The sequence below is a fragment of the Gopherus evgoodei genome, chromosome 9 (assembly GCF_007399415.2).
Source record: "Gopherus evgoodei ecotype Sinaloan lineage chromosome 9, rGopEvg1_v1.p, whole genome shotgun sequence".
NCBI classification, from domain to species: domain Eukaryota; kingdom Metazoa; phylum Chordata; order Testudines; family Testudinidae; genus Gopherus; species Gopherus evgoodei.
The window spans coordinates 7,692,852-7,960,125 of NC_044330.1; the positions used below are offsets into that span (position 1 = coordinate 7,692,852).

The following is a 267,274-nucleotide window of genomic DNA, read 5'->3' on the forward strand; positions in this document are numbered from 1 at the left end:
GCGGGGCTTCAAAAACTCAGGATGCAGTTTTCTTCAATCATTTGTGATCCAAAAACATGTAATTCTACAGCAGGGAACCCATACCAGGGATTCTAGAGAAGAGGGGAATTCCGTGGGGTGAGATTTGCAGCAGTGCAGGGCATTCATAAAAGGGCAAGGATGGTTGTGTTTGAATGACAATGCAGGGATCTGACCTGAAGCCCAGCAGGTGAGAAGATCCTGCCCAGGTTGAAAAGCCACCACATTAGATGACTATCACAAAACTAGTACTGTGTAAAGCAGGGGTGGCCAACCCGTGGCTCTGGAGCTGCATGCGGCTCTTCCTAGGTTAATATGCAGCTCCTTGCATAGGCACTGACTCCGGGTCTGGAGCCATAGATGCTAACTTTCCAATGTGCTGGGGAGTGCTCAGTGCTCAACCCCCTGCTCTGCCCCAGGCCCTGAGCCCACTCCACCCGTTCCCCCAAACCTGCCATGCCCTCGTTCTTCCCCCCTCCTCACCAGAGCCTCCTGCACACTCCGTAACAGCTGATCGCAGCGGGCGGGAGGCACTGATTGGTGGGGCTGCCGGCGGGCAGGAGGCGCTGCAGGTTGGAGTGGGGGGAGCTGATGGGGGGGCTGCTTACATATTAGTGCGGCTCTTTGGCAATGTACATTGGTAAAATCTGGCTCCTTCTCAGGCTCAGGTTGGCCGCCCCTGGTGTAAAGCATATATACAATGGGAGCAATGCCAGCTGATGTTCACATTCCTGGCTGATGCTTCAAACTTCTTAGCCAGGATTTTGCTCCTCTGTTCTATTCAGTGGTTGTTTGTCTTATTGATTAGTATCGGAAAAGTCACTCTTGTAGCAATTTTACTCATTTGCAACAGCATTCCCATGCGGAGATGACTATGGAAGCAGGGAGCAGCCACACTTAGAGGATCATGTGAACTTATTTTTTTCTGTATAGTTTATAAGGAAAGAAAATGTTACCCTTTCCTCTGGCCGTTTTCTGAAGAAAAGGAGTTGCTGGCCGGCCAGAGACGTCTTCAGAGTGGACAGTCAGGCCATCCTTCACGGCTGTGAATCCGTTCAGTATGATGACAGGAACGTGTCCAACCCACAGGGTGAAGATGTTACCGTAAATCTGTGCCAACTAGAGACATCATCAGTGCTAGAAAACCACAAGCCAAAAAACCTGCATACAATGAATCAACCACCCAGCTCACTTCAGGACACTCTGCTGGGGGTCGGGAGAGCACTGTAGAAACATTTGTAGTGAAACCCCAAACCATGGCAAAAGATGAGCTCAAGTCAGAACAGCATCATAGCTGAGTATGAGATAAGACAATAGCCTCTCATCCAACAGGATGTCTCAGCAGCTGTGTCCTGGGGATGCTGTTTAAATGTCTTGTACGGAATGGGATAGAGTTACCTACAGGTGAATTTCACCTCATGATTGGACAGACGTCCCCAGGAGTAGAACGGCTTGTGCCTTCCAGTTAAGGGGACAATTCTGTGGTATCTCTTCTAATACCCTGTAAACATTGCAACTAAAACACACTGAATGAAGCTGGTAACTGACATTCCTGGGAGACTTCGTATTGTCCCTTGGAGTCACAGTTTATCAGGGTTAGTTATATGCGATAATGCTGGGCAATCTCATGCATCTCAGTCTTCCTAAGTGCCCCTTGCAGTGACCTACCTCTGAACTCATTGAAGCATCTCATTTTCTCCTTTAGAGCTGCTGGCAAATTACAAACAGCCCAGCACACAGGAACATCCCTATTATAGCTCAGTAGTTTGAGCATTGGCCTGCTAAACCCCCAGGGCTGTGAGTTCAATCCTTGACGGGGCCACTTAGGGATCTGGGGCAAAAAAATGGTCCTGCTAGTGAAGGCAGGGGGATGGACTTGATGACCTTTCAAGGTCCCTTCCAGTTCTAGGAGACTGGTATATCTCCAATTAATTTCTTTTATTTTTATTTATTTATTTCCCCATCATACACCATTAGAATCCTAGAAGATTAGGGTTGGAAGAGACCTCAGGAGGTCATCTAGTCATTCCTCTCACCTGCCCCTGTTTTCTGAATCCTTTAAAGCAACCAGATTTCTCAGCATGTTATAAAGGGACATTCACTCCAGAACTTGTATAAAGGGCAAATTTCTGCCTAAGGCAGCTGGTCATTTGCTGCCTCTCTCTTTGCAATAATTTCTGTCACTGGTATGTGAAAAAGATCTTTCTGTCTCGCAACGGGGCTATTCCTTCTGCCTGACGAAATTGTGTGTCCCAGTTTCTTACCACAGAAGTGAATGTGACACCACCTACTGAGCATTAAGGCTTCGGTGAAGAATTGAGCTGGAAGGGACGATGGGCTGGGAAGGAGCATAGCCATCCCAGAAACATAAATACCTGGATACAAGCAAATGTAGCAAGAAATACTGAAAGAAACCAGGCGAAAGCTGAATAGATTTAGGCTGAACTTTTCCAAGGAGGTGCCTCAATAAATCCATATTTAACACCTGCAGATCCCATTGACTTCAGTGGGACTTGAGGAAGCTCAGCACCTCAGCACCTCAGAATATCATCTCACGTTATCTAGGGAGTTACATATAAATTTAGGAGCCTACTCATGACCTATCAGGGTTTGAACCCACCCCTTTTAAACAAGTCAATTCATTTTGCTGAGTCAGGAATACTTCATTCTCATTCAATCTTCTGCTCAGCAAACGCCACTAAATTCACATTTTCATCGCTAACAGGTAATGGAATGTGTGGCCATCATTTACTTCCCCATGCACAAGCCAGAAGAAATGTTATTTAGCACACAGATGTGCTTTATTCGACGGCTGCTGCATTTTGCCAATTTTATCATTTACTTGGATATATTTGAACACACATTCATAATACCTTAATGAGAAGCTCGTGCTGGCGTTTGAAATCCATCTGCCACACGGTGCCGATGAGGGGGAGGGGAGTTGGTCCAGGAGGAAGCCGGCTACATGCCCACTTCAGTTTCAGAAATTGCCCAACAAAGAGAGAGATGAGCAGAGCTACTAAAAACTCGCTGATCAACAACATCGCCCTGCTGCTCTGTCTGTCTGTCCACTGTGTGGTCAGGTCTGAACTCTCCCTGTCTATTTTGAGGTTCTAGATCTCCCTAGATAGGCTTTAATCCCCTTCTATCTACCTCTCTCCTTCTCCCTGTGATTCCCTGCTTTTATACCTATCATCAAAGTGGCGAATTGCAAGACTCATGTGTATTTAACAAGACCTTTGTACTGGAGAATAAGCCAACCTTTCAGCTAGTCAAACCTTACCCACTATACCTTAACCTCTAAAGCTCCCAGTGAGACTGGCCTGCCTTCCTCTGCATACATGTTACGTGTAAAGGTAAAAACCAGCTTGAATGTTAATTATATAATTTGATGAAGGGCTGGGAGAAAGTCCTTGGGAAAGTTTTCACACAAATTGAGAACTCTCACAGAAAGGACAGTTACTTACCTTGTACAGTAACTTGTGTTCTTCAAGATGTGTCCCCCTATGAGTTCTCCACGTCAGGATATCCGCATGCCCATGACCTCTTGATCTGAGATTTTGTCAACCATTTCCGTGCGTCCACGCCTGCACCCCAGACACCCTAATGCCCCAATACAAGCATATATAGGGGCAGATCTGCTGCCACTTGTAGCCTATAAAACATATTAAGTATAAATTAGGCTTTGGCCTAAAATTAGCCTAAGCGTATGGGAAACTGAGTCTGCGAGTAGAAGTTAGCAATAAGTTGGAGACAGTATGGCAGAAAACAGAAGTGAGCAAGAACATGACCCATGGTGAGATTGCTGTTACGTTTTGGTTATAACTGTTTAAGCAAGGTTTTCAGTGAGTGATTTTCAGAATTTTCAGTGTTTCATTAAATGCTGTCTGTATTGATAGCATAGGATGGACATTGGTGCAGATGTTAATTTAAATAATATGTAATAGAAAGAGCCAATGAGGAGGTGGCAAAATAATATTATGGCAAGGGGCAGTTTAATGTTAATGAGTTTTATCCAGGATTATCAAAGGAGCCGTTTTGTTAAATTGGGGAGAGCTCCAATTAACATCAAAAGGGGACCATTGGGGTCCGGGATTATAAAGTTGTTTTGCACTCTGCTGTGAGTGGACTGGTCACCCATTGATACATGAGTTCATGTTTGAGTGTAAGTATAATTGGAGGGTGGTGGAAGTGGCAATTGCATGTCTCTTTGCTTAACTAATCATTTTTCTTTTTGAATAAAGTTTGGTTTTATTATTCAAAGTGTTGCCTAGTGGTCCTCTACTAAATTAGAAGCAAGAGGAAAACCAAGGACAAGATAGGCCCACTGCTCAGTGAGGAGAGAGAAACAGTAACAGGAAACTTGGAAATGGCAGAGATGCTCAATGACTTCTTTGTTTCGGTCTTCACCGAGAAGTCTGAAGGAATGCCTAACACAGTGAATGCCAATGGGAAGGGGGTAGGTTTGGAAGATAAAATAAAAAAAGAACAAGTTAAAAATCATTTAGAAAAGTTGGATGCCTGCAAGTCACCAGGGCCTGATGAAATGCATCCTAGAATACTCAAGGAGCTAATGGAGGTATCTGACCCTCTAGCTATTATCTTTGGAAAATCATGGGAGACAGGAGAGATTCCAGAAGACTGGAAAAGGGCAAATATAGTGCCCATCTATAAAAAGGGAAATAAAAACAACCCAGGAAACTACAGACCAGTTAGTTTCACTTCTGTGCCAGGGAAGATAATGGAGCAAATAATTAAAGAAATCATCTGCAAACACTTGGAAGGTGGTAAGGTGATAGGGAATAGCCAGCATGGATTTGTAAAGTACAAATCATGTCAAACCAATCTGATAGCTTTCTTTAATAGGATAACGAGCCTTGTGGATAAGGGAGAAGCGATGGATGTGGTATACCTAGACTTTAGTAAGGCATTTGATACATCTTGCATGATATTCTTATCAATAAACTAGGCAAATACAACTTAGATGTGGCTACTCTAAGGTGGGTGCATAACTGGCAGGATAACCGTACTCAGAGAGTAGTTATTAATGGTTCTCAATTCGGCTGGAAAGGTATAACAAGTGAGGTTCTGCAGGGGTCTGTTTTGGGACCAGCTCTGTTCAATGTCTTCATCAACGACTTAGATATTGGCATAGAAAGTATGCTTATTATGTTTGCAGATGATACCAAACTGAGAGGGATTGCAACTGCTTTGGAGGATAGGGTCATAATTCAAAATGATCTGGACAAATTGGAGAAATGGTCTGAGGTAAACAGGATGAAGTTCAATAAAGACAAATGCAAAGTGCTCCACTTAGGAAGGAACAATTCATTTCACACATACAAAATGGGAAGAGACTGTCTAGGAAGGAGTACAGCAGAAAGGGAACTAGGGGTTATAGTGGACCACAAGCTAAATATGAGTCAACAGTGTGATGCTGTTGCAAAAAAAGCGAACATGATTCTGGGATGCATTAACAGGTGTATTGTGAGCAAGACACGAGAAGTTATTCTTCCACTCTACTCTGCGCTGGTTAGGCATCAGCTGGAATATTGTGTCCAGTTCTGGGCACCGCATTTCAAGAAAGATGTGGAGAAATTGGAGAGGGTACAGAGACGAGCAACAAGAATGATTAAAGGTCTAGAGAACATGATCTACGAAGGAAGGCTGAAAGAATTGGGTTTGTTTAGTTTGGAAAAGAGAAGACTGAGAGGGGACATGATAGCAGTTTTCAGGTATCTAAAAGGGTGCCATAAGGAGGAGGGAGAAAACTTGTTCATCGTAGCCTCTAAGGATAGAATAAGAAGGAATGGGCTTAAACTGCAGCAAGGAAGGTTTAGGTTGAACATTAGGAAAAAGTTCCTAACTGTCAGGGTGGTTAAACATTGGAATAAACTGCCTAGGGAGGTTGTGGAATCTCCATCTCTGGAGATATTTAAGTGTAGGTTAGATAAATGTCTATCAGGGATGGTTTAGACAGTATTTGGTCCTGCCATGAGGGCAGGGGACTGGACTCGATGACCTGTCAAGGTCCCTTCCAGCCCTAGAATCTATGAATCAATAAATGTTCGTTGGGTCTGAGAGGGTGCTCCATACAGAAGAGTTTTAGTCTGTCCTCCCTCAGAGCTAAAAAACCTGTTTTTAAATCCAAAACAAATTGTAAATTGAGAGGGAATATGGGTTTCTCCCAAGCCCTGAAGACAGCTGGCATGTCCCTCGCTGCAGGGAAAGGACCTGTGGCAGGTCTGACAAGGTTTGAAGGCCGGAGTCTTGGGTATAACCCGCACTCAAGGCCATGCAAGAGGCCCAGAGGGGAAAAAAACCACAAAGGCCCAAATGGTAGAGAACCCCTGAAAGCACAAACATGTGCTAATAACAGGAAAAAATAAAGAAATAACTCAACTAAAAAGGTATAAAGAAAGGGAGATGTAACAAGCTGCATGGCTCATTTTACAGACATCTCGATGCTCCAACTCAAGCAGCAGCTGGAGCAGTGACGGGTCTGCCCCTCCCTACGTGCCCTCGCCCCACGGCACAAGGTGTCTGGGGTGCAGGTGTGGCTCCAGGTAAACTGCTGACAAGAGTCTCTGCTCAGGAGTGCACAGGCAGGCACCTATCCTGTTGTGGAGCAGCCATAGGGACATGACTCGAAGACGAATTGTTGGCTCTCAATTTAGTTTGAAAAAAATGGAATTCCTTTAGGCTCTGCAAAACACAAGAGCTTGGCCACTGTGTGCTTGTATGATTATTAGTTTATTCCCCTGGAGGCCCTAGGAGGAGGAAAATAATTTAATTAAAATCAGAGTTTTTATCAGTTGCATAGAACATCTTCAATTTGGTTAAAGAAAATTCACTAGCATGCTCCAGGGATGCCAGGAGTTGTAAACCCACCCTATTCCAGTATTGGAATAGAATTGAATAGAATAGCATGCTCCAGCTGCTCCAGGGATGCCAGGAGTTGTAAACCCACCCTATTCCAGTATTGGAATAGAATTGAATAGCATCCTTTCCCCCAATACTGGGGGAGAACCTCATCTAGAGCACCAAGAGGCAGTGACTGAAACTCCTGTTGAGAGGAGACCCTTGTAAGAGGAGTTCCTGAAAAGGAATGGGGAAAGTGGGTTGGGGGGTTTGACTTGACTAGAGTAACCTATTTGAATTATTTTCAGTACACCTCTGTCACTGGTTATACTGCTCCATGCTTCCTGGAAATAATGCAAATGGTCCCCAAAGGAGCTAGGGGGAAGAGATAAAGATCCTCCAAGACTGGTTGTCAGCTCTCTCTATAAACATCAAAATGATGTAGAGCCAGCCTTAGCAGCGTTCAGTGGTGATGCTGATGAAGTCTCCTCCCTTGTATATGTTATTTCTTCTTAGAGAAATCTTATGTTCTCTGATATGGATGATGACAAGGAGTAATGACAGGCTGTTTCAGCGGAGTATGATATCAAGACTGCTTCTTCTTGTATAGGGAAGTGTAGAGAACCAATGACCATAACGTGGTAGGAGAGTCGTCCAGTGTACATTACGACTCATCAGTTCTAGAACTGATCAGATGATTCCCATCAAAGAGGCGGTCTTCCAGTGTAACATGGACCTTCTTTGGCAACCCAGAAGACTGGAGCCATGACACATGCCGCATAGTCATCTCTGCTGCCACCGATCGCAGCACCATTTCAGCACCATCAATACAGGTGCATAGGGAAATTTTCTCTATTTATTGACCCTTGTAGTGCGGCGCCCTGGCTCCCAGCTGCGCCTGAGAGGGCCGAGCCCCTGCAGCCTCCAACGTGGGCGGAGCCACCGCCGCCCGTTCCCGTCCCCCGGAAGTCAAGGGGCAGGACAGGAAGTATAAAAGCACAGCCCTGGCGCTCACTTGGAAGCCGGCCGCCGAAGAGACCAGACACAGGTGGCCGAGCTCCTGCCCAGCCTCCTGAGGAGCTGCCTGAGCTTCCCCGTGCCCGGTATCCCAAGGAGAACTGGCCGAGCCTGCCCCACGCCCAGTATCCCGAGGAGGACTGGCCGAGCCTGCCCCGCGCCCGGTATCCCGAGGAGGACTGGCCGAGCCTGCCCCGCGCCCGGTATCCCGAGAAGGACTGGCCGAGCCTGCTCCGTGCCCGGTATCTGGACGGGGTGGGGAACTGGTGGCGGACCCCACTAGAATTGCATGCAGCTCAGCATAGAAACGGCATGTTTTGGGCCCTGCCCCAGACCTTCCATTTGCTTCTTTGGTTTTCTGGTAGGCTTGTCTGAGCTCCTTAACTTTCACTCTGCACTGCAGTGAGTCCCTGGTGTGGCCTTTCTCCATCATGGCCTTGGAAATTTTTTTGAATGTTTTTTCCTTTCATCTTTTGGAACGGAGTTCTGTTAGAACGGAATCCTCTCCCCATATAGCGATCAGATCCAGTATCTCCCATGCGGTCCATGCTGGAGCTCTTTTTCGATTCTCAGGAGACTGCATTGTTACCTGTGCTGATGAGCTCTCCACGCTGGCCAAACAGGAAATGAAATTCAAAAGTTTGTGGGGCTTTTCCTGTCTCCCTGGCCAGTGCATCCGAGTTCAGATTGCTTTCCAGAGCGGTCACAATGGTGCACTGTGGGATACCGCCTGGAGGCCAATACCGTCGAATTGTGGCCACACTAACCCTAATCCGACATTGCAATACCGATTTCAGCGCTACTCCTCTCGTCGAGGAGAAGTACAGAAACCGGTTTAAAGAGCCCTTTATATCGCTATAAAGGGCCTCATTGTGTGGACGGGTGCAGGGTTAAATCGGTTTAACGCTGCTAAATTCGGTTTAAACGCGTAGTGTAGACCAGGCCTGAGTTAGACATACTGTGTTTTCATTAAATCATGTGTTCAGTGGGTTTGATGTAAGTGCGCCACTTTCCATATTAATGGGTAATGGCATTTCTGACTTCAGTTTACTGTCACACAAATTTTGGTTAAAACTTTCCTTAGCATGAAAAGTACCTTACCGATAATTTACATATATGTTCTCAATCACTGTCAGTCAATTCATTATATGAAAATAAGTAAATGCCTTAACAAGAATCTCATGATCACTTTTAAAACCCAACTCCCATGTTCGCAAATATAGGCTTAGGCATTGATCCAGCTGATAACTGGCTACCTGTCCACCTATCGCAGCTTTAGAAATTGCACAATCATATGAAACATAGCCAAAGCTATTAAAAATGTGACCTAACACAAGTATCTTCCTGCTGCTTTATCCATCAATCCTCAGGGCTGTTGCTGTGAAATGCTGAATTCTTACTGCCTCTTTTCTAGCTTCTGGCTCTTCCTGATACTTCTTCCTCCCCTGTATTGCTTTCGCTCATTTATTGTCCCTGTCATAACCCAGAATTGCCAGGCTAAGGGGTACTTGATACATTTCTACTGAAGAACGATTCAATGTTTCTGCCAGCCAAACCACACCGACTCGACATTAAGCCCCTCAGAAATCATGAGTTCCAGATTTTAAAAGGAAAACCAGCAAATGGTAAAATGTTCAACTTTATGCAGCCTTAAGTTTTGCGACATGAGCTGCTGCATGAGGTTACAATTAGCATTTTATTCCCCTGCTTGTCAAGAATTACATGAAATCAGAGTTTTTAAATTTGCTTTGTTGTTTGCATAGCTCAGGTTTTGACTGGATTCAATTTAATGAGGTGGTTTAAAACGAAGGGGGCCATGCATAAAACAAGCTTCCCTTCGAAACCGAGTACCTAATAACAGTAACTCTGGCTATACGAGTTGGTTGCCTGCATGGATCCCTACTGCTGGTGTGCATGTGCGGGCATCTGGATTTTTGTGGTCAGCAGTGTCTGAGGCTGCACATGCACTGACTTTCCCTACAGTCCCACATCTGAGGGCACGTAACGGGGTGCAGTGCAGACCCACTTCAGTTCCTGCACTAATTTAGAATCCAGGAGCAGTTTAATCCCCAAAGTAATGGGGAAGAAGAGAAGGGGTGGAGATTCACAGGAAGATATTGAGAACTCTTTTCTTCTCCTTCTTTTCCTTCTACTTCCTTCTCCTTCTTCTAGTACTGTCAGTGTGCATCCTCAGTAATGCTGAATGTCTTGAGGATTGTTTGAAATTGCAAGCTATCACTTTGAGTGTGTCCCTGACCAACTGGCTCTGCAGAAAGCATGTGACCAGAAAGAGCCCACCGGCCTCGAGTAAAGTGGGGTGAATTGAGCCTTTCTGCCTTGGGGTTCTTTGTGTTATAATTTGAATTCTAAGAAAGAGTGGTGTTACGTTTCCACCTTCCAGCAAGAACATTTCATATTTTTAATCTAACTTCTTTGTATGCCATGATATGAAGTATAAACAACCCCCAGCAGGCTCTGAAGCATCCCTAGCCGGAGGCAGGATAGTTTGGCTCTTCCAAATATGGAATCAGACCTAGACAGTAGGTCTAGAAAGCAGTTCAGGGATGGAACTCCACAGTCCAGCTTTAGCTCTAAGACCAGGACATGTCTGAGGCATGCAGCAAACGCTGCTCTGGATCTGCTGTAACAAACCCTGGTGCAATAAGAAGGGAAAGAAGTGCTCGTTCATCATAGGTTTGGTAGACTGTAAAGATACGAATAATAATGTATAAACACAAGAAACCTATTGGCCTAGACTAAGAATTAGGCTAAGAGCAAGGCCTCAGAGCCTTAGTAGAAGTTGTTCAATGAAGTTAGCAGAAGTAAGTAAACTAACAGTGACCTTAAATCATAAAATGGCTTAAGACTTGTTTTGCCTGTTTTGTCAGAATCACAAGTGCTGAAAGACTAAAGAAGGCAGTTGGTATCAGATTTAGAGTATTTTTGGAAGAAAACATCAGATCATAGAATCATATAATATCAGAGTTGGAAGGAACCTCAGGAGGTCATCTAGTCCAACCCCCTGCTCAAAGCAGGATCAATTCCCAACTAAATCATCCCAGCCAGGGCTTTGTCAAGCCTGACCTTAAAAACCTCTAAGCTATGGTAATGTTGATGTGTCTTTTAATGAGTTTGAACGAGTTATTATACTTACCAATGGGATAAGGGCACCCCAATATTATGAGGGTGAGGAAGTTAAGTTATGGTAAAGGAGGGAAGAGTCACTCATGCATATGCAGGATGACCATCAAGGCCTAGAGAACATCTGGCCATGGATTAGGCCACTGGAGTTCTCTACTGGTAAGCCAGAGTCAGACTAGGATCTGTCTCAACCTTTTGATTCCTAACCAAGGATATATATACACATGTAATGGTGTGGGACATTGTTACTGGCTTCTATTATTTCACCTAAGTTGTCTGGATTGTTTTACCTATAGGAGTAATCATAGGGATAATAAAATTTTTGCAATTACAAAAGGACTTCCCTGAGTGTGAGTGTTGTTGTCATTCCTGGGGCCCCTCAGGGCTCCCAACACAACAGCAATTCTGGTAATATTGGGCCTGAACTTGGAACAAGAACCTACCAAATTTCAGAGTGTAAATTGGGCATTATAAATAATCAAAGGAATAAATACTTAATCATTAGATCAGGCAACAAGAGATATCCCCCATTGGGCAAAACACATCTGGGGTGACTTAGAGAAGGGTTTTAGTTCTATCTAAACAATAACTAAGGACTCATATGATGGCCACTATATATAACCCAGCTTCCCTAAAAGAAGAATGGACTTTGTAAAAATAAAAAAATAAATAAAGGTAGGTAAATTAACTGATTCAGATGGAAATCTAACATATCCTTGAAGGGAAGTTTAAGGTGGAATACTGCACCACCTTATCCTTATGATGCCAATGAAACTCTACTGATTTATATCAGCTGATGATCTGGTCTATTGAATGAAAGACCCAGCGTGAAAGAATATTTTATTTTAAAGTTATAGATCTGTTTTCCCAGGATATGAGCTGAATTTGTCGCCTCAGATATTTCACTTTGCTTCTTTGCATTTTCTATTTTTTCCTTTAACTTTCAATTTTTAGGCTTCTTCTGGGCACTCAATATGGAATTACTGTGACGTTCCCCTGATGTTATCTGAACCGGTGATCTGTTAGGTCACGCCAATCCTTGACTCTGGGAGCCAGCCTTACCCTGCCCTGCTGTGAGAACCCCCACTCCTGGGCTATTCACACACAGCCTCTGACATGTAAGCTGCTCCTTGGATTGTGCAACCGAATGACACAAGCCAATATCTCCGGTCCCAGACACAATCCTAGTAATCTCCATCTTGCAGTGTCCAGTTATGCCTACTGGATGCTGCAAGCTTATATGAGTTCATCAATTTAACAAAGAAATTGATATGCACCATGCTTGTTATTCCGGGGGCGGGGGGAGTCTATGACACACTTCAGACCAAACGCACTGCTTCAAGTAGAATAAACAAACAAATTTATTAACTACAAAGATAGATTTTAAGTGATAGGCAAAAAGTCAGAGTGGTTACCAAAAGAAAATAAAACGTAAGCATGCAGTCTAAACTCTCAATTCTATTAGACTGGGCAGCATCTAGATGAAACAGTTTTTCTCACCCCACTGGATATTGCAGTCCCTTAATACACAGGTTTGTTCCTTAAACCTGGGCCAATCTCCTCTGTTGGAGTCTTTTCTTCTCAGTGTCTTAGTTGCTTGCTGTGAAGGTGGGAGCATGAGAAGGGCCCAGTATGTGTCCACTCTGTCTGTTTTTAACCCTCAGTCCACGTGCTTGGGGATCACAGGTTCAGGCATGTATAGGGGGAATTGCTGAGTCTCTCCAAGCAAGGTTGAACAATTCCCCTGGCGTGGCTTCATGCAGATGAGTCATTGCATTGTAGCTCCCTTGCTGGACAATGGTTGTTGATGGGTTCTTTGACACCCTGCCCGGGCACTGGTTACTTTCCTTGCGGTTGCCTCTGTGGAGCTAATATCTGCCTGATTCCCCAACTGACAGCATGTTTTAGTGACCACCATACAACACAATTCTCATAACTTCATATGCATCAATGATACACATATGTGGATAGAGAAGTGACTTTCAGCAGATCATAACCTTTCCCCTGATACATCTAATGCATGTTTTGTAAGGCAAGATCACGATTATATGAAAATGAGGAATATGGTTACAGTACAAGCTCCCACAAGGTATAGAATGTCACAACTACTTTTTGGAATCACAAAGTGAAGACTTTGCCAGTGGACACCATTTCACTGAGCATACGAGAGAGGGGCACAAGCTAAAAGCTTGTCAATAATTAATCTGAGAACTTGGTGTACAGAGTGAACTTTAACAACCTATAAAAGTTTACCCAGCTCCCAGTACAGTCCTAGGCATGCCAAAGATTAGCATTCACAACAACAAGTTGTTTTCTTGTGCCTGTTCCACATCCAGAATTCAGACCTGATGGACATTGTGTAACACAAAGTCCAGTATTTCGTTGGTGATACTGGATGTAAACTTTGCTGAACTCAACTGAGCCGCACTATGCAGGATGCACATTTACTCATAAAGGCAGGTCATTGAAGCTAATTGTCTAGTAGCATTTCAGTCTCATGGTACATCCTCTGAACCTGCCACCAAATTTTTAACATCTCAGCCCCTTGCTATTAATCTGTGAGCTGTGATTGAACTGCATCAGACTGACTTAAACTGAATAAACTTGCTGGGTTTGTACCATGAGAACCCAGATAATTCAACTCTTGTGTTCAGATTAGCCTAATTTCGCAATGTGAACTGCATTGAACTCGTGATCTCAGTTCAGTTGAGCAAACCAGGATAACATCTAACAATGAGACTCCGTTCTAGGCAGATGTATTTGGAGGGCAATATGAAGGTAGGAAATGAGGCTTACCTGTAAATTTTCAAAAGGGCCGAGGGCCTAGCTTTCCTTTTTTACAAGTGCAATTTGCAATGCCGTTCTCTCCATTCGCTCTCACTGATTTTTGACAACGTAACCTGGCTCCGTACTGGCTAAGAAATGCCTCCAAAGATGCTTCGGATCTCTCTCTCTAACCCAATCCCCTCTTGGTCAGAAGCTTCCTTTGAAGAAACCCCACGGTTCCTCAGAACTTCCCCACAGCAGCTCAGAACTGTGTCCAATCCCCCCACCTGGCTCCCAGCAGCCTCGCGGCCCCCACAGCCAGAACTGCCATCGCTCAGAGAATGGTCAGCCCTTGGAGGAGCTGGCCATTGGGCATGAGTTCCCTTCCCCCATGTTCCCTTCAACTGCCGCTGCCCAGCCCTCTCTGGAACCTTCTGAACCTGGGCAGCAAATGAACTCGGTGCTAGGCTTCATTCACTGTTATTCCAGCTCCGTCGTACTTCAGACACGATAGCTGTATCCTTCATTGGTCTCTCCCTCTTCAATCTTTCCAGTTGAATTAATTTTCAGTCACTGTGAGCCCTGGTCTCCTGCCTCAGGAATAAAAAGCCCTGATTTAGCTCCAAAATTTCCATCCTCCAAGCTGAGAATTCCACACACACACACACACACACACACACAGCCTTCCTACCCATTTCCCCCACAGTACTCATTTACAAATCTGTTCTTTCGCTCCCTCTGGCAGGCTGAAGGTGAATGCCCACAGCAGGCTGGTGAAGAAGATGAAGATCTCAGTCCTTGCTAGATGCTCCCCCAAACACACACAGTGCCCTGCAGAGAGATATGGAAAAGGGCAGTAAATACCCAAGGCTTTCACATCTCACAATCCACTTTGTGTAACGCGAAAAGCAGCCCTGTTCATCTCACCATAAAGCAAAATATTTTTGCTAATCTTGGCAATTTTACCCTTGAGACTAATGTAGCAAATAATATAAATCTGTAATTCTGCCATTAAAAGATCCCACCCAGGGTTATATGAGATCAGGAGCCACTTGTGCTACGAATTCAACGTCAACTACCTCAATGATCAAATCTTTCCCTGAATGAGAATCTTCAAGAAATTCCTTCAGGCCCAATGTCAAGGTTCCTTCCCCACTTTGAACCTTAGGTACAAATGTGGGGACCTGCATGGACACTTCTAAGCTTAATTACTAGCTTAGATCTGGTAACTCTGCCACCATCCAGAAATTTCAGTGTCTGGATCGCTTCTTGTCCTCCCCAAAACCTTCCCCTCCCTGAGCAGCCTTAAGAGGCTTCACCAATTCCCTGGTGAACACAGATCCAAACCCCTTGGATCTTAAAACAAGGAGAAATTAACCATCCCCCCTTTTTTCCCCCCACCAATCCCTAGTGAGTTCAGATCCAATCCCCTTGGATCTTAAAACAAGGAAAAATCAATCAGGTTCTTAAAAAGAAAGCTTTTAATTAAAGAAAGAAAAGTTAAAAAATCATCTCTGTAAAATCAGGATGGAAAATACTTTATAGAGTAATCAGATTCATATAGCGCAGAGGAACCCCCTCTAGCCTTAGGTTCAAAGTTACAGCAAGCAGAGGTAAAATTCTCTCAGCAAAAAAAGGAACATTTACAAGTTGAGAAAACAAAAATAAAACTAATCCGCCTTGCCTGGCTGTTACTTGCAATTTTGAAACATGAGAGACTGATTCAGAAAGATTTGGAGAGCCTGGATTGACGTCTGGTCCCTCTTAGTCCCAAGAGCGAACAACCTCCAAAAACAAAGAGCACAAACAAAGACTTCCCTCCACCAAGATTTGAAAGTATCTTGTCCTCCTATTGGTCCTCTGGTCAGGTGTCAGCCAGGTTTACTGAGCTTCTTAACCCTTTACAGGTAAAAAAGACATTAACCCTTAACTATCTGTTTATGACACCGCATCACTGTTTCCTTCTTACCCATGTACAACCCCATTCACCTTCTGTGGGAGATGCTGAGGTCCAGGCTCACACCTATGGAATATCTGCACAGATGTTTGCAAATGTTTTCCAACTATATGTCTGGGAGTGAATGGATCCTAGTTACTTTCATATGAGTTAAGCATCAAGTCCTTTAGGTGTCCAGAGGCATGGTCACTCTACATACCAACCAAGAGACCAATGGCCACTTCAAAGTGATCAAATCCACTTATCCATCACTAAAGCCTGGGAAAGGGGGTCTGAAGCCTTTTAGAACAAAACTATGCTTTATCTTATGAAGAGCGCTGGATCTTATAGAGAGCACTAAAGTAGATTTCAGTTGATGTTTTATTATTTGCATTTTGATTTTTCTCCTCTTCAACTTTTTCTTAAAATTCAGAAAGCTCTTCCCCCACAGGCACTGTTTTTCCTCTCATTCTAACATATCCCAACATGCACTATGTGGGTAAACTCACTGATTAGCAGAGAGTTCCCCTGTGAGAATAAGGCAAATCAGTTTTAGGCATTATTCAGCAAATCTCTGTGGTCATCCATATTTTTATTCTGTAGGACAAATATTTACACTGGGAGTGAGAGAGGTAGCTGGATGGCATGAGACATGGGAAAAGCTTGAAAGGAACCACATTGGAACTGGCATTTGGATCATCATGTTCCATGTGGAGTTTCCAGAGAAAGAAGTTTAGTTTACACTGTCCACAGATTTTGAATAGACTCTTCAAATTCTACACTGACAAACTAACCCAGTTAAGGTTAGAATTGCCAGTGCCGTGATAGGCACTGACTCCATGGGTGGTCTGGGGCTCAAACACTCACAGAAAAATATATGAGGTATTCTGCACCCACTATCAACAGTGGTTTAGTGCCCCGGGGGCTGGCTGCCAATCAGCTGTTTGGTGGGCCCCAGGGCGCTCAGCAGAGCAGCGAGCATGTGGCAGGAGGTGCTTGGGGGAGGCAGAGAGGAACGAGTGTCGGGCACATAAGCGGGGGGCTCAGGAGAGGGGACGGAGCAGGGGTAGGAAGAAGCAGAGGGAGGGCAGGGCCTCGGGAGAAGAGGTGGAGCAGGGCACCCACTGGGGGGGAAAAGTCAGCACCTGTGAGTGCATTTACCTATTGAAAATGGTAAGAACACTTCTTGGTTCTCAAAGTCTCCATCTTTGTCCAGGAAGTGACCTGGGTTGAACTGTTGAGGTGTCTCCCATTGCTCAGGGTCATACAGGACAGAGGTTAAATTTGGGGAAACGACGGTGCCCTGCAAGGAGGAAGCCGTTGATTCGCTTGCATGTCTCAATCTCTCTTCATCGGGTAGAGAGAGATGGATAAGGGAAGTTACTTTGACAATTTTCAGTCCTCATTTATTTCAGTGTGCAGAAGATCTCATGGCGATGAGTAAACTGGGAGTTGTACTGTACAGTAACGTTTTTACTGCAAATTGTCATTTTCAAGGCTGTCACTGGCAGCCACCCACGTTACTGGGAAGTAACAATATTATGTCACCAATGGCATTAAGCCCCTTTTTACTTCCAGTGTTAGAGCTTCTCTGGTGGAGTTGCTCTGTATAGTAGTTAGTTCCAAACCCTCACACCTTGCTTTGGGGTGAAGCACCCTCCCACAGCCTTAGGGGAGGCAGCAATTTACCCAAAAATCACTACAACATCTTTATCAGCAAAGACACAGTCCCAGTGCAGTGCCCCCGACTATCAGTCCCTCAGGCTTTGTCTTTGTTGCCAGAAGAAGGCCTGTTTTTATTGCAGATTGCTACTATTCTTTACCTACCCACTGTAAAATCCTAACATTACCACGGGGTTGGAGCATTACCACAAGGTACACTGCGCCAGGTCAACCACAGGCGTGGAGTACAGTGCTGACCTTGCCAAGCTACCTGGCAGTAAAAACTACAGGTGCCTTGTCTCCACTGGATTTTACAAAGACATAACTATCAGGTGTTAGTTATTTCCCTGGAAAAAAACCCACCTTCTGGACAGTGAAGCCGCAGCCTGGTCTACGCTGAAAACAACCATCAGCAAATTGCATCTCTCAGGAGTGAGAAAAATCCCCACCCCTGAGAGATGTAGCCGTAATGGGAGGCACACTCACTGCCAGGGCACAAAGTTGTGAGTTTTCATCTCCAGTGCCCCTTGCAGGCCATCTGCCTTTGCATGCCATTCAGCCCTCCGACTGAGATATGCAAGTCCAAACCCCTTCCGGGGTAACAAAATGTCTAGGTGTAGTCTGAAGTCTCAAATAATCCACTTGTCTTCTGGACCTGGTGCTCAACTCTTTCTGGGGATCCCACTGCCTTTCCCTGGGTCTGGTAGCAAGCATTGTCCTGCCCAAACTAAATCTCCTGAGGTCTCTAGCCTCAGTCTCTGGTGCTTCAGCCCTTCACAGGAGCCAGCCTGCTGATCTGCTCCCTGTGGCTTTTTCCCTCAGCAGGATTCCCCTACTGCCTCCCTTCCCTAGGGACTCCTGCAGTTTACTCATGGGTCTCCCTGCTCCTTACAGGCCTTATCTCAGGGCCTTCCCCACAAGAGTCTGGTCTGCTCTCTTCCAGCCTGACTTCACCAGGCCTCTCCCAGAGAGGGAACTCCCCCACTCCTTTCTCCTGGCTGGGTCTTCTCCCCAGACCGAGGCAACAGCTCTGTTTAAATAGTTCTCTCTCCCAGGCTCTCTTCTGAAGGTGTTATGCAGGTTTCCTTTGTGGAAGAGGACTGATAGGTCAGATACAGAGCGACTGCTTTCTGAACAGTGTTCACCCAAAGATGACGGGATGTTTTTGTCTTGTATCATTTTCCTGCGTGAATTCATTTGAGAGCACGGTGATTGTCTGGTTTCACTCACGTAGTTGTTATTGGGGCATTGAGTGCACTGGATGAGACAGGCCACATGTTGTGATAGGCATGTGTAAGATCCATGGACCTTGCAAAGTATGTTGTGGGGGAAGTGGAGATGGGAATTCAATGGAGCTATGACAATTGACAGCAGCTGAGGAGTCTGTTAGAGAGTTGGGGGAGACAAGGCCCTGCACCTCCGGCTTTCTGCAATTCACCGTAACTCTCAGCCAGCCAGTAAAACAGAAGGTTTATTTAGATGACAGAAACACTGTCCAAGACAGGTCTGGCTGGTACAGACAACAGGACCCCCTAAGTTAGGTCCATCTTAGTGTAAGGGGACTGTTATCCGCTTACTAACATTCAGTGGGAGTGTTTTGGTTGCTAGCTCCCCGCACTAAAAGGGAAGGGATCGATGGCAAATCAGGACCCTGAGACTGACAGTCTCCAGAAACAATGGCCAGCCAAGGGGGGGACCTTGGGCAAAGGGCCCAGCACAGAAAGACACCCCCAGCCAAGGGTCCATGCAGGCCAGGCTGGGAGGGAGATCTTAACCTGACGGAGGGCTGGCACTGGAAAGAAGGGTCCCAGCACCCAAAGCCCGGAGGTGTGTGGTCACCACCATTGCAAGTGTCCAACCCGCAGCATCCCTGCAGCACAGCCAGTGCCTGAGAAGGAGGCCTGGGACCTACAAGGAACAGACTGCAAAGTGCCTTGATGTCCAGAGACACTGTTTGTAATGTTTCCTGCCACAGAGCAGGGTGAGGTGTTTTCCTATAACCTTTCTCATTTTCCTTATTCTTTTCTTTAAATTAATTGTTAAGTAAACAACTTATATTTGCTTTAAATTGTATGGAATAATCAGTGGGTCAGGGAGGTGCCCAGTGCAGAGAGGGTACCCCGGAGTGGGGACACCCTAGCCCCCGTCCTAGGTGACCACAGGGTTGGGCGGTCAAGCCCCCCAGGAATACTGGGCCCAGCCTCTTTGGGGTTACGAGGACTCTGCCAGACAGGAGAGAGGAAGGGGAGTCCTCAAGGGCAGGGAGGCCTCTGGGTAAAGGAAGTGGGAGCGAGGAGTCAGATCCTTTCGCTAGCCCACTTCACTGGGGTAGCACAGAAGCCAGGAAAGTTACCCACAATAGTGGGACCACTCCCCTGCTTACATTAGGGGGCCAGAGAAGGCCAGGAGGTCTGTCTGGCCTCACCTCCATTTTCCCAGCCAGCCCCAAACTGAAACTCTCCAGCCCCTCCTCTCCCTTCGTCTCTTTCCTGGGCCAGGAGGTCACCTGATCTCTTTGGACTACAACACCTTCAGTTGGCACCTTTGCAGGGGAGGGGCCCAGACAATCAGTTGGCAGGAGACAGGGTGTCGGCCATTTTCTGTGCAGACCCTTGCACACCCCTGCCCTCTAGGGCTCTGCAACAATCGCACACCCTTATCCCACCACCTAGATACTTAAGAAATGCATAGGGTAAACTGAGGCACCCACATAGTATTTAGAGAAAACATAAAGAACATTCCCACTTCATCACAGAGCCGCTCCCTGGCTTCTACAAACAAAGGCACTGAATAGTTTGTGAGCATATTTCAGCAGTTGTTCATTTAGATCAGTGGCTCTCAATCTTTCCTGTATTGAGCTCCCATATTAAAACAGGAACCAGTTTTGCAGCGCCCCCATCTCCAGTCTAGTCATAGACAAAGTGAAGATGGTTTTCATCCTCTGAGCCTATCTGCAGCCCTCCCAGTTGAGAACCCCCAATTCAAGATGATCCACCATTCACTATTTGTTATCTGTAGTTCTTGATGGCATGCCGGAGTGAGAGGAGAATAACAAGTGAGGAATAATGAAGAACATGTTTTCAGATAAGCACTTGTTCTACTAATATTCACAGAGCTTTCAAAATATATTAACATTTGCATGATTAAGCCAACAGTCCAGTGCTTGTGGACAACAATAGTCTGATCACTGGAATAACAGTGGAGTAAATACCCCATGTTTACTTCCTACACTATTTGCAAATCTCTTTGTATAAGTCAATCGGCTCTAATATTCTTTTAGAAGTATTTTTTGTTTTGGAATATCCTGGACAGTGCACATTGCAGGGATAGAGAGCAACGAAATCCCATTAACTGTTACATCTCCTTTCCTTTTCCTTTTACATAGATTGTAGAATATCAGGGTTGGAAGGGACCTCAGGAGGTCATCTAGTCCAAGCTGCAGCTCAAGGTAGGACCAGTCCCCAGATTTTTACCCCAGTTCCCCAAATGGCCCCCTCATGGATTGAATTCACAACCCTGGGTTTAGCAGGCCAATGCTCAAACCACTGAACTGTCCTCTAACCTCAGCTTTTCTAAAGATCTACCCAGATCTACATATGATGAAGACAACTTGGTTCAGATTATATTTGACTTTTTCTTGGGTGGATCTGAGACCTTAACCACTACCCTGTGCTGGGCCTGCTTTATATGGTGCTTAATCCAGACATCCAAGGTGAGAAGGATATGCTTACCTTACCATGAATCTCATTCATGTAGTAAATTAGCCAATTATGAGCCTTTTTGTAGAAGAATGCAAACACTAGTGGTGGCTGAATACGGTGAGCTACAGTCAGAAATGGATGCATGCGGGCAAGATTTTCACTCTCTGGAAACTTTGTTTTACTGAGTGCTGTCAGAATACTCCACCCTGTACAAACAACGAGAAAAACATGGTCTCGACCTCCAGGAGCTCACAGCCTAAATCTAAAGTAGACATAACAGTACCCATAGTTGAAGACACTCAAGGCGAAACAGAAATTCACCCTCTATAGTAATATTTCTCCCTGTACAAGTTTCAGAGTAGCAGCCATGTTAGTCTGTATCTGCAAAAAGAACAGGAGTACTTGTGGCACCTTAGAGACTAACAAATTTATTTGAGCATAAGCTTTCCTGGGCTACAGCCCACTTCATCGGATGCATGTAGTGGAAAATACAGTAGGAAGATATATATATACACACACAGAGAGAATATATATATACACACACGTGAAACAATGGGTGTTACCATACACACTATAAGGAGAGTGATCAGTTAAGGTGAGCTATTATCAGCAGGAGAGAAAAAGAACTGTTTGTAGTGGTAATGAAAATGGCCCATTTCCAGCAATTGACAAGGAGATGTGAGGAACTGTAGGGGTGCAGGGGGGGAATAAGCATGGGGAAATAGTTTTACTTTGTGTAATGGCCCATCCACGCCCAGTCTTTATTCAAGCATAATATGATGGTGCCCAATTTGCAAATTAATTCCAATTCCGCAGTCTCTCATTGGAGTCTGTTTTTGAAGGTTTTTTTGTTGTAATATTGCAACTTTTAGGTCTGTAATCCCTGTGCAGAGATCTCTCTTCAGGCTGCCAAAACAGAGCATCAGTAGCTGCTACAGAGCCAGCTGCTCCATCTTGTACTCTTGCTGTCAGAGAAAGGAAAGGCAGAGCTGATAAACTACGAGCAGACCGGCCAACCTGGATCAAGAGATAATGAAAAAAGCTTCCTTCCTTCCTTTTATTCTTGAGCCCAGTCTGAAAGCTGCAGAGATCCCTGTGTAGAACTCAGGGCAGGTCTACACTTAAAATGTAGCCTCAGCACAGCTAACCCCCTCCTCTGGCCATTTTGTGCATAGCACCAATAGTCTGATGGGCTGAGACTCTTGAACCAATTCACGAATAGTTTTGGGTTGACCAAAACTGCATTTTTCAGCTGATAAACATTTCACCCAGCTGTAATTTCAGTTCTGTGGGGAATGCGTTGCTCTCAGCACGTTCTATCAGTTTCCAGTTATATTTTTTTTAAGTTGGGTCTTTAAATAAATAAACAATAACCAACGTATTGCAATGTGTATAACAGCAAATAACAATGTCAGCACTAATTATCCCCTTTACTGGGTAACAGGAACACCGTACTATCTAGCAGTGTTAACATTTGTAGGCAAATGGCAGGAGAGGGACGAGGACAGGAGGAAGGTCAGAGAGGGATGTAGTTGCACAGGGGGGCAGCAGCATTATGACTGGTTAAGACAGGTTGCCCTCCAATGGGAAGTACTGATGTAGCTATATCCTGTAGATCCACACACTCTCCCTCCTTCCTGGGAAAGGGTCCTTTTCTCACTGTTGAGGATCTCTCAGGGGCTCTGTAACCGGGGTGATATTCCCATCTCCTCTATGGGATCAGGATACCAGTAGGAACATTTCAACTCACTATCAGATTTTGTTGTTGTTGTTGTTGTTTCCTGAGTTGTCCCCAAGAACAGGGACGTGTCTACTCATTATATTCACTGTTAGGAATGATTTTGTGGTGATCCTTCTCACTCTCCACAGCATCACAGATGCTCTAATTTATCCCAGCCAGCTAATTTTATCATTGGGGCCATTCTGCGATCCCAGGATCACTGGGCCACAATGTACTCGGGCCACCCTTTTTCCTTCCACAAGACTGCTCTCCCTGTTCTGCCACATTCACAACACCCAGGGAATCTTCTACGCAAGGAGAATCCCCAGAGGTTGCTTAAGCCCATTTTCCATCCTGTTTGTTCCGCTAAAGGAGTGCAATGGGAGTGGAGCAGGACCAAAATCCTGGCCAAATCTCACTTCCTTGACAACATCTTTACACCCTTTAACCTCCCCCTCCCAAAAAAAAAATTTAGAATGTCTGGAAATGAGCAGTTAAGAGATTCAGCTTGTTTCCCAGAGCGACACAATCTTACATCAATCACCACCCACCCAACCTTCACTTTGGCACTAAACAGTTGCAAAAACTATACACAAGGATCAAAGGAACAAATGACTAGGAGAGTGTAAAATCCCATTTCTTATCCAAGGGGCCTACTTCCAAAAACCCGTAATAATTTTCTTTCACCCTTGCAATAAATTGGAATAAAATCTGTAACTCTTATTCTCCTAACAGAGCCACATACTAAGGACCATTTACCTAGTGAAAATTATGTTCACCAGCCTTAAATAAACCATCCCTTTCTAACAGGATCAGGCCAGACTGTGCCTGAGCCATCAGGGAGTGGAGGGTGCAAGTCAGGATTCTGTGAATACCTTTGAGCTGCCACTGTGTGCAGCTGAATAAAGGCAGCAGGATTCCACCATCATCACAGGTTAGAAAAGAAAAATGGTTATTTACCTGTACAGGAACTGTTGTGCTTCCAGATGTGTTGCACATGCATACATTGCATGGCAGGTGCTTAGGCCCCCAATGCAATCGAGTCAGAGACTTTTGCCAGCAGTACCAGTAGACTGTGCATGTGCTCCTGCTCTCCTCCTGCTTTTAAGTGAGGGCATAAAAGAGGCGTGTCCATCATCTCTCTTGCCATTCCTTCACACTTCTATATGTAACGTCTGAAGTAGCTGGGAAGCAGGGGAGAGTTGTTGGAAGAACAACAGTACTGTACAGGTAAGTAACCATTTTTTCTCCATTAAGTGATTGTGCAAATATACATATACATCAGCGTTTCCCTTACAGGAGGAGGAGCTTCGGATCTTCTGAACAGAGAGTGTAATGCCAACTTGCCAGAGTTGGCTTCGCCACAAGAGACTTGAATGATGGCGTAACGAGTGCAAAAGGTATACAAGACGACCACATCACTGCCTTGCAGATATCAGCTACTGGAACATTGCCCAGAAAGGCTGACGAAGTGGACTGAGCCCTGGTGGACTGAACCGTTAGGAGAGACTGTAGCAAGACTGGAGCCAAGGCAGAGAGAATCATCTGAAAAGAGGAAGAAGGACCCGGCACAGATGAACCTACCAGTCTCAACAGCCCTGAAGGAGCCGGAGTCAATGATGGTGCCTCAGACGGGACTGCACTTGGATTTGTGAAGCCTTGATCTCATGCCAGAAGACTCACCAGAAAGCTTGGGAGAGGCCTGAAATTTTGTGCTCTTGTAAATGTCAAAATGCCTAGAGCGCTTTGACGAGGCTGGTGGTAAAGATTAAAAGTGTGATGCTTGTCATCAGACTTGTGAAACAACTGGAGGGGACTCCTGGTTGATTTTGAGTTCCCTTCTTCATGATCGGGACTTGGCACCAGTGCAGGATGAATCAATTCTTTCATGAGGTGACCTTTTAGAAGAAAGTCTCTCTGGTTTTTAGTCCTGGTGAGGAATGAGGTACAAATAGGGCATTTATCCCTCACCTGGCCCTCACCAAGACAAGTCAAGGAACTCTTCTGACTATCTGCGACAGGGATAACAGCCCTGCCTGTGGCACGCTGCTCAAAACCTGGGGACTTTTTCATACCAAAATCCACCAGGAAACTGCTAAACTATAACTAACTAAGTACTAAATACTACTGACTATAAACACTAAAACTGTAAAATGCTGGCTAACTGATGCAAATGCTACAGGGACCTCCAACTCTCGCCATGGGCAGTGAGAAGGAACTAAGAGAGAGGTGGTGAGTGCCTCTTTTATGCCCTCGCCTGGCAAAAGTTTCCAACTCAAAAGCACTGTGCACACAGACACCTGCAATGGAATGTATATGGGCACACTCACTTGAAGAACAACGGTTACCGTACAGGTAAGTCACCATTCTTTCTTTTCTAATCTTTGACGATGATGGACTCCACCTGCCGGGACTCACCTGCACCCAAGTAGCATTTCAATCGTATTCACTGATTCCTGACATCATCAAAGGTTAGAAAAGAACAGATGGTTGGAAGCAGTGTCCCATATAGGGGCAGATATTCACTGCTCTGCTACTGGTTCTTGAGTCCGGATCAAAGACTTACCAGAGGGACTCCAACCAACCAGTCTTGCAAATGAAGCATGGACCCACATTCACTTTTGGAGAAAAACATATTATGCAAGGAGCTATAAGTTAAGAATAACATTTCTAAGGTACCCCCCTCTCCACATGAACTAGATGCACCTGACTCAGCCAGTCATTTTTTATTTCTCGCTTTACAATAAATTTTGGATAACGGTATGTCAATAAGATCATTATTCCTCACAATGTGCCTTCTCCTCCTGCCTGATCCTGCAGTGAGATGATAAGAATCTGTACATTGCCCAGTTGCTGAGGTCACCTACGAGCACTATGGATTCACTGCAAGATTGAGCAGAAAGGAACAATGATGGACTGAGAAACAGCAGGCCCTGAAGAAAAGGGGTGAGAACTGAAGAGATTTGTTGATTTGTACATTTATGTCTATAGTACTGAAAAGGTTACAACACAAAATGCTAATCCTTTGGTGAGCTAGAAAAACATCTGTGCTCTAAGGATTAAAAACCAACACGTCTGAAAGTTTTATATTGTTGAAAGTCCCTCTTTAAAAATGTATTCCTTTCCTTCTTCACTAGTCATAACTACTGTCTGTTTAATTCTTATAAACATCAGGTTTCATATGAATTTGACGCATCCCACATTAAAAGGAGATGGAGTTTAGCAATCAGGTTGATTTTCACATTTGCAAATGCTTTAACCACAACTTTCCCGAGCATGTAAAACTACTTTCTGCTACCAATAAATTTCACTTATTTCCTCAACTAGCCCATTAGACCGTCAACCCAACCGGAGTGTCTAAGAATAAATACCTTCATGCAGAGATCACGATGAAACTGAAAATTGATATGCACCCAGTTTCCAACAACTGGGAGGGAAATTGGTCCAGGAGGAAGTTGTTCTCCTGTGCCTCTCGCAACTTCAGAAACTTCACAATCAGAAGAGAGACAATCAAGGTTATGAGAACCTGACTTATTGTCAGCATTTCATTGCTTTTTAACTACCTTGTCTGTAGCTAAACAAATCTATTGCAGCTGTGAAAGCTGAACCTCCCTGATGCTCTACCAGTTCTTCCTGCAGAGATCTAATTCCATACAACCTCTCTGCATTTTCCTCCCTCTGTGCCTCCCTTGTTGCCACTGCCCTTCCCCTCCTGCTTTTATTGTGTTTAACACCTTTTCAGATTAAAGCATAGTAGATCTTTATGCGAAGAAACACTCAGTTGCTACAGATTTACAGTAGTAGCACATAGATCTTTACAGATTCAACACCTCAATTCACAGTTCACATACATGAATTCCAGGATTTATTATATTAAAACCCTGTCATCTTTTTAATAAATGACAGCATCTCCCTTTTTAAATTCTTCCTCCCACCAGTTAGTTTTCAGATCAGTGAGAAGTAAAGTCAGACTCTAAATTTCTTTGCTGTAATTTTTTAATGTGTGGCACATCTGGAAGAAATTTACAAAGACTTTTTGAGCACAAGACAATGATGAAACAGTTGCACTGTTCAGTTGCATTGCCCAGGGTCTAACAGCTTGCAATAATGTGTGACACTGACACCAGAAAAAGAATAAGAGCTGCAAGGAGGAAAGTAATGGGGTCAAGCAATCTTGATGAATGATTCTTCTCCTGATCTGTGATGCACTGCAGCCTAACGAGGAACAACACAGAGCTTATATGGCTGGGGCTGCATCGTGCTCCCCAAAACAAGCTTTGTGCTGATTTTCTTCACTCCCTTTGGGAGGGTGAACGTGAACGCCCTTAGCAGGTTGGCAAAGAAGATGAAGAGCTCACTCCTTGCCAGCTGCTCCCCCAAACACACACGGGACCCTGAAGAAAAGAAGGGGAAGGACGGTAAGTACTCAAGGATTTCTGTCTCCACAGGCCATCTTCCAACTTGCAGGTACTTTTCAGAAGCAAGATCGTTCATTCTCATCAGGAAGCAAACTGACTCCCGGATATCACTGCACCTGCCCCCACTCATCAGCAAGAACTTGGCACCTATTATAGGTGTTTATGTGGCTATAATCACAAGCGAAGACACTATGAAAAGGTGGCTGTCTACTGATCTTGACAGATTTATCTGTGCAATGCTGATCATTATGGGGAATGGGTGGCGGGGCTCTGCTGCTTGAGTTGGGAGAGCTTACCATACTCACGGGGTTGTTGATGTCCAGTACTACTAAGCTGGAAAGGTCAACAGCAACAGGCTACTGTTATACACACACACACACACACACAAAGGGTGCTGCCCTTCAATTATGAAGATTAACATGGTCATCTTATTCTGCTATATATTTCCAGGCACTCTCAGAACTGTTTGATTTTATCCCAAATCTTCTGTTACACAAAGGCATATTCACAATGTGAAACTCTTCCGGTGGAAGTGTAGAACTGATAAATGAAATTGTTTTTAATTGTTCACTTTATTAATGTAACTTCTGTTCACCATTCACTACACTTGCCTACACTGTAACTTCTGTTCCACATTGTAATTCAAACCCCATTTTAAAATACTCACTCCATTTTGTAAAAGCTTCCTCCAACCTTCATTTTTGCAAACCCTGCTGTAATCTTATTAGTTTAGTTTAGATGTGTGAATGAGGTATGTATGAATGACGGAATCAACCTCCAGCCCCAGCCTGTCCTGATGAGATAAAGTTCAAATACCAACGGCTGAAGACCTAGACAACAGCCCTAAACAAAGTAAGAAGCATCCACCCTAAAAAGAAAAGGACAACAGAACAACAGAAGGAAGATCAAAGCCAGGTTCAAGGCTGAAAGTCACGCCTGCAATTGATGGGTGATCAATCTAAACCCAGAGGCAGCATGACACAGCAAGACCTATAGACTTTGAATCCAAACTAAAAGCCTTTAAAAAAGAAGGGTGAGATGAGAGACTCTGGGTAACATTCTGCTGCCAACATGGAAGAACATCAGTGCCTGCCCAACAGAGACCCAGCTTGTCCTTGTGCCTGGCTTTCCTGGCCAGTTAGCCGCCACAAGCTACGAACCCAAGCTACAAAATCAAGCTATGAACTTAAGCTATCTTCAGGACTGGTAACTACGCAGCAGCTGCAGAACATCTGATGGATGTGTGTGTGTGTGTGTGAATGTGTATGTGTGTATAGGTATTAGGTATAATGTGTGTATATAAGAATTAAGATATTAGTTATTAGTCATAAATCAAATTGTTATCATAATAAATGTGGCATCTTTGTCTTGTCCCCTTTAATAAGATCCTGCTGGTTTGTACTGGTCTAATATAATTGATATAACAGAAGAAATACTCCTTCTGTACACATGGTGATGATTTATATCTCCACAGGCTACCTTCTAACTTACATGCACTTTTTAGATGCAACATTGTTCATTCTCACCTGAAAGCAAAGGTATTTTTGCTGAACTTGTAATTTTCTCTTGGGACTAATTTACTGAACAATACAAAATGGTGTGGGTGTGTGTGTGTGCATGCGTGCGTGTGTGTAAAGTTTTTTTAAACTAAACTACTAAGTTCTACTAATAAACACTATAATAAACTGACTACTAAAAGAGCTAAGGGGATACACTTGAGGTCAAACTCAACACAGACAATTGCAAAGGCTCCATCTCAGGCCAAGGTTTCTGAGAAGGAATGAAGAGTGGTTCGCCCGTGCAATGCTGCATAACAATGGCATGGAGCACAAGACTGCATGCATGCGCCAAACGGACACTGCTACGAAATATCTCCAATCAAAGGCGCACAGGGCATAGCACACCTAGAGGGGAGCACCCATAGGGATATTACTCAAAGAAGTGTTTATTGGTCAGTGCATTTACCTGTTGAGAATGGTAAAAAAGCTTCTCTGCTCACAAAATTTCCTTTCTTAGCCAAGAAACGACTTGGGCTGAACTGCCGAGGAGACTCCTATTTCTCAGGATCAAAGAGGATAGAGTCTAAATTTGGCACAATGAGGGTGCCCTACAAGGAAGAAGCAGTTGGTTCAGTTCTCTGAGGGCTGGTCTACGTAGTGAGTTTGTGGGGTGTCATTACTTGGCTGTACCAACCTGGCCTGTGTAGACCCGCTGGCATACACTAAAAGTTCCCTCATTTACATGAATGTAGTACGATTTGAAACTGGAAGGATAAGGGAATTTCCAGTGCATGCCAGCAGGGTCCACATGAGCCACTTACTGCACGGCACACTCATGTGGAGTAGAATTTATTCTCTGCTGGTGTAGACAAGCCCTGAGTCTCTCTCCATCAGGTAAGTCAATAAGGAGAGGGACATGGACAAATTTCAGTTCAAATTTATTGCAATGTGCAGAAGGTCACATGTCAGATTTGTCTGTCACATGTTTTGGATTTAAATGGCCTTTTTTCAAAACCAAAAACTCATTTGAAGCTTTCGGTTTTTCAAAATGTTTCCGTTTTTCATCAAAACCAACATTTTTTAAATGTATGGGGTTTGTTTTCTTATTCTTTCTCTCTCTTCCCCCCTCCCTTTTTCTCTTTTCTGCCACTGAATGCAATAGAAGGGATAATGTCTAGTTTTGTCCAGTTTTTCCTTTTGCCACCCTGTAACTTTTCAAAGCTCCTCCATATTTTAAAAAGTTACATGGGACCAGAATTGTAGTGTTTCATTTGTCCTTTTGACAGTCTATAACTTTTGCAAAGTAGAAAGTTCAAAATGGTTAGAAAGGTATTTTGAATTTTTTCCCCAAAACAAACAAAAACATGGTTCCGTTTGGAACCCTGCAAGATGGGAACAAATTTGAAATTTCAAATATTGTAGTGAAATGGTTTTTCCATGTTTTGACCAGCTCTAGTCACACAGTGACAAGCCTGTCTCCCCAGGAGTAATTCAGAAGATACTGGACATTAAACTGTTTATTTCAGACTGTCATTTTCAAGCTTGTTACCGGCAGCAGCCACGATACAGAAAAGCAATAATATTTATGTCACCAGTGATATGGAGCCCGCTTTTACTTCTAATATTCAAGCTTTGAAGACACTGACAACAGTTGGGCTGTTTCAGCATTTGCTAGAGAAGCAAATTTCCTAGAGGGCCAATTCAGAAAAGCACGTAAGCCTATCCTTCTTTTGGAGATCATTTAACTATATGCTTCACTAAAAGAGATTCTTAAAATCCCAGAGACTTAAACAGAGCTTAAGCAGGTGCCTTTAATACGGATGCTTACCTGAATCAGGCCTCAGTAAGAAACTTTATAAAAAGAACATGAGAGAGACTGTAATATATTTGGAATCCTGAGTTGACATGGCTTCCTAATGCACTACACCCCTTCAGTGGGAGAAGGGGGTTATGAACGTGCAGAGAGATGGCACCTCTTTCACAGATATTACACAGAAGACAAGCATATCGAAGTGAACAATCTTTACCTTTGGAATCGGAAATCCCTGCAGCGTTGTATCCTTCCCGCTTTCTCTGGGGATCGTAATTAAAATAATGCTACAGTAATGCTGGATCTCATGAATCGGCATTTGTGTAGGGCAGGTTCTTCCGATCCTCATAGCAGATTAACAGGAAGGGACCCAGCACAGTGTCCAGCTCCTTCTGGACCTTCTCTGAGGAAAAGCATTCAGCTTTAGAGATGGAAGAAGAGCATATATTCTGCACACTGTGTATTTATTATGGGCACTTTCATTTTCCTTTTGACTATTATAATGATAAGAATACAATAAAGTAAATAATTTAAAGGATTTTAATTATTTGAAAACATAAAAGTAAATAAAGAATAAGAAGATTTTAAAATTCCAGAACAAATGACTAAATTATAATTTGACTTTTCACATACTTCTGGGTTGCATCTTCAAATATTTCATTTGAACAAACACTAGGAGGCAGTAAAGTCTTACCACCTGCCCATTCCCCATGAGATAGCTGATTTGGGGATCTTTTATAAAATTAGTCTTGCCAGTTGTCGTATTTCTAGTTAGGCTCTGAGAGTGAGCCATAAATAAACATTAACTGTTTATTAAGAAATTAATTCAGTGACACAATCAAGGAATCTAGTTTGCCCTCGTAGGAGACAGAGCGACAACACATTCAGACCACAAGAAAAGCGCTGCATCACCACAAAACTCTGAGAGCGGGAATATACTCCGAGAGCAAGATAACATTACCTAGAAACTACTGAGAGCTAATGAACCCTTCACTGGTTGTCACATACCCCACAAGAGGTTACTCAGCTTACAAGTGTTAAAGGTTTAGTACAGCAGTTAAGTAATAATTAACAAGGATTAATTTCTGACGTTCAATTAAAACTGGAAGTGCGTGCGTACGCCTCCGCTCCAACATTCCAGAACCAAGGGTCCAAAAACCTTCCCCTCACTCAACTCAATTGCTCTCTGAACCCTGGCACACACTTTCGATCTCCGATGCTGAGGGGACAAGGGAAGGTCAGTGTAAATCTGGGGAGGCATTGCATTCAGAAAGCAAAAGTTACTCCAGTGTATAACCTCTTTTGCAACCTTAATTGTAGCAGGTACCACTAATGCCAACACGTGGCCTGTTAACCACATATCTCACCAATCACAATTCTATACTATGCAACTATACCCCACCCCCATGGTCTTCCAGCCTTCCTTTTACCTTCTCTTTGTCCAGCGGAGGGCAATGAAAATAATCAGGGGGCTGGGGCACATGACTTAGGAGGAGAGGCTGAGGGAACTGGGCTTATTTAGTCTGCAAAAGAGAAGAGTGAGGGGGGGATTTGATAGCAGCCTTCAACTACCTGAAGGGAGTTTCAAAGAGGATGGATCTAGGCTGTTCTCAGTGCTGGCAGATGACAGAACAAGGAGTAATGGTCTCAAGTTGCAGTGGGGGAGGTCTAGGCTGGATATTAGGAAACACTATTTCACTAGGAGGATGCTGAAGCACTGGAATGGGTTACCTAGGGAGGTGGTGGGATCTCCTTCCTTAGAGGTTTTTAAGGCTCAGCTTGACAAAGCCCTGGCTGGGATGATTTAGTCGAGCAGGGGGTTGGACTAGATGACCTCCTGAGGTCTCTTCCAACCCTAATCTTTTATGATTTCTCCTTCTCTGATATAATCATCTCACATGTTGCTATTAATATTATTATGAAAGAGAATACTATTTCTGCTACCCAGCAAAGGAGAACACTATCATTCCAGTTATACTTTTCTGAGAGACCACTGCACGGGACAATTTACTCTAACTTCATTGCAGAGGCCAAACTCCAATTTTGTTTGGAGCACCTTCAGCTACTGTCTCACAACATTAGATCTGTATTAGATTGAGACTGAGAGAGCACTGAAGCAAAGACTGTCTTCCTTAGTGTCTATACCAGACTGAACACTCAGGCAACAGTCAGTAAAAAATGAAATATATTCCCAAAGAATGATGATCCTGAAATCTTATCTGCATCTCTGGCTGCAACTTATCTAATTTAGCAGCTACTAACAAGCAGCTTTAGTACTTGCACTTTTTTTTTTAATGTGCAGTTCTGCCAGTTTTTGTACTTCAATCTTATGCATGGTTTGTGTGTGTCCCTAACTCACCTTGGATGTTGGGATAAGCCACCATATAGAGCAGTGCCCAGTGCAGAGTGGTGGTTGTGGTCTCTGTACCTGCCAGACAGAGGTCAAAAATAGACTGATTCATGTTGTCTTCATCATACGTAGAGGCGGGGTCATCTTTAGCCTGCAGATGTCAATCAGAAAGATGATGTTAGAGCACATAGGGTAGGACTACGTAACAATGAACCTGACTGCATCCCTGGGATGTGCACTGTATAATATTACATAACAAAAACACTTCTGAAAGAATTAGACAATCAAGCTGACAGAATAATACAAAGAGATTTGCAAATATTTTATTGAATAAATATGGAGAATTTGTTCCAGTATTATTCACATTGTCATGTTACTTGTTCTTCCAAACCCATCAAATTTGTAAATCCACTTAGTATTCTGTCTGTTAAACCTACCACCTATTGTAGCTCACCACGTGCCTCCCTTTCAACAATAGGCACAGAGCTAGTCCAGCCAAAACATAGCCCTCGTGTTTTCATCTCACCTTCCTTCTGTCCAACCCTTGCCCACTTGTGTGTTTCATCTTTATGTTGCATATTGTCATTAACCAAGATTGTAAGATCTTTAAGGCAGGGACTGTCTTTATCGTTCTTAATCACACACACACACACACAATTATAGAATATATATATTACACACACATACAGAATTACATTACAAGAACATTTTTAAAGTTGCAAAGTCAAATTGCAAGGTTCTAACTGAAAAGTTGGAAAATGCCAGAATTAAGATTGTCTATGCAATCTAAATCCAGCCCCTTTGTGCATATGCATTATGATACATTATTGATTACATGATCACATACAATTTTTTCCATACGACCATTGCCTCATTCAGTGCACGATAGATGGTGCTTTGAGGATGAATCAGGGCTGTTGTCTGTATGGATCCGAACCAATAATCTACTTGAAAATTACAGCTAAGTAACTCCTCTTTCTCCTTTGAGTATTGTCAGTTCAAATCCCCACCCTCTGGAGGCTCATAAACTATATTAACCTGACAAGGGTCTCCCATCTCTCTATTTATGACCCACACAAACAGCAACACTCCTAGCGATGCTGCTGCTAACAGTGCCCAGGACTAAGTTTATGACGGAAAGAGATAAAATAAGTTCACTCAAGGACTTTTACTAATAATGAGGAAATAAGACTGAGCTCAAACCCAACCACCTTTATAACATGATGCCAAAAAACCACTTGTTTTACATTAAAAATCCTTTAAAAAAATCTTCTCACAATAAACAAAGACAAGGAGTTTCTAATGCTCACACGCACTAAACAGCAAGGAAAGCTGATAGAGGAGATGAACAGTAGAATCATTTGGGAACTCTGTTGAGCACAATGCTATGTGACTCATAATTAATGCATTTAATTCTTAGATGCTACAGTGATCAGTGCCCCAGAAGCATCAAAGATTAAACAAGCTGACTGACCAACCCTGATCAATTCAGTTTAGCTCCTAGCCTCTGTTTCCCTGTCTATAAAATAAAAAAGCTAGTACTTAGTTCACTTGCAGGAATGCTTAGAGATATATTAGCGAATCTTTGTAGGCTGCTTTGAAGACATACCTCACGATGTAAGTGCTAAGTGTTGTTATTTTTAAGCTGCCTGTTTGTCATGGAAGAAAGCATGAGTCAGAGAGGCAGTTAAATAAGAAAGCGTCACAGGGCATGATCTTTTAATATTAAAATGTTTTTCATTTGGACTCATGTTTTTAGATGTTAATTTTACATTAAATATAATTTTATACCATTTGAAAATATTTTCTAGTTTTAAATACATATTAAAATGCACTTATTTAAACCCCTAAGCACTTTTCCTTAGAACTAATGTAAAATATTTGTCTTTGTAATAAATCAAAAATACATTTCTTTAGACAATATGTACAACAAATCAGCAGTCTCACCTCATCCCTTGAAGCTTATATCAACTATAATTTATGCAAACAAAATATGTAAACTCATTAAAAACTCATTCAGCACTGTAGTGAACTATAGAGAGTTACATTTGTAAAGCTGCCTAAGGGAGTCTTACTGAGTTGGGGCTTGTAAATATGACATAGACTGCGACTGTTTACAAAAGAAAAAAAAAAGTAGCAGTTTTACTCCTGAGAATCATGACCAGAGAACACAGGAATTTCTTCCTGGCTTAGACCCAAATCCATCCAATCCAACATCCTGTCTCCAAAAGCGGCCGCCAGCAGATTTGTCAAGTCCAAGAAACTCCAGTGGAAAAACATGGAACAAATTGCCTATAGAGGAAGTGTCTACCTAACCCCCTGTCACTCACTGCTTGTCTTATGCCTTGAAGAACAAGGTCTCATAGTCTTTAAAAACACCATTTATTTTATCTAGTCTAATGTAACTGTGGATGTTCTCCTCTAATCCCTTTGTGAATCCTGCTTAACTTTTGACCTCAGTGATTTCTCATGTAAGAGTTCCAGCCTGTAGCACTGTACAGCTTTAATTAGCTTGATTAGCAATTTTTCAAATAATCCTTAAAGTTTACCTTTAAATAAACAAAAACAAACCAAGGAATATTTTGCATTTAAAGCCGGAGCGTCTCTTTACAGAATTCTGTTTGCACTAGGTGGCTATAGGAGGTTTAATGGTGCTTCAGGGGAGCTGCAGTAACATACTCACTTTGGCTATCTGAGCCAGATAGAAGTCAACGAAATCCTGTGGTTCGTCTGGTATGCCTCTCTCCTTGTGGCTTCTGATCTCCTTCCTTATGAAAGAACGCACAAACTCACAGCAAGAGTTACCTTCTGTTGAGGTCCTGGGAGATGATGTATGAGCCAGGGGAGAATTTCAAACAGCTGTGGAAGAGATCAATGGAAGGAGCTGAGAGTTACTTAACATTAGGTAATGGTAGATCTCAGAGCAGACATGATGATTGGAGATATACCTATCACCTAGAACTGGAAGGGACCTTGAAGGGTCATCGAGTCCAGCCCCCTGCCTTCACTAGGAGGACCAAGTACTGATTTTTGTTCCAGATCCCTAAGTGGTCTCCTCAAGGACTGAACTCAGCCTGGGGTTTAGCAGGCCAATGCTCAAACCACTGAGCTATCCTTCCCCATTTTGGTAGTGGAATCAGTTAATTTATAACTCCTATGAGTACATTTCAGCATCATACAGAAAAATAACATTGGGAACATGATGTTTATATTTTGGGACTGAGAGTTCACATGCTGCATGATTTCTATCCCTGCGTTTACAAAGTGACACCTCAGAATTATAGCCTAATTCAGCTCAAACATTGCCTAGATTATAATTGCCATGACAATGCTAAAACAATCACATTAAGACACTGGGAGAGCAAGACGCAGCCTTCTATAGCAGAATCATGGACTTTTTTTTAATCCGTCTCAGCGGCTTATTAAAAAAAGTGATATGTAGGGCCAAATTCTGCCCTGACTTCAATGGGATTGCACAGGGTGAAAGGCACAGTAAAATCTGGCCAATAAGATTCAGAATACACTTGATATGTTTAAAGAACAGGAGTACTTGTGGCACCTTAGAGACTAACAAATTTATCTGAGCATAAGATTTCGTGGGCTACAGCCCACTTCTTCGGAAGCCCACGAAAGCTTATGCTCAAATAAATTTGTTAGTCTCTAAGGTGCCACAAGTACTCCTGTTCTTTTTGCAGATACAGACTAACACAGCGGCTACTCTGAAACTTGATATGTTTAAGGATCTTTTGTGTCCCTGCATATTTATGCAAAACTTTCAGAATCAGATGCAAAATATCTATGTTATAGATACTTGAGGCACAGAGAATAGAATGGGAGGTGACAGCTCGTGAAATGTATGCAGGGTTCATCTGTTGCCCTGTTCCTTAGCAGCCTGAATTCAAGTCGCTCAAGATCCCAGGTACCAAACTTCCCTATTCTCAGGTTTTCAATCAATTCCTCCCTTATAAGTCAATAGATCCAGGATGGCATCTCCCTGGCACATCTGCTAGAGTGAAAATGAAAAATTCATGAACCAATTTTAACGATACAGGTTGGACCTCTCTAATTCAGCACTCTCTGGTCTGGCAACATCCGGGATCCAGCATAATTTTATTTTATGTTTTTTATGCTTTATCTACTTGTTTCCTTGTGCCAATACAGTAAAATTGTGTAACAACCCTAACACTTTGTTATGAAGAGAGCCGGTTGTTGTCAAGGTGTGTTGTCTGATGCTACCGGTGTGGTGCTCTGCTCTCTCCTTGTTTGTATCACTCGGCTGCGTGTGTGTGTTCCCTCTGTGTGCTGCCCCAGCTCTGCGCAGATAGCTGACACAGCAGACCCGAAGAGAACCCCCAATGATCACAGAGTCTAGTAAGGTACGAAGGCACTTCGGCCAGGTTTATTGCCGTATTGGATACAATAATAGTTCCCTGTAGGTTTCTTAGCCTAATTCAGGGCATACTACGAATATGTACCCACGGTCAATGGACTTGGCTCAGTCAGTGGCGGGATTTTCCACTGCCCCCCCGCCCAGACAGACACCGCCCCAAGGATGCATTCTTATACACAGGTACAAACAAGTTACACATCACTCCTGATGTATTGAGGTGCAACCCCTCTACGTAGTAAGGTGCCACCTCTTACCTTGTACATGTTGGTTTGATCAAAACAACTCTATCCATCATTTTACCCTTTTGCCCCTGTCATTGGGATGGGTCGGCCTGTTCTTTCTTATCTGTGGAATGTTCCAGTATAAGGTGTTCTGGTACCGTGATTATACTTCGGTATGCCAGGTGAATATCTGTTTATGCAACATCAGCCCTTTCCTTGCCAACATCTGTGAACCGAGCCGGCCTTCAGCTCACAGCTTGACTTTGCTTTCTAGCTAAGTCTTAGCCATTACTTTAGTTCAGGCCTCAGGCCTCATACTGGGCCTTTATCAGGGCCTTCACTTACTACATTCCCCTACTTTTTGTCTTTTTATGGGGAAGATGTTTACCCATTGTCCCGGAAAAGCATAATGCATGGACTAAAGATAACCCAGTGGGCTAAACACTGTTATGTGGTTACCTTATTTTACCATCCATACACTCATGCCCCCTCTGTTCTTGTAGTCTGCACATTCCCTCGTACGACTGTTAGACAGATTTCATTATCCAATTATCTTTTAGTCCCTTACGGTGGGCCTGGGAATGTTAGGCCAGGGACCATAAGTACTTGGGATTAGTAGCCTATCTGGTATTTCATCGAGGGCTTCGTGGGGACATACAACTATGCCCAGGATATAAATGGAAATTATTGCGTATATGATTTATATATTGGTCTTATACATATATAAGTTTGAGTGTATGTATATGTATGATATAGTGATTAATATTTAAGTAGTATTTGAGTATAACACTTTAACCATCACTAAAAATATATATATCAGCAAATTTAATAACTTGCCTTGCATCACAGTGAGAGTTTGTCTAATACACATGCTTGGAAAATCCAAGATCAATCCTAAGCGTTTAAAATCTGTTTTATCCTCCAGATTGGGAGACAATTACAGCACTTGCAACTACAACTTGAATGAATAGTTTTAAATATTGGCTGGGCACAGTCCAAGGAGCAGCTACAGCACAGCAGGCTGCAGAACAGCAAAAAATGAATCAGGCATTTGATGAACACAGTGATATTAAGCAATGGAAAATTAGAGATCAGGTAATGGCTAAAACTGAACCAGGTCCCAAGAGAAAATTTCCAAAGACAGAATGGTGCGGACCTTGGCCCACTGTAGAAAAACTAGGACCCTCACTGTATTTGATTAACATAGACAAACAGCCCCACTGGAAGCATGCAATGCAATTAAAGGAATATAAGGGTTGAACATGCATGTTACATGTCTGTGCTTGCTTTACAGAAAAATATGCAGGATAAGCAAGTGCGGCAAGTACCATGGAAACCTTCCATCTAAATAATGGAAGTTTTATAAGCTTTAACCTCAGAGCTCCATCTGCACCCCGCTTACTGTTACATATTGCGTGGGGACAATTAAAACGCTTTGAATTGACTAGACCCTACCCAGTCAGACAATTAAGGGCGAAGAGTCAGTTCGTTTGGGGCATTGGTAATACCCTCACTATTTGGTGGAATGATGTAAACACTTCCATGTGGACATTGGAACAAGAAGGAAAACAGCCGCTGTGGATGGTAGGGCCAGGGATCTCATGGATTAACAACGTACCTATTGTCCCCTTGGGAACAAGATTCCTATTCTTAAATCCACTAAGCGATGAGGTCATACTGGCTTTGTTAAATAGGGATTACACCCAGGAAGAGCCAGCAAAAATAAATAAATGCAGCTAATCTACATGGTCTTATATCAGACACTATGGCTCTAAAATACTGCTGCCACCAAAAAAAAACCTAAAACAAAAAAAAAAACCACACCACACCACCCCATATCACACAGTATAACCTCTATTATGTATATGTAAGAAAGAGGCGAGTGTTGTTTTGTATTTTCATAGGTTAAGATGCCAACATGGATTTGGATCGTGGCAGGCATTTTGGTAATAGCCCAAGAGTCAAAGGGACTGGCAGATGTCATCAAAATCAACCGAACATATTTGGTGACCAGATCCTTCCGGGTCGAAACAGCAGATAACCCTAACGGATGGGAGACAACTAGCCAGCAGCACCCTACCGGGACTGTGTTGAAATTGGTGTGTGAAACTGAAGGAAAGCAACAATTGGAAAACATCCTCAGGGTATCGCCTTTCCCAATCCTGATGGCGTGGGGATGGAAAGTTAATAACAGTGGCCAAACTCAGCTCGTTCCCGTCCCAGAGTTTGAGGATGCACACAAACAAATTGAAAAGGAACTAACTTTAAGTAAAGAGACACAGGGGGAGTATGCATGCTGTTGGAAAGTTGATGTTATTGTAAATTGTAAACCCATGGATATTTTAGCTCTCCCTCCTCCAGTTTCAGACAACAATGTTCCCGTTATTGCACCACAACACCATGAGCATAATATAAACAAGGAAAGAAAACAAGCAACTTCGGAGATGGAGCACGCTCTAATGGCACCAAAGCAAATTATGGAGGACTATCTTACAGTAATGGTGGGGGAAGATCTTACTCTAACATGCATTATACAACCACACCTGCTCCAGACCAATACAGTTTCTCTGGATTGGTTTCGAGCAATAAACCCTGTAATCAGTTATATTGAAGGGCAGGTAAAAACATATGGGGATTAGTTAAATAGGGTGGAATTTACAAATGTGCAAAATAAGTGGAGTGCATCAATCCGCATCCGTAATATACAGCTAAGGGATGCAGGTACATACACAGGGACTCGGTCTATAACCCCAAGTATCAGTAAATGCATTTACCATGTGCAGGTTTGTAAGGATGCCTGCCCCACTACAGCCCCTACACCACCTCCTCCCTTTCCTCCATACATCGATACTACCTCAGAGGAAGAATGTCCACCTGTACAGCCATGGCCTATATCAGGAATTTTCCTACACCCCACTACGGAATATATGGTAGAAAATGTAGGATGGTTTTATGTGCCATTGAAACTGGATTTCGCAGGTATGGCCATGCCAGAGCAGTGTCCCAGTCATTATAAGAATTGGTTTAACTCTGAGCTGCAAATGCAGTTACAACTCTGGAAGGGCTCTCAAATTGTCCCACAGCAAAATAGAAACAAAAGAGATCTACTGGGAACAGCCCTGGGAGGTTCTAGCCTTGGCATGTCCCTATGGAATTCAGCAGATATCGAAAATCTTAACTGGAAAATAAGCACCGTGATGGACGGAATAGGTAAAGCAGTTAAAACAGGGGGAAGGGGGGTGTTAGCAGCTTATTAATGGACCAACATGCAATCACTATTGACAATATGCATGTAATTGCCCAAGGGTTTCAACACCTGAATGCCACTAGTTTGTCTCTTATTAACAGTATACAAAACAATGACGTTTCATTGGCAGTGGCCTGCACGGCCTATGGCAATAGGGTAATAGAGATAGTACAGCAAAGTTTACTGCAGTTGCAGCTTCATAATTGGCCACGTATTTTAAACCATGCCACCATCATGAACCAAATACAACGACAGGGCAGAGACTATATGATGCCTATTTTTCTACAATTCGCTAAGTTCGACAGCATTCCAAAACGAAATCAAGGGGAACGCAAATGCATATACCTCATGATGGCAATGCCGAGATGGGTACAAGAGCCAGTTAAAGTATACTATGCTAATAGCGTGGGGACTCTGGTAGATAAAACATATGTGCAATACTACCCCACTGTGCGTCTAGTAACGGAAACTGGCTCAGAAATCAATCAGGTATGTTGTACAAAACATAATGGATGGTGGTTGTGTGACTGCTATGCCAAAATTGACATTAATGCCACTAAAAAAGGCTGGGCACGACTAGTACAGAAGGAATTGGTTAATGAGGTAGTGCGCATTCAGGACATGGCCTGTGCCATAGGGTATCATAATTTTTCCATAAATGGCAATATCTGCCCCACAAATGAGGCAGGATTCTGTGTACCAGTCACCAGCATTATTGAGATAGGAGCCCATGCTTTCTGGCCAACAAAAATGGGTAAGGCTGTCACTGAAACGGTTATTATGCATGAACAACTGCAAAGCTTATTGGCTGATCTGTTTCCACCTGTAAAATTCTTACATTTAGATATACATGAATTAGTAGCAAGAACTAAGGAATCCCTAATACCAATAGCCCACTTAATCCAGCAGCAAATGCGTGAGGTGGACGAGGTTCAACAAGCGGTGGAAACACCCTGGTGGGCAATCCCCAAGGATGTGACTTTGCATCCAGTAGTCCGCACTCTAAGCATATTTCTAAGGGGGAACCAGGCCCTAACTGTTGTGGTTTTAATAGGAATGTGTTGCTATATGATCCGTCAAACAAGATGTGCCAAGTTACAAGGTCGAGTAAATAAGGGAATGGAAATGGCAATCAACACTGTCGTTGTACACCCAAACAATCACGTCAGGGTCACCAGTGTTGTCAAGGTGTGTTGTCAGATGCTACCGGTGTGGTGCTCTGCTCTCTCCTTGTTGGTATCACTCAGCTGCATGCGTGTGTTCCCTCTGTGTGCTGCCCCAATTAGATTGTCTCTCCCTGCAATCGCGCACTTCTCATGAATGGTATGCATTCCAAACTGGAGGGGTAGTGTTTTAACATTATACGTTTGATTAGTTCCAGATATTCCCTGTATTTGCACTGACTCTCCAATTGGATATGCCTCAAAGTCATTTTTTACTATAGGAATTCCAGCCCCCGTGTCCAATAAAAAATCTACTAGCCCTTCCCCGACTCAAATGCTTAAATGGGGGCATCCCCAAACATCTACTGTCATGGGTTGTTGAAAAATGCATTCCGAGTCGTGGATAGGGCTGTCCTATGCTACTGTATCAGTAGCGATTGGGTCGTTCAGTCCTGATGTCAGGACCGTCGCCCTAGCTACTTTTGTCACCATCTTATCTTTTTCCTGTTGAGACTCCTTACCAATCATACACGCCTGCAGCTGTGCCTGCAGCCGTTCAATCTCTCCTTTTAGGTTTAAATTTTCCTGTTTTAGAACACCGTGAGGCACCCACGCATTCTCTCTATCACCTCTATTTAGTCCACGACCTCTCCAACCCCGGCCACGACCACGGGGAGAGTATCCAGGACCCTCTGTTTTCCACTGTCCTAACTGAGTACGCAGCTCATTAACAGGAGTTCCTTCCTGCTGCTTAACTGCCGTCTCTACCTTTGCAATCCATTCGTCCCACAGTACCTCTTTTCCTCCATTCTCACACCAAGCATTCATCCAGTCTGACACACCAGGAGGCAATGCCTCCAGAACAATTTGCTTTAAATCTTCCAAGTTGGTAGACCCTCCTGACAACCTGGCATAGGTCTGAATTCTGTCTGCCAGCTTAGCTGGAGCTTCCCCTGACAACCTTGCAATTCCTTTAAGGGTTGCTAACTCACTAGACAACTTAAAGTGTTTCTGAACCACGCGTTTAAGCATCTGTGCAACATCATCATCAAAACCGAGGGTATGACAGTTCAGCGGTCCCAAAAGAGTTTGCACCAAAATTGGTTCCTGCAACATATCAATTCCTACTGCTTTGAGTAACTGCGAACCTTTATGGAGCCATGCCATAAACTCATTAAAATTTTCAGAGGGGGGAGGCCCAACAGCTCCGACCAACGCAGTGAGTTCATTAACCTTTAAAGCGTCGAGCCTGGCTGTTAAGCCGTTCACGCGTGGTGGATGGGGGGTATATGGGCTTTTATATTCCTGATTTCTTTCCCTTTCTGCATAGTTACGGCGGGGCCACAGTTTTTTTAAACACTCGGTTAAATTTTTCGTTACCGTGTCCACTTCATCCCATACCTTTAAATGAGGGGGGTTATCGGTACCTGGGGTAGCATCGAGGGTGAGGTGGGGAATAGGATTTTCAGTGGAGCTTTCTGTCTCCATTTCACCCATTTCTCCTGTTTTTACTGGAATTGATCTAGGTTTTGGGGAGGGTTTACCCAGAACCTGGCTTGCATCATAAGGTGGTTGTTGCAGTGCGGTAGCCCCTGCCCATGGGTTACGACAGGATGTTTCAACAGAGTCATGCCACATGTCTCCATTGCAATGTCCGTCTCAACTGTCCCATGTTCCATCTTTTAATTTGGCAAGAGCCACCTGTTTCCATTTCTGTCCCCATTCCTCAGGCACCGTAACAGCACCTGAAGTACGTTGGACACCAGGGGACGGCACTTTTTGCTTTTGCAGGTTTTCTACAGCTGTCTCCAATTTTTTATTTTCCTACTTTACTTGCTCGAGCGTATTGTGAGTCTGGACTGCCTGCTGCCCTGCTAAGAGAAAAGATGGTTACTCACCTTTGTAACTGTTGTTCTTCGAGATGTGTTGCTCATATCCATTCCAGTTAGGTGTACGCGCCACGCGTGCACATTCGTCGGAAAACTTTTACCCTAGCAACTCAGTGGGCCGGCAGGTCGCCCCCTAGAGTGGCGCCACCATGGCGCTTGATATATACTCCTGCCGGCCCACCCGCTCCTCAGTTCCTTCTTGCCGGCTACTCCGACAGTGGGGAAGGAGGGCGGGTGCGGAATGGATATGAGCAACACATCTCGAAGAACAACAGTTACAAAGGTGAGTAACCGTCTTTTCTTCTTCGAGTGATTGCTCATATCCATTCCAGTTAGGTGATTCCCAAGCCTTACAAAGGCGGTGGGGTCGGAGTGAAATGTGGCAGAATAAAACTGCTGAGCCAGAGGCTACAGCCTCTCTTGACTGCTGAACCAGGGCATACTGCGAAGCAAAGGTATGGACCGAGGACCAATGGAGCTTCGCGACAGATCTCGTGGGTAGAAACACGAGCCAGCAAGGCGGCAGATGAAGCCTGAGCCCTGGTAGAATGCACGGTGATGTGGCTTGGGGAAATATGAGCCAAATCATAACAAGTGGGGATGTCCGCCATCACCCCAGATGAGATCCTCTGAGAGGAAAACAAGCAAGCCCTCCCTTTGGCCCGCTACCGGGGCAGAGCTGGGGCACCTTAGGAAATGATTCTGTCAGCACAATATAATGCGAGCGCTCCACAGATGTCCAAGGAGTGCAACGGTTATGCCCATTGCGTTGAGCTGTGGGTAACATGAAAGGCCAAAACACCTTAGGGAGGAAAGCCGGGTGCGGTCATAACTGCACCTTGTCTTTGTGGAACCTAGTGTACGGCGGAACCCCCGTAAGAGCTCTGATCTCAGAGACCCGTCTGGCCAAGACTAGGTTGAGGTCCCAGGTCGGGGCTGGGCGGCGCACCCGAGGGTGCAAGCGCTCCAAGCCCTTGAGGGACCTCGAACCCATAGAGCGTGAGACACTGAACGTCCATCTTAGCCTGCTGGAAGGTAGAGATGGCTGCTGAGAGTATCCTCAGCGATGATACCGCCAGGTCCTGCCGCTGAAGGCCAGAGGCAGGCCAAATAGAGGGGATCGAGACCTCAGCAGGAGCAAGATCGAGCGTACTGCAGCTGTAAAGGAAACGCTTCCACCTGGCCCGGTACGTTGACCAGGTGGAAGGCTGCCTGTCACCCCGACTCAGGTACGCAGGAGCCACCGTGAGGCGAAGAGGCTGCAGGTCCGAGCGACGAAGCCTGTCGTTGCCCTGAGTGATGAGGTCTGGGCTGACAGGCCGAGCAACGTGGTATGCCAGTGCTGCCTGGACCACTCTGGAGTGATCATGATGATGCGTGCTCTGCCCCTGCGGAGTTTGAGCAGGACCTAATGAACCAGTGGGACCAGTGGGAAGGCATAATGCAGTTGGCCTTTCCACGGCCTCAGGAATGCGTCCAAGATCGATTCCGCGGAGAGACCTTGGAAGGAGCAGAACACCTGGCATTTCCTGCTCTCGCGGTGAGCGAACAGGTCTGTGTGAGGCAACATCTCCACTTCCGGAAAGCGGGACGCCTCACACGGGGCAGAGTGATCACTCATAAGACAGGAAAGACCTGCTGAGTCAAAGAGTTAAGACGTTCCGAACGCCTGGGAGAAAGGACGTCGCCAGCTCCATCGAGTGGGCCATGCAAAAGACCCGGAAATGGATGGCCTCCTGACAAAAAAGGGGGGAGGACTATGTCCCCCCTGAATATTACGAAGCACCAGGCCGTTGTGTTGGCTGTAAACACCGAGATACAACGGCCTCGCAGCTGCCGCTGGAACCCCTGGCATGCCAGGCGGACTACTCTCATATTTGGGGCATTGATGAGGAATGCCAGCTCCGTAGAAGACCAAAGGCCTTAAGTTCGGAGTGACCATGAGCACTCGAGCAGAGAGATGAAGCGTCCGCCGTCAGGGGCAGTGAGGGCTGGGGCGGATGAAACCGCACCCCTGTCCACACCAAGGAGGGAGTTAGCCACCACTCTAGGGAGCCTAAGGCGTTCGAGGGAACGGTGACTACCATGATCATTGGCTCCCTGTCCAAGCGGTACGCCGAGGTGGGCCGGACTTGGAGAGGACGGAGGCGGAGCTTGGCGTGTTTGGTTACAAACTTGCGGGCAACCATAGACCCCGGAGACTGAGACAAGAACGAGCTGAGGTCGTTGGGAAAGCCTTCAGACCTGAGATGATTGTTGCCATCGCCTAAAACCGCAGTTGTGATAAGCAGGCTCCGGCTAGGTAGGAGATCAGGATAGCCCCTAGGAAGCCCAACCTCTGCGTGGGAACCAGAGTGGATTGCTCCATAGTAAACAGCAGGCCTTGACCTGTGAATAAGACCGTGACGATGCCCACGCGCTGAGTGGTTTGTGTCTCAGAGTCTCCTCGGATAAGCGAATCGCCCAGATACGGAAAAAACGCATATCCGACATCAGCGACGGTAAGCGGCGACTATGGCCGTAACCGGGAGTATTGACCGTTGGCTATAAAGCGGAGGCATCTCCCGTGCGGAGGGAAGATGGCATTGCGAAAGTACGCGTCCTTCATATCCAGGGCGGCACAGTAGCCCCCAGGAGGCAAGGGTGGAATAATGGTTCCCAGGGATACCATGCAGAACTTCAACCTTATCCTAAACCGGTTGAGTCCGTGCAGGACCAGGAAGGTCTGAGACCTGTGTTCGAGTGGGGGACTAGGGCATAACGGGAGTAAAACCCCTTGCCCCTTTCGTCCGCTGAAGGGGGACAGGGCTGGAGCAAATTAAAGGTGGTACCTATGCTCCATCATGCGCAGGACCCAGCGATCTGAAAGTAACTGGGGCCATGCCAGGAAAAAGCGGGATCGGAATCCCGTCCTGCGAGTGGTACACCGCCCTCAGGCGAACCTTGGAAGGTCCGTCTTTGGTCCCAGTGGTAATTGCGAGGGACCTTGACTTTGGCTCTTTAGGGGTCCTGACGTTCGTCTGCGACCACCTTGGCCTTGCCGTTTTCCAGAGTTCTGCCTCTGGCTAGGCACAGAGTATGGCGGCTGGGGCCAGAAAGGCCTGCGTTTGGTCGCTGGCGTATACATGCTGAGACGCATTAGGACCCTATTATCCACCAGACTTCACAGTCTGGGGCTGTCTCTGCCGCGAAGATGCCTTTACCAACAAAGGGTAAATCCTGAATGGCATACTGCAGCTCCGGCCAGAGGTTTAAAACCTGAAGCCATGAAATGCACCTCATGGCGACACCCAAGGCCAGAGTGCTGGCCGCAGAGTCTGCTGCGTCCAACGAGGCCTGGAGGGACGCTCTGGGAACCTTCTTTCCCCCGTCCTCCAAGACGGCAGCGGACTCCTGGTGGGAGTTTTGAGGGAGAAACTCCTTCACCCAGGTGCTATAATTATCGCAGCTAAGCCAGGCTTGTTGCTTTGCTACCCAGAGCTGCAGGGCCCCTGCAGAGTACACCTGGCGGCCAAGCAGGTTCATTCGCCAAGCCTCTTTCTGCTTCGGGGCTGGCGCCCGCTGGCCATCATATCAGGATCGTGGTCCTGAGCATAAAATCTGCGCATATGGGATGACACGGATGCGTGTCCGGACGGCCATGGAGGTACTAAAAGAAGGCACAGGCAGAGTCTCTGACTCATTCGGACCTTGCCCAACTCGGCACCGGGGACCGGCACCGGGAGGCGTATCGGTACCTGGAACGAGATCCAGACCCGCAACCAGAACGGTGTCGGGAGGTCGACCGAGATCTCGAGGCTCGGGGAAAGGCTACAGGAGCCAAGGTACCTGCCACGGTGCCAGGAGTCGGAACGGTGCCGATAGCGGGTCGGCGAACGGGATACCGACCGGTGCAGCGAGTGCTACCAGTACCGAGGAAAACAGCACCGGGACTGCCAGTGGTGTCCGTCGTGCCGACAGGAATTGGAGTGTCTGCGGGACCGTGATCATGAACGGTGCCACTCTGCTGTGCTGACAGAGGACAGTCACCTGAAGAGACTGTATTACCCGCACCGGCGGTGCCGGGGTCAGGCAGCATTGACTCTGACATGGCACTGAGAGCCCTCGCCGTTGGTAACGTCTCCGGCGTGAAGGGAACAGCAGGCTCAACCACAGTGCATACTGGGGAGCTGTCAGGCACCGGATTCGACGGCCCTCGTGGGACCGGGATCAACAGTACCGAGGTCATCAGAGCTTCGGTAGGTGTCGGTGCCGGGCGATCCGAGTTAGATAAGCGGTCTGGCTGCGGTGCCGTCAGCACGGAAGCAGCGGGAGCAATACGCTCAACCACGGCGCGTGCCGGGGAGCCGTCGGGCACCAGATTCGATAGCCCTTGTGGGACTGGAATCGACGGTGCCGACGTCGTCGGTGCCTCAGAGGCGTCGGTGCCGGGCAATCCGACTTAGACTAGCCCTCTGGCTGCGGTGCCGTTGGCACGGAAGCAGCCGGAGCAGTAGCTCAACCACGGCGTGTGCCGGGGAGCCGTCAGGCACCGGATTCTACGGCCCTTGTGGGACCGGGATCGACGGTGCCGACGTCGTCAGTGCCGTAGCAGGTATCGGTGCCGGGCGATCCGACTTAGACGAGCTCTCTGGCTGCGGTGCCGTTGGCACGGAAGCAGCAGGAGCAGTAGCTCAACCACAGCGCGTGCCGGGGAGCCGTCAGGCACCGGATTCTACGGCCCTTGTGGGACCGGGATCGATGGTGCCGACGTCGTCGGTGCCGTAGCAGGTATCGGTGCCGGGCGATCCGACTTAGACGAGCTCTCTGGCTGCGGTGCCGTTGGCACGGAAGCAGCAGGAGCAGTAGCTCAACCACGGCGCGTGCCGGGGAGCCGTCAGGCACCGGATTCTACGGCCCTTGTGGGACCGGGATCGACGGTGCCGACGTCGTCGGTGCCGTAGCAGGTATCGGTGCCGGGCGATCCGACTTAGACGAGCTCTCTGGCTGCGGTGCTGCTGGCACGGAAGCAGCAGGAGCAGTAGCTCAACCAGGGCGCATGCCGGGGAGCCGTCAGGCACCGGATTCTACGGCCCTTGTGGGACCGGGATCGACGGTGCCGACGTCGTCGGTGCCGTAGCAGGTATCGGTGCCGGGCGATCCGACTTAGACGAGCTCTCTGGCTGCGGTGCCGCTGGCACGGAAGCAGCAGGAGCAGTAGCTCAGCCACGGCGCGTGCCGGGGAGCCGTCAGGCACCGGATTCTACGGCCCTCGTGGGACCGGGATCGACGGTGCCGACGTCGTCGGTGCCGGGCGAACCATCTTAGACGAGCTCTCTAGCTGCGGTGCAGATGGCACAGAAGCAGCAGGAGCAGTAAGCTCTACCACGGCGCGAGCCGGGGAGCTGCCAGGCACCGGATTCAGTGGCCCTGGGGGACTGGAATCGACGGTGCCGATGTCATCGGTGCCTCTGCAGGTGTCGGTGCCGGTAAATGCAACTTAGGCGAGCTCTCTGGCTGCGATGCAGGTGGCACGGAAGCAGCGGGAGCAGGGGGCTCAACCACGGCGCGTGCCGGGGAGCCGCCAGGCACCAGCAGGAATCGTAGGCTTTCTCGACCTCGGAAGAAGGGAGCGGTGCCGAGTCGACATCGGTGCCGGCGACGGCCGGTGCCGAAAGGCCTCGGCAGTAGCGGCGGGGTCCGGTGCCGAGGAGGCGCTTCTGCCAGCCGCTTGAACATCGCTCGGCGCCCAAGGTGGAGGGGTAAGTGAAAGTCCCGCACCTTTTTGTTCTCGGCTTAAAAGCCTTGCAAATGGGGCACTTATCTGTCAAGTGTGATTCCCTGAGGCACTTCAAACAGGAGTCATGTAGATCTCCCTTCGGCCGCGGCTTCTGGCAGGCCGGGCCCATTTTAAAACCCGGTGAGCCATGCATGGCTCCGGCACTGGGCTCGTGGAAGGGCTACTTCCTGAACCCCACTAACTAAACTAACCATGTTAGCAAAGAAAACACGTATAACTATACAAATATACATATAAAAGGGTTATAACTGCATAACTATATACGAGAAAACGAGTAGCTAGGGAAGTGGAGGTCAGCTAAGCCGCGCTCCACTGTTCCAACGACCGACACGGGCGGTAAGAAGGAACTGAGGAGCGGGTGGGCCGGCAGGAGTATATATCAAGCGCCATGGTGGCGCCACTCTAGGGGGCGACCTGCCGGCCCACTGAGTTGCTAGGGTAAAAGTTTTCCGACGAATGTGCACGCGCGGCGCGTACACCTAACTGGAATGGATATGAGCAATCACTCGAAGAAGAACTTGGGCTTTCCAGTGCTCAATTGCCCGGGTTGCCTCTTCTACTGCCTGAGTTGCTTCTTCTACCTCCTTTGTTTTTTCCATCACCTGTTTGGCCAGCATGCCAGCATGCTGTTTAAGCCATCTCACTGCCATAGACATGAGTTGTAAGATTCTTGCTTTTTTACTCTTATTACTATTTTTTAGAGCCTCAGTTTCTATCATTGCTCTACATATGCCAGTCCATGTTTCCCCACTCTCTTTTTTAAATTCATATGGACCCCCCTTACTGGCAATCCAGCGGGTCCAGGAGTTATCAAACTCCGTGGGGATCAAAAGGGAGGGGATCAGGGGGTTCCCTAGCTCAAGGTTTTCTGCCATGTTAGATCGCAATTCCTACAGCGGACAGCTCGCTTACTCACCAGATCAGTGGTCGGGGTCACCAGTGTTGTCAAGGTGTGTTGTCAGATACTACCGGTGTGGTGCTCTGCTCTCTCCTTGTTGGTATCAGGGCCGTCCTTAGGATTTATGGGGCCTTAGGCAGTATTATTAAACTGGTGCCCCTATGCCGGATGGCAGCCCAAGCTCACAGCCTGGTAGGGGAGGGGGAGGAGGGACTTGACAGCAAAGGATAATAAGATGCCCAGCCTGCCTCATGGTGGCTGAGAGTCACAGTTCCCCGCAGAGACTTCCATGCCCTCTCCCTCATGCAGAATGGACATGAAGAAAGTACCTAATTAAAAGCACTAAAATTTGGGAATAAAAAATGTCAGTCACAGGTTTTTTGATATGCCCTAAAGTTTGTCAGAGATTTATTTGCAAAAACTTCATAGAAAGGGTGAGTCAGCTGTCCTGCTGAATACAACATTACATATAATGGAATACGTGATGCAGCTCTTCTCTGTTTTACATTTTCTTCATCAATATTTCTAAGTTGAATTTATATTTTAAATGTACTCAAATCTTAAACCAGCATTTCAGATTACTACATATTTAACTCACTGAAACGAAGACATTCTTTTAAATTAATCAGAGAGTTTTAGTGTGTTCATAACAATGTTCATTGCTTTTAGAAAAAGGGAACAGTAATTTACTTTGTGTGATCTCCATAACAAGAGACATGGTTATGAAATTTCACCAACTTTAAAAAAATGTTTCCAAAGATTTTAGGTATAACAAGGATTTTGTCTTACTAAGGTACTGATTTTGCTGGAGGGTTCTTTTAAAACTAGTTTGTCGGATAGTCAGAAGTAAAGAAAGGGAACTCTTTGTCCAGCTATCTGGAAGGGAAGGACTGTTGTCCCTTTAAGGGCTCTCTTCAGTGGGGAGTGGAGGGAGAGGTGGTGAAGGGATGGACAGAAAGGACAGGAAGACTTGGAAGCACTTTTTTTTTTAACTATAGTAATTAAAATGTGTATTTTAGATAAGGGAGGTCTTCTGAAGGATTTATTTAAAAAACTATGTCTGAAGATCCACACATTTAAGGCTAAAGATGATTGTGCATCTAAAACTCTATGCAAGCATTTTTTAGAAATGTGATTTTATAATCTTCACCAGCTCATTAATGAAATATTTTTAAAGCAAATTTTAAACTAAGGTCCTGTAGACTGACATGTTCTGTGTAAATATTACATTAATGCACAACTGTTTTTGTCAGTAAAGTTAGAAACTGACAGTATAAAAATTTATTTGGGCATAAGCTTTCGTGGACATCTGATGAAATGGGTTCTAGTCCACAAAAGCTTATGCCCAAATAATTTGTTAGTCTTTGAGGTGACACAAGGACTCGTCCTTGTTTTTGCTGATACAGACTAACAGGACTACCACTCTGAAACCTGTCAGTATATATCTTGGGGTTGGCAAATGCCTGTTAAATGGCTTTATTACCCCTTGAATGTCTCTTTAACAGTTTCAATGTTGTGCTAATAGGTCTGGCAGGCTGGAGGTTTTTTCACTTTTAACTACTAGATTCCCTCCCAAGGAAGACTCACCAGGCTAGAGCAGCCATCTGTGGGAGCCTGCAGGAAGGGTCAAAACAGAGATAGGAAAACAAGAGGGTGGACACTAAGACCCAGTGGTGCCCCAAATTTTCAGGTGCCCTACGCAGCTGCCTATGTTGCCTATGCCTAAGGACGGCCCTGGTTGGTATCACTCGGCTGCGTGTGTGTGTTCCCTCTGTGTGTTGCCCCAGTTCTGCGCAGATAGCTGACACAGCAGACCCGAAGAGAACCCCCAATGATCACAGAGTCTAGTAAGGTACGAAGGCACGTCGGCCAGGTTTATTGTCGTATTGGATACAATAATAGTTCCCTGTAGGTTTCTTAGCCTAATTCAGTGCATACTACGAATATGTACCCACGGTCAATGGACTTGGCTCAGTCAGTGGTGGGACTTTCCACTGCGCCCCCCCCCCCCGCCCGGACAAAGACACCGCCCCAACGATGCATTCTTATACACAGGTACAAACAAGTTACACATCACTCCTGATGTATTGAGGTGCAACCCCTCTACGTAGTAAGGTGCCACCTCTTACCTTGTACATGTTGGTTTGATCAAAACAACTCTATCCATCATTTTACCCTTTTGCCCCTGTCATTGGGATGGGTCGGCCTGTTCTTTCTTATCTGTGGAATGTTCCAGTATAAGGTGTTCTGGTACCGTGTTTATACTTCGGTATGCTAGGTGAATATCTGTTTATGCAACATCAGCCCTTTCCTTACCAACATCTGTGAACCGAGCCTGCCTTCAGCTCACAGCTTGACTTTGCTTTCTAGCTAAGTCTTAGCCATTACTTCAGTTCAGGCCTCAGGCCTCATACTGGGCCTTTATCAGGGCCTTCACTTACTACACCGGTAAACCTTGGCTAGGCAGAGTTACAAGCCCTGTTCCATTTATTCTCCTTGATGAGATAAAAATAAAAAAAGAGACCCACTCGCTACAATATTGATCTCCCATGGTTCAGCAAATTCTCTGGCTTGGCACCGGTCAGGTCCCGAGGGTGCCCGACTAGAGAGGTTCAAACTGTACTTAAAACCACAGAATACTGTATTTGCACCAGACTTTACTTACACTCCTGTTGTGTAGCAAATATAGCCAAACATGTAACGTCTATTGTCTACACAAAGTACAGGGCCACTTTATCACGTAGAAATAGACAATACAACCACATAGATTCCTCACTGTCTGTCCATTCTTTGTAAGTTCACTCAAACTATTTCACATTCTCCACTCCCAAGTTATATCTCACTGACTGATCAAACACTTTCGACACAGTGCCATCCATTACATTTATTCCCCTTCTCTCTCTCCCACAGGGATTATATAGTATCCCTCTAGTTAAGAGAATCATCCTACTGGCTTCAGTTACGCCACTAAGTCAAAATTCATTGGCTCATGTCATAAACAGATAGTTAAGGGTTAATGTCTCTTCTACCTGTAAAGGGTTAACAAACAGGGAACCCAACACCAGACCAGAGGACCAATCAGGAAACAAGATACTTTCAAATCTCGGTGGAGGGAAGCCTTTGCTTGTGGCTTTTGGGTTTGGCTTTGTTCTCTGTGGGTCCTGGAAGGGGCTAGATGTGCAACCAGGTTTCTTGCCAATCTCCCTGCTACAGTCTCTTATATATTCAGAATAGTGAGTACCTAGTAAGGAACAGGGGGTTATAGTCTTTTTAATTGGTTTTCTTTATTTGCAAATGTGTATCTGGCTGGTATAGTTTTAATGTGTATTTGGCTGGAAGTATTTTAAATTGTATTTCTGCTGGAGGAGGCTTTTTCTCCAAATTCTATAAGCTGACAGACCCTGTAGCTTTTACCATCTAAATTACAGAGATAACTTTTACCTTTTTTCTTTCTTTTTTATTAAAAGTTTTGCTTTTAAGACCTGTCTGTTTTTCCCCCCTTGTTGAGGCTCAAGGGAATTGAGTTTGTACTTAACAGGGAAGAAAGGGAAGGGAGGGGAGAGGGGTGGAATCCCTTTGTTTTAGGTTCACGGAGCTTGAATCTGTATTGCCTCTGGGTGAGGGAGAAGGGGAGGAGGGAAGGAACATTCCTCCCTGTTTTAAGATTCAAGGGGTTTGAATCACAGTGATCTTCCAGGGTAACCCAAGGAGGGAAGCCTAGGAAAGGCACTGGTGAAGGAAAGAGTTTTCTTTCCTTGTGTTAAGATCCAGGGGGTCTGGGTCTTGGGGGTCCCCAGGGAAGGTTTTGGGGGGACCAGAGTGTATCAGGCACTGGAATTCCTGATTGGTGGCAGCACTACAGGTTCTAAGCTGGTAATTAAGCTTAGAGGAATTCATGCTGGTACCCCATCTTTTGGACTCTAAGGTTCAGATTGGGGAAAGATACTATGACAGCTCACTTTACAGTGTGGCTTCTACATAAGCAACACACAGCGTCCCACAAACATTCTCACGATCCTAACATGGATTGTCTTGTGGCATGGGAGTCACGTTTCCATTGCATAACTCAATCCTAATACCATCCACCCACTCACCAGGTGGAAAAACCAGTGCAGGGATCATTACAGGATCTGCCCACTCAAAACCATTATTTGTCATCCTAAGACATGCTGTACATTCATACCACCATGTCATCACAAACCCATGCCTCTGACTTTACAGGATGAACATTATTAATACAGAATACCTAAACACAGAATATCAAATCACATTATTAAACACAGACTTTACTGCATTATATCTTAATAATAGCAATGTTCCCAGCACATGGCAGTTCAGCATCGTAAGTATCTGACCTATACTGTGAAATTTTAACAAACAGCATCAGACTCCTGCCTGAGCCCCCAAGGCTCAGGGTGCTCTATTACAAACTCTAGTAGTTCCAGGCACTGCTGGGTTCTTTAAATGATCACGTTCACAGTCAAACCTTTCATCTGCATTTCTCATTTCAAAAGAAAAGAGATTATTTGCTCACAAAAAAATGGAAACTGTTCCCAAAAGCCAATATACAGTTGAAGGCTTCAATCAGCTGGTGGAAGGTTTCATCCTCTAAGGAGAAGCGATGTCCAAAAACCACAGCACAAATCACATTTGAGACAGCATGAACAATGGGGACAGAAGGATCCAGAGATTTCCCTGCAAACAGAGCGATTGGTATTATTAATGCTTCCTGTTACTGCTTCTCTATCTAGTGGGGAAGGTAAAAATTGCACACAATCCCAGAGACCACCTATGGTCAATTACATTAGTGGAAGAGAGACCAAAATTCAACAAGAAAAGTAAATATAAAGAAATAAAACAGCCAGCCAGCCAGAAAGCAGCTTGCTCAGAAAAGGGCAAATTGTTAAACTAACTCTCCTCACCCCTTGTGCTCACAGAGAGATTCCAGTATACAGATTCTAAAGGAACTTCTATTTTAAAAAAGGCATCACAATACGTCAAACAAAACACGAGGGTAGGAAAAAATAAACCCATGTAAGTGAACCATTCAAGCAGCCAGGAATAAACTATCTAAAGACCACCCCCCTTTTCCTTTGATCCCCCCTCCATCTTACTCCAGAATAACTATAAACAAGACTATTTACAAGTACAATCCATTCGATCGGATCAACATTCCCCTCTCACTAAAATAGGTTCTAGCATCCCATGTTGTGAGAGACCTTTTGCTGAGTGTGTAATTGCTGCTCCGTTTGCTGTACAGTTCTTGCACACTCGGTATCTAACTCACTGTCTTGTAAGTATAAAAGAGAGATTGTAAATAAAACCTATACTGATTTTCTTCTCCTTTTCTCCCACCTTGTAGCCAAGCTTTTCTCTCTGGTCAGTACAACCACTGGCATTTGTTTTACATTAGAACTGAGTTGCTCTGGGCTTAAGCTCTCTCTCAAGCTATGTGGTTGTGGGGCCTTGGACACGTGACTTAACTTCTCTGTATCGAAGTTTCCTTAGCTTTAGGGCGCGGCTACATGTGCAGATGTAGAGCGCTTGGAGTTAAACCTGCCTTGGGAGAGCGCTGCAGTCTGTCCACACTGACAGCTGCATGTGCACTGGCATGGCCACATTTGCGACACTTGCAGTGGCATTGGGACTGGTGCATTATGAGCAGCTATCCCAGCATGCAAGTGACTGCAATGTGCTTTTCAAATGGGGGAGGGGAGGTGGAGTGTGACAGGGAGCGTGTTGTGTGTATAGGGGGGGAGAGAGAGTGGGGTTTGGGGGGGCTGAGAGCATGTCAGCATTCTGTCTTGTAAGTTCAGACAGCAGTAGACCCCTTTTCCCTCCAGCCTCTCTATCTTAGACACAGCATTCCACAGTAATGGTTGCTTTGTCTCACAGCAGATAAACATGCTGGCTGTCAGAAATGGAGCTTTCAAACAGCATATCCGCATGCCTGCAGTGATTCCAAAACGACAAGAGTGGCCTCTTGACTTAAGGGGGTTATGAGACGTTTCTGGAGACCAATCAGAGCGCAGTAATGCAACATCCCATTCACACTGATGCCTGGGCATTGTAGCCAAGGGGCATCAAACATTATTCCACTCGCTGAGGTGGAGTACCAGGTGCGCTCTAGTCCTGGAGTCAGAGCGCTCTCCGTGCCTTGCCAGTGTGGACGGGGAGTGAGCTGGGGCACCTGGGGCTGCTTTATTGCGCTGTAACTCACAAGTGTAGCCAAGCCCTTAAAGACGTAAGGGATACTGTGAGACTTGATTCGTTACTGTTATCTAGGTGCTCTGATGCGTTGGTGATGGGTGTCAGAGCTGCCGATAAATCATTAACTAACATGGATACAGAAGAATGCAGACCCTAAAGCCTCCGTCCTAGCTCCCAACCCTGGGCTTTTATATGTAGCTCTTTTGAGAATGAAATCTTCATGTTAGTAATAAAATACATGCTAGTGAGACTCAGTTCTGCCTGTAGACCTGTATTCCAAGCCAGTGATTCAATGAAACGGCCCCAAGAACAACAGATACTCCATTCTGGAGCAGAGGGAGCCTGCTTGGTCTCACAGACTAGTTCACATGCTGGCAACACGACTGTACTTAAAAACCACTTTAGCAGTAAGGTACCTTTCACAGTCTCAAAGAAGTCCACCAGGTGACGAGCCTCCTCTTGGATTCGGTGCTCCAGGCCTTTCTTGCCCAGTCCCAGGCTCCGCAGGGTCATCAGCCCGAAGCGTCTTTACTGCTTCCAGATGTGACCACTTGAGAATAAAATACCTGAGGCCATTGAGAATCAGTTACCTGTCACACCAATATTTATGAAAAGCAAAACTATGTACACATCCCTACAATATACTTTCTATCATTAGGTCTAAATCCAGAACCATGGGGCTTAGTTCTTTTATCTGAGATCTTGCTATGACATAGAAACAACATGGATTGGAACCATCCGAGAAAAGTCTCCAGTTAAAAAAGGAATTGTTTGTTTGTAAAGGGGTAAACAGTGAGGTGGCAAAGTTTGCAGATGATACTAAACTGCTCAAGATAGTTAAGACCAAAGCAGATTGTGAAGAACTTCAAAAAGATCTCACAAAACTAAGTGATTGGGCAACAAAATGGCAAATGAAATTTAATGTGGATAAATGTAAAGTAATGCACATTGGAAAAAATAACCCCAACTATACATACAATATGACGGGGGCTAATTTAGCTACAAGAAGTCAGGAAAAACATCTTGGAGTCATCGTGGATTGTTGTCTGAAGATGTCCACACAGTGTGCAGAGGTGGTCAAAAAAGCAAACAAGATGTTAGGAATCATTAAAAAGGGGATAGAGAATAAGACTGAGAGTATATTATTGCCCCTATATAAATCCATGGTATGCCCACATCTTGAATACTGTGTACAGATGTGGTCTCCTCACCTCAGAGAAGATATTCTAGCACTAGAAAAGGTTCAGAAAAGGGCAACTAAAATGATTAGGGGTTTGGAGAGAGTCCCATATGAGGAAAGATTAAAGAGGCTGGGACTCCAGCTTGGAAAAGAGGAGATTAAGGAGGGATATGATAGAGGTATATAAAATCATGAGTGATGTTGAGAAAGTGGATAAGGAACAGTTATTTACTTATTCCCATAATACAAGAACTAGGGATCACCAAATGAAATTAATAGGCAGCAGGTTTAAAACAAATAAAAGGAAGTTCTTCTTCATGCAGCGCACAGTCAACTTGTGGAACTCCTTGCCTGAGGAGGTTGTGAAGGCTGGGACTAGAACAATGTTTAAAAGGGAACTGGATAAATTCATGGTGGTTAAGTCCATAAATGGCTATTAGCCAGGATGGGTAAGGAATGGTATCCCTAGCCTCTGTTCGTCAGAGGATGAGATGGATGGCAGGAGAGAGATCACTTGATCATTGCCTGTTAGGTTCACTCCCTCTGGGGCAGCTGGCATTGGCCACTGTTGGTAGACAGATACTGGGCTAGATGGACCTTTGGTCTGACCCGGTACGGCCGTTCTTATGTTCTTTATTGTAAACAGGAGATTAAAAAGCTGAGGATAAATGGATGTTATTTACCAACAGTAATTCTTGTTCTCTGACTGAGTTGCCTGCACAGAAACCCAATTTAGGAATGGTTACAAAAAGTCACTGACCCTTTTGGGGCAGTGGTTGGCAGTTAAAGGGTTTGCACCATTCCCTTGAGCTCTACACATCGAGGGTATACAGAACCCACTCTCTTCCAGCCCCTCATTTCTTCACTACCCACAAATGCCATATTTGCAGCTGGACTCTGAAGCAGGGGGAAGGAGGGAGGGTCTGTGTGAAGGACACACATCCAGAGAATGTAAGTTACTATATGCAGGTAACCCTGTTTTCTCCTTCATGACATTGTCTTCACAGAGCTTCCCAGGAGGCATTTATCCAGCAGTGACCTCCTTGGGAAGGAGGGTTGGGGAGCCCCGACAGTCGAATAAGCTGCCCTCCCCAAACCAGCCTCTGCTCTTGATGCAGTGTCAAGATTCATAGACTTAAGGTAGAAGGGACCATTATGGTCATTTAGTCTGAGAATAGTGGTTAGTAAGAGTGTGAAGCAAGCTCCACCCAGCAGCCCTATAGAGTTCATATAAAGGCTCAGTTCAGCTACATGCCGTTGTGGCTGTCCCCTCCTGAGTTGATTGAGCCCTGAGACATTCAGACATAGGCACATCCCCTAGTTCAGGGCATGAAGGGGTGTAAATCCTTATCCACATCAATAGCCTTTAAGCCAAGGTCACTTGACTTTGAGACTTTTCTCCAAAGGCCACAAATATTCTCTTGGACCTTCTCAACAGCTTAATTCTAGGACAGACAAGGTAGGTGAGGGAATATCTTTTACTCGACCGACTTCTGTTGGTGGACAGTACAAGCTATTCCTCAGGTCTCATTCTAAGACAGGCTTTTCCACCATTTTCATAAGATGGACCACATCCTAATAAAGAGATTGTAAATGTTGGGAGACACAATCACAAATCCACCCCTGTGGGAATTAGAGCAGTTGCTTACCTGGACAAACAGCCTTAGCAGAGTGCTTTTAGCTTCTTATAATGCACTTTGGAAACAAGGAGGCACCATGTGACCAGCCGGGTTTCTGCTGGCCACCAGAAAGTCCTCAGCAGTCCATCAGGGACGTCTCTGGGCTGCAGATACTGTTAACCAAACTTATGGGAGGTCCTTTGAGCCCATTGAGTCTTACATTCTATACAACCTTTTGCTGAAGTTTTTCTTCTTAATGACTAGAACCTCAGTGGAGAGAATTTTGGCACTGCAGTCCCTGATGGCCCACCCACCTGATAACATATTCCACAAAGACCTGGGTGTTCCAAGGCCTCATCCCAAATTTCTGTTCAACGTTGTATCCGAGTTTCATTTCAGACTATACCTCTGCCCGCGCTTTCCACTAAGCCCATTAGTTCATACTTAAACCAAAGGTTCCCTAACTGCAGCTTGCGTGTAAGGAAGTCTTGCTGAGTTTAAGGGGTGCAATTACATCCTGGCAGCTGACAATTAGGGGCAGTGGGACTAAATTTCACCTTTGATGTTCCAGTCGTTAGCCACAACAATCCCCATTCACTATTACCCTGCACCTTGCGCTGTCACTTACACCAATGCAGAGTGTAAAACATCATCATTCTGATTTCACAGCATTTTGCACCAACTTCGCACAGGTGTAAATGATGACACAAGATGCAACACAACAGTGAAACAGACCCTGTGTTGTATTTACTGGATGACTTGTGTAGTGCAGCATGCAGCACCCCCTGCTGTGGATATCATGTGGGGCTGGGACTTCTTCAATGCACCCAAGGGACTCCTGGTGGGGCCATGAGCTACTTTATCCTCACCTGGAGTCTCTGTAGCACATGGGCTGGAGGCACCAGACAGAGCAAGGTCAGTGTGGTGACATCAGGCCTCTGAACGGTTATTTCCAATTAGCCCCTCAGAGAAAAAGAATGGAGCCCCGTGTTAATAACCTCTTTTGCAATGTAGTAGGCGTGTTTGGGAAATGACACCTCTGGTTTTCACTTTTGGGTTCTGAAGCGCCGACGGGCATGATCTGGGGTTATCCCCATCCTGTATCTGGCCTTGGTTTGAAAAAGTTTATAGTCATTCATTTGCTGCTTAGGCATTTCAGCTGCCACTTCTGCTAAAGGTCCACTGAGTTGTGGCCTTAATTCTACCATGTACTGGTCTTTGGGGATGCTGTATCCAAGACAGGCTCTTTTAAAATTTTTCAAGAAGGCCTCGGTGTCATCACCTGCCTTGTAGTGTAGGGACTTATCCTCCCTACTCTGGTCGGGTGCGGCGCTGGACCGGGGTTGTGTCCGGGCTCTTCACGTAGAGCCGCCGCCTCCTCGCTGCCTCCTTGCTTCCCTCCGGGCCGGTCTCTCTGCTGCCACCGTCCGGGAGAGGAGGCGGGCGGCTCGGGCCGCGGCCCCCGCTCCTCGCTCCCTCTCATGCGCTCGGACGCCGGGCGCTGCTGGGGCCCCGGCCGGGCAGCGCGGGGAGCCCAGGCGGCTGGGCTCGGCGCGGCTCCTGCTCTGATGTCGGGTAGGTGTGGGTCCCTGCGCAAGGCGCTCTGCGGGCAGAGGTGGGCGGCAGCTGTCACACGTGGGTGTCCGTTGCCTCCTCAGCTGGAGTCCTGTGGCTGTGGCTGGGGGGGCTGGTCCGAGCCGCTTGTTCTCTGTGTTCCACACGGAGCGATTGGTTCAGGAGAGGAGAGGGGAGGAGGCTGTAGATCCTTCTTTGTATGGTCGGGGATTGCGTTGTTGCGGTTGGCCAATCGCGTGATTAGAGGCATGGTAAGCGCGTGATTTTTCTTCTTGTCCAATTAGATTGCTAGCATGTATGATGTTAGCCCACATGATTGGTTCTTATGTAACCAGACTTAACTATATAAGGAGGTGGTGGAAAAGAATAAAGGGATTCCTGACTTGTGTGCAGCTGTGTTGTGTGAGAATTTTCTGTGCTCCGCATTGAGACGCCACAATTGGTGACCCCGACGTGATCCGATCCGGCAGGACCTGGTCGGCGCACTCGAGAGAAGAAAAGCGGAGGTAGCGGCCGCGGCAGGAGGTACCGAAGGAAGATCGGCTCCTGGTCGTCCGAGAGAGACGGTTGTGAGCTCACAGGTGAGCGGCCGCGCATATTATAAAGAAAATATGGGTTCTGCATTGTCTGTAGAAGAGAAGACAGTGCACGAATTTCTGTTGCGTACAGCAGAAAGGCAGGGAGAAAAGATTTCCCCTGAACCGCTGTCCCGTCTGCTTAAATGGGGGCAGCGACGAGGATTTTTTATTACCCCGAACACTGTCTTCGACAAGACTGTTTGGGAGAGACTTGGATCAGATCTGTGGGAGTCGGTCGCCCATGGCAATAAGGAGGCTGTCTCCCTTAGCCAAATATGGTGTAAGGCAAAGAAAATAGTGGAGACACTCGCTGCCTAAGCAGGAGTTCAGGCTGCCGTGGAAGAGATTTTCCGACCAAAAAGGACGGATGAGTCACCTGCGGTGCCGCCTGAGCCACCCGTCGTGTCCCCGGCTGGGGATAAGGATGAATCATCTGTGGTGCTGCCCGAGTCACCTGTTGTGTTCCCGGTTGGAGCTAAAGAATTTTTCGCACCAGAAGAAAACACAGTTATCCCTACCGCACCCGGTTTTGATCCTGATGGAACTGACATTGATCCTTGCACGGTCCCTCTTCCTCCGGATTCGGATAACTCTTTTGGCAAAATGGATATCGATCACCCTCCCTGTTTGGAATCCGCGGAATTTCGTAAGGAGATGAGACGGCAGGGATACCAGCTGCAGGAAATGTTGAATCACTTGTCTCGTATGGCGGGAGAGCCTGTCCCTCCTCAATCTCATCTTTTAAAAACTTTGCAGGACTATGAGAACTATAAAGTTCATAAAACTAAGCCACCAGATAACGCCTCGCATACGGGCGGTGTCGCCGCTCCCTGTCACATCTGTGGAGATTGGGCGTGTGGTATCCATGGGACTCCATCGCCGGATGCTCCTTGTCCTCATTGCTATCGTATGGGGTGCCGTGGAAATTGTGGGCAACCACCGGGTCGACATCTGGCAGCGCCCCCGAGACCCTCGCAACCTTCGAGCCACAACAAACCTTTTCTTAATCAGCCACCCGCGGTTCCGCCGCGTCCAGCGGCTGCGCCTGTGGTTTAATTATACAGATCAAAAGTGGCAAGGTCCCGCTAATTTATTAACATGGGGAAGGGGTTATGCTTGTGTTTCTACTACTACAGGTCCCAAATGGATCCCCGCAAAGTGGGTTCGACCGTGGCTCACCCAGCGACGTGATAAGCAACCACACGATCCCGATATAGAAGCGGCAAACGATGATACCATCCCGGATCTACGCTTCCTCTTTCCTGACTTTAATTAGAAACTTGTAATTATTAGTTAAGTTGTAAGATGTAGATAGTATACGTTGTGCAGTTTTGTAAAATCGAGCAACTATTGATTATAGAATAATGTGTATAACCTCACCCAGGGATAGAATCCTCCCTGGGATTGGCTTAATAGTTTTGGTTAACCAACTTGGTATACTTCACTATTACATGCTAAGTTGTGTCTATTAATGATTGTATTGCTTTTCTTGTTTTGCTCCTTGTTTTGTTTATATATTATGACAAAGTCTTATGCGCATTGCCACGGCCTTGTTTGAAAAGAAAGGGGGAGGTGTAGGGACTTATCCTCCCTACTCTGGTCAGGTGCGGCGCTGGACCGGGGTTGTGTCCGGGCTCTTCACGTAGAGCCGCCGCCTCCTCGCTGCCTCCTTGCTTCCCTCCGGGCCGGTCTCTCTGCTGCCGCCGTCCGGGAGAGGAGGCGGGCGGCTCGGGCCGCAGCCCCCGCTCCTCGCTCCCTCTCATGCGCTCGGACGCCGGGCGCTGCTGGGGCCCCGGCCGGGCAGCGCGGGGAGCCCAGGCGGCTGGGCTCGGCGCGGCTCCTGCTCTGATGTCGGGTAGGTGTGGGTCCCTGCGCAAGGCGCTCTGCGGGCAGAGGTGGGCGGCAGCTGTCACACGTGGGTGTCCGTTGCCTCCTCAGCTGGAGTCCTGTGGCTGTGGCTGGGGGGGCTGGTCCGAGCCGCTTGTTCTCTGTGTTCCACACGGAGCGATTGGTTCAGGAGAGGAAAGGGGAGGAGGCTGTAGATCCTTCTTTGTATGGTCGGGGATTGCGTTGTTGCGGTTGGCCAATCGCGTGATTAGAGGCATGGTAAGCGCGTGATTTTTCTTCTTGTCCAATTAGATTGCTAGCATGTATGATGTTAGCCCACATGATTGGTTCTTATGTAACCAGACTTAACTATATAAGGAGGTGGTGGAAAAGAATAAAGGGATTCCTGACTTGTTTGCAGCTGTGTTGTGTGAGAATTTTCTGTGCTCCGCATTGAGACGCCACATTGTAGGTGGGAAATTTTCTGTGCTGTGGAGCAATAATTGGCGCCGGGTTGTTAGGGTTGGCTGGCACATGCAGCCCAGCTTTTGCCAACTCCAGTTCATGTTTTCTCTGTTTTTCCTTCTCTTCATTTTCTTTTTGTTGTTTTTCCATTTCTCGGCGGTGGGCCAACTCTTCTTCTGCTTGTTTCCTTCGGTAGGCCACCTCTTCTTCTTCTAGTTTTCTTTTGTGTGCTGCCTCTTGGGCTGCCTGTTCTCTTTGGAAGGCTGCCAGTTTGATGCTTTCTTCCTTTTCTTTTATCTCCATCTCTTTTTGTTTTATTTCCAGTTGTCGCCTGTGTTCAGCTTCTCTGAATTGGTCTTCGGCCTCAATTTTTGCCTTGGTAGACGTGGTTCCTGTTTTCTTGTGTTGGGGTGCCCTCCGGTGTTTCTCTTCTGAACTGCAGGCTCTCTGTTGCCTCCTGAAGTCTGCCTAGCAACAGTGCCTTTAGCTAATCTTCAATGTTAAGTAAACCTGAAAAACCACTTTATTTGCATTTATATAGTGCTGGGATGACTCTCAATGGGAGTGCTATTGTGTGACAAAAGACTCTTAATAGTCTGGTAATGGCTTCTTGCTTAACATGCAAGCCACAAACTGCCAGAGAGAGCAGAAAAAAAAATTCTCTTTGGTTCCCTTTTAAAACCAACTGTTTCTCTCTGCTAAAAAGCCCTTAGCAGAGAAAAGAAAAATATAATATTCCTACTGGCTTCTGGATTCTGTCTAGATCCCACTGCTGCCACCATGTCAATAACCTTAGTCCCAGATTTGGACCTTAGCGTCCAAAATATGGGGGTTAGCATGAAAACCTCCAAGCTTAGTCACCAGCTTGGACCTAGTACTTGCTGCCAACACCCAAAAAATTAGAGTGTTTTGGGGCACTCTGGTCCCCCTGAAAAACCTTCCCTGGGGACCCCAAGACCCAAATCCCTGGAGTCTCACAACAAAGAGAAATAATCCTTTCCCTTCCCCCCCCCCCCCAGGTGCTCCTGGAGAGATACACAGACACAAGCTCTGTGAATCCAAACAGAGGGACTCCCCCTCTCCGTTCCCGGTCCTGGAAACAAAAAGGACTTTCCTATTCCCCCAGAGGGAATGCAAAATCAGGCTAGCCAATTCAACACACACCAATCTCCCCTGATTTCTTCCTCCCACCAATTCCCTGGTGAGTACAGACTCAATTTCCCTGAAGTAAAAAAAAACTCCAACAGGTCTTAAAAGAAAGCTTTATATAAAAAAGAAAGAAAAAATACAAATGGTCTCTTTGTATTAAGATGATACAATACAGGGTCAATTGCTTAAAAGAAATATGAATAAACAGCCTTATTCAAAAAGAATACAAATCAAAGCACTCCAGCACTTATATTCATGCAAATACCAAAGAAAAGAAACCATATAACTTACTATCTGATCTTTTTGTCCTTACACTTAGAAACGGAAGATTAGAAAGTAGAACTACTTCTCCAAAACTCAGAGAAAGCAGGCAGCCAGAAAACAAAGACCTCAGACACACAATTCCCTCCACCCAAAGTTGAAAAAATCCGGTTTCCTGATTGGTCCTCTGGTCAGGTGCTCCAGGTGAAAGAGACATTAACCCTTAGCTATTTGTTTATGACACCCCATCTGTTTCTTAAGAACCAGTAACCAGTAAGGGGGAAGAGAAGGAGTTTGAATTAGCAGTTTACATTTTTTTTTTATTATTTTTTATATTTTGGGGCAGTCTTGTGATCTTTGGTGATTTCAGAAAAGTTTCTCTTGATTTCAGGATTACTAGCATCCATCTTGTGAATTTTGCACTTATTCACAACGGCGGCTTTTTCCCATTACTTCACAAAGGAATGAATTCCTGATGCCAACAATTTCCCCACAGCCTCTGCTTGCCCCTAGTAAAAATGATCGCTAGCCCCCTTTGTTTCCAGTGCTGCCATAAGGGAAGACAACCATAAAGCAAAGGCAGGGAAGCTAAGGAACCGAACAGGAAACGGTGAGGAGCCAAGCAACTGTGTGAGGTAGGAATGGGACTTGGAAGAGACTGGAGGGAGTTCAGGGAAATGCATATGTGCTGGGAGGTGAATATGTGGGAGCCAGAGGGAGCGTGAATGTATGCGGAGGAGTGGAAAGGCAAGAGGAAGAATGAGGAGGAGAAGGAGGAACACAGTGTAGAGTGCAGGAGAAGACAGAGGAGGGGGAAGATTTACCTTTTCCACTTGCGAATCTTTTGAAGAAAGGGGCTTCAGCCGTCCAGAAAACTCTTCAGGGTGGGTGTTCAGCCCATCTTTCACTGCTTGGAACCCCTGCAGCACGACCCCAGGGGTGTGTCCCAGCCACAAAGTGAAGATGTTGCCATGAATATCTGCCAGCTGTGGGTTGAACCAGTGCCAGAACAGCACAGGTGAAAAAACATCATGGCAAACAGTCATGATTAGGCCCTCCCAAATTCATGGCCATGAAAAATGCCCCATGGACCGTGAAATCTGGTCTTTTCTGTGCTTTTACCCCATGCTATACAGATTTCAGGGGGTCGCAGTATTGCCACTCTTACTTCTACATCGCCTTCAGAGCTGGGCATCCAGAGTGGCGGTTGCTGACTGAGGGCCCAGTTCTGCAGGCAGCAGCACAGAAGTAAGGGTGACAATACCATGCCAGGCCATCCTTACTGCTGCGCTGCTGCTGGCGGTGGCTCTGCTTTCTGAGCCGGGCTCCCAACCAGCAGCTGCCACTCTGCAGCTGCCCAGCTCTGAAGGCAGCGCCACCACCAGCAACACAGAAGTGAGGCCAGCAGTACTGCTACTCTCCCCCACACACACACACAAACTTTGCAACCCCCCCACAACTCCTTTTAGGGGCAGGACCCCTACTATCCCAACATTGTGAAATTTCAGATTTAAATAGCTGAAATAGTGAAATTTACTATTTTTAAAATCCTATGACCGTGAAATTGACCAAAATGGACTGTGAATTTGGTAGGGCCCTAGACATGATGAACTTGCTCTCTTCTTTGAGAAGGGTGATTCAGGGGTTCAGCACTGAGGCAGGGACCATCTTTTTGTTCTGCTTGCACAGCACAGTTGTATTCATTTAGATGATCTAAATGGTCCCGAATGTGTGGACATGATCCTGTCGCTGTCCAACATTAAAGAGTTTTAAGCAAGGTTTGGGGTGAGGTATACAGAAACCTCAGCCTGCTTAGTACCATGGCAAACACCATGACCAATGCTATTAAAGATAGAGAAAAAGAAGGAAAAACAGTTAAAGCATTTGAAAGGCAAAGCACTAAGTAAGGCTTTCATTTTAACAGTGTCCCTTGTTCGCTACCGCTGTAGCTCGTGTCATGGTATATTTCCCCAATCTGAACCTTAGAGTCCAAAAGTTGGGGTACCAGCATGAATTCCTCTAAGCTTAATTACCAGCTTAGATCTGATAAGCTGCCACCAATCAGGAATTCCAGTGCCTGATACACTCTGGTCCCCCCAAAACCTTCCCTGGGGACCCCCAAGACCCAGACCCCCTGGATCTTAACACAAGGAAAGTAAACCCCTTTCCTCACCATTGCCTTTCCCAGCCTTCCCCTCCCTGGGTTACCCCGGAAGATTACTGTGATTCAAACTCCTTGAATCACAACACAGAGAAATTAGGTCTCCTGGAGAGAGAGACAGATTCATGCTCCGTGAATCTAAAACAAAGGGATTCCACCCTTCCCCTCCCTTCTCCTTCCCTGTTAAGTACAGACTCAATTCCCTTGCGCCTCAACAAGGGGAGAAAATCAGACAGGTCTTAAAAGCAAAACTTTTAATAAAGGGAAAAAAAAGTAAAAGGTGTCTCTGTACTTTAGATGGTAAAAGTTACAGGGTCTGTAGCTTATAGAAACTGGAGAAAAAGCCTCCTCCAACAGAAATACAATTTAAAATACTTTCAGCCAAATACACATTAAAACTCTACCAGCCGATACACATTTGCAAATAAAGAAAAAACATCAAAAAGACTAAACCGCCTTTCTACCTTTGTACTTACTACATTTGAACAGAAGATTAGAGAGCCTGTAGGTATGTGGTTACTCTCAGAACCCAGAGAGAACAAAGCCAAACCCAAAAAACACAAACAAAGGCTTCCCTCCACAGAGATTTGAAAGTATCGTGTTTCCTGATTGGTCCCCTGGTCAGATGTTTGGTTCCCTGTTTGTTAACCCTTTACAGGTAAAAGAGACATTAACCCTTAACTATCTGTTTATGACAGCTCAAGAAAGTTTTTAGAAGGAGACCTCCCTTCTATTTAACAGCCTCTTAGTCGGTATTAAAGATGGTGAACATTGTCTTTCCGGGGAAAAGAGAAGTTGGTTGAGATGAGCTGGGGCTCCCTGTTAAAGCCCAATCCCATTTCTTAGCAGACAAAACTAGACAAACGCACGAGAGGAGAGAAAAGAACAGCAAAGATAAAAAATGCCATTTCTGTCTCTGGTGTTGACTCTTCCTTGCAGCCAGGGCCGGCTCCAGCTTTTTTGCCATCTCAAGCGGAGAAGCGGGGGCGGGGGGGGGGGGAGATAAAGCCGCAATCGGTGGCACTTCGGTGACAACTCCACTGTGCCATTTCATTTTTCAGAGGCAATTCGGTGGAGGGTCCTTCACTTCGAGAGGGACTGAGGGACCCGCTGCCGAATTGCCACCAAAAACCTGGACATACTGCCCCTTTCCATTGGCCGCCCCAAGCATCAGCTTCCTTCGCTGGTGCCTGGAGAAGTCCCTGCTTGCAACCTCATTGCTAGAAAAACACAGGCATGGCACACAGAGTGATCAGCCACTCCGACACCTGGCAAATTTGTAGTAGCATCAGGTTGTTTAGGGCATTCCTTTTAACTGCTCCTTTGACCAGGCTTACACTTGTATTGCCAAATAGACAGTCTTGGGCAGCTGGGCCAGACTCCTATTAGACAGGAGGCAACAGGGGAGGGGGATAAGAAAGAGAAGAAGAAATAAGGTGAGGAAGGAAACAGACACACAAAGGGGTTGTGGGGAGATGACAAAGTCTCACACCTACAGTTGGAGCCAGATTTAGTGGCTAGATTTTCTAAAGAGCTCAGCATATTGGTTGCTCTCTTGAAAATCTGATCCCAGTTCTGGGTGTTGAGCATTTTATAAAATCTATCCTCACACACTCAGTGTGGAGAAAACCTCTCTCCTCCCAGCTCTATTCCCCTGCATCATCAGCCACCTAACATCTTACCCAGGTGTATCTTCCTCCCCACAGACTTCCTGAAGTCTGCTGGACAGGGGCCACTTTGATGGACTTCATAAAACCTGATGGAGCAGGACTCCCTCGTCTGCACGGTTTATACACCACCCCAGTTTAAATTATGGAACATCAGGTGCGGCAGATGACTAGATTTGGTTTTTCAGCATATATCTTACATCCTTCTAAAGATTTATTTAATGGAAAGTCTAAACAAAAGCCAGTGCTTTAAGGGTCAACCCAATAGATTTGAACATTTCTGCAATATGAAAATGTATTCCTTCTTCCTCTTCATGAGGCAGAAATCCTGTCCTCAATGGTGTTTAATTCTTACACACATCAAGGTTCCATATACAGTTGACACAAAACCCTATTTAAAAATGACAGAAGGATCCAAGTTGACTTTCATATCTCCAATTCTTAAGATAAAACTTTTAGCATGAAAAAAAACTACCTTATGCTACCAATAAATGTCACTAATTTTCCCTGTCGGCTTATTAGTCCATTAGTTAGATATCTGGAAATACATACCTTACTGAAGCTGTCATGATCAACTTTAAAGTTCAGCTGCCACAAGCTACCAAGAATCAGGAATGGGGTTGGTCCCGGAGGAAGGCGTCTATGTGCCCATTGCAACTTCAGAAACTGCACTATCAGGAGAAACACAACCAGCCCTATGAGAGTCTCGCATATTGTCAGCATTTTACTACTGCTTTATACCGCTACTCTCTGAAAAGCCTGTTGCAGGGCTGAACTAGGGGTGAAAATAACTTACAGGACTTACCAGTACTGCTAGAGTCCTGAGGGGGTGTGGCCTCATCCAGAAGAGGCGTGGCCTCATCCAGAAGAGGCGTGGCCTTTCAAGATTTAAAGGCCCTGGGGCACCAGCTGTGGCTGGGAGCCCGAGGGCCTTTAAATGAACCTGGGTCTCCTAGCTGTAGAGGTGGCTGGGAGCCCCTGGGGCTCAGGGGCAAATTAAAGGGCCCAGGGCTCCATCCTCCATGGAGCTCCGGGCCTTTTAAATCCCCACTGCAGCTCCGGCTGCCGGAGCTGTGGGCGGGATTTAAAGGGCCCAGAGCTCCCACGGCTGCGGGAAATCCCGAGCTTTGCTGGTCTGGGGCTGGGATTTAAAGGGCCTGGAGCTCCTGCCATTGCGGGAAGCCCCGAGTCCTTTAAATCCGGCCCCAGCCCGGCTGCTGGAGCCGCGGGAGGGATTTAAAGGGCTCTGAGCTCCCCGCATTCATCCGTTGGAGCTGTGTGTCTGTGTGGGGTAGAGACTCTACCCCACTCAAAGCACATTGGGGAAGTTGCAGCACCGCTGCCTCTATCAACAGAAGGGGGAAAATATGGGCAGTTCAGGTGTCGTTCCTGAGCTGACAGTGCTTTCGAGAGGGATTATGAGAGTTTCTTCCAGAACTAGCCTGAAACTGCAAAACTTGCAACAACACTGGAAGAGTTTTCAACAGCAGAGACGTGAAACTTCAGGAAGACCCTGCTCTCGGCTGAGGAGGCGAGGGGACGATTTGAAATGTTGGCTTCAAATAAGACGCTGGCTTCAAATTTACAGCTCTGAAAACATCCTGAGATCTGAAAGTCGCACTGTTTTTTTTCCCTCCTACCCATTGTCTTTAGTGCATTTGCATAGGTGTAACACTTGGGAGCTTGAAAAGAATTCTGTTTATGATGCACCAGCAGCCATAGAAAAGACGGTTACTCACCTTTGTAACTGTTGTTCTTCGAGATGTGTTGCTCACATCCATTCCAGTTAGGTGTGCGCGCCGCGCGTGCACGTTCGTCGGAAACTTTTTACCCTAGCAACTCCAGTGGGCCGGCAGGTCGCCCCCTGGAGTGGCGCCACCATGGCGCCCAATATATATCCCTGCCGGCCCGCCCGCTCCTCAGTTCCTTCTTGCCGGCTACTCCGACAGTGGGGAAGGAGGGCGGGTGTGGAATGGATGTGAGCAACACATCTCGAAGAACAACAGTTACAAAGGTGAGTAAAAGCAGCAAAGAATCCTGTGGCACCTTATAGACTAACAGACGTTTTGGAGCATGAGCTTTCGTGGGTGAATACCCACTTCCTCAGATGCATGTGAGATACATGCATCTGAGGAAGTGGGTATTCACCCACGAAAGCTCATGCTCCAAAACGTCTGTTAGTCTATAAGGTGCCACAGGATTCTTTGCTGCTTTTACAGATCCAGACTAACACGGCTACCCTCTGATACTTGACAAAGGTGAGTAACCGTCTTTTCTTCTTCGAGTGATTGCTCACATCCATTCCAGTTAGGTGACTCCCAAGCCATACCTAGGCGGTGGGGTCGGAGTGAGAAGTCGCGGCACGGAGCACTGCAGTTCCGAAGGCCGCATCCTCTCTCGACTGCTGGACCAGGGCGTAGTGGGAAGCAAAGGTGTGGACCGATGACCAGGTCGCTGCCCGACAGATTTCCTGGATGGGCACACGGGCGAGGAAAGCCAGCGACGATGCCTGCGCCATGGTAGAATGCGCAGTCACACGGCCCGTAGGGACATGGGCCAAGTCATAACAGGTCCTGATACAGGACGTAACCCAAGAGGATAACCTCTGGGAGGAGATAGGAAGCCCTTTCATACGGTCCGCTACCGCCATGAAAAGCTGGGGGGATTTGCGGAAGGGTTTGGTCCTCTCTATGTAGAACGCGAGAGCCCTACGGACATCCAGCGAGTGGAGCTGCTGCTCCCTGCCTGAGGAGTGAGGTTTTGGGAAAAAAACCGGAAGGAAAATCTCTTGGTTGACGTGGAAGGCTGAGACCACCTTGGGCAGAAAAGCAGGGTGTGGTCTCAGCTGCACCTTGTCCTTGTGGAAGACCGTATATGGGGGGTCTACCACAAGAGCTCGGAGCTCCGACACCCGTCTAGCTGAGGTGATAGCCACTAGAAAGGCAGTTTTCCAAGAGAGGTAGAGCAGGGAGCAAGTAGCTAACGGCTCAAAGGGGGGCCCCATGAGCCGGGACAACACCAGGTTAAGATCCCATGTCGGAGCAGGGGGACGGACGTTAGGGAATAAACGTTCCAGCCCTTTAAGGAATCTCGACACCGTCGGGTGAGAAAAAACGGAGCGACCATCCGCACCCGGGTGAAAGGTGGAGATAGCTGCTAGGTGGACTCGCAACGACGATAAGGCCAGGCCTTGCCCTTTGAGGGACCAAACATAGTCTAAGATTTCGGTTACCGAAACTTCCATAGGGCGGAGATTTCTCTCTACACACCAACAGGAGAAGCGTTTCCATTTCGCCGAATATGTGGCTCTTGTGGACGGTTTCCTGCTGCTCAAGAGCACCTCTCTCACAGGCGTGGAGCAGCGCAGCTCGGAACCAGTCAGCCACGCAGGAGCCACGCCGCTAGGTGCAGCGACTGCAGGTCTGGGTGACAGAGGGTCCCGTGGTCCTGGGTAATCAGGTCCGGATGAAGGGGCAGGGGAACTGGGTCGGCAATGGCCAAGTCCAGCAGCATGGTGTACCAGTGCTGCCTGGGCCATGCCGGGGCCACCATGATCACGAGAGCCCTGTCTCTGCGCACCTTCAGGAGGACCTTGTGGACCAGAGGGAACGGGGGAAACGCATAATAAAGGTGGGTCGACCACTGGATGAGGAAGGCATCTGCTATCGACCCCGGCTCCCTGCCCTGAAAGGAGCAGAACGCTTGGCACTTCCTGTTCCCCTTGGACGCGAAGAGGTCCACCCGGGGATAACCCCACCTCTGGAAAATGGAGAGAGCGACGTCCGGGCGAAGGGACCACTCGTGTGACAGGAAGGATCTGCTCAATCGATCCGCCAGCGTGTTCCGTACTCCAGGGAGGAAGGAAGCTCTGAGGTGAATGGAGTGGGCTACGCAAAAGTCCCAGAGTCGTATCGCATCGAGGCACAGGGAGGAGGACCTGGTGCCGCCCTGCTTGTTGATATAGTACATGGTCGTCGTGTTGTCCGTGAACACGGCGACACAACGACCCTGAAGCTGATGACAGAACGCTTGACAAGCAAGGCGGACCACTCTCAACTCCCGCATGTTGATGTGTAGCCCCACCTCCTCCTGGGACCACAGACCCTGTGTCCGCAGGGTCCCTAGGTGGGCCCCCCAGCCTAGATCTGAGGCATCCGTTGTCAGGGATACCGAGGGCTGAGAGGGGTGGAAGGGAAGACCCGCACATAATACGGACTGGTCTAACCACCAGCCGAGAGAATCTAAGACCTTCTGGGGGATTGTGACTAACATGTCTAACGGTTGCCTTGCCGGCCTGTAATGACTGATAAGCCACAGCTGGAGAGGCCTCATGTGGAGCCGAGCGTAGTCGGTCACAAAGGTGCACGCCGCCATGTGGCCTAACAGGGTTAGACATGTCCTCACTGACGTCAATGGGGCTGACCGTAAACGTTGAACGATCGCCGCCATGGTCTGGAACCATTGCAGAGGCAGCGAGGCCCTGCCCACAGTGGCGTCCAGGACGGCCCCGATAAATTCCACCTTCTGAGTGGGCCTCAGGGTGGACTTGTCTGTGTTTATCAAGAGGCCCAGACTTGCAAACATGCCGGTGATCACGCGGACATGGCTGTTGACTTGCTGTTCCGACGTGCCCCGAATCAACCAGTCGTCCAGATAAGGGAACACGTGGACACGGTTGCGCCGAAGATGCGCCACGACAACTGCCATGCATTTTGTAAACACCCTCGGGGCCGTGGACAGGCCGAATGGGAGGACTGCAAATTGATAATGAAGAGCCCCCACAACGAAGCGGAGAAAGCGTCTGTGGCGCGGCCAAATGGCAATGTGGAAATACGCGTCCTGCATGTCGAGGGCGGCGTACCAGTCTCCCGGATCCAGGGATGGAATAATGGTCCCCAGGGATACCATGCGGAACTTCAACTTCACGAGGTATTTGTTGAGCTCTCGCAGGTCGAGGATAGGCCTGAGGCCCCCCCTGGCCTTGGGGATCAGAAAGTAGCGGGAATAAAACCCCTTGCCTTTCTCGTTTTCCGGAACCGCCTCTATAGCTCCTTTGCTGAGGAGCGTCTGCACCTCCTGCCGAAGGAATTGCGCGTGAGAGGGGTCCCTGAAGAGGGACGAGGAAGGAGGGCGGGAAGGAGGAAATGAAACAAACTGCAGGCGGTATCCCGTCTGCACCATGCTTAAGACCCAGCGGTCTGATGTTATTTGGGACCACGCCGGGAGGAAAAACGAAAGGCGGTTGGAAAACGGGGGGGGGAAGGATCCATAGGGGAAACTGTTACTGCGCCCTCGGGCGCACCTTCAAAATGAAGGCTTAGGACCAGGCGGGGGTTTTGAGGAGCCTTGGTTCTGCCCCCCTTGGTTCCTCGACTGCCTGCGCCTTCCATTCCTGCCGCGGCGCCTGTAAAGGTCCTGCCGCTGGCGGAACTGGGAAAACGGCCTGCGTTGTTGCTGTTGTTGCGACCTAAAGGGTCTACGCTGCGTCACGGGGGTGTGCATCCCGAGGGACCGCATAATGACCCAGTTGTCTTTTAGACTCTTGAGTCTGGGGTCTGTCTTGTCAGAAAACAGGCCCTGGCCTTCGAAAGGAAGGTCCTGTATAGTATGCTGGAGCTCCGGCGGAAGGCCGGAAACCTGCAGCCAGGAGATGCGACGCATCGTAACTCCTGATGCGAGGGTACGGGCAGCCGAGTCCGCAGCGTCCAAGGAGGCTTGTAAGGCCGTGCGTGCGACCTTCTTGCCTTCGTCCAAGATGGCCGTAAACTCTTGGCGAGCATCCTGTGGCAGCAGCTCCTTAAATTTGTCCACTGCCACCCAGGAATTAAAGGCATATCTGCTCAGCAGGGCCTGCTGGTTAGAGACCCTGAGCTGCAGCGCCCCAGCCGAATACACCTTACGGCCAAGGAGGTCCATCCGCCTGGCTTCTCTGGATTTGGGGGCTGGAGCCTCCTGGCCGTGACGCTCCCTATCGTTCACTGACTGCACCACCAGTGAACCCGGAGTCGGGTGTACATGGAGATATTCGTATCCCCTAGAAGGGGCCATGTACTTCCTCTCGACTCCTTTCGCTGTCGGAGGAATGGAGGCCGGGGACTGCCAGATGGTATTGGCGTTGGCCTGGATGGTCCGTATGAAGGGCAGAGCGACCCTGGTGGGAGCATCAGAAGAGAGGATGGTTACAATTGGATCCTCTATCTCCGAGACCTCCTCTGCCTGCAGACTCACATTTTGAGCCAATCGCCTGAGGAGGTCTTGGTGCGCCCTGAGATCCAGCGGGGGGGGGCTGTTGGAGGAGGTACCCGCCACCGCCTCATCCGGGGAGGAGGATGATGAGACCCCAGGCACGAGAGTGTCTAACTGAGGGTCTTCCTCAGCCCTCGCCTCTGCCTCCGGAGCCACAGCGGAGTCCTGCTGCTTGGACCCTTCCTCCCCTTCCGGGGAGGGAGGGGGGCGAGACAACGAGGCTTCAGGGGCCCTACGCTCCGCAGTCGCCGGCCTAGCAGGGAGCTGCTGGGGGCCCTGGGCCTGATGGTATGCCCAGGGTGTCCAGAATCCCCACTGTTGTGGGCCTTGGTCCTGCAGCGGCGGATCGCCGAACAGCGCCGCCTGCCGGTCGGTGCCCAGCGCATACCCGCTGTCCGTCTGGGAGGATACGGACGGCTGTCTAGAGGGCCACGGAGGGGCCGACCCTGGATGGTAAGGGTCTGCGCGTGCCGGCACGGAGGATCGTCTCGGTGCCGGGGACCGGTGCCGGGAGTCATAACGGTGCCGGGATCCTGACCGGTACCGGGCGCCGCTTCGGTGCCGGGACCTGCCACCAGCTCGGTGCCGGGAGGTCGACCGGGACCTGCCACCAGCTCGGTGCCGGGAGGTCGACCGAGACCGGGACCTGCCACCAGCTCGGTGCCGGGAGGTCGACCGGTGCGGCGAGTAGCGTCGGGACCTGCTCCTGGAATCGCGGTGCCGGTTTCGACGACTGGAGCCTGACCGCGACCGTCTCGATGTCGACCGGTGCCGCGAGTGCGACCGGTACCGCTGAGGGGAGCGGTGCCGGGACTGCGAGCGGCGTCGGGATCTGGAGCGCCCAAGACGTCGGGACCTGGATTGTGAACGAGTGTCTCTGGGCGGTGCCGACATCATGGGCTTGCCTCTGGACACGACCCGCACCGGAGGTACCGGGGGTGGCAGCCGAGTGGGCTCAGTCAGGGCAATGAGGTCCCGAGCCGAGGCGAAGGTCTCCGGTGTGGATGGGACCACTATCTCAACCCCAGATCTCATGGGGGAGCTCGGCGGCACCGGACTCGACGGACCCGCCGGGCCCGGAGTCGACGGTGCTGGCGGCGCCGCGGCCGATGTCGAGGCCGGGCGCTCTAGCCGGGTCTGCCTGGCCGGAGTATCGGACTTCGACGGCCTTGGCTCTGACTCCAGTGCCGGAGAGGGTCGGTGCCGGGGAGTCTTCTCGGTGCCGGTGCGATCCGGTGCCGGTGCCGATACCACGGCCTGCGAAGCCGTCGGGTCAAGTGCCGCCTCCATAAGGAGAGTCCGGAGCCTTTGATCCCTCTCCTTCTTTGTCCTCGGCTTAAAAGCCTTACAGATGCGGCACTTGTCGGATCTGTGCGATTCCCCGAGGCACTTCAGGCACGCTTCGTGGGGATCGCTGGTAGGCATGGGCTTCTTGCAGGCCGCACACTGCTTGAAGCCTGGCGAAACAGGCATGAGCCTGGCGCCGGGTGCCGGGAAGGGCTAAGCCCCCGGCGAAGAACTACTTAACAACTATTTAACTTAACTATCTACTTAACAAACTAATTAAGAACTATAATGGAACTAGAGATGAACGATAGATAAACGATAGATAACTAGGAGAGCTAGGAACGTGGAGGACAGCTATGCTGCGCTCCACAGTTCCAACGACCGACACGGCGGTAAGAAGGAACTGAGGAGCGGGCGGGCCGGCAGGGATATATATTGGGCGCCATGGCGGCGCCACTCCAGGGGGCGACCTGCCGGCCCACTGGAGTTGCTAGGGTAAAAAGTTTCCGACGAACGTGCACGCACGGCGCGCACACCTAACTGGAATGGATGTGAGCAATCACTCGAAGAAGAATCCAGCTCTCTTCATCTCCCTCTCTCTTTTAGCCATTTGGCTCTGCATGGCTAACTAACAGAAACAAAAAATAAGCTGATAGGAATCTGATACCCACAGGCAGTAGGTGCGCATTGAGTCAGAAGGGCCATCTGACCATTCACTTTAAATTAACAAGATGCTATTATTATATTTGGCACTCTGATTTCTCTTAATCCACGTGGAAATTGAACACAACAAAACAAACTCACAGCTGAAAGGCATAATCATACCTGTAGTTTGTTTGGCATTTAACTGAATTCTCTGGAGTTCAAACTGTACTTAACGAATTATTGGCACTAAAATGTTAATTATATATATATATATAATTATCTCATTTAAGCAGTTGTTTCAGTGTGCCAGCTACAGTTTCCAGACTCATATCTCTTCATCAGAATCAAGGTTACTGAATCAGACTCTGTGCACATTGTGTACCTGCTACTGAATCCAACAGTTTAGTGTCAATAATCTGGCTCTGATTCCAGCTCTCAGACACTTGAAAAATCTTGACCCCAGGTCTTTTCAAAAGTTGTCTCTGCATGCTCAATATGGCCAAAACTTTCCCCTCCCAGCTCTATTCCCAGGCATCATCCACCACTCCACAAAACTTCTGAAAAACTGCAAGAAGAATGTCCTATTTTGAGGGCTTCGTAAAATCTGAAGGAGCAGAGTTACCTCTTCCGCAGACCTTATATATTTGCTTATTAACAAGCAGTTTACAAGAGCTTAGCTGAGCTGAATTCTACACGGTCAGATTCATTCCTCAGATACTGAAGAAACATTCATTATCATTTATTTTCAAAGGTGCCAAAAACAATAAATAAAAAGAGAGAACTTATCCAGAAGCTACACAAGTTGGAAGATTTGATCTTCAGCAGGCGATCAACAGGGAAAGAAAGGCAGCCATTTTATAGCAAAGGTAACAAAAATTGAGTGAAAAGACTGTATTTAAGGTCCACTTCTAAAGAAATGTACACACCACAAACAAATAAATAATTCTTGGAAGCGCTGCATGTCTGGGAGCAGCCCAAAGTGGTCCATGCCAAGTCTGTCAGCAAATTTGATCATCCTAGCCAGATGCCATGACCTGACCCTTCCTGGACACACACCTTATTCAACATCAGTGTCTCTGGGTTGCCAGGACAGCCTTTGTATTCCTGTTATCTCAGGATGCTTGCCTGTGAATAGAGTGATCCTGTCTACTTCTCCTAACTTTATTTCAAGGGCCCTGCAGATCTCTTAAATACCTACCAACTGACTACACCTTCAACCTCTGCTGGGTTTAAACAAACATCTAGTGTTTTGTCAATCAGACCAAACACAAACCTAAAAAAGTGTTCAGAAATCTTCCTACTTTCTACTCCAACAGGGACAGCCTGTTCTTATATGGACCCAGCCCTGCTTCCCCTCATGACCGCAGTCAAGCTCTCCGACCCCACTCTAGGATCCTGCTCCCTCTCCCCACAGCAGCTAACAATCCTTCAAATTCAAACCCTCCAAATTCCAAACAGGTAGACTGGATGGAGCGTCCATCCAGGAGTCTTTATGCACCCAGCACTTTATGCACCTGTGTCTTTATGCACCCAGCACCAAAACACTCCAGTGAAGAGAATCATTTTTTATACTCTTACTAGTCACAGGCCCCTTTCACAGTGGCTTCAGTTTAATATCATATCATATCATATCTATTTTGTCTTCAAACTATTTTCCTTATATATTCAGTTATATTAGCTTGTTATGGTTTGTTTGCTTTGCTAAATAAGGTATTAATTAATCATATACAGTATCTTGTGGATGCCTTCCCTCCCATTTGCAATTATAACAATCACTTTGTATGATTAAAGTAACATATGCTTAGCTGTTTTTAATGCATTTTAGCTGCTGGGAACACTACGAGAGTCCAGACGCCAATGGATCACAATTTCAGAGCCAATAGCATGCAGCCCTGGTATCCATCCTAAATAGGAGAGTTTCTCACTGGAAAGAGAGATACGTCACACGTTTGGAGATCACAGAACAGGGTAGGTGTGGTTTGGCTAACTGAAATGGATCACATATTTCAAAAGTTTACTAAAATTGCCTTTGATACACTCTACACTTGCCAAACTAAGAGACGACACAACAGAGAGAGTGAGAGATGACTAGAAAGGGCAAAGAACTAGAACCTAACAGAAAGTGAGCTCAGTCTATGCAGCTCCAAAACAATTTTCAGAGAGATAGTGCCCAGGCAGAAAGGAAATTGATAACACAGCACGGTGAGATGTTGGGGATAACTGAGGTTTCAGTCGCTCTGATTGTGTTTCTCCTGATTGTGCAGTTTCTGAAGTTGCAATGGACACGTAGACGGCTTCCTCCTGGACCAACTCCCCTGCCCATTATTGGCAACTTATGGCTGCTGGACTTTAAACTTCAGCGAGAAGATCTTCTGAAGGTATTTATTTTAGTAGAATTCTGGACTTGACTGAAGTAGAGAGGCTTAGAATGATTCGAGTGGATTTAAAATTGGTATTGCACAGGAGTTACCTAATCATTTACAGGGTATTCCTCAGCCTGACTTAATCATTACTAAACACAAGAGACGTGGGGAACTGCATTGCTGGGAAAAAAGAATAATCACTTTCAATTGCTATATTTATTCTTTCCTTTTGCTGTTCTCGCTCTAAGACTGTCCAAATACGTATATTTATAATGTACAGACTTTATCATCACAAGCTCAGCGTGAAGCAGTGAAAGCCTGATCCAAAACGCATTGATCTCAATGGGAGTCTTTCCATTGCCTTCACTGGATTTTGGATCAAGCCCTATTGTTTCCAAAGTGGTTCTGAGACAATTTAGATATGCTGTTTTGCCAGAGGCAGAACAGGTTGTCGCTTCTCTGGTATTTCTTCCTGACTGCGAGTGGCACTAGGTAATAGATACAGAAGATTCAGCCTTCTTCTAAAAAGCAACTCATTATATTCTGCTGACGGTTGGGACTCACTCTCTGCTATATATATTGTGGGTATCTCATTCTATAAGGCATCCATGGCAGGACTTTTCTTGCAGAAGGCACTATGATATATTGGCACTGTGAAAGTAGAATGAATTATATTGTGAAAATAGAAAGGATTTAAAAAATGCTGTCTGTACCTTTAAGCAAAATTGTTGGAATGCTGCAATCCAGGTGTCAGGAATACAGACATTAACATAAAACAATTGCACCATTTAAGGGCAATTGGTGAAGTATTAGCCTTAGATCAATAAGAGTTAGTAAGGAAGTAGAATATGCATGCTGTACCCCAGGTGAATTTTACTGTTTTGCTTTCTTTGTCCTTTTGTCTAATTCCCGCTCTTTTATCTGTATAAATAAGATAGTTTGTGTCTTGCATGGTGCTCACATTATCTGGATGTTATTAGCAGAGCGCTGTGCTAATAAAATAGAGTGGTCTGACAAACTGTAAGTCCCAAATCTAACTTTAACAGCACAGATATCAGTGTAATGTCTCCAGGCTGTGAGAACTTTGATCTCCATGCCATAGCCAACTGTACACCCTAAAACAAAATTTTGCAATAACCCAGACAATTGGTTTTAAGATGGAGCAGGAAAAACTGTATTCCTGTTCTGCTGAAGTGCGATTCTCTTGAGAAACAGTTTAAATAATTACAACAGTAAGAAATTCAAGTCAAGCCAGTTTCAGGAGAAAATACAAGTCTGACCTGAGAAAAGGCAATGAGAAGGAAGGTAAGAAAAATCACAGGGAAGCAGTAAGAAAAGGAACAATGTGCAAAAATAGTTCTCTGCCTACATTGACATCAAGAGAAGCAAACACACACAATAATTTGCAATAAATGAAAACAAAAAGGAAAAAACAAATACAAAAAAAAAGAAAAATTAACAAGTGTCTGTTCATTCACTTTAACTTTGAGCTGATGTAATATTTTAGTAGAAGCTCTTTGGTTCTCCTTTTGCAGCGTTTTCCTTCTTGTTGAATGATGTTCTAATACTTAATATCCATGTTGCATAAAATGGAGTAGGACTGGCATTCCATACCCAAAGTGTGTTACATCAGGAGGCTAAATTCTGTTGTAAACTCTAATCCAATTCAGTCAGAGACAAATGGGTTTAGTCCAAGTTATAGAAAACATCCGAAAGAAGCCTTTTAACAGATCTGCTGGTTGCTATCAATTTTTCTGACTTATGGTTATCAACTCTCCAGTTAACCAACATCTATGGCAACATTTACACAGTGTGGATGGGACAGACACCTGTGATTGTACTGAATGGATACAAAGCAGTAAAAGATTGCCTTATCTCCCATTCAGAAGAGACTTCTGGACGGCCTCTCACCCCCTTCTTTAGGGATTTGATGGGAGAAAAAGGTAAAAGATAGTACTCTTTTGCAAGGAATAATATTGAAATATAAAGGTGGCATTCTAAGGCAGAGAATTCTTCCCCGATACTGTCTTACCATGGGGTACTTATACAGTTGGATAGCAAGGCTTCATTCAGAACTGCAATATTAAGAAAGAGAAAAACAGACCAAAAAAGGCAAATCTTGTAATTCTTACTCACATAACACATCACTGGCTCTGCTTCTTTTCTTTCCATAGGATTCGGAGAAAAATTTGCCTACCAAGTTGGCCTTAATTTGGCTTAATTTTAAAGAGGCTGTCTTCACATACAAACCCCCCCACAACTGACATGTATTCAAAGGTTTGCCTATAGAATTAAGCACATCTGACACACCAATAGATGAGTTATTCTATCTTCTCCAAAAGCTGCCATCATGGAGTTTCCAGGGATGTGACTATAAAAAGATATATAGTTATACTAATGGTGATAGAAACCCAAGTAACAGATCACAGCTCAAAATCTGTAAAGTATGTCATTGTTTCCTCTTACTAGAAAAATGCATCTTAATTTAAACTTGTCTTTTGAAGAGGGATAGCTCAGTGGTTTGAGCATTGGCCTGCTAAACCCAGGGTTGTGAGTTCAATCCTTGAGGGGCCCATTTAGGGAACTGAGGTAAAAATCTGTCTGGGGATTGGTCCTGCTTTGAGCAGGGGGTTGGACTAGATGACCTAATGAGGTCCCTTCCAACCCTGATATTCTGTGACCCAGATTTATATAAAAGGATGTCCTTCCTATCCTAGCAAAAGCATAATGGTGTTTCTATTGTCCTCAGGTATTTTCCTGACAAGCGGTCACACTTGGAAGCAGCAGAAACGCTTAAGCATGACATTTCTAAAGAGCCTGGGACTGGGTAAGAAAAGCCTGGAGCACCTAATACAGGAGGAGACCAGACACCTGGTGGAGGTCTTTGCAAGTCAGAAAGGTAAATTTTTGAAAGATTGAAATTTAAAGCTGTTCTCTATATACAAGACCAACTTGTTACACTGCTCTACAGCCAAAATGCTTCTGAAATAAATGTAGCCCAACTTTACTAATTCTGGGTCACTGAGAATGAAAATAATGCTTAAAAATTGTTGATTGGCTCTAGTTTTCAAGATTTGCTATTGGGTCAGTATATACGACCCTTGACTTGGGAATGGCAGAGGATAAGTGAGTTATAAAGGGAAAGGATCTCAATTTAAACCAGAAATGACTAAAATACATCTTTGACTGGATCTATGAATAAATCTATGACTGGGTTTGGACAGTACTTGCTTTTTAGGCAAAACAATGAATGATGCAATCTGAAGCTGGTATTGTGTCATACATGATATTAATTGCATCATGTTATTCCTAGAAGCCATGGATGATGCAATCATAACGAAGCTTACATCACTCTGCTGAACAAATTGCCCTATATCAGCTCTAGAAATCATACAGTGTCCTGCTCTCTTATTTGTCAGTGTTTGATTTTGCAAAGGGACATATTTCTGTTTAGCCAAAGTGAGCAGAGATGCCTCGTACTTGTGTGAACAGTGCAGATAACTTCTGCTATGTTTGTGGTGAAGTGACTTTTGCATCACAAAAGCGCAGTATAACCACTATGGTTAAGAAAGCCTATCACCTTTATTTTGGCTGCAAAATTGGAGATCAGGACAAGAGGTGGGCCCCACACATATGCTGCAACACTTGTGCAACAAATCTTCACCAGTGGTTGAACAGGAAAAGGAAATCTATGCCTTTTGCAGTGCCAATGATTTGGAGAGAGCCAACAGATCATACCAGCAATTGTTACTTCTGCATGGTCCCTCCAGTTGGGTAAGGTGTATCAAAGAAGAAAAAGTGGACTGTGCATTATCCAAACATTCCATCAGCTATAAGCCCAGTACCCCACGGAGAAGGACTGCCGGTTCCTGATGCTCCAGAATCATTCTCACTTGAGTCAGACGAGGAAGAGGAAGAGGATGAAACTTCTGGTCCTGAACCATCAATGTCACAGGACCCACATTTTCTCCCATCCTCCTCCTCTGAACCACACCTCATAACACAAGGTGAACTGAATGACCTTGTCAGGGATTTGGAACTATCCAAGAGTAAGGCAGAGCTGTTGGGCTCCAGACTCCAGCAGTGGAATCTCCTGGCAGGCTATCAGGGCAAATGGAGCCCATCAATGCTTACAGACTACTGCTGGACAGTGACAAGAAATGCTCCATTTAATGAATACAAGAGACAAGCCAAGAAGCGCCAAGTAGACACTGAATAGGACTAAACTATGTACATAATAGTTTTTTGCCTTTTGTTTCATAATAAATTTTATTTATATAACCCTTTTGCTGATTTTTAAAGTGTTACATAAACAGGACAGGTGAAATATTATCGTGTAAAGCAATCATAAACACATGAAAAGACCTAGGTTTACAATTTATGATTAAAACTCTACTATCTACACAATATACATAGACATAAAATGTAAAAACTTAAATATCTTAGAAACAGTAGCCAATCAGTTGTTTTAATTGTCATATTTGAATTCAGCACATCAAAATACATAATAAATATCACATTTTATCTCTGAAGCAGACGACTTCTCAAAAATTGTAGACCAGTGTTATCACTCCCACAGCCTAAGAGCACATCTGTTCTTGAATGATATAAAGATGATGCCTCGTGCTGGTGGGGACTGTTATGGGTTCTTAATTGTCTAAGTGAATGAAGCACTTTAGGAGCAGTGCTCAGGTTTGAGTGTACAGATTGACATTTAGCATTTTCTTTAAATTAAATACACAGAAAACAATATTTCTCATTCGTATCACTGTCCTATTGATAACATGGGGAGCTGGAACAATCCCTATCTTTAAAATTACCCAACACTTTCCATTACACAAAATTCTTGTGACTTTTTGCGAGAGGCTTTATAATTCCATTGCTTGCAGACCTTTGAAATTCGGCCAGGAGTGGACCCTCAGGCTAGAAACATGCCTTTCCCTTTTTCCATGAAATTTCATGCAGGCCTGGATGAAATATAAACAGCTGAAAATCACCATCTCCCTTCCCTCACTTGTGTTGTTCAGTAACATTGTGGCAGAATGCCAAGAGAATAATAACTGAACATAAATATTCTAAAAAGTCAGGTCTACACCACCAAAGAAGCAGCACCCCATGCTGTACAGGGAATGCCTAAATAGTCCTGTCGCTCAAGAGGCAGCAGTCTCCGCTGCAATGCTGCAGGTTCAGGTTACAAACCCTGATGATGTATGGGAGGAGCGGGTGGGACGGTTATTAATGCACATAATATAGCTTGCATTTTCCCTTTTTCCTTTAGAAGCGCCCCCCGGGAATTACACATTGAAAATCATATTAAAATCATAGTCATTTAGGTTGCAAAGTCAAGCACTTGAAAGATAGGAAATGCCAGAATTAAGATTACTGTTGGAACCTGAATTTTTCCCTTTCGTGAAAATTCATTATGAGAGCCTTTAATTACCTGATCATTCATACATACACACACACACACACAGAGGACCTTTATTCCATCTGGATGCACATGACAGTGAAATTAACACTGCCCAGGCAATCTTTAATCTAGCATTTGCTAACTTTTGAGCACTTCCCTTTGTCACCTAAACAACATTATTGCAATGCAGTTTTGTAGAATGTAATATCAATTTAGATTGAAGCCAGGTGTATATGAAATGAATAATATACCTTACCTTTTAATAATAGCTTTGGAAATGTGAATACTTGGAAATATTCCGCAAAGGCCCCAGTCCAACTCCCACTATATCTTCCACTGCATGCATCCGATGAAGTGGGTTTTAGCCCACGAAAGCTTATGCTCAAATAAATTTGTTAGTCTCTAAGGTACCACAAGGACTCCTCATTCTTTTTGCTGATACAGACTAACACGGCTACTACTCTGAAACCTGTAATCAATCAGTTTTTCCATCTCCTTTAATGGGAGCTGGATCAGGCTCTACAAGAGGAACGATGTAACAATCTTTTTCATTGACAAATGTACTTTTGACCCAGAGGAAAGCCTTGAGCTGAACCATGTTTGTCTTTATACTGTGATACAGCATGGCCAGAGGGCAGCAGGAGAGTGTGTGACGTTATTGATATAAACTGGGACCATATAGAACATGGTTTGCAATCAAGGTCCTGTAGTGGCACCAAATCCTATGTAAAGGGGGTCGTATAAGGTGTCTAAGACCAAGTTATGAGTTACTGGTTATGATTATGCTGTCTGTATATCTGTATCATTTTGTAGTTGAAGGTATAAGTATTGGCTCTATACTGTCTGTATTTCAAATTGGTGCTGCAGTTCTGCCAAACACTCCAGACAAGTTGGTGTTAGCTTTGCTTAGCCTGCTTGATGGCCCATTAAGGACCATCAGCTACACGATCGACCCATTGAGAGGACGCAGATACGCCTTGTGACTCAGCAAAGTATGCAAGGACTTGCCCATGTGACTCCAAACTCCATTTTGGTGTAAGAACAAAGAAGTGTTCTTACACCTAGAAGTGCCTATAAAAGGCTGATGCCTCATCTCCATCTTGTCTTCAATCCTGCTTCTTACCTCTGGAGGGACTTTGCTACAAACAGAAGCTCTGCACAAAGGACTGAATGACCCATCCCAGCTGGGGATGTTCTCCGGAGACTTGATTTGAACCTGCAGTTTACTCCATCACTGCTACAAGCCTGAACTAAGAACTTTGCCATCACTGTATGTAATTGATTCCATTTAACCAATTCTAGCTCTCATCTCTACCTTTTTCCCTTTATGAATAAACCTTCAGATTTTTGATTCTAAAGGATTGGCAACAGCGTGATTTGTGGGTAAGATCTAATGTGTATATTGACCTGGGTCTAGGGCTTGGTCCTTTGGGATCGAGAGAACCTTTTTCCTTTACTGGGGTGTTGGTTTTCATAACCATTTATCCCCAGGACGAGTGGCACTGGTGGTGATACTGGGAGACTGGAGTGTCTAAGGAAATTGCTTGTGTGACTTGTGGTTAGCCAGTGGGGTGAAACTGAAGTCATTTTTGTCTGGCTGGTTTGGTTTGCCTTAGAGGTGGAAAAACCCCAGCCTTGGGCTGTGACTACCCTGTTTAAGCAATTGGTCCTGAATTGGCACTCTCAGTTGGGTCCCGCCAGAACTGCATCGTCACAGAGTGTTAGCGGGGAGCCTTATTCCCTGCAAGTGGAGGAAGGTTTGTTATAGATTAAGTAGAGCACCTGAAGCCAGTCATGTGATAAAAACCCCCTGCTTCAGCCAGACAGTGTGGGAATTGGAACAGGACGGTTTGATTGGAGCAGAAAGCAGTTTGAAGGAGTTGGAGCAGAGAACAGTTTTGAAGAGAGACAAAAGGAAAGTTTGGAGGAGTGCTGTGGTGGGCTGAGAAATCCAAAAAAACCCTAGGTAAGGGGCACCTGGCTTGTGTAGAAGGAAGGCAAGAAGCCCCTTCCCAAGCTGAAGGGCAGGAGAGGGAAGTAGCCCAGAGGAAGGAACCGCTAGTTCAAAAGGTTCACCACAAACCTCAGGGCCCCTGGGCTGGGACCTGGAGAAGAGGGCGGGCCAAGGTCCCTCCCTCTCCACTCCCCTCCTCAAGGACACTAGTGGGGTAATTAAAATACCAGTTCAGAGGCAAGCAATGGCGCCCTGAAACCTTCCCCAAAGAAGAGAAAGCGTGAGACCCAGCATAACAGTACTGGCAATTTGCCACAATACTCTCTGAAAAAAATTAACTTAAGTTTTAAACGGCAACTGAGCTCCTGAAGTGATGGGTCATTTCAAACTTTGGAAGAAACTAGGACTTCGGCAGTAGAAAGGAAATATTAAAATTTCTGCCTAGAAACTTGAGCACCTATGCTCTTATTTCAATGCACGGCACAGTGGAAGCAAAAATGCAGTAATTCCACACAAAACAGGCCACAGACCAAACACGGAAACATAGATGCAAGGTTTCTTTCCTCTAAACATATTATATTCATCGTTCCATAGTTAAGGAGAAGGACTAAAAAAAAATAAATTTCAAGAATCTCTTCACAAATACCTTCAGTTCTTTTAGAAAAAGGGAGTCCTCTCTAGGTTCTAGTTCCTCTATTTAATGTAAACTAAACAGAATTCACTCCTTTCTAAAACGTCTCACTTATCTAAAAGTAGTTCAATGTCCTTTACGTTGTACAACTGTTAGTACTAGTGTACAGATTCCTTCATGGTCCTTGTTAACACTCCTCACCACAGTCCATTCAGTGGTTCTAACTAACATCTGCTGTATTTGCAGGGAAACCCTTCGACCCCCATACCCACATTGTCCATGCTGTCGCAAATGTGATTTGCGTTGTGGTTTTTGGCCATCGCTTCTCCAGTGAAGATGATTCCTTCAACGGGCTCATCAAAGCCATCTATTTTGTGATCTACTTCCAGTCCACTAACTGGGGCAGGGTGAGCTTTCCGTTATTCCGGTTCTTATCACTATAAAGTTTATCTGTGCTTCACCAGGAAAACCAGAGGGGTTAATGGTTACTGTATCTACATAGTACAGAGAGATGGACATCTACCACAGGACATAATTTCAAAAAGTGTTATGCAGGATTTTTGCTTATGAAGCAATAAATACACACTTCGTAAATTTCATGTCTTATTTATAGGACACCATCAGTAAATCATGTCACCCAAGACTTAAGTTATTAGTACAAATCATTACTTCTTTTGGCAGATTTTCAAATCATTTAATGTGTTTCAAAATCAAGAAATGTTTACATAAATGTGTGGGTCTTGAACCAGATTTCTAAATGCTAACACTAAACCTAACAAACACTCGCTTTTGGAATGCTGATTTCGTTCTTGGAAACCGAGACATAAAAGTACTGTTAATAAAATCCAAAACTTTGAAGCCCTGTCATTTTGAGCAGATTTCTGATCAGTCTCGCTCAAGATCTGATCTACAAATCCTAAATGTATGTTCTACATTGCAGTCTCTCTCTCTCAGAATTTATGTTTCAACTAATCTGCATGTATATTCTGTATGGATGGTGCTTTTTCTTCTCCCTTTAAGGCGAGAAGGAACCATCAAATCATCTAGCCAGACCTCTTATATGGACACAAGCCATAGAATTTCATCATGACCAAAACATATTTTTTAACTAGGGCTGTTGATTAATTGTAGTTAACTCACGAGATTAACTCAAAAAATTAATCATGATTAATCGCAGTTTTAATCACACTGTTAAACAATAGAATACCAATTGAAATTTATTAAATATTTTGGATTTTTTTTTTTTACATTTTCATAAATATTGTATTTTGGGTGGTAACTGAAATCAAGGTGTATATATTTTTATTACAATATTTGCATTGTAAAAATGATAAAAATAGTATTTTTCAATTCCTCATACAAGTACTGTAGTACAATCTCTATCATAGAAGTGCAGTTTACAAATGTAGATTTTTTTTGTTCCATAACTGCACTCAGAAACAAAACAATGTAAAACTTCAGAGCCTACAAGTCCACTCAGTCCTACTTCTTGTTCAGCCAATCACTAAGACAAACAAGTTTGTTTACATTTACAGGAGATAATGCTGCCATCTTATTTACAGTGTCACCAGAAAGTGAGAACAGGTGTTCACATGGCACTTTTGTAACTGACATTGCAAGGTATTTACATGCCAGATATGCTAAACATTCATATTCCCCTTCATGCTTCGGCCCCCATTCCAGAGGACATGCTTCCATGCTGATGATGCTCATTAAAAAAAAGTGTGTTAATTAAATGTGTGACTGAACAAATTGGGGAAGAATGGTATTTACCCGGATTCTGCCATAAATTTGATCATATAGCAGTCTCGAATGATGACCCAGCACACGCTGCTCATTTTAAGAACACTTTCACTGCAGATTTCAGAAAACGCAAAGAAGGTACCAATGTGAGATTTCAGCACTCGATCCAAGGTTTAAGAATCTGAAGTGCCTTCCAAAATCTGAGAGGCACAAGGTGTGCAGCATGCTTTCAGAAGTCTTAAGAGCAACATTCTGATGTGGAAACTACAGAACCCAAACCACCAAAAAAGAAAATCAACCTTCTGCTGGTGGCATCTGACTCAGGGTATGTCTACACTACAAAATGAGGTCGAATTTATAGAAGTCGATTTTTTTAGGAAGCAATTTTATACAGTCAATTGTGTGTGTCCCCACTAAGCACATTAAGTCAGAGTGCATCCACAGTACTGAGGCTAGCATCGACTTTCGGAGCATTGCACTGTGGGTAGCTATCCCACAGTTTCTGCAGTCTCCACCACCCACTGGAATTCTGGATTGAGCTCCCAGTGCCTGATGGGGCAAAAACATTGTCACGGATGGTTTTGGGTACATCATCAGTTGCCCATCCCTCCATGAAATCAATGGCAGACAATCATTTTGCGCCTTTTTTCCGTGTAGGCACCATACTGCTTTCAGCAGACGGTGCAGTAGGACTGCTAACCGTCGTCATCGAACGACCACTTCTGCTGCCACTCTGCTCTCCTGTTCTGGCCACAGACAGTGCAATAGGTCGGCAAACCTGGTCTTCCAACCACCACTTCCGCTACCATTCTGCTCTCGTGGCGGTCTCGCAGGTTCTCTATATGACCGTCATCTGCCGCTTCCGCTGCAACTCTGCTCTCCTGCTCTTGTCTTGCCATACCACAGCAAGCATGCAGCCCGCTCAGCTCAGCAAATAGACACCGCCGCTGTTGTGTCCTGGCAGCAGATGGTGCAGTAGGTCTGTAAAACTTGTCTTCCAACCACTGCTTCTGCTGCCACTCTGCTCTCCTGCAGATGCCATACCACGGTAAGCATGGAGCCCACTCAGATCACTGCTGCAGTTATGAGCATTGTAAACACCTCATGCATTACCCTGCAGTATGTGCAGAACCAGAACCTGCAAAAGCAGGTGAGGAGGCGATGGCAGCGCAGTGACGAGAGTGGTGAGGACATGGACACAGACTTCTTTCAAAGTATGGGCCATGGCAATTTGGACATCCTAGTGGCAATGGGGCAGGCTTATGCCATGGACCGCCTATTCTGGGCCCAGGAAACAAGCACAGACTGCTGGGACCACTTAGTGTTGTGGGTCTGGGTTGATTACCAGTGGCTGTGAAACTTTCATATGCATAAGGCCACTTTCGTGGAATTTTGTGATTTGCTTTCCCCTGCCCTGAAGTGCAAGAATACCAAGATGAGAGCAGTCCTCACAGTTAACAAGCGAGTGGCGATAGCCTTCTGGAAGCTTGTAATGTCAGTCAGGAATCAATCTGGAGTGGGCAAATCTACAGTGGAGGCTGCTGTGATCCAAGTAGCCAACGCAATCACTGAGCTGCTGCTATCAAGGGTAGTGACGCTGGGAAATGTGCAGGTCATAGTGAATGGCTTTGTTGCAATGGGATTCCCTAATTATGATGGGGCAATAGATGGAACACATATCCCTATCTTGGGACCGGACCACCTTGGCAGCCAGTACATAAACCGAAAAGGGTACTTTTCCATGGTGCTGCAAGCACTGGTGAATCACAAGGGACGTTTCACCAACATCAACGTGGGATGGCTGGGAAAGGTACATGATGCTTGTATCTTCAGGAACTCTGGTCTGTCTGAACAGCTGCAGCAAGAGACTTACTTTCCAGACCAGAAAATAACCGTTGGGAATGTTGAAATGCCTATAGTTATCCTTGGGGACCCAGCCTACCTCTTAATGCCATGGCTCATGAAGCCATACACAGGCACCCTGGACCAAAGTCAGGAACTGTTCAACTATAGGCTGAGCAAGTGCAGAGTGGCAGTAGAATGTGCATTTGGACGTTTAAAAGCGCACTGGGGCAGTTTACTGACTTGCTTAAACCGCAGTGAAACCAATATTCCTATTCTTATTACTGCTTGCTGTGTGCTCCACAATATCTGTGAGAATAAGGCGGAGATGTTTATGGTGGGGTGGGAGGTTGAGGCAATTCGCCTGGCCCCTGATTACATACAGCCAGACACCAGGGCAGTTAGAAGAGCACAACAGGGCGTGCTGCACATCAGAGAAGCTTTGAAAACCAGTTTCATGACTAGCAAAATTACGTTGTGAAAGTTCTGTTTGTTTCTCCTTGATGAAAACCTGCCGCCTTGGTTCATTCTACTTCCCTGTAAGTCAGCCAAGACCTCCCACCTTCAATCACCACTTGCAGAGGCAATAAAGTCATTGTTGTTTCAAATTAATGCATTCTTTATTAATTCATCACACAAAGAGAGGGATAACTGCCAAGGTTGCCCAAGAAGGGTGGGGGAGAAAGGAAGCACTGGGTGGGATTGGATAGGAGGGGAGGAGGGAAGGACAAGGCCATACTGCACTTAAAAACTTATTGAATGCCAGCCTTCTATTGCTTTGATAGTCCTCTGGGGTGGAGTGGTTGGGTACGCGGAGCCCCCACCCCGTCCACGTTCTTGGGCGTCTGGGTGAGGAGGCTATGGAACTTGGCAAGGAGGGCGGTTGGTTACACAGGGGCTGCAGCGGCAGTCTCTGCTCCTGCTGCCTTTCCTGCAGCTCAGCCATACGCCGGAGCATATCAGTTTGATCCTCCAGTAGCCTCAGCATTGCATCCTGCCTCCTCTCATCACGCTGCCGCTACCTCGCCTCTTGCTCCTGCCACCTGTCCTCTCACGCGTCCCTCCTGTCCTCGTGTTCATTTTGTGTTTTCCTGAACTCTGACAGTGTCTGCCTCCATGCATTTTGCTGAGCTCTTTCAGTGCGGGAGGACTGCATGAGCTCAGAGAACATTTCATCGCAGGTGCGTTTTTTCTGCCTTCTCATCTGTGCTAGCCTCTGGGACAGAGATGATAGGGGGAGTGTTGAAACATTTGCAGCTGTGAGAGGGAAAAAAAAAAAGAGAGTAGTATTTACAAAGACATTTTTTTAAGAGAACAATGGGTAGACTCTTTCACGGTGAACCAAGCTGTTAACATTACATAGCACATGTGCCTTCGGTACAAGGTCGCATTTTGCCTCTTCTATTGAGGGCCGGCTGGTTTGGTGTGAAAGATCACACACGCAGGGCCGGGCAACAGAATTTGGCTAGCAGGCAGCCATGGCAAGCCACAGTCTTTTGGCTTCTCTAACCTTCATAACACGTGGAAATGGTTTCAAACAGCAGCGTCCTCATTTCCCATACAAAGCACCCGTTGGGTTGGCCATTTAAAAGGAGGGGCTGCAGTTTTTGGGTTAACGTGCAAAACAAACCCAATTAACACCCCCCCCCATACCCAGTTCTCTGGGATGATCACTTCACCCCTCTCCCCTCCACGTGGCTAACAGCGGGGATGATTTCTATTCAGCCACATGCACACAGCCCAGCAGGAATGGCCGCCTCTGAATGTCCCCTTAATAAAATTCCCCTATTTCAATCAAGTGACCATGAATGATATCACTCTCCTGAGGATAACAGAGAGATAAAGAATGGATGTTGCTTGACTGCATTGCACTAGCTGTACTGGCCACAAATGCATCCCAAGTCTTCAGGGTAAATTAATCATTGAAACAGGCTTGCTTTTAAACCATGTATTATATTTACAAAGGTACACTCACCAGTGGTGTCCAGGTCCAGGGGCCCACCTTGCAAGGGTATTGTTTCCAGGGTGATATACAGTTCCTGGCTGTTGGAGAGAATGGTTTCTCTGCTTGCCTGCTGTGCGCTAAACCTCCTACTCTTCATCTTCCTCCTCATCCCCAAAATCCTCATCCCTGTTGCGTGAGACTCCCACCTTGCAGGAGTCCACAAATAGGGGTGGGGTCACCCCTAGAATTGCATGCAGCTCATCATAGAAGCGGCATGTCTGGGGCTCTGACCTGGAACGGCCATTTGCCTCTTTGGTAGGCTTGCCTGAGCTCCTTAAGTTTCACGCGGCACTGCTGCGGATTCCTGTTATAGCCTCTGTCCTTCATGCCCTTGGAGATTTCTTTCAAATATTTTGGCATTTTGTCTTTTGGAATGGAGTTCAGATAGCATGGATTCATCTATCCATACAGTAATCAGATCCAGTACCTCCCATTCGGTCCATGCTGGAGCTCTTTTGCAATTCTGGGACTCCATGGTCACCTCTGCTGATGAGCTCTGCATGGTCACCTGTGCTGATCAGCGTGTTACACTGGCCAAACAGGAAATGAAATTCAAAAGTTCTTGGGGCTTTTCCAGGCTATCTGGCCAGTGAATCTGAGTTGAGAGTGCTGTCCAGAGCAGTCACAATGGAGCACTGTGGGATAGCTCCTGGAGGCCAATACCATCGAACTGTGTCCACACTACCCCAAATTCGACCCGGCAACGACTATTTCAGCACTAATCCCCTCGTCAGGGAGGAGTACAGAAATCAATTTTAAGAGCCCTTTAAGTTAACAAAAATGGCTTTGTCATATGGACGGGTGCAGAGTTAAATTGATCTAACACTGCTAAATTCGGCCTAAACTTGTAGTGTAGACTAAGGCTCAGATAATAAACATGAACATATGTCAGTCCGCATTGCCTTGGATTGTTATTGAGCAGAACCCGTCATCAGCATGGACGCATGTCCCCTGGAATGGTGGTTGAAGCATGACAAGACATCCTTAGCGCATCTGGCACGTAAATATCTTGTGATACCGGCTACAACAGTGCCATGTGAATGTCTAGTCTCACTTTCAGGTGACATTGTAAACAAGAAGCAGGCAGCATTATATCTCCTGCAAATGAAAAACCTGTTTGTCTGAGTGACTGGCTGAACAAGAAGTAGGACTCAGTGGACTTGCAGGCTCCAAAAATAAAACAATGTAAAATTTTAAATGCAGGGGTTTTGTACATAATTCTACCTTTTCAAGTTCACCATTCATGATAAAGAGATTGCACTACAGTACTTGTATTAGGCAAATTGAAAAATACTATTTCTTTTGTTTTTTTATAGTGCAAATACTTGTGATCAAAAATAAATATAAAGTGACTACTGTACACTCTGTATTCTGTGTTGTAATTGAAATCAATACATTTGAAAATGTAGAAAATATCCAAAATATTTAAATAAAAGATATTCTATTATAGTTTAACAGTGTGATTAATCGCGCGATTAATTTATTTAATCGTTTGACAGCCCTATTTTAAATATCTCAGAAGTTTATCTGTTTATTGGGCTATGTTGCCTTTCTGGCATTCTAGCATTCATTGATAGTATTTTGGGGTACCCTGAAGCCTTCAAGTAGGGGTGCTTCAGAAATTAAAGCATAAATGTAAGTGAACTCTGCAGAAGTTGCTCTGTTTACAGCCCTAGAGACCAAAATCCTCTATCCACAGACAAAACTCTGCATAAGCAATGTAAAAGAAAGCTTCCCACAAATGACTTCCTAACAGTGCAACTCATCTCTGTTTTAGAGGGAACACATCTACTTCAGCCTTGATACCCACTCAGTCCTCAGTCTCTTTAGTGAGGAGGTTAAACAGGGTAACAATTGTCAGCATGATTTTATAGTATAGGCACTGCACCTTCTCCCTAGTAACTAGACTAGCTAGGAGTACACCACCAGCTCATTACATATAAGTCACTGAGCAGATGTCTCCTCTCTGCAGCTTCTGGTCAACACGTTCTTGCTCTCTATGGGTCTGTTTACACGGCAGTAAAACAGCCAAAGCTGGCCTGTCAGCTGAGTCAGGCCTGTGGGGCTCAGACTGCAGGGCTATAATATTGCAGTATAGGTGTTTGGTCTGAAGCCCAGGCTCTAAGACCCTGCAATGGGGGAGGGACCCAGAGCCCAGGCTCCAGCTCGAGCCCCAATATCTGCACTGCAATTTTACAGCCCCGCAGTCTGAGCCCCGTGAGCCTGAATTAGCTGATAGTGATGAGCCAAGGGTGTTTTATTGCAGTGTAGATGTAACTTAAAAAACAGTCCAAAGCTCCACGACAAAGACTGTGGTCAGCAAATGTGCCCCTCTGGCACAAGGGAATACTCACCATCTGGGGGTGATCTGTGTCACGGAGTCCCCGGGCAATGCTCTGGAACTGCTCCCTCATAAAGCCAGCCAGGACTCTGGTGAAGTCTCTGTGAGCAGACTGTCTCCAGGGCACGAAACTCACATGGCTTCACCTTCCTGGGTCTGACCTTGGAGCATTCAGCATCCTCTGCCCCTCTGTGCGCTTCCCACAGCGAGTCCGCCCAGGTGGGGTCCTGGGGAAGCCAGAGGGTCCTGCACCCCGTGACTCTCAGCCAGCCAGTAAAACAGAGGTTTATTAGATGACAGGAACATGGTCTAAAACAGAGCTTGTAGGTACAGAGAAGAGGACCCCTCAACCGGGTCCATTTTGGGGGGCAGTGAGTCAGACAACCAAGTCTGCCCCTCACTCACATCCCCAGCCAGCCCCAAACTGCCTCACCCTCCAGTCCCTCCTCCTCTAGGCTTTGTCCCTTTCCTGGGTCAGGAGGTCACCTGATTCCTTTGTTCTCCAACACCTTTAGCTATCACCTTGCAGGAGGAAAGGGTCCAGGCCATTTGTTGCCAGGAGACAGAGTGTCAGCCATTTCTGTACACTGGCCCTTTGCTCTGCAACAATTACACCCCCTTATCCCACCGCCTAGAGACTTAAGAAATGCATAAGGGAAACTGAGGCGCCCCTACAGTATTCAGAGAAAACATTAAGAACAGTCCCAGTTTGTCACAACCTGAGACTGTGGATTGAATTCCACCAGGCACTAAGGACCATGACAGACCTAACTACTTTCCGCACCTAATGCAAGGTGCATTTCTTCAACCTGGCCTTCTCTTCCTAAACAGAGAGCAACAAGTATATTTACATATATAAAAGAAACACCCTTCTGAAATAAGACACTCCAGTGCACATGCTTCTCCCTCTGGGGAGAGAATGAGAGAACAAACTACATGATAGGTGTGCAGACACGTTGTTTAATGAACTGGAGAGCACTCAGATACTACCATGAATAAGCACAGTATAAAAATATACAGAACAAAACATCAGTCTAATCCAGATCAGAAGTGACGACTTAAAGCAGAGGTTAAAGATTTCATATTCCTATTAGAAATATAAACCCTCCGTCTCTTCATGCTTTTATTTAAGTTTTCATGACACTTTAAACTCCCTCAGGTTCACTTGCTTATATCAAAGAACTCACATCATCTCCCCTATGTTTTACCCATAGGTGTATGATGCTTTCCCATGGCTTATGCATTATATCCCAGGACCTCACCAGACAGTGTTTGCGTACAATGATTTTATGCACAATTTAGTTAAGAATGAGATCCGAGGTCATCAGAAGAGATGGAAAGATGACGACCCACAGGATCTCATTGACTTCTACCTGGCTCAGATAGCAAAAGTAAGCACTCGTACTCTGTATAACACTAGCTTCTCTTTAGCCTGGCCTCACTGTCCACCGCAAAGAGACTTCATTTAGCAACGCTTCAACTATTTTATAGATTACTATTTCAAATCTTCCTGTAATTTGGGACTTCAGAAGTGTTTTTGGTATTTTCCCCATTTGTTGGACATTTCATGAGAAGTTTTCATCAAGCAACAATGTAACAGAGTTGGCTGCCTCCCATGAGCCCCCTTTTGGCTAGGGGTGGTGCTGCAATACCCAGCCTCAGTTTCCACTCTTGGTTCCTCAAACTCAAAAGAGGCTTTCACAAGTCCAATAACAGCACTTCTTTGGGCTGATTTTAACATAAAGTTCCAAAACAAACACAAAAGCGTTTCCACTCAGCCTCAAGCTGGGCAGAGCCCCTCTTTGCTGTGGTATTGTCTCTTCCTCTGTTCTCTAAGCCACTGGAGAAGACACAAGGCCTGGCCTCCTTCTTGGTCTCTCCCCTAAAGGAAAACAAAAACTTCCAGATGGGTCTTTCTACCTAGCCCCAAATCCCTTCCCCAGGAACCACTACAGGAGAGAAATACTCTCCCTGAAGCTTCATTCTGTAGCCCCCATCCATTTGGCCACCCACAAGCCTCCGTTTTTCTACCCCCACAGAGGTTTGATTTAGTCACTCACCTGCCTGTGACATGGCTTGATTCAGTCTCTCCACCAGGGGAAGGCAAATTAGCTGTCACAGATGGGCTAAGACCTACATCTCTTTAGAAGGGCCAGCCAACCTGTGAAAAATATGTTAATTACTACATAGTCAACAGTACTGCTGTAGAACCTTCTGCTTTCAAATCTTGTGATTGTTACCTTCAGACCAAAGATGACCCCACATCCACCTTTAATGAAGATAACATGGTTCAGACTGTGGTTGATCTTTTGCTGGGAGGGACAGAAAGCACAACTATCACCCTGTGCTGGGCACTCCTCTATATGCTGCAATACCCAGATATCCAAGGTGGGTGAATGCGCATCAAAGGGACACACATGAAAGTCTGCACATTGTTACTAAACAAATATTAGCTCAGATTAACAGTGTGCTGTAAAATAAAGTGACTTGCCTGCAATAAACAACAGTGGTCAGCTATTAATATCTAACAACAGTTCAGAAAGGAGAATTTAATCTATGAAATATCATGAAAGGAAATGGAAATGTGCTGTCGCCCCACCAGCTGCCTGAAATGCAACACCAGCAGATGCTTGTATAGGCTATGGTCTCCCCCTTCACACTAAGACAATAGCAAGGGGAGAAAGCAGGCTAAAGCAGCAATTTCACAGGTAAAACAAGCATATTCTCTCTAATACTTTCTCATTGCCAAAGTAGAAACAATGAACAGAACCTAAAAATTTACCTAATCTGGCACATATTTATAACTTTCCTGTCAAAAGATATGGTGAATATAATAGGAATATGTCAATGTGCCTCATTTCATCTAGATGGGAATACGCAGGCACTTCTGTAAAGATGAATTTGAAAGAGAAGTACCATTTGAGAAATTACCTTGAGCTCTGGGGACACGCGCCTTCTCTCTAAAGATCAACTTCAAACCAATGCAGGGATCAAACCACACTCCAAAGCATCTCATGGCAACATATTTTATAAAACCCTGGATTGTATATGTCCAGTCAAGGGATACATAGCAAGTTAACACAGCTTTGTAAAGAGATGGGCATATTGAAAAGAAAATCAGAAAAAGGGACGAAAAATATTCATCGGTTATAAATAAAAGCAAGTATTTCTTTGCAGAGAAAGTCCAGAAGGAAGTAGAGACTGTCCTGGAACCTTCCCAACTAATCTGCTATGAGGACCGGAAGAAACTGCCTTACACAAATGCTGTGATTTATGAAATCTTGCGCTACAGCAACATTACTTCTGTTGGGCCTCCTCGACAGTGCCTGAAGGATATAACAGTGCTGGGGTTTCCCATTGAAAAGGTATAGTGGTATTCTCCATCTTACTAACCCCTGCTTCTTTTGCATCATTATTACTAAGGGCATGTCTACTCTACAGACGTACGTCAACCTAGCTTCAGTCAACTTACAAGCACTTGTACAGTCTACAGTACAGATTTACAGCCGTAATTACTGCAATGGCCGATGTCCACATTACCCTCCTTCTGCTGGTGGCATGCGTCCTCACTAGAAGCACTTCCACTGACTGAACAGGGGCAGTACAGGGGGGCTGAGAGCCAGGACTCTCAGCTCCCTGCAGCTCCCCACTGGGAGCCCAGCTGCCCCAGACCCTGGGCTCCCCACTCCCAGCTGGTTGTGGAGGCCAGCCGCCCAGGCTTCTTGCCTCACCGCTCACAGCTGGAAGCAGGGGGCAGCTGCCTGGGCTTCTGGGCTCCCTGAGCAGGAAGCCTCCAGGCAGCAGCGCAGCTGGGAGCAGGGGGCAGCTGGGCTCTAGCTGTCCAGCTTTCTTGTCAATTTCACCGCTCCAGCATGGAGCTATAAAATTAACAAGACAGTCAACAGCCACTGTGGCATCCTAACTACACCAACATAAGCCTGATACCTCTCGTGGGGTGCAGTTATGTCAGTATAGTAGGGCATTACATCAGTGAGTGTGGTGTGTACACTGACATCAGTAGGTCAATGTAAAGTGCCTTTCATCCACCTAATTGTGTGGCGCAGACCAGGCCTAAGTATTCAAGTTACACTCATGCCTAGCAATCCTAATCAAGGATTGGGGCACTACTGTGGTAAGAACTTCAGAAAAATAGCAAAGACGACAGCCCTTGCCCCAGAACATTTTGAGTCTACACATGACTGAAGGGGGAAGGGATAGCTCAGTGGTTGAGCACTGGCCTGCTAAACCTAGGGTTGTGAGTTCAATCCTTAAGGGGGCCATTTGGGGAACTGGGGTAAAAATCTGGGGATTGGTCCTGCTTTGAGCAGGGGGTTGGACTAGATAAGCTCCTGAGGTCCCTTCCAAGCCTGATATTCTATGACACAAGACAGAACAGGCAAATAGGCTGGGAGTAGAAAAATGAACATAGATTTGCAGAAGTAGTCTGGGCATCACAGCATAGAGTAAGTTTTAACGGTGGGGGGAAAGGGTAGCGTGCTTTATGAATTTGATTGAGAATTTTCCCCCACACATATGAGACGATCGTAGGAAAAAGCACAGAGGCGTTTGAGGGAGATCATGATTAAGGCAGCCATCACCGGCAAAGCGAAGGCAGGTGCCAACAGTTCAATATGCCAGTAGATCTTACAGAGAGCCCCACCCTAACTGGTGAAGGGCCAGAAATGCAAAGACAAGGAGCTAGTATCTGATGTGATAGGGTAGAGGGACCCAGCAAAGAAATGGAAAGAGACGGCTGATGTGGTTAGAGTGACAATCCGAGTAGCAGAATTCTGAATACACTTGAGAGGGACAATGTAGCTGGCACTGAGGCCAGGGAGGAAGAGATTATAGGGCTCGTGGCATAAAATGATGAGATTATATGACAGTCTAGACACCGACAAGGCCAAATCTCTGAAATATTATATTGGTGGCAGGAGCAAGTCTTGGCTGCAGCCTACATTTGTGGGTTTGGAGAGAAGGCCAAATTGATGATAACATCCAAATTATGGTCTTGCAGTGATTTGGAGGGTGGTGGCGTTATCCACAGTAATGGAGTAAATGGAGAAAAGAGAAGGCCAAAACTCAGTTTTGACCATGTTGAATTGAAGGTTCCAGCTGGACATCCATGAAGAAATGTCAGAAAAGCTGCCTCAGATGTAGAACTGGATGGAGAGGAACTCAAAGCAGTGGTTACAGAAGGCATAGTCTATAAATGTGGAGGTGGAGGGGAGTGGGACAAGGAGACTGTAATAGGAGAGGAAAGTGGGGTCAAGGTTAGATTTTTTTCATGATAGGGAAGAGAAAAGCATGCAATTATCGAGAGGAGTGGGTGATTAAGAGAGAGCAAGGAAGAGGGTGAATGGGGTGAAGGGAGATATGGAGGTAGGGTGGGATCGGGCTGCTGGGGCAGCTAGACGGATTAAAGGAGGGCAGATGAGAAACCTCTGTGTCAGTAACAGAGGAAAAGGAGAGAGTGTGATAAAAGGAAAGAGAGGGCAGGAAGAGGAGAGGTCACATAAGATCTTGTCAATTTGCAAGAGAACATTTGAGTACAGTACTATCAGATGTGACCCTGGAGAACCACGCTGATAAACAGAGAAATGAGGCTAGACAATCTCTGAGCCACACTGCTGCTGTAAAAGGGCATAGCCCTGTTGATGTCAATGAAGCCACACTGGTTTACACATGCTGAGGACCTGCTCCTGTTTTCTCTGCGTAGCTAATGAAGACTAATTCACAAAAAGAAGACAATTAAGTTTTGCTTCTTTTTCAGGGAACAATTGTATTGCCAAACTTACACTCTGCTGTATATGATTCTGAACACTGGGAGACCCCATGGAAGTTTAACCCGAGTCACTTTCTCGATTCAGATGGCAACTTTGTAAACAATGAAGCATTCTTACCTTTCTCAGCAGGTATGTCATTGGCATCTAAATCTGGCTAGTCTGTATATCTCACTTTGAGAGCTAAGGAAAGTATAGGTTCCTAAAGTTAAAATAAAATGGATTATGAATGACTCAGGCAAAATTATCTTACTAATAAACAGCAGGGATTTAGGTCAGGGGTTCTAATGTAATAGACACAAAAAAGTTATGCGTCTGTCCAGCACTTCACACCTACACATAATCACATTGAAGATGCATACAGACGCCCCCCAGGAGATGCAAACCCAACTTACGCAAATCCGCATTTACGGAAAAAGTTCCGCAATCTAGAAATAGGTTTTTGTTGTTGGTTTTTTTTTGGCGCATAATTGTCAGATATACGCTTCCAATTTATGCAGAATTCAAGTTATGCAATAGCCAGGACCCAAGCAGTGTGAGTGCCACTGAAAATCAGCTCACGTGCCACCTTCGGCACACGCCATAGGTTGCCTACCCCTGGATTAGACAAAGAAACAGACAAAAGGTACTGAGGAATTAGCCCTGCAAGTATGCACGTCAGATTGATCTGGCAATCACATTGGAAACAAAAGCAGTACAGAGCAGCAATCAGGTCACAGTAACTTGAGATTTAATTGTAAAAATAAATAAAAATACTGACAGAGCAACCGGTCACCCAGACAGAATGTTAATTGGTCAGCAGCAATGTGAAAAATGATTGAGGGTTCAGTGTAGGTGACAGATTAACTATGAATTTATCATATCATGCTGTGGCAATAAAGGCAAATACTATCCTGGGAAATATATACAGTAGTCACATCGAACAAACTGTGCAGATCCGGCAATCATGTATGCAAACAGGCACTCACACAACTGCAGAAAGACAATCGAGATAACTGCTTAAAAATTGGGCATGGCAAGTTTTCTTTTTTGATTTACACAGATTACATCATAGAAAGACAGAAGTGGGTATGTCGAGGTACATTCTGAAGGTACATCGCCAGGATAAAACATTGACAGTAACTGGAGTTGTAGAGTTATCTTCCTATGCACTTCCTCAAAACGTTACCCCATGATTTTTTTCCAAAGTGAAAAGAGTCTAGTGGATACAAGGTTCCTCAGAACTTAACTCTTAAACTGAAGTGTTTTGTAATTGGCACAGAACGGGGGACAGGAAAGGCAAGAGACTGACGGTGCGACTTCATCACTGTAAATATACCATGGTGACAGGCTATGCCTATACTTAAGAGCTGGGGATGCAATTTCCATCTTAGGCCGATATATCAGCACTAGCTCTGAGCGAGCTAGCACACTACAAAGAGAGTGTAGATGAGGCAGCACCAGTGATGGGTGGCGCTAGCTGCTCCGAGTACGCAAGCATCTGAGATGCTAGCTATATACATGGGGCACCTAGCCCTTCTTGCTGGTCCCACTGTGGAAGCCACGCTTTATTTTTAGTGAGCAAGCATGGGCATGTCTCTGCGACCTCCCTATAAATTACATCCCTGGCTCGTAGCATAGACATACCCAGGGCCTGATATATGTCTAGCAGCTCTCAGCTAAAGAAAAGTACATAGATCAGTGGTCCCCAACCTTTTCGTCTGGCAGGAGCCAGACGAAGGACCATGGCGGCGGTCGAGCATCCGCGGAAATGCCACCAAATTTCTGCGGTATTTTGGCGATGACACCTCTCGATGACGTTGCTTGTCGGTGGCAAGCGGCGTCATCAAGAGGCGTCGCCGCTGAAATGCCTCAGAAATTCAGCAGATGCTCGACCACTGGCCAGGAAGCGGGTGTATTTAGATGCGCCCGCGGGCACCGCGTTGGGGACCCTGACATAGATTATGTCCCCCTGAGGCAACTTCTCACCAAAAGACTCAGTAGAATTTTGTTTGGAAATTCACTTTTCTCTGACTCACACTGCGCAATCACTTGTAGGAGCAATTCCCTTCTCTTGTTCCTTCTGTAGGGATTCGGATGTGTTTGGGGGAACAGATGGCAAGAATTGAGCTCTTCATCTTTTTTGTCAACCTGCTGCGGGCGTTCACATTCCAGCTTCCAGAGGGAGTGAAGGAAGTCAATCTGAATTATATTTTAGGGTCTATATTGCATCCACATCCATATAAGCTTCGTGTGGTTCCACGCTAGTCTGAAATGAACCATAAAGTGGAGGTGATTCTGTCAGGGATTTTCTTTTAATATCTGTCTTGTGCTTTAGCTTAGTCTTATTTGATCATTCAGTATTGTGACAGTGGATGGAGATATTTTTATTTAGGAACTTAGTAAATTTTAACTTTTAAAAAATAAACGAATATGCCAAAGATCAAGAGATCTTCAGTGTACACAAGTGCAAGGTAACACGTCTTGGAAAGAATTATCTAAACTATTTCTACTCAGCAGAGATACTGATGAACTAGGTGTAGTACTTTAGAAAAGATCTGTGCATTACCAGGCAGCGCTTACTAGAGATACCTGCTCAATGTGCTAATAAGATGTTAGACTGTATTACAAATGAGACAATAACAGCAGAAAATGAAATGGCATATGAATAGGTGATTCAGTCCCATCACTGCTGCACAATTGTCCAGATACAATAAATATGCATTATTTTAACTGAACTTCAGTGTTTACCATTCACTCGTCTGTGTTCACAAAACGTCTCTTCTCTCCTTCAAAAATCCATTTAACATGTTTTTATCCACAGGCTACCAGTGTACTTTGGGTCCTCTTTCCTTTTACTCTCTTTGGGAGGACTACTCACAGTAGCAAAGTTAAGTACACACACGTCTGCAGTATTAGGGCCTCTCACAATCACCGTTCTTTTGAACATCTCTTTGGATTTGGTAATGTGATATGTCACTGGAGTATAATGGATACTTTTTTGTACGCCGCCTTCTCCTGGTTTCCTCATTAAATATTTACTGTCTTTTTACAAGTTGCTTATACATCTGTTTTATTATATCAATCATGGCATCTTTAGGAACCAACTATTTTTTTCTTAAGAATCCCTCATTTCCTCTTACAACTCCATCTTCTTTAGAGAAGTTAGTGGAACAACAGTCTACTACTGGTTACTTTAAGTAATGGCACTGGACTGTTGAGAACTGAAGAAATTAGATCAAATTACCATCATTTCTTAGGGCCACCCCTAGATATAGCACCATTCTATGAAAATTAAGGGTTTGGTGCACTTGGTACTATCTTTTATTGCGTCACAATCCCACTAATCTCAACAAAAATATATAGTCCTCTATTGATTCCACTTCTGAAAAGGTTCTGTTTCCAACTCAGCTGCATGCAGCCTAGTTTTTGCAGTTTCTGACGTTCAATAGGAAAATGTGTAAAAGATTCGGGAGTGAATTTTGAAACTGAAAGTATCATTGTACATATGAATCTGCTGTAAAGTCAACATTAGAGAAGAATCGGGCCCTCTAGCTCTGCTTTTCAGCTCCCACTCGGCGGAAACGTGGGTATTCCAAAAGATTGCAAAGCTTGCCACAACACAACAAATAAAGCTTAAAGAAACACAAAGAGATTGAATGGAGGGGAGGGATAGCTCAGTGGTTTGAGCATTGGCCTGCTAAACCCAGGGTTGTGAGCTCAATCCTTGAGGGGGGCCACTTAGGGATCTGGGGCAAAATTGGTCCTGCTAGTGAAGGCAGGGGGCTGGACTCGACCTTTCAAGGTCCCTTCCAGTTCTAGGAGATTGGTGTATCTCCAATTATTACCTTACCTTAATATTAACAGAAGACCTTTTAAACTCTTTATCATCACTGTACATTTATTAAAGAAAATACAATATCTAAAAAAATCACACTTGAGTAAGAAATATTTTAACAGGAATTAAGAAAACAACATTCGGGTTACTAGTAACAAAAATACTATCTTATATGGCATTTCAAACCAACAGCTTTGCAAAAGTCATTTCTTCCTTCCCTTCCAGGTGTTCACATGGTGTAAGACAAACTCATCTAAACTCATCCCTTCCAAACTTAGTTTCCTGACAAATATTCATAGTAGCAGGGCCCATGATAAAGTGCTCACTAATAAGACTGACAGTGATAGATACAGATCTGGTCTATCCCTGTTCCAGTGTACTTCGTTGGATCCTAGTCTTTCCTTCCTGAAAAAGGGACTCCAGTTTCTTTCCCCTACACAGTTCCTATCCTCCCCTGGTCTCCTGAGGTTGTTTTGTAATCTTGGATATTCTTCACCAAATGTTCTTTCATTATGTACGCATAGGTCACATTTTTTTTCTGCTTTAATTTTAAAACTGCAGCTTGAGTTAAAATATGTGCACATATCCTTTGTCCGTATTTTTGAAGAACTGAGGTATAGCATTAAGTCCAGTTGTATGTCGCTGGTAGTAAAACATATGGAGGGGACGAATGCTCATCAGGATGCATGTGGTCAAGGTGGTATCTCTTCAGAGAGGTCGTCACCAGGCTAGAAGTCAGTCTGAATGGAAAACCACTGGGATCAGGGTATTTTCTGGTTACTTCATTTCAAACTGAAAATAGCCAGAGGTCAGGCTTTTCTAGTCTCTACTGTTATGATGTTGATGCAAGAATTCCAAATTACCTTTTCATCACAGCTGTAAAGGAGACCTGCAAAAAGAGGCTGAATTGAAGCTATTTCATAGGTTAAAACCTGTAGTTTGTAACATATTAAGAGTCTCAGGGGGGAAAAGATTGGCAAATATGCCTGAGCTAGACAGAGAAAAGGAAAATTCAGGAATTAAGGCCATGTATCATTACACATTCTCTTTCTGTTAATTGATACACTTAAATAGTCTCAAGGAAGTGTTGCAAATCCCATAACTTCAGTACTTCGGAACTAGACTGAACAGAACTCTAGGAATATATAACACAGCATACCACTGGCACCAGCTCTACATCACTTCAATCCTTCAGGGGGCCATTTAGGGATCTGGGGCAAAATCAGTACTTGGTCCTGCTAGTGAAGGCAGGGCACTGGAATCGATGACCTTCAAGGTCCCTTCCAGTTCTAGGAGAGGTATGTTAATCTCTCTCTCTCTCTCTCTGTGCCATTGTCCACTTGTCCCAGTGCCTGAGACACACAACTACCTGAATGAAAAGCAAGTGGTGGGGCTGGTAGGACAGGGGAAGGGACTGCGTAGTCTCAGAGTCCTAAGAGGACTCGTCACCATTCCTACTCAACCAAACAGCAGCTATAACCAAAAGTGCTTTAATATTTGATTAACAGGGAGACTGCACCTTTTCTTTCAGATGTAGACCCAGCACAGTAAGCCATGTTTCCATCTCCTTCAGGCTAAACTACTGCAGTGTATTCCACCTGGCACAGACCAAGAAGGGCACATAGTTGTTTAAATACACAGCAGCCCGCTTTTAGGTAAGGCAGACTAACAAAACCACATCACGAAAGTGGTCCATGCTCTCCACTGGTTCCGCTTCAAAAACCTGAACTGCTTCTAGGTTCTAGTCTTTATAACCTTCACCCAGCTAGGACTTCTTAAACTCAGAGATCATCTCTTTCTGTATCTTAGCTGCAATCAATGAGGAGATTGTGGCTGTCATCTTCAAACTGAAATTCTCAGGGGGTTTGAAGCAGGGTATTCTCAGGGGCGTGCCACTGTCATTTTACCCTATCACCGGACAGCAGGGTAGGCCCAAGTCTTACTACCCTTAGGGAACAATGTAAGAATAATCATCTCTCTAGATAGGCCCATCCCTCAGTAACAACAGCCTGTCAACGTTTGCCCTAGAGACAGGCAAGAACCACATCTAAGAAAGAAATGAATAATGAACAAGAAATGGAAATAATGCTATTATTAATTACGTGTTATAGTTCCTAGATTCTAAAGCAATGGCCACCATTAGAAATGTATATATATATATTTCCATCTCCAATTTCTGGGAAATAAAATTCTAGTTTTTTGTGTGGTTTTGAGGACAAAGTATAATCACTGGTCACCACAACCTAGAGCAAGAAAATTAGTAAGCCAACTGATAGCTGGTGTGGGTGTTTTTTTGTTTGCTTGTTTGTTCTGTGTGTAATTGACCTTTTTCCCTCTTAGATGTTTTATTGCTTTGGTATTTGTCTGGCCTAATAAGTAAACAGTGTTATCAAGAACACTCTCTGATTTAAAATGCAAGTAAGATTTTATTTTAACACGGTTGCAAAAAATTAATATTTTTGGATCTTTTCCCCCCTAAAATAAAAATATCTTAAGTGCCAGAAACTCAGGACTCATGCCCAATCCTGCAACAACAGTGTGTGCATGTGTAGTGGGGGGAAAAAAAAAAATCAGTGAAATGTTAAACGTTGCATTTACTTGACCAAAACAGCTCACAGCCCAATGTGAATTATCATTATAGCATATTGTGTGTGCAAGCAAACAAAAATGTAGACCTACTAAGACGTGCAGGGCAATCATCTCCAGGTTTTCCCTCCTCTTTTTTTCCTGTATTATTAGTATTAATTTCTAAATATTGTAGTAGTGCCTAAAGTCCCCAACACAAGTCAGAGCCCACTGAGTGAGGAAAAGGATTGAATATATAAATAAAATGATGAGTGATGATAGTGACACAAAGGGAGAAGAATACAGTTAAATATATGTATATGGACACATACACACACTTTATTAATATTAATAACTTTTAAAATGTAAATATAAAAGTGTCAATTATTGCCATAAGCCCACCACAGCTATTAGTTCACCAGCTTCTCACAGGCTTTACAGCAGAGGTGGGTACTGAGGACGGATTTGAAGGAGTCAGTATGGCTTTATAGATCATTTCAGAAAGGGGATTCCATGTGTATGAGGCAGCATGAGAGAAGACAAAGAGCTATAGGATAATTGCTACTTTGCAGACTGGGAAAACAAAAAGAGAGCTTTACTGATGTGCCCAAGAACAAACAATTAGCAACGGAATGGAATTAGAACTTTCAAATTCCTGTCTACCAGTCCCTGGTGCAAATGATTAGCTAATATGTATCTGTTTGCCTCTCTGACTTCCAGTGTACCTCAATCTCAGTGCCACTAAAATTCAAATGCCACCTACTTCTTGCAATATTTGTCCAAGGGTCTCCTGGCTCTGAATGCATTTCCTATTTGAAAAGAAAAGAAAATTACTTCAGTGCAAAGCATTAGTCGTTTCCTATTGTCTCATCTTCCAGGAAACTCTACCTGTCTCTCTCAAGATCTAACCTCCCTACTTCCTGCAGACCTTAGATCAGAGCCTCCCACAGGCCTAACCTACTTCCTGTAGTTCCTTTTTCTGAGGCCCAAGTGTTCATCAGGTTAACATCTGATCCCATTAGTATCACCCCTTCAGATAGCGGGCTGGTAATTATGGCACAGATGGAGCCAGCCCTACTTTCCTTAAAGGGCCAGTCATCCCAGTCACCCTGTGGTAGCGGTAAAAGGCGTTATAATAAATATGAAAACATTATTATAAATGATTGTGTAGTGTTGTCCTATGCTCTGTTACATGTGAAATTCAGAAACAGTGTAAACCCAAACACACACCTATATACTTTTACCTGTCTATTTTGGTTGTTATGACCACTGTGAAATTGCCTTCAGTATTAGGCAAATACGTTGAAGGTACAATTACATAATTCCCTGCAGAGAGTCTGCACAGTTGGCTCACTTCCTGTGAGTAGCAATGAGGTACACAGCTAACCAGTGGCTCCAAGTGCAGAAAAGAACAAGTGTGTGGTTTCCAACTGCTGTTAGGCACCTGAGGACATTAAAATAATTTCAGATCTCACACCTTGAAAACAAACCAGTGTGTTCCATCAATAATCTACCCCTCCAAATACACACCCTCTTTCATATAATGATCGCTGTTTACTCAGGATCACTTATCAGTTGACAGGAAAAAAAAATATTTATTGGGGGAGAGGGGCAGGAGAGATTCATGCCTGATTACCAAGACTGGGTCTTAGTCACCAAACATTCCAAACCATTTGCACCTGTACAAAAAAGTGAAAAAAAATCCACCCATTTTAAAGAAGTGTATAATTTAATACAGAGTTAACTAGCCATAGTCTTAGTGTTAAATAAAACCCTTCAAATGTTCAGAAAATCTATAAGTACTGGCTGCTGCGTGACTTCTAAAACAGAATATGACAAGGGTTCAGTGGAACCAGAAATCTGGCTGCTAAGCTATCCAGTCATGCATTGTAATACCCTACACTCTACTGTACCTGTGAACTAATACAGCTCAAATGTCTATTTGTATTGGCCCAAATGTAATCATTTATAGGCTGCATTTCCATTCTCCAAGGTAAAAGACACCTGCATAAAAGTGATGGATTTAGTTGATTCTTGTAAATAAAACAGATTGACTGGGGTAAATCATACCTGGAAGATATGAAACCCTATTGGAAGACACTTGCTATCTTGACAGTGCTGGCGGAGGGTGACTTTCATGCTACGCTCTTCTGTTCCTGCAGGGACGGAGAGGGGAAAGCAGGGATTGGTATGGAAGGAGTGGAAGTTCCTGCTACCTCCAGCACTTTGGCCATTTTTCCAGCATCCCTGTAGCTGCACAGTCTCCCATTCACCTGGTGGGAGCTCTTCACAGAGGGCAGCATCAGTGGGTGGTGGTTTTATCTCACTGTTAAATGTAAGACAGAAAGGAAAAGTATTGTACAAAAGATGAAAGATTTCCATGACTGCAATTCACCATCCTTAATGCTCAGCTGTCAAAATATGGACAAATACTAGTAATGAAATGTGTGTCAAGAAATGCAAACTCTTGCCAGTCAAGCATTCCCATTAACTGTCAATTCAATGCCAATCATTGCCATGTATAAATATAATTAAATGCAAAACCTGAACATTTGTGGAACAGAGAAAATAAATACCATAAAGTAAAAATTAAGATCTCTACAGGACCTTTAATCTGGCCACATTGCTCAATATAAATTCAAAGTATAAGCACATTAAAATACGTATTTAAGAAATAGCAAGAGAAAATATAACATGCTGCATTACTTTATTGATTAAATTTATCTTCTGAATTTCCTAACGTCGATGCATTTAGTTTCTTAAGCTTAATGTTCCCTGAACTTACATTTTTGCAATTAATTTCCCCAGGGTTCCCCCACTAAATAGGGCAAGAGGGAAAAAGAAAGAAGGAAATATGAAAACAATGTAGCTCTCAGAATCCTTCCCCACCCGCCCATAGAGCTCCAGAAGACATCTACCCTGGATCAAGTGAATACATCACAGAACTGTGCAACATCCAAGATGCACTGATGCCTGCAGTAATTGTGCAGCAGTAAGAGTCTTGTATAAAACACACCAGACCCTGGATGAAATATGTTCTCCACAATGTGCACACTGCAAAGAACTACAGCAGTTCACCTCTGAAAAGTGTGCACTTCTTCCCGACACTGGGCCTCTTTTGGGTCAAAAAGGGATTTAGATGGCCAGCCCCAGGTCCCTTGAAGTACTACAGTAGGGGTGGGGAATCTTATTTCTATCAGAGGCCATTGACCCACATTAAAAATCAGTCAGGGGCCAGACACAGCCCTGGGGTGGGATCAGAGCTTCAGCAAGTGCTCACAGCTCCAGCTTCACAAGGGGGGGGGAGGTTGGGCGCAAAGGAGCACGGAGGCTCTGGGACAGGGCCAGAAATGAGGGGTTCCAGGTGCAGGAGGGGATTCCAGGCTGGGGTGGAGGGGAGGGGGAGTGCAGAAGGGGGTAAGGGATCTGGCTAGGGGTGCGGGCTCTGGGGTGGGGCTGGGGATGAAGGGTTTGGGTTGCAGGAGGGGGTGCCGGGCTGTTGCCAAGGGATTTGAAGTGAGGGAGTGGGCTCAGGGCTGTGGCGGGGGTTTAGGGTACGGGCTCCAGGAGGGAGTTGGGATGTGGGAGGGGATTCAGGATGTGGGCTCCAGCTGGGCGGCACTTACCACAGGCAGCCCTTGGTCGGTGGCGCAGAGGGGCTAAGGCAGGCTCCTTGCCTACCCTGGCTCCGAACTGCTCCCAGAAGCGGCCGGCATGTCCAGCCCCCAGGTGGAGGGGCCAGGCGGCTCAGCGCAGTGTGCACGGCCAGCGCTCACAAGCACTGATCCCGCAGCTCCCATTGGCCACGGTTCCTGGCCAATGGGAGCTGCGGAGCTGGCATTGGGGGTGGGGACAGCACACAGAGCTTCTCTGATCGCCCCTCCACCTAGGGGCCGCAAGGACATGCCGGCAATCTGGCGCGTGCAGTTCCAGCCCAGTTGGGGAGGAGGAGGACGCCGAGGCTCGAGACTTTCAGCTCATGGTGCGGAGACTTGCTGCAGGCCGGACAAAATGAAGCAGTGGCCCAGAGGCTCCCCACCACTGTACTAAGGATTTCAAACATCTCTGAGACCCCATTCAAAGAGCCAGGAGAGGTGCACAATATAGAGCCACACTAAAAACCTGAACTCAAAAGATTTAGCACCTTCTTTACATGTACCTCTCCTAACCATAGTTCAGGTCACAGCAAGCCCTGTAAAGGGCATAATGCTTTACATAAACTGTCAGAGTTTTTGTGGGATTTGCTATTTCTCTTCCTTTGTGAACATACCTGAGGCAGATTCTCCCCGTTGAGAATACACGAAGCACGAAGTCGCTCTCTGCATTCTTCAGAAAGATGCTAGGGACAATAAGGTAATAACCAGGGGCAAGGTCACAGCGCAAATGTACTTCTCTGTCATAAGAATGACAAATGGTACCAACAACCGGAGGAGCAGAGAGGGTCTTTGGTAGGTTAAACCGCCTCTTCTCCACCTAAAATAGACACATAATGTTGCATAGCATTGTAGAAAAATTGATAAGATTATAGCAAAGTTAAATGGGGTCAAATATTCAGTCAACAAACCCCAAATCCACAGCACCACAAGTGTGTGTTTTGCCATCTGGCAGACCATGTGAAGGTGCAGATATTATTTCCAAACCTGTCTCAAAGGATCAGATTCAGAATAGCACTCATGAGGGTGAGCAATTTGGGGTGGAAAAAAGATAGCTGCTTCCCCCTTTTTGTGCCCTTGAGCAGTGCTGGAGAGAATTTCACTGGGGACTGTAGTCCCTTTTCTCACACAGCTTCCCTGTGGAAGTTAATGCCAGAAAGGGGGCAAGAACGGGTGAGGTAAGTACAGGGAAATGGTCCACTCATGCATCTCACTCACGCATCAGCCAATGGAGCTGCCCACACATATAGCACATTACACCATCTCAAAAGGTCACAGAGCATTGCTCTGGCATATTTATCCTGGGAGTTCCCAGGAAGAATTCTCTCTCAGCTAGAATTGCTCTTGGGGGTATCAGTTACAAACTGGCCCCATGCAGAACCGATCCAGCATGCCCCAGAGCAGAATTTTGCCCAAAGGAAATACAAAATTCTGATACATTGTTGTGCTTTAATTCAGATTAGATTTACCTAGGACCCAACACAGTCAAACCATAAACCATGGGAAGCTCTTATTTTCCATGCAAAGTTCAGTGGCGCTGAACCTTGCTCATGTACAACGGCTACTTTTTCAATCAAATACTTTTTTGGGAAACTCATGCAGTCTCAGGGCAGGCTAAGGCTCAGCAACTACCAGAGCACATTTTGTAAAGTGAGCAACTGTTATAAAAAAATGTGAAAACAATTTGTTTTAATTAACTCTCTTCAAAACAACAACGAACAACAACAACAACGACAGGCTGGAACAAACCAGGCCCAGACTGAAAACCTGTCTGCCATGTTTCAGCTGAAACATTTTCAGTGAAGGGCAAACATTTTAAGTCTTACGCTTTGTTATACCTAAAAAAATTGTGTAACAGAGATCTGTGGGGAATTAAAGGAAATTAGGAGAAAAATATCGCTCATATTTTGAGTTAAAGAGTTTGGCCTGAGCACCAGTAAAATAAGCCTTCATCCACTACTAATTATGTTCTTGTTTACAAAAGTAATTAGAAGAGACATTTACATAGTGCAAATTAAAATTGGAGGTGAAATTATATCAATGAGCCCAGGGGCAGATCACTGTGCAACTGGCAAGCATAAAAACCCATTTCTGAAGTTTTTGAACACCTCCGTGATAGCCTGAGTATGCAAAACAGAGTTGCACAAAATTGCATATACAAATGAGTAGAATTATTTTCAGTTGTACGAGGCATTTCTGAAATTAGTTTTCTTCTTATGCAGATTGTGTTGCATTCTGGGTACCCATATTATTAGACAGAGTTTAAGAAACTAGAAAGAACCAAGAGAAAAGCAACAAAACAAGTAGTGTGGTTAAAGGACTGACTTATGAGAAGAGATTAACAGAGATGTTAAAAGATGAAAACATATATAAGAGGTGATAATTAAGGGAGGGACATAACAGTACACAAACATGTGAAGGGTGTAGACACCAAGGCGGGAGAGGAACCTCTTAGGATAGTACAAGGGGGTTCACTAAGAGAAAGGGAAAAAGTAGGCAGATCATCAGGAAAAAACTTTCTAATACTGCAATGTCCTGACTGGGGGAACAGTCTCCAAAGAGAAGTAGTGGAAGCTTCACTGCTTGGAATGTTTAAAAATAAACTGAATAAAGCTCTGGTAGATGTACGATAAGCAACAATCCTTCAATGACCCTGTGAGATGGGAAGGCTCATCTAATAGGTTTTTCACATCCCTGACTTCTGTGAACAATTGACACATGGCATTGCTATAGCCAATGAGTGACTATGTCAGATGCTCCTGTTTTTCTGGAAACTTTTCTTCTTGGCCCAGCTAGAAGTTTGAAAAGTTATCCCTAATTACCTTCCAGATATGCAGTCCCACAGCCTGGTAATTCTTCCCTTGAATGCCTTCAGTAAAAGATGAACCTTCCTCTGCTGAGCGAGTCAGATTCTGAGTTCTTCCAGCCCAATCAGCACAGTACTTCCTGGGTTTCTGCAGAAGAGCAATGCACACCTCACTCTGCTCACATATCCTCAGCCAGAACTTGGGGTTAACAGGGAAGCTGTTGTTGTTACGGCAACCACCTGCAGACTGGCCTTTCACCCAGGAGCCACAGAGATTCTGAGTATGACTCAGCACTTTCTCTAATAAAGAAAAACAGGTAACACACATCAGCAATCGGAAACAATTCATTTTTGTGGCTCAGGAGTCTCCAGACTGAAAGCATTGCTGTGGCAGTGCCATTTTCTGTGAGCTAACGTTCACAGCCAAGATATCCCCAAGCCAGTCAGAGTGGGAAGCTGAGGAACTTTATCCTTAAAAGATCATACACAGAACTATTTCTACAAGTCTGAAACCTCAAATTTGTCTCCCAGTTGGAAGAGATCATTACAGGGCTCCCTAATACAATTTTCTACAGGAAAGGACTAACCCCCACACCAAGGGGCCAGACATAGCAAACAATTCTTCAGCCTGAAAAAAAAAGGCTTTAAAACTCCTGTGCAATTTCCTTCTTTCCTCCCAGCAGCAACAGACACAGGAAAGGCCTACAGGCTGGGAAGGAAGAGAGTAAAATACAAAATATTTAAAAGCAGAAATACCAGTATCTGATATTGCAGCAAACGAGGACAATAAAATAACCTAGATAGAGATTGTCTCATCTGCAAACATGAGCTGATGTTAAGAACTTTACAGCAAGCGTAGGTCAGAATTCCAATTTGCTACTCCATAGATCATCTTGAGGTGGGATGAAGGTGTAACTGCGACACCAACGCCTCTGGGGGTGTGGAGGAGCAGGAGGAGGAGAACTTACTACATTACTTAATGTGACCTGAATTCAGCAAACAATCTGTATTCCACAAAGCACTTAAGCACATGACTTAATACTTTGGTGAACAGGAATTGACTTACAAACATGTTCACATATTTTGCCAAATCGGGGCCAAAATGCCTTCTACTGGTCTTTCCCTGGAGTAAGCACAGAAGCATAGAAATGAAAGGCAGAAGAGAACTTGAGGAGTCATCAAGTCCAGCCTCCTACAATGAGGCAGGATTACGTACACCTGGCTCCATTCCCCAGGCTTCTGTTCCTCTGATGCTGTTCAGACGACCTAATTCAGAACCAGATCCTCCTCGTGCGGGCCAGAGAAAGTGAGAGTTTGTAGATGGCATCAGCAACTTATCTCCCCATGCTTCAGCTACTGCACTGTTCTCCAGACAACCTATCTTGACAGATTACACTTCTGTTTTACCCTTTCGCTGCCTGTGAGCTGGATTCCAGTTATCATTCCCAAACCTCCTGATGCTTAGGCTGCATGGAATAGTGCATGGAGTATGCACTGTAACCATAAGGACTAGAAACATTTTTTTAAATGAATGATGAGATTTCCGAGCATAATTCTATAGCAGGGAGGTCAGCTCTGCAGCAATCTACACAGCTTCAAAGTACGTGAGTCCCTGAGCTTTCCATAACCATTTTCACTTGCAACTCTCAAAATTATATGCAAATAAGGAAGAGGATTTTTCCAGTAAATCGGAGAAATGTAGAGAAAGCAAAAAGTTAATTACCAAGTCGGGGCCAGTTCTGTTCTCCAATCTCTCCCAGAGTACGCACTCAGTGCATACTCAATAAAATATGGAAAAAGTTTTGGAAACCACAAAGGTCTAGTGGTAAACAAGTCTGATTTTGACGTTTTTTAATTCAAATCAGATTCCCCATTAAACTAATCTGTTTTGTTACGAATAGTCCCCTTGCAACAATGTACCTGTATAAAGGCTCTGAAGCTCTCCATCTTCAGTGACTGGAAACCCAATGGTAATCTCATCAAACTCCTTGAAAAACTCTTCCTCCTCAACCCAGAATTCTCCTTCCTGAATCTGGGAAAGCAATTCTGAAGCAACTACTGGATCCAATTGGCTCCACCCTTGACCACTGCAAATAAATGCCCAAAAGTCAACGTCTAGGCTGTTTGCTCACACTCCCAATAGAGTTCTACAAAAATCTTCTATCAAAAATTGCTTAGAAAGAAAAAAAAATAGTGTTTAATTTTACTGTTTTGTTCATCCATACAACACTTCCTCTAGTTATTAATCAATTGGGACTGGAAACAGAAATTATAGATAGGCAATCTCTGTGAAGGAAGACCTAGAAACCAGCTAAACAAGAGCGTAAGGGATTATGGAACATGCTCTCAGGTAAAACAGATAGCTTATTTACAATGAACACTGAACAATGTGAAAAGTACTTGTACTTCTGTTTATTGTTTAAAAAAAAATTAGGTTTTAGAATTTGTGCATGATAGAATGAGGAAGTGAAAAAAACAACTCCAAACACAAAAAATGGGTTCAACAAATAAAATTAAATATGTCTGTTTTAGAAGGGTTTTCTGGAACCACTTACTGAGCCCCTTACATCAGCAACACACCATTTCCATAGAGCAGTAGGGCAAGACCTTTTTAGCATATTGGCTTCCAAGTTACCACAAGTTGAAGATGTGAGCCACAACTAATTAATTAGGGTCCTACTAATTGCTAGGCACCTTCAATTCCAATTAATTTTACTGAGACTGAAAAACATTCTGCACTTTACATAACAAGGTACTACAGCTTTAAGTTCTTTGAGGCAAGGAATGTGTCTTCTTTTATGTGCTAGACACCACATCTAACAATGCTAATTTTTAAATTAGGCTAACTTTTTTTCTGTGCAGTGTTGCTGTAGCTGTGTTGGTCCCAGGACATTAGAGACAAGGTGGGTGAGGTAATATCTTCTACTGGACCAACTTCTGTTGATGAGAGAGAACCTTTTGAGCTTACATAGAGCTCTTCTTCAGGTCTAGGAAATGTACTCAGACTATCATGGTTAAATACAAGGTGGAGCAGATTGTTTAGCATAACTAGTGAATACATATTTCAAGGGATCATTCAAGAGAAGTAGTCTGATAACACACCTTTCCAGTCACAAAAATAAGAAAAAACATCTGCGGGAGAGGAGGTTAAGTGGATTACAGACAACAACTTTTTAAGTCAGTGGTTTTTAACCTGTGGTCTGCTGTCTTTGTTTAAGGGTTCCACAAAAGGTAGACTATGAAAATAAAATTTCAGATCAAGAAAAGGCATTTTGTTTTTCTGATTAATCAAAAGTACGTAAATATCCCCATCTACAGATCAAAACCTGGACGTGTTATTACCATACAAATCCACTGTTTAGCACCTTACTGTGTCAAATGTTATGCTGAGCATGTGCAACATGTATAGCTGAATTCTGTTCAGTCAGTTTTCAGTCTAAGAGGTCTATGGGAGAAGTCCACAAACCACAGGTTAAATTTCCAAAGGAGTCCACAACTCCACTTGAAATATTTGTAGGGGTCCACAAATGAAAAAAGGTTGAAAACCACTGATGAAGGTGAAATGAGACAATCACCATGCTCTCAGAACTCATACAGAAATATGATAAAAGACAAGCACCATATCACCTGTGGGTGAACACTTTTCACAAAGTGATCACTCTATATCTGCCTGACCTCTTAGTCCTCATCCACAAAGGAAACCTGCAGAAGATGAGCCTGAGAGCTTAAATTCATACATTTTCTAGATGCTAAAAATCACAGATTGATTAGATTGTTGCAACAATCTATAACCCATTTAAACTCCCACATCAAAAAACATATTTCCTATCAATGTATCATGTATTTGGAAATCTGGATTGCCAGACCCAAAGTTTCAAAAAATTAAGACCCACAAGAACCATGATGATATATGTTGAACTCATAAAAAAAGTTCTATGAAATAAGGCTACTGTACTCTGCAACTCTTTTCTGTTGTAGCCTATTACGAATACTATTCTCTGTAATATACACACACACTTTGTGCTCAACACAATAAATATCTTCATCTTTATGGTAGTACCTTAAAAAGAGTATTCTAAATGAAAACAAGCAACTTACCCTTCCCTCCAGTGTCCTTTCCAACATCGCCTCCCCCAAGGGTTTCGTATCCGTAGCAAGATTATTTCCTTGCCCAAGACTCTGGAGAGATGAAGCATATCTGAGACAATAAAGGCATGAAATTCTCCCAGTTCACTGGCACCTGTGCAGGAAAGACAACCATCATTAGGAAGTAGAAAACTACCCAGCATTCTTTTTCAAGGCAAGAGGAAGTAAGCTGTCCATCCCATGTGAAAAAGATTCACTTTCTACTGAAGAAAGTTGCTACAAGTCCACTGCTCTGCCTGTGAACACAACGGATGAACATGCAACCCACACTGTATACAGAGACAAATAACTACCTGGTTTATGCATCTATGATTAGAAGAGTAAAGAGAAATGCTGATCACCAGAATCCCTAGAAATATGCTAGTTAGCTCTGAGTATCCACAGACCAGTGGCACTGAAGCACTACTTTCCCTTACTTTTTTCCTTTTACGGGAAGAGAGAGAGACACTTGCCATGTTTAAGAATCTCTGGAATGCTCATATTACCTTGCCTGGAGCTGAGGACTGAGCAACTTATCACACATCGTTCCTTCAGGTTCATCAGTCTCCTAAATATCATCTTCTCCAAAACTCTACCAGTCCTCTCTCTTTCCATGCTTCTTCCAGGGTCTTTTAGGGTCCATCTCTCAGCTAGACCTCCAGTCAAGTCAACTAAAGCATCTGCCACTTGCCCTGCCCATAACTGCTCATAAGACCCATGCACCCTATAAAAACAAAAAAGAAACAGTGGCACTTATTGCAAACTTTACTCCTAAAATGAACATCATTTTGTCTTTATTTTAATCACACATATGTCCCCATTGGGAGCCTGACGTTAGTATGACATAAAAGGTGCCACTGCAGCTATAGAATATTTAGGCCCTCAGACACCTCACATATTCAACAAAGTATCTAGGTGACTGCTGGTGCCTCTGCTATGATTCTATGAGGTACCAGAGGACCTTGTCCAGATGGTGATGGGTTTGCATGACAGTTTCACGACAAGTGGACATACTTCAGTGTAACAGAGTGTTTTGAGGTGAAGTTTGGGCTCCACCAGGGTTCTGTGCTTAATCTATTACTATTCACAACTGTGACGGACTTCATAAGTAAGAAAATCCAAATGGAAGGTGGTCCAAAGTTGATATATGGAAACCATATTGCACTAATGGCCAACAGTGCAGAAGATTTGGTCCAGGAACAGGAAACTAACAAATTATGGCCTCAAAATGACTAAAGAAAAGACTGAAGTAATTTGGGTGATTCGCATGGGACCAAAATAGATTAATATTAACACTGAGGGCCAGCAATTAAATCAAGTTTCTGCATTCAAGTACTTTGGTGGCTGGTTAGAAGCAAACAGAGAAGTCAAAAGAGAACCGTGCATGAGACAAAACTGGCAAAGATAGGTGGTGTGATTTATGATAAGCATATGCCCAGACTACTTAAAAGACAACTATACAAAACTTTGGTAAGATCAGCTCTTCTCTACAGATCAGAGAAATGGGTGACCAAAGAGAAGCACTTGAGAAGACTTGAAGTCATTGAAATGAGCTGTTTGTGGGCAATGAAAGAGGTGACATTGCTGGAAAACATGTGGCGTGATGACATCAGGAGTGAGAACAAGGTCTGCGGTATCAGACAGAAGCTGCAAGAGAGGAAGCTGAGATGGTATGGGTGTGTTTGAAGTACGTATAAGTGAATCTTTTTAAGGAGACATTTGGGACTAGAGTTCACAGGCTGCGAACAAGAGGATGGCCAAGAAAACTGTCAATAGACTGTTACAGGAGGATGGAGTAGATATGGAGTGAGCATTGGACCGGCAAACCTGGAAAGACTGATAGGCTACCTGATGGGAAAAGAGAAAGAAAAAGAAGAAGACATCTAACTGCCTTACGAAAAGCTTGATACAATCCTTTCCGGAACAGAAACTGCACACTGCTTGTCATTTGCACCTCATCATCTCAGAATTTTCATCACCTTTCATGATACAATATACCTAGTAATGTTTAAAAAATAACATTTCTAACATACCTCCCCTTAATATTTTCTTTGTTTGCTAAACACAGTCAAACTAGTTTTTTCTCCCACCTGTTTTATTTTGTGGGATCAGGGAGGCTGTGTTATTATTTGCAGTAACTACAAAGCAGAGTGAATGAACACACTGAAAGATTACTAAGCCAGATCTATAAAGTTTCTGTAAGAAATGGTCAAAACAATATTTAGCGGGCAAACCAACAGTAAGAAGAAAAGGTTAATGTGCCAAAGGTGCCTTGACAGAAATATGTACCTTAACTTCAGCATATCTACAGCTGCTGGGTAACCTAACCCTAAAAGGTGTTTGTCCTCTGATGGGGGCTAAACAAACCCTTCTCTAAGATCTTGTAACAGTTTGCTGTTCACCTTATCCAAAGCATTTGGTTTCTGAACTGCTTTGTCAGTTTACACTGTATAGTGAGCTGAGGACGTATTTTGCTGCTTGTTTTTTAAAACAATGGCCCCTCTGTCAAACACAAAATAAAACAACAATAATAATAATAATATTCCAGGGTCCGTAACTCCTGACAAAACCAGCAAATGAGTGACAAGGGATGGTTAAGCAGCAGTATGCAAGAGAGAAATATTCAGAGCCTGAGCCTCAGCTAACATAAATTGGTGTAGCTTCATTATTTCAGCGGAGCAACATATATTTTCAATAGCTAATCTGCCGCTGATGTCTACCTTAAATCTTCTCAAATAATGCAATGGGTAAAACTTTATTTCGATCTTACTAAGCTAGGTGATCTGCAGCAAGTAGCTAGCTGAGCAACACTGCACTCTATCTGCTTTTGGGTCATTATAAAAAAAAAATCACTCTTATTTTTTCACAATTCCTTTCAGTAAGAAAATCACACCCTGTGTGAGGGCAGAACTGTATCTGGGTGATCCAGGATAAACTCTGGCAATTATCAGTCTATATACAGTGAAATATAAAGAGTTCAAGTCCTACAGAGGGCTCTGGAAGCCCACATGGCAGGAATGAAATCCAAACAAAGCACTATGTAGAACATGTGCTAGTTATTATTGCAATTGAAATCACCTCCTCCAGTGAAGTTCACATACTTAGCATAGACCTTTTCCAGTAAGGGAAGCCAAAACACATCTTCTGTCTGACACTGGGAGAAGCAGAGTTTACCCCCCAGGCAAGGCAGGCGATCATCAATGGTTACTTCCACCCAATGTCCAAATTGCCAGACTTGACAAGTGAAACAGCCTGTGTACGTCTCATCTGTCCAGCTGGGCTGACCTGGAGGGATTACCTGGAAGAAGACAAGACAATATTAGCAAAACCAAGACAAACAGGGACTTTCTTTTGAGGAAACCACCACTTGAAACATGGTCAATTCCAGCTATTCTACATCACAGCATAGATAGAAATAATGTGTCATAATATCAAAGAGTAAAGACAGAGCATCAGAATACATTGTAGAAGTTTCATTGAGTTGGAAAAGGCCAGGGAAAAATAAAAATGTTAATGGAGCATACAGGAGAATCTGCGAGGAAATGGAACATTACAAGAAGCTGTTCTATACCTTAGTTAGCAGGTATTTACTCTTCTGCAAAGCAACACAGGCACATAGGAACCAACAATCTCCCAAAATCCCTTGCTTCACTTGCACCTCCTGTGGATTGTCTGAAAACAATCGAGGAGCAGAACAAATTTCCTAAAATAAAGCAAACATTAAGGTTAAATCCTGCATGACAGTCTAAGCCAAACAAGTCTATGTTTTGTGGGTTCAGATGTCTCACAAGATGGTTAACACAATAAGGGGCCTTCCACCTTTCATTCCTGTTAGTGTTAATGTGTGCTGTATTCAAACTGAGAGTTGTTACAGTATGACGACTATTCAGTAGGTGACCTATGTGAAACAAGTCTGGTGAGTCTCAGTCCACATCTTGGTAGCCAGATTCCATCATCAAGAATATATTACTATTGATAATCTCAGCAAAGAGACAAGAAGTGAATGAACAAAGAGAGAAATAACCCACTCCCTAGTTTGTTGTGCAGGTCACAGCTCACAAGCAAGATTGACGTACATTAGCAGGGCAGCATGGGATGCAAGTTATGAAAGAATTCAGCATCCCAGTACAAAAAAACCCAAAACCCTTATGTGGCCAAGCAAAACTCAGTTTACCAATGTTAAACAAGCTATTGACCTAAACTGCAAAACAACCAATTAATCTGATACGATCATAGAATCATAGATTTTATGGTCAGAAAGAACCACTATGATCATCTAGTCTGACCTCCTGCACAACGCAGACCACAGAATCTCACTCATTCCCTCCTGTATCAAACCTGTGTCTGACCCACTGAAGTCCTCAAATCATGGTTTAAAAACTTCAAGGTGCAGAGAATCTTCCAGCAATGTTGAAATTAAGAAATTGATCTCCCTTCACTTTTCTTGTAAACCTTACAGCGAGCAGGAAATTGAATGAATTAGCCCTCCTGAGCTACTGCTTTGCAACTTTTCTGTTTGGCAAGCTGAGCCCCACACTGCATTCTGGAAAATATGCTTATTAGTTATTATTTGTTTTACTATATAGTCTAGAAGCCCCAGTCATGGACCAGGACCCAGTTGTGCTAGATGCTGTTCAAGCAAAGATTAAAAATGGTCCCTGCTGCAAAGAGTTTACAATCTAAACATACAACAAGAAACAGCAGATGGCTATAGAAGACAAGGGAGTACAAGGAAACAATGAGACACAACAGGCAGTGGTCCCAGCACACCAGCAGCTTGTCAGGTTTTTATCGTCAAAGGAAAGTAATTAGATAGCTCTGCAGTATTTATGGTGTGCTGCTCCCAAGCATGATGGGCAAGCCCAGGACAAGGCACAAAGGTGATAGTTTGAAAATTTAACAAATGGGCAATGGAGATTGGCATCGACACTTCAATACTGAATGAGAGATGATGGGGGGGGGGGGAGTGCTAGGGCATAAAGGCCTTCAAAACTGAAGACAAGTAGCTTATGTTTGATGAGACAGAGAAAGGGGAGCTAGTGGAGGGATTCAAAGAGAAGGGTGACCGTCAGAGCGACAAACTAGAAGAATAATCTTTGCAGCAGTGTTCTGAATGGATGTGGGGGTGCAAAATAGCATTTGTCAAGGCCAGGGAAAAGGATGTTGCTGTAATCAAGATGTGAGATGATGAAAGCCTGCATGAGAGTTCATCCGTGTGGATGGACAGGGAAGACAGTATGTTTGAGATGCTGTACAGCAATAATGGGCAAGATTTAGACACAGCCTCGATGTGAAGACCTACAGAGAGCCTGACCTGAAGATGACACTCAAGTTATGATCCTGAGTGACAGGAAGTATGGTGGTGATGTCCACACTGACTGAGAAAGCTGAGGGGAGGGGAGAAGACTAAGAGCTCTGTTTTAGTCACATTGAGTTTGAATTGATGGCTAGATATCCACAAGGAGACTTCAGAGAGATAGGCCGAGATCTTCGTCTGGATAGGAGACTGTTCTAGAGTAGAGAGGTATACCTGTGAGTCTTCATCATAGAGATGGTAGTTGAATTTGTGTTTGCAAATGAGATCATCCAGGGATAAAGTGTAGAGGAAGAAAAACGGGGAAAATAAACAATACTTTGTTTTTTAAGAAGGCCATCAAGTTATCATATTCACCACTAGTGACAGACTCCTAAAGGGAAGAATCACAGATGCCAAACTTAGTCAGACTTGCTGGGTAAACACATTTGACGCATGGAGTACTTTAGTCCAGGGCTCTCAAAGTAGCCAGAGATACAGTTAGCCCAGCAACCAGAACACACTATTTTTGTCATTTTTGTATTTCAGAATCATATAAAGAACTAGAAACAGTAACTGAACACTAAGCCATCTACTGGTTAATGGAAAGTCAAATGTTGTTAAACCATTAAGCTAACACATCTCAATACTCACCTGAGGTCTCAGCCAGGAAATCTCCCCTCTGAATTGTGAGAGTGGGGTGGAATAGTTAAAAAAAAGGGAGGTGTCACTTGCTGGAAATGTGGGGTCTTGGAAAAGATTTTGTTTTGTAGCTGACTGCACTCTGTCTCCCAGCATTTTCAACACAACTGAAGCTTTGTTGGCCTCTTCTAAGACTTTATGTTTCCAACTGAAATCTATAAATTAAAATGAACCAGGAATCATAACTTTGAGAGTGGGTGAGTGAGGCTGATAAACTCACAAGCGAAAAGTCACTAACCGTTTCCACTTAATTGCTTGAACCATATTAGCTGATATCTTATTCAAATCAGTTGTTGGCCCTGAAGAATCCAATACTGCAAAAAAAGAACACATCAAATGGTCTGAGTAGTTATTACTCCTGAGGGCATTCTGTGCCAGAAAAATAAAAATTCTGCACACAATATTTAAAAATTCTGCAAACTTTATTTGTCATCAAATAAATGCAGAGGCTCCAGCATGGCAGTGGGGAGCACAGGCCACTGGCTGTATGAAGGTGAGAGATCACCATGCAGCATCTCCGTCCCCACACCTGGGACACAGACTCAGTGGTGATGCTGAACCTGACACAGCACAAGGCCTGGGCCTACCCCAGAAACACCCTGTGGCCTTACCCCTCTGAGCTAGGTGTGGGGCAGGCAGGCTCAATCAGGCAGGATCCAAGTGTGGAGGGGCTCAGTGTGGGGTGATAGGATTCTGTGTGGGACAATCTGGGTGCAGGCAGCTCAGTGGGTGGTCTATGTGTGAGGGGATTTGGATGCACAGAGGCTTGGGGGGGAGGTGTCCAGGGACAATGGGACTCTGCAAGGGCTTCCAGGTGAAAGTGGTTCAGGCTCAGCGGAGGGATCTGGGGGGCTCAGCAGGGGTATCTGGGTGTGGGGGGGAGTGGGGCTTGGTGGGGTGGGGGTCTGGGTGCAGCTATTTGGAGGTCAGTGGTGTGGTTGTCTGGATGTGGGTGTTTGAGTGCAGGGGTGGGGGGTTGAGTGCAGAGGGTCCGAATTCAGGGAGGATCCAGATGCGGGGTTGAGGTTCAGTGAGGTGGGGGGTCAGGTATGGAGGACTAAAGGGGTTCTGGGTGCACAGGGTGAGGCTTGGTGCAGTGTCTGGGTATGGGAGGTCCCAATACATGGGGGCTGGGGGAGCAGCTCTCCATACAGTGACCCCTCCTCCCACAGCTCAGGAGCGATAGGGGCAGGAAGCAGGGGAGGATGCTGAGCTTCCTGCAGCTGGGGGAGGTTTCTAGGGGTGAGTCTGACACAGCCCCAGCCACTCCCTGCAGAAGAAGAGGAAATCCCGCCCTCTCCTAGCAGCTGATCCTGGCTCAGGGTAGGAGCCACTGGCTGGAGTGTCCCCAGCCCTGTGGTGATTTATTGCTCCATGGCTGCTTTGGTTGCCTGAAATGATTTACCTGTGCAGCTATGGAGTGGTGTGTCACTGCTCTTGCCGCTTTCCTTTGCTTCCCTGTCAGAAAGTCATTTTTCTGCAGGGAACCGAAAGAAATCTGCGGGGGACATGAATTCTGCGCACACGCAGCGGCGCAAAATTCCCCCAGGAGTAAGTTATGCCAGTGCAACCTGACACCTTCCTCTCATGTAAGTAATCTCACCATTAATTGACAGGCCAAGCTAGACAGAAGTATGAAATAGAGATAAACCTCACTGTGAGTACAGACACCTGCTATTGCTCAGAATATGATCTCACAAGGTATTTGGAGCAATACCCACTCCCCCTCTCAGTCATACCCTGTTAATCCCTAGCCAGACACCTCCCCAAAGTTTTAATACTAAAACTTCTAAGACCCTTCCCCAACAAACACGCCAACCCGGACCCAAGCTTCACAGTCCCCCCTCAGACCAGTCCATCCATACACATTCCCCAGAGACCTGTCTAGATTTCTTACAGTGACCCTCACAACTGCCCTCCCAGATCCCTCCCTCCCTCCTCCACAACTGCCCTACCAGATCCTTCCCCCTCAGAACCCCCCTCCCCACCCAGACTCTTCACCCCCCCTACACTTGCCTTGACCCCTCCCTAAATCCCATCCTCTTCCACACAGCCGCTCCCAGGCACCTGTCCCCCCCCCCGCCGCTCCCAGGCACTTCCCCCCGACCCCTCCCCCAGCCGCTCCCAGGCACCTGTCCCCCCCCCGCTCCCAGGCACTTCCCCCGACCCCTCCCCCCAACAGACCATTCACATCCCCCTCCCTTCAGGGTTCCCTTCCCACAAACCCAGCGCCCCGCCCCGGGCTCTCCGCTCCCGTCCCGGGACCCACCCGCTGCGGACCCGTTACCTTGGCTACGTTTGGCCCGCTCTACCCGGTCCGGAGACCGCCGACTGGCCCACCGGCCAACCAGGAGCAAGGATCGGAGCACGTGACAGCGTACAACCAATTATAACCCCTCTAGGCCGAGACGCCTGATCCTAGCTCCCCAAGACGGGGCCCACGAACTACAACTCCCAGCATCCACTGCGCGGCAGACTACAGCCCCCAGCATGCACTGCCAGTGGGCGCGCTCTCTCCCCACTTACACGTGGGGGACAGGGAGTGCTGAGGTTCAGGGCCTCTGCAGCTGGTTCCAGTTCCAGGTGCAGGGAGCCTTTGTGCTGGAGAAGAGGGAGTAGGGGAAGGGGGGATGGGAGGCCCTACAGGGTGGGGGGAGTTTATGGTAGGCAGAGTCAGCCCAGGGTCTTGTCACCTTCTGGACCCTGCTGAACAGATTCCAAACTGGCCAAGAAATACAGGCAGCCGACCTCTACCCTCGGGGGCTGCACAACGACCTGCTCTGTCAATGCAGCCTGCGTTGGCCGATGAGCGTCAACTAACCGGACTTCATGGTGGCCTTAGGGCCCTTTATTCTGCTGATTAAGCTGCTGTCGAGCGACTCGGCCAGCACTGCAAACACTAGAAGAAGGTGTCAAAGGGGAGCCAGCTTGCCAGCCCAGGACACCAACTACAGCAGCTACTCTGAGTGTCTCTACCATCAAACCCTCTTCAGTCACGTGGCCATCTCTGGCGTATTTATTTTTTTCTCCCACAAGTGACATGATTTCAGCCTGGGCTGCAGCCAGCCTCACCCTGGCAGGAAAAGCTCCAGCCCTCTAGTGACTCTGATCCCGCTACTTGGGGCAGAATGACCTATTGAAGCTGCTGCAAGCAGCACTTTCTCCCCCTCTCCTCAGCAACTCGAAGCCATTCTGGTGAGGAGGGATAGATGGAGCTAAAGAGACCACCAGCTTAGGGGGCTCCATTTCCCCCTCTTTCCCCTCTGTGAGCAATGGGAATGGGATAGTGGTTTTGCTTCGCCTGTTTCTCCCTTTGCACCACCTCACCTGGGAAGGAGCAGAGGGGGGTTGAGAGCCCCTAGACCTGCCCCCTCCCCACCTCAGACTCCAAGATGAAGACTGTGCTTGACAGGACTGGAATTCTCTAAAATAAGGGAGAGAGAACTTTCTCAGGGGCTGGCTTGAGACTGTGGATTGAACTCCCCCAGGAACTAAGGACCATCACAAACCTCACCACCTTCTGCTCCAAGTGCAGGCATGTTTCTTTGGCCAGCCTTCTCTAACAGAAATACATCGTAACACTTTTTTTAAAATAAAACCTATACAAACAAGACACTAGTGCACATAATTCCCCCTGCCGCCGCCGCCCCCCTCCCCACACCCCTGTCCCTTGGGGAGAGGATGAGAGAATAAATCACTCATGACAGATATTGGTCATGTGGTATAATAGATTACTGGAAGGTGCTCAGATACTACAGTGATAAGCATGGTATAAGACCCTCAATAGAAGCATAGACCAGACCATCACGTTGGACAAAGACATCTGACAGGGACATCAGATACAAAAGTAACTCTGTAGCCAATGAGGAATAGGTGAAATGACAGCTGAACTAGATCAGGGACTGACTGAAATGACAGAGGTTAATTCCATAAAAGTTATAAGGTATCATACATGCGGGTTAAACGGCACTGGTACACAAACCAAAAAAACCCTAAATATATATTGATGTGAGAAACCGGAACACAGAACTAGGTGAACAAGAACATCTGGCAATGGAAGAAGACCCAAACATAAAAAACGGTCACCCACCTTTCGTAACTGTTCATTGAGATGCGTTGCTCATGTCCATTCTATTCTAGGTGTGCACGCAGCTGTTGAAGATTTTTGTTTTAGCGGGATCTGTAGAGCCAGCTACAGCACCCTCTGGAGTGCCGCACTCATGCTGCGGTATATCAGGAGCTGCTGGCCCTGAACCCTCTCAGTTCCTTCTTGCTGACAACCCCAACAGAGGGGCAGAAGGGCGGGTAATGGAATGGACATGAGCAACACATCTTGAAGAACAACAGTTATGAAAGGCAGGTAACCGTTTTTTCTTCTTTGAGTGCTTGCTCATGTTGATTCATAGAATCATAAACTTTAAGGTCAGAAGGGACCATTATGACCATCTAGTCTGACCTCCTGCACAACGCAGGCCACAGAATCTCACCCACCCACTCCTGTATCAAACCTGTGCGTGAGCCACTGAAGTCCTCAAATCATGGTTTAAAGACTTCAAGGTGCAGAGAATCTTCCAACAAGTGACTCGTGCTGCACAGGAAGGCGAAAAACCCCCAGGGCTTCCGCCAATCTGCCCCGGAGAAAAATTCCTTCCCGACCCCAAATATGGCGATCAGCTAAACCCTGAGCATGTGGGCAAGACTCACCAGCCAGACACCCAGGAAAGAATTCTCTGCAGTAACTCAGATTCTATTCTAGTTGACTCACAAGCAGTATCAATGGAAGTGGGCTCAGAGTTCACCGTCATGCCCAAATAAATCTGTTAATATTTAAGGTGCCACCGGACTCCTCATTTTTGTGGACACAGACTAACACGGCTACCCCTCTGATACTTGGAAGTAACATAGTTCCATAGAATCTAATGAGAGAACATTTCTTAATAGAAAGGATCATACAACTTCTGTTACATATTATACAAATGAAAATATATTATTTAAGGTTATAAGACTAGCATCCTGGTCAGAAAAAATATATGGACAGAACAATGTTGAGAGTGATCCAAGAGGCAACCAAAATTTCCTCCATGTAAATTGGTCAAGTGTCACAACGCAGCAGGGTTAAAAGAAGGTTGCTTCCTGGAGCAGCTTGTTCCACAGCACACAAGATGAGGAGCTGTTCTCAACTTAGTCTGTTTTCAGTGGATTTGACCTGCAGTCGTGAAAGTTAAAAGCTCCTTCCTGAACCAAACTTGAATGAAACGAAAATCATGTCAGCCTTTCCTTTAGGTTGACCTGTGTGCCATGATCTGCCATACAGAGTTGTGCTATTAGATGGTGATCCTTCTGTAGAAATTGACTAGAATCCGTCTGTTACAATATACAATGCAATGAATGTATTTCATGTATCCCTTTTGTTCCTAGTCACTCTTTTCTTGAGTTTCTTCTTTCAGATGTTATGCTGGGTTAAGATCAAATCCTGAGCCTGGCCTGAATAGATGAGCTGGACAGGGTAGAGTAGGGGGAGTGGGTAGGTGAGAAAAAACTTCCCCCCAAGGTCAGAGTTGCTGTGGAGCCATTCCCAGTATTGCCAACCTCGAGCCATAGGCGTGAACTCCGAGGGTGTTCTGGGGCTCAAGCACCCACAGGGAAAAATTAGTGGGTGCTTCGCACCCATTGGCAGCCAAGCTCCCCTCACCCACCGCCCCTCCCCTGAGCATGCCGCATCCCTGCTCCTTCGCCTACCTCCCAGTTTCCTGCCCAGCAGTCACCAAACAGCAGTTTGGCAGTGTTAGCATGCTCTGGGGGGTGGGAGGGAGCAGGAACATGGCACGCTCAGGGGAGGAGATGGGGCCAGGGATTTGGGGAAGGAGTTGGAATGGGGGTGGGGAAGGGCTGGGCAGGGGCAGGGCCTCATGAGAGGGGTGGAGTGGGAGCGGGGTCAGGGACAGATTGGGGGGGGGTCAAGCACCCACAGGAAAGAGGGGAAGTCGGGGCCTATGATGAGTGTTGAGCACTCAGGAACCAGAGCTTGAGTGTGGAATGTGATATGTTCTATGCTGCTACCAACTTCCACCCTTGGGCAGGGAGTTTGTTTATAAACGGAGGCAGGGTGATTAAGATAACAAAAGGCTTGTCATTAAATTAAATTAAATTAAATTAAATTAAGCATCCTTAGATGATCCAGAAAGCATGCCCAGGCACTCCAGTTAAAAGATAGGAAACAAAGGGTAGGAACAAAGGGTCCATTTTCAGAATGGAGAGAGGTAAATAGTGGTGTCTCCAGGGGTCTGTACTGGAACCAGTGCTGTTCAACACATTCATAAATGATCTGCAAAAAGGGGTGAACATTGAGGTGGCAAAGTGTGCAGATGATACAAAATTACTCGATAGTTAAGTCCAAAACAGACTGCAAAGAGTTACAAATGGACCTCACAAAACTGGATGACTTGGCAACAAAATGGCAGATGAAGTTCAATGTTAAATGCAAACTAATGCACATGGCAAAATATAATCCCAAGTATACATACAAAATGATGGTGCCTAAATTAGCTGTTACCCATCAAGAAAAAAATTTTGGAGTCATTTCCAATACTCTGGAAGCACTATGTTTCCAGAGTATTGCAAATTTATAAGAATCCTTCTCATTGTGTCTATATCATCCTGAACTCATTCTCCGTCTTCAGAAGACTTAAAAATTATCTTGAGTCATCAATGGGACAGACACAACTGAATAATGTAGCTGTCCTTAGCATGCATCAAGACAATACCAGGGAACTAGATGTAAATAAGTTTGCTGACAATTTCATCCAGAAAGCTACAGTGAGACATAATGTCTTTAAACTGAGATGTTAATGAAGACAGCTTGTAGGTGACTGAAATGATTTTAATATACTGTAATTCATGATAATGTAATTATGTAGTTCATAACTGAATCATTATTAAAATAGTAAAGATACCAACGATAGACATATTTAATAACTACAATATGAAAGAAGTGTATAAATATGCTGAAAATAGCCCTCCCCCCCAACACACAACACTTCTTCAAAAGCACCCACTGGCAAAAACAAAAATCAGCACCTATGTCTTAAGCATTCAAAAATCATGAGTTAGGCCCCAAAATATCATGAAACAGGCTTTAAAATCATGATATTTTTAAAAAATCATAAATGTTGGGTTTTTAATGGCCTAGTTTCTGAGCCTTTTCTTTATAGTTGGGTCATGTTTTCAAGCCTCTCTCTCCAATAACAAGGTTAGAAACTACATTTGTTTGTTTTTTGGTTAATGAAAGTGGAGATTCTAATAGAATACCATGACTCCAGGAGGTGGAGCTTTAACACATAAATCAGACATTTTGTGAGACCCTGACACTTTGGAATGTCAGCACCTGTGCCCCCTTTTTGCTCAGAGGGAGGAATTTACTCTTTCCCAGACATGCTTTTCTATACTACACTCCAATTCCCCCAAGAAGGCAAATACATCCTGTCCCAATGAGAAACCCTGTTTCCCAAATTCAAATTAATTTTCCAAGAAGCACTTGCCTCATCAACATCAGTTCTGTGTATGGAAGACATGCGCTCACGGCAATATGCAAGTTAAAAAAAGCCATGAGGAACCAGATCCAGCCCGCAGGCCATAGTTTGCCCACCCCGATCTAGCCAAACATCCCAGACTTGCACTTGACAGAATGCATTCCAGTAGCAATTGCTCCCTTTTAACCTCGTAATATGTGCACTTGAAAAGACAAGGGCCCCCCTTCTGGCCAGTTCATGAACTACAGGGACTGGAAATGCAAGAATGCTCCATTGCAATATATTGACTGGCTCCAGCAGAGGAAGGACAGCACAGTGCCAGAGTGAATTTCTTTTCTGCCGCAGGAAGCATGAGTCTTAGGGCCATCAAATAATCCTGAAAATGTCATCTTGAATGTCCTGTCTCAAGAGTGAATGTGCTTGCATGAGCAGGTTTGGGGTTGTTTTTTTTCATTTGCGGCAGATATGAAGTAAAGTGGTAATTAAGAAGTAGGAAAGATCCTGAGCAGCAGCAGTTGCCTTGGAAAATATACTTGAGTACGAGAAATAAATATTTGAGGTTAAGGACTATGACTGAGTGTTAGGCAAGAACTGCTGAGCCAGCACCCTGATCTCAGCTCCATTAAACAATGCAGAATGGAGCTAGTTAAACAGAGCTTTGCTTAATTTGTGGATGGAGGAGAGCTGGAAGACTAATTAAGCCAAAGGGCTGAGGCTAGAAATAGGCACAGGAAGGAAGTGTGTGTGTGTGTGTGGGGGGGGGGGAACAGACTGCAGGGGGAAGAGAGAGATTGCCCTTCCCTGCTTGCTGCAGGAGCTGCAGGCTCCCTAAGACTGCTGGAGCAGAGCCATATATAGTGTGAAGGAGGTGAGTATCCACACTGCAAATAAATTACACAAGGTGTTTGACCAGCGCAAGATTCTCTGAGCAGTTTGTCAACCAGAGCACTGGGTGGGATGAGAGAAGCCCTCAAATCTGACCACTAATTTGGCTAACTGCAACCATCGAATTGCAGGTACACTTTGGATTAATGAGCTTGTGTTCCCCAATGTCTCTGTCCCAGTCACACAAAATCCTTCAAAGTCCCAGTAAAGACACTTAACATATGCTAATAAATCAGGAAAACATTTATGACTCTTGAAATCAAGATTCAGTTCTAAAATCTGGCTCATCCATCAGTTGCAATGAGACTGTAAGGTTCTAGAGAGAGGATCACCCCCAGCTAGTATTTCAGGCTCAGCTTGGGAAGTTGGAAATGGAATCTCCGAATCAGTGAGGCAAAGACGAAAAGGTTCATGCTGGCCCCAGACTCCCCTGAAAAATACATCATCCGAGAAAAAACACAAAGCTGAAGAGTTCACATGTGACGCATCTGTAAAGAAATAATGACATACACTGATGTGCGTGCACTCTCCACGCACCGGGTTTATTTAATAAAGCGCTCAATGTTCAAGCCTGCTGCCTTCAGACTCCCATCTATTCGGAGGCTGTTGTAACTCAGAGCAGTGCAGCTGGCAAGCGTCTTCCCTCCAGCTGTGTCTACTGTAATCTTCCTCTGATGCTGTGCTACAATAACACTCCCTCCTTGGGCTACAACCATTACAGACTTCACCAACGCCGCAGGTGCCTAACAATAAATGGAGGAACTGTTTGGGTTGTTTTTTTTAAATGATAATAAAGAATTCATAGATAAGCTACTAGTAACCTTGTGAAAAGGAAAATGAAAGAAAAATATTTCCCTCTGGGAAACAAACAGCAAAAAACTGCAGCGAGAACAACTCAACTGGAGAGAATAGTTCAAGCTGTTACTGACCACTACTCCTCAGCATCAACTAGAGGAGGTACAGGTCACTTGTGGGTGCTGTGGCTTAACAGCCCAGAATTTTAGATATGGAGCATTGTGAACAGAGTAATGTGCTGACAGCAGGCGCCCAAGAGTTGGTATCAGAGATCAAGAATAACAGGTAAGTAATAGACAGAAACGATTATTCTTGTTTTAGTCCCAAATTTAGGCTTGCACAGAGCTAAGATAAAATGGCATCAATACACGTTATGGATAGTTGTATCTATGGAAAGGGGAATAAAGGCTTCTTTCTCCACAAACTTTCCATCTGCATCCAGGAAACTGGGTTGAAGACAGAAGGATTCGGATTCTCCCAGTGTCGCTGATCAAACGTCACAGAATTCATATTCAAGATCACCACAGTAATTTAAAAAGCAGAAGGGAAGATCTATCTGAAATCAGCACTTAGTACAGAGTCAGAGCTCTCCTACAAAGGAAGAGCTAGGATGAAGAATTCACCCTTTTGTAATGGTCAGTCTCTGAAATACTATGCTGTCCTGCAGGAATAGAATAGGACATGAAAAATATCTCTTCTCAATCCTAGTACTGCTGCTGCAAGGTATCAGGGTTTTGACTGGGAATTCATATCTGAAGTCTGTCTGGGTATGCCCCAAGACATACTGTAGTGTAGACCACATCTGAATTGAGTATCTCATGGACCACCTCTTCTCCCATTAGTAGTCACCTGACCACCTATAGTAACTAAAGTGATTGCTTACGTAGAAGTGGAATACTCGAAACAATGCAGATTAGCTATCTTCATACAGTTAGCAGCTGGAAACGGGGCCAGCCAGCAATACGCAATGAACTGTCTCTCTGCTGACCAGCAGCAGCTGCTCCACAGACGGGAGTCTGCAAACCTCTGAGCTAACAGGATAATTGAATTAGATGCATCAGTCTCTGTAGCAGTAGAATTTTTCATAATGTGCATTAAAAGGCTCAAATTCCTGGGACGGCCGAGTTAAAAACAATTTTTGGTGCCAAACACAGTTATGAGATTCAAACAGGTTTTGACAGGAAATTTTCTGCGGTTGAGTATTTGTTAGAAGTGATATTAAAAGGTACTAAGGATCTGCAGAGAATCATCTGTCTATCTGAACTGCAGCGGAGGCAGAAATAACACAAATGAGCTCTTCGTTGGGTAGATCCTACCTGGCACCAGCATCTCATGGGACTGACCTGCCTCCAGAATTCCAAGATCAATCTGAAGAGCTTCATTCTTGATCTATGAACCTGCCTGGAAATTTTGTATGTGAGCGGGAGGGAACATCACCGAATTTCAGATTTTTTCTTGCTGCTCTCACGTGATCTTGAAACAAGAATAAAGATTTTTAAAAAGCCAAACTCTACCCACTATTTACTTTGGGAATTAGGTAACCATGAAACTGGACGTTGCCATGGCGCCCTGTTGGTGTGATGTTGGCAGGTAGAATTATAGTATAAAACAACCTGGGAAATCCCATGCTAACTGCCACTTTTGCACTAACCTAACTGCCAAATGTTAAATGGCCCAGCCTTCAGCTCTCATGAGAAATACACTTTAAATTCAGTCTCTCAAGCAATTAATAATTAGCCCAGAGATAGATGTATGTTCTACGCTGGTATTAGACAGATTATTCCTGGTTTATCTTTCCTGTTCCTCCTCCTTTTACGTAGTAGAAGAAGCCAAAATTTCAGCACAAACATCATTTCATGCATAGACTTCTTTTGGCAAAAGATAACACACAGAGAATAACTGGGATATGTTCTTCCTCCTTCCAGAAAAATTCTACACTGAGATTGACCGTGACACTGGCCAGTCTTTCCCACGCTGCCTGGAGGTCCTTCATATTACCTGTCTTGCACTTCATGATGTTTCAGCAGAAAGAGCAGTGCCCAGTGGAGAATGGTTTCAGGGCCAGCCAAGAATAAAAAAAAGCTATCAAAACATAAATCAGGTTCTCTTCAAAGAATGTGCTGTCAGCTCCATCCTGCATTGGTTGATAGAGAACATGCCAGCCACATGCATCTGTGCAAAAGGTTTGCAAAGATCAAAGCCATGGGGACTACTGTGTGGAAGCTATTAACTTCAATACACCAGAGCTTGGAACCTCCCACATCAAGAATCGCTGAGAGAGCTGCAAGTTACTAGGGAGAGCAGAAATGGTTAGATAGCCCTCAGCCCTCTCCCTGCTCACCCATAGAAGTCCAACTAATCTACATGCAGGAAGAGGAGGTCAGACTTGCACCCAGAAATCAACTAATGGCTTTCCTACAAATAATAAATAATTATAATACCACCACCATTCTTATATAGCATTTTTCATCAGTAGATCTAGTGAAAGTGCTTTACAAAGGAGGGTCAGTATCATTAGCCTCATTTTACACATGGGGAAACTGAGGCACAGAAAGGGGACGTGTCTCCACTCCCCTTGAATCTCTAAATATTTCCTTTCTTTTTTGGTTCTCAATAAGATTTCACAATCCAGATCAGGCTGTTAGTCCACCAAGCCCAGTATCCTGCCTCTGGCAGTTTCCAATAGCCAATGCTTCACAAAAGGGCAAAAAAATTCCCGACAGAGTTGGAAGAAGAATATCTTTCAAGATGATTGGCTGACCCCATGGAGCATGAAACCCAGTGGTCACCATTTAACTGGCTAAATATTATTGGGCACAAATTATCCCTCTTTTATTTTCAATCCTCCCACAACACACTCAATCTTGCCCTTAATTTTCACCCCAGAAAAGTTACAGGCGGCAGGTCCAGCACAGCCAGCCTTGTCAATGTCGTTAGCAGTTCCAGTCCTGGCAGTCTCTAGGGTGAAAGCTCTCCTATTTACCAGAGTGAGATCATCTATTTCATTCAGCAGTCCATGTCAATCGAGCAGCTCCTCTAGGTCATCGCTCTCCAAGTGGCAGCTGATCTGTTCCCTCACAAATCGCTTGACCGCCTCCCAGTTACAGGAAATCCTCTGATGTTGCCCTGGGCCGATTTCCATGAGGAATGCAAAGGCATTGCACAGCTCCAAAAAAATCCAGAGAAGTTTAAAAGCTATTATTGGCAGAATTACCATGGTATCTTATTGCAATAGGAAGTAGGCAGCTGCATAACAGATATTTATTGGGTAAAAGCATAACCTCACATTGCCGTCCCCAAACAAGTTTATTTGGTATGACATTCCCTCACTACTCACACTAATTCCTGAATGGCAAATTGATACTCAAAGGCTTCTACCAGGTGGGCTATCTCTTATAGCACTCCAGTGCAGGGCTAGAATATTCCACACCACGGCCAGGCTGTGCACCACTTTGGAAGCGCTGCTTTCAGATAATTGAAAAGCCGACGAATAACCTGCCAGGGCCTGAATGCAAGATCATCTCAGTCACAAACGGTACCAAGGCTAACCCCCAATACTTCAGAAAAGAGTCACTGTGTCTCAGGATGGAAGTGCAGACCAACTGAACATGAGTCTCACTATTTCCAGCAGTGACATAAGACAAAGCAAGAAGATGCTGGAGCTCAGATGTGGAGTGCACATTCACATGCAACGTAATGAACAAGTTATAACAAAAGTATAATACTATGTACATCATGTAGGATGCAGCTGTAATGGACTCTAAAATGAAGGGTAGTTCAGTCATATGGTTTGAGCATAGGCCTGCTAAACCCAGGGTTGAGAGTTCAATCCTTGAGGGGGCCATTTAGGGATCTGGGACAAAAATCTGTCTGGGGATTCGTCCTGCTTTGAGAAGGGGGTTGGACTAGATGACCTCCTGAGGTCCCTTCCAACCCTGGTATTCTATGATTCTATGATATTATTTGAAAGCACCAGGATCTCAACAAGGAAGCTGTTCTTCAAAGACAAAGGCTTGAATTAAAACGTAACAACTCTTTGGCAAACCTTGGGATTCTACCACATCAGCTGCTCTACATACCATGATGCAAAAACTAAAATCACAATTCATAAAAATCTTGTGTGACCAGGGGAATCAATGACCACAAACAGGAGAGAAAGCTGGGTTGTTAAAGAAATTGTCTGGATATTTGAAAGTATAGAACAACAAGGGAGACTTTACCCTGAAGGAGAAAAAACCAATACAGAATCCTGTTTCATCTCCTGCTTGCACTCAGAGCCTCCCATCCATTTCTGTAGACTCTTCCAACAGGTCTAGAAACCATCGGTTAAAGCAATTTCCAAAGACAATGGCACAATCACATTTGAGGTAGCTTTATTTATCATTAAATGGAGATCAACAAGCTGTGGTTACCAAAAAGCCTGGATCTCCTTATTTATAATGATCAATACATTTCCTGCCCCACCAACTTGTAAAGAATCACAAAAGCAGGAAATCCAGAAATAAAAGTGCCAATTCATCCACACCTTATCTTTATTAAACCATATAAAATATGAACCCCTGCAGAGTGACCTTTGCTGTGGGACAAGAGACGATAGTGCCAGATATCTTCCCGGTGCTTGTAGATTACACTCATACCCTTTAACCTTATTCTGATTCAGTGTTTAAAAAAATGCCAAAGCAACATTGTGTCATTAGAAGTCGGTAACTTCAGAGCCAAGGTCTCACCAGATGGGATGGCCCTTTAAGGGAATTCGATTTTGTCATAAACATATAGCTAAGGGTAGCATAAAATCCCTCCTTTACCTGTAAGGGATTAATCAGTTCCATTAACCTAGTTGGCACCTGACCAGAAGGACCAATGGGAAAAGAAGATAGTTTCAAATCTGGTGGGGGGAAAGGGAGGGAAGGAAGGTTTTGTTTGTGCTTCTTTCGTGTGTTCCCTCGAGACAAAGAGAGAGACCAAGCAAGTAATCCAGCTCCTACTGAAACGATACATCTAAAATTACAAAAATTGTAAGTAATAGCAAGGAAATGTGTTAGATTATCTTTTGTTTTAGCTTGTGAATTTTCCCTATGCTAAGAAGGAGGTTTAGTCCTGTTCTGTAACTTTGAAATTGAGCCTTGAGGGGGATCCTCTGTGTTTTAAATCCTGTGTTATGCAGGGGGTCAGGCTAGATGATCATAATGGTTTCTTCTGGCCTTAAAATACATGAACAGAGACATGTAAAACAAGTATCACTAGATTTATAAAGGATTTAAAATGTCAGAGCAGGAGGTGGCCTGAAGATTTTCTTATTTTGTATCAGCAAAAGGAAAGTTTACCAGCCACAAATGTGTTTCCATTTTTTTTATCCCTTTGCAATAAACAGAAATGAATCCCAGAAAAAACACTTCTATGAATATTCAAGGCAGCCACCAGACCCTATAATAGGGCTGACCATGGCCTAGAACATTGAGACCATACCCATTGGAATTGTTTGGCGTGCTAGAGATAGGATAGGGCCCTCATAGACCACTAGTCTCCCTCCTGCTAGGTCTACATAAGGATTGTGTGAGTATGCCTAGGACATGACGCTGGACATAAAATTAATATTGCATTACTGTTACACTCTTGTTTGGATCAGAACTTGTGTGTGTTTACTAACCTTGTTAATAAAACAATTGAAAGCTTAGAATATTTTTCTTAAGTGTGACTGTTGTAACCATGCATTTCAGGGTTTCCAATTTAACTGTAATTCTAATAACTCTGGATCTGGCCTAGGAACTGAAACCGGTCAAACCTCAGAATGTTAATTGGGGATTGTTAAATTATTAATACACAATAAATGGATCAGGCAACAATTTCAATATACTGTAATATAATAGATAACATTTACCTTAGACTGTGGACATTTCCCTCTCTCCGAGGCTCATGCCATGTTTTTGCCAGACAGCTCTGACGCAGCTTCTCAAATCCAGGTGTGCGGTGCATCTTTTCAGCGAATAATAAAACAAAGACAACACACACTGCTTGTTCTTCCATCTGTTTAGACTATGCTACCAATTTTCATTAAAAATTGCATAGCACTTGGATGGGCGCAAAGGACAAAAATAGTCCCCCTATATTATGATTTGAAAAATTCTTGTTTAGTCGATTTCCCATAGATTTCTTCTGCACTTCCTACACAATTGTGTGCCTCTCTCTCACACACTTTACTCCCCACTCCTCTTTCCAACCATGATCCCTTGTCTTGTTTCCTCTCAAGTTAACAGTACAAAGCTCGCCAACATGTTGCAGGGACACAGTAAGGCAGAAAAGTTAGATATGTCACAAAGCTTAGTTTAATTTGATATTTAATCATAAGGCATCAATGTAAATTAAAAAATTTCCACCAGGGTCATATACATTCTCCCGCAAAATAAAATGCTGTAAAACCAAGGCCTGGTGCTGCAAATGAGGCTAGTGGTCACTGGTTTTAGCCAGGCTGTCACTGCCGGCAGTGGTGTCCAGGATACTAAGTGCCAACAATGGCAATAAAGGAAGTGGAAAGGTCTATTTGCATAAATCAGCATAACAAGGTAACAATGAATGAAAGGAAAGAGAATTGTACGGAAAACCTAATTGAACAAAAAAGGTTAATCCCGTTAAAAGAGCAAAGAGCACAGCTTGGAGATGTCAAGCACCCAAACGCTGATGGTACATTTGGGAAACAACTGCAGTACTATGTAGGCCTGAGTTCATTATTGCTTTATCCCAGGTTGGCCCAGGCTAAGGCGAATGTGAAATCCAACTTCATTTAAAGCCAGAAAAATAGATCAATAACAGCACCTAAATCCCCATCAATACATGGGTGTAAACTGATTTCATTTGGTGTAATATCTCCCGAGTTCCCTTACTTGCCAGTGCCATGTACATCTTCACAGCAACGCTAAAACGTCTGTCAGAACAAACGATGTCACATGGAAATCACTTTTAAAATGGGGAGGTTACTAGAGCAGGCATGTCTAACAGGCACTTAGTAACAGTCCCTCTCAGAAAAAATAGGCAGGCTTATTTTAAAAACACCCTCTCGTCCAAAAAAGGCAGCGTCCAGCTCAGTTCTCCTTTAGCTGAGACTACTCTGAAGCTTTCACCGTTTACTCAAGCTAGTTTACTTGCTACATTGCTACATCAGTCCTAAGAGAGCTGCCAGGCGCCCATGCAGAGACACTTAGAGACTGCCCACATTTTGGTACAGAAAAGGTTCTTTAGAATCTGCACTGTATTGCCTGTGTTGTGTCATTTATTGGGGCTGCACTAGCGATTTCCAAAGTATTCCCCGCGTGTTTATTTCTCATGAGCAACTACAACAATGCTTTGCCCACAGGGAATGGACAGTGAAGATTCTCTCTCTTTTTGCTAGTAACAGTCAGGTGTGCCTGGCCAGCGACCCTGGGGAACCACTCTGGGTAGGTGCCTTGGCACTGCACTGCCTTTAGGAGTCAGGGAGCAGACTTGAGTAAACTGGGGTTTAGGCTCCAGCCTTCTGCATCTAGAGAAAGGTTGCTTCCCTCATCCCTCTAACAGACTGTTATTCAGACCAAGGGAGGAAAAAAAAATAGAAAATAGAATTTTAGCATGGTCACCATCTCCATGGTTGTCCTGCAGGTCCAGTGCATGCAGGTGATTTTTTTAAATTAAATAAAGGTCCCATTTATTATTCCCAAAGGAAAGTAAGTAGGAAGAACACATAGGCCATTTGAAGGATGCAGATGCTCTACATGCCAGGAAACTAATGAGGGTTGAAGCTGGGCTTGTCAAAGGAGTTTAAGGGATTTAGGTTTCCACTTTCCATTGAAATTAAATGGCATTTGGGCACTAAACTCCATTAGGCCCCTTTGAAAATCCCAATCTGTTTGCTTGTCATTCTCAATCAGTGCAAAGGGAACACAGAGGGTAGGGTTGAGTTAATGGGGAGGATTTTAAATCCTCCGTGAGGTTTCTATGCTCTCCATATTTATCCATCAGGAAGAAACCCAGGTGCTGTTTTAAACTAGATTCTCAATTATATAAGAATTAGTTCTCCACCTTCCAAATCCCACGCTTTTGTCACAGAAAGGAGCACAAGCAGAAAACATGTTCGCCACCACTTCAAATTCTTCAAAGTCTATTCTTCATAGAGCTCTGGCCCAAATCCCCATTATCCTGCTTCTTGACCCTCCTGGCAACACGCATACACGCACACACGCGCACGCACACACACACACACAGAGCAAGTATTGTGCGTCACCTCAGATTACTCAACACCAACAACCCCGTCCATAAGAACCCCAAAGAAGAGAACTATCCATTTGCAGAGGGGAAACAACTCCATGAAGTCCCTGTCCATGATGCAATGAATCAAAATATCCATCCCACGGTAGTTCCTGCTCGCATCTGAAAAAGATCCCTGAAACCTGGCAGTGTCACTGTGTTGGGCACTTGAAGGCACATTTGCTTTGTGTCTGGGGACTTTAAAAAAATCCAGTTACAAAAGACTGCAGCTGTAGGGCTGAGGAAAAGGAGGCAACACATTGTATTTTGCCTCTGTCCCGCTCTTGAAGCATCGTGCCTGGCATGAGATGGTGATCTAAGCAGACACGTTAACATCCCTGAGTGAAATGGCACTGTTAGCGGTCTCTGAGGGTTTGTCCTCAAGCACCACAGTGGGTGTGTCTGTGGCAACTGCTGTAGTGTCTGTGGTGGGAAGAGGATTCAAGCCCTGTGTCAAAATCTGCTGAATGGTTTTCCGCAAGTTGGGGTGCAGCTGGTTCTGGGTCTGGTAGAAAACTTCTAAGGCAAAGGACTTCAGGGTGCCAGTACAGATGTCCTCATACAGTGGAATTGTGTACATTCGAGACATCTACAATAAAAAAAAACTGGATAACACATAATACACCTCTACCTCGATATAATGCTGTCCTTGGGAGCCAAAAAATCTTACCGCGTTATAGGTGAAATCGTATTATATCAAACTTGCTTTGAGCCACAGGAGTGCGCAGCCCCGCCCTCCCAGAGAACTGCTTTACCGTGTTATATCCAAATTCGTGTTATATCGGGTGGTGTTATATCAAGGCAGTGGTGTACATATAAAGGTTAAAAGACTCAGCTATGAAAAGAATACACCAGACAGTTCTCCATGACCTAAGATCATAGGCAGTTACTATATTTCTTCAAACTCTCTCTTTGGTAAGACTTTTATCAAATTACTTTAAATCAGCCCAACCTGAGGCCAGATTGGTATCAGTAAGACAACAGGCTTTTCTATGAATGTCTGTCTAAGAATAGTTAATTCCACTGCTCATGCACAACAAATAGCTCAACCAGCAGGCCAAGGGGAAAAGACACAGTGATGAAATGCAACAGCTTTTCACTTCTGCTCAATCAAGCAACTAATAAACCGCGTCTGATAGGCCTCAACCTAGTCTATGGTCATTTATCCACTGAACAACAAAACTATCACACAGATTGGTATGGGTTGCAGTCTCTGCTCTAGAGAGCCCAGACCTGGAAAGGCAGGACAAGACTGAGGTGGGCAGAGCTAGGTTGGGGGTGAGGAGCCAGACTAGAATAGTACAGACTATGCACAGGCAAGTCAAATTATGTCCTAGCCAATCCTTCATCACAGAAGGAAGGCGCCAAATAGAAATATGGTCAGGACAATGTTGCGTTCTCTCACTTCCGCCATCCCCACCCACTAGCAGGTGAACCAAGCTCAGCCCATTCACAACACACCTGATCTATACTTGGCCAGGAAGCAGAAGTTCCAAGGTCTCTTTCACGTCGCATGTCTCATGCACATATCTCATGCACTGAGAGGTGCAGTGCTGTTTAATCCAGCAGTTAGTACCTGGTATTCCAAGAAGTGTCGGACTTTGTAAAAATCTGGGTAATAGTCATTTCGGACTACGATCTGCAACCAGCGGATACGGATCTCTGCATTCATGGTGTCCAGCTGAGACGAGTAACATTCTGAAAGCTTTTTTACCACCTCTGAAGAGAGCACATACACAAAGAGAGAGTTTGTTACTAGGAGATATTTTGGCAAGTTTAAAAGAAATTATACAAAAGTAGATCAAAAACATTAACTTAGGGTGAGGGGCTGTTTGTTAAGAGAGCAAAGTAAGCGATAACATTATTTCCTTCACTGTTTGTACCAGGAACACTTGCCTACTGCTTTGCTCCAGTACTCACCAGGAGGCAACGGTGACCCATCCAGCAATCTGTCCAAAAAAAGCACAGTTTGGAATGGTCTCCATTTAGTGATGTCAACACTGCTAGCAGCAGCAACGGCATCAAGAGGCTCAGTGGTCCAGAGTTTGAAGAGTGTCTCCACTGGTCTGATCAGACTGGATCCCTGAGATAAGTCTGGCTCAGCTAATGGAGGTCCTGTAGCATTGAGCCAACGTTCAAACTCCAGTCCTGGAATGAGGAGCACCAAAAGGGTCAAGCAGGAGTCTCTGCAGCTGACTTGACTGTCTCAAGGCCCAGGACTGCTTCTAGCATACTTAAAAAAAGTTCTAACAATAGCAACTGTATCAACTTTTAATGGTAGCAACACAGCAGGGAGCAAGATCCTAATAGTGATCCTACTAGTTTTAGCTATTTTCTCTGCACTATGTAGCATTTATTGGCTTAGGCTGTTGCTGGCTCCCTTCCAACCATAACATATTGCTGTCTAATACTAACCCTGATGCTATCTAGTGCTTAGTCACTGTGGTGATGGTAACTCAAAATAACCAAGATGATAATGTTGAGATAGACAGAAAGGAAGATGAGGCATCTTGGATCCAACTTTCTCTCAGACTCCCCTTCATGCACATCACTTTCTCGGCAATTTTAAGACCTCAGTTCTGACAAAGATTCAAGCAGAGACTAAAACGCAGGTAAGAATTGAGGGAGAGCTCCAGCTCTGTAGAAAGGGGGACAGGTGACTGCCCCACTAGGGGGAACGTAAATGATTTCAGATTTATTCCCACTATCAAAAGAAAGACCAGAATAACCTCCTATAATGCACAGAGCCCTGCAAACCCATTTGTAGAATCAATGGCAGGATACGGAAAAGGATTTCATGAATTTCAGGGAAGTATACAGACTGCAGCTTCACAGTGAGAGAAATGTGTATCTAAATTCCACTTCTATTTTAATTACAGAAAACATTTCTTTTTTATCCTCTTTCTCTAGCTTTGATGACTGACATTACAAGCAGAGCGATAACGACAGGAATCACGTTTATAACGGGCTGAATGCCAAAGATGAATCAATAAGGAAGTTTCATTTTCTTCAGATCCAGCATTTCCCTATACACCTTCTAATCCCAGCCTACGCTGTTATTTCAAACTGTCTTTGCTTAAACAAAGAAACTCTCTCTTTCCCACCTGCTTTGTTGTCAACACTTTGCTCTTTCAGTTCTGGAAAAAAATTCAGGAAGGAATCCAAAAGATCTTGGGCTACAACGCTGGTGAACTTGTATTTCTCAATGTATGCCTGAAACAGAGTGAAAGAGTGAATTACGGTTAGGAAGACAGTGACAATTGGTGGGAGAATCACGGAGCCTGATGTGAAAATACAGAGATGAGAGAGTGAGAACAGCTTTGGAAAGGGGTTCTAGTATAAAAGGAAGGTGAAAAGGAGGGGAGATCTGTATAAGAAGCTAGGTAAGGGAAGCACCATTGTATGCAGAAAAATGGTGCAGTCACAGGAAGGTTTCCAGTTCAGTACGAACTGCCCTAAGCAAGAGCTCTGCCACACTGAAGTATCAATGGCAAGAGGGAAAGGTTTCAGCGCATTCACACTTGTGAAAATTAGAACACAACTGACTACCAAGCAGTTCACCAACCAGGTACGGATTACAGGAGACGTACAGACGTCTCTGTACATACTTGATGTATTAAGGAGAGAGAGAAAATGAGTCAGAAGATATTGAGAGAAGGAGACCATAATGAGGTGACAGCAATGTGAAAGTCAAGGAGAGAAAAGTCAAGAAAAGAGCAAATGAGCGTTGTCGTCAGTTTTTAAACACAATTCAGTAGAGACCTCAATGTATGCAGCATTTGCCATAGTGCCGCTGGATACCAAGGCTTCCCCACCTATAATAAAAAGTGCTCTGTGCAGGGAGTCCTGATTGCTGGGTTTGCTAGTCGCGCATGCAAAAACCACAACAAACTAGGGACTCATTAGTAAACTGAAGGTCATCCCAGTGATAACTAAACTATTCCATGCAGTGTTTTCCACTGAAGCCCCAAACAACGAGTTACAAAGATACACTGATTGTCAGAGCACTATTAACTTAAGTCATTGGCAATCTCATAACACCTTTTCACTGAATCATAGATTATTAGAGTTGGAAGGGACCTGAGGAGATAATCTAGTTCAACCTCCTGCTCAAAGCAGGACCAATTCCCAACTAAATCCCCAAATGGCCCCCTCAAGGATTGAACTCACAATCCTGGGTTTAGCAGGCCAATGTTCAAACCACTGAGCTATCCCTCCCCCCAGCTTGCAGCTGGAGATGGACAGGAGCCTGTCCACGTTCAGTTAGGAGATAACCCAGGAGATTCTTTTCTCTTGACAGAATTAGAGTGATGGCAGTAACATTCATCCGCTGTCTCAGACCTAATTGCCTCCCAGTCGCATCTCACTTAGGCCATGTCTACACTATGACTTATGTTGGCAAAACGTACATCGCCCAGGGATATGAAAAAAAACCACCTCCCTGAGTGACATAAGTATTGACAGCATTAAATGGTAGTGCACACAGCACGTAAGTGGTAGTGAGAAGGTAGTTTTATTAGGTAGACAGGAGAGCTCTCTCCCGTCAGCAGAGAACGGCTACACGAGCGATTTTACAGCAGCGCGGCTGCATCAGTACAGCTAAGCCACTGTAAGTTCACTAGTATAGACATGGCCTTAGCTGCAGTGACAAAACCAGACACAGTTAGAAACACAGGTGGAAATGTGTGCAGCACGAGGTATGTATTCACACTAACTCTGAGGAAGGAGTCGAAGTGTTTGGGGTCTCCGCAAAGCTGGGACAGGTAGTAAACAAAGCAGTAGCCTTTCTCGTAGGTGAACAGGTTCATCATATTACTCGGATTCACCCCTGAAAGGAAAAGATAAACAACAGCATTGTAGGGCACTGTAACACCTGGGACATTATCTAAACTAAGCATAAAATCCCTAAGATTTGAGCCATTTCAAATTCCAGACCAGTCTCTAAGGCCTTTTTCTCAGTTCCATATTCTTCAATGCAAACCTTGGGAACCGCTCAGCATACACAAAGTGCTGCTAAATTTCTTTGTCAGAGACTCTTGAGATGCCAACACTTGGCACCTTCAGTATTTTTCAACCTGTACTAAGTTCTTATATGCATTTTATTTTGTGCTATGGAACACCTAGACTGCAAGACTACTTCCTGGTCCGGTGCTCTGCGTCCCCAAACAAATATATAAACCAAGACAGAAAACCAGCACCAGAAAATAAAACACATCAGGGTGTAGAAATAAATTTAGCTGAGAGAGTAACAACACATCAGCCTCTAATACTGCAGAGCTGTATCAACAGGAAAGCAAACCATGCATTTTAATGTGTCCATAGATCCCGGTGTGTGTACATGAGTATATACAAATGTATCATTATAATATATGTGCACACCAGGGCATCTAACAGAGCAGACTTTCACCTAGGTTGCAAAACAAATCATTTTCTTTATAACCACTTATTCTGACATGTTCAGATTTTCAAAAGTATTCAGCTTTCAGGGCAAAAATTTTCAGGGCAGAAAGACAGTTTGTCTTTGCCCAATTATGCTTATTTTGGAAACTGGGGGGAAAAAAATCCATTCAAACATCTGAGTTTAGCAAAGGTTAAAAAAAATATCCTTTCCAGAAAAATACATATTTTTTTAAAATTTATTTTTAAGACAGGGCTAGAATGAAAAATGCCAATGGACTGGCTCCTCACCAAAGGCAAGTTCTTTCATTTATTTAAATTGTTCTTCAAATTAAACTGACTGAAAACATAGGCCAAGATTTTAAAAAACTGGGTGTCCACACTTAGGCTCCTGAGTACATATCTAGGCATTTAAATATATGGGCTGTTTCTTGCAACAGTAACTCCCAGCAGTTCCAGGATCAGCCGTACCTGGCTCCAGCTTAACCTGAAGCTTGCTAACAGGGTTGTCCTCCCCAAGGAGCTTCATCTGTCTGTGGAGGGCATCAAGACGGAATGCAGTCTCCAGGCACGTGAAGGCAGCACCTGCCCCACGAGAGAGAGAAATTATACACACTATACAGTTCCAGGCAGATAACTGCCTCTCTGGTACATATAAGAGATACGAGTTACTGGAAAGTGAAAGACAAATGTCACAACAAGAGAAAAATCAAATGAAAGTACTTTACAGGGAAACCAGTCATAGAAATCCCTTGCAATTAGTGAAAAATATTTGCAATGAAAGTCTGAACTTGAAACATTGTATTTCCGAATTCTGGCTACATATCAGCCTGAAACAAAAGGAACTCTTGGAATTAAACAACACAAAAATGACACTAGATTTCCCACCACAGGTTTTATCTGATTAGATTTTACAAGCTAAGCAGAGCGGCACCTAGGCAATCTTTGAATGGGAAACTTCCAAGGAACACCCGGTGACACAGGAAGCGATATTGGGAGTAGAGTAGTGGGCTCTTTTCTTACCGTTCAGTACTTCATCAGTACCTTATCCTGTTTGGGACACTGCTAAAGGGTATGCCGTCTCACAGAGGAGATACAGAGAGACGTTTTGACAAAGTGTGGCTATTAAAGATTCTATTTTGAAGCAGTAAGGGCTTTACGTGTAGTCTCCTAGCCAAATTCTGAATCAAGTTATATCTCCTTCTCTCCCCCTGTAGCTGAAATTAGGTAAATTATTCTACATTTCCTGTTCCTAATGTCTGTGCAGAATTGCTCTGTGCTGTTAAGGCGCTGCTGCTTTCACCCTACAGCTGGCTGCAATTTTTTGGTGACTGTAGTGATCTCACCTATACCTTCACAGACATAGGGAGGTGTTGGAGAGAGGGCCTAAATGGTAATTTTTGAATAAGAAAATGACTTAAGTCCAGGCCCTCTAAAGGATCTTTCTCTGAAAGGTTTCCAATTCCACTTGCAGGGTCAGCTACACAGGGACAACGTCGGAGCCTTTCAGCATCTGGAAAGGGCTATGTAAAGAAGGGGGGCAGGAATTAAATGTATCAGGTCCTGGGGAACTTTGGAGGGAAGGAAGAACCAATATAGGAAGGATGAGGGGGCTCCACATTAACCAAACCCTGAGCCTCTCATTCCCAGCAGCACCCCACAGCCCTCACCCCTAGACCCCAACCATCTGCCTCAGCCCTGAGCCCCTCCCACACCCCAAACCCCTCAACCCCAGCTCCGTTGGGTGACAGGCATCAACAAATATTTTTTTTTAAGACCCAGTTGAAGAAAAGTTTGAAAACCACTGCACTAGAATACAGATACAAATACTAAATCACAAGACTACCAATAGGTTTATACTACTTGCCTACTGGTCAGGAAAAGGATATTAGGTAAACAGTGAGGAGGGAGCTCAAAGAGGCAACTAAGTCTAATGAAACAGCAATAACCGGTGACTTTATATATGAATCACACATATCAATTGTCACATCAGGACAACATATAGGGGAGCAGTTTCTCAACACCCTAAACAACTGCTTTTTGCAACAGCTAGTTCTAAAGGAAGGCGAGGAGAAGAGACTGAAACCAGCAAGGACCTTCCTCTACCCCACGCAGAAAGAGAGAGGAAGAGTAACGGGTATTGGAAAAGAATAACTTGAACTATTCTTACATATGATCTTTCACCAATGGAACTGTGACCACTCAGGAAAGACACCTGAGCATTACTGTGGTCTGTTCAATGCACAATGGCAGTCAAACAAGGGAACAAAAGGTTACAATGGAATCCAAAAGATACTGACAGGGCCGGCACTTCCATTTAGGCGACCTAGGGCACCAGGATTTGAGAGGGTGGCATTTTGCCGCCCTTGGTGGCAATTCGGCGGAGGGGGGTCTTTCCACGCTCTGGGTCGGCAATTCTGCGGCGGATCCTTCACTTGCTCCAGACCCGCCGCTGAAGTGCCCCGAAGACCGGGAGCACGGAAGGACTGCCCCCGCCGCAGAGTTGCTGCCAACGATCGGGAGCGCGGAAGGACTCCCGCCTGGGGCGCCAAAAATCCTGGCGCCGCTCCTGGATACTGACAAATATTATAATGAATGCCTTTTTGTAAACTGAGCTTCTCCTGGAGCTCTGTTCTGGTGGCCCTACCTCAAAAAATCAAGATATATGCGTCCAGGAAGGGACAGCAAAAGCAATTAGAGGCATGGCAAGGCTGCTAGGAAAGACTGACTAGAAAGGGACTGTTTACTTTAGAGAGGAAATATACGAGGGGACATGATAGTGGCACATAGAATAATGAACGGAAGAGAGAAGGTAAATTGGGCACTCCTGCTTACCCTCTCTCCTAAAAGGTGGGGCAAGGGAAAGCCAGTCAAATTGAAAATAGGGATGTAAATACCATTTAAAAAGTGAACCGTTTAAATGATTAAATATTTCATTTAAACAGTTAACCAATTAAGCGGCTGGGGCCAATCCTGCCGGCTGGTGCAGCTGGGGCTGGTGTGGGGCTGACGGGCCATCAACGCAGGGCCACTGGGGCTGGCCGGCCCTGGGGTTAACAGTTAAGGCGGATTAACCGGTAAAACTAATGCTTACCGGTTAACCAGTTAACATTTTATATCCCCAAGTGAAAGATGATAGCATCAGATACACATCAAACAAAAACAATCGCAACATCTATACCATAGGTCTCAGTGGTGATCCGGCGCTGTGCATATGTGGCCAGCCCCTCGCTCAGCCACATCTCCTCCCACGTGGCGTTGGTGACTGCATTGCCAAACCAGCTGTGGGCAATCTCATGAATGACATCGATGATGAGGAAATCGTCACTCTCCAGAATGGAAGAGATTATGAAGGTCAGGCACGGGTTCTCCATAGCAACAATGGGGAAGGATGGAGGAAGAAAAACAATATCATACCTGGAACAGAAGGAGACAGAGAGAGAGAAACCAGAGGAGCCAAATTACTTTAATTTATCCAAGATTACACAAAAGCTTTGTTGAAGGAAAGCTTACTTGAGGGTTAATGTGTTTTCCCCATTTAACCTCCTAACCCATTACCTGAGCCCTCTAGTCAATGCACTCCAGGTCAGACTGCAGCAACCCCACGATTTCCCGCACCAGGTAATCAGCACTGGCCCATGATCAGACAGCATTGCAATCAGCTTTGGTGGGTAGGAAAGCTTTCCTTCTGCCTACTATTAATAAAGAAATACAGAAGCCCTGTGTACATAGCTTACCCTAAGAACAAAAGCAATTCCCTCAAAAACAACAGACTCATCTCATAGTACCACGGCTTCGAGTCAAAGTCAGACTGAACTCCAACAATCAGTTACAGGGGGTGTAGGCCCCTGCAGTTAAGCGGTGTGGGTCCCTGCTACCCCAAAGAGAGACGAGTCCCTCCGGACGCCACAGTGGGTGGAGCTAGGGAGCTCTGAGCCCACCCCCAAGAGGGTCAGGTGTGGCACAGGAAGTATAAAGGCCCAGCCCCAGAGTTCACTGGGAGGGCAGCCACCAGGGAGACCAGACACCTCTGGCCTACCTCCCAGTTGGGAAGCCCCAGCAACCTGTGGCGGACCCAAGGGGTGGCCGAGCCTGCCCCAGGCCAGCTATCCCAAGGACACCACTGAGGACAGCACCCTGATCCAGGTAACTGAAGAGGGGGAGTCAGGAAGTAGCCTAGTCTGGCTGCAGCACTGCCAGAGCCCATGTGTTGCAGCCAGGATCCCCACTGACGCAGCAGCAGGGCCCCAGGCTGGGACGCAGCGGAGTGGGAGGGCCTGCGTCCTCCTGCCACCCAACCCACTAGTGGCTGTCTCCCCCTCTCCCAGGCCTTTGGACTCAGGGCCTGGGCTCACTGTGTATCTACTGTTACTGCTTATCCCCCGCCCTGACCTAGGGCCTGGACTGACGACTAACTGTGTTGTTTTTGCCCTCACAAAGGCCGCAGAGGAAGACTCCTGAGGCCGGACATCTCCCTGCTAGACCTCTTCCCGAACTTAGTGAGGCAGCGTGGGTCCCCGCTGCCCCAGAGAGAGATGAGCCCCGGCAACCTCTCTACAAGCCCACCCCTGCCAAGTCCTAAGAGCCATCAACTCCCACTTCAGTAGGAGATGAGAGCATTTAGCATCTCACAGGTGGCTCTCCACACCTTGCAAGATTGGGCTCCAAGCGAAGTATTGACTCTTACACTTGGCTAGGTGAGGTTCAAGCCCACCTTGTCCCAAGGATGTAAAACAAAAGTAGAAGGAAAGGGTTGGAATGAAGGAAACAGGGAGAGAGTTCAGACTTAGTCCGTAGAGGAAGGAAGGCTGCATCACAAAGTGCTATGACACGTCTGAAAGATTTCACTACTCCACAAGACCCACTGTCCAGAAAGGTCCAGTCCTCAACACTGCCCACCCCAATGATCACGAGTACAAATACCAAATGGTGAGAGACAAATGGATTCTCCAAAGCAACAATAAAAGAGGGAGATTGGGGGATTGCTGTTCTGGTTTTGAATAAATGAAGTTTGCTTCCCCCATATTCTTCCTTTTTGCGACATTCTGAATTTCAGAGATTGATGATCTAACCATAACATGAACCATTTCCCCTCCCAAGTGGAATGCTGTGAAAGTTCAAGTAAAGACATTTTCCATTTTAACAAAAATGAGTGTCGGAAAATACAGAAGGAACTTTTATCATCTGTCTTCACGTTATTACACAGGCTACACAAATCCAGAGGAAGATAATGTAGCAAAATACACTAATGGTTTAAATACTGCAGGATGACACATGAAGTCAATTGGGACTTAGCAAACATTAGAAAAATAATTTCTCAACTCAGCTGAAAATTCCGAAGTCTCCTGGGAAATATGTGTAAAGAATAATATTGATTGCTACTCACAAAAGAAAAAACACAGAGGCAGCATATGATCTAGAACTGGTTAAGCCTATGCAGAGTCTAGTTAGCCAGACTGTCTGCAGCTTCCTGGAAGGCACTGAACTTTGCCCTTGTGCCACATCCTTTAAGCTTTTGCTGAAGGTCAGTTCTAACAAGCTGAGCTTCACTTTTTATTTTAATGTTTTGTAATATTTTATTGTGCAGAACTTATACAGCACGTATGAGCAGTATATAAGTGCACTGACTAGATAACGTGTGTTATTAAATACTGTATTTTATATGTATGCTGTGTTTATAGCATAGATTTTCTTGTAATTTTCTTTTGAAAAATTAAACTGAAAAACAAGCTTGTGTGTTTGATCCTCCACATTGACCTCCGTCAAAAGCAGGTCCCCTGCTGAACCAAGACTCTGCAGTCAGTTATTAACTCCACACCATACACTCCTGAGATGCTCATCTGGCCTGCCAGATACACTGATCCTTATGATGGAGCTCTATGTCCATCTTCTACATTCCTTTACTATATTCCTGTTATGAGTATCCAGAAGAATTCTATTGAACTCACCTTCCCCATATGTAACGGCCATAGAGGCTCTCTGCAGCACTCAGCCAACGCTCCACCATGCCAGAAAGCTTGCTGATGGCTGTTGGCAGCAGACAAGGTTCTGCCCACACCCTGCTCCTGTCACAAAGCAGAAAATTGGAGCCAATAATTCGAACAGAATTAATTCCTTCTCTGAAAGAATAAAACCTCATCTTTCCACTACACTTTTATTTCATATCTGTATTCCAATAGTGAATAGAGAGGTCTCAGGTCAGGATCAATTCCCCCATTGCGAGTACTGTAGTGCAATCTCTTCATCATGAAAGTTGAATTTACAAATGTAGAATTATGTTAAAAAAAACCTGCCTTCAAAAATAAAACAATGTAAAACTTTAGAGCCCACAAGTCCACTCAGTCCTACTTCTTGTTCAACCAATTGCAAAGACAAACATTTGCAGGAGATAATGCCCACTTCCTGTTTACAGTGTCACCTGAAAGTGAGAACAGGCGTCCACATGGCATGTCACAAGATATTTACATGCCAAATGCCCCAAAGATTCATGTCCCTTTATGCTTAAACCACCATTCTAGAGGACATGTCCACGCTGATGACGTGTTCTGCTCGATAACGATCCAAAGTAGTGTGGACCGAAGCATGTTCATTTTCTTCATTTGAGTCACATGCCACCACCAGAAGGTTGATTTTCTCTGTTGGTGGTTCAGGATCTGTAGTTTCCACATCAGAGTGTTGCTCTTTTAAGGCTTCTGAAAGCAAGCTCCTCACCTCATCCCTCTCAGATTTTGCAAGGCACTTCAGATTCTTAAACCTCGTGTGCTGTAGCTATCTTTAGAAATCTCACATTGGTACCTTCTTTGTGTTTTGTCAAATCTGCAGTGAAAGTGTTCTTAAAACAGATAACATGTTCTGGGTCATCATCCGAGATTGCTATAACACGAAATATATGCAGAATGCGGATAAAACAGAGCTGGAGACATACAATTCTCCCCCAAGGAATTCAGTCATAAATTTAATTAACGGATTTTTTTTTAATGCACGTCATCTGCATGGAAGCATGTCCTCTGGAATGGTAGCCAAAGCATGAAGGTGCATATGACTGTTTAGCATATCTGGCACGTAAATATCTTGCAGTGCCAGCTACAAAAGTTGCCATGTGAAGGTCTTTTCTCACTTTCAGGCGACATTGTAAATAAGAAGCGGGCAGCATTACGTCCCGTAAATGTGAACAAACTTCTTTTTCTTCACGATTGACTGAACAAGAAGTAGGACTGAGTGGATTTGTAGACTCTAAAATGTTACACTGTTTTGTTTTTGAGTGTAGTTACGCAACAACAACAAAATCTACATTTGTAACTTGCACTTTCACGATAAAGAGATTGCACTACAGTACTTGTATGAGGTGAATTGAAAAATACTATTTCTTTTATCATTTTTAGAGTGCAAATATTTGTAATCAAAAATATAAAGTGAGCACTGTACACTTTGTATGGTGTTGTAATTGAAATCAATACATTTGAAAATGTAGAAAAACATACAAAATATTTAATACATTTCAATTGGTATTCTACGGTGCAATTAATTTTTTTAATCAGGATTAATTTTTTTGAGTTAATCGTGTGAGTTAACTGCGATTGACAGCCCTAATACTAATAAATAATAACAATAATATGTTAATATAAAATCACAGTGCCTAGGAGCCCCAGTCTTGGACCAGGACTCCATTGCGTAGGCAACCTATGGCATGCATGCCCAAGGCGGCACGCGAGCTGATTTTCAGTGGCACTCACACTGCCCAGGTCCTGGCCACTGGTCCAGGGGGCTCTGCATTTTAATTTAATTTTAAATGAAGCTTCTTAAACATTTTTAAAACCTTATTTATTTTATATACAACAGTTTAGTTATATATTATAGACTTATAGAAATAGAGTCTAAAAACGTTAAAATGTATTACTGGCACGCGACACCTTAATTAGAGTGAAGAAATGAAGACTCGGCACAGCACTTCTGAATGGTTTTCAACCCCTGGCGTAGGCGCTTTACACACCCAGGACAAAAAGACAGTCTGAAGAGCTCACGCTAAGTACAGCTCCTGCAGTCCAATTCTGTGGAGTTTCTTTTACCCAAGTAGATCTCCTGCTCTCTGAAAGGTCACAGCTCTCACTCCCAGATGGTAGCATGATATGCTGCATTAACCCTTACCCACACTACTGTCCAGCCCCCCAACACAGCTTTATATGGACACAAGGAATAAAGTAGCAGCAGCTGGCTGCCAATCTCACCTGGGGCCAACGTCTGCAGAGATAAGGTCCCCTGCCACCAGAGCCACGAGATAGGCAGGAACTGGATATTCCATATAAAACTGGTATACGCCCTCCTGCTCCAAGTAGGTACTTTGGGTGGCACTCATCAACACCTGGATACCCGCGGGGGCCTGAAACACCAACACACATCTACTTAAGCTGGCTTAACAGGCTGAGATGATTGGGGCCAAGGGGCCAGACTCGTAGATCTTACTTTTCCTGGAAGGATGTGCTTTAATGGATGGGAAAACATTTTATATAGAGAGACACAGACAGAGTAAAGTCAGATTTTATTTCATTTTTTTAATCCAGATAAGCTGTCCGTGAAGTGACCATGACTAACCCTATTACAGAACGTACATGTGGCTATTGGTGTTCCAGGAGCACTTACATACCGAGTGGCTCCATCCACCCAAGAGGTCACATCACCCGGTACTGCTTTTTCAGAACTGTGCACTGCCTAGTCATCAATGGGGAGGGTTACCCCTCAATAACCATTGCTGGAAGCTACCATCCAATCTAATTCTCTCTTTCATAATATGCACTGCAGAACGAATGGTCCCAGAGAACCTTGGCTATTGGAATGCCAGGCCTCAGAGTTGCTTCAAAGTGGCTATGCTGGTTCTGTTCAGAGAGGACCCAAAGTCTCATGTCTGCTACTAGATCACCATTTCTTCTCTCTCATTAGGTGTCACTGGAGCACTGTGTTGTTCCTACCGAAGATTGCCACTGGAGTTACCTACCTTGACTGTAGCTGAATAGCTGCACTTCACTGCTGGTGTGTCAAAGCAGGGAAAGAAGGACCGATTACACACTGAATGGCCCTGGGTGAAGACAAACGGCTTGGCTTTGCCACAAGTTAGCTCTGGGTCCAGCCACCAGATCTGTTGGAATGTCAGATGGAGCAGAGGTGAGCAAAAGGAACAAAATTGATACAAAGGTCAGAGGAGTTGAAATTAAGAGATAAAATATAAGAAATAAGAGAGATGCTGAAAGAATCAGAGAGAGAGTTAGTGATCCTTCATTCATACGCCTGGGGTAATGCATATTTCCACTTCCAACAATTTCAGCTGCCATACATTTGCCATGGCCATCCAAATAGAGTAATTTTCTTTCACTATCTGGCTACATAGTGCAGTGTACAGCAAACTGTAACCCCTCTCAGCTCAAGCCCTGCAATAATTGGAAAAATGGATTTTCTTGGGGAGTAATCACCTATCTCCTTGAGTACAGTGCAGTGCAGATGTTACAAAAGAACGAACATATGGGGTCAGTAGTGCAAGCTTCCAAAAGGAGGTTCAAACAGTGTAAATATCACTATATGGTGATAAGTAATAGTCAATATGGATTTGCCAAGAACAAATTATGCCAAACCAACCTAGTATTAATATAAAGTGGATGCATAACTGGTTGAAAAACCGTACTCAAAGAATAGTTATCAATGGCTTGCTGTCAAACTGGGGGACATATCTAGTGTGGCCCAGCGGGGTCTGTCCTAAGTCTGGTACTATTCAATATTTTCATCAATGATTAGGATAATGGTGTGGAGGGTATGTTTATAAAATTTGTGGATGACACCAAGTTGGGAAGGATTGCAAGTGCTTTGGAGGACAGGATTAGAATTCAAAATGACCTTGATAAATTGGAGAACTGAAAATCTGAAATCAACAAAATGAAATTCAACAAATAAAAGTGCAGTACTACACTTAGGTAGGAAAAATCAAATGCACAACTACGAACAGAGAATAACTGGCTAGGCAGTAGTACTACAGAAAAGGATCTGAGGGTTATGGCTTGTCTACACTTGCCGGAGAATAGACGCTGCGGCGATTGATGCATCAGCGATTTAGTGGGTCTAGTGAAGGCCCGCTAAACCGACTGCCGATCGCTCTCCCGTCAACTCCTGTACTCCACCTGATTGAGAAAAGTAAGGAGAGTTGACGAGAGAGCATCTCCCGTTGACGTCGCATAGTGTGGACCCTGCAGTAAGTAGATCTAAGCTACGTTGATTTGAGTTACGCTATTCATGTAACTCAAATTGCGTAGCTTAGATCGACTTTTCCCTTTAGTGTAGACAAAGCTTCACAGGGGATCACAAATTGAATACAAGTCAACAATGTGACGACGGAGTTGCAAAAAAACGAATATTCTGGGGTGTATTAACAGGAATATCACATATATGACATGGGTAGCAACTGTTCCACTCTACAAGGCACTCACGAGGCCTCAGTTGGAATACTGTGTTCAGTTCTGGGCACCGCACTTAAAGAAAAATATGGACAAATGGGAGAGAGACCAGAGGAGAGCAACCAGAATTATAAAAGATTTAGAAAACCTGATCTAAGAGGAAAGGTAAAAAATCTGGGCACCCTTTAGTCTTGAGAAAAGACAATGGAGAGGGACCTGTTCATAGTTTTCAAATCTGTTAAGGTCTGTCATAAAGAGAAAGGTGGTCAGTTCTTCTTCACATCCACTGAATGTAGGACAAGTAGTAATGGCTTAATCTGCAGCAAGAGAAATTTAGGCTAGATATTAGAAAAAAAATTCTAACTCTAAGGATAGTTAAGCACTGGAATAGGTTACCAAGGGAGGTTGTGGAATCCCTGTCAATACAGGTTTTCAAGATCAGCTTAAACAAACACTTGTCAGCGATGGTCTAGGTCATTGGTCCCCAACGCAGTGCCCATGGGCGCCATGGTGCCCACTGGGGCATTTACGTGCGCCCAGCTACTGACAAGGGAGCGTTTCCGCTGGACAACCCGCCGCTGAGGAGCGCAGCTGCTGGACAGCCAGCCGCCAAAATGCTGCCATGAAGCAGCAACGCCAAGAAGTGTTGCCACCGAAATGCCGCTGCTTCAGCGGCGACGTTTCTTGATGATGCCGGTTCTCGGCAGCATTTCGGCGGCTGGTCATCCAGCGCCCGCCACACTCTTCTGGGAACATGAATATGCTATTGCAACAGAAAGGTTGGGGACCATTGGTCTAGGTATACTTGGTCCTGTTCAGGATGATGGACTAGACGCCCTTTCAAGGTCCCTTCCAACCCTACATTTCTATGATCACTGGTCCCCAAAACAGCCCTGATAACTGCAGCACCATTGAAATGCAGCCATCTCTGGGGGAAAATGGGTACACAGCTTACGCATTATAATCAGAGGGTATGTCTTCACTACCCGCCGTATCGGCGGGTTAAAATCGATTGCTCGGGGATCGATATATCGCGTCTCATCTAGACGCGATATATCGATCCCTGAACGCGCTTATATCGATTCCATAACTCCGCCAACCCGAATGGAGTTGCGGAATCGACAGGGGGAGCCACGGACATCGATCCCGCGCCATGAGGACGGTGAGTAATTCGATCTTAGATACTTCGACTTCAGCTACGTTATTCACATAGCTGAAGTTGCGTATCTAAGATCGATTTTCCCCCGTAGTGTAGACCAGCCCAAAGAGCAGAAAATTTTGGCCAATGACACCAAAGCAATGGGGGAGGGTTGTGTTTGTTTTTTTTTAAATAAAACAGAATGGGCAATGGGATCTTTAGTATCCAGCAAAGCTATCAGCACCTGTTTCTTCTGTCTCACCTGGAATATCCCCATCGTATGCAGGCAGGCTAAGAACTGTATGGAAAGAGACAGCTCTTCTGTTGCCTCACATTAGCCTCAGGATTATTACTACTGAGTCACTTGGGCGAACTCAATTAGTTCCAACCAGAATATAAAGGGATAGTAGTGTCTCTTTGGGCCGCTTAAACTGTAAACAGACCAGTTACTGAATCCAGACTGTGCTGCCACAGGTGCTGGATAGAGCCTGATGTAGGGACATAGCCTGGGAGGCACTGATTGGGGAAGGCATAGAGGGGAGTACAGGGAATTAGGGTGAGCAAGCAGGACCTTTTATATTTTTTTTTTAAATTTGTTTAAATGCTTAATGTTTTCTAAATGTTCTAAAAGAAAGAACTCATAACACAAATGAAATCCTCCCCTTCTCCATTATCCACATCCCCGAACCAGGGGAAACACACATGCCTCTGATGGACTTCTAAGGTCTGCAAGAAAGATGTCCCACTTTGGTGCACCTCATAAGCCCTGTTGAAGAAGAGCTCCCCTCCTATAAGCCTTATGCACCAACATGATTTATACTAACAGCTCAGTTAAAAAACAAAAAAACAAAAAAAACACCACCAAGTAAAGTCCCAAATAAATTTTTTTTTAAAAAACAAAGAACTACAGCTGGATGTGTGTTTCAATGGAGTCCACTTAATGCCCAAAAATTCACATTGCACTATCTTTAAAAAATAAAAGAATGGTGAAAGGATCTAGTCCATTCTTCACTGCCACATAACCCTTCATCATACGTTAAATACCCCCAACCAACTTGTAGCACTCTCTGAACTTTAGATTTGCAGAAGTCTATCCAAAAGGAAAGCCAACAAATTAATACATTATAAAATCCTATTTCCTTTTCAAGGATTCATCTCCAATATTCTGTAACATGAACACACTACAACATTACTCAGTACAACATACATATTAGCTGCAACATAGTTAACAATAAAAGGTATAAACTTGCAACGTCTCATACGGTTACATAAACCAATATCATCTTACACATATCCTACTGCAACAGATCACTCCAATCCTGTTCAGAAAAATACCCCGTCTACCCCACCATCACATGCCCCTATGCTGCATGGTATTACTGAGAGGTGGCTCAAATGACCCCACAAAGAGCCATGCCCCTGCTTGTGTTGCCGCCTGCCCCGCGATTGGAAAAAAACCTCACTCTTTCCCATAGCCACATCACATATGCTCCTTTCCTTACCACACAGTCGTGGCTTCCCCATCAGACATTTCCAGATGTGTGAAATACCCAGCCTTCCCACCTTAGAGAAACAGAGGAGATGGCTGCTTTGTCCAATTCCCGCCACTGAAAGAAAGGTGGTTTCCCACAGTCTGGCTTTCCCTCTCCACATGCACGGAAGAGAAGTGGGTCGCTGACAATGCATCTCAAGCCACCAGCACAAAGCTTCATATTTTACTGAACCAGATAAGCATGTGTATGTATTCGCCGTGTGCCCTCACGGCAGATAGCTGTGCTTCCTGCAGTCCTGAAACCTACAGCTGATACTGTGCTTATTATTGGTCAAGCCACTGGAAACACCACCAGTGCCGCGGTTTCTCTGCGGGGTTGGCATTCACACCCGTGGTGAGGAATAGGCTTCTCCATCTGAAACAGAATCTCAGAGCTATAGGAAGCAATTAAACTGCCCATCTGAAATACAGAGGACTTGGGTAAGAGAGAGAGACACTTGGGGAGCAGGGAGTGAAGAGTCACTCAGTAATGCAGGAAGAACTATGACATCTCCAACTGAAATGGTACAGAGGTCAGCTGCTGTCTGAACACAGGCTGACTTTTGTGCTGTATCACAGGGAGGAGGAAATACTAACCGTTTTTATAACCTGAAATGCAAACCCTGGCTTGTCCCATCGTCATGGAAAGAAAACAATAGTGGATGACAACATATTAAATGCCAAGTCAGAGATATGTCACAGCTGGAGATTTGAAATGCATGTAGAATTTGCTTTTCCTAGAACGGCAAAAAGAACATTCTTTTTTTGCAGAACATCTCTGGTCCTGAAAGGCTCGGGCTGAATTACCCTCACTTAAACACACTTCACTACTGTATGCAGTCCACATGCCACTAGGGTAGTTCAGCGCTTAACACGTGTGATCCTGGAGCATGAAGGTGGTATACAGAGCATAGTTCTCTAACAGAACACAGCCCCAGAAAGGAACCGGAATGCTCTGTGAAAGGCAGATTTAATCTCCCAGCTGTCCCTTAAAAGCCATTTACCATAAAAAGATATTGGCTCCTGCCAGATCTGCATGAGGAACAACAGACAGCTGGACATACACGAATAACTAAAGCCAAATAAATAAATGCAACACAATTCCATGTTTCAATCAGATAGTTCTAGCTTTTCATGCTACCTTACTGCTGATATCTCTATGATGGATTGAAACATTAATTTATTATTTAATAACACCACCCACAAATGGACTAGGAGCCTCACAGGAAACAGTCCCTGCCCCCCCCCCCCAAATCATTAGCCTGCAAAGAGAAGAGAGCTTGGGAGGAATTTACTAATGTATTGACAGTTATAAAGAATGAAAAGAAATCACTGCCAACACCACGTCACCTGTACTTACAGGGTAGTGCTACACTAAAAACAATCATAAACAATGGCACCACATTCTCACTACTCAATTGCTCCAGAGCCAATAAGAACAAAAAAGTGTAAGTGGCAGCATATGCTCAGACATGACGGGGCTGAGGAGCAGATGTTCACTGAAGGCATAATTTGGCTTGCAGAGTATTTATGAGAATGTTCAGGTCAGAAAACACAATGTGGCTTTGAGATTGTGAAGCAAAGGTGAAATCACTCTCTGCTGCCAACAATATCCTTAGCACACCAGGCTTTGTAACTGTATTTCAACAGAAACAGTCAATGCAATCAGAAACATAGCAAAAAGGCTGCAAGAGAAAAGCATCAGGAGAAAGAACAGCTGCCTCACACTCAATCCTGAAAAGACCAAACCAATGATGATGGGGACTGGAGAATCTGGATGAGGGTCTGGACACAGCATCCATGCATTTGTCATCTCCAGACTAGATTACTGCAATACATTGTATGCAAGGGTAAAAGCAGACGTTCATGCAGAACAAGGCAGATCACATACACAGGATGAGACAATAAGACAGGGGTAGGCAACCTATGGCATGTGTGTCGAAAGCAGCACGCAAGCTGATTTTCAGTGGCACTCACATTGCCTGGGTCCTGGCCATTGGTCCGGGGGGCTCTGCATTTTAATTTGAAATGAAGTTGCTTAAACATTTAAAAAACCTTATTTCCTTTACATACAATAGTTTAGTCATATATTATAGATTTACAGAAAAAGAGACCTTCTAAAAACGTTAAAATATATTACTGGCACGTGAAACCTTAAATCAGAGTGAATAAATGAAGACTCAGAGCACCACTTCTGAAAGATTGCCAACCCCTGCAATAAGAGATCATCACCCAAGTGCGCTGCATTCTCCACTGATTCTCAGTGCACTTCTAACGCCAACAGTCTTGGCTCAGGATGTAGCTATGCCTGAGACCACATCCATGACCCAAGACAATTCACCCTGTGGCATAATGCAGCTGGCAAAATCCAGCACAAAGATAAAACATTCTCAGTCAAGATGACGAGACTGTGGAATCAGCTTCCAGAACAAGGATGTAGATCTAATTTACCTTTTCAGTTCTTAGAAGCTACAGTGAGGAGCTCTATAAGAACAACCAAGACAGAATATATATTGTTATATAGTTCATGAGATGACAGCCAGAGATACTCTTCTCTTACTTCTAAACTGAGCAAATTTGATATGGAGTTCTAGGGCCAATTTTTACTGTCACTTCTCAGGACAGAACCACACCTGAAACATCAGCACATTTAGACCAAAAAGAATCATCACTTTAAGTAGCAAATAGCATATGCAAATCACTCCCATGGTTGAGTCAAATTTTTAAATGCCGGAATAATTTTAGATCACTGAGGGTTTTTGCAGAGTTATAATCTATGATAAGACCTAGATACCAGTGTTCACAGTGCTTTAGAAATGCTGTGTGATTAGGTAATGTTATGCCCTATTGCCTGTCACTGTCATGAGAGAATCCCCATTCCCACCCCCGGCTACCATATGCAGCAAATGCACAACTGGCCAAGTGCATTCTGGAGGTTCTTCTTCCATGCCATCAGGCATCAAGCAATATCAGAGGCAGGATGATGAAACTGATCTGCTCTGATCATATCAACATGGCAAATCTAAAAGGGACCACCAGTTTCATGGCAGTGGTAATCTGATACAAGCCTACCAGACAATCTGTGCTTGACAAAGACAGATCACAGCAACTAGAAAAAAATTTCTTCGTACTCTGAATTTTAGCCACTTTCTCAAGTGACAACATTGCTGTTTATTTTCTGGCATGCTCTAAATCAGGCAGAGAGATGGTTCTTCATGGGATATTTCCAGGATGATCATCATTCCTTACCCGGTAGCTGGGGACTTAATGAGAAAAGTTTTATAGCACCTCAGCTAAAGGCTCTAAAATCAAGATTATAGTGACTTTGTATGAAGCACTATAGAAAGAGGAATACAGAAAGGAAGGTCCAGTGGTCAGGGTACTAATCTGAGACCCAGGTTCAATACCCAGCTCTGACACAGGCTTCCTACGTGAATTTGAGCAAGTCATTTAGCCTCTGTGTCCAACGGGGATAACAGCACTGCTCTACGTCAGTGCAGGTTGTGAGGTGCTCAAGTACTATAGTAATGAATGGGGACCCGATAAATACCTGAGAGAGAAATCTGGTAAATCACTTCTACCTGGAATTCTGTTATTTTAACAAGTATGTGTGACCTACTGTTTCTTGTCTACTAGATTACTTTGCCATAAACTGAGTTTTTCAGTTTTTTTCCCCCCTTAGATTTTCTGTCTGAATAATTTTCAGCAATTAAAGCAATTACATGAGCTAGTCCCATTACTTTTGTGGCTCTAAAGCTAGATGCAGTGCATTATACTAAACAAACAAGCTGAGATAGGTAAGGGTAAATCAGGTCAGATAAAATGAGCATGTCCATCACATTAGAGTATCAAAGTTTTGTGAGTCTCACAAAACCCTCATGAGACCTCATTACATTTTGCAAGGGGATGTATGCAGACCAACTGAGCAAAGCACCTTCGTATTACAGCTAAATACAAAGAAAGTGGATACTGTACTTTTCAGTTACAGAGAGCTGAATTTAACTTAATTTAATAAAGTCCAGTGATTGCTTAGATGTTGAAATTCCAAGGGATTATTTCCATAATCCCTTGGAATTTCAAGATCAGCTGGGTATTGACTGAAAGTTCAGAGTCCAAGAGGTTAAAGAGAATAACAGGAATCCAAATGAGTAGCAAAATTTGTAAAGATCTCTCTTTACTGCAGGAAAAAGTTGCTTGTCCCATGCAGATTAGTTAGACAAGGGCCATCACTAGATGGGCCTGTTGAGCATACTGTGAAAAAACCCAATTAAACACTGCTAAAGCCAGACACATCCAATAGAATGTCTTCCCAAAATACTGGTACATGGCTATTCATGCCTGAGTTGTGTATTAAATGCAAGCATCACAATTCCAGCTCCCTGCTATTGTTACCAAAATGTAACTGGCTAGCTAAGGCCTAATTTTTGCAAACATTTGGCAAACATTTGGCAAAAGTCCACTGTATTCTGGCTTACTAGTGGATACCCGACCTGCTCAGAAGCATTCTGAATGAGGCAGAAAAGGAAAGGAACCAAGGCCAGGTCCACATTACAGACATTTGCTGGCATAGACAGGGGTGCTATAAGGTGTGATTTATGACCAAATACACGTGCCAGCAAAAGCCCTTAGCGTAGATGCAATTATACTGGCAAAATGCAGCTGGAACTTAAAATAATGCATACCCACAACAAGCAAGGAGTGCTTTGGCAATATAGATACCAATATGGCTATACTGGCAAAGCACTTCTAGTGTAGACCTGTCTGAGTGTACACCGCTTGCCAACAACTATGTTAATTTTAAGGGTGTAACTTTGAGCTGCTTATGCCCATAGTGGCAACGAACAGGGGTATCAACTTTTGAGAGCCATAGAAAGAGCAAGTGGCTACGTCAGCGCATGTGTTGTAAAAAGCCTTTGTTGCACCCTTCACAGGTTGGTGCTTCAGAAGAGGGCTCACGTTTACTCAGTGTCACATCCTGAGGTACGCCCTTGTTGAGTGAAGAGAGATGTCAAAACACTGAATCAGAAGGAGCAAGCTGAGTAGGAAGGGGAAAGCTGCTGTTTACACACAGACCATCTGGTAATCAGAAAAAATGGCAGGATAATGTAGCAGTGAAATTCTGATTTTCTCTAACACCAGCCCACACGCACACACCAACAAATGGTCAATTATAGGTCAAAAATGAAAAAACAACAATATGAAAATAAGTAACCTCATGATATTACGTAGGGTAGGCACCCCCTCATTCCTACACCTTCACTTGTCTGCTGTCATCTCTCCCGGGGTCAAGCTGTGGCTCATCTAACCTAGACTGTAAGTGCCTCAGACGGGCACTGTGTCTTGGTAGGTGTCTGAACAGCTACCCACACTACAACGATACACGGATAACAAGACAGTGAATTGCCAACATGGGAAACCAGCTCCACTGTCACTTCCATGTAATCAAACCACCTACCGCTACCATCAGGGCCGGCTCCAGGCACCAACTTAGCAAGCAGGTGCTTGGGGTAGCCACTCTGGAGAGGGGCAGCACGTCCAGCTATCAGCGGCAATTGGGCGGAGGGTCCCTCACTCCCGGTCGGAGCAAAGGACCTTCCGCTGAATTGCCGCAGATCGCAATGGCGGCTTTTTTATTTTATTTCATTTTTTGGCTGCTTGGGGTGACAAAACCCCTGGAGCCGGCCCTGGCTACCATCCACCGAAACAAATGCTTCAAAATGACAGGCAAGGCCATTTAGGCTGGGCCCAGACAAAACCCCAGGAGAAAGGTGGTGCTTTGGGGTTTTGTGGGCTGCCAGTGAAGACTGTATTTCAACCCACACCTCCTGGCAAAAGGAGGGAGAAATCAAGCCCTGGGTCTCTCTACGTCTGGGAAGAGAGCGGAGGGCACAGACTATACTTCCTGCCAGACTCCCACCTGGCCGCGGGGAGTTTGCTGCTGTCAGGACACCCGGCCACCCCCTCCAAGAAGGAACCAGGACTGGAGCAAAGGCGCCGGGGGCTGAGAGGCTACTTACGGCCGGGCCGTCGGTGGTGGTATAGCGGATGATGATCTGGAAGGGCTGGTGAGGCTGCAGGGCAGCGGGCAGGGAGATGGTGAGGGCGGAGCCATAGTCAGTGAAGGGGTCTACCCTGAAGACGAGCGGGCAGGCGGCTGCGGAAGGGTCGGGGAAGGTGGGGCGGGGAGGGGGCGGCGGGTCGGGGGAGGGACAAGCCAGGGGGCTGGAAGGGGGGTCGCCGAGCGGGGCCTGGGCCCCGGGGTCAGGGCTCGGCACGGGGCTGGCGGGCGCCGAGAGCGGGGTGGAGGCGGTGGAGGGGGCGGACAGGGAGGACGAGGAGACTGTGGCGGGCTCGGGCAGGAGCGCACAGGCGGAGCCGCAGGGCAGGGGCGGCTCGGGCGGCCCGGGGCCCGCGGGGAAGGCGAAGGCGCAGGGCCCCTCCCCGGCCGGGGCGCGGCGGTAGCCGGCCGAGAGGACGCGCAGCGCCGGGTGCGTGTCCAGCACCAGGGCGCGGGGCCGGGCCCGCAGGGCGCAGAGCTCCAGCACCAGGCAGCCCGCCAGCGCGCGGGCCGCGGGCCGCAGCTCCAGCCCCAGCTGCAGGTGGCGGAGGCGGAAGAGCTGCGAGCTGGAGGCCGAGGCCACGTCCGGCGGGGGCTCGGGCGGGGGCGGCGGCGGGGCCGGCGGCGCCTCGGGCCCGGGCGGGGGCCCCTTGCGGCAGCAGCACAGGCCGGGCGGCCGCGGAGCCGGAGCCGCCATGGAGCGGAGGAGGCGGAGGCGGCGGCCGCTATGTGAAATCCATGGGCGGGCGGGGAGGAGGGAGGCCCCGCGGCCGAGGGCACCGGGGGGTGGAGAGCCGCGCAGGCCCCGCTCGGCACCGGCCCACGGGAGCGCCGGACCCGGCCGGCCGGCCGCAGCGAGAAGGGGCGGGATGGCGGCCGCCAGGGGGCGCCGGAGGGCGCGAGAGCTCGGCGGGGCGCGGCCGCCAGGGGGCGCCGGGGACAGAAATCCCGGCCACGGCCGCCAGGGGGCGCCGGAGGGCGCGAGAGATCGGCGGGGCGCGGCCGCCAGGGGGCGCCCGGGAAGGGAACATGCCGGGGACGGGCGCCCTGGAGCCAGGGGATCCTGGCGCGGCAACGCCCCCTGTTGGAGTCCCGCGGGAATCGCTAGGCGGGTGCTTGGCTCCCCAAGGCCCCAGCAGCAGGGGCACCACCACCACCTGGCATGGCTGGGAGGGGGCTGTTGCTGGGCAGTGGGGGTGGCCCAAACCCAGCTCCACCCAGACACCCCCTCCTCCAAGGGCACAGCCCATACCCGGCGTCCACCCCCCCCCAGCCATCGCCTCCTTCAGGGCACCCCACCATGCACCTGCCACCCAGACACCCCCTCCTCCAGGGGCACAGCCCACACCCGGCATCCACCCCAGCCCCCTAGACACCCCCTCCTCCAGGGCACCCCACCTGCCACCCAGACACCCCCTCCTCCAAGGGCACAGCCCATACCAGCGTCCACCCCAACCCCCAGCCATCCCCTCCTTCAGGGCACCCCACCATCCACCTGCCACCCAGACACCCCCTCCTCCAGGGGCACAGCCCACACCCGGCATCCACCCCAGCCATCCCCTCCTCCAGGGCACCCCATCATCCACCTGCCACCCAGACACCCCCTCCTCCAGGGACAGAGCCCACACCCAGTGTCCACCCCACCCCCCCAGACACCCCCTCCTCCAAGGGCACAGCCCACACCAGCGTCCACCCCAACCCCCAGCCATCCCCACCTCCAGGGCACCCCACCATCCACCTGCCACCCAGACACCCCCTCCTCCAGGGGGCAGCCCATGTCCAGCGTCCACTCATAGCACAGACACCTCCTTCAGTGTAACACACGCCTGGCGTCCACCCACCCCACAGATGCCCCCTCCTCCAGGGGCACAGCCCACACCCAGCATCCACCCACCACACAGATGCCCCCCTCCACCTGGGAATGGCTCGGACCCTGTGTCCATCTGCCAAACTGATGCTCCCCACCCACAACACAGACACTCCCTCCTGCAGGGAATGGCCCTGAGCTAGTGTTCACTCATGACCCAGTCACCCCCCTCCTCCAGGGGGACGGCCCTGATCCAATGTCCACCTGCCACACAGATGCTCCCCTCCTGCAGTGAACAGCCCTGACCCAGTGTCTATCCATGGTACAGACACCCCCTCCTCCAAGGGACAGCCCAGACATTGCCTCTACCTGCCACACTGATACCCCTCCCTCCTCCAGAATGGCTGTCCAGACCCCTTGATGTGCCCAGAGCCTACTGTGTCCCAGAGAGGAATTTACATTGCTGGGGACAGGCAGGACACAAACCCAAGTGGCAGCAATGCTACCTTGGCCCCTGCCCATGGTCCCCTGAGGATGACAACAAGGCCTCTCCGATGCTGTCCTCCTTCGCACTCGCTCTGCCCAGCGGTCTGTTAACTTCCACAGACACACATGCTGCCCCTCATCCCAGCTCGCCCAGTCCAAACTGCCCACATTCAAACATCCCTATTCCCAACTGTCACCTCCCCAAAATCCCATTCAAAATGTCCTTCACAAGTACTGCCATCCAGACCATCCCTCCCCACAACCAAACTCCAACTGTCACAGTCCTAGCTGCCCTAAAATCCCATCTTTTGCTCCCAGCCAGCATCCCCTTTTCAAATTCCCTTCAAAAGGACCCTTCCTTTTCAGCCATTTCTCATTCTCCCTCCCAGGTGCCCCAACTCCTGATGGCTCAGCTCCCTCTCTCCACTTCAAACTCACTGCACACGGCAAATTCAAACTCTTGGGCCTGGTCTGCACTAAAAAGTTAAGTCGGCCCAGCTCTGTCACTCACGGGTGTGAAAAATCCACAGCCCTGAGCAATGTATCTATACCCACCTAACCCCTGCTGTGGACATGCTAGGGTGATGGAAGAATTGTTCTGTAGACCTAGCTAGCACCTCTTGCGGTGGTGGATGACCTATGCCAATGGGAGAACCCCTCTCATTGGTGTAGGTCAGGGGACAGCAACCTCCGAAACGCAGCTCACCAGGGTAAGCACCCTGGCGGGCCGGGCCAGTTTGTTTACCTGCCGTGTCGGCAGGTTCAACCGATTGCGGCTCCCACTGGCTGCGGTTCGCTGTCCCAGGCCAATGGGGGTGGCGGGAAGCTGCAGCCAGCACATCCCTTGCCCAACACCACTTCCCGCAGCCCCCAATGCCTGGGACGGTGAACCAGGGCCAGTGGGAGCCATGGTCGGCCTCAGCAGGTAAACAAACTGGCCCAGCCTGCCAGGGTGCTTACCCTGGCGAGCCGCGTGCCAGAGGTTGCCGACCCCTGGTAGAGGTGGACTACAGCAGCACAGCTGTAGCTTTCCAAGTGTAGACAAGTCCTTACTCTCCTGTGACCTGTCACTCCAAACTAATGCAGATCCACAGGTCCCCGTTTAAACTGATAATTCCTGACTAGCTGTTCACACCTGCCTAGTTCCAACTGCCCTTCCCAACTGTCCCAGTTCAAACACCCCACCCCATCCCACTCCAAACTGCCACCACGACCAGGCCCGGTTCCACCTGTCCCTACCAGTGTTCCTTCTGGTCTGTGAGTGTAGAATGACAGCACTCCAGTTCAAACCCTGTGGTTGCAGCAGCATTGGCAAGCAGGGTAGGCAGCTAGCGTGGTAGCACCAGTGCAGAATATTGGGAGCCGGTGCAGTGCTCGACCTTGGGTACTTTCTCTGGTAGTGGATGCATAGGGACCGGCCCTAGCTTCCCCAGCAGGAGAGGGAGTCTACTCAAGAATGGTGCATCGAGCAGCACTGACTGAACTCCACGAAGGGTGCAGGGTGCACTGTGTGCAGCTTCTCGGACATCCAGCCTCCGCCCACTTGGAATTGTTACAGGCCCCCTGGAACCTTTGATCTCATTGTCCCAAACCATCCAGTTGCAAATTCACAGCCTTTGTCTCGCCAGGGTACAATAAAATTGCTGATTTCCACTGCTCTCCTCCTAGCCCCTCCACCCCCATGGCTTCCTTGAAGTTAAGTAAGCCCTGGTCTACACTGGTGGGGGAAATCAATCTAAGATACGCAACTTCAGCTACGAGAATAGCATAGCTGAAGTTGACGTATCTTAAATCGATTTAGAATCACTTCGCATCCTTGCGGCACGGGATCGACGGCCGCCACTCCCCCGTCGACTTTGCTTCTGCCTCTCGCCGAGCTGGAGTTCAGCAGTCAACAGGAGAGCGACTGGGGGTCGATTTATCATGTCTACACTACACAGGATAAAAATGGATCCCCGATAGATAGATCGCTACCCAGCAAGTAGTGTGGACGTACCCTAAGGGACACAGTTTTACTATCCGTGCTGCAAGCACCCTGGCAATGTAGCTACCCTCTCCTCCCAATCACAATGATCAGCGTCTATCACCTGTTCTAGCCTCCAGATCCTGCTGGATTAAGAGAACAGGCCGTGTTTAATTTTCACAATCTGGTCACCCTCTGTGCAGTGGCTATGATGGATGGGAACTTGTCACCTTTGATGTACGTGTGTGTGTTTGTGGAGGGGGTAGTTATACTTCTTTCTGGTTACTTATCCACTGCAGCAATGTTGCAGTGTGGAGTGGAGATAGGGTGACCAATGTCCCACTCTTATAGGGACAGTCCTGATTTTGGGGTCTTTTTCTTATATGGGCTCCTATTACCCCCCACCCCCATCCTGATTTTTCACATTTGCTGTCTGGTCACCCTAAGTGGTGAGGGGATAGACCATCAGCCTCTGTTAGCACTAACAGCACCTTATGCATAACAAATACCTCCAAGCCCCGAGTCTGAAGCCTTCATATCCGCCATAACTTGCTTTCTGATCACAAGGGAACATGGATGCTACTGCCACAGGATGGGAAAGGGTCAGGAACCACTTTGAACTAAGAAGTAACCAGCTTCTCACACATTACACACTCACTCGTTTCTGTCTCTATGAAACTTCTTTTTGTGCAGGCTGCGGGTGGGGGGAGAGAAGTAGGTGAAAGAGGGAGGTTTGCTGGATCTAAATGTAAGTAAATCCTTCAAAGGCTGAGGCCCACCTCTCTAGGGATGGGGTACAGGAAACCTGGCTCTGACCCCTGCTGACTCCAAATGCCACTCCCCGTTTTGTTGAGGACACATCTATTCAGCAAGGGGCAGCAGAGTTGGTGAAAGCATGGGGGTAGTGACAGCAGCTTGGAGAAACCTCCACAGCCCTGTGCTGGGCCCAGCTGCAGCTTCTGACTGAGTTCTCCCTTGATCTCCATAGTTTTCTTTCTGCTTAGGAACCAAAGGCAGGAGGCCCGGGTGCTAGCTTGCTGGTGTGAACTGAAGTTGGCAATTGCATTGAGGCTGAGGGTGGGACAGAACTGCAGATTTTTCAAGAACTGTCCAAACTACAGATTTGGGTGAAAGGCTCCAATCCACTCTTAATTAACGAATCTGCGACTTGTCTCAGTAGATCATTAAATACAAACAAACATGTAGTGAACAACTAGAAACGAATGACGCCTTCCGTGCTGCTCATCTGCATGCCAACACCCAGAAAGCTTTTCTACTTTTGTGGTTTCTGTGTGGTAGTGATGGCTGAGCTGTGAGCACCAGTTTCTTCGCTATTCTACTCAGGCCTAGATTCTGCAAATCTGTATGTGACACAATCGGAAACACAAGAGTTGGTGTGGGTAGAGAACGGGTGTTTGAGAAGATACGGGCATAAACAGGATCTAGTCAAGGCTAATAGGGTGGTTAAGTAAGCTCTACACTCCCTTCTCAGGCCTCACTCTTACTACAGGGCAGAATCTCATTAATGCCAGACTGGAGTCCCCTGTAGTCCCTGTCTGGCTCAGCACTTGTAGCACTCCATACTGGGCAATATGGAAATAATCCACTGTACTCTTAAAGAAACTGATCTGTCCTAAAGGGAAAGTCCGCTCCAGACTGTGAGAACTATTCAGCAGTGGGGCTCTGCCAATGTCCACAACAGGCCTGCTGCTCAGCAGCGATTTATGTCCCTCAAAGAAACGGCTTCACGCAACAAGAGTTTACAAAACCCAAAATAGTTTTATTCACTTTTTCGGATTTTTGCCTCGACGAGACATTCTGCAAACATGCTAAGGCTACAAAATGTCCAAGTTGACAAAGACATGCAATGCTGACCATTCAATAAGTCACGGCTATAACTGGAGTGACCGCGCCCACCTGGGCTCCGGGGCCCACAGAACAGGGATGGTGTACAGTAATCATGGTAACGTACCACACAGGACTCAGCAACCTGAGGTAGGTCTCTTTACAGTAAGAAAATAACTTCCTTCCAGTGTCACACCCTGATCAGCAGGAACCTGTTCAAAATTGCAGAAGACTTCAGGGTGGTGTTAAGGTAATAAGTGTGCAAGACCAAAACAGGAAATGCTGATGTATTTTAAGCTTAGTGTAAGTGAACAGCACAAAGGGTGAGTGTTATGTATGCCAATAAGAACCACCCTCAACCTGTAAAGAGCATTAGCAGCTTCAAGATAAAGGATTCAGCTGGAGCAGCTCAGGAAAGAAGAGACTTTTCTGCCAGCAACCCAGGGTTTGGATTTGAACTTCAGAGAGCAATTGTTTTACTGCAGGTTGTTCTATGAACATTTAGATTCTGGTCACGAGTTAGATCAGCGAAGCAGGAGTTGGTTATTTTAATAGAAACAAAACCCAATCTCCATTGATACATTAGGGAATGGTGCTGCATTCCCATTATTGCCCCCGGACACTGCGCAAGAAAGAACTGCTGCATTCCCATCATTGCACCAGGACACGGAGTGATCGTGTAACTTTCCTGTGACCCAGAAGTGGTCTTCTCCCTGAACCACTCAGGAGATCATAAAAAAAAAAGCTACCCTGGGAAAGCATCATGGGAAGTAGCAGCAGCAGCAGCTACCATCATGAACAATAGTGATGCTCCAAACAGCTTTGACAATAGTTACAATGCAATAGAGTTACACCACAGAGCCCTTCCCCCCTGTGCAGGACGACAACGATGGGACATTGAAGGACACTACTGCAAAGCTTCACTTCCATTCAGACACGCAGAAAATCCGGCACTATGAAAAGACCAGTTGTAAGAGACTAAATGGTGTCTGATACAGTCTGATAACAAAGCCAGCTCTCTAGTACCATAAACTGTACAAAAACTATAGAAAAGAATATGCACTGTTATTAATACAGTGCTCATTTTAATATAAAATAAACAGCTTACATTTCCACTGTAAATATAGGCTATGTACAGAATTATGTATAGATATAGCTACATGTAGAAAGCTTCATTATAGGCCTCTGATACATTTATAACTATGGCTCCCTGAGCCATTTGTAGAGTGCATTTAGTAACAAAAAATTTAGTAATATGAATATGGAATAAATACAATAAAAACAGGAAGAATTCTTACAGGGTTTTTAAAAGTCTCCGTGTTTGACCCACTGTGGTAAAACTTAAAAAGAGGGAAAGGCAATAATCTGCTTTGAGAATGAGGAGCAAGAGGAGGAGCTGGCCTGCCACAGGCAGGGAGTGGAACCCTCCAAAGTCAAGTGACTTTATCCTGAATTTTAGCCCTTGACAGCAACCTTGTTGTCTGCAGCAGCAAACATGGCATAGAAACGCGAGTTCTCGTTGGCCAGAAGGGCAGGCGGAGTGTCGAATTCCACTACCTAAAACAAACAAGGTGGGGGGTTTTCATTAATGAAATTCAGCATCAAACTGGCTGCCAGAACAGAGGGAATGCTAACATCACAGTGACGAACCAGAGGACGCAAGGCAAGGGACTGTGCCCAGGGCAGCTTTAGTCCAGATGCCAATCTGACTCCCTGCCCACAGCATCTCCTGAGGCTACACGGACAGACTATGTAATGCCAAGTTTGGGGCACCCCTTATTTGGCTCAGCATCCTTTTGCAAATCATTCCACGGATGCCCACATGCTAGAAAGACTGCAACACCTGACAGCCTCCTGGTTCATTACCCAGGTCTCCTTTTGCAGATCTGGCTTTAGCCTACTAATGGCATCTGCTTTAAGACTTTACATTGTGTTCTATTAGCTTCCCCCTTTCAGAAGTTCCCATTATTATTTTTTTTCAAGCAGCCAGCCCCACAGGAAGAAAGAGTCCCTGCCCAAAGAGTATTGTTCTGACATAAACGAGTGGCACAGTACAAAGAGGGAGGAATGAAGCGCACTCAGCAATGGATGAAGGCAACAATAAGAGCACATGATTACCCAGAGGGCACAGATGCCTCTTGGTGCCTGCACCAAATTAGCCTTAAAAGCATCGACATGGCTCCTGCTCTGCGCGCCAGCTAGAGTTTTACTGAGAAGTAGTGCTCCCAGCTCCCTACCGGCCCAGAATGCAAGAGCAAACTCTGACCCCCAGTAGCAGGACAATGACAGGTGGCCTGGTAACCGTCTAGACAGATTTGAAAGGAGTAAACGTCAAGCAGGGAGAGGAATTACTTAGGCAGGGGTGTACCTTGGAGGAATGGGGGGAATTAAGAATGTAGGCTAAACTTCAGGAAAAAAAAAAAGTTTCCTAAGAGGAGACTGATCCACGGTGGACTAGTCTCTTGGGGGCCCGGGGTGCAGATGTCCTGTCTCTTGGAGACCGACAAAACACTAGGAATGTACAATAGTGAGCAACTCTGCACTGGCTCACAGACAGACAGACTTGGTGGCACTCAATAGGTCCTTCCTTCTCTGACTTCTTGGACCTCACCGTATTCTTCACATTTGGAGTTTACTGTATAGAGCCCCCATATGAAAATCGGAAGCGTCTCTCCCACGGCCAGTTATTACTGTAGGGCTGCATGACAGCACTAGGGCAAATGGCACTGAACCCTAAGGAGATGCAGGCAGCTCTTATACCTGCTGGCATTAATCCACCTGTGGAGTTTCCAAGTGATGAGATTGTTCCTACATACCTGCTTCTGGATGGGTTTGGTGTTTTTTGAGGAAAAGCGGGAGAAGGAAAATTACTCCCTTTTGATCTTGTCATGAGGAGCAATCCCTTATTCCAACAGAGAACTATGCCAAAGGGGTGAGAGAACATACAGGCACATGTACCATGGCTTTCCACCCTGTGGAGACACAAGCTCAGCCTGGCTATGAACCTGCACCAGCAAGCAGGCTATACCTAGATCCAAAGCAATCCACAAAGGCAAAGTGCTACTAATCACCTGTCCTTGTGTTAGCACCATGATCCGATCGGAGCCCAGCACAGTGTGCAGGCGGTGAGCAATTGTTAGCATAGTGCAGTCTGCAAACGCCTCCCGGACAGTCTCCTGAATCAGTACATCTGTCTCTGTGTCCATAGCAGCTGTTGCTTCATCCAGTATCAAAACCTGCAAATGGCACATAATACAGGGTGTTACATTATAGCCAACCCACTTCCCCCCAGTACACAGGCACACAGTGTGGTCTGAAGACAAGCCAGCTGATTGCCATGACAACAAGGGTGAGTGATAATCCTAACAATGCCTCTTGCACTCGAGAAGGGCATCTTGTGCAACTGCCTTGGACGCAATCACTCCCTGGGTTTTGTTTGCTGGGAATATTTTACGAGCGCCTGTCCCACGGCCCTATAACAGGAGGGGTTGGGGCATGGGGCTCAGACATAAAACTGAATGAGACTGATATTCCGCATCTGAATCTCAGATTTGAACTTTAACCAGTGAACTATTCCTGATGGACCCAGCACCTCCAGCACTCTCAGGACAAGGCTTCTGGGGAGAGGATGAGATGAATGGAGGCTAGGAAGTCTGCATCAATCAGCCAGCTATGTGGGACTAAAAGCACTGTGCTGTGGGACTGCTCACTCCATTAATGCTGTGCCTATCTTGTAGCAGCTCTCACTAGCTAGCCTGAGAAAGAAAGAGATTTCTTCCCTTTTCCCACCATCCAGCCCTGGCTTAGCTCAAGCCCATGCCTCATTACCATCGATAGGTGACAACAGCTCGAAAGTGGCAACTCACATAGTATTTATTGTTCCCTTTAGTCTCTGCTTTGAAGTTTTCATACACAGTATGACAGTTCAGAGACACTATTCCCCTTCTGAGGATACCTCCCTCTTTCAAGGTTCCATGTTGCTACTCCCAGCTAGAGTTAGTCAATATTGCTCTTTAGTAGCCTAGAGGGGGTTGTTGTTAAACAAGGACATCCTCTTTCTCTTCAGATCCAGACAACCACACTACTGGAATGGCAGCTCATCAAATCTCATTGGCTAAGCTGGATGGGCATCTTTGGTATTTCACTGATACAAGAGAAACCCAGGGTATTGCAGGGAGAGGTGTGGGGATCTTAGCGGAGACCACAGGTCCTTCCAAGCTTGCACTGAATCTGATGGCCTGAGTGGTGGGGTGAAGGTGGGACGCGGGTGGGGGCCACTGTGCTGATGGAGGTGCCATTTTTTGAGGAGATGTGAAAACTCAACAAGAGCCACTTTTTAAAAAGAAAAAGCCAGTTTAGCCCTGAGTCCTGGTCAAGTTCCACTTGGGTCCATCTGTTCTGAGCTACCAAAAATCCTTTCTTCACTGAAATTATTATTCAGTTTCCCCTCCTAAAGGAACAAAAACCTTGATAATTTTGGCAGCACAGGTCCCATGTTCCACTTCTAGAGGTTACATTTCAGTGGAAGGGGAAGTGATCCTTACACCACAAGCAAAATACTTTGATACCCTCAGGATGAATGGAGCAATGTAAAAGTATCAGCTCTGCAACAATCTTGGCGAGCTCTAGCAAAGGGAGGGAGACGGAGCCTAGTGCTCTCATGCACAGGGCTAAGCCACAAGGACAGCCTAAGACTCTAGCTGGTAACAAGTAACAAATCTCTGGATACAGTACTTGGGAGACCCAGAGATCGTAGGGTGTCCTGAAGAACTGACATCTGCCTAAGGAATGCCTTCCCCACTCTCCTGACCCCACATAGTCTCTGGGTCACATTGATTGTTGGTGTCACTCCCTTGACATCAATGGAATTATAACAGGGATGAATTTGGCCCAGAGAGCAGTCTTCTCATGCAGTCATTGTGACCTCCCCAGCTCTTTCCCCTCCCGCAGACACTCACCTTACAGCGACGCAGCAAGGCTCTGGCTATGCACAGTAACTGTCTCTCCCCCACGGAGAAGTTTTCCCCATTTTCCATCACTTCCGATTCCAGTTTCATGGGCAGCTGAGCAATCTGAAAGGAAGGAAGAGGGGAGGTTGAAGCCACTGTACTGAGATGTTGCACCACCACCAAGTGAACAGGACAAGTGGCACTGCTGCTTCTCTGCAAATTCAATCCCACCACAGGGCTAAGAAAAGTTCTATCCATCCTGTGCCCCTCACCATGCTGTCCAAGTGCTTCCCACCCCCTCCATCTTCCAGAAGAAATAGCTCATAGTAAAGAATACACAGAACTAGAACCCGTTTAAACTAAGAAGGTCTAATAGCTTGAACGTCGAGTCAGTCTGGCTGAAATGCCTCATGTATTTGATAACACTACTGTGAGTTTACACTAGAATTCTGGACATATAGGGCTAGACTAGAAGAGAGGTAACCTTGCAGTGACATTGGCTTAAAATAGGTGAACAAGTTTCATTCATAAAAGCCTACAGCGTATTCAGAAGTCACATCAATACAAATACCCTGTCTCCTGACATCCTCCCCAATCAAGAGCAAACTGTGAACCTGGCCCTGTGCTGGGCAAGCTCCTATATGCTACAGCCACGTAGGCATCCTAGTGCCTTGTGATCGATCCACTGAGGGAAGAGGAAAGAGATGAAGTGGCAATGAGACTTGCAGCAGATGGCCAGCACACAGGGCAGATTCAGAGTTCACTATATGCACCCACACTCTCCCCTCATGACCAGAAATGTGACACAAGCCTTTCCCATAAGCAGAAGAGACTGCAAGGAAAGATTGAACTTTACCTGCAAGTCTTTAAAGCAGCAGTGGCTACTAGTAGGATACGCAGGTAAGATCTTTGTCGCTCTCTCTCTAACATAACCAGACCCTTCTCCTCTCCTCCCCCTCCCACCGTGCATCATACTTACACACTCCTTCATGTGAGTCCTTTCCAAGGCATCCCAGATTTGCTCCTCACTGTACTGGTTGAAAGGATCCAAGTTTGATCTAGAGGAGGAGGGAGAAAATGTAACAGGAATCTTTCACCAGTTCAATACTGAATGGCAAAACTGTGGAGTTCTAACCCCTCAGCATGGACAGCTTGTATTCACCCAATGCAGCAACAGAAGTCACACCACGGAAGTCAGACACTCCTGGCACACAAGTGTTAAAATGGCCAAAAAACAAAAAGGTGGAAAAACCCCACAAAGAAGCAAGAATCTAATGGAGATTTAAAGTGGGAGGCTACATGTAAGATGACAAAAAGCAATGATCCTGCCCAACTCAGAGTCTCTACCAATACCCAGCCTGAACTCAGATTTCACTTGCTTGTGTGTCACAAGCTTGTTACAGTTTTAAAAGCCTGTTAGAACGGTTATGCTAAAATGAAAGGTTAGAAGTGGTCTGACTAGACCACTACTCCTAGGCTCTTGCACTACACACTCCAAAGGCAGGAGCAGGCCAGTGCCAGAAGGTCCAGCTTCTGCTCCCAAACCACCACATCGCATCAGGTAACACACAGAACAGCAAATGGCAATTCAATGGCACCCAGATTTCTGAAGCTGCTGCTGTTGTTTCCTAGGATCAGGATTCTAGTCAGTTTCCCTTTGCTGCTAACCACACACGATGCAAAATATAATGAGAAAATGAACACAGGAGAAGGGATGTGTATGCCATAGAAGAATCAGTCAAGATGAACTGCTGAATGCTACGCTACTGAGTCACTCTAGTTAGTGCCCTTGGGGAGACCCACTTCCTGGGACTTTTAAGATTAGACTGAACAATACACCACAGAAAATCTTTCAAGGTTCATGTCAATCTAATGGCCCTTGTCTATCTCCATTGTCTATGGTCTTACTAACCTCACAGTTCCACTGAATAACACAGGCTCCTGTGGGATTATTGAGAGTTTGCTGCGGAGATCTGCTAAACCAATGTCATTGATTTTCACTCCATCGATTTTAATACAGCCTCCAGACAGTTCAACGAGACGAAAGAGTGCCATTCCAAGTGAGGACTTCCCTGCATGGATGGACAGGAAAGAAGTCAGCCAGCCAGTGGTTTTGGGGAGCAGCAGCTTAGTATAGCTGGTATCGTAGAGACACAGAGACAGTTTAAAAGAATAGACATGTTTCAAAATATTGATACAAAGGGGCCTCCAAACAGTTCTGGGTGGGTCTAATCCAGGCTGAGCTTCATCATCTTTAAAATCCTAAGAAACACTGATTCCTCATTTAGAAACAAGAATACTGAAATGTAGCTATTCACGATATCATCCTACTCAACTGTGGTCTTAAATGAACACCATCTTTCACATTACAGGCCTCTTAAGATGATTTAGGGCCAAATTTGGCTGCCACATCCATGCAAACAACTCCCCGCAAAACCACAACAAGCGTATTTTAGGGGAAGAATTTGGCCATTAAAAGAAAGAGTTGGGATAGCCACATGTTGGCTGAGTAGACAAACACAGTAGCTACTTGATGCTGGGCACCAGCCATAGATGACAGAAGAGGTGTTACTTAGTACTGTGTTGGCCAGAGTGTAGTTGGGTTTTCCCTCTTCAAGAAGGATTATTTTTTGTTAGAGTCTTCATCCGTGTGGATCCCACTCAAGGTGTGCAAGTGCCTTATGAACGTGTTCCCACACACAAGGCTCATGGCATACCTTGATTGGGATCTGCACGAACAATTCTAAAGAACCAGTTACAGAAGGTAAGTAAACCTACTTGTCCAGCTCCCATTCAGATGCCTTCAGCTCAGATCCTGAAGGAAGCATCTTCACAGTGGTGCAGAGGCTTTCACATGAATCAGAGCTAACCAGTTATAGCCTCAAGTCTGCCAACAAAGTTATTTAACTCCACCCAAAGCTCCTCCTCACCTGACCCCGTCCGTCCCACGATGCCAATCTTTTCCTTGGGTTTGATGGTAAAGGACACTTTCTTAAGCACCAGCGGGAGGTTCTCTCGGTACCGCATCTCTGCGTTTTCAAAGACAACTTCGCCTTCTTGGGGCCAGTCCAGAGGAGGAGCTTTATTCTTAATTCGAGCTGGAGCCTCCAGAGAAAGGGTCTTTCAAAACAAAAACAAGCCCGAAAAGTCTAGTTTCCAGTCAGCAAAACACACCAACATGCCAAATGGTTTACTGCAGTTCTGAACACGAGTTAGTTTCTTTGTATGGTAGATGTTCCCCTTTCTTTTCTCACTGCTAAGCTGGGGAGGGAAGCTGTGCCCCCAAAATTGATCCCAGGTCCCTTGAATGGTGCTCTGCATTTCCCCACTACAGGGTCAGTCTCACATGCTGCTTTAAATGCCACCTTAATGAGCATTTAAGGAAGGCAATGTTGCCTAGTGGCAAAGACACCACATTCAGAGTCAGGAGACCCGAGTTCAGTTCCTGGTTAAAACATAAGAACGGTCATACTGGGTCTGACCAAAGATCCATCCAGCCCAGTAGCCTGTCTTCCGGGTGCCTTAGAGGGAATGAACAGAACAGGTAATCATCATGTGACCCATCCCACCACCCATTCCCAACTTCTGGTTCTGCTACTGGTTTTCTGGGTTATCTTGGGCAAGTCACTCCCCCCCCCGTGTCTCAGTTTCCCCATCTGTAAAATGGGGCATTTTATTCTTAATTCAAGCTTTATTTTTGTAAAAAGTGCAGATGGAAAATGCTAAGTAAGAGCTATATACTGTTTATAGACAGAAACCATGAAGTTCTTGAGACCCTGCAGGGAGATTTTATGGCTGTGGGACACAGCAACTATCTTCAACTCACTATTTGACTGCAATGCTACACAGTGCCACAGAAATGCTAATTCACCCACATTTGCTGTGTCAGGGTCACATATTAGTTCTGCTAATGGGAAGTGGATAAAACGTGAATTCAATGAGTGGTGCCCCCCAAACTTCATCTACCAACCCAGCCGGGTTGGCTCCTTGCTCTTTGCTGCTACACTTGACAGAGCCCTTGCTAAGTAGTTAGAAACATCACATTCCATAGAAAACAAAAATTGAGAATCAGGTGCAATCCAGGTGATGGCACATTTCTCTTTGGTACGTTTCAGAATGTGAATAATTGCCACTGTCCTCAATTTCTGCCAAGACCATCTTCTAGCTAGAAAGCAGAGATTTGGCTATTGGACACAGCAGATCTATTGGTGTTCATAAGGGATGCTGCTCAATCACGGTAGGACTGTATTGCCTTGAACTAGGTGCTGGTTAAAGAAATCTGAATAGCCACATTGAAAAGATGCCAAGCCCAGGGCTTCGTGGGGCACAGAAACTGCCAGCAGCTTATTTTCTAGCACACAGACACCCATGCCATCCCCAAGACGGAGAACTGAGGCTCTTTGTTGGCAATGGCCAAAGACACAGGAAGCCATGGCTGGCACACAGCAAAAACCGTGATGGGAAAGGACGACAAAAGTCAAATGTGCTTTATATTACAATCAAAACGGTTTTAAACAAGTTCATGATACAATGACCATTTAGACAGCCAACAGGGTAGGAAATCATGAAGTCGTCTTGCTCAATAGCAAACCGTCCAGGGTGACACAGACAGTGAGTTTACAAAACCCTAGGAAAGGCCTGGGTTCTGTCCCTGAAGACATGGCCATGACAAACACAACATTGCTCAGTGAGAGCTACATTGGGCCTTTCACAGGGTGGGAAGGTGCACGAACACCTGGGATGGTTCTCAGCTTCCACAGTTAGAAAACTTCACTTCAGAAGGCTGCACAAGATTGCTAGTTTCCTTGTTTCTTTGTGTAGCTACAAAATTAAACTAACGTTTCCCCTGTACATGCAGTCTCCAGAGTAGAATGGGATAAACTATCCCATATATGAGCCACTGAAAGGCCTGGAGCTTCCAGAGAGATGCGCCTCTATGGCGATCATCTGAGATTGCTGACCTACTCACTCAGGGCCAACTCCTCAAACAGCACAAGGAGAACCGCGCTCTGCGACTCCTGTGTCTGTGGACCTGGAAAAGAGACTAGGCTGCAAACCCACATATCAGATCCATTGTACGAGCTTCCCCGAGCCCCTTCTCTTCCCACAGTACCAACACTCAGAGCCCACTGTAGTGTAGAAAAAGATGTAGAGCAGGATTTGCTGCTACTTTGAGCAACAGTAACTTGCTATACATTTAGCATGGCAAGTTGCACATATGTACAAGGACAGCACGTTGATTAGTGGCCGTCCTGACTCATCCCGGTCCACCTTCCGCTCTTAGCTGTCTTAAGGTTCTCAGCTGCCACCTTCACTGCTGGAAAGGATTCCACAACTTTCAAAATATATTTTACAGCAGACAGCTGTGTGGAAAACAAGAGTGACTCAATGGGGCACAGTGACTTTAAACGCTGAGCAACTAGAGTCAAGTCTGAAAAGAGCCACTAACAAAGTAAACCTTTCAGGCCCTGAAGTGACTCAAACATGCCAGAGTGGGTATTATGCAGCTGCCCTAAAATACTGAAAGGATTTCCTACAGCGAGCCCTTCTCACCTCCACATTTCCTTCCTTCTTGCTGCAGGACCCTTTGCAAACATTCAGAATGTATTACGCTTCACTGCAACCGGGCAGAAGCCCTGTAAGTTTATGTACTAAGCAAACGAATTCTTAGGCCCCAGTCCGGAAAACACTACGCATGTATTAACTAAGTGCACCACTAGCCCTAGTGAAGTCAATTTTAAACACATGCATGTTTGCAGGAGCAGGGCCTTATTTCCTATTCTAAAGCAGGTTCCAGTGCAGATACAGGCCAGCTCTCCTTCCTCTCATGTCAAGAGCACGAACAGCAACAAAGAATTGCACAAGAAAGAGAGCGAGAAGGTGAACTGATGCCTTACCTTGATGTAGTGATCAATCCTCTCCACTGAGGTGAAGCGAGCCTCTGTTTCTGTGGCCAGTCTGACTGTAAACTGGAACAAGCCTGTTAACTGGGAGGGGGAAGAGACAGGAATTGAACCATTCATTTCACAGAATTCTACTGGATTTGTTTATTCTTAACATATCTAAGAGCTTTTCATAATCAATACCCCATGGAACTTGGATGCCTTAATGTAAAATAAGCTTACTTGTGGTAGCTTAATAGTTAATTTTAGAAGGCTTACAATTCCCATCAGTAATTCTTTATTGTCTGTGGATCACCTGAAAAGTGAGCAAGGTGATTGAGCAAGGCACTTAAAATGTTAATACTGTTCTCTGATCGGACCAACTTCTGTCGGTGAGAGAGACGCTTTCGAGCCACTCACAGCTCTGTGTAAGCTCAAACGCTTGAGTCTCACACAGATAGAAGTTGGTCTAGTAAAAGATATTACACCTCACCTACCTTGTCTCTCTAACATCCTGGCACTAACATGGCTACAACACCGCATAATGTTAAGCTCTTCATTTTGCAGTTTCACCTTATTACAAGAAGGTGGCATAAAAAGCCCAACAATGGAACTAACCTGTATGTATTCTAAGCACTACTGGTACAAACTAAAGATCACAGTAACACACCTCATCACGCCATCAGATTGGCTAATGTGCGTGTTAATTCTCTAGAAATATCCAGGAAAGAAAAATGTGCAATATTCTACTGAGTGCCCAAACCAGCTTCCACCCGAACATTAAAAGAGAGAAATTCAGCTACCCATAGCAACAATTTCAAGCATGACTCCTCCCAGCCTGTCCCTAATCCCTAGGAAAGGCCCTAATCTTTGATCACTATTGCTTCATTACCAACACAAGCATCAGTCTCTCTGCCCTCTCCCACAACACTGCATTAAGCAAAAACTTTTCAGTAAGAGATTATCGTTACCTACCCTAAGATGCACCACGGTTAGAGATTCAGACAGATCCTAGAACACAGATGGGGACAGCACCTCACCTGCACAGCATAAGAGATGGCAAGCCCAGCATACGCAGGAGGAATCTGGCCATGCATTAAGACAATCATCAGGCCGGTGGTTGTGATGAGGGCGATGCTGATAACATCTAGTCGTATTGCCAGCCAGCGCATTGCACAGCTGAACAAGTAAAATGGTGCTTGATTGTCATCCAGCAGCTCTTGGTACCTGGAAGCAGGTAAGGGAGAGATTTGGAGAGGGGTAGTTGCACCTCTTTGAAGCTTTGTATTTAATGATGATACATCTAATACTGCTGCACGAGACTAATATCACAACTCATCTGGATGGACTAACCCTGGTTCCTGCCTGTCATGCAGAACTCTCTCCAAACCAGGCCTAGGGTTAGGGGATTGCAAATACATTTATCCTCTGGTCCCTAAATCACATGGGAGAACTGCTCATCTTTGTGGTTCTCAAGCTAAGAACAAGTTAACATAAACGACAACAAACCACAAGGGATTCCTCAGCATCCACTAACAGTATAGCAATGCCTTTCCCCACATAAACCGAGCAGCATCTTCCAGGAGAAACCCAATAGCTTCAAGCTAGTAACCCCATAAAACCTACAGTGCCACAGAACACTGAGCATATAAGTACTACGTCAAGAGATATTACAGCACGTTGATAGGATGTAACGAGACTTGTTGATTAAAACAGATATTAGCATCTGATCTGTAGTTACAGCTCTGTGTAGCCAAGGAAATATAATGAACAGAAGATGGTTTTGAGAGACTCACAAGATCAGCTGCCAGTGTTTCAGGATCTGAAACACTGGTTCATGCCAGTCCTATCCCATGCTAACGAATTCCAGGCTGAGGGCTGTACTGACCTGTGCAGGAATTCCTGCCTTTTGTTGTAGGCGTGGATTGTGGAGAGACCCTGTATACTAGACGTAATATGAGACAGAAATGGAGACTGCGTGATGTTGTCCTGGCGCTTCAGCTCACGAATAAAGACTCTGGAAGAGAGAAAGGAGCAGCTTTGAGGGATGCACACAACCATCCATGCTGTACTACACCAGCCTGAAGCACACATTGCCCAATTAATTTAAGATAGAGAGGCTCTGATCCATTAAAGCGACTGGTGAGCTTACCTAGACACAACATGCAGGATTGTGAAGAGGATGGTGAGAGGCCCCACTGCCACCAGAAACCATGGGAAGACCCCAGCAATCACCCCGGCACAGAAGAACACCAGGATGACATTCTGAATGAACATTTCAGCTTGAAATGGCAAACGGACATCAACTGGAAAAGATGGCGAGAAAAAGAGGGAGGTCTTGGGAACAGGGAGCCAAATAACCTAAATAAAGCAATTTAGTCCAGCTTCTACAACATCACACCAGTTCCAGGGATTCTGGTTTCCAAGACTTATTTAGGTATAAAGCCTTGCTCTTTAATGAGTGTTTTTGTCTTCTACAATGCTAGTGATCTTTGTGATTGCTCCTCCCTCTCCCACCACACCAGTAAGTCACTGCTACCGCACTGGCCATTATGCTCTTTGCTCTTAACTTGCCATAAAAAAAAAGGCATCAAGAAGGTCTGGATAGGAACAATAGGGTGGCAGGTCTGGTAACAACCACGAACATCAGGACTGGACTGGAGTCCCCAGGACCAACCTTACTGCATAGGGCATGCCTGAGCCTTCAAATCCTGCCAGTCTCCTTCCTTCCAGAACAATTTAAGAGCTTCTAGTGCACAGAGAAGTGAATATTAGTTTTATTTTGGGGATGACCACATATCCAGAAAACCATGAAATAAAATCAATTTCATCCTAGTAATCCTGTGGGCTAGTTACCAGCAGTACCCCAGCACTGCCTGGTGGGAGCCCATATGCATTGGATTTAGGTATGAAATTGGTTTGCTATATTTCTTTTTGGACTGGTCTGATTTGGGGCTTTCCATTCTTAGGAGACAGCCTATAGCCCCAATTACTGATTTGTCTATTTCAAATATGCCATGTGCACCAAAGCCTTGTAATGTCTACAGACACACTTTCGTGTTATCTTCATGTCTGCATCCAGCAATTGGCATGCACAAGTGAGTTGACTGTGCTGTGTTATGGCAGACAGAGAGGGACATACCTTCATCCATATCTTTGGAGAACCTATTGAGAATCCGCCCAGTGGGTGTAGTGTCAAAGAACTTCATGGGGCTGCGAAGAATCCGTCGGAAGAGCTCATCATGGAGCCTGGAGGAGGCTCTAAGCGTTCCCTGGTAACACAGCAAAGGTTACTGGGGTTGTGTAGGGATGTCTGGCTATGCTGTCATTTACATCACGCCCACCGCCAAACAACTGAACTGGCTTACTGTGACCAAGGGGCCGAACCTCGCATCAGTCATGACCCAAAAGCAAATCTCTGCTCTTGCAGTCTTGAAGGCAGCTACATAGTCTATGCTGCTATGCAGTGGAAGGAAGATAATGAGCCAAAAGAGGTTTTAACAGTGAAGGCGGTAGGAGTCCCAGGTGATGGAAGGTTGCAGTCAACCCAACTCATACTTGGGCTGGCCCAAATTCAGGAATTCTTTCTTGGGAGCTGAAGGTAGCCTCCTCACAATAATACCAAGAGGAGAGAATCAGAATGCCAGAGGCCCCAGCCATGGAGAAAGAGGGGAGGGGAAAAACCACAATTGACCTTGGTGCATACCTTGACAAAGACAACCCCACGAACTGCTTTCACAATCAACATGACTCCCATAGAGAGCGCATAGATGCCGGCATAGTAGCGCATGTGAGGGTTATCTTTCATACTGATGCTCACAGCAGTTTCATTTCCCAACATCACAGTGGTGTTCTGGGTGAAAGTCAAGATCCTAGTTACATGGTTGTATAAAACAAGAACAAGCCAGAGGCTCACTGTGTCTGGGGCAATATGCTAACTGTCTCCTATCTCTTGCCTTTTTTTTTTTTATTTGAATGGAAAAAACCCTGGACAATCTGGAGTGGCAGAGAAATCCAAATCCTCTCTCACCCATCCCAAAAGGGAAGCTTAAGTAGAAAGCCAAGATTCTTTTCACTGACTCAGTTACATTGCCACCGTCTGCCTATGTACCCACCTCAGCTACAAACCCATTCCAGCCGTGGCCGTCAGGATCAGTGCTCCATTATGCACAGCACTGTGTGAACACAAGATGATCCACCCCTCTTGATTTAAGCCAATGTCCCTTTAATGATTACTGCAGCTGCACTCTGGACTGAGTATTTAATCTACGAATTAGGTCTATCAATACACCCAGATCCTTCTCTCTACTCTTAACTAATTCAGTGGCAGTTAACTATACGTTTCTTGGGTGTTATTTCTAACCAAGTGCACCAGTGTATGTTTAGGCACGTGGCATTTCAATTTGTAGCTACATCCCCCCATTTTATTACCTTCAGTAAATGAAGCGACTTGATATGTTATAGTCTTATCTCAGTCATTAATACAATACTAAAGCATACTGATTAAAATAAATATCACTCTTCAAACTTCCATGAAATACAGACACTAATTCCATCCCTCTTTTGAATTAGTTCTTTAGTCTCCTGAATTAATCTCTCTAGCTGTATTTGGGGTATTTGAGGTTTCATGTGAAATTTTGTCTAGGTACTTTCTGAAAAATCCAGAGATACTTAGTTCAGGTAGTCCAGTATCCTGTCTTCAACACTGAACAGCAAACAGATTCTTCCAAAAAAGGAGCAAGAACCCTACAGTAGGGAAATATGGAATAATCTATGCCCCACACCCACCCCTTGAAGGTCTCACCCTAATCTCTAGTAGTTAAGAGACTGTCTTAAACCCTGAAGCATGAGGTTTTTATTCCTTCCAAATCTCCTTGTTTGAATTAACTGTTATAATGCTGAATACTTGTTATACATACAAATCCCCAACCACTCTGAATTTTACTTTAGACCCACATTTCATTTAGCAAACTAATCACATTGGGACAACAGATATTGTTTTTCAGCTCCCAGGTACTTTTGCAGTATCAAAGATTTCCTAAAAATAATTGTCAATGATTTGATTATATAAGCCCTAATCTCACCTCGTTCACATATGGGACTTGATGCTTTACTGACCTTCATCTTTGCAGGATACTTGCTCAGTAATTTCTGGCTCCTATTTTTAGTCATTACTACACAGGCACATGCATCAGGAGTGGGCTGTTAATACGCTCTTCAAATACAAAGTTATTGTCCCTCAGTAGCAAAGCATTCTTATCACTCTGTAAGAGGCAGTGCTGTAGGGGGAGAGGGGCTTGTGGGGGCCATAGACACCCCAAAATTTGCCTCAGCCACCCCTCCCCAGAGCTGGGCACACAGCCCCCACCGTGACAGTCGCCCCTTCTTTGGGAACCTGATCCATGGCACGTGGGGCACTTGAGGAGCTCACCCGCTTCCATGCCCAAGGTGGCCATGCCTGAGTGGATTGCTGCCGAGCTGGAGTAGGGGACTGGGAGCCTATCTGGGCTAGTGGCTCAGGAGTGAGAGCTGCGGCCATTGCAATACTGAACAAGCACTCAGGCTCCTAAGTGCTCGGGCTAAAGGGACAGCATGCAACACACACGCAGCACGCACAGTTGTCCTCCACCTCCATTTGGCAGTGCTTTGTTTATTCTGTGCTAATTGCCAGTTCGTTTAGTTAAGAGCCAAACTGCTTTTGTTACTGAACAAAGACTCTGGCTCACGGAGGTGCACAACAGTAACAGGAAGAATGATCCCCTCCCCCAGAAAAACAGTTTACCTATGTTCTGAATTTTTAGAGTGTAGGTATTTGATTGAGTTTTAATTGGACTGGAATGGAAATATGGGCAAGGGAAAAAAGGGTTTATGTTAGTTTTGGTCGGTTGTTTATTTTGATTTAAATAGTGTGGGGGGGGTTGTTTCGGGGTCTTTTTGGTATGTGCAAATGGCTAATTTTAAAATATAATACAATACATTGTCCAATTTAAAGTAATTAGCCATTAGTATTATTTAGCCAATAATTTTTTTCCCAGAAGTTTGCTTTTTTTATTGTTAATATTATTCATATATTTATTGTCTCAGGTTTTCTCCTGTTTATTTCCGATCCTCTCATTTTTCTGTCCTCCATCGTAGTTCAGCACCTCATTGTTTACTTTAACAACCCCAGCTAGTTGTGCTTCATTGCGCCTTGTCATTTGAATACATCCTTTATCTTCCTTCAGTTGCTTATTAAAAAAAGAAAAGTGCAGGGTTTTTTTCTTGCAACTAGTTTAGAACAACTGGTCATTTGTTCCCATTTGTTTGGACATCCAGGCTGGAACTCCACTGAAGATTACCACTATACCAGGGATGAATTGTACATAATTCACACCAGCCACCTCTCCACCACCTCTTTAAAAGCCAGCCAAGTTTCACCGACGGGGCTTTTTGCTAACACACACACTGGCCAGGCTATTTCACTCAATAAAGTTCTTCTCTTGTCATAAATGGCCTTCAGATCTTTAAATTTATCCATACTCAACCTAAGCCCTTCCACTGAGAAAAATGCTGCACCATCCTAGGCTGTCATCCCCAGCTCCCAACCTATTCCCAATAGCCATTTTACTTAACAGTCACCTCCTTTGACAATATAAAAGTGTTGTCCCACTAGATGTCCAGGTCACAGTGACAGCAAAGTAAGCTACAAAATTAGCTACTGCTCCTGTTGCTTGAATACTCTGAAGTGGCCCTCCCTGCACTGCTCTGCTTCCTTTCTTACACTGACAGAGCCAAGGAAGAAGGGGCCAACATCAGATTGCATGAGCTGTTGTCCCCCCCCACCGCACTCCCCCGTAGATTTATGTCAGGCTCGGGGACTAGCTTCTTTCAGATGAGATCATCTCTAGGAGAGCCCTCCTAATGATCTTCCTTTATGAAGTACAGTTAGGTTTGTCCTAAACTACCCCAAGCAAACCTATGAAGGCAATCCCACCCGCCTATTAGGAAGTTAGATGTTCCAATTCCTCTTACCCCGCTGCCTTGCTTGATCCAGTAACTCAGCCACCAGTTGCTGAATGCCATGCTGCCCACATTCAGCACAAAGAGTGCCATGATGATCAGGAATGCAAAGGGGCCTCCAGCTGCCTGGATATAGGTGCCATAAACAGACCAGGGCACAGAGCCTTTGCCCTTCTCTTCCAGCTGCATCAGTTGGCCTAGGAAATACAATGGGGTGAAAAAAGGGTGAGAGGAAAAGAGTTGCTTCATAAAACTTTAAAAAGTTGTTTACTTAACATATAAGGGGCTAGTATCACCATAGCCCCATAGGAGGGGCACTCACTGTACAGCAGTGGTCCCCAAACTATGGTGCGTGCCCTCCTAGGCGGTTGCAGAGGAACGTTTGGAGGGAGGTGCAGCAGGGCCTGGGCCAGTCCCCATGAGGGGCAGGGAGGAAGCACCACCCAGTCCCACTCTGGCCTCAGCTCTGCCGCAGCCCCCAGCTGTGGCTCCGCTCTAGCCCTGGCCCCTAGCCACAGCTCTGCTCCCAGCAATGGACTCAGCCTCAGCTCCCAGCCCCGGCTGCTGCTCCTGGCCCCAGCTTCCGGAGGGGCATGGACAGATTCCATTATGGGTAAGGGGGCACAACAGAAAAGGTTTGGGGACCACTGGTGTACAGAGTAGTTCTGAAAGTCCAGTTGTTACTTTGCACACAGAACTCAAAAGATTCAAGCAACAAAAAAAAGTCACGGAAGACATTTCAATGGCAGAATCATGAACAGCCTGGAGAGTATGTGAGGGTTCCAACAACATGAGACTGCTGCCAAAATCAGCATCTTTTGATCCCCACCAGTTTATTGTTAACAAAAAAGACCTTTCCATTCTTTATACACAGATGCTGCTTCCTCCCCAGAATTCAGCCTGCCATTAGGTAAATACAAAAACTCCTCTTGCAATAGCAGGGAAGAGAAGTATGGGAAATAGGGCCAGCAACATGCCACCTGCTGATTACATCTTACCAGGCCAACTTATTTAAACTGGAATAGTGCTGAACAGACCACCTCGTATTTCTAATGGATGGTCGCTGTTCGCCCAATGCTTGTACTATGTGCTCGCGGCAAGCTGATTGACCAAAATGTAAGGCAGCTTTCAGAACTTCTGAGCTTCAGAAAGAGAACATTTCAGGGTCACCAATGTATGCCATGATTAAAGTCAGAAATTTGATTCCACAGTTACCTTCCTCCTTCTTCACCACTTTCTCCTTCTTCACAGACCCCGCTTTGATGTTTTTATCCTGGGGCTTTTTTAATGAACTGCTTGTGTTCTTCTTTACATTAATCTGTAGAAAACAAGCTACACTGAAACATACTAAGACAGTTGTTCTCAACCTATTTACCATTGTAGGCTGTATCTGCAGCTTTCTCTGTGTTATGTAGGGTGCATCCACACTATATACACGCACATACATATACACATATATATACACACACGGCTCTGAGGATGTCACATGGGCTACACTTGTGTCCTGACTGGGCAGCAAGCAGCCTGTGGGCTGGGGGTTGAGAATCACTGTACTAGAGTCATCCATTTTTTCAGACCGATATTGAGTTCAGAACCACAAATACTCACAATTATTTTTAGAAAGTGCATTCTAAGGAGGACAAGGGCTTCCAGTAGCTTAGCGTACATATCCAGACAGGACACTCACTGGAAAGAATGCTTGTCCATCACTTTTCTACATGATTTCATCTAGGACTGACTGCTAACCACAGACAGAATAAGTTCTCCCCTCCTTTTGTCCTGTGCTGTTATCTGTTTGTACTGTGATAACGTCCAAAGGCCCCCAAATCAGGATGAGGGTCCCACTGTGCTAGGTGCTACCCATGCACATGGGAGGAAGTGATTCCTGCTTCAAAGAGTCTCTTCGGTCTAATCAAGACATCGCTCTCAGAAACCTCCCCAAGCTCCCTTCAAGAAGGTACATAGGAACTGAGAGTCTCTTCCAGATACAGCGTTGCTCCCAAGACAGCCTAAGCAGTCACTACAGAGCAAAGTGAGAGCCTTCCATCCCCAGACACAATGCACAACCTCTGAGGAGCATACACAGAGTTACTGTTCTAAACCTGGGTCATTCTCCCAAAGAAGGAAGTTACATTCTGTTCCCAGATTGTACATTTCAATTTTCAGGTTAACCCCACTGAAACCCTTATATGTCTTCAGGACCATCTTCCCAGGCTTTATGCTAAAGAGAGGCCTCTCACACGTCAAACCAGAGAAAATATCTATCTCCGTTGAGCCCTTTCTTCCAATTCCATACGGACTACAAATCCACTGCCCATTCCATGCGCTAGTGCTTATGGAGAGGAAACGGAGGCCAGCCAAGTAAGCCGGTTGGAGAATCTCATATCAACCAGGATTGCTTTAATTTAAAAATGACAGCACCACAATCCTCACAGCACTGAGAAAAGGCCATGCCAGGTAACTGATTACATTCCTCTGCCTCTCCATCAGCACTGTCAAGCGGAAAATCCAATCAATCAAGCACCTCCTATCACTAAACCCATCTCCAGCCACATCACAATCCCATCTCACCAGAATGTCTTGGGTGGAGCATGTATTCAATCCATGAAGCGACAGGCCTCTTATCTCCTGATAAACACACCAGGTTATTTTCCTAATCTAATTCAATTACGATAAGGGCACTGATTTCTGTTAAACATTCAGAACAAAATTCTGAAAACTCTTTCCAATAAAAAGCAAGAACACTGCTACCTCCCAGGCATGGCTGTTGAGGAAATTACTGTGAGGAGGAGGGTGAGAAAGTTAAATGGCTGAAACTGTTAACACTGTAGAGACAAGTATCAGAGGGGAGTCATGTTTGCTGCTTTTACAGATCCAGACTAAGAGTCTTGTGGCACCTTATAGACTAACAGACATATTGGAGCATGAGCTTTCCTGGGTGAATGCCCACTTCGTCGTACTCACCCAGGAAAGCTCATGCTCCAATACGTCTGTTAGTCTATAAGGTGCCACAGGACTCTTTGCTACTGTAGAGACAAAATCTCCCATTGAAAGGTTCCTGCTTGAAGCATTTTCTGTCATTGCATTAAGGGATGACCAGCTGACTAAAGTGCAGCACACAAATCCCAGTTGCATTTATAGCAATTTCTCCTTAGCAGGCACCAGTAGCATTTGGTTTTGGCCAGTTTCTATCAGAAGACGACATGTCTGGAGTTAAATTCCAGCATTCTGCTGAGTAGGACTTTTGGACAAGTAATGTTACTTCTGCTGCGTCTCAGTCATCTCAATCTAGAAAAATGGGTAAGAAACCAGGAGGGAATATATAACCCAAGAGCTAGATTGGAGCTGAGATAACTTGGGAAGATACCATCTAAAAATGAGATGCACATTAAAGAAGGGGATATGCATCCTCCTCGGAGCACCATAGCGTAAACTGATACCTTTTCTCCGTATTTGATAAACTAGTTCAGGGGCAGGACTGCCTAAGAGATGTCATCTCTGAAACAGGGACCATGACACTAATTATTACAAAGCACCAATCCAATAGAAAACAGCCTGCAGGAGATTCAAACTGCCAAATCAACATACCAAGTCATTTTCCAGACTTCTTTCAAGTGACTAAGTGACTTGGTTCATCTGAAATCTAAGTACGGGCATCTGTCAAAATACTTTAAAAAATGGAGCGGAGTACCTCAATGTGTGGTGCCTCTCCCAGCTGCAGGCTATTAAAAATCACCGCATAGTCACCATTTAAGTTCATCAGTCCCTCATGGCTTCCTCTTTCAGTGATACAGCCCTCTTTCATAACGATTACTTCATCACAGTCAACAAGGTACTGGAGACAATGAGAGTGAGAACATGGCTTCAGTTATCTCAGATGGTCAGAAAAAACACACATGAATCTTCCCAGTAAACAGCCTTCAGGAAGTGTAAGTCAGTACTCTTCCTCAGCGTGCACCTGATTATTTAAGAACCCTGCACTGATTAGAGCACTGTCATTACTTCTACAGTACATACAAAACGCAGCTTATGTGACTGAACAGAGACTTTCTGCAGAATGCTGGGGAGATGCAGTCAGGTGGCTTTGAACACTACAAAATCTGATATACCAGTTACAATGAGTTTTCTGAGCAGAACAGGTGACAAGACCCCAGTCTCCGAGTACACTTATTTACAACACTAGGCTGGATTCACTGACATCAAATCCCATGTATTCTAAAATGATAAACAGGCTTTATGCACTTCAGTACTCAGTTTAGTAGAAAAACTGCTTTCGACTGGGTCACCCCTCCAGCAGACCCATCTTCAGCTAAGCATTCCCAGCTCCTATTAGCCACCTACCAGAGAGCCCTGGCATCGGCTATTTACATCACTGTCAATGCTCTGTATACACCACACAAATGAATAAAACTTAGGGCACGTCTTCACTGGCAGCGCTAAAGTGCTGCTGTGCGGCAGCGCTTTAACATAGCTTGTGTAGTCGCGGCACAAATAAAAACAACTTCCACAAGGGAAAATCGCTCCCAGCGATTCACTGTCTACACTGGCACTTTACAGCCCTGAAACTTGCAGCGCTCGCGGGGGTGTTTTTTCACATCCCTGAGCAAGAAAGTTGAAGTGCAAACAAGCCCTTGAACTATACAGCCTGAGGGAAATGTCATGTTGTAACAGACCAGAGCATGGGAATCTACAGCAAGAGGCAAAAGTGACTAACCAAGAAGCAGTCTATCTGAACGATTAGAAAAGATCCAAGAAAGGAAGTGTAAGGGATACTGTACCTGAAGCTGATGGGTGATGAACAGGACAGTTTTTGACTTCAGATGCTTCCTTATTGCACTGTTAAAAATATGGTTTCCTACATGTGCATCTAAGGCACTAAGAGGATCATCAAGGATGTAAATACTCTTATCACTATACAGGGCTCGGGCAAGACTGATTCTCTGACGTTGGCCTCCACTCAGGTTAGCACCTCGTTCACCAATCTGTACAATATACGTAAAGTTATTCAGTTTCTTTTTGCAACATTTAACACAAGACCTGAGGCCACATTCATCCCTGGTGTAACTAATAGAGTTAATGGAGAAACAGCGAGAATTAGAATGGGCCACATTAAAATGTGGGCAACTTATTCATTGTAAAATGAAACTTACAGTGAATACCCCTAATGCTAACATGCCTGAAACATTCCTCTTAAACAGCCAGAAGATACTATGTTTTTTATTAATTATTTTTAATCTAAGTTTTAAAAGGTCTCTCTTAAGGAAGCTAATTCCCAGTGCAATGAAAAATTCCCACATTACAGAGTTAAAAAACATGGAGTGATCAGTTTCCATACAGTCCAGGATCTACAAGAAGAGGATTTTGCCCATCAGTTTATAAGCACACCAGACTGATGCCCTCCCTAACCCACCACAGCATGTCAAGCTTACACTTCACTCCATCCATTCCACTCTGTTTTATCAGAACCAGGATTTTTACCTCCGTCAGGTCCCCATTAGGTAGGATGGCTAGGTCAGGTCTCAGACAGCAGCCATTCAGTACAGTGTTGTATCTAAAGAACATGGATAAGACAAGCAGTGAGCACTAGCACTTACCCTGCTAATGGAGCATTTTTATTCCCACGCGAACACCAGACAATCTTGTAGCTTTGAGCAATTAACTACTGATCTGCCTCACCAGTAAACTGCAGATAGAACTTTGGGACCAATTTCAGATGCGCTGTGAGAAGCACAGTGAACAGAAGCCAAACGCACTTGAGAAGCTATGTCAGCACAGACTCTGGTAGAGATCCCTGGGGTGGAAAGTTTGCATGTGGGGAGGGCCACATAGGAGACCAGGGCAGCATGAACAGATGTTGCACTGGGTAGGAGGAGGGCATAGCTAAGGAAGCCACAGAGTGCACCAAGCCTGTGCCTCACCACAGCGGCAGCTACCAGCAGACCTCAGTGGTCTAGTGAGAGTTAAAGCTGCCATCCTAGAGAGGATGGGTCCAGAAACACCAACTACCATCTGCCACATGGAACTTCCCTTCTGGTGCAGGTGACTTAGGCAGGGAGGTATAAGACTATCTGCGATCAGCTTTCCTGATGCTGGCCCGAGAATCCCTAAGCTTTCAGACTCAGCAAAAGTTCTATTTGACAAACCTTTCTTCATCAAACTCCTTTCCGAAAAGGATGTTGTCTCTAAGCGTAGCATTGAGAATCCAGGCCTGCTGGGCCACATAAGCAAAATTTCCATTCACTGCAATGCTACCCTCCAGCAAGGTCATCTAGAAGACAAGACAGAAGGTCTTAAAATTATGCTATTTCAGGGGAGTGTGTGGAATCCCCCTATACAAAACAAGACAGACCCCACTGGCAATCTCCATAGGAAGCAGAACCAGCACAGAATGTAATTCAAAAATCCAGTGTGTTCATGTGCTTGTTTTTCAGAAGGTCCCACACAAAATACTGCAGTTTATTCTGAACTTCTCAAAAGCTTGAATTTCAAATATTGGGCATACATGGATAGATTGTCACAAGAGCTCAGGCCTCAGCTAAACCTAAATGAAGCAGCTAGATCTTCAGAGCTGCTCAGCACTAACAATTCCCAAGGAAAGTAGAAGTAGCTGCTGGGTACAGAGCTCTTATGAAAATCTGTTCCACAGTCCAGAAAGCATTCATCTAATGGATTATTGTCATTTTAAGACTATTTGTATCCTAAATGTGATCTATTTGATCAGTGTATGATCTGAATTATAGGTCAGATTAATTACATCATCATATGGAGTGAGATCAATTAAACAAATGCAGTTGCTGGCAGAGAAGAGAAAAAGGGAGAACCCATAAAAATATAAATTCTCACCTGTCCTAAAATGGCTGAAATAAGTGAAGTTTTTCCACTCCCCACACTGCCACAAATCCCAACAAGTTTCCCCTAAAACAGAAAAAATGTAAGTTATGGTAACACATTAATCACTCCCCCTAGACTATCTGCAGTATCTCAAACAGAGAAAGGGGGTTTAACACTGAAGCTAATGGAAATGGAGTATATCAAATGGGAGAAAGGCTAGACTTGGTCAATCGCTCATTCTAAGAAAACAATTGGCAACCAAAACTGTGAGTGAACATAACAGGTGAAAGGCAGATTCACTAACCCGCTGAGCCACTAAGCTTTCCTCTGTGTAAAGACAAGTGACCGATTCCTTTCCACACGGCTCTGACGCAACCAAACTTTAAATGCTGAATTCAGCTCTGGGCACCCCAATACCAGAAAGATATTGCCTGATTGGACAGAGCACTGAAGTGGTACCTGAGCCAAAGGGAGTCTTTTATTAACTTCAATTGGCTTTGGATTAGTCCCAAAATAACCAAAGGGGTGAAGGGACTGACTTATGAGGAAAGATTAACTTTGTATAGTTTGGCTAGGAGACAGCTAAGTGGGAGGAGAGGAACGATAACAGCCTAAGACATGTTAAGGGTTTAACACTAAAGAGCGTAGACTTTGGTGCAATACATAAGGATATAATCAGGAATAATGGAAATAAGAGAGAGATTTAGGCTATCAGGTAGATACCTTCCTGATTGTGAGATGGATCTGGTTTAGGAACAGCCTCTCAGGGAAGAGCTGGAAGCGTATCACTTGGAACTTTTAACAGAATGGACAACACACTTGGAGATAGGCAGTAGGGAGCAATCTTGCCTTAGCTCCCAAATACACAGAAGGGATGGGATCCAAGAAGTCTTTTCCATCTCTAATCACAATCTCTAAGCTTCTAGTAGTCTATGAGTCCTAGTCAACAGTTTAATAACAGTGCTGAATAGTACTTAACAGGGAAAGTCCTTCTGATACCACATTAAATTCCCAATGAATTTATCAGAATTATTCTGACTACAAAAGAACCAAAAAAATAAAGTGAGCATCAGTTTAAAAATAAAATTGTCAGCTGCTAGTACTGGATAAGAACACTGCTGGACTCTTGTACATGTCTTTCCTGCTCTTCCAATAATGTAGCTTTATGCTATCGAACACCAATTTAGTCTTCTTTCAAGGTTCCTGAAAACTCCGAAGACTACGTGGCCATATTGCTTAAGTCATAGGGTTTAAAATACACCATCTGACTATCCAAGGGCTGGTCTACACTACGGGCGGAAATCGATCTTAGATACGCAACTTCAGCTACGTGAATAACGTAGCTGAAGTCGAATATCTAAGATCGGATTACTCACCCATCCACACCGCGCAGGATCGATGTCCGTGGCTCCCCCTGTCGATTCCGCAACTCCGTTGGGGTTGGAGGAGTTCCGGAATCGATATAAGCACGCTCAGGGATCGATATATCACGTCTAGATGAGACGCGATATATCGATCCCCGAGCAATCGATTTTAACCTGCAGATATGGCGGGTAGTCTAGACGTAGCCCAAGAGATTTTCTGAGTTTTTCTACAAGTAATTTGGTAGTCGGATGTACAAAAACAGTTTTATTAAATATGCTCTGGATTACTTGATGTTTTTGTTCCACATTTACTGTACTTTCATCCATCTTGAAGCGGAAACTACAGGTGCTTCTAACATCTGTAAGTCCCTCTGTATCCTTCTACAGAAGTACAATAGAGGACTAAACATCCTGCAGTGAAACACCTCTGCTGTGTTAAACCATAGCACTTGATCATTTCAAATGCACCTGCACAAGTTCCTCAGTTTAAGTGAATATCTGCTAAGTTACAAACATCGGTAGTAATAAGGTCTGTGCTGGAGACCCTTGCTGCCATGTTAAGATCTCTGTGTACTTGATGGCTTGCTCATGACAGATCCCATGCTGAAAACAAACAAAACCTTCACTAAGCCCATGACAAGGGTGAGAGAGCCCAGAGTTCTGCAACTAACGGTTCCAGTTTGCAATGATCCAGGCTGAGAAAAGTGGTACAGCTGCTTGGATCAATATGGGGCATTACATACTGGTATTTACAGTCATCACGGGCTACACATGCATATTAGAGAGAGATGGCAGCAGTGATCTGCTCCATTTAATATGAATGAAGACTGCCCTTTCCACAGGAATGCCAGGCCAGGAGGGCTCTTGGGATATGCTATAGTTTTTCCTCCTCACCTTTTCAATCTCCAGGTCGATATTGTAAAGAGTCCTCTGAAGCCGAAAGTTAACTAGATGGATGTTTTTGTTCTCTTCCTCAGGGCTAGGATGGTCATCACTGTCCACTAGAAGATGGCCCTTCTGCTCAGCCAGCACCGCTTGCGGTCCCTCATGCTGTAGCTTCATTTTCTCCTTCTTGCCTTTGGTGACCTTCTTGTCTCTTTTCATTTTAGGGGTCAGCTTTGGTGAGCTCTGGACACTGGCGTGGGAGTTCTCCCACGCCAAGGTAGCATTTTTCACCTCTATTGCGATGTGAGGACTGGCTGGTTTTTTCTTTACCATATGAACCTCTTCCATTAGAAACAAACTCTGATAGGAGTTGTGAGAGAGGTGTAAAGATGAGACACCTGGTCAAGACTGGGGGACAAGCCTATGGCACACTCACGCAGCAAAACACATCAGGCTATACAGTGGGAGGAAGCTGAAGAGCAAAAGGTAGCTCATTAGTGTAAATTTACTCCAGGCCTGCTAAGAGGCCTGGGCATTCCTGAATGCAGTGGAAGCTCTTAGATACAGTAAGACTTTCACAGAATTATTATATTTTGGACATTGATTTGTATGCTGTGGGGTGGAGTGGGAGGGGAGGTTAGCACTTTTAAAGAAGTTTGCAGTTGCTTGCCTTGTATTTCCAAATATAAGGCATAATAGCAGAGGGCATGAAAATGAAGGAGAGGTGCTCACGTGCCTAGCACACCAACTCCTTACAGACTTTTCCCATAACTAGAAGGGATGGGGTGGCTTGTTGCACCCACGTGCAGAAGAGGTATAATTTCTGCTGGAAAAAGTCATCTGAGACAAAGTTAGCCCATTTGTGAAGTCCTGGGAATGTGCAGCAGTAACAATTAACACATTAAGTCCACTGTACAGTTTTCCACCACATCCATCACTACTTAAGACCACAGTTATCGATTCTGTAGAGATTTTCCCACAGTTCAGTTACCAAACCCATATGATCAAACAGCTTTCAATTAGACAACCTGCATTTTGAACTGAACAGGCTCTTTTCAATCACAAACATTTTAAACTACCAACATGACTCACTCTAGTACTCGTGAATCACCCCTCTGAATCATGCACCTGCAAGAAAGCCTCAGACATATTAGAGAGCCAAGCAGTCGGCTACATTTCTATTTGTAAAATTATCGGCCACTGCAGCCAGCCCATTACCCTCTGCACAGGAGACAGTAGGAGCCTCAAAGAACTTGAGTGATATGACCTCACTCCTTCCCCTCATCACGAAGACATTGCCTTCAGTGTTTTTTAATTTAAGAAAGTCTGATTTTAGGGCAATTCAAAATGAGGATCAAATGAAGAGGGTGCCTCACAAGCCTTTGGATTTCCCAAGTATTCCACTGTAGATTGCACTGTCTGGTTGTACATGGGCACAGGCTTCTTTCATGCCACTTATTACATGAAGTCCATCTAACTGACATTACCTGGATGCAGACTTTGGGATACAGGGTCATATTTGGAAACGTCAGCGAGATGTTAAAAGCCTAGAACTATATAACTATCTAAGAGACAAAACAGATCACTGACTTGTCCAGGGAGTTTGCACTGGGAGAGAGCACACACAAGTGTGTCTGCTCCCAGGGATTGAGGAGTGTTTCTGTGATCCAAACTGTACGTTTGCTGCCTTAGATTTAGTTTAGACAGAGTGCAATGTTAAATTTTATCCCCAAAATTCTTTGTGCCACATGAATATACATCTATCTAAGCAACCACCACCTTGGGTTAGGCGTTTTCTTTCTGGCAGTTAGTGTTAAAGCAAGAGCAGAGAGCCTAAGGCTTTGTCACTGACAACTACATGTACTTCGCATGTGAGGAAAGTGAAAGTCACTGCTCTCTCCTATTCTGTTTCCCCTCCACACACATTTCTAGCATCCATGACATTCTCTGCTCTGCAGCTGCAAACCTCCACTAACACAGGTTTAGAACAACCACCTAAGCAAATTAGACACAGATTGGTGGTGCTGTATGGCTGAAAAAACAGTGCAGTTTTGGGCTACATATATCATGGGACAGGAGGGCAATAGGGCCACCAATAATTGCCAGAGCTTAGGATGAAACATTCCTTTATTCTCCATTATGGGCTTTCTCCCACTTTTCTCTGAAGCACTTGCTATACTGGCTATTGTTGGTAACAGGATAGCTGATCGGAGAGACCAGTGGCCTGATTCAAACTAGGGATTAGAGGAGGTCTATTATATACCCATAGACTAGGAATTCTCCCATTTCAATGTCATCTAAATTTACGTTAATGTTCAGATGGATCAGAATCAGCATTCCAGATCAAGACACCTGAACTTCAGGTATATAGGTCCAGATAACAATCCTAGCTTAGGCCCAATCTCTGGTGTTCAAAGAGCAGAGAAAGAAATTATCAAAGGACTTTAAATCATTTAAAAACCAAGAGAGTAAAATCCAAAAATGATCATAGTGACAAAGACTCATACGCTCACTAAAGACTTACATCTTGGACACAGATTACTTTCAGATGCCTTAATGGCGTAGAATTCCAATACCACAAACCTTTTTTGGATACATATAAAAATTTATCCCCATTTCTTGGAACATCAGTCTGCACAAGTACAAATGTAACACATGCAGGATTTCACTGAGGAAATATACCATTGAGTTCTAGATACAGTGCATTCTCCTCTATGAGACTGCTCTTAAAAGACAGTGTAGGAATTGCTGTACTAGATAAGACGTATGGTTCATCTAGTCCAGTATCCTGTCTCCAAAAGTGTCTAGCACCAGTGCTTCACAGGAAGGTGCATGAAATCCTTCAGTCATCAGATGCAAGACAGCCTAGTCCCCTGGAAGGTGGTATCTTAACCCTCAATAGTCTGAGATTGGCTTAAGCCCTGAGTATGAGATTTTATATCTTTTCTGCAGGGAATAAGAACTGGACATAAAACAGAGAACAATTTCCAGCCTGCTCCATAATAGCCTTGGCATTAAAATGGTTCCTTAGCATAGTCAACTGCATTCATGTATTGTAAGATATGCTCCACACTTAAGGATAAAATTATATGGCCAAAAGACCACTCACCTTATATCTGTCCACAGACACTGATGCCTCGGATAGAGACTTCACGGAGAAAGGTGTTACTTTTAGAGCAAATGTCATTGAATTGAAGACTGTGACCACTGTGAAAGCCTAAACACAGGACAGACAAACAAAACAAAAAGCTTTTGGCAGCAGTACCCATTAACAATTCCAAACCACTAAGGATTAAGTTCCATAACCAGGAGCAATTCAAGACCATTTCACTTGAGAAGGAAAGGTCTGCAATTTAAGAAGAGCCATTTAAATACAACATATTCTAACCCAGGGGTTCTCAAACTGGGGATTGCGAGCTGTCAATCTTCATCTCAAATCCCGCTTTGCCTCCAGCATTTATAGTGGTGTTAAATATATAAAAGAGTGTTTTTAATTTATAAGGCGGGGTCGCACTCAGAGGCTTGCTATGTGAAAGGGGTCACCAGTGAAAAAAGTTTGAGAGCCACTGGTCTAACCTGATACATGAAAAGGCAGGGTCCTCCCCATCAGAGTTTTAGAATAGACCAGGGGTTGGCAACCTATGGTACGAGTGCCTAAGGTGGCACATGAGCCAATTTTCAGTGGTACTCACACTGCCCAGGTCCTGGCCACCGGTCTGGGGGGGCTCTAAGTTTTAATTTAATTTTAAATGAAGCTTCTTAAGCATTTTAAAAACCTTATTTACTTTACATACAACAACAACCGTTTAGTTATATATTATAGCCTTATAGAAAGAGACCTTCTAAAAACGTTAAAATGTATTACCAGCACGTGGAACCTTAAATCAGAGTGAATAAATGAAGACTCAGCCCAGCACTTCTGAAAAGTTGCCGATCCCTGGAATAGACTAACAGAGAGATATATCCCAGGTGTTCATAGTTCCACTGGAAGTGGTATAAACAGAAGACCCAGAGGGTGCTGCAGGTTATAGCTTTAGCCTTTCACTTCTAGAGACCTGGGTTCAAATTCTACCTTAGGTCACAAGGGAAGATAAATTGGTCCAGCTGCACAACTTCAGCAAAAACTGCTAGTGTCCCAGTCTCCTTTTTGCAGAAGCCTGTTTCCACCCAGAGAACGCAGGTGCAAATCATGCCCTCAAACAAGGATACAGGGTCTTCTTCCCAGATGAAAATCTAGCCCTGAGCCCCTGCTCTTGGGAGGCCAGGATTTAATAGTATTGGCCAACCTGCGCAGGGGAAGATTGCATAACACCTGCCTCTACTTCGTGCCATCAAATACTCACTTCTGTGAGCCAAGCCTGAAAATAAAGAAGACTCTCACAGAACTGGAGTATTTTGAACTGCACTCACTTAGGGTTACAACAGTTTAACCAAGAAAAGCTACTGCAGGAGTGATATTGTAAAGTAACATTCCCAACTCTGTGCTGAGCCAGTCAATTACCTGAGCTGCTGTGAGATCATAGCCAAGGATCATATGGACAGAGAACGTCACCACACTGGCAATAACCACAACAATTGGAGCCACTCCCACAGTGATGCTCTGGAAGTAGCCTGCACGTTCTAAGATTTTACGTTCTTCCTCTCGGATTTCTAGAAATACAAAACCCACCACCACATCTGAGGCGCAATTCAGACAGATGCAAATACAGCAGGCACAACTAATGCATTGGAAACACGAGTAAGAGAGAACTACCCTCTTCTGCTTCAGCATTTCTCATGTCTAGAAAGAGCTAGCTTTACAGAGAGTAGAACCATAAGTGTATGTATAACTCAGTAAGGCTGGCATTCTGATCACTCTTATTACATTTAAAAACTGACCAATTTGTACTAGGTCAGTCAAGATTAGTACTCCCAGTAGAAGCCAGCCCAATGTTAATAAAGCTCATTACGCTCAAAAGTTAGAGGGAAGCCATAAGCAGCACTGTACTAAAAAGGTGAGACTTTGGAACAGAGATTGCCATGCCAACCCATTGTAAATAAGCACATCAGGATGTCCGGGGGATGGGTGATCTAGCATACCACACACACAGGAGCATCTACAGAATTGAGCTAGGAGGATCCAGCAGGATGTAGCTGGGTGGTGTGTTTTCTAAAGGGAGATGTGTTTACAGAGTGTCTGCACTCACTTTGAACATTCTGAGAGAATGCTTTGACCCAAGCATACATTTTAATGTATTTAATATAGTTAAGAACTTCATTCATCTTCTGCACACGCTCATCAGTCGCCGCCACACATTTTCTTCTGAAATAAGCTGTGAGCCGTGATACAAACATCTGAAACAAGAAGAGGCACCATACATCTTAGCAGCAACTCAGAAATGACAAATGCATCTAATTCCACTAACTATAGAAGAAAGCAAGTAGTCCGATAAATGGACGTCAACGACAGGACAACCTGATACCCTCCTGGCCAAAGTGATGAGCTGGAAATGCCCCTTCAGAGCATCACACTCTTTTCTGCAGGGAATAAGAACCGCACATATAACCAGGGAACAACTTCCAGCCTGCTCCAAAATAGAACACTGGGCTCTCTATTGTTTTATTCTCAACTGGGTTAGTTTTATTCAGATTTCCAAAAGGCTCTCGGTGCTTTTACTAATATTTAACAGAACGAGACTACTTTAAAATCCCTCCAGTAAAAATACAGACTAACCTCAACTAAGACTAACCCTCACGCCAGAAGAATACAAGGTACTCAACATATCCACATCCTTTATCCCGCAACTCATTCTCCTAAGCCCAAGAAAGAGATGGGCCTTGCACATGCAAGGGCAATGTCTTTACTGCACTAAATCTTACAGCAAAACTACTGTATAAGGGTGGTAAAACAATATATTCGCACTTTTACTAATCAGGTCTAAGACAAGATGGTATCCATGTCCTCATAGATATTTCTCACTCTATCAACAGTTAGTGACATTTATCCCTTCTCTTTCTTAAAACCCAGAAGAAAAAAAAAAGCAGCTCAATAAACAGTTTTCAACTGTTTGCCCCATCTTAAGCATCCTTACTCCTTTTTTAATCCCTCTCAGCTACAAAAAAGCAGTGGCTAGGAGAGAGGCTACTAGTGAAAATAATTGGTCAAGGCTATTAAAATCCACCCCTTCGGTCACAATCCAATTTTTTGCCTATTGCACTCATCACTATTTTCTTATTGTTGAGTAGATAAATTAGACCATAGGAGACCTCACAGGACTCTGCTCTTCATTCATAGTAGCTTTTTCAAAAAAAAAAACATTTTGATTATAATGGGGAAATTACAGCAGTTTTGCAGTGTGGTCTACAGGCAAACAGATTTTGGCTCAGTCTAGTTGCTTGGTAGCTCTTTCCACAGATAGTTCCCCCTGGCTAATAACACTTCCACCTCCAGATGCAGCACAGAGTCCTATGTCAGCTCTATTGTCACAGATGAATGGAAATGCCTTCACGGTTCATGGACGGAGAGACTGTCTCTGATATAACTGGGTCTTGACCGGCTCATGTAATTAAAGATCAGAACCATAGGCTTGAAGTTTAACCAGAAGTGATCCGGAAGCCAAAAGAGGATGTGGAGCACAGAAGTGGTGTGCTCTTGGCTTCCCAGTCTGCTGCTGAGGTAAGCCACCATTTGCTGAACAAGCTGGAGGCCCTGCATTTTTCACCTTCAATACCAAACCCAGTGAATTACAATAATCCAGCCCAGAAGTGTATCACTTCATGATTTAGTTGCCCATTTTCCATCTCACCAACACTGATTTCCATCAGTCACTTCTATTGTTATTTCTAATTCCCTTTACCATCTGAGTTTCTTGCCTCTGAACATTTACTTTTCAATGTCTTTTAGATTACATGCAGGACCCTTAAGGGACTTAATCCAGTATCTGTCAGCATCTTCTGTTCAGTACACAGACACTTGTATTCCTGGAGCGAAGTGTGAAGTACATTTGAAGAATACTTCCACCTATTTTGAATGCTGCTTACTCACCATTGACGGGTAGAAGAGGATAAAGACAGCAGATCCCAAGAAGCCTGTTGGTCCTAGAATAATTACATTATAAACCATGCCTAGGATGGCAACGATTGGGCCGCCAGCCAACAAACTGCCAACTGCTGCAGCCTCAAACATTCTCTGCCCATCAGTGGAACATACGTTTACAAGCTGAAAAATACAAACAACATAAGTGTTATCCTCAGAAGGAGGTAATTAACATGTATCCTTTTTTGTATGGTGATTTCCAACAGGCTATTGTAACTCACCTCCCCTAGAGACTTGTCCTTGATATTCTTCAGCTGGAGAATTTTCTTGAATGCCATTGTCAGGATAGCTCCCCGCAGTCTGACCCCAGTGCGGTAATTTAAAGCCCAGGTGAGAGCCAGGGACCAAGAGCGCACTATTTCCGTCATTAAGATGCCAAAAACTAACAACAAGCTGTACTGCAGGTTGGACTCACTTTGCTGTGTGTATTCCAAAAGGTGTTTCACAACGAACGCCTACAGGAAGAAATGCAAACTCGCATGAACACCCCAATGTACCAGAGGCACCATGCAACAACTTATGTTAAGTTAGAAACGAGTGGGCTACTTTGTTTTTCAATGAGCAATTTGTATTACGTGGAATCTTCTTTCTAGAAATAAAAATTGTCAAAACACACAGTACTGTTACACAAAGCCCTGCTGAGAGCAAAGCAGAGAGTCAAATTTAGCAGGTATGGGGGATTTAAATTTGGAACCTCATTCCTTGCAACAAAAAACTTCTTATTCTTTGTGTCTTCCAACTTAACATAAATCTGTCAGTTAGCTGAAAGCAATGCTTTATCATACCGAAAACGTTTTTTAAAATAGTCTGTATTTATACATTTGAACACATTAAGACACATTCCTTTATGTGACATTAAGACCTTTTTTGTTTGCGTCAAACGTGCTTATTTGATAAAAAGGAACAATGTACCTACAGTTGTACTGGGGAAGAGTGAGAAGGACATTTGCAAAACATTCCTGAAAATAAACATCAGCAGTTTAATAGTAAAGAAAAGAACATGCAGAAAACACAGGTAAGTGATAACCAGACTATTAAAAAAAATGCTTTGCCCCACCACCCGCCTCCCCCCTCCAAAAACAAAAATAGTTTACCTCAGGAATCATATTTCAATCATCACCTGCCGAAAGACAGGACAGCCCCAAGAACCACGACTCCCACCTCCAGTTGTGTGTTAGTCAACGGCATAGTATATCATATAAATCACATTCATCAGCAATATTAAATACTATCAACTGCGAAATAACAGTCTTTTATTTAAAAACAATTAAGTGCCATGTTAAAATGGGTAACATTTCACAAACACTGTACAACAGGAAGAGCATCGCATAAACATCAATCTGAACATACAAGAGAATTATAAAAGGCTAGTATCTAACAGTCTAGCCTCTGACACAAACTAAGTTAAAACTACAAACACAAAATTAAAGATACAAAAACAGAACCCGATATATGTTCACAAAGTCCGAGAGGGAGTGAAACTTGAGGTGCTAGTCAGGCAGGCTCCTGCGGGTGCATGGATTCTGAAATTTGGTTTAAGAGGTATGCTACAGTAAGGCCTCACAGCTAACAAATGGAGATTCCCTAAAGAAGGCTTTTCAACAAAGATGCTTAAAGACGTTGGTGTTTATACGGTTAGACGTTGGTACTTTAATACAGAGCTGAGAATTACCTTTGCCCACAACACAACAAAATGCCAAAAATGTGAGATCAAAGAAATGATTTGGAAAGCCTTTCACAGTCTGTTGAAGTCCTCTTGGCTAAAACAGGTTTTGCAAATAAGAGTTCTGCATAGCGTGAGCAAGGAAGAAAAACAAAAAGGCACTACTTCAGCAAAGGTAACAGCAGCTACAGCCCACCACCGAACAACAGACAAAAATGGAGGCTGAATGCATTTGTCCTGAAGTGGCTGATTCTGTATCCCAGAACCAAGGAAACATGCTGTATATAGTTTTGCTTATTCACTTTCGAAGTGCGAATTAAAGCCAGATGTCCATCAGGTTCTGGAATGGCCCACTGAGAAATTTACACACTAGTCCCTGATCAAATGTGAGGAGCTCACATTCACAGAACTACTGTATTCCAGCTTTTTCCTCACTTACATTTAGCTTTACATCAACTGTTTTGGCCACAACTGTATACAGTTGGTTTGCAGTTACTAATGAGAAGATTGGCTTCTTTTCCTGTTTTCAATCCAACACACACAACTGAGTCACTGAGTAGTGGGAGTCAAAAGCCCCCCTTTTCCTCACGAGCTGTAACTCAGCATGATCGCAGCACAGCATGCATTTTCTCACACCCCACAGCACTGCTGAAAGTCTCCAAAGGAAGGTGTGTAAAGATAGCAGATGTTTCCTGGGGTCTCTTTCCTCCCAAAACCTTTTAAGTGCAATTTTTCAGCACTGTTCTATAGAATCAGCATCTCCCGTGATGAGATAAAAGACAAGGCTTACATTATACCGAACCAAAAAAAAAAAAAAAGAAAAAACATTTCAAAAGGAAAAAAAGAGAGGAAACAGCAGATTAAAGAATTTGAAAGAGGAAAAAGAAGTCACAATATTTAGCATTTACATTTCAAAACATTCCATTTGAAGAAGTTTAATGAAAAAATCCAAAGTTCTTTACAAAACTGGAGTTAAAGCCTTAAAATTTTAATTTTAACTAAATGGGGAAAGGGACTCCTGCGATTTTTACCATAGTAATTGCTATTAGCTGCTCGGCTGTCTTAAGCATTCCCATTGAATAAACATTACCTTACCTTTACTCTTGGCGTTGGATTCTGACCAGCTTGACTGTCTCATTCTGATCGCAGAATACAGCCATCCTGAAAATTCTAAAGAACAGCTTCTGTCATTGGTTCCACTACAGAGAAAGATGCCCCACCCACATCCAGTATCTGACAGCACAAAGCAAGCTGCAACTGGTGCGGAACTAGAAGAGTGGGAAACTTACCTCAAACAGCTTACCACTCCCCCCTCCAATAACTGTCTGAACGGTCAAGCTGTACTCCACTAAGATAGCAAGTTTCCCCATCTCCCAAACAGGAAGGCTAGTTCTGAGCAAACATACAAATTGTTCAGGCCTGGAGTTAAACTGATTTTGTTTAGTAAATTAGAAATATTCTTTGCCTTGCCCCTCCCCTCCATCTGAACATAAAAGGTTTAGCAGCTGGTTAAATGGTAGTAACTGTATCAGCTGGAGATGAGAAGCATCTCACCTGCACTAGTGCATTCTGATGGTTATTAGAAGGTATTCTGACACAGGACAATAAGCTGTCTCTGAACAGGCTACAAGGTTAGAAATTGTGCCAGATGTGCCAGACTCCTGAAGGATAGCAAAAAGCCCTGATATGAAATCCAATAAGCACCCCTCTCAGTTATAACCATCACAATGCTTATTAGTGAGACCACCACTACGCCATTTCCACTAGCATTCCAATGTCAGGGAAGTTCAATTCAGAATTTTAAAGTTTGGGAAAATGTTTAACTCCATTTTGGTAATTTTCATCAATACATGTGGACAAGCTAAGTGCTTTTTCAGACCTCCCTTCTCATTTCAATGTGACTGAAAAGGTGTATCAGTACAAGAAAGCACTGATCCTTCAGAGGAGACAGCACATGTGTATCACTGTGGGGAGGGTGGTAAAGACTCATTTTTCATTCCAAATGATGAAACCCAAAAAGGCACTTTCCTCATTCAGAGAGCAGTCCAATTTTGACTGGATATAGGCAAATGTTCGAAGGATAACTTTACTGCATCCAAATTGAGCATGAATTGGAACCTGAAACCCCAGACTATTGAAGTTTCCTCCCATTCAGCAGTTTGGCTCTGACAAATAGATATAATTATTCTAAAGAAATTAGGGACAACCCTGCTATAAGTTCTCTGCTAAAGATAAGAGCAGCTACTGGGCCCTGTAGTGAAACAATGACAGAAGCTCTTCTTGGGGGAACCTGGTTCTGTTAAAACCTTAATACTTCAACATTTTGGTAATTAACAGTGCACCCAACAGGTTGTCCAAGTGTTTCATGATTACCACAAGCTATTACCATTAAGCTATTATTACTGTGAAACAATACCAAGAAAACAATTATTGTTATTCTTATTATAAGAAACAAGGCAAACTTTTAAAAGGTTCAAAAAGCAAGAAAAAACATTTTTAGAAGACTTCTTAACCTAACAACACAACCCTGTTGTACTTACCCAAGTAACGAATCTCCATCTTAACAGCACACTGAAACATGTACTACAAGCAGTAATACTGCTCCTACTCCTCAAGGGAAATTTGTAGAGAATAAATTTAGTCAAGATCGCAACTGTAAATCTGCACAACATGTGCAACAAACAGGTGACAAGAAAATGGTGTGAATGTCAAATCCCATATGTTGAATTTTCATTACTAACTAGTTCAAGCAGCAACAATTCTTAGTGGCAATTCCATATTCTAATGCTTCTAAACGTAACCCACCTGATCAATCCTTGTAGCATCGATAACTAAGTTTGCAGACTTCTCCTTAGCCCCATTTCCTTTGGTTTTTAAATAACGATCTAACACCACCACTCAGTTTCATTTTTTGCAGACTGCACTATTAATGCCAATGCTCTACAAAGTGATATCTTGCCGGTTTGAATTTTACTTCCAAAATAAATTACCTATCTAAAAGCAAAAAACTTTAGGTAAGAATTTAGTGCAATGTGATCACACCAGTTAAGGAGGAACTTTAAGCTACACTCAAAACCAGAGGGAAAAGCGAAGTTTGTTTTTCTTTCAGGACACCTAAACCCACTACCTCTCCAGAAACCTGGCCCCACCATTCAGCAAATGATCCACCAGCTGTATGAAAGCTATTTTGGATTGCTGCATCATTCTGGAAACATCATCTTCTCCCAGCAAACTGTAAGGAGCAATATTATTTCTAACTAATCATACTGTGTCAGTGACCCTGAAATGAAACCTTAACATGTTAGAGCTGGCTGTGGGATGGAGCCATCTGCGGTTGTTAAAAAAAGGATGGATATTACTTACTGGTCCACTGAAGCCGGCAAGCTGTGTGATCATCAGACACACTATGGAAATTATGAGTCTGGTGCGGCAGAAGATCCATACAACCCTCCGGAGAGAAGCATCTTCAGGTCCTGTTTCTTTCAGTTCTTCCTGCCATAGTCTCTCTAACCTAAAAGCAGCACAAACCATGCATTATGAATCTTTCTACAGGACACAGATGCTATATCTCAAAGGTTATTCTCTGGTAAACTTCTCATCAGACACACGACTGTGAGCAACACAAACCACCAAGCTTCATAAACATGGATAGCACCTTCTACACAGCCAGGGGAAATAGTTCTATCCTGAATCTCTGTGCAAAGAGGCTTCTACAGTGAGCAGAGCTGAAAAAGTTAGAATGCTTTTTACTTTACCCAGAGTCCTATTAGGAACACGAATCTCACCACTTCCTCTCCTTTTCTGTTCTATCCTGCCGTAAAACCCTGGGGCCAAATCTTATAGCTCTGGCCCTGAGCAAATATCCCACTGACCACAATGGTAAGCCTGACAGCAGGATTTGACCTGCATTCAGACTATATTCAGTTATTATCATTGTTATCTGGTCATCAATTCATCATTGCGTGTTCAGAATGTGGGCTGAGAGCCACAGCCCTCGTTTAAAAAACACAAAAATAGTTCTGATAAAGGAGCAAAAGCAAAAAAGCAGTTATGAAACACCCACAGGGATAAAACCTGCTCCGTTACAGCAGTGTGATCCCACTGAAGTCAGTGAGGTTGAGACACCAGTGTATCTCAGAAGGAACTGGCCCAAGGATAAATAAGATTAAGATCCCCTCCTCTGACAGAAAGGATTTAAGAGCTGCTTTTTCAATGTTAGTACATGCAAATATCGGCAAAAATACCAGATTAGAGTACACACCAGGCTGCAAAGGGCTAGAGTACAGGGGAAATAATATGGACCAGCTGATCCCTACCTTCTACAGTTAACATCTGAAGACTCATGCTTTGACAAAGGCCACACGTCGTCCATAAACAGCTCCCCTTTCTTGTATGCTTTGTGGGCCAGAGGAGTGAGCCATGAAAAGGTCATGCAGGAGAAAAGTCCAGCATTGTCTACTGGGTGCTGGTGTCTAAAAGAAGGAGAAATTACAATGGAATTAAAGAGAAAAAATGCATGGTCTACACAAAGAAATACTTGCTTAATACATTTTCAAAGATGACATTTCAGCATCAACCATGAATTTAAAAACTGCAATCACAGTCAGTCTATTTTCAAGAAGGCTGAGGTTGCCAGATCAGTTCTTTTTTAGCACAAAGTCTTACTTGGAAGTAGTCCGTATGGGTTTCAGCAAATTCAAGCCATGGTGATATTTGCCCTTGTGATGCTGCTCATCCAACATCCTCAGCTGGGAATGCATGGAGATGTCCAGCGGAAGGCCTTCTGCCCGTGCTGCTGTTTCCAAGGCATCTTGACATTCCACCTGCTTTCACAAACAAGACAATGAAGTCAGAAATTCAAGAGTTCCACAATAGTCTTAAAATCAATCATTTCTGTCTCCAGCAACTTCACACCTGTTACTGCTGTGAATCGCTGTGATAATGTAGAGCAATCACTGTAACTAAAGATCTCTGGGGACAAATGGATAGCTTGGGGACCGCAAACCAACATGGGGGATCCCCTATAGTCTAGCTCTGCTTTATCTCTCTGGATTTCTAGAATGTGGAGCTCAAATAGTAGCATGATATCCATATGTTTTGGGTTACAGAGGATTAAGTACATACACTTGCCAGACTAGATCAGAACAATGGTCCATCCTGCCCTGTGACTGCTCTCTGGCCCAGTACCAAATGCTCAGAGAAAGATGTAGAACCCTCATGATGGACAATGCCCAATGGAGAGGATTCTTCCAAAATTCAGGCAGTTGGTTATTGGCTTATGTCCTGAAACACGAAGGCTAACATACTTTATTAACTTTTATCCTACTTACTGTAACTCAGGAGATCTGTATCCATATGAAGGTCTAATCCTATTAAGCTCTATGCCTCAAAAATACCCTGCAATAGTTCAACGGGTTAAATATGTATTGTGTGAAAAAGTATTTCCTTTGATATTCACAACCACTGCCATTTACTTTCTCATAATACAGACCAGGGATATCCAATGAAAGGCAATTACACTTGTTCATAGAGGAGCTTCCTGAGAGCAGAAAGTCCCTTTCCCCCTGCTTCATGGGACCTCCCTAGGAAGCAAATATGCTACCCTCTTCTTGGCCAAGAGATATTTTCACAGCTGCCTGAAAGGATGGAGTTGAGTTCCAAAGAAGGGAGGAGAAAGTACAACTCTGGACATACGTGCCAGAGAGCATCCTGGAACTTCCTTTATTCAGGGGCCAGACATAGCAAGGGTACCAGGCGACTTAGTACCAAAGTGTACACTAGCCCAGTGCTCAGTACTGTCCCCACTAATTTAAATGAGAGCAAGATTAGGCCCGTTTACATGAAAAAAAGTGATACTGAGTATTCCAGTTCTTAGAGAGACCAGTATGCTTTGTACAGCATCCTGACTTTAAAATCTTTGCCACTTTTTACACGGAAACACGCACGTTTCCCCGTTAACTGCCTTATCAATGATGAGATTATTCTCTGAAAATAGATTATTCTCTGAAAATATCAGCTGCAGCTAGCTAGTAGTCTCCTGAAGCATGATACCCTCTGGGTTAAATGTCCTAAAAGGCCATCAATACTAAGTATTTTATTCCCATTCTCTCTGGTTATATGACTTTGTTAGGAGTATTGACATTTGTCTGGGATTCAGGCTCACAGTCCATCAATATGCAAGCATTATTAGATCTCCATATACCCCAATGTGTACAAGAGACCAGGACAATAAATTCAGAGGGGCATAAATTCACCCTTTATTTATTTAAATAGCACCCCAAAGTAGGCCAGGCACCCTGCAGAAAACCAAAAATACACAGTCCCACCCCGAAGCAGCATACCATCTAAATGTAAACAAATGTGTGGTGACTCAGGCATACGTACAACCTGAAGACTGAATTCTAGTTTTATTTAATGTAAAGTAACTTACGAAAGAACTCACACAGACAAATGACAAAACACACCATATCAACCACGGGTAAGTACTTTAGCAAAACAATCACTCCCTGTTTGATCTTTGTCTTTGTCCCAAAGGAAACCTGCACACCACCTTCAAAAGATGAGTCTGGAAGCTTAAATTCAGAACTTAGCTAGACACTAAAAATCACGGACTCAGAAAAGACACTTATTTATGGCTCGTTACAACAATGAACTCACTAACCCTCCTTTGTCCTGTCACTGCTGAAGTGGTAACTGCCCACATTACCTCGAATGGCCTCTTGCAACATGTGTTAACTTCTTATGTTTAACACACTGTTCCACATTGTATTTAGCTGCGACACCTTCCCAGACCTGAAGAGCCTATGTAAGCTGAATAGCTTGTCTCTTTCACCAGGAGAAGTAAGTCCAAATTAACTCCACTCCCACCGCCATCCCCGGTCTCTCAACTTCTAGACAATCCAAAGATTTTTTTTAAGCACACACTATGTAAACAATTTGGTTACCCTGAGCTGCCACTCAACAGAATTTCTCTCAGCATGCCTAGAAGCGACTGAATAGTACATGAATAGGAAACTGCTTTCGAAAGGAGTCTATATTCTTCTCAAAACACAGGGGAATAGGTGCGTGTAAACCCCTGGGCAGCAAGAGGAGAATGCATCTCATGGTGTTGGCACAGCAGACAGAAGCTTGAAGAGTTGCTGTAAATGCCAGATTTGAGTCACCAGAAAGCAGTGCACCACACTGCTGTATAATAACTATGCTTTCAAGAAGACCCTGCAGCTCTTTGTGTCGTATTAAAAAAAGCCAACAAAGGCATGCAGTTTTAAGCCAAGTCCACACTAAAATGTTAAGATGAACCAGCTGCACTGCTCAGGGGGGTGTGAAAAATTCACACCCCTGGGAGACATATTTAAGCTGAACTAGTCTCTGGTGTAGACAGCACTGGGTTGACAGAAGAATTCTGTTTACCTAGTCACCACTTCTCAGGGAAGGGGATTAACTCCAGCAATGGGAGAACCCCTCCCCTGGCTGTACTCAGTGGCTACACTGAAGTGTTACGCTGTTGCGCCTGTGCCACTCTAGCAGTTGGAGTGTAGATAAAGCCCAGGCCTGCACAACTCGTAAAGCGGCGAGGGCCATATTACTCCGAAGAAAATAACTGAGGGCCGAACCGCCCTCCTCCCCCAGGGCCGCCGAAACATCCCCCCAGCGCCGCCCAGCTCCCACCCCCATGTTGTGCAGGCCTGATAAAGCCTTAGGTCTCATCTACGCTGGCAAGTTTCTGCACAGTAACGCAGCTTTTTAAGCTGTCACTCTGGAGGTGTACACACTGCCAAGCCACTTTGTGTGCAGAAACTTCGATTGGCCTCCGGGAGGCGTCCCACAACGCCTGTTCTCGCCTCTCTGGTCGTCGGTTTGAACTCTACTGCCCTGCCCTCCGGTGATCAACCACGAGCCCCACTCCTTCAATTCCCAAGTGGTTTTGAAAGTCCCCTTCCTGTTTGCTCAGCGACCCTTGCAGTGGTCTCAGTGCAACTTTCCAAGTGACCACGCCTGCTCCGTACACCAGGCGATCCCTCGCTTGGAGCAACGCCGAGCTGCTGGACCTCATCAGCATTTGGTGAGAGGAAGCTGTCCAGTCCCAGCTGTGCTCCAACCGTAGGAATTCTGATACTTATGGATAGATTTCACAATGCATAACAGAAAGGGGCCATGACCGGGACACAATGCATTGCAGGGTCAAAGTGAAGGCGCTGCGGAATGCCTACCACAAGCCACGGGGGCAAACCGCCACGCCGGTGCTGCGCCCACGAGCTGCCAGTTCTAAGAGCTGGATGCAATACTCAGCAGCGACCCCATCTCCATTGCGAAGGCCAGTGTGGATACTTCGGTGGCTTGCGTGCCAGTCAAGAGTGGATCGAGCCAGGAGGAGGAAATCTTGGATGAGGATGTGGAGGGGTGGGGGACCCAGAGGCAGAGAATGACTTGAAGGTCAGAGATGAATGCAGTCAGGAGCTCTTCTCTATCCCGGAGGAGGCTAGCCAGGCACAGCTGTCAGAGCTTGGCGAAGCACAAACAAGAGGAGGCCTGTGGTAAGTGGCTTTGATTTTGGGAATCACTGACATGAGTTGTTAAGGGCAGGAGGGTTGCAGAAAGTAGGCTTGTGTCTGTATGATGCTCACACCACCACATGCCTAGTCTGAGCGGCGGAACAGGGCGTTGATTGGCTCCCTCGTTTCATGGGAATCTCCCTCAGAGATATCCACGAAGTTCTCATGGAGATACTGAGCAATCAGCTGCCGCAGGTTCTTTGGCAGAGCTGCTTTGTTTCTTGCCCCATTAAGGGTAACTTTCCTGAGCCACTCTCCCGTCACTGGGGAGGAGGGCGGGGAATCATTGCCGCATACAGGCGAGCTAAATAAGGGCCAGGGCAGAAGCCATAGTCTTGGAGAAGACCTTTGATTCCCTGCTCACCCTCAGCGGTGAGGTATCTTCCATAATGAATACAGCCTGTGGAAAGTGTGGAGACAGGAATGATTATAAGGCCCCCTCCCTGCAGTGCTGGCTGTTCCCAACAGCCACGTGCCCAGTGTACAGTACGGTCCTGGAACACTCATTCCCCTCCCCCCGCCACGGTTACTCACCATTGTGGGGGTCTTGTGGCTCATGTGTGCTTGTCTGAAGTCAGACAATTAGTGACAGGTATGTGAATAGTGGCTAAATCAGTGGTCTGTGTGTTGCAAATACTGCTTCTGTAAATGTTGCATTTTGGCTTCACAGATATGACCCTGGGAGCCCAGTCTCCCTCTTTGTTATCGCCGGCTGAACGGAGAAAGAACTAAAGAGGACTTTCTGCACGATGTCGTGATGCACTCCGCGGTCAAAAACCAAGAATTAAAGGAGAGGCGGGAGAGCGAGAAGATGGACCGAAAGGAGAACGCGGTGTGCCAGAACAAAGTCATGGAACAGCTCTTAAAAGTTACGGAGCGCCAAGCAGACGTGCTCCAGGTGCTCCTAGCACTGCAAACTGAGCAGCTCTGGGTGCAACCTCCCCTGCAGCCACTGTCACAGAACTCTTTCCCATGTGCCCCTAAGACACTGCCAACACACTCTTATCAACCTCCTGGCTCCAGTCTGTACCCACTGCATTCCCCTCCTGCCCCATCAGAGTCCATCCCTGCGGACTCCCAATACCTACTGCACTCAAGACCCATCCCTCTGCAGTTTAGCCCCGCTGAAGTACATTACCTGCTGCACTGTACTCCAGAGGACAAGGCTGCATATGATACCTGGACATACACAAATCTTTAACTGTCACGGGACTCCATCTCCTCCTGGGACCCTCCCTTCTCCCATTCCCCACAGTGCTGACGTGTTTTTGTTTGTCTCTCTCCTCCAGTTGTTTTTTAATAAAATAATTGTTTTGGTTTGAAAGCAATCTTTGTTCCATTAATTGAAAGTGAACAGAACCTTGCAAAGCAACAGGCAATTTTCTTAAACCTTCATAGTGCATCATCATCTGCACCAATCACAATCACCCCCTAGCACGACAAGCACTCCACTCCTGAGCATAGCAACAAATATGAGTGGATTTCAACTTCAAATTGCTGCCTCAAGGAATCCCTGATCCTTATGGACCGGCGCTGAGCCCCTCTAATAGCCCTGGTCTCTAGCTGTTTAAATTCAGTCTCCAGGTGCTGAACCTCAGCCATTCAGCCCTGAGTGAAGCTTTCACCCTTCCCTTCACAAATATTATGGAGCGTACAGCACTCGGCTCTAAGCACAGGAATATTGTCATCGGCCAGGTCCAGCTTCCCATATAGGCAGTGCCAGCGGACCTTTAAATGACCAAAAGCACACACAGTCATTCTGCACTTGCTCAGCCTGTTGTTGAGCTGCTCCTTGCCTCTGTCAAGGTGCCCTGTGTATGGCTTCATAAGCTATGGCATTCAGGGGTAGGGAGGTTCTCCCAGGATCACAATGGGCATTTCAACATCCCTACGGTGATCTTCTGGTCTGAGAAGAAAGTCCCTGCTTGCAGCTTCCTGAACAGGCCAGTGTCCCGAAAGATGCGTGCGTCACGCACCTTTCTGGACCAGCCTGCATTAATCTCTGTGAAATGTTCGCGGTGATCCACAAGCGCCTAGAGAATCACAGAGAAATACCCCTTCCAGTTAATGTATTCTATGGCTAGGTGGTCCGGTGCCAGAATTGGAATGTGTGTGCCATCTATCACCCCTCCGCAGATAGGGAAGCCCATTTGTGCAAAGCCATCCAAGTCACGCACGTTGCCCAGAGTCATGATCTTTCGGAGCAGGATGCCATTAATGGTCCTGCACATTTCCATCAACAGGAGTCCAAAGGTCGACTTTCCCACTCTGAACTGGTTAGTGACCAATCGGTAGCAGTCTGCAGTAGCCAGTTTCCACAGTGCAATTGCCATGCGCTTCTCCAATGGCAGGGCAGCTCTCATTCTCGTGTCCCTGCACCACAGGGCTGGGGCGAGCTCATCACACAGTCCCAGGAATGTGGTTTTCCTCATCCAAAAGTTCTGCAGCCACTGCTCGTCATCCCACACATGCATGACGATGTGATTCCACCACTCAGTGCTTGTTTCCTGAGCCCAAAAGCGGCGTTCCACTGGGCTCAGCACCTCCATGAATGCCACAAGCAATCTCATGTTGTTGCTACTATGCATGGCGAGATCAATGTCGCTCTCCTCTTGCCTTTGTAGTTTAAGGAATAACTCCACTGCCACTCGTGACATGTTAGTCAGAGCGAGCAGCATATTGGTCAACAGTGCGGGATCCATTCCTGCAGACCAAAGACACAGAGCACACAGTACAGAAACCGGTGAAAGATGGCGCCAAATGCGGATGGAAGCACAGTGATTGCTGGGATGCGAAGCAATGCATCACGGGGCATTAGGCAGGGCCCAGGATGCCCCGCTTCCTCTCCACCTTCCCACAACACTTAGCGGCAGAAGAGGAAGAGATGCTCTGTGGCACAGCTGCCCAGAGCGCACTGCTTCGAACGCCGCTGCAAGTGCCACAAGTGTGAACACGCTATTGCACAGGCTGCTGACCATGTGAACACAGAAAAAGAGGTTTCCCTTCAGTGCTCTCTGAGAGGCGCTGTAACTCTGCCTGTGTAGACACAGCCACGGTGAAATGAAGCTTCTTCAACACACATTTACTGATTGTACCATCAATGCACAGCAACAGACTTAGCACTGTGTTAAGTTACTATCAAATTCAGTTGGCCTAGGCTTCTGAACTCTTAGGTTATAAAATCATTTGTTCAGCACTGACAGTGTGCTGAACTCCCCTTGTGACACAGGTTTCTTTTATTTTACTTGGTAAGTAAACTAGCATGTCCATCAGCAAATACATGAAATAACAGGCTTCAACCCATATCTACTGAATTCAATGACATCCAAGTTGTGGGCATGCATGCCAATAAACGGGGCAATTCCTGCCACACTTTTTCTAACTCGCTATCTTGCTAACGCCGCATCGGGGGTCATATAACATTAAAATACAAAAACATTAGAAGCACATCTAGATTCAAAGTCAAGCGCTCAAAATTTAGGAAACAGACAGTTTATAGTTGCCCTTTGCACATCCATCCTGTGACTTGAGTAAGGTGGGACCTGTGATAATTACGTCATCACATAATTAAGGAATGTATCATAATCTATATGCACAAGGGAGTAAGGTCGCACAGGCAACCTTTCTACTAGCATGTCCCAACTTTCAGATATTTGACTTTGTTGCCAAAAAATATTTAAGATAACTTTTATGTAATTTCCCAGGGAGGGGAATGTTTTGTTTTTTAATTATATTACACGCAACTGTAATAAGGCATCACCTGTCAAAATGAATCACCAAGTCTGGATACCGGAACCTTCAACACTGCAGCACAGACTGCTACCATGTGACCTACAGGACTAATTACATTAAACTGGCAGCAGGAGAAGGCTGTTTTCCCAGAAAGGGGGGGAGGGATTCAGATGGGATGAACCACTGGGTTCAAGTGGTGGGTTTGGGAAAACTATCCTGATCTCCTCCTCACCTCTAGATTTGAAAGAGCTTCTGCCCCATGTGGTTCCCCAGCATAGCCCCCCACTGGCCCATTCCCCCTATGTGCTGGGGAAGCCCAGCCCAGAAATCTTCTCCCCACTCCCAACCTAGTGGATGGAGTCACAGCACTACTCAGGTTTGGGACAGTCGGGCACCAAGTCACAACCCTCAGAAGGGGCTGGAACAGGAGCCACTGCTGGAGGGTGTGAGGGGGAGGCTTGCTCTCCAAAACCCATCCTGGGCCTTCTCTGCACACCAGGCTTGGATTGGGGTTGCAGGGGCGGGGCAACGGTTCATAGATGTCGTGGCAGGTCACCAAAAAAAGAAGAAAAAAAATGGAGTTGGTGGGTTGCCTTAGTAAGAAGTTTCAGAACCCCGATATATAAATTGCTTAAGAAAGTTTAATGTGATTAAATGTATATAAAAACCCAAATATATATGCTACCTCAAAAGTTAGAAGTGGGGCTGAGGGCGAGAAAGGGGTGAGAGGGAAATTGCTTGGCCAAAATGGAGAACTAGTCTGTGTATGGAGTTCTGCTGGGATCTTTGCAGTTAAGAGATTGGAATGGCTGAGGTTTTATCTGAACAGTTTACAGGTATAGTCAGTTACTTAAATTCATTTGCCCCCAGGACAGCTCCAGGGTAACAAGCAGCAGCAGATATTCTGCTGAATGCAATTCCCTTATTTTTTTCAGACCAAGGGTATATCAAGCAGTGTTTTTAACAAGAAATGAGAATTGATCAGAGGAGCAGTCCCCTGAACCAGTTCCACACATCTATGTGTGCTCATTCCTGCATCAGGAGTCCACATAAGAGGGGTCAAACAAGGACTAACAGCAAGACGGTGGCTCAGGATTAAAGTGCACAGGCAGAGCAGCATATACTGCAAGGAACAGAACAGGTTGGCTCATCTGCCAGTACCACATCAGGGTCATCGCCCCTGTTTGCACTCTAAATGCACTCTGGGTACTAGCAGAACTCTGGGATACTAACAGAAGCTCCTAGTGCCCACTTCCTCACTTGGCTATGGCTTAAAACCAACATTAGTTTGTTTTGCCTGAGGGCAGGGAAGTGTTTTAATTAAATTTTTCTAAGATGATTAATGCTGCAATTTTTCCCCTGCCTGGATTTCCTTCTTTGTCCAGACTGCGCAAGCTTTCATCTGCACCAGTCTGTCCTCACACCTCCCTGCCAATTTTCTTCTGAGTATCTATGCTGTAGCTATAAAAACAGGATGGTTTCAACAGGCTCACTGCATACTTTGTATTATATATTTGTAAAAACCTGAGTGTGCTGTATAGCCACTTCAAAGTGCCTCAGTGGGAAAAAGGAGAGGCACTTTTAAAATAATTCTGTTTCCAAATTTTCTCCCTCTTCTTCCCCCATGTGATTTAGCCACTCAAGTACATATACTCCCCCAACAACTCACAATACATTCACAATAAGGTGCTGCAACATAATGGGTGCGAGCTTAATGTTTGCATGGTTTTGGTAGTTCACAGAAACAACACATTCACCTAATGCGTATGTATGAAAAGGAAGGAGAGAGACTTTCATTCCTTGATTTGTTTTGTCCTAGGCATCATAGCAATCATATAACCTGCAATTCCTCTGACAGGTGCACTTTGCTTACACAGGTTTTCACTTCACTTCCTTGCTAGTGACATGTAACAGAAGAGTGCATTAAATTTTCAGGGTCCCTCCTAGGGTATGTCTACACTATGGGATTGTTCTGATTTTACAGAAACCGTTTTTTTAAAACAGATTGTATAAAGTCGAGTGCACGCGGCCACACTAAGCACATTAATTCGGCGGTGTGCGTCCATGTAATGAGACTAGTGTTGATTTCTGGAGCATTGCACTGTGGGTAGCTATCCCATAGTTCCCGCAGTCTCCCCCGCCCATTGAGATCCTGGGTTGAGATCCCAATGCATGATGGGGCAAAAACAGTGTCGCGAGTGATTCTGGGTAAACGTTGTCACTCAATCCTTCCTCCATGAAAGCAACGGCAGACAATCATTTCGTGCCCTTTTTCCCTGGATTGCCCTGGCAGATGCCATAGCATGGCAACCATGGCACCTATTTTGCCTTTTGTCATTGTATGTGTACTGGATGCTGCTGACAGACGCGGTACTGCAGTGCTACACCGCAGCATTCATGTGCCTTTGCAAGGTAACAGAGATGTTTACCATCCCTATTGCACCGTCTGCCATTGTAAATTGGAGATGAAATGATGGTTATCAGTCATTTTGCACCATCTGCATTTGGAAATTGACGATGATGGTTATCAATCCTTTTGTACTGTCTGCTGCTGTCATGGGTGCTCCTGGCTGGCCTTGCTGAGGTCAGCCGGGGCGCATGGACAAAAACTGAGAATGACTCCCCTGGTCATTCCCTTCTTTATGTTTTGTCTAAAAATAGAGTCAGTCCTGCCTAGAATATGGGGCATGTGTACTAGAGAACCAGAGAGCACAGCTGCTCCGTGTCAGAGCCCCAGAGATCCCGTAGAAATGATGAGCTGCATGCCATTCTAGGGGGTGCCCCTGCAACAACCCCACCCGTTGCTTCCATCCTCCTACCTGGGCTACTGTGGCAGTGTCCCCCCATTTGTGTGATGAAGTAATAAAGAATGCAGGAATAAGAAACACTGACTTTTTAGTGAGATAAAAAGAGGGGGAGGCAGCCTCCAGCTGCTATGATAGTCCAGGGACTACAGAATCTTCTTTAGACATGACAGCGGGGGGCTGATGGCGCTCAGCCTCCAGCTGCTATGAGGAGGACGGTTACCAAGCCTTCTGTACAGTCTGCTGGGAATGATTCCCATTTTTACCCGGGGCCCCCGGCCAACCTCACTGAGGCCAGCTAGGAGCACTCATGGGCTGATAATGACCATGGCTACCAGTCATTTTGCACCGTCTGCCACCAGGAAGGGGATGCTCGTGTTCAGCGCTGCAGCACCCCATCTACCAGCAGCATGCAGTAGACATAGGGTGACACTGAAAAAAAGGGGAGAAACTTTTTTTTTCCTCTTTTCTTTCGGGGGGGGCGGGAAGAGAAGGTCTAAATTGAATACAAACACCCTGAAAAACCCGGGAAAACGTTTTTGACCCTTCAGGCATTGGGAGCTCAGCCAAGAATGCAAATGCTTTTCGGAAACTGCTGGGACTGTAGAATAGCTGGAGTCCTCAGTACCCCCTCCCTCCCTCCATGAGCGTCCATTTGATTCTTTGGCTTTCTGTTACGCTTGTCACGCAGCACTGTGCTGAGTCCCTGCTGTGGACTCTGTCTATCAGAGCCTGGAGATTTTTTCAAATGCTTTGTCATTTCGTCTTCTGTAACGGAGCTCAGAGAGAACAGATTTGTCTCCCCATACAGCAATCAGATCCAGTATCTCCCGTACAGTTCATGCTGGAGCTCTTTTTGGATTTGGGACTGCATCGCCACCCGTGCTGACCAGAGCTCCACACTGGGCAAACAGAAAATGAAATTCAAAAGTTCACGGGGCTTTTCCTGTCTACCTGGCCAGTGCATCTGAGTTCAGATTGCTTTCCAGAGCGGGCACAATAGTGCACTGTGGGATACTGCCCGGAGGCCAATACCGTTGAATTGCGGCTACACTAACCCTAATCCGACATGGCAATACCGATTTCAGCACTACTCCCCTCGTAGGGAAGGAGTACAGAAATCGGTTTAAAGAGCGATTTAAAGAGGTTGTGTGGATGGGTGCAGGGTTAGATCAGTTTAACGCTGCTAAGTTCGGTTTAAACACCGAGTGTAGACCAGGCTCTAGTTTGAGCTGCTCCAGCACAGAATGAAAAACAGCTCCTCCCTGCATCACCACCCATCTCAATTCAGAGACAAATACGATTTTTCTACCCAAGCCCCAAGTGAGTGATTTTAGAATGAATTAACTTTTGAGAAACGTGCTCTGATTTGCCTCAAAGCTCCCCAGAGACACAGCTATTGAAAATCCAATCACCCTCTATAATCTCACACACTGCCAGTACATGCGATTTGGGTATCACCATCACTACGCAAAGCCTCTTTCTACATATGGTTGCTCATTTTCTGAGCCAGGCTAAGTGGAAGCTTACAATACAAAACCATACACATCCAGTGTTAAACTAAGGACATGTAAATGCAGGTTAAGGTTAACACACCCACTCTATACATAGGTACTTCAGGAGTCTACAATTTTTCACATCATACTAGCTAGGAATCAGGGAGTGAGTTAAAGCTGTAATATGTCTGACCAGTTTTTATCATGAGTTGAATGTGTTTAGAAATGGCCTTTAAATATTAACTGCTTTCTATGGGGTGTTTAAACCACACATATACATACATACATACCTATGCCCTGGCCATTACATACATAATCAGAGACAGGTGGCATTTTTTTAATAAATATTTTGACATCAGATTTATCCATAACAAAACTATTCACTATATCACTAATTTATGCTACACGGATACAAAGAAAATACACAGACATCACAGATGAGTAATATTTTTTAAATTCCAGGCATTAAAAAAATGGACGGGGGAAGAGAGGAAGATGTGGACCAGCTCTTTTCCCAACCACTGATTACTGGTGGAAAGCATTTTATTTTATGGAACAACCCCCAAAACAGCATTTGAAGCTACATCTTAGCTCTGAAACCAAACATTTATATTCCCATTCTATGTCCCCTCCAACAATTTGCATAGGTCACATTTTAATATTTAAACTTAACCACTAGGGCATATCATAGTAGGAGAGCAGCAACTATAGTTAAGATTGCATAATTCTTTCCATTATAATCCATTTTCCATCAACCAACTTTCCGTTTCCAGGCTGAAATGTCATGGCGTGTCTGGCTGGATTTACTACCCTCACAAGTTTGAGCAAAATCAGTTCAGCCATTCTCTGGTACAGAGAGAGTAAGAAAGTTTATCCTGTTATACAAGAATGCTAGCAACTTTTCTGTACCACCACTGTCGAAATCACTGTGTGTTGAACGTTTCAATTTCGTATGGTAACATCTCCCACTGAGCAGCAGTACTCCTGCCTTCTTCTGCAGGAAAGTGGTTTGATTTGACTAAGTTATTAGCTTCCAGGAGAAAAGGAAGTCACCAAACTTGACATACAGATTAGATTTTTTGCTAAAAATCTGAGAGATGCAACTAAGGAAGGTTGTGTTGCGTGTGAATGTTTAGTTGCAGAGCAGTGAAAACTTTGGCAGTTGTGTAAGGGCTGATGCATTGTATTTGAGTAGTAGCATGTGACTGTGTAACTAAAGAATGTGGCAATACTACATATGAGCAAAGAGAAAGAGTTACGTTTGTACATAAAACAACCTGCATTTTCAAAATGGAGTGCTTCACCATGCAATCTGACAGTCCTATGTGTGACATCAACAGGCCAGCTCAAATCAAATCCATAGGCCAATTCACTTGTGTGTGAATATCAAAGAAATGTTAATATTCTTGTCTTCACTTGCCTATAATCCATTTATCACATTACATATATCCCATACTTTATTAAACCTAGATCAAAACTATATGTTAGTGTTAAGATAAGAATTTACTTTGTGTGTAAGCTTCATGAAAACTAATGAAAGATTGTTTGGATTGTTGTAACGAAACACATTGTGTAGATCTCTGTAATTGGATTGCCCATCACTGGGATTGGAGCTTTGGAATTGTAAATAAAGATGCATGTTAACTTCAAAGCATGGATCATTGGGTTTGACAGTGCGAAATCCACATAGACCCAGTGTGCGTTTAGTCAAAGGAAAAGCACATGCTGTGAGGAAAACACTTGCCAGATTGCTTTCCAGAGAAAACAGCTCTAAGAATCAGAGGGGTAGCCGTGTTAGTCTGGATCTGTAAAAGCAGCAAAGAATCCTGTGGCACCTTAAAGACTAACAGACGTTTTGGAGCATGAGCTTTCATGGGTGAATACCCACTTCTTCAGATGCATCTGCATCTGCATCTGAAGAAGTGGGTATTCACCTACGAAAGCTCATGCTCCAAAACGTCTGTTAGTCTATAAGGTGCCACAGGATTCTTTGCTGCTTTTACAGCTCTAAGAATGGATTCAGGAATGATCCTGTCTCTCTGAGCTATTTGGACACTTTCAGAGAGCATTCCAGATGCAAGACAGAGATCCCGAAAGGTTATTTTGGGCAACTCTGAGACTTATGGAAAACTTGCAGATCACTACCTCTCTGCCATCACTTTGGATTTACAACCTTGGACTCACCTGTTAATGTATTTTACCTGCTTTAACCTCTCACTAACTCATTTTGTTTTCAGAGTAGCAGCCATGTTAGTCTGTATCTGCAAAAAGAACAGGAGTACTTGTGGTACCTTAGAGACTAACAAATTTATTTGGGCATAAGCTTTCGTGGGCTACAGCTCACTTCATCAGATGCATAGAATGGACCTTTAAGTTAGTTTATTAGAGAAACTGGCTGCCAGCTTTGTTTTTGGTGCAAGATTGAGAGTATCCATTGACCTGAGGTAAGTGGCCGATCCTTTGGGATTGGGAGTAACCTAACTGTTGCTTGATTTAGGAGGTTAATATTAATTTGGATAGTATGGATTTTAGGCTCACCAATCTGTTTGATCAGAAGATAAGAAAGTTCTTGTCCCAAATCTGACTCCACAGAATTACAAAGGACCCTCGGGGGTATAACAGGAAGCTGACGCTGAGACAGATATAGCCTCAAAGACTTTTTATTAAGATAAATGAAGTGGTAATTAAATGGAAAAACAATCAGAGTTACAAAGTTACAATTGTATTACTGCTATTCAAAAGATACATATGGTATTATATGCTACAAAGCTTTGGTTAATATACTCACACCCTTCCTTGATGACCTGTGTCTCTCACCATCAGGTTCAGCCTCACCTCTGTGGGTTCAGGTTCCTCAATTCCTGACAGATGCAACGCCTAGAAGCTAGAGCTATCGAAGCTAACTTAGAGTTTACTCAACTAACAATCAAACAAACTTAAAATTAAAACCTACTAAATAAAACTAAGAACAAAAACTTAGCCTAGTCCCCGTGGAACTTAGGAAGTTTAAGAAAAACAAGTACAGACTCCTAGTCTACTCTAGCAAGGCGGGTTACCCCTTTTATAGGGCACAGGTGCCTGAAATCCTTCCTCCTGTGCCCAAACTTCATTCATCACCCACAAAAATGTTAGGGTACACTTACTCCATAGGCTAGTATGTTTGTACGTATTGATGACATGTACATATGTATTAATGAGATTAGATCATACACACGTTATTTTTGTTCTCCTGATTATTTTGGTTCTTTCCTTGTGGTGGACCTGTTAAGCCTGAGGGTACAAACTTGGAAACCCCCTATGCCACTTTACCATTATCTATCTAGCTGAAAAGCCTTATACATATGTATAGTTGTTGACTTGCTATCTGGGTGAAAGGTCCCAGATAGATATAATAACTTTGCCTTAGCTCAACATACAGGATATGCCTTGTAGGTCCCTTGCATTACAGCCAACCTTACTTTTATATAAATCTATAAACTTATTACAATAAACCAAATACTTAAACTATAAGTTAGTAGGTTAATCCTATATGCTACACAATGTAAGGTGATTTTTGGTTTTAATAACCTTTCATCACAAAGTGTAGTTTGTTTGGGCGGCAAGATGTGCTGGAGATCCTAAGAGAACTGTTTGTGACTCCATGGTAAGACTAATATAGTAATCCAGGAGTACACATTTGTTACTGCCTTGGTGAAACCTAATTATAGAATACAGCTCTAGTTCGGGGTGTCTGCCTTGTTTTCTGATAGTCAGATCTGAGATCGGAACTCTTGAGTTGTGAGCTACTCTAGACAGCATGACACTACTAATGCAGCTTTTCTCACTGGAACGTGAGAAAGATGGATCAGCTCTTCACTGCAGGAGCCTGGAAATCATCTCCTAGAAGTAAACACTCCAGAACAGAGATTCTCAAACTGGGGTCCGCAGAGTTCCCTCTAAGGTGTGTGTGTCTGGGCAGCCGCACACAAGAGAATGAAGGGTCATGCACCTAATTAGTGGAGCCGTGCAGTTCTTTTTAATATAGCGCTTTTATCCGAAGTGCTTTACAATACGTAGCTAATGGTACAAACAACATTTGGAAAGATCATTAAGGTACCTACAACATTCTTGCAGTTAAAGTATTAAAGTTTCTGCCTTGTCCAATTGTGTCTGTAGTTTAGGTTAACGTGGCTGATGGTTGCAAAAACGCTGGAGGCACAAGTTGAATAGGATTCTTCACTATGTAGGGCACACGCTCTCTCTCTGTGTTAGGACCTGAGGCCATGTGAGAAGACTTGGCACAGTAGGAATAGCTAAAAAGCAAATTATAAATTGGGGGGGGGGGCGCACAGAGCACTGCTAGGCAGAAGACTAGAGGCAAGTCTGACTACATGCATCAGTATCTTACGCTGTGGTTCAGATGAAGGGAAAGGAGTTTTTTTATCTGTAGAACAGCAGCTGTAAAGACCCAAACAGCAGACCTATTCCAGGCCATGGATAATCTGTGTAAACTGTGTGTCTAGACTCTGTAAGAATCAATTTCTTCTCCCATAACAACAAATTCTCTTGTTACTTTGTGAATAACCTCATTTGCGCCTACACTGAGCTATCTACCTTGGGAAGAGAGAGATGCAATGTCTTTTTTGCTCGAGTGGGACCATGGGGGAATTTTGGCTCCATTCCCTTCCCAGCTGACGCTCTACGGTATGTAGGGAAGTAAGGGGTAATTATTTATCTGCTTAAAAAAAAAAAAGACACACACACACCATAATAGGCTTAAACTCTTTTTAGAGACATACTATGAATGCATTTTTGAATCTTTATGAAGAGTTTAGAAGGCCTGAGAGTTTCCGATCTTTGATTTCTTTTTTTAATCAAAACACTAGAAGATGGTGTCATCAGTTCTGCAGTCACAAACAAGTCAAGAGTCAATGCTGAGCACTTCAGGGGATGGGCTTTGGGCAATTTGTATTTGTTAACATCTATTTAAACCTAATGAGAAGCGAACATTTTTGAGAAAGAACGTCTCTAATGAATATGAAGGAGTTAGAATGCTGCAATCAAAGATGAGAGCACTCCCAGAAAACACACTCAAGACATCCAGGCAGTCCTCCAGCAAAGGCAGCATTGATAGCCTTGGTATTTTTTTTTAAGAAAAGAATTAAAAAAAAAATTCTACTTCGTGCTTCTTAAAGCCTTTTGTATCCATGTATCATATGACAGGTGAGGGCATGAGAGTATATCCAGAAAGAAAGGGGGAAGAAGGGGGATTGTGTCTTAGTCTGTTACATGTTTTTGTTGAGCTAGTACAAATATCTGAACTGAATAATCTTGCCCTCATTCCCCACTTGTCTATGCCTTAGAGCATGGGTGGCCAACCTGTGGCTCTGGAACCGCATGTGGCTCTTCAGAAGTTAATATGCAGCTCCTTACCTAGGCACTGACTCCAGGGCTGGAGCCAATGTGCTGGGGGGGTGCTCACTGCTTAACCCCCTGCTTTGTCCCCACTCCACCCCTTTCCCCAAGGCCCCTGAGCCTGCCATGCCTTCGCTCCTCCCCACTCCCACCCACAGCCTCCTGCACATGTGAAACAGCTGACTGCAGTGGGGGGGGGAGAAGTAGGCACTGATTGGTGGGGGCTGCCGGCAGGTGGGAGGCACTGGGGAGTGGATGGTGGGCTGCTGACATATTACTTTGGCTCTTTGGCAATGTACAGTGGTAAATTCTGGCTCCTTCTCAGGCTCAGGTTGGCCACCCCTGCCTTAGAGATCCACACCGTAGGTCCTCCAAGGTTAGTGCAACTGCTCAGAGCCCGGAAGAACAGTTCTCTCAGAGGCGAGAGGAACGCTCAGAGCTTTAAGAATAAAAGACTGAAGAAAACAGATGGTGGTATCATCGTCATCTCCTATTTCCTTCCTCTTGAATGCAAACACCACTTTCTCTACCCCCACACGCACTATCAGTGACAGGCGTCCCCTGTGCATGACTGTTCTGGTAAGAACGGACATTCTCATAAATGAACTGTAATCCAGTTCCTGACAATAGTGCAGAAGCTTTACTACTGGGCAGTCAAACGACTGAGAAAAGCAGACATAACCTGGATTTTAGAACCACTATCCCCTCCCCTCCAAGTTATTCCTTCAGAGTTCACTCTGTAGGATACATCCCAAAATACTTCCCCCTGTCTGTCATCTTCCCTCTTGCCTTGTCTCTGTACCTCACTTTCACTAACTGTCTCTTCTCTGCTCTGTCTCTTCTCCCCTGCCTCCTACAGCAAGACAGCACAACATATGCAGCTACCATAATGGCAGAACCAATCCACTCCCTCCAGTCAACACGCTGCTCCCTCTGTCTACAGGACATGAGCACAGTTTCTTGGAGCAATGGGAGTCCAGCAGAAGGAATTGCTGGACTAGCACTCCTCTACTGCAGCAATTTCCTCTTAGCATTAGCAGACCAGAAACAGAACAAGAGTGGAATTTCCCCTCCAATACATGAGGTGTAGGCTAAGTGCTTGGCAGAAGAAAAGATGGGTTTTTTAAGAATGAGTGTTTTTCCACTCATGGATGAAAATTAACACTCTGATAAGATCTTAGGGTATGTACACACTGCCATTAAACACTCGCAGCTGACCAGAAGCAGCTGACGGGCTTGCAGGTCTTGGGCTGTAAAACTACAGGGTAGATATTTGGGCTCAGGCTGGAGCCCGAGCCCTGGGGAACCTACAACCCTCCAGTCCAAGCCCAAAATGTCTACACCACAATTTTACAGCCCCACAGCCTGAGCCGGCTAATATGGGCCAGCCTCGGGCGTTTAACTGCAGGTAGACATACCCTTATATATCCCTGTATCCTACTGTATGCTTTGATCAAATGAATGGTTCTTTGCAGTCCCGGAATCTCCAAGTGCAGAATGAAAACAAATTCATTCATTTCCAACACCCAGAAATTTAATTATTACAGTATGAGATGTGAAGTCTAAGATATCTGGCTGCAGGTTTTAGACTGTGTGCCTTGTATGCAATTTTTCTTCTATGTTAGCTGTACTATGAGCTAACTGAACTATGAGACAGTGACCAGAATCAGACTTCTACTCTACTTAAGCTGTGACAGATAAAGAGAAGGTAAAACTGTCAACTACTAGAAAACTTTATATCTGAACTTGCTAAATGCAAGTTAATGCAAAGATCTCTCATCACAATGGAGGGTATTTTACATGTGCAAACAAATGCCTCTCTAGCTGGTGAGCATAGTTGTGAAAGTAGCAGAACAGACTGCTATCAACAAGTTTTCAAGAAGCATACATGTAAACACAGCCACGTTTACTGTGCCCCTGTGTATCGCCTCCACCACTGCCAAATGTTGATGGATCTGCTCACTTGGGTGGCAATTAAGCAAACAAATTCAGAACTTCATGCCAAGTATGTAATCCTGACAAATGGCACCAATGGCGTTTCACCCTATTTCTACAGCTAATCCACCAGGATTACCTTCAAACATCACCTACAAATAAAAAGTCACACAGGAACGTCTTCAGACATAAAAAATGCCAGCTCAGAACAAATTCTAAAGCCCATTTGAGTCCACTGACTACATGGGAACAGAGACTGTTTTAAAGAGTGCTGAGTATTTAAAAGATTATCTGGAAAATGTGTGTATCACTATTTTCCCCATAGAATTTGGTCATTTTCCCCCTCAGTACCTGAATCTCAGTGAGATTTATTTGTATGGCTCCAAGCATATGTAATAGGAGTCTTGCTAATGCCCAGCTGATCAGCTTTACGCTCAGAGTAGGTCCGAGATTATGCTTTGGCTGGCAACAGCCAGTGGCCTGTCTATACTCAGGCTCCCAATACTACTGACCAGCCCAATGGTGGAGGTGAATGGGTGTCAGCAACAGTGAGAAATTTTAGGAGCTTCCCTAGGGTAGGCAGGACCTTGGTCCGTTTCAGGACCTAAAATGAGATGCTGAAACCCAGCCCTCAAGACCTTTTTCTTTAAGCCTTACAGATCTTCACTGCTACCCCTGCGAGGCCTGCAAACTTGCCTACCTAGCCAAAGTGCCTTCCCCCAATAGGGCATTCAGGAAGAAATCCTGGACAGGAATGGGGAGAATGGGAGAATGTTGAAGACAGAATTTCTAGGGCTCCACCAACTCCAACCTAGCAACACGGATTTTACCTGCATATTTTTAGTGGGTTCTATTGATAAGTCACTCTGATCAGAAAGAAATCAATGAGGGTGCAACACCAAACGACAGTATGTCCGGTCTTGTGAGGTATGCCAAAGAGTAGGTAAGCCTCAAGACCAGGTCAAGGCCCCTCTCCAGCCACTCCCCATAATTGAGGTCCCATTTCAGCGAGTAGCTGTGGATATTCTGGGCCCTTTCCCAAAAAAGACGCCCAGAGGAAAGCAGTATGTACTGACTTTAGTGGACTTTGCTACCCGATGGCCAGAAGCAGTAGCTCTAGGCAACACCAGGGCTAACACTGTGTGCCTGGCCCTAACAGACATCTTTGCCAGGGTAGGTTGGCCCTCTGACATCCTTACAGATTCAGGGTCTAATTTCCTGGCAGGGACCATGGAAAAACTGTGGGAAACTCATGGGGTGAATCACTTGGTTGCCACCCCGTACCACCATCAAACCAATGGCCTGGTGGAAAGGTTCAATGGAACTTTGGGGGCCATGATAAGAAAATTCATCAACGAATTCTCCAATAATTGGGACCTAGTGTTGCAGCAGTTGCTGTTTGCCTACAGGGCTGTACCACATCCCAGTTTAGGGTTTTCACCATTTGAACTTGTGTATGGTCACGAGGTTAAGGGGCCATTACAGTTGGTGAAGCAGCAATGGGAGGGGTTTACGCCTTCTCCAGGAACTAACATTCTGGACTTTGTAAGCAACCTACAAAGCACCCTCCGACACTCTTTAGCCCTTGCTAGAGAGAACCTAAAGGATGCTCAAGAAGAGCAAAAGGCCTGGTATGACAGACATGCCAGAGAACGTTCCTTCAAGGTAGGAGACCAGGTTATGGTCTTGAAGGCGCAACAGGCCCATAAGATGGAAGCATCATGGGAAGGGCCATTCACGGTCCAAGAGCGCCTGGGAGCTGTAAACTACCTCATAGCATTTCCCAATTCCTCACTAAAGCCTAAAGTGTACCATGTTAATTCTCTCAAGCCTTTCTATTCCAGAGACTTACAGGTTTGTCAGTTTACAGTCCAGGGAGATGATGCTGAGTGGCCTGACGGTGTCTACTACGACGGGAAAAAAGACGGTGGCGTGGAAGAGGTGAACCTCTCAACCACCCTGGAACGTCTGCAGCGGCAACAAATCAAGGAGCTGTGCACTAGCTTCGCCCCATTGTTCTCAGCCACCCCAGGACGGACTGAACGGGCATACCACTCCATTGATACAGGTAATGCTCACCCAATCAGAACCCCACCCTACCGGGTGTCTCCTCATGCCCAAGCTGCTATAGAACGGGAGATCCAGAACATGCTACAGATGGGTATAATCCGCTCATCTACCAGTGCATGGGCATCTCCAGTGGTTCTGGTACCCAAACCAGATGGGGAAATACGCTTTTGCGTGGACTACCGTAAGCTAAATGCGGTAACTCGTCCGGACAACTATCCAATGCCACGCACTGATGAGCTATTGGAAAAGTTGGGACGTGCCCAGTTCATCTCTACAATAGACTTAACCAAGGGGTACTGGCAAGTACCGCTAGATGAACCCGCCAAGGAGAGGTCAGCATTCGTCACCCATGCGGGGGTGTATGAATTCAATGTCCTTCCTTTCGGCCTTCGAAATGCGCCCGCCACCTTCCAGAGGCTGGTAGATGGTCTACTAGCTGGACTGGGAGAATTCGCAGTTGCCTACCTCGATGATGTGGCCATTTTTTCAGACTCCTGGCCAGAACACCTACTACACCTGGAAAAGGTCTTTGAGCGCATCAGGCAGGCAGGACTAACTGTTAAGGCCAAAAAGTGTCAAATAGGCCAAAACAGAGTGACTTACCTGGGGCACCAGGTGGGTCGAGGAACCATAAACCCCCTACAGGCCAAGGTGCATGCTATCCAAAAGTGGCCTGTCCCAAGGTCAAAAAAACAGGTCCAATCCTTCTTAGGCTTGGCCGGATACTACAGGCGATTTGTACCACACTACAGCCAAATCGCTGCCCCATTGACCGACCTAACCAAAAAGACCCAGCCAAATGCCGTTAAGTGGACTAATGAGTGTCAAAAAGCCTTTACCCAGCTTAAGGCAACGCTCATGTCTGACCCTGTACTCAGGGCCCCGGACTTTGACAAGCCATTCCTAGTAACCACGGATGCATCTGAGCGTGGTATAGGAGCAGTACTCATGCAGGAAGCAACAGATCACAACTTCCATCCTGTCGTGTTCCTCAGCAAGAAACTGTCTGAGAGGGAAAGTCACTGGTCAGTCAGTGAAAAGGAATGCTATGCCATTGTGTACGCCCTGGAAAAGCTACGCCCATATGTTTGGGGACGGCGGTTCCAACTACAAACTGACCATGCTGCACTAAAGTGGCTTCATACTGCCAAGGGGAACAACAAGAAACTTCTTCGGTGGAGTTTAGCTCTCCAAGATTTTGATTTTGAAATTCAACACATCACAGGAGCTTCTAACAAAGTTGCTGATGCACTCTCCCGTGAGAGTTTCCCAGAATCCAGTAGTTAAAAAGTGTTCTTAAAATGTAAAAGTCTGTTAGTTATATACTTAGTAGTATATGTAAAGGTGCATGTGTTGTATTAATCTGTTTATTTTCAAGTTCTAGAAGGAAATTGCCGCCAGTGAGCTTCCCCACTGTCTGCAATTTGGGGGGCGTGTCATAAACAGATAGCTAAGGGTTAATGTCTCTTTCACCTGAAACACCTGACCAGAGAACCAATCAGGAAACCGGATTTTTTCAACCTTGGGTGGAGGGAAGTGTGTCTCTGAGTCTTTTGTCTGTCTGCCTGTTTCCTCTGAGCTTTGGAGAAGTAGTTCTATTTTCTAGTCTTCTGTTTCTAAGTGTAAGGACAAAGAGATCAGATAGTAAGTTCTATGGTTTCTTTTCTTTGGTATTTGCATGAATATAAGTGCTGGAAATGCTTTGATTTGTATTCTTTTTGAATAAGGCTGTTTATTCAATATTCTTTTAAGCAATTGACCCTGTGTTGTATCATCTTAATACAGAGAGAACATTTGTATTTTTTCTTTCTTTTTTATATAAAGTTTTCTTTTAAGACCTGTTGGAGTTTTTCTTTACTTCAGGGAAATTAAGTCTGTACTCACCAGGGAATTGGTGGGAGGAAGAAATCAAGGGGAGAGCTGTGTGTTGGATTGCTAGCCTGATTTTGCATTTCCTCTGGGTGAAGAGGAAAGTGCTTTTGTTCCAGGATTGGGAACGGAGAGGGGGACTCACTCTGCGTAGTTTCACAGAGCTTGTGTCTGTGTATCTCTCCAGGAGCACCTGGAGGGGGGAAGGGAATCAGGATTATTTCCCTTTGTTGTGAGACTCAAGGGATTTGGGTCTTGTGGTCCCCAGGGAAGGTTTTTCAGGGGGACCAGAGTGCCCCAAAACACTCTAATTTTTTGGGTGGTGGCAGCAGTACCAGGTCCAAGCTGGTAACTAAGCTTGCAGGTTTTCATGCTAACCCCCAAATTTTGGACGCTAAGGTCCAGAATCTGGGAATAAGGTTATGTCACTGGTCACCCTATTTTTAACATGATAATTGAAGAGGAGCTGTGTTTGCCTGCCCACATAGGGAAGCACACTCCCAGCTGCTGTGTACCCTAAGCTTGAGCAGAGTGTATTGGATCAGGGTGGAGATAAATTTTAATATTACTTACACATTAATTACTGCTTAAAAAGTTAATAACTGGCAACTCAAACTCAGGAATTTCCAGGAGTATTACATATCACTATTCCAAAATGCTTTTGGTTTTTAGGCCTTCCTGATAAATTGCTTCCTACCATAGCCCTTAAAGCTTTTTTGGAATGTAAAATTATTTCCATTCCTTATAACAGGTCTCTTTTTGCAATGGATTTCACAGACAACTCCCAATAAGGTCCCAGCTAAGGAAAGACAAGCAATGCAATCTTTCTGATACACTTTAAAGTACATGGTTAAGAAGTTTGAGAACAAGGGATACTAACTCATGTATTAAATTCTAGTGGGATATTAAAGGGACTTTTTAAAACATCCAGTATATATTTAATCTGGTAAAACACGATGGCTTTTTAGCATCAGTAAAATGCTTGTTTGTGGAACCCAGCAACTACCTTTACGTTTGTTAGTGCCAGAAAGCAGCATCCTTCATCTGGAAATTAAACATTGTGAAGCACAGTGGTGCTAATTAACACAGCATCTCCTTGTACAGGAGCAAAGTGAAGTGTTTAATGCACCTTACAAAATAAAACATTAAGGACTCTTCTACAACATAGCTTTTAAAAATCCAGTGTGGCAAAAGCACATGTATAATTGGTTATTACAAACACTTATCCACCTTGGTTCAATAAGACTTTCATTGGAATTATATTTCTTTTAATTTTTAGGTTCCCAAAACACTTTTCACAGGTCCATGTTTCTATGACAATGCCTCAATTAGGTAACAGGAAACCCTGGGGATTAGTCTTACCTGTGTGACAGGGCACTGGGAGTTAGTATTTCAGGAATCCTGTTTGCGACAAATACCATGTTGTTCTTAAAAAGACAGACAATCTCTTTTTGTCCATGCAGCCAAGACCTGGTAGTGCTGTGAGCATAATACTCCTTTCACAAAAGCTAAGGGTAACTCACTCAGCTATACTCACCCCCACCAGCCTTCCCTATAGATTTAGGAATGGCCCCTTTAGCCTTCTTTTGACAGAAGACTGGTGGCCACAGTGCCAGGCTCTGGGAGGAGATGGAATAACAGCACATGAATGGGAACTCCCTAGGACAAAAAGGACACAATCTTGACACACGCTCAGGATTGGAAAGCGACCCGGGATTGACACGACATCCACCAGTAGCCCCTGGGTCTTGTATGAGTCACTGCACAGCCACCATCCTTTCGCCCATGAAAGGTCTTATTAAGGAGACAAGTGAACATTTTGCTGATCTCAATTTACTAAGTAGGATGTGCACAACTGCTGCTTCTTAAAAGCAGTTTTTAGCGCATGGAGAAATATAGAAACCAGAACTTGAAAGACACACTCAGAGGCAAATCTGGTCTGGTGTAACTGCAGCCTTGCCTGGAAGCATGAGAACCCAGTGACTAATAAGAGACATAAATACATACGTTCACGCCACCACCTAGTTCTTACATAGCATTTTTCATCTATGGATCTTAAAGCACTTTACGAAAGGAGGCCAGTTTCATTACTCAGCATTCCACTTACTTTGCAGCTCCCACTACTTATGAGAGCCAATGAAGATGACACCCCACCCCAGGAGGACAGGAGGTACATGCCTTCATGACCCTCTGCACAGACAAGAGGAAATGAAGACACCATCTTCTCAGAATAAAAGCTGTGCAAACATCTCTGGTTACAGACTTTGCAACATGTGTACTGTGGTACATTTGAGGCTTGGTTTCAACGCAGTACAGCTCTGAACCGCCACATTTCAGCATTTTCATTTCAGATCTTTGTAGCAGCAATTCTGTTGAACAGAAACTCTAGTTTCACACACCATACATTTACAACTGTGTTGTAATTAGGAACAACAAAACTACAAACATTTAGCAATCCAGCCAGCATTAGCAATGTTTAGCAATTTAGTAAAAAAACAAAAAAAAAACCTGACATTGCTTAGTAAAAAAAGTGTTCTGTACACGTTGTTTGTTCTACATTTAACAACACTGACCAAGGATTGTTTGAGTGCTCTCTGCCAGGACCCTCACATTATTTATTTGTACTATCTGATTGCGTCTTCTGGACACTATTGACCAGGCTCCACTGTGCTAGGCAATCCGTGTGCACGCACACACTCTCACTCTAAAAAAAAGGCGTAACAATGACAGACAAGCAACCACCAGATCTTGTAAAAAAAAAAAAAAAAACCACCCAACAACCCTCAAATCAGGTATATTTTAAAAAAATAAATAATTAAAAAAATTAAACACACACACACACACACACTATTGTTCTACACCAGCCTCTTCTAAATGTTATTGTCCCCTCTTTGAGACTTACCTGTTTTCTGATTTTTTTTTAATTTTACCATAGCCCTTCCTGTTTTGTCCTTCTCTGTTAAAACTTTTGACTTTTTATACTTACACACACACCAGCCCTACTGCTCCCTGTCCAGCCTGGAGCCCTGGACTATTCATCCCACCTTTGTCAGCCATAAGTGTGGAACCCTGAGCGGAAGGCTGAGAACAGAGTGTTCCACACAGCAGGTACCCCTCAAGTTCCAAACACCCAGAGGGTGCATGGCCTTTCCTGACCGCGCACAGCAGGGAACGCCTCAGTGGGACCAGGTAGAGAGGTTTATCTCCAAAGACTATCCTGAACAGAGCTCAAAGTGAATTTCAAAGCAAAATGACCATGAAGCGTATTTCTTCTCAGGGGTTCCAAGAGAATAATTTGAAGCACAACATCCCAATCAGTACAAGATGTACTGGGCTAACTGCAGCTTTAATAGCCTCACTGCAGGAGTTACCCTATGCATAAGCATATTCTTAGGATGCAGGCCAATCAGAAGAACCATCCTAATATGGCTACAGCTGGACTAAAAATCCATTGGCTAAGAAAGAAACAAGGCTCCCCACCAATGGCAACACTGTTGTCACCACCATTTGACAGCGAAGAGTTGCTACTGGATAATGTATATTGGGTTGTAAACCAATCATCATAACGTAATCAATGCTGCTCAGAAGCTGCACCATGACTTCAGAGGGGCCCTGCTTCAGTATCATTGCCCGCATTAAAGCAGAAGTCAGATGTTCTGACTTGCCCTGAACAATGTCTGTTACTGATATTATGCTGAGTCACAGAGACCGTGCAGAAACTAAGAGAACTGCGGATTTAGAATCCAAGTACACTCAGCAGTCTGCCCCACTGCAGAACAGACCATTCAATAACATTGCAACCTCTAGCAGTGCAATGCTTTAGCCAGGGTTAAAACCAACTGCCAAAGAAGGAACTTTATTGCCAGTAATCATATTTTATTGGTAGTTTACATGTAAAAACACAGTTCAGATTAATATTAAATGTCTGGTAGCCTTTACAACAACATTCTCAATACTTGCTTTAAAAACAAACATTTATAGACTTCTCTCATGCAAAATAAAATACAAGTGACATTTTTCCACACGGGGGATTTCAGACAGCTGATCTTTCGAGGGTGTTTACTATGAATCCTGACAAATTAGCAAGTTTACCAGAGTTCCATATTGTGTGTATATACAAATAATAGAGAATCCAAATATAAGCAAGACATGTTTGCAGTATTAATCACTTATTTTATTCATTGTTTAAACTACTATTTATTTCCTTAGCATTTAGATAAAAAAGTTCTTGAGAAAAAGATATACCCCAATAGATTTCAAAAGTGTCAGTTGTCATAGTAAACATCCCTAATCTAACTTGAATTGGCATAAATAACTGGTCCCAAGCTACACCTTTCACAAAAGTGGATCGTGATTGTCAAGATTTATTGAGTAGTTGTTTTTTTCTGTACACTGATTTGTCTTGCAGTGTTTATGTTACCCGTTACTGTTACCAGCTAGCATAACTCCATTCCTATTAACCCATCACAAACTCACTAGTCCAGATAATATTGGAGAAGATTAGCACAGCAGCTGAATGGCAGTGCCAATGCCAGAGTTTGGTTCTTAACTGGCAAGGACAGTTAACTACTTCTACGTACAGCACAGCAAACACAATCAGCACTATATAGTAAAGAACTAGAGATATGTAGTGGTATATGGATATAATAAAAGATTCTAATTCATCCCGTTAAGTACAAACAATTCCTACTACTAAGGCAAGTTAAACATCTGCTTCAGGAAAATAATCCTGAAAAACGCAATGCATGATTAAGAATGTCTTTAAGCTGCTAGATCTGACTGGGGCATGATTAGCCAAGAACTCTTATGTTTTCATGCCATTTCTGTGGCTTCTGTGTTCAGAAGCATGATCCCAATGGTTAAATCTGACCTGTGCTTACAGATTTCTCTTGGCTTTATATCATCACAATTATAATAGATAGCCCCATAAATGTTGTCTTTGTCATAATAGTTGGCATATTCAGTTTAGTTTATTTAATACTTTTGAAAACATCTATTTCAGTTTTGAGCATCTGTTAAGCATTAGTCTTCCCCACTAGTGCAATTTTGCACTAGAGGTTAATATATGTACAGTGTGCCATCCAATGACGGCTCCTATGCAAGAGGCAGAATGTCCATCATTGACCTTCATGGTAACAAACCTGGCATGGCAAAACAGGGGTTGCGATATGTAATTTATTAAGCAGCCGCACACAGACATGGAGAGCGGAAAAGAGAAACTGACCTTATATTTAGCTTGCTGGAATTTCAACCGTTCCTGCTCCGAGCCGGCTCTCTCCCTCACATTTCTATACCCAGGACTGGGTATAACATACTCTTTTCCTAGGTCGATGTCTTTCATCCTCTCCTTCCGTAAACGCCAGGATTTAAAGTTGTATTTTCACCTCAGAAAAATCTAAAGAGAATTAAAATCCCACTTTAAAAAACATATATCCTACACTCTAAACAACCCTACATGATTTACAGGAAGCTTTTTAACTAAAGGTCTGGGGCAGCAATTTTGAAATCCTACTACAACACGTGGCCAAACTACTCCACAAGGCACTGTGGAGAACTGATCCGAGAGCACATAAACCCCTTGCTGAGCTAGTTAAAGGGTATCCCAATGTAACCATGAGACTAAAGTGACTCAATGCAGAAGGGCCACTACAACATCTCCCCCACTTATAATTTTCAAGTATTTCTTTCCTTATGTAATCTTAATGGCTAGATATCAGTCGTTTGATTCTAGCAAATTAGAAGATTTTCAAAATGTTTCAATATCAAACACCCAGAGCGCTATTTTCTTGATTGTGCAATTTTACATATTAGCATTTCAAAACAGTATGCTAGTTTCAAAACCCATAGGGTATACAGCATGCATCTCTGCAAATCTAGTACAAGACACTGTCAGTCTTATCTACAGTACCTACAGACACTATGAAAAAAGCCTATTCTTAAAGATAATTTCTTCTCCCACACAAGTACTATTCATCTTCAAATGCATACAAGCATTAAAATGTATTTACATTAGATTACATCCCTGCCTGTACATTTATTTATAAAGAAACGCTTTGGCCTGCTGTTCTTTTCAGACTGCTATGTTTGATAAATAGCAAATTCATCCATAAAGCAGATTGCCTTGAAGTCACCTTGTCCCATAGCATTTCATTTTATATCTCCATAGCTATTGATTTAAAAACAAGTCACTATGAAGAGGTCAGTTTAAATCATACTGCAGCCAGAAAAATGTATCAGCAGGTGTGGTGTGGTGCAATGGACCATAAACCTATCATATGCGGTAACATCCACCACCTTCTCATATTAATTGCATAAAGATCATCATCCAGGCTATTTCTGTAACATGTCCTTTGACTCATATTTACAACCAGCCCTATTGATTTACAAGGTGGGTGAAGTAATCTTTTTTACTGGATCAACTTTTGTTGATGAGAGAGACAGAAATTAGTCTAGTACAAGGTATCACCTCACCCACCTTGCCTCTAATATCCCCAGACCCCCCGGCTACAACCTATTTACTGACAGAGAACCAGAATGTTTCCCACTATGCCCCTCCAGAGAGAGCCACTCACGGAAGCAGGAATCCAGGGAAAAAACACATGGGCCTCCTCCTTGCCCCCACCCCTGCCTGCCTCGGGATGTGTGTGTCTGTGCCGGGCGAGAAGGATTCTGCAGCTCGCTGCCGCCAGGCCTCGGTTCGCATCCAGAGCCTCCGCGGTACCCGGCTGGATCGAGCTCCATCATCTCCGCGGCAGCTCCCGCTGTGGGGCCAGCGGCACCCAAGGGCTACAGTCCCGGCGCCACTAAGGCACAGACACCGGCAGATCCGCAGGCGGGAGCAGCTCGCCCCCCCGCAGCCACCGTGCCCCCCCCACCCCTTCCTAACACAGGGCGTTTGCAGCCCCGCTCCCCCTGCAGGCAGCATACACCGGGGAGGGGTCCTCGGCCCCCCGGCCCCCCGCGGCCACAAGCGGGACCCCCCCATGGGACGGGGGGGCGGTGGCGTGCGCGCCCCCGTCCCATGGATCACGGGGGGGGTGATTTCTCGCCCGTAACAAGGGCTCCCGGGGGGGGGCAATGCCCCCTCCCAGCCTGGTCTACACGAGCCCTCCTGGGTGCCCGGGGCACCGGCTTCCCTCTCCCACCCTGGGGCGGCCCCGCCTCCCCGGTCCCTGGCGCACGGGGGGGGAAGCCCCCCCACACAGCCCGCCTCACCCCGCTCCGCCCGTTACCTCGCCCGGCTCCTGCCCCGCTACTGCGGCTTCTGCACTCAGCAGCCCCCGCAGCCCAACCACAACCATATAGCGGCGCCGGTGTCCCCACTGCGCCTGCGCGGTACCGAGTCTCGCGCGGGGCACCACGGGAATCGTAGTCCCCACGGCTGCGGCTGCGGAGCCGAGCCTGTGGGGGCAGGAACGACACTTCCCGGCAGCCCCCGCGCCGGCCGGCGACTGTCCTCTCCCTGCCGGTGCCGCAGCGCTCGCAGGGCCTGGAACGTTCTCCGCGGTCCTGTGGCCCCGCACGATCTGAAGGGGGAGGGGAGGGTCCGGCCCCGCTGCAGGACGGGGCGGGGGCGGGGTGCTGACCCCTGCAGGGCGGGGGGGAGGACCCTCTGCAAACGGCAGCACCCCAGCCCTGTCGGGGGGGGGGGGTCTCTGCTTCACAGCTGGAGCGAGGCCCCCGGTTTCCACGCCCCGTTCCTTCACCCACTCCCGGTCATTTACATTGCATTAGGCCTGCCTGCAGAGGGGCAGCTTCGAGGGACCCGCAGGAAAACATCATCACACACATACATCCACCCCCAATACATTTAAAGACAGTTTCTGTTAGAGGTTGTGTCTCCTGGGAAAAGACCCTGTTGCCTCATTCGACAAACGGTATTAGGAGAATCTGCATTCTCATCTTGTTCATTTGGGGCATCATTCATCCAGGGCCGAGTGCAACCTAGGATAGCAAAATACATTGTCACATGCCAGAGAAACAGGCTCTATGAATAAGGGACAGGTACAATTACCACAGCCATAAGTTCAGGCTCCCACATCCTGATTAACAACTGGACCCTCTTCTGTCCCCTCACATCCTTCATAAATATTAACAGATTGAGAGACAGGGATACAGCTGTATCCCTTAACACACTTCAACCACTAAGAAACAGACGGCAGCTTTTTCACTAGCAAAGACCCTTCAAAACAAGGGGACTAGAGTTTCTCCTCTGTTTTAAAAAAGCCCAACCCAGCAATTCTATGTTACTATCAGACATTAATCTTGACTAATGTCTTGGGTAAGCAATTTATATAAACAGGTACCCATCAGTATAGCAATTGTTCTGTCAATAACTTTCTTCATCACATCTGGTGTGTTTCAGGATGCTGAAACAAGATCACTGTAAAACTGGCATGTGGGAACCAACAAGTAAACAGGCCCCTGAATGTTTGTTTTGGGTCCAGGGGAGAAGAGCACAAACAGATAAATAGGCTTGGCAGAATTCAATATTTTGTAATAAATTATTTAGATAAAATACGTAATAAATGGATATCTGTTTAAATGTTCAGTTGTGTGAGAATCTTGGGGGGGGGTGAGAATTTAATTACGTTGCAATTCAATAGTCAGCATCACATCAAACACATATTATATATATACTTAAATGAGACTAAGTTCTCAATGCCATTTCTCTGTGCCTTTTTGTACATTTCAGTCTATCAATGGCGATTTTTTTCATTGGTTGTGTTTACGAAATTGACCTTTACCAGCACTGATTGATAAAGATCTAATCCTTCCAACCCTATATATAATAGTGGTACCACTGACAGATGTTTCCAGGGTCAGCCTAACATAACCCCAGGAGCATTCATGAGCACACTGACATATCACTCTGAGCCTGTACTATTTCTTGCAAAATTGAGAATCATCTCCATGAAGGACACACTAATGTATTGGGACAGCAGAACCGTAAGCCAATTACTAATGAAAGGCAGAAGAATAGCATGGACCACAGCAGGGCAGCCATGAAAGCACAGGGCTAATATATTGGGTAATCATGTGTCTTCCCTTCAAATATTCCACTGAGAACTCAGCTGTGCAATTTCAAACTGGTTTGGTTGGAATTTTACTGTGTCTGGGGATTATTTCATGTCAAGTGATACTGTGCACTCTATGTTTTATAAACAAGGGCGGATATTTGGACAGGAGCCAGAAGGATAAAGGGAACCTAAAATGCTTTTGAATGGAGTTATAAAACTGGACTCCTATTTACAACACACAGGAGTTCTGGTGTAAAAATACACACAGTTGCAATTAAACAGCACAACCAACAAGGTACAGGGTGTGAGGAATCAGAACTGGAAGGGACCAAAAGGTCATCTAGTCCAGTACCCTGATGGTGAGAAAAAAATCCAATAACTCAGCATGGTTTAAATCCAATATAAATCGCTTATTTTAGTGTGTTGACATGCATCATCTTAACCAGAATAAAATATCTGCCAAATATTTTTAAACAGCCATGAGTTCTGGGCATCCTGTACCAAATGTGGGTCTTACACAGGCTTCCCAATGAGGAGTTTGCCTTGAGTCTCATTCCAAGGTCGTCATTCTAAAAAAAATCCAGGAACACATGTACTTTGTCCTCTGGCACAATAATGGGGAAGTAGCCCTTGATCCCATAACGCTTGCATTGTGCTTTTCTAATCAAAGCTGCATGCTGCAGTCTTGTTACAGGTGGGATCCAGCAGGTAGTTCTCAGCCTTCCTGACCCCAGAAGGGCACAGAGTAGCTTTCAAGTGAGTCTTTGGAGTCTGAATTGTGGAAGAAACAGAAAAAAAAATGAAATTCCTTTTAAGCTGAAGAAATGAGAGAGCTCCAAGGTTCTGTGGCATCTGGTTGGAGACATGGGGAAGGGCTGAACATTCAGTCAAAACACCAAAACCATTGAAAATGAGATGGTGACAAGACAAGCGGAGGAGAGGAAGTCATTCCAATAAATGAAGCAGAAGTAGAGTGCGCCATGGCTGTGACTACACTGGCATTTTCCTTTATGTCTGTCACCTTTCCACTAGCACAGGGGCAGCACCACTGGTGGGAGGAATACTAGGAGCACTAGAAGAATGGGTGCTGACATTTTAAGTTAGTTAGTATCACCTAACTTTGCTCAGATCAGGTCTAGGCAACGTAGTAGTTGAAGCACCGGCAGCCTATTCACACTTGCATTCCTACAACTACAGATGCCCCATGCTTTTAGTGCTGGGTTCATTCCCCCATAATGACCAATGATAGACTTCACCTACACAAGGCCTGTAGGGAATTAAAAGTGTCACTGATTCAGGATCTGGGATTTGCTATATTCAATCCCAGACCAGGGATTTTAAAAAGTGACATAGACAAACCAAGGGACCAGTGAGAGCTTTTGAGACTAGTGTCTGGCGAATGACCAACCCTAGAAAATGTTTGATATCATCTGACAAGTTGGATACCATCTGAGAGCTGGGATTCAGAGCATATAAAGTATCTGCTTATAGCTCTGGCAGTTGAGAGGATACTGAACCTCAGCAATCACCTCATTCTGATTACCAACCTGTTGTTTTGTTTTGTTTTGGCCACTTGAAGGTAAACATTATTTTAGTGTCTTGAGAACCACTAACAAGAAACCCACCCTGTAAGCAAGCTGAAAGCTGAGAACTTGTGCAGAGAGGGAGCAAAGTCAGCTTGGAACAGCTGGCCTCCAAAGATTCAGAAAGAGTCAGGAGCAGAAGTGTGCCAGAGATGGAGAGCTGCAGAAGGGAGGGAAATGAAGCTTAAAACAAACCAAGTTACCGTCTGATCTAAGCCATTTGGATTTGATAAATGGAGTGTCGCCAGGTTATCCAGGAAATCCAAATTCAGTGTATGGAAGTGATGTCCTTTATCCAGCTGCTTACACCACATCCATCACTATAATATCTAAGCACTTGCGTCCACCCACTGAAGCACTCAGAGCACATGTTGCAGAGAATTACTTAGTTACATTACCTGAACTTACCAGAACTTCAGTCTCTTGAAACAAGCAGACATCTCTTAGTGCTTCAGGAGTTCTTCCCAATTAAGATTCATATGCTAGTTTAAGCATTACTGCAAATGTGGCTTGGGTCACCACTACAGTATCTCCTTTTAGAAGCGCACCACAGCCCATCAGGGGAAAACCTTGTAAAACAACTGCACAAAAAATAAAATTGGGCTGCAGTTTTAATGTTGTCCAGAGCCAAGCAATATCAGCTACACAAAGAGGAGGAGATGTGACAGTGGGTTAGTTCAGTAACTTCCCTCTGCTGCACGACTAGCTGCAAATTCTGCACAAGGCCCTAAATGGACATGAGTTGGAGGCCCTGCTCCTAGTCCAAGGAAATTTGTCCACAAAGGAGAAACAGTGTAATTTAACTCAGTGTGAGCTGATTGACAGGGTCCATCAAGAGACCTAGTTTTGGAATAGCAGGAGATGCTGCAAGATAGTAGAGATGCATAATGAAGCACTTCTAGTGCTTACCTAGTCTATAAGGGTTGCCACCAGTCTCAGCCTCACCCCATCTCTCCACATCCTGTAAGACTAGCCAGTAGGATGCTCAATCCACAGATTTCCTTCAGGTAGGACAATGCATGAGAACTCATCTTGCTTGAAAACTTCAAAAGCTGGAGGCCAGCTGCACTCTGCTTAGTTTTTTGTTCTTGTGCAACTCACTGTTCAGTGAGTTACTCATTCCCTCCATGAGCACAGTCCACAGAGGATATTACTCTGCCACAGCAGCTCCCAGATAGGGAATTCAGTCCAAGCTGCAGAGGCTCGTGTACAGTTCTGGAGGCCCCAAGTTCATGGCCAGTAACACGGCTTGTGCTTTCACTTCCTCACTGAGTGGTGCATTCAGCCACAACACAAGTGACAGGATTGAGAAATTAATTTCTTTTCCCTTGAGTCAAAGAGGAGTCCTATGACTATCTGTCTGGCCTGAGGCACCCTAGTTCGCACCAGCTCCAATACAAAGCACAAGCCCTGGGGAGAGATGAAGGGACTGCAATCATCAGCTTGTTCCCGGTATTTTTAAATCCACTTTATGGTGGCTGATCTTTTATTAGAACTGAACATTCAGTTTCTGACCCTTCTGATTCCACAGAAGATTCCTCAGAGCTTCTGCTACAAGTTAGATTCTGCTCACTGATAGAGGGGTGCCCGACCAATCTCTCAGCCCTCAAGAACCCGTCCTGGCTATCATGCAACTTGTTTCAGGAACAACACTCAGTAAATTGTAACAGCACGCTAGGAACTTGATGTTTTTTTGGACTCTCACCCATGTCAGATGTGCCAATGCCAGAACACCAGCCTGATTTACACAGATATCAACAGGTCCTGTAATTGAAGCACAGCACTGGAAAGAATCTGTGAGTGCTGGGTAGGCTGGGCTGGATTTGTCAAGTGACAGAGAAGTCACTTCTGCTTTCCTACAAGCCGGGGAGGTTAACAGCTAGGGATAACCTTGTGACAAGAAGTCATTACAAAGGTGACAGTTTTGTCATGGCAAGAAGTGGGAAAGTCACAATTTTAATTTAAGGGAAACTGTGGCACATACTGTACTCATCAGCCATTTGCAGTGGGAAATGAGAAGAGTTACCAACACACTTTACAAGTGTTTTATGCTATTAACATTTAATTAACCATGTCAAATTCTGGAAAATCCAGATTCTGCTACACTGGCCATGTCAGAGGCTCAAAACTGGGATCTGAGCTCTCTCTGCAGAGGGCCCATCGGATGCAGAAAATCTTCTGTAAGAGATTAGGATGACCATAGAACTCATTGCTTTCAGAACAGAGTGCGAGACTGCCCTTCCACATAACCTTCTCACAGTAAAAATATGTAAACATAAAACATGATTATGCACCACTCTCCCCAGCAGGGACAAGAATCAACTTTCACATAAGCCACTCCAGTATCAAGGGGGATGAGTGCAGGACAGATGCAAAGTCCCAGTGGGGCAGGCAGAAAAGCAAAGTTACACACACACCATCAAACAGTGGAATTTTCATAGCAAGCTAGTTTCCAATTTCATGCCAGGGTTAAGATCGTTTAGGAGCACAGCTTTTTCCATGAGGGACCTGATGGTCCCTGCAACTTGCACCTCTTCGATGGGAAGTGTTAATGATTACAATGCTAGCCACCGTGCAAGCTGGTGGGCTACACTAACTGGGATTTGCCCCAAGCCCTTGTTAAGTCAAGTGTCAGGAGGAGGCACGGGGACGGGATCAGATCGAAGCAATCTGCCCCTCAGCTTGCAAATGGAAACCAACCCAGAACTCTTTAAACAAATAAAAGGGGGAGGGGTAATCCCACTGATTTCCAAGGCCCTAGGTCCTATGAGGACACATGAGATCTAAATTATGCAGCAGAGACCCCAAATAGTGCATCACTGCTTCCTCCAAGCCCTTTCCCCTTCACCACCACCCCTCATCTAATCCAGTCAGGGCTCTGTGTGTAACTGATGTATTCCAATATAATTTTTTTTATGCTTCTCCCGATGTTCAATGTTCCTTATGCAGCAGATCAGTGTAACTATGCTGTATAAGGTGTGGGTTGGGAACTGTTTGGACACAGAGCAGTTGGGGGTTTTGACACTCATGAAGATATGGAAGCTGGTTTTGGTGTCCAAGAAGGGTCTGATGCTTTTGGAACTGGGGAGAGGATCTATCCCCTCTTTCTCTCACTCTTTTGAGCAGTAGCAGAGGAACTAAAAGTTGAAAGAGGGAGTTTTAATTTCTTGTTCCGCAGCCCAGCAACTTGCTGCTTCACTGCGTACCTCCCCTGACATCTGCCCCTACATGAAAATTTGACACGTACGTACGTTAGCTGGATGTTTATGCAAAAGTGATCAGCCATGTAAAATAGTTCATGCTAGCACTCAAACTGTCGTCATGTTTCTGAATTAAACCCCCCACTGGAATGAACTGGGCAGCTGCAGACTCAGGCAAACATCACAACATTAGTTTAGTATCTTCCCAACCATAAAGGCCAAGGATCACCACTTTTGCTTAAATGAAAGCTAAGCTTCTGAAGCAAAGTTATGTGGCAATTTAAAAACAATCCACAATTTTGCAGCAGTGTAAGTCACAATCACATTATGCACAAGGCTTTGCTTACCTCATGTTACTGGAATATTTTTCTATGCTTATTCATTTCTCTGTGTCTTTTGGTTCTAGCCAAGCGCAGAAGTCTTGCAAGAGGCTATACTCACTGTATCAATCAGGTCAGTGTTTGTAAGCTTTGGTATTGTGAGATTTCCAGTTCAAAGTGAATATGTAAAGGGAACCTTACTATTACAGTCCACCCTGTTCTATTGCTTAGGTCAGGCAGTAAGGAACATGGCAGTGTTTTCCATCTAACTTTACCTTGCCTCAAAAGCCCTTTCCTTACTGTGGAAGAAATAATGCACTGGTTAAATCCAGCAGCCATGAGTCTGAAACTATTTTTGACTGGGATCAGATTTAATGGAATCAGAAGGTCAACTATTGCAAAGTCAAGAGTAAAATTAAATATATGGAGCAAGCCCAGAGCAGTTAATCTGTACGAAGTGTAGGACTGTTTGATCTCTTTAGAAAACCTGATAACTTCAAGGACAAAACATATGTTAAACAGCAGCAGTGGAGCAGCCTCTTAACAATAGCTGACCCTGTATTTAATAGTGCTCATGCCAGATCCAGGGTGACTGCTAAATTAGAAGTCTGTTCCATAGCTAGAGTTTGATGTCTGCACGTTCTTGCAGGCAAGGAATGGACAAGAGTTAAGGCTTAGCCACCTCTAGCTGCTGGTTAGTAAATGAACAGAATTACAGTCTAACAAGGCTAAAGCAAAAAGGGACAGATATGCTGGTCTTGAAATTGGATTGGACACTTTAGATTGAAACCCTACCCTCTTCCCCCTCACCCCCAATGGTTCTGGGCTGTGGAGTGGGATTTTTTTTGTTTGGGACACATATCTAGCGCTCAGAAAACATAGGGCGCACCTTCCCCCCAGATCTGCCTGTTTTTTTCACTTGGCAAATTTACATTACAAGGACAAAGGTTACGTCAAGGGACAGGTCCCAAGAGACGATGTTCCTGGATTTGTTTTCAACTCTGTATTCTGTCAGGTTGTATTTGCACTGGAACCAGCCAGGGCCCAAAACACAATTCCAGCCTAGGTGACTCCCTCACTATTGCCAAATACAAGCCCTGGCTGGCTGCTATTAGTTGAGAACTAGTCTCTAGATGGAGGAGCGGTTGGAATCTTTGGCCAGAGATAATGCTACAAAAGACTCTTCCTTTCCACCCACTCCTGAGGTGCCTACAATCTCAGTCCTGCTGCCTGTACCAGGATGCTCCTCATACTCTTGTTCCAGCAGGGCCAGAAGACAAGAGTCCCTGGTTAGACAAGTCGGGGGTGTTCATGCTTCTGGAGGCGCACAGGGACAGCTGAAGCAGCAGCTAGTTTACTTAGCGTAATGTCAGCATGTGGTTTTGTAACCAACAGCTGCTTTCCTCAAATCAGCAGAATCACTTCACCGGGACCCATCAATGTGATGGAGCAGGGGTTCCCAAACATCACTGTAGCACAACCCCCTTCTGACAACAAAAATTACTACACCACCCTGGCAGGGTTATTTTCAAATTTAGAAAGATAAAGGACAAATAAAAATAGTCAAGAATTAAAGTAACCATTGGTGAGGGAAAAAACAGGCCCATCTATATTAGCCAACTGCAGGATCAAGGCCTAAACCTCATATCCTAGATTTGGTATGAAATCAGCCATTTTCTGCATTATTTTTAAAGTTACTCTAGATACTTCAGTGCATATGGAGTTTATTTCATTGTTCCACTTTGCTGCCATTTTAATCCTTTGTCACTTTCGTAGGAAGATGAACCCTCCAGCCCCTTTTCACCTTAGGGTTGCCAACTTTCTAATCACACAAAACCAAACACTCTTGTGCCACCCCCAATCTCACTCCTTTCCTGAGGCCATGCCTCTGCCCCACCCCCTGCTCACTCCATCCCCCTCCCTCCATCGCTCTCTCCCCCACGCTCACTCAGCTGGGGCAGGTGGTTGGGATGCGGCAGGGTGTGAGGACTCTGGATGAGGGTGGTGGCTCCAGGGTGGGGACAGAAATGAGGGGTTCAGGGTATGGGAGTGGGCTCTGGGCTGGGGAAGGAGGTTGGGGTGTGGGAGGGGATGAGGACTCCATCTGGGGGTGAGGGCTCTGGGGTGGTGCAGAAGATGAGGGGTTTAGGGTGCAGGAGGGGGCTCTTGGCTGGGACTGAGGGGTTCAGAGTGCAGGAGGGGGCTCCAGGCTGGAGGTTGGGGAACGGGCTCTGGCCAGGCAGCACTTGCTTCTAGGAGCCACCTAAGGTGACTGGCATGTCCTTCCAGCTCCTAGGCTCAGAGGGCAGCCAGGTGGCTCTGTGTGCTGCTCCTGCCTGCAAGCACCACCCCCACAGCTCCCATTGACCGTGGTTCCCAGTCAATGGGAGCTGCGGAGTCGGCACTTGAGGTGGGGGCAGCGCGTGGAGACATGCCGGCTGCTTCCAGGAGCCGCACGGAGCCAGGGCAGGTAGGGAGCCTGCCTTAGTCCCGCTGACCAGACTTTTAGTAGCCTATTAAAATCTCCCAGATTGCTTTCAGTTGTCACTGGGAGATCCATGCTGATTCCGGTAGACTTCCAGCCAATCTGGGAGAGTTGGCAACCCTACTTCACCAACCCCTCGAAGCACATTGAGGGTTAAGGCCTTCGAACTAGCTTCTCCTCTCAGCTCTCACCACAGGCACCTTCCACCATTCCCACCCCCAAGGCTTTTGGTTGCAGCAGGGCTGTGATGTCACTGTGTGCCTGCTCAGAGCCCACCCCATGGCAGGGGAGAAAGGGGCTTCTTGCCCCACACATCACAAAACGTGCCCTGTCCCATTGTCTGAGGCAAGCAGGGACCAGGATATGGGCCTTGCAGGAGGCAGATTCAATGGACACAATAGGGTGGGCCCATTCGATCAGCCGGTCGAACTTCTGCATTAATTCTTATGCCTCCGTGCTCACCGGCACAGCAACATACCTCATGAAAATCTGGCCCTGAGACCAGTGCTTCATTTGTAATGAAAAAGGTGCCAGGGCTCAAGCATTTTTTATTTTCATAACTAATGCAGCAAGCCCAGAGGGGCCAGGCCCCAGAGCTGACAGGCCCAGAGGTGCCAGGGATATGAACTGCCAAGCCTAGAGGTGCCGGGGCTCAGTCCTGGCACAAATGAAGCCCTGCCTGAGTTTCATGGGAAAGTGCTCAGCACCTGGCAGCTCCCACTGTGACACTTAAGGCCAGCTTTTTCAAGAAAGCGCAGCACCTCAAGTGTACCCAATATGCTGAGTCTTTGGAAAAAATCCAGATACTTCTTTAGGTAGAGAGAAAAACAAACAAACCAAACCAAACCAAAAAAAACACAGGCTCTTTTGAAACTCGAATCCTAATTGTGATGCTGAGCCCTTCTGAAAACTCAGGCCTGTTTTTACAGCAACCACCAGGAAAAATCTCTAATTAGTGCAGGATGCAGCAGCAGCAGCTGCCTCCTTCCCAGGCTGAGCAGCCAGGACAGCCCTACACCTGCCTTGCACTCTTCACTGGCAACGCCTGAAGTGCAGCATGATTTTTAGACTGGCCTAATTCACTCTGGAGACCACAAGAGCATTTTTCTGGGCCTCCTACTGACCAGCACCTGAGCTCTGAGTAGAGGAGTGACAGAGCCCAAAGATCCATATTGGATAGCACTAGTGTGTTACCCTTAGTGGCTGGTTCAGCTGGTATGTCTACGCTGCAATTAAAAACCTGCAGTTGGCCCATGCCAGCTAAGGGGCTGTTTAATTGCAGTGTAGACGTTCAGACTCAAGCTGCAGCTTGAGCTCTGGGACCCTCCCACTGCACAGAATCCTGGGGGAGGCGGGTGGTGGTCACAAGGTTATTTTAGGGAGAGGGGTCACAGTATTGCCGCCACCCTTCCTTGTGCGCTGCCTTCAGAGACGGGCAGCCAGAGAGCAGCGGCTGTTGGCTGGGTGCCCAGCTTTGAAGGCAGCGCCGTGCCAGCAGCAGATTTGAAGTAAGAGTAGCAATACCGCAACCCCTCCCCCCACCATCACAATAACCTTGCGCGCACACACACACACACCACTCCTTTTTGGGTCAGGATTCCTACAATGACAACACTGTGAAATTGCAGATTTAACTCTGAAACCATGAAATTTACATATCAGAGGGGTAGCCGTGTTAGTCTGGATCTGTAAAAGCAGCAAAGAATCCTGTGGCACCTTATAGACTAACAGATGTTTTGGAGCATGAGCTTTCGTGGGTGAATACCCACTTTGTCAGATGCATGTCACCCATGAAAGCTCATGCTCCAAAACATCTGTTAGTCTATAAGGTGCCACAGGATTCTTTGCTGCTTTTACATGAAATTTATGATTTTTAAAATCCTATGACCATGACATTGACCAAAATGGACTGTGAATTTGGTGGGGCCCTACTCATAATTTACCAAGGCTGCCAGTTCACAGGGACAACAGTGAAACCAAACAGCCCCTTCTGCCAGTCTCTTGTGCTGACCCACTCACTGGGAGTCCTGAGCTTGTCTGGGCTCTCCTTGCACCACTGCCTCCCTACAAACATCACACAATGGAGCGGGGTGGGTGCTTGTAGAGACACCTCAAAATCCTAGAACCAGCCCTGAAAGCAATGCTTCTGCTCCAGAGGATGAAAGTTAGTACAGCCTAGCCAGGCTGGCCCAGCACCTTAACTGAGCTCTTGTATCTCTCAGGGATCCAGGGGCTTCCATTTCCCCAGTCTGGTAACTCAGCTGCAGGAACAGTTCATCCCAGGTATCCCTGCTTGGCATGATAGACAGACTTAGGAGCCCTATCATACCGTGCAGAGTAACAGAAGTGCCCCATGGAGCAATCCCAGTAACTGGGAGGAGAACCTGATGGGGTTGTATAGGAGGATCACAAACATTATCAGGCGCGTCAATCGGTGGCATTGGCTAAGAGGCAATACATGAATTCATAGATGGTTACACAGAAAGATCACGTGCCAGCTAGGGCTCCCTGCACTTCGCACCTTCACTCCCCTGCTCCCAATAATGGCTGCTTGGGAGGTGTAACCCTGAGCTCAGATTGGGTGAACGTGGGTTTGTTCTGCAGCATCCGGAGCTATCAGAGGGGTGTTTGAATCACTGCACAGTCTGGAAGTCACTGCTTCAGCCAGCACCTGTGTACGTCAGTGGCTCTCAACCTATCCAGACTACCGTGCCTCTTTCAGGAGCCTGATTTGTCTTGCGGACCCCCAATTTCACCTCATTTCAGAACTATTTACTTACAAACTCAGACATAAAAATACCAGTCACAGCACACTGTTACTGAAAAAAACTGCTGACTTTCTCATTTTTACCATACAATTATAAAAGAAATCAATTGGACTATAAATATTATACTTCCATTTCAATATAGAGTCTACAGAGCAGTATAAACAAGCCATTGTCTGTATGAAACTTTAGTTTGTTCTGACTTCACTAGTGCTTTTTATGGAGCCTCTTGTAAAACTAGCCAAACTATTAAAACTATGTACAACTATTTAGATGAGCTGATGTACCCCCCGGAAGACCTAGGCGTATCCCTGACTGAAAACCACTGGTGTAAGTGACTCAGACAAGACTCATCTCAGGAGAGGCTTCTGCAGCTAGGCAGTTGCCTTGTGTTTGATTAGGGTAGCATTAAAAGCTCCCCTGGCAGAGCAGCTAGAAGGCTTCAGACCAGCCACCCATCTGGGATTCAGAGGGACATTAGCAAGTCAGCATGTGTTTGTTACTCACCAGCATGCCCTCTTCAAGGCTGGACAGGGACATTTCCCCTCTGGCCTGGTGACATGCCATTTAAAACAGGGTTCCTCCTCACAGTAGAGCGGAAATTAACGTACTCCCATTGCAATTGGTTAACCGCTTGACAGCTGCGTTCCTCTGTGCTGCAGCCAGACACAGGTCACCCTCTCTCCAGGCAGGCACACTTGACAGCAGTGAAGTTAACAGCTGTGATGGTGCAAGCAGCCATGTGGCTCTGGGGATGGGGTGTCTGGATTGGCTCATCCTCCCTGTGCAGCAGAAAAGCAGAGAGATGGTCAGAAACGGTGACCTTAAAATATACATAGAACCATGGCTACAGGATGCAGCAGATTGGAAAATAGATGTAGCAGGTGAAGGACCTGTCCATCCACCCTCTTTGAGAAGGGGAGCAGGTCAGATGGTGGGCCACAAGGACTTGGAATGGAATAATCTGTGTGGTGCAAGGAACAGTCTCCCCCTACCCTCAAACTGGCGGGCGGCACAGAATTCTGATCCTGCTACTGCATGCACTAGCAGCTAGAGCACAGGGCTGGGAATCAGGAGATCTGAGTTCTATTCACAACTTGGCCAAGATTATGTGACCTTGGGCAACTCACTGTCTCCCTCTACTGCAGTTTCCCCAGCTGTGACACAGGAATAACACTTCAGCATGGCACTGTGGAACCCCTTAGAGGAAGCTTCTGGACAACTGGAAGGTACCTCCAGAGAGAGCAAGGGGGTTTCTTTGTTCAGCACAGTAGCTGCTCCCAGAGCACTACCTCCACTGCTGCTAACCTCCAGCAGCATTACAGTAACTCTGCTTAAGGCAGGGATAGGGAGAAACCAGGGATGCATTAGCAACATTAAATTTTAAATGAAGCAAAAAACTTTACAGGAGAAGTGGTCCTGGGAGACCAGCAGGTACCATTATCTGGGAGCCTGGCTGGCGAGGGATTGGCCAAAGCTGAAGAACAAGAACAAAGCCGTTGAGGTAAGATGGACAGCAGGCACTGCGGTTCCTCCATGAGCAAAGGAGGCTCTGCCCAACTCTTGAACTGGAGCCAGGAACTCTTCCCTTTGGCAAACCCCCCGCCCCTTAGGGTGGACCAGAGCCCAAGCCCACTCCCAGTGTCCAGCCCAGGGAAAGTGCTGGCCTACCATGCCACACCTGAGGAATGGGGGTTTGGAAGAGATTCAGAGATTGTACAGAACTTTTACAGTCATCTAGTTTGACCTCCTGCGTAACACAGGTCAGCAAGTTTCATCAGTAATGACTCGATCCAGCCCATAGCTTCTGGCTGAGCTACTGCATCTCTTTCAGAGAGGTCCAGTCTTGATTTAAATACTGCTAGTGCTGGAGAATCCAACACCTCCCTAGGTAAGTGGTTCCAAAGGTGAATTACCCTCACTGTTAAAAATGCGTACCCTAGTGCTAGCCACTGCTTAGCCTCAGCTGCCAGCCACTGGATCTCAGAATGCCTTTTTCAGCTAGGTTAAAGAGCATTCTGCAATCAGAAATCTTCTCCCCACCTAGATGCTTGTTACCTGATCAAGTCTATCCCTGGGATAAATTTATTAGTTGAAGCCTCTTTAGTCTCATTACAAGGCCCTTCAGTAGTAATAATGCCATTCATTTTCCATCTATTTACACTGAAAGGTCTTTGGAGCTGGGACCCTACCTTGCTATGTGCTTGTACAGCCCCTAGCCCAACAGCACCCCAGTCCAGATGGGGGCATCTTGTATGACTACCACTGACTAAGCCAGGTGGCCAAGGTGCTGTAGAATAAGGTGACTGCCTTGTGTGTCTCACAGGACCAGGAGAGCAAGAGATGGAAGAGACCAATTAAGTCCCAGCTGGTCTCTCTCAGCCCAGGACATAGCTGGGGTTTTAATTTAAGATTGGGGTGGAGGAGGAAAGAGAAACAAGACAAAAAGCAGAAGAGCAGCAAGATAGTCCTGGGGAAAACAGTGCCCCACATAGTTTGGGGGATGCAAGGGTGGGGGGAGAAGAGAGACAAAGGAGCAGTCCCATGCCTGTTTCTGTAATTACAGGTACAACCCAAGTACACCTCTGTCTCAGGGGTCACACCTGGGCCTTTAAGAGATGCAACCCTCTCCACACAGCTGTGTGGCCAGGGCTGTTCTGCTGCCTCCACAAGCTACAGGGTAGCCACTTCAGGGTGCAGCAAGGAGTCACAGGACCATCCATGGGAAACTTTGTCTGGCTGCCAAAGGGAAGTATCTGCCTTCCCCCACTGCAGGCCTCTGAACTGCTGGGCTCCAGAGAAACATTTCATGTTCTGTAAAGATACATAACAGCCACTCCCCACCTATAATCTCCCTAAACTACTCTGTGCACTGGCCTTCTAAAGCATGTGTGTCTGGGTGCTGGAGCAGGGCTAATTGGCAGCACCTGTTCTCAGCTCCACACCTGACCAAAGTCCAGTCTGAGTCAGAGATAGGGGAGCTTTTGAGTCCCCAGCTCTCTGCTCTCCTGGCCTCACAAGGGGCTAGGGGAGAGAATAAGGATATAACTTCACTGCAGCAATTGCCTGGGTTGGGACCAGGGTTGGCCCCCTCAGCCCAGGTGTGAGTGGCTGCAAAGCTACATCTGAGCTACTGTGTCCTGACTCGCTAGTGTGTGTTGCTGGGACTTCTGAAGGCACAACCCATTGTCCTTAATGCTGCAGGGAGCTGAGCTGCTCCATGGTCCTTTCCCAGTGATGTGCACCGAGCGAGGAGCTGGGGAAGGGAGGGCAGCCAGTGACTTGTAGGAGAGTTTGTCTGCCTGTCTGGGCACAAGGCAGGGAACTGTGGCAAGGCATGAGAGGACCAGAGCACACAGATGGCTTAGCCTGTGGACCTGCTGCAACATGGGTGCATTACCAGAGTGCAAGAAGAACCCTGGCTCTAACCCACCCCCTAGCCACACCAGCTAGCCCAGAGTGAAGGTTCTGTGTGTGGACAGGAGGTGGGTTAGGAATAACACTTGGATAAGAGCCCAGGTAACTCTCCAGAGAACAGAGACCCCAAAGAGAGATTACCAATAGGCCAAGACCTTGAGACTGCTTGTTAAGTCTACAGGAATAGCTTAATGGGAAGAACATAGATCTGGATGATCTGTATGTCCCTGAGCAGAGCAGTCCTGTCACATGCTCGTCCCATGCTCTACTGCTGGGAAAAAAGCCCTCTGGGCATTTCTCAGTCACTAATACAAAAAGCCCCGTGTGTAATCTGGGATAAACCAGGTCAGCTAGTAGCAAAGTTCTCTGGTTACCCATTCTCATCGCCAGCTCCCTCTCAACTCACCTATAATGTGCTAGGAGTCATTGCACTGGGAGCAGCAAAGATTAGGCCTGCTACCCATCCTTTGTAGGGGGGAAGAATCCTAGAAGCATCCAGACAGATTAAAATAAGCGATAGCCCCTGCAGTGTTTATAGTGTCAAAAAAATCATAACATTTGATTGTCTCTTCCTGCATCACCTCCTCCCAAGGATTACTAGGCTAGCTATACCCAGCCCCAATGCACTGGGCAGGGGGCAGCCAGCACCCATAGCCCTATGGAATGGGGGCAGGGAGGACATTAAAACCAAGATAATAAAGGCATGACAGGGCTAATCTTGTGTGGTTAAAGCACAGGACCAGGAGCCAGATTAGTTCAGTTCCTGGCTCTGGCCCTGCCTTGCTTTCTGATCATGAACAAGTCACGTCGCCTCTCCATGACTCAGTTTCCCCATCTGCAAAGTAAAGATAGTGATGCTGCTTTGCCGGGCAGGGACGTTGAGAAGCCCAGTTCATTCATGCTTGGAGACATCTTGGGTAGGAGGGGCAAGGGATCTAGTTTTGTTCTACAAAAAGTGTCTTGGGGTCCCAAATCTCTGCAGGACCTGTTCAAAGAAATTCCCCTCCAATACACCAAGCAGTATGGGCCTCAGCACCTCAGGTTTCCTCATGTAGACAAAGGACCGACTCAGCCTTGCACAGACTAGGACTCCGTATCTGAGCTACAGGAGCAGCAAAAAGTGCTGGGTTTTAATCCAGTTCTGTCAAGTGATCTTTATATCACTGCAGCCACAGACTGTTCTGCTTTGAACCACACACCCCGCCCTGTTCCTTTCATGGATGAAAAAATCAGGCCATCCTCCTAGCTGGGTCTCTCTGTGTGTGCACCACTTCTGCCTGCAGGATGGAGGCAATTTAGCCTGTGCCTGTGGGGGAGGAAGTTCTCTGTGCAAAGCAGAAGCAGCCTGCATTTTTTTTTTTTACAGCTGCAGGCCCTGAGTTCTATTCTGGATGTCACCTAAGATGCTATGATGCCTGTGGCCCAAATTCTGCCCTTCCTTGCATCTCATGTTGTCACTGACACCTGTGCAAAGTCGGTGTCAGATGACACCAACTCAGAATTCCCCAATCCCTCCCGCAGATGGGGGTGTTGTTACATCCACTGTGCACAGGTGCAGGTGCCAGTAGCAATACCTGCTGCAGGGAGACTCAGGCTCCGTAGGTTTCCAGCCATGGCTATTCGCAAGCCTGAAGGATCAAAGTTTATTGTTGTTGTTATTTATTGTACTTGTATTACCGTAGCATCTGGAGGCCCTCCCTGTTCAAGTCGAGGCTCCCCAGGTCCTGGGTGCTGCACAAACGCACAGGAACACACAGTCCCTGCCCCATGGGGCAATAATCTCTTTTGAAATGAGGCATGAGTGAGTGCGATGAACAATAGGTGGAGTGCGGCAGAGAGGCCAAGGGTAACCGTGACACCGTCAGTGGTTACACAGGCAAATAACGGGCACAACTCAATGGGTCCCAAAACAATAAAAGCGTCTGCTCAAGCTGGCTACTGAAAAATCATGTGATTTCAGGCCTTCCTCTGAAGTTAAGTTCTGGGCCCCTTGGAATGAGATCTCTGAGCCCTGTATGCACAATATTGGGGATTACTGGTGGGGTGAGGGCGGCGGGGTTGATATTGGTGTCAAGTTGCCCTCTCCTTAGAACAAGGTGCCCTGCAGCAGAGGCGGCATCCAGGACATTGCAGGGCTCAGAAACACACAGACAGCTTTGGCTTGGCCAAGCCCTGCCACCCGGTGTCTGCTCCACAGGTGACAAAAGCGGGACGGACAGCAGCAGTGCTGCCTGCGTCCTGAACTGACAAATCAGGTGCCAGCAGCTGTTAGAACAGAGTCAATGGGGAAATCTTGCTCTCGTCCTCAGCCTCCCCAACAGCTCAGAGATCTGTGGTCTGTTTCCAGGGCCTCATGCATTGGGCTAAAGGCAGGCACAGCCAGGGAGGACCTCTGCTCCCCAAAACAAGGAAACTAGTAGGGCCGCTTCCTCCTGCAGAAGTGAAACAGCCCTGCCTTGGAGACAGGGCAGCAGAGGCAGAGCAATAGCTCTAACTAGTGGCTGACAGGTGAAGGGCGAGTGCTGGGGTGGGGTGCAATAAAGATGGGCCACGGGGGATGGTCAGGTTTTGACAAAAGGCAGTAAGAGGCAAGTCCCCGAGTCCAAGCTGATTACAAGAGGGGCGCTAGGGCTGGAGAGCAGCTGCACGGAGTGGGCTCTCCTGGGAGAGAGCTGCCACTGTTTCCCAGACTCTAAGGAACAAGGGAATTATTCTGTCATTATCCCAGACAAGCCTGTCTTCAAACAACTCCTCTGGCTCCCTGCTTGGCTGGCTCTGGTGACGCTGAATGGGAAAGACAGCCCAGACTTGCCCTTCCTGTTTCACTAACCCTCTGCAGACCTGTGGCAGCTGAATACAGGCAGATCATCTAGTATTTGGGGGGAGGGATAGCTCAGTGGTTTAAGCATTGACCTGCTAAACCCAGGTTTGTGAGCTCAATCCTTAAGGGAACCACCTGGGGCAAAATCAGTACTTGGTCCTGCTAGCAAAGGCAGGCTGGACTCAATAACCTTTCAGAGTCCATTCCAGCTCTAAGAGATAGGTATAGCTCCATATATTATTGGCCTCCCTTGTTTTCTCCCAGGATATACAACTGTGGGCACCAGCACCCTGTCCTCCACCTCTGGAATCTGACACTGTCTCTTTTCAGGCTCTCCTAATGATGTCTCCTCCCACTCTTGCCCAGACCTCAGATCCCCTCCCCTTGGCCATTTTGTATTATTGAAATCCAAACTTCCCCAGTGCTTTCTCCAAACCTGCTTAGAGAGCACTCTTCCAAGCATACCAGTGAGGTCTTTTCCCCACTCTGGGACTTCCTGCTGGCACAATTTATCCCCAGTATGGGTGGTGAGTCCCAAGCACCCCTGCAGCCAGAGGAGCCCCAGCCAACCCCACCCCTGGAGTGCCAGAGCCAGGCTGAGCTGCTGGCCCAACTCCCTTCCCCAGCAGCACCAGCTTCAGGTAGAGAAGAAGGCCAGGGCCTCAGGACACAACACGGGTGGGAACACAGCCTGCTCTGGCCTATGATACCCACCGCTCATGCTCCCGGATCCTATCCAGTTAAGACAAAGGAGGCTGAGCTGGTGACATAGAGGGACGTTTGTCCCCTTCTTTCCCCCTCACACTTCATTGGACTGGGAGACACATCCAGGATCTGTAATTCTCAGGGGTCAGAGACAGACACAGGCTTTCAGCTAATTCAGCATTGTTCTAACAAAGCAAACAAATCGGCTCTCAGGCTGAAGCCTGGTTTGCTAAGGTTCAGTGGAGAGCCAAGTGCATAGGCTGGCAAGGCCAGACACAGCATGAGAGGGGTGACCCTTCACACCACTCTGGGTTCCCTTTTCCTGGGAATGCAGCAGGGGCAGCTAGCTCTGGTGAGATGCAGGTCTGGAGACATAGGTCAGGAGCGGAGAGGTGACTTGATGGGTAGCTGAATCCATGGAAGCATAGTGGAGAGGATCAGCAAGAGGGTCAATGGAAGAGGGACGTGTCCTTGACCACACTTGCCCTTGTGTGGGTCAGCACGCAGGAGCAGCTACGCTGATTGCTAAAGCAGGGCTGGCCTTCTGAGTGGAGACACGGTCTCAGTAAATGATGCTTCAGCAATAAACTCTCAGGTCAGCAAGTGAAGAATCAGCAGAGCTGTGAAATAAAGTCTACAGGGAGTAACAGTGAAATCACCCTTTCCGTTGCACCAAGTTGCTTTCACGGGTGTCGAGACCATTGCCTGCAGGCAGATCCTGGCTGGAGCCCTGCGCAGATTTGCAGGGTACCTCTTCCTGCTAGTCACCCAGACTCAGCAGAACATCTGGCTCCAAGCAGGATGTGTGATTTCCTCCTGCAGCGCACTGACTTTCCCTGCACTAAAGGGAGGCAGATCAGGGCAGCTGACACCTTCAATATCAAAGCCAGGGCACTGGGGTTGGCAGGAGCTGGCAAACCATTAGCCCAGGATTTCCAGGATTCAGAAGGGGAGGGCAGCAAGGAAGGGAGAGGACGAAGGACAGCTGGATTAATAGAGAATGGGGAGGGGGACTCCAAACCTGTGAGCGTTTCCTTTGTCTCCGGGTTGGCCTTCTGTACAAGGTAAAGCTGGGGAAGGGGGATTTCAGGTCATTGTGGCTAGGCAGTATGGGCTACTTAGCAAGGATGCTGGGCTAGGAGTCAAGAGTCTCAGGTTCTAGTCCTGTCTCTGCTATTGACTGGCTGTGTGGCCTTGGGCAAGTCACCTCTTCTCTATGTGCTTCTTTCCACACCTATTCATTGACTTGTTTAGAGTGTAAGTTCTTGGGGGCACACTGTCCCCCTCAATTGTTCATACACTGCCTAGCATAACAAGGCCCTGAGCTTGGGTGGGGCATCTAGGTGCTACTGCCATACAACAGAGAGCACCCAACAGGTGGTGTTTCTGGGGTCATCTCTCCAGCCGATGTATATTGACATGACTCCATTTATCGCAATGGAACCATGCTGACGTAGCCAAGCTGAGGCTCTGACACTCTGTGTGCTATCAATCCCCTTCCTGCTGTCTCTAAGCAAATGTTGCATGGACCCAAAAGAGCAATATTTTACTTCAGCTTGCTGCTTACAGCCAGGCCACAGTAAGTGCACGTGGTGGTTTATGGGGCAGATGATCCACCCTGCTGCCTGAGCTCTGCTCTGGTACAATGGAGATGGGGGTTATCAGAAAGCAGGCTGCGGCTTCTTGGTCCCCACCTGTTTTGGTCCCAGGGCAAGTTAGAGCTGCCAGGAAGATATTCCAAGTGGAGCAAGGCCTAAATGAGTAGAGAACTGAGCAATTACGCTGTCAGCTAAGCAAGTGAAGAATCGGGGAACTTGTGCCAGTGGAGAATTGGCCATAGCAGATTTCTGCTTCACTTCACCCTTGCCACCCACCTGGAATGCCCCCAACAGGCTTTTCACCTCTACACCAGAGGTTCTAGGGGCATCTGGTTCAAGAAGTGGCTATGCTGGCAGAGTTTCACTGCACAAGGGGAAGTCACCACTGGCCATCTCTGTCCACTTTAAATCCATATTGGGCGCTTATGCGAGTGGACTTAGACCAGAGAGTCCAACCCAAGGTCCTTTCCCTGCAGAGCTCATAAAAGAGCACAGACCTGACAGGACAGGAGTTCAGCCACTCACCGTGTGGAGACAACAGGGGTGAGGACAGTGAGCAGCCCAGGGGGAGGGTTGAGGAAGGAAGGAAGAGGAGACGGCTTGGTGGAAGAGAGACTGTTCCATGCAGATCTGGGGAAAGCTTGTTAATTGCAACACTCATATCAATGGGAGCTGGAATAGACTCGATTTCTTCCGCCGTCTGTAGACTTGGTAGTGTACACACAAAACAGAAGAAAATGTCTCTGCCCTAAGGCTGTCCCAATAAATCTGCCTTTTCCTTTCTAGATCACTCCCTGAGGCTGTAACCTTGGTGCTAACATTAGCCTGGACCCTTTGTTCCATCCGGAGTTTATTTGCTCACGTTGTGTTGCTGCCTTCTATTTTTAGCAGGATGGGGGTGATTTATTTCTCCAGAGCAGTTCATTTCTTAGCTACGATATTCCTTGCTGCTTTATTTCTACCTGCCAGCATCCTTACTTGAAGCACTAAGAGTATATCTACGCTGCAATTAAAACCTAGGGCTAGCCCACGCCAGCTGTCTGGGGCTCACACTAAGGGGCTGTTTAACTGACATGTACATGTTCAGGCTCAGGCTGGAGTCCAGGCTCTAGGACCCTGCCCGAATGTCTACACTACAATTTAACAGCCCCTTAGCCCAAGCCCTGCAAACCAGGGTCACCTGGCATGGGCCAGCCATAGGTTTTCAATTAGTGTAGACAGACCCTGAGGTCACGCAACATGCCCAAGGCTGTACAGTGGAGCCCTGGGTTGCAATCCTGAAAGGGTTAACAACAATGGATGACAACAAATAAATAATCTTTCTACTCATCACTCTAGTTGTAAATGTTAACCAGTACTGGAAATCCAAGGAACACCCGGTGCTGCAGGAAGTACTGCTGAGGACTCGGAAGGGAGTGCTCTCCACAATGGTGTCAGGGGACACTGTGATGCTATGGAGTCTGGCAGATAGGAGATAAACCCAAGTCTCTGGTCCATCCATAGCTATCAAAGCTCCCATAACACTTTCTTAATGGTTGTGATGGTATCCACAGGGTCACAGCCAAATTCCAACTCTGATTATTGTATTCTGCTTCCCTAAATTCCTCCTGCAAATTCAACTGGATAGAATACTCTTCTTTACTTCTTGCCCTCAGCTGTTGTGTAGTGTTACTGTGAGCTATTACCAGCTGTTGTGTTTCACCCCAGAAATGGCTGCTCTACAGTGGTGGCTGAAGTGTAGGTTTTGGGTCTCTATTCTTCAGGGGTGGGTGCTTCAGCACTTTGGGTTCATCACAAAGCCCTCACTCCCAACACCTGTGAGATGGTATTGATCTGAGCCCACAGGCATTTCAGCTAATGCAGGTGAGCAAGGCCATCAGCAGCCATGGGCTATTGGAATCAGGGCTCTGAGCCTGATGTGCTTCTCGTACGCTCCAGCACCATGTTGTTGGATGAAGCTTCTCTCACCAGCAAAGGAAAACCTGCTGCTACTTACTTCATAGCTGTAAAAAATATGCTAATTCCATTGAGAACTCGCTCAGCAAAGCCCCAGCCCAGTGATGTCCCTCAAGGCCCTGAACCACCTGCTGGCACAGAACCCAGAAGTCCTCACATTGGTCTGTGCCAACACCTCCTGCCTGTTAAAGGCCTGGAAGGCTGCAGGATGTCCACAGTGACCAAAGAGACAATGGCATCCAACAGAGCAAAAGATTTCCAATAAGGCCAAAGCCCTCTTGCTCAGCATCTCCCTCTCCCCTTCCTAGGTTAGGACCGCTTCCTACTGGGGCTCGTGTCAGACTGGCTGCCAAACCAGGTCTGGTGATGAGCACAGGATAAGTTTGGGTTATGCCAGCCACTGGTGTAAGTATGTGAGAGCACTTAGGAGATCCCTTTGCCACCTGCTGCTCCATGGAGAGATGTCATGGTCCCCTCGGGTTTCTCAGGTGACAGGATGGTGAAGAGCGACGTGAGGAGTAGGGGGATTAAGACTTTCATGTCTCTGGTGGAGCTTCAGGATCCCCCAAGCCCCTGTCCCAGACACAACAGTTTGACAAAGGAGATCACAACTTCCTTCAATACCCATTATTGCCCCTTGTGTTCAGTCAGAATCACAGGGAGACGATGTCAGGCCTCCACATAGCAACACAGGAATTGCCAGACTAGATCAGAACAATGGTCCATCCAGTGGTCAGTAGCAGGTGCTCCAGAGGAAGGTATAAGGAACCCTGCTGATAGCATGGGATAACCTGCCCCTGGCGCAAATTTCCTCCAAACCCCCAAGTTCATGCCCCGAAGCTGGATGTTTTATGCCCCTTCTCAAACTCTTGTTTGTTTAGAGTTTGCTTTTTTAACCTTGGATGTCTCTATTAGCTATATGTCCAGTCCCTATTTTAATCCTGCTCAACTCTTGGCCACAATCGTATTTGGTGGCAGAGAGTTCCACAGGCTGATTATAAGAACATAAGAGTGGCCATACTGGGTCATACCAAAGGTCCATCTAGCCCAGTATCCTGTCTTCTGACAGTGGCCAATACCAGATGCCCCAGAGGGAATGAATAGAGCAGGGAATCATCAAGTGATTCATCTCTTGTCACTCATTATCCATTATCTTTAAAAGTATTTTATTTTTATTGGTTTTGAATTTGCCACCACTTCATTCCACTGAATGTCACTTAGTTCTTGTTTTATGAGCCAAAGTGGGTGTAAGTTCCTGATCTACTCTCTCTAAACCATTTAGGATTATTTTATATATCATGCACCCCTTTCGTATCAAGTCTCCTGTCTAAGGTAAACAAACCCACTCTTCTCAGTCTCTCTTCATTGTGAGTC

General features: G+C 45.4%; 5 protein-coding genes and 1 pseudogene across 20 annotated transcripts in view; 1 reads left to right on the forward strand and 5 right to left on the reverse strand.

Moving 5' to 3' along the window:
* Positions 1-3,062, reverse strand: part of LOC115657334 (cytochrome P450 2J6-like) — a 13,932-nt gene extending 10,870 nt beyond the window's left edge. Inside the window, exons 1-2 of the mRNA XM_030575038.1 lie at positions 2,892-3,062; positions 975-1,137 (exon numbers count right to left, since the gene is read on the reverse strand). Coding sequence (XP_030430898.1) covers positions 975-1,137; positions 2,892-3,062 — 334 coding nt within the window. The remainder of the gene's footprint in view (positions 1-974; positions 1,138-2,891) is intronic.
* A 23,975-nt stretch (positions 3,063-27,037) lies between these two features.
* Positions 27,038-69,901, reverse strand: LOC115657335 (annotated as a pseudogene).
* A 9,574-nt stretch (positions 69,902-79,475) lies between these two features.
* LOC115658046 (cytochrome P450 2J5-like) lies at positions 79,476-104,052 on the forward strand. Its single transcript, XM_030576507.1, has 9 exons — positions 79,476-79,734; positions 81,500-81,662; positions 82,469-82,618; positions 87,961-88,121; positions 96,860-97,036; positions 97,892-98,033; positions 98,823-99,010; positions 101,419-101,560; positions 103,497-104,052. The coding sequence occupies exons 1-9, from the start codon at positions 79,492-79,494 to the stop codon at positions 103,673-103,675; spliced, it is 1,545 nt and encodes a 514-aa protein (XP_030432367.1). The 5' UTR covers positions 79,476-79,491; the 3' UTR covers positions 103,676-104,052.
* A 1,238-nt stretch (positions 104,053-105,290) lies between these two features.
* Positions 105,291-139,822, reverse strand: CAPN10 (calpain 10). 6 transcript variants are annotated; one of them, XM_030574208.1, is made up of 15 exons: positions 126,677-126,760; positions 124,628-124,703; positions 124,342-124,544; positions 121,966-122,097; positions 121,496-121,692; positions 118,901-119,118; positions 118,368-118,509; positions 116,190-116,356; positions 114,286-114,569; positions 112,081-112,283; positions 110,084-110,136; positions 109,881-109,966; positions 109,055-109,254; positions 108,574-108,619; positions 105,291-106,134 (listed from the first exon to the last, which is right to left on the reverse strand). In XM_030574208.1, the coding sequence occupies exons 3-15, from the start codon at positions 124,483-124,485 to the stop codon at positions 106,105-106,107; spliced, it is 1,902 nt and encodes a 633-aa protein (XP_030430068.1). In that variant the 5' UTR covers positions 124,486-124,544; positions 124,628-124,703; positions 126,677-126,760; the 3' UTR covers positions 105,291-106,104. The 6 variants fall into 6 exon arrangements, with proteins under 6 accessions (XP_030430068.1, XP_030430065.1, XP_030430064.1 ...); XM_030574205.1 differs by lacking the exon at positions 126,677-126,760 and adding an exon at positions 139,477-139,822 and having other exon boundaries at positions 109,881-110,136; XM_030574204.1 differs by having other exon boundaries at positions 109,881-110,136.
* Positions 139,823-139,903: 81 nt separating this feature from the next.
* On the reverse strand, positions 139,904-166,567 carry RNPEPL1 (arginyl aminopeptidase like 1). Of its 3 annotated transcripts, XM_030574213.1 has the most exons (11): positions 166,389-166,567; positions 156,259-156,399; positions 155,495-155,646; positions 153,218-153,334; positions 150,451-150,686; positions 147,741-147,854; positions 146,588-146,700; positions 144,977-145,085; positions 143,793-144,020; positions 143,449-143,591; positions 139,904-142,461 (listed from the first exon to the last, which is right to left on the reverse strand). In XM_030574213.1, the coding sequence occupies exons 3-11, from the start codon at positions 155,620-155,622 to the stop codon at positions 142,189-142,191; spliced, it is 1,461 nt and encodes a 486-aa protein (XP_030430073.1). In that variant the 5' UTR covers positions 155,623-155,646; positions 156,259-156,399; positions 166,389-166,567; the 3' UTR covers positions 139,904-142,188. The 3 variants fall into 3 exon arrangements, with proteins under 3 accessions (XP_030430073.1, XP_030430072.1, XP_030430071.1); XM_030574212.1 differs by lacking the exons at positions 155,495-155,646; positions 166,389-166,567 and having other exon boundaries at positions 156,259-156,346; XM_030574211.1 differs by lacking the exons at positions 153,218-153,334; positions 155,495-155,646; positions 156,259-156,399.
* A 5,877-nt stretch (positions 166,568-172,444) lies between these two features.
* On the reverse strand, positions 172,445-243,372 carry ABCC5 (ATP binding cassette subfamily C member 5). 9 transcript variants are annotated; one of them, XM_030574926.1, is made up of 30 exons: positions 243,263-243,372; positions 241,255-241,425; positions 212,844-213,001; positions 212,495-212,650; positions 211,542-211,689; positions 206,737-206,970; positions 206,465-206,638; positions 204,627-204,774; positions 203,942-204,090; positions 202,550-202,657; positions 199,450-199,800; positions 197,204-197,275; positions 196,504-196,628; positions 195,839-195,911; positions 195,139-195,342; positions 194,052-194,195; positions 191,576-191,678; positions 190,373-190,557; positions 187,068-187,214; positions 186,504-186,633; positions 185,514-185,667; positions 185,250-185,378; positions 184,402-184,588; positions 183,377-183,466; positions 180,410-180,599; positions 179,392-179,551; positions 178,459-178,537; positions 177,489-177,602; positions 175,602-175,766; positions 172,445-174,087 (listed from the first exon to the last, which is right to left on the reverse strand). In XM_030574926.1, exons 2-30 carry the CDS (start codon positions 241,369-241,371, stop codon positions 173,986-173,988), a joined length of 4,296 nt encoding a protein of 1,431 aa, XP_030430786.1. In that variant the 5' UTR covers positions 241,372-241,425; positions 243,263-243,372; the 3' UTR covers positions 172,445-173,985. The 9 variants fall into 9 exon arrangements, with proteins under 9 accessions (XP_030430786.1, XP_030430784.1, XP_030430785.1 ...); XM_030574924.1 differs by having other exon boundaries at positions 212,844-213,004; XM_030574925.1 differs by lacking the exon at positions 243,263-243,372 and adding an exon at positions 242,603-242,741 and having other exon boundaries at positions 212,844-213,004.
* Between the last annotated feature and the right edge of the window lie 23,902 nt (positions 243,373-267,274).

What these genes read in the sequence shown, in the direction of transcription:
- LOC115658046 (XM_030576507.1), top strand. Translation starts at nt 79,492, where the DNA reads ATGCAGCTCCAAAACAATTTTCAGAGAGATAGTGCCCAGGCAGAAAGG. An exon ending in AGTCCACTAACTGGGGCAGG is followed by an intron (nt 88,122 to 96,859) that starts GTGAGCTTTCCG and finishes TTTTACCCATAG; the next exon opens with GTGTATGATGCTTTCCCATG. An exon ending in GCAATACCCAGATATCCAAG is followed by an intron (nt 98,034 to 98,822) that starts GTGGGTGAATGC and finishes ATTTCTTTGCAG; the next exon opens with AGAAAGTCCAGAAGGAAGTA.
- CAPN10 (XM_030574205.1), bottom strand. Translation starts at nt 124,485, where the DNA reads ATGCTGGGAGACAGAGTGCAGTCAGCTACAAAACAAAATCTTTTCCAA. An exon ending in AGTCCTCAGCTCCAGGCAAG is followed by an intron (nt 118,510 to 118,900) that starts GTAATATGAGCA and finishes TTTCCTGCACAG; the next exon opens with GTGCCAGTGAACTGGGAGAA. An exon ending in TGGGACTGCATATCTGGAAG is followed by an intron (nt 112,284 to 114,285) that starts GTAATTAGGGAT and finishes TGTCTATTTTAG; the next exon opens with GTGGAGAAGAGGCGGTTTAA.
- RNPEPL1 (XM_030574213.1), bottom strand. Translation starts at nt 155,622, where the DNA reads ATGAGTGCCACCCAAAGTACCTACTTGGAGCAGGAGGGCGTATACCAG. An exon ending in TCTGCAGACGTTGGCCCCAG is followed by an intron (nt 153,335 to 155,494) that starts GTGAGATTGGCA and finishes GCTTTGTGACAG; the next exon opens with GAGCAGGGTGTGGGCAGAAC. An exon ending in AAGTGTTGACAACAAAGCAG is followed by an intron (nt 144,021 to 144,976) that starts GTGGGAAAGAGA and finishes TCCTCATTCCAG; the next exon opens with GACTGGAGTTTGAACGTTGG.
- ABCC5 (XM_030574923.1), bottom strand. Translation starts at nt 238,376, where the DNA reads ATGAAAATGCTGAAATGTGGCGGTTCAGAGCTGTACTGCGTTGAAACC. An exon ending in TCGACCTGGAGATTGAAAAG is followed by an intron (nt 197,276 to 199,449) that starts GTGAGGAGGAAA and finishes TTTCTGTTTTAG; the next exon opens with GGGAAACTTGTTGGGATTTG. An exon ending in CGTGGGACGGACGGGGTCAG is followed by an intron (nt 179,552 to 180,409) that starts GTGAGGAGGAGC and finishes CCATCCATGCAG; the next exon opens with GGAAGTCCTCACTTGGAATG.